This window comes from Gambusia affinis, linkage group LG03 (genome assembly GCF_019740435.1).
Source record: "Gambusia affinis linkage group LG03, SWU_Gaff_1.0, whole genome shotgun sequence".
NCBI classification, from domain to species: domain Eukaryota; kingdom Metazoa; phylum Chordata; class Actinopteri; order Cyprinodontiformes; family Poeciliidae; genus Gambusia; species Gambusia affinis.
In genome coordinates, this window is record NC_057870.1 from 2,586,515 (window position 1) to 2,821,499 (window position 234,985).

Here is a 234,985-nt window from a genome sequence, read left to right on the forward strand (position 1 = left end):
GAACACTGATTTAAGTCTACTATTTTCAATTAAATCCCATGTTTGCATTTGCAGTGTAAGAACATCTGTTTGTATGTTTCTCTGTTGGAGGCGTTTACAGTAGGTCACTTCCTGCTGGAGATTAGCTCACCGAGTTCTTTGTGTTTTTGTTAGAACAGTGACACAGAAATGGAAACACGTTGTCCTTAGATAACAAGATGTGATTTAGAGTGGTTCCTTTATTAAATTCCTGTGAAATTCTTATTTTCCATTTTAATTTTCCTTTATGATGCTGATTCTATATGTGTTTTTTCTTCTCTGTCTTCCTCAGCCCCGTTTTCCCCATCCCCTCCTATTATTCTTATTCTTTTGAGTATTCTTCATTGTCAAGCCGCCAAAGTGGAGAGTGTGATTGCAGAAGGGGGTGCTTCTCGTTTCAGGTAATAAATCACAGGGGCTTTTTTTTCTGTCCAAACAGACAAGTAGCCTATCAGAGTCAAGAACCTGTTTCTAGAGCTTTAGCGTCTTTTCTTTACATTGATTTTCAATCTGAGCGTTGTCTACCAATCGCCTGAGAGCAGCTCTTCGAGGTGACTGGACTTCTTTCTTTCCTGGGAAACTGTCTGGCTCATTCCTTCTGGACAATCCCAAATAATTTGAAGTTTGAAGTGTGTTGACGAATGTGGGCCCTGGGGAGTTTGTATTTTTAATTTTTTTTTCATTTTGCGTCATTCATCACATGTGGCCAGTGAATCTCTCAGCAAACGCTGGCTGACGTCAAGAACGGCTTGCTGAAAGCAGCAACTTTTTACTTCTGTTTTCAAAGTGGACAGATGTTTTAGATGCGTAAAACAATCACTGCTAAACAAAGTGATTCCTGCCTGTCAGTTTCTTTTACATTTACTATACAATGGTGGAATTTATAATTGATATTGATATTTTACTTTCATGGACTTGGACATTTTTTAAAACAATTTTTTAAAACAAAAAAAATAATGCTGCCAGTTCTCCTGGTGCTTCACTCGCATTTTCCAAATCGTCGTACCAGAAGGTTTTCAGAGGAGTATTTTGTTGCTGAGTCTAACCCTCTGCATCATTTAAACATAACCAGGCACTCAACTAAAAGGCTGACTTTTAATTTACACGTGTTATATCTGTTATTTGTTTAAACATAGCGTACCTCAAAATATCACAAAAGTACTTCATAACACAGTTTGATTCATTCTGTTGGTTTGAAATGTTTAATAGCAAACAGTTTGAAATCATTAAAATGGGCTTTTTACAAGGAGAAACTCACATCTCAGATGTGAATAATCCAGTTATTACTTGTCATTTGTTTAACTTTGAATTGAACACAATGTTTATTTTTATTTTATTTTGTTTATTTTTTATTTTTTACTTTTGAGGTATTTGTAAGAATGTTATTTTGAATGGGAGTTGTATGGTGCATACAGTGACATCACAAAATGTGTCCCAGAGGATGTCTTGGAGGATGAACAGTGAGCGTATCCATGGCGACGTGTACTGGAATACCAGAGGAAGAAAGTATCAGAAGCGGTTATTAATGGAAGATAGAGAGAACTACTTGGTGTTATCTACGAAACACAACCAGCAGAAATGTGTCTGTGGGTTAAGCAAAGGAAAACACATGCTAATACCAGCAGGGTAAGAATGCTCTTTTTATTTAACTTTTGGCAAAAAAAAAAAAAACAGCAAAACAACCTTCCAACTCATTGCTGTAAGTCACAAATTGACAGGCATCCAGTGTGCCAAAAACAATAATTTACTGTGTAATTCCTGTAAAAACAAGTTACAGGAGTTACTGTGAAACAATATTTTGTAAATCTATGTGTGTGGATTAGAATATGAAACCAATATATAAACCAACTCAGTAAGACCTCATGTGAGCAGGCAGGAACATGGAGTTGTTTTTGGAAGTCTTATGCTTTCATGGCAGCCAGAATATCTTTGTTCATGGGTTTTGGAAATATGATATATGTGCACTAATGTTGCACCGGGCACTTGAACATTAAATAACACGTATACAAATGTGTTGTTAAATGCTTTGGGAGAATGGTTCTCCACAAATATTTCACAGAGATTGTTATTATTTTCATATTAAGGTTGACTGAACAACCCAAGTCAAGACCAGGACATACTGCAGCTGGGAATCACCCGAAAGATTAAGTCAGGGATGCCTGCAACATTTGGCTAAAATGAGGCCTTACAAAAGACCCAAAGAAGAGAACCCTTGATGTCTATAACTATAAAACGGCGAATTCCGCCTCTGCCCCACAAACATGAATAATTGGATCGGAATAAATGTCCACTGTGTGAAATGAGAGAGTAGTTCATTTTCTTTATAATAAACGGTATTTTTAGAAGCTAATTAGTGTGAATCTGCAGGAACTGGCAAATGTGTCTTCAGTAAGAACAGTTGGAGTGTCTTTGCTCTGTTTATGGGGATGTTCTTACCAAGCGCATATGTTTTATACATTCCAACCAGGCAGATTTTTTTTTACATACTCCGGGAACATCAAAGCCCTCAGAAACAGGAAGTTCTGGTGTAATTTTCTACTCTGGGTGAAACTCATTTTTAATCGAGACTCTTTTCAATGGAGCGCGGCTTTCAACGTGGGCGAAAAGTGCAGATAAATGGAGGTTGTGCCAGGCAGTCGGGACTTGGTCCGCGAATAGGAACACACAAGACATGGAGGAGGAGAACAGCTGCCGGTGTGACTACGAGGGAGGAGCGGAGGCAGAGGCAGAGTCATGCCTTCTGTGCCAGAAGAGCCGACACATTCAGCTCCATAGGGAAAGGCACCGACGACGGATGGCCCAGTTTGTGGCAGCGGCGCTCCTTCTGCTGCTTTGCGGAATTCTGGCGGTATTCCTTACGCTCAGACTAGAGAGGCCGTGCGACTGTGCTACTGACAGTCAGGTAATTGTTCATATTTAATCTATTCTCAGCCGCTGTTGTGTACCGCGTTTGAAAGTATTATTGTTCAAGAAGCTGCTGACAGTGGAGCAGGGTGCAAACTTGAGTTTTTCCAAAGTGCGCAACTGGTGAACAAGCTCTGCCAGCAGGGAGGTCAGGGTGTGCCCTCGTGCAGAATGAATATGGTTTATATATGTATTAAATTAGTTAATATAGGCCGCTTTTTGCCAGCTCCACTCTGACAGAGGAACTTCACCTAGCACAAACTTTCTCTACATGCACGTGCTGGTTGTAGATGTGGGTTGTTATGACTTTGCAACAACATGCGCGCGTGGAGTGCGCCTCACGGAGCCGTGTTAGCCGAGAGAAAAGGCAATTCAGCCCACAGTAAAAGTACCGAGTTTCCTCACTCTCTCCTCATTGTCGGTCTCTATGGCGTATGTTTAATCTTTTTTTTTTCGTCTTTGTTGTTATCCTTGTAGTAGATCTTACAGCATGCCTCACACTGAGATGGTGCCACATTTATTTGGTTTATGGATTTTGTGGCTTGGGCAGCTCTGTTGATAACGTGCCCATTAAGAATCCTCTCTGCCAATGCCTGACAGCATTTGGTGAAGGCAGTGTGATGATGTGGTGTGTGGTGGGGGTTGGGGGGGGCGGGGGTAGTATGTGCCTTTCTGGATAAACAAGGTTTGCCATCATTTGAAACAATCTCAGTGCAGATGTGGAGATGTGATCCTGTAACCTGCAATAACATAAAAGAGCAGAGACCAAGTTGGTCAACATACGAGTTTCTGGGGTGACCAAACAAAACTACATTTGCTTATTTATTACTAATCCTGATTGAGGAATAAGATGGCATCCCTCAGTACCATGTGACCAAGCTGATGATCAGCAGGATGACAGGTGCTGGACTGCTGCAGTTACTGTACGCTTTTCTGACATTCTGCTGAGTTTCCTGTTTGCTAAGTGAATAAATTCAGTAAGCCAACATGTGTTGTATCTTTAAACTTCAATCATCCAATCATATAAATGTTTCCCAGTCATGAGCATAATATGTTGTTTAACATTGGTAGAGTGGGTTTGACAAGCTGTTCACACAACCAACAAACCCTTTAAACATGGCACCATTTAAAGGTAGACTGATATAACATGTTGTTTTTGGGACATAAATTCTCATTCAAGCGGTAGACCGTTACGCCCCAATCAGGCTTTAACTGGCCTTTGCTGATTTCTGGTTTTCTTTGAGGTCTGACCTGTTAGTCTGGATTTTAACCAAACCCTGTTTTCTCTCCAAGCACTACAAAGCAAACAGATTCAGATTTGTGTAAACGTTATTTTATTTTACCACTTAACGTAAGAAACTTTGGCTCCAAAACAAGGAGTCTGGTTCTACTACAACTTGCTTGATTTTTTTTCTTCTATTTTTGGTGAATCCAACAGAAAGTTTCATGTTTACTTATGTATCCCCTTTAAGGCATACATAATCTATTGGCTAATTCCTGAGCAAAAATAAAAAATAGAGCAGATTAGACATAAAGTTAGACAAGCAAGGCCTAAATATTTTTGGACATGTGCAAAGCAGGGATTGTGAAAATATTAGACAAAAGTTTATGTTTTATGTTTATGAAACTGTCAGTGGATTAGAAATAGAGGGAAACCACTGAAAAGGTTCATGGAAGACAGTGCAGGTGGATCTGCTTTGTTAAAATAATTCCATGCTGCTAAAAACATGATGGAATTCTGTAAAAAGTCCAGGAAAACTAGACTCCATTCTTGTTCCATTTTTGTAACACATTAAAAGCAGGCAGGCTTCTATAGGAGCCAAGTATTCCACCCAGAGTTTTCTTATTCAAACCATATTCGCCTGGTATAAGGTGCTGGGTTGAAATAATAAAGGTTTAGACTTATTGGTCATTCGGCTGCAGGGCACAACTTCAACAACATTCACGTAAGCTATTTTTAGTTCAGACCCTGCATGTTTTACAAGTCAAACTGCAGCTGTACTTTAGCATCATAAGCTAGCTGCAGTGTGATTGGTCAGGTTTTAAATAGAACCGCCTGTTTCACAACCACAGGATCCTTTTAGCGCCAATTTAGAAATCAATTCTTTTTTCCTGTTTTAACAAAGTCTGTGTTTGTTTTTTTTCTTGCAGACCAAGTCTGAGTCTGACAGCCAGTCATCAGGTAAATGTGTTGCTTGGCGAGAGGTTGATGCTGAAGTCGTTTTTTGTTTTACACATCATTTGTTAAAGGTGAAATATTTTGTATCTTTGTCTTAGGTGTTGCTGAAAAGCTGCAACAACCTCAAAGTGCACAGAGGCTTCCGAGCGCCATGTTGACAGGTAATGATGTTCTACAGGCTTATACGTGAGGGAAGGAGGACTTTTCTGGGTTTCCGTTTGTAAGGAGGCCTGGCGTCCCTGACACTGACTCTTCAGCTTTTCTCTTATTTATTGGCCTCTCCCCACTTCACTGTGCCTGATAAGGATCTATTCTAGTATTAATAATAAAGTGTCTTAACACAACCCAGCCCAGACATGATTGTCTTACAGAATAACACTGAAATATTGAGGTAATGTATTCTGGAGCTTATCTAGGTCATGTCGTGCCTACTGACATACACACATATGTGTTTAGGAAATGTCTCCAGAAATTAACTTCTTATTTTTGGGAAAGTCCCATTCGACCATTTATAAAGCATGTAGGTTGCAGCTGGGCCACGTTCCTCCCACCCTAGGAATCTGCTAAGTTAGTTTATTTTCAGCCAGATACTACACAGTCAACACTTAAAACTATCCCTCCATGTTTCACTCTCTTCCAGTGATATGGAACAAAAGAATAAGACAGTAAGATAATAAAGGCATGAAATTATGAGTTTAATTACATATTCTAGTAAAAGTTTCAGAGGCCCATACCCCCCTCGTCTCAGCTACTTTAAGGGTTCGATATGCTGAAGTGAGTGGATCTTTATCAGTGTTAGCACAGCACCACTGAGTGTTTATCTCCCTATAAGCTTAACACTCAGACAAGCTACTGTCAGATCATCCGATGGTAGCCAGTCAGAACCCCTCCTCCTGGTTCTGATTGGTCGTTTTTGCATTTCTTCAGACAGTAATAGTAGCTTATGGAGTAGGTAGAGGACATCTATCTTTTCATAGATTATCTGTCTCATGCTATACTGTCATGGCATGGCGACAGTTTAAACAAATATGTAAAAAACATATACTTTACTGCAGCTTTAAGAAAACAGCAGTGGTGCCTGCCTATTTTTTCTGATACCATGACAGCCATTGAGCTGGATGACCACACTAGATATGCTTCAGCATCATGTACATAAAACCAGTAGTGTAATGGAAGTATAACTAGTAGAAACCAGATAATATTGAGTTTGATCTTATTGAACCTTTTGCTCTTGGTTGCCAATGGAGTCCTGTTCTTTCCTTTGACTCTTCCTAAATTTTGCATGAAATATTAGATGTTTTACAGCAAGAAGAAAGATCTCCAATCCTAACTTGTGTTTCTGTCTGCACTTTCAGCTCCATATGGTAACAACACGAATGGAAGATATCTTCTTTGGCAACACACATTAGGGGAGGCGCACATTGATGGAGGTTTCAGTTACTCCAACGGGAGTCTGACGGTGCCCAGAAAGGGCCTCTACAGAGTCTTCCTGCAGGCCCTCTATGATGTTGAGAGCAGTGACTGTGGTGGTTCAACTTTCCTGGTGCTCTCTAGCTGGTTGTATGTCTTCAGACAAGGTGATGGAAAGGACCGACCGCTCCTGACAGCAGTGGATACAGTGGCTTGCAAGCACACTGTAAAAAAATCTCTCTTCACATCTGGCATATTTAAGCTGGATATTAATGACAAATTACATGTAACGTCTTCTCATCCAAACCTTATGCGTAAAAATGATTTCCAGTCATTCTTTGGCGCTCAGCTCGTGTTCGATGATTGGTCAGTTAGTGGCTCCTGAGTCCAACGATGCAGTTGCTTCAATAAAGGTTGAACGCACCAGTGCAGGTTTATACTTTAACTAGTCCACCTCTGTAGCGCCGAGTAGAACCTTCTCAGCAGCAGGTTAGCTTCCTTTCGACATTTTCTTTTCACTAACAGCTGCCACAACACTGATGCAATTAAACTACACTAATCAGTAACAATTTATTTGAAGTGTGCATAACACTGACATGACACTGTCTCAAACACAACACGACACCTGTTATGGAGTCTTTATGACTGCTGTCATGAAGTGTCAGTTGGTAAATAATTGTACTAAAAATAGAATGTAAAATCCATTAAAAGTGTCATTATTTACCAAACGACACTTCGTGACCATAACCATTCATGTTCGTAACTGGTGTTACGAATAAAGCGTTACCCACTAATCTAATATGTCAACTTTACAGCGCATTCCATTCTGTGTTAAATCTCCTACTATATTTTATATTTTACATTTATTATATCACATATTATGCTGGGATAAAATATTTTTCTGTTTCTAGAAAGCTTTTAATTTATTCTAATTTAACATAAAGGGACATGTATTATTGGGCTTGCATCAGGCTGGGAGTTATTTTATTTTGTTTTTTTTGTTATTGTTTACTATAAGTCTGGAGTCTTGAAGTGACTCACTGGCCACTTGTCATGAAGCAAGTAGCCAAGGGGGATTTGTTTTTGCCTTGTACACGTGGTGAATGTCTCATTAAGCATTCATTTTTATGACATGATTTATGACAAGCATGACTTTGTTTATTTTTAGTAGCAAATGTGTACAAATAAATTAATTGCATAAATCTGATCTTTGCCATTGCCAGTTTTCTTACTATTGTTATTTATTTTAAAATGCAGCCCTGTGTTGGAGACAGTAATTTGACCAGGTCACATTCTATAGCTGCTACTGAAATGTGCAAGGTCAGGCAGTCTTTTAGAGCCAGCATAAAAGCTGTATAACACTTCATTTAGATGAAAAGACAGAAGATTTGAAGAGCCGGAGCTACATGTGAAACAGTTTTGTCTGCTGAAGCCACTTCTTTGATATTAGAAGTTGCTAAAGACCAGCAACAAACAGGGAGAACTTTGCTGGATGGAGAATGAAGACAGAAAGTTGTTCCACTAAAATCACAGTTTCTGCAGAGTAGCTCCATGCAAGGTTGACTGGATTTAACTCATCCGGGCTTCACAATTGAACAAAACACACATAAGGAATACTAAGCACAAAAATTAGATTGTCAAGCACAAAATGTCCCACTTCCACTGATCTCTGTCCTTAATCTACCAAAATATATTAGCACTCTTTAAGGTCCTGCTGTGTCAGCATGGTTTGTCTAACTGATGATGGGGGAAAAAAATGTAAACACATCTGATGGGTTCTGTGGAATGCTTTAGCCAGCGCTGTGTGAGCTGCCTGTTTGGACCTAAGGGCAGGTCCAAATTAGAAACCTGTTAAAATATTTATTTTGGCTTTTCACTTTGTTGTTGTTTTTTTTTTCTATTAAAGGTGCTGCTTGATAATGTGCTGAAATGATTGTTTGAATCACGGCTTCCAAGCTGCATTTCTGTATTCTTCAGCTAATTCTGTGATTTAACTCTTAAAATGCCATTGCTGTCTGTGAACTCTACAGTTGGGAGTGTGTATAGTGATGGTCAGGGGTTCTGCAATAAAGATGAATTCTAAAAATAACACACACACATCTGGTGCAACATGGCATCATTTCTCAGTTTGCCAGTTGAGGACCCAATGATCCCCCAAGGAAGCGTGTTGTTCTCAGGAAGAGAGCGTCAGTCTGGACGAAGGCAGCCACAAACTCAAAGGTCATGTGTAATTACAATAAACAGGAGCAACTGGTCTGGTTTACCAACGACAAAGAGTGCAGGAACCTCCAGCTGTCTTCATAAAGCTACATCAAGGCAGAATTTTTTAATAGAGGCTATAAAAAGTATTCACCCCCTTGGATGTTTTATTGCTTTTACAACTCAATCATGGTCAGTAAAATTATCCTTTTGAAAAACAAAAATACAACAGGACTTAAATATCAAAACGGAAACAGTTTTTTTTTCCAGAAATAATGACAAATAAAAATATGTAACATCAAATAAGTGATTGCATAAATATTCACCCCCTTTAAAATGGTCCAGCCAGGTGGTGCTAGTAGTGGAGATCATTTCAGTATAGTGAGTGTCTCCAGTGATTGTAGTACAAAGACAGCTGGTTCTGGTTCTGGTTCTGGAAGGTCCATTCACTGGTTCATCAGTATCCAGGCTAAGGTTATTGAATAAAAGTCAGTGGATGGACAGAAACATCCCCTGGAGTTCATTTCAATGAATCAAGACATGGAAGGAATCTGGTCAATGTGTAAACCTGCCTACATCAGGCTGTCCTCACAACCTGAGACCGTCAACAAGGAGACTGGAGAGAGGACACCATGTCACCATGACAATGCTGAAGAAGCTGCTCGCTTCAGCAGCTGATATGAAGAGACTCTGGATAACAGCTGTTGCCTGGGTTCTCCTCCAAAAATCACATAGATGTTGTGTTTTGTCAAACTGTTAAACATCATCAATCATTGCAGCAATATTTACAATAAAGATGCAAGTGTGACCTCAAACAACTTTTAATAGCAATACATACCAATATCAGATTACAGTTCAAACTATACTAAATGACTGTAAAGTTGTACTCAAAGGAGACTGAAATCAGAAGCACAGCAGAACCTCCAATTCCCTGCTGCTGGTCTCAAAGTTCTGTTCTAAAAGCTCTCACAACCTTCATCATCACAACCATTACTGTCAAGCATATCACCATCCTCTTCAGTAGCTGCAGCAATAACAGCAGATGGACACTGTAAAATATGCACATGTCAGAGGTCACCCACCGCTGAAAAGATACAATTCTGCAGGATGCAAGTGCATCGTCCTTTATACTTCATAAATATTCTGAGACACTCCCAGGTCTACCAGTATGGCAGATGTAGCTCAGAAGATTTTGCAGAAACACTAGTACTGTAATATTTTATTTCAGATTTTAAACTTTCATCATTCTCTTGACTATTTATGTGAAGATGTTTGTAAAGAGCTTCGGCTGTCTTGTTGTTAATGCCAATGTAAATCAGTAAAGGAAGTGGAAAAACGTTCTCTGCTCGGATGAGACCAAACGCTGCACATCACCAAAAACCCGTAAACATCCCCACTGTGAAGCATGGTGGTGGCAGGATCATGCTGCTTGGCAGCAGGTCTTGGAAGACGTGGTGAACCCTGAAACATGACACCGTGTCAGTCTCTGACGGCGAAGCCAGAACCTGCTTCTGTATTTCCTGTGGCGTTTCTCAGTTTCACATAGATGACAGCCTCCAGGGAAATAATGGCATTTTATGTTGGCACACTTCCTGTTCATTTACCAGAAACTAATAAATCACTTCATCCAATCAAAACATGCTCTTGTCATTGTTTTTGTCATCTTCTGCTCCACTTTTCTTGGCTACACACCGATTTCTGTTTGTTCAAAGAGTTGGGGATTTCCACACCTGTGTGTTTGATCTTTGCTGCAGTCAAAATGTACTTTATCCTCTTTAATATTTTTTCAACCGTCCATCCATTGTCTTACATGCTAATCCCCGGTGGGGTCGTGAGGGGTGCTGGTGCCTATCTCCAGAGGTCAACGGGCGAACGGCAGGGTCACCCTGACCAGTCTGCCACTCTATCACAGTAAAATATTTTTGTTTAAAGTTAATATTTCTGATTTTTGTCAAGCTTGAAATTTTGCCGCTCGCTAAACACATCTCAATGTTTGATAAAACTGAGAAAACCCAAACAGCTCTTTTCATGTTTTATTTATCTAGATTCAATCGATCCAAAAACCATCTCCATGGCAACACTGCAAAACTGCAGTTGACCAAAAGACATAACTCACATTTCTCGCAAAAGAAAACAACAAGAGAAAAAAACAACTTTCCACTTTGTGGACAGCACACGTCCACTCACAGCACAGCCTGGGGTCACTTCGCTGCTTCAGGACCTAAATGGCTTGCTGTAGTTTTATGCAGACCAATACACACCTGTGAGTGATTAAGAAAGGAACAAAATGGAGGTTTTAGAGAGGCTTAGTCAAAGTCTGGGCTTTGATCTGATTGAGATGCTCTGGCTGGGTCTTAAAGCGTCCGTAGGAATTTGTAAAGAATAGAAGAACACCATTCCTTTAGTCTTTACAAATTCCACTGTGATGTAGAAGACTCATTAGCAGTTCTGTTACTCTGAAGAGAACTGAACCTTTGGAGCCACTGACTTACCTAGTGTCTGTCTGTCTGTCTGTCTGTCCCTCTCTCTCTCTCTCTTTCTGTTTTTCTTTTTCTATTCTTTTAGATCCACCAAAGTCTCTAATCTAAATAGACTCTTCCTACTTGCACATTCTTCTGAACTGGGTCAGTTCAGAAGAATCTTTGCATATCCTGATTGTGAGCCTCCTCCTGTTACAGCTTATTTAAACATTGTGCAGCAGTGCACAGTTTTCCTGTAAGTGACTTGAAGGAGTTTTTAATACAAACTGGGCATTTGTAACAATGAAACCATAATGACAGGGTTTTTTAGTGGTGTGAGTTTTCAGTCTCCCATGGACAACAGCGAGTCAAACTGGATAGATTTCAAACACAGATTTTGAGTTCAGTCCCTATTTAAGAAAACCCCTGGCATTATGCAACACTTTCAGGAAACTTGATTTCTGCATTCTTGCATAAACTCTGTCAAATCATGCAGGGACAGGCCTGCATGTTCTATTCAGAGCAAAACCTGTGCATGAAGGAAGACCTTTAAAGCTTTTTTTAAAAAAATAAATAAATAAAATCAAACATTAGTACATGCAGACTTGTACATGCAGACTGCACAGCTTCATCTTCTTCTCCATGATAAGCTCGGTTCAGTCAGGAACACGCTCCTGGTGCTGTCAGGATTTTGAAACACTGATGCTTCTGTCAGCTCAGAGATCGTCCATAAGCTCTGATGTAAGACATCCTGTGCATTAATACACGCTAGAACCAAAAATTTTGACTTGTCTACTTGCAAATGAATTTGGACTAGAAAATCAATGCAAGGAAAAAAAAAAAAAAAAAAAAGTCAGATCCACAAAACTGCTTAGCCAGAAGTTGGGACAATGGTTAGTAGTTCCACAGCAAATGTGATGACATCATCGCCAAGAAAATGTCCTAGCCAAGAGAGTAAAATGAACAGATTGAAAAATATAACCCAAAAAAGCACATAAGAATATCTGCACAGCCCCAGAGAATACATGTGACGTTTTTGCACTCCTAAATACTCAAAGTACAGAGAAAATGTATTTAAAGGCAAAAAATGGATTTGTCATAAAATCCAAGAGTTAAAAGTTAGATTCTTTCTGGTAGAACATTTAATGATTTTGCAAACAGAAGTGGATTCCCATAATGTCAGGCATTATGTGACTAAGTATCACCATAACAAGCCCTTTTAATATAATATGATGCTACTTTCCACAATGAAAACCTGTGTTGACCAGTAAACCCATTAGACAAAGCCTAGAAGGAGTAAAATAAAGTCTTTTAAGAAACAAACTCCCATCTAAACTCTTGGATGTTTTCCACTGATTGACATTGATGATATTTTTAACATTTATAAATGTTGTAAATGTTATAAATGTCTTGTATTTGATATTAAGTGAATACACAGATCCCTGTTATTATCACTATGTCTGACATGTTCTTTAAGAATCCAGTTTCCAACTCCCCTTCTCAACATCCCACCTCGATGACTATTTCCTGTTTTTCAACATACTTAGATAGTCTGATGCAAAGAGAGAGGTGTGATTGTGTTTCAGTCGGTAAGTAGAGGAAATGTTTGCACCACATATGAAAATAATCCAGGAGCGATCAGCTGCAGTCATATCCGTCAGGTTCTCATTAAATGTTTCTTGCTGATAATCCAGGATGTGAGGACGGGGCCCACGCGGATGCCGTAAAACCGCAGACAGCCAACCCTTCCTTTGTGCATTGCAGAATGCTGAAATTCTTTAATGCACGCAGTTATCTGTAAACTGTCGACCCACATACCGTAAACTGAACAAGATAACAGCTTGTCTTTAACATACTTAGATAAACCTACACCATCATTTTCTCCTTGGCTCTGCTGCAGGATGCCATGCACACAGGCTGTCAGTTACAACCTCCCGCTCCTCCGCTGACTATATTTATTTGTCCTGGTTTTAATCCTCAGGCATATTATAAACATTAAAAATCAATCAATCAATCAATCAATCAAATTTTATTCGTATAGCACATTTCAGCAGCAAGGCATTTCAAAGTGCTTTACATCAAATCAATCACAGAAACACAATGTAACATAGAATCAACTATCACAACACAACGTTAAGTCAAGTTCCATCAAAAAAATTGGAATTGATTACATTTCAAATACAATCCTAAACAGGTGGCTTTTTAGTCGAGATTTAAAGGAAGTCGGTGATTCAGCTGTTTTACAGTTTTCTGGAAGTTTGTTTCAATTCTGTTCTGAGAAATGCAGCAAAGCGACCAAGAAAAAAAACTGTAATGGAAACGTGAAAAACAATTCTGGTCCGGCAGGAGAACTACTGGCTGTGAGGCAGAAACCCCCCAACAAGTCCATCTCTGCATGAGTCTAAAGTTGACTAATCAAAATCTAAACTGAAATCCAGTTAAGATGCTGTGGCACAGCAGGAAGTAGGTTGCTTATCAGGGGTAACGTACTGTGCTCTTAAAAATAAGCATGATTAAGTTCTGAATTACAACTTTGCAGTTTCCTGTTTATATTATGGCGGAGCCGCCTTTCTGCAGGAATGTGATACAAAGATAAACTTGATTAACTGAACTTGACTGATACATGCAACAAGCAATAACTGGATGAGAAACGTTTTCCATCATCATATGAAAATGACAGACCTGAAGAGTGAAACTGACTGAAGAGATGCAGAGCAGTTTCCAGGGCAACAGGTCGGCTGTGGTTTGTCTTTACAACACAGAAATCCTCACACAAGAAACCGGCAATAACACACACACACAATGAAAAATACTAATATGAAATGTGAGTGAGAACTGAATATCGACAGATATGAAAGCACATGAACAAATCACTACGCAGGAAACAGCATTTTGCAAAAGGATACAGAGGCAAAGACTTATCTGTTAATATTTTTGCTTTTTTTCCCCACGTGACTACAGGGTTTCCCATAAGTCATGAAGAGAGAGGATAAGGAACCATAAAAAAATAAACAGCAGAGTGTGGAGGCGGGGGGGAGAGCGCAACCATTCCAAATATTCAGAAATCATTTTTTGCTGACATCAGAATGCAGTTTGGAATGTAACCAGGAAGATGTGGTCACTTTGTGCAGAGAGCTGAAAGAGGATAATTAATGCTAATGTTTCGATGTATAGATAGATAGATAGATAGATAGATAGATAGATAGATAGATAGATAGATAGATAGATAGATAGATAGATAGATAGATAGATAGATAGATAGATAGATAGATAGATAGATAGATAGATAGATAGATAGATAGATAGATAGATGGTGTAGGGGTAGAGCACAACAAACCTTAGTCTTTGACGTCAGAGGTTTGATTCCCAGCATTATGACTTTAGCTGCACGTCTTCATCCTTCTTCATCACCCACTTCCCCATTATGAAGTAAAGGAATAAAGGCTGCCTGAGTCAACAAACCCTTTAAAAAAAAGAAAAAAAGATGCTCTATTAGTTTACTTCTTTATTTGAAGTCAAGACTGACTTAAATTTGTCAAGTTAAGCCAATTTAATAAATTCAGTTGGATAAACTGCTATTTTTTTTCCCCAGTGAGTTGCACATTTGGAAAAGGGGAGTTTATATCTCTCAATATGACTAAGAGTAGAGACATCCTAATGAGCAAAACTCTGACTTTCCCGGTAGTAATTAGTGGTTGGGGCAGTGAGTGGTCACCAGTACGGAGTTCTGGTAAAATCTGCTCACTGTTGAAGGTTTGCTCCGGATGGTGGGTGAAGTTTATAGTCAAGATGTGCATATCATCATCTGTAGGTGATAGTTTCATTTGTGTTTCCAGCTTTGATCATCCCCTTAGTACTTATTGATATTTGGTGTTATATTTGGTCCATCCTTTATTGTCTGTCGGCTTCATTACCGCTTAGATTTATTATTTAGTAGTATCTGCTCTTGTAGATTTCATGTTTAGTTTGTTTTCTCGACGTTATTTTTTCTTGTAGGTCTTCTCTTAGTTCTAGCTATTTCTTTTCCCGTCGTGGCGTCTGCCCCCTTGTGTTAGGATCCGTCAGTCTCCTTCCAGCTGTTTCTCATTTTCTTCAAACTCGTCTCGCCCACACTGCTGTTCTCTGTCTCTTAACTGCAAGTATTTTCTTGTAATTGTCTGTTAATTCCTCATTCCTGTCAGCACGTTGGACCGTTTCCCAGAAAAATAAAAGACTGAATGCAGACTTCAAATAAAAGAAATCATATTTCATTAAACAACTTGGTTATGGTATGCAATATGCACACAGGTTATTTCATAGTTTTTAGTTTTTTGGGATTTTTTTTTTATTTCTGCCACTGACCCACTTGTTTGCTTCTCAGTTTAACTCTTGACTGGTTGTCTATCCACAGTCTATCATGACCTCCACAGCTGTGCGACCCAGCAAGAGAAGCGGTTACACACCGTGGACGGATGAATGAAGAGGCAGGTGCATAAAAACTCTTCAGATGAATTAAAAAGGCATCAGCTAGACAGTAACTGTGTGGGTGGCTGGGGTTTCAGTCCTGTCTATACACCTCCACAGATGAAAGTTTAGCAGGAAATGTCAAACTCTGAAACGAGCGGTATGCTTCCAAGGAGTGATGTAATCAAAGAATTCAAAGTATGTCTTTAGACTGACATGCTTAATCAAACAGCTGTCAGCCAACATCAGCAAATATTTCATTTGCAGAACATGAATCTCATAATTTCTTTAGTTTTAAAAATTAGGCTCAGTTTGACAGTGGTTTTTCATATTGACAATACAGCTCAATGCCCAAGGTGCAAACATAGATAGATAGACATGTGGGCAAAATTAATTTCTCCTTTGCCAAATCATTTTCATTGCTTATTTGCATGTGCTGTCAATGGGGAGCATGAATAGCTGTGTGCTGGGAATAGAGCAAAACAATGTTGTGACAAACAACTTAGGAATAAAACAGAAGAAAAAACTAAAGAATAACATAAGCTAACCAGAGCTGCCTAGCACTATTAGCAAAGGAAGAGAAAGGACAAGGTCCTGGGGTCCTCAGAAGTTCTGATGCCCCCCAATAATGTATATTATATCAGGTCATTATCAGGAGAACTTGACTGCGTACTGAGGAGCCGATTCAGTCATTTGACTGAGGTGTGTTGAACCATGGGCACAGCTAAAAGCTGCAGGGCACCGGCCCTCAAGGCCTGGATTTGAGATCTCTGACCTGGATGATCAAGAGTTCTTGAAAGTCAGAGACTGGCCACCATGCAGAATGTTCCAGAAGACATTTACTGGAACAACATAGGGTTATCAAATCCCCAGATGATGATGCCTGTATTTCAGCTGAGTACAAACATCTTTTACAGAAAGTGGTGATGAAGCGTATCAGCTCTGCTGCAAGAAGAATGGTGGTGAGGTCAGAAGTGTGCATAACAACTGGCAGAAGGTTTAGCTGCAGTGACTCGTTTGTTTTCATAAAGTAATTATATTAATAAGGCTTAAGAGTAGACAGTAATGCTTATAACCGATATCTGATTATATTTACACTAGACAACAACCCTGAGTCATGATTTCCTCATTAGTTTTCTCATTGGTTTCCTGGTGCCTCTGAGTCGCAGGAGTCAAACCACCGTCCCAAACTGGAAATACTACCAGTTGGGTCTTGGGTTTCAGTGACCTGAATGTTCCTGGGAAGCTCCCTGGAAAGGGATACAGCTGCTCTCTGTTACACCCACTCAGTATCTGCTGCCTGCCTACAACAAGGCAGGTGGGAAAACTCTGCGTGTTTGTTGAGGTTTTTCAGGTTATTCAGGTCTGGCGCCGCTCTCTCAACTTTTTTTTCTTTTTTTTCTTGGCTCTAGTGTCCCTTATTTGAAAGTAGGTTGACAGGAAAGGGGGAGGAAGACATGCGGACAGGTCTGGGAATCAAACCTGTGACGGCCGCGTCAAAGACTCAGGGCCCCCAAACATGGGTCGCGCTATCCCCTACGCCACCACAGCACGCCCCAGCGTTCTTGACTTTTAGGACAGCAATGAATTCCTTTCGTAGAATCCTTTTCAAGTGCCGTCACTCTCGCAGAGCTGTTTGAGTGACATTTTACGAGTGCAACAGGAACGACATGAGCACAGAGAGTATCTGCAGGATTTTTGGACGACTGGATTCAGTTCTGTCAAGTACCCTCTGATGCACAATAAAAAACCTGGTGGATGCTATATTATTATTATTATTATTATTGTTATTATTATTATAGTAATTATCATTTGTACAATCAGTCATAATCCTATTGGACCTGAACATTTTCCTCCACGCTTTCTGTGTCTCCAATATGACACTTCTTACTTCCCATTTTCCAGTGATTGTCTTTGGGTTCCTGGGTCTTCATGTTCTCTGTGGCCTTCAGACAATTAGCTGGACTCAAAGTCAGATTCAGTTGCACGTAGTTACCAAAATAATACTGCAGCTGGACTGACATATTATTGGCTGACGTCCGAAAATATCAGTTTTTTTATTTTGGAGTTTTAGAGATGATCTGTCAGAAATAGACTCGGTGAATTTGGAACGTTGTTTATTGGCCACTGGAGTACACAGAAAAATGACCGGAAAACTATGTGACTACGAATACATGGTAAACCTACATAAAAAATCCTAATTATGAAATACTGTATGTGTTTATTGGGATTGTATGTTGCTACACACAATCCCAATAAAATTCAATGAAGGCTGTGGTTGTAACATGACAAATTGAGAGTTTCAATCAGCATTGTTGTCTTTACAAACCACTGCACACGACTCATTGTCAGCAATACCAGCAGAAACAATACACAGACATTTCAGAGTTATTCAGATCAAACGAAAGAAAATATTCTAAATACTTTGAGTATTTTTTTCCCATTTATGATTATTAACTGCAGGTTTGAGGGCTGAATCATGCTGCATGGAATATTTACTGTTTACAGGAAAAACCCGAATACCTCTCACTCCAGCATGCATGAACTACAGACCTTTTAGCCATCTGAACTGACATCTAGAAGTAGATAATCATCTCAGACAAGATCTCATCTTGTCTGAGATGCACTACTATTATCTCACCACCAAAGGGAAACCAAACTGGTGTAGCATTATGAATTACTAAACTAGTGCGACATACTGCCCGAACCTACAGGAACCGAGTTAAACTCTGCTGCAGGGGCGCAACTGCATACTTTTTGAGGTGTATGCGAACATGTCATCGGGGCCCCAGCCCCCAGGTTTAATATGTCCATACAGCTCTCCCTTATTCATGCATTTATAAAATACAGTAATGAAATTAAAACCATCATGGTATTTAGGTTTTTGTTGCCTCCCAAATGTTATTATTCCTTCCTGATGTGTGAATAAATTGCAGCCTAGAAAGCAATTAAAAAGAATGAAACAAAAAATAGGCCAATATTTTATCATTTAATATATAAGCTCACCGCGGCTGCGTATGTCCGTTTCTAAGCAACTTTGACAACAGTCAGTTCGTGGCGGTTTGGGGTTGGGGGTGTGGGGGGGACACCGTAATATTTGCTGTGTTTTGTTTTGGTCATTATTGTTGAGATCTGTGTGACAGGTGTGTCTATCAGACATCTTCCTCAGTCACGTTAAGATTTCTGTAGTTTGAACTTGAGCTTCAGCAGAAAACCCAGTAATGAACCTGAAGCTGACAGTGACGTCTAAGGAAGCTGTTGCAAGCAGGACGGGATCCAACAAATCTGACCTTGTGGCCTCTTTGCTAAGTTCCTTCTGTGTATTTGGCTGCTTTAGAAGAAAAAAAAAAATAAATTGTGTCACAAGGTCACTCGCATTAACTTGTAATTGTAACAATCCTCATTATTCCTAGAAAAGCTCAAGCCACGAGTTCACACTCTGCTCTTCCTGTTTCTCATGAACTTTTATGATTTTCTTCTTGGCTCACAGTTCTTTGGCATCTGTTCAAATCATTTTATTCTGACTGTGCTGCACAGAGGTTTCACTTTGACTTGTGAACAGAACACAAAGAAAAGCATTCGGTCTTTAAACGGGTTCATGGAGGAGTCGGGTCCAGGTGCTCGTTACCACTGTTGAAGCACATTAGAACCACAAGCCACAGCAAGAGAACTGAAACTGGAGTAAAACAGAAGCTCATCTGGTTGACCTTCGGCCTTGATCTAATAACTTTAAGAGAAGTATAAGTCAAGTAGAGGTAATAAATTGCAACAACAAACTAATCTAATGTCTGGGAGCTGATCTCAGACAAGTAGAAAGCAAAGATTGGGAGGGACTTTGAAGCCATGAAGCAATATTTTCTGCGTCATTAACTTTAAGGGCCACATTAATGTTCAACTAAGGTCTCCACTATGTAATCTAAGAGTAACATTGTATATAAACAGGTATATATAAATGAGTCTGGAATGCCAACAGGCAAAAAGAACCATTAAGCTCATCTGCTTCCAGTGCCAAACATACATCATAATGTATGACAGACATTCATGATGTTAAGTCATGACATCATGAACGTCTGTCTGGATTTAACAGAAACACTTTCAGCTCAATTTCAGTTTAGTAGGAATGATTGAAATTAAACTTGGGATGTGTCACATGTCTGGAATCCATCCCAAAGTTAATGAATATTTTTTGCCGGACATATCCAAAACATACAGAAAGTTGCTAAGGAGTGGCAAGTGGAGTCCCGGAAGGGAGGTCAACTTGGGAACAGGTATTTTATCAACAGAATGCTGTTAGTGTTGTCAAGTATGACTAATTCAAGAAACAATTAAAAAGCAGTCTTATTCATAGTAGTGTGAGTGTGATAATTCTCTCTAAGTCCCTTGGGGTCATAATTGTGCTCAAAATCACCTTTGGAGTGACCTTATGCAAGAAACAAAGATGTAAACCTGAACTTCCTGAATTCATGTTTCACATTTAAAGGTTTCATCCAAGAGTTGCTAGTTCTGCCTAATGCCCCCATCAATGGAGTTTGTCTGGGTTGCATTGTGGGTTTCTGTGATGGCAACAGGTCATGTCTGATGACAGCATGGTGTTACATCAGAACCTTCGCAGTATGTTCCCCTCTATAGCACAAGTTTCCCATTTCAGGCCGTTGATGATTCAGTCATGTAAAAACAATGCAACCCCCTCTAGTTATCAGTGCTGCTGATGCTGTTTAATTAGCTTTATTCCAGTTTGACCTTTCTACCAAATCTTCAGTTCTAACTCTTACTTGAACCCTTTAATGGTTGCTGTGTAGCCACATGCTGAGAGGCTGCACATCCAGTATCTGGCTGTTGACAGCTCTGATTATTGCCAGGGTTTTTCAGACATTTTTCCAAGTGCAGTTCACAGCCTCTGTTGCTGGTTTCTTTCCAGAACAATGACTCAGATTCTCAACAGAGGTCTGCTCAAACTCCCAGCTGTGTCCATGTTTCAACCAGTCTCGCCTTTATTCAATGCAAAGCTGAACATTTTGGAGACAGTTCAATTCACTTTGTAATGCACCAGCACCACTGGCAGTAGAGTAGCACCATGGTGCTACCACCACCAAGGTTGAGTTTTGATTGATTTAAAGAGCCAAAGCTTAACTTCACCAAACACTCTTCTTGTACATAAACTAGCTCAAGCTTTTCCTTGGTTATTCATGGGGACATGGATAACCACTGTGGATTATCCATGTGGACCAACTGAGCCTCAGATGGTTCCTGGGTTGCATCGTTTGAGTCAGGTGGATTAGACTTGGGAATCTGAGCAGCACACTCAAAACCCAAAAGCACATCTGAATTGGGAATCACAAGGTGTTTCCCAATTCCCATCATGGATTTGGGAAGCACCCAATTCCACTTATGTTTGAGGACGGGTGACCGAAACCTCAAACATGACTGGAATGTTGTGGACTATAATTTAAAAGGGCTACACACGAAGGAAACAACCCAATATGAATTTACTACAATTTCTTATATGTAGGTTAGTCAATTATCCAGAGAATCAAGACAGAAGTTTGTTGATGTCTACAAGTGCAGAGACAGATTTAGTGAATATATTTCACTGATAATGTAAATGCAAAGAACAAAAAAAGGAGACAATTTCAAATAAATTATGCATTTTATTAAATTAGTTTTGCTCATTCAGATAGTAAGAGGCAAATCAACTCAAACAAAATAAAGGTACATCAGTAGCACATTTATTAAAAAGCAAAAACAAGTGAGGCTCGAAGGACAAGGCGGTTACATTCCTCTGTCTCGACGTCTGCAGTGAAGACGGCCTGCCGCTTATTTCTCTAAAACTCATAACACCGTCTATTAGGAGGTAAGAAAGGTTCATGCATACGCAGACTGGACGTGAGGTTTGGTGCAAAGAAGTTTAAATCTCACATTGTTTATTCACTCGCACACACTTCCAGCAGGACAGGCGACTACAGCAGTTTGCAGCACATGCAGCACTAAGACTGAGGACACTTTAAGGTTCGAGTCAAAACAGGCCAGAAGGTGTTCAAAGAAAACACTAAAAGGACAAACCACCTGAAGAAGCACTGGTACGATGAAGGGAAGGGGCACTTGCATGCTGGCTGTGGCTTGAATGTGACAAACATGCAAAAAAAAAACAACATTCTGTGAGCAGCTGCAGTCTGTTATTTGCTGAACAGGGATGCAGACTGTTCCTCCGACGGGAATCTGTAGTGTGATGGAACGGTAAGAAGCAAGCGGTATTTGCTAAGACTTTCATCTTTATCAGCAGTTAAGGCAAATCTTCCTCTCAACAGTCAGGAGTGGAAAAGAACCCATGAGGACCATTGTCTGGCCTTTTCCACTGCATATTAATGCTTCAGTGGAAGGTTTGAGTTTGTTATGGATGAAAAAAATATAATTAAAAAGTAAACAATGTCTTTGTTTTAGTTTTCTGGAAAAGGTAAAATCAGACACGCTGCTCCTGTAAAGTAATCCATGGTAGTTTAGGAAATCTAGACGTCAACCAGGGGTGATTTATTCACACCTGGGATTCACTGCGTTTACTGTGAACCTGAATGAACCGACATGAAACTGCAGGCCTGATGTCCAGGACTGTTTCGTGTAAAGATGGACGGTTTTAGATGAAACCTACTAATGCAGAACAAACACATTAGAAAAAGCAGAAATATGCAGTGGGGTGAACAAGTGTTTGCCCCCTCCCTGATTTCCAAGTCTTCTGTTTCTCACACTTCAGTTTTTCAAAACGTCAGACCAATTTAAATATCCAAGACAACACAAGTAAACACAAAATGCAGTTTTGAAACAAAAATGTTTACTATAATGTGAAATAAAAAAATAAAAAAAATCAAACCCGGCATGGCCCTGTGGGAAAAAGCGATTACGCCCTAAACCTAATAACTCATTGGGATAACTTGGTCAGTTTATTTTTCTACTGACATCCAGAGGAGAACTTTCAAGGAAACATGCATCAGTGCATTTTAGGTGCAGTCATGTTGGTTGTACTGTTTAATTGTTACTGTTTTACAACGCAGCGGCTCCACAGGTTCAATGGTTCACCGCGGTCATTCAGCTTGAATCTAAAGCACTGCCAGACTGCAGCTGTGACGTTGAGCGGTGAGGCGACGGTCACTTGCCCTTATCCAGCCGAGCGAACGCCGTAATTTATTCATGTCAAATTTCTAGCTCATACACGCAGACGTGCACACACAGCCGAGCAAGGCCACAGAGAAAAATTGAAAATTGCTAAACTTTTTTTTAGCTGTTTTTGCTATTGTGTCCCGTATATTGGGTTCAGCCCAAAAGGAAGAAAGCGGACGCTTTTACCTCCCTGTGTGTTAAGCTGCTACCAAGGAAACGAGAGAAGAGTAACAAAGCACCGGAGTGAAGACTTTAGTCATCTAGTGTCTTTGGTAGAAAGAGTCAGAGACAGGATGAAAAGAAACAAGTGATTATTATAGCCCTCATTTTAATATGGAGCTCATTTTAATTTATTGTGCAATTAATTGATTTGTTTATTGCCACAGGCCTACCTGTAATAATAAGCATCCTATTTAAAAATTGCATTTTGTGTTTACATATGTTACCTGCAAAAAAAGAGGGGAAGACACTTTTTCACATCACTCTATATTTTTAGGAGGCTTTTCCCAGATCGTGGGAAGGTCTGTAAAAACATGAAGAAACACCCGGAAAAACAAATAAGTTAGCATCAGAAATCCTCTGATTAAACATCTGACATGCACTTCAATAAATAGAAGAATATCAATGACAACATTGTTATGACATCACCAAAACTGGTCTAGGAGGAATGTGACTGATCCCAGCCAGGGAGTTTCCTCCTCTTACTGTAACAGTGTCACCATGTTCAGACCTTCTGTTATTATTCTGAGGAGTGTGTGCAGCGGATTGCAGTGGAGTGTTTACTGAAGCTTACTCGCTAGTGCAAGTGTGTCTTCCTTTGAAGTGAAAGCTTCAGTTGTGCCCGTTCACACTCATGCACATGCATGAACTCTAACTCAGAAGCTCCAGGTATGTGACAGGCACTTTTCCTTTCTGATTTCCTTTCTCTCCAATCAGCCAGTCAGAGTCCATTCCTGGCACTGTGTAAACTGTAATCAGCTGAAACACAGAACACAGGGAGCATTTTAGGACAGGCATACAGAGGGGGCAGCTAAGTGCCCAGATGGATGAGGGCCTCAGCTGCCAATCAACCGAAGGTAGAGCAGATGAGAAGCAGCTGAAGTTTCACAGTAGGGTGATAAAACAACTTCTTGTCTCTGATTAAATAAAAAGGACAGACATTTTCACACTTTGTTTTCATTCCATTTCATTGACCCTCTCTGACCTGTGCAGAAGTATGACAACAATGAACTCTTCCCAATTAAATTCCTCAACAACGTGTTTGCAGGACATGCTGCGGCACATTCTGTATCGGTCACTGATGGTGAAGCACGCAGTGAGGAATGCAGCCCTTTGGATTGGTGGCTTAGTTCACATTAAACGACATGGGACAACTGTGGACCACGGTTAATTAATAGATTTATTGGCCTACCTGGCACTGTAAAGCAAGCCCAGATCATCATGTTCTAGAGCTGCTGATATGTTTTATCTGATCCCACTCCCCAATGGTTTCTTATGGTTTTTTGAATACCTACTGCACTACCTTTAATTTCTCATTTTGGTTGTTGTATTTGGCCTCATGGGAATCCGCATGCTTCCACTGCCGTTAATCGTGCTGCTGGTACACAGGAATTTCCCCACTGATCAACAATAAAGGGATATTTCTATTCTATTCTCCTCTCTAAAGCGTTGCTATGAAAGCCGTTTCTGTGCTCAGCCAACGCTGCTGCTGGAGCCAGTCCTCAACTGGTTCTGTAGAAGAACCAGTTTGCTCTAAATGTCTCATCCAGGTAATGTTTGATCCTCTTGTGTGACAGCTTAACTGCACAACTCCAACGACAAAAACAGACAACAATCAAGTCACAAAACCTGGAGACCATGACTAATTGTGGGAAAGTCCAACAGGAGCGTTCATGTTCATTAATATTATTTTCAGACTGCATCTGGTGGTGCTCAGACCACAATCAGTCATGGTCTCCAGGTTTTTATTCTGGATCATGAGTTTTTTTTTACATGTTTTGATAGTTGCCTGGTTTTTAGGGGCTCTCCACGAACACATGTCCTTAATTTTGTGAATTTGGTTCCAGATCAGACTCAGTAGATCCTAGGCTTACTCAGAACATTGTAATGCTCTATTGTTGTTGTTGTGTCTTTACTCCAACATAGTATATTTAAATAAAGATTCAACTTGGTGGTAAGAAAAACGAACGTTACTTTGTTTATTCTTATCTCCTAGGTTACACATCAAAGCACTGGCGGATAACCTATAGGTAACTCTGTAGCTAGGGTGTAGTTCCGCTGAAGTAAATAGATCCACTATATATACTACACTCCTCCCCTTTTAGATTAATGCTACATAACTAAAGTAACATATAACATTGCCAATGCATTAAACACAATTTGTTATCCAGGTGACAAATATTGGAACTTATTATTATTATTATTATTATAGTCCATAAGTCAATCTTTTCGGGGGTGTCCTGAGTCTTTCAGGGTAACGCCTGGGAACCTGTGGGGTGCCCTCGGTAGGGGGCACTTCCTCTGCAACTGTGGGTGTCACTGTACTGGGTTCAGAGTTGGTTTCAGGATCAGGTGGACATGCTGGTTGCTCCGGTGTCTTTGGTTGAGCATTCAACAGTTGATCCACATGACGTCTCCAGGTATGCTCTCCTGTGTCCACCTCATACATGAGAGGGCCGCTCCTAGTGATTATCTTTCCAGGCGTCCACTTTTCCCCTCGGTAGTCACGTGCCAGGACCTGCTGTCCCACATTGAAGCTCCTTGGCGGTTCATTAGAAAAGCTGTTGAACCGCTTGTTCTACACTTCTCTCCTCAGGTTTGGCTTTAGAAGGTCAATGCGAGATCTGAGCGGTCTGTTCATTAACAGCATAGCAGGTGTCTGATTAGTTGTTGCATGGACAGAATTGCGGTACACCAGGAGGAAATTGTCAATTTTGTGTTGAAGAGAGATGTCTTCTTTTGTCATTGCTTTTATGGACTTTTTGAATGTTTGTATGAACCGTTCTGCTAACCCGTTTGTTGCTGGATGGTGAGGTGCTGACTTGAAATGCTTGATGCCATTCTTTTTCATGAAGTCTTGGAATTCTTCAGAAGTATACTGTGGGCCATTGTCGCTCACAATTTGTTCAGGTAGGCCATTCCTGGCGAAGATGGTTCTCAGAACAGAGATAGTCTTTTCTGATGTTGTTGACTTCATTGGGACTACACCCCATACTAGACTAAGAGCCTCCCTGTCTATTTGTGCATAATTGCGTTCGGCACTTGACAGGGACCTTGAAGCAAATGCAATTGGGCGTCCATTATCCATCATGTGCGACAGGACTGCGCCAATGCCGTATGGGGACGCGTCACATGCTAGACGGATAGGTCTGGATGGGTCATAGTGGGTCAGTAGCTCGTCAGATGTTATTAGTCTTTTTGTTTCTGTGAATGCCTTTTCACATTTTTCTGACCAACGCCATTCCACTCCTGCCTGTAGCAGCGCATTTAGTGGATACAGCACTGAGGCAAGGTTTGGTAGAAACTTGTGGTAATAGTTGACGAGACCCAGGTATGATCTGAGTTGTGACATATTTTCAGGTTTAGGTGCTTTCAGCACTGCCTCAATTTTCTCTTGTGACTTGTGCAAGCTGTGCTTGTCAATGACATGTCCGCAGTATGAGATTTCACTTTTGAAAAACTCACATTTCTCTCTCTTTGCCCGTAGGCCATACTCATTCAGCCTGGTGAGTACTTTGCTCAGGTTTTGGAAGTGATCATCATCATCTTTTCCTGTTATGATAATATCATCCAGGTAGCATTGTGTTCCAGGTATATCCTGGAGCACCTGATCCATGGCTCTTTGACAGACGGCTGGGGCTGAAGCAACACCAAACACAAGGCGATTGTATTGGTAAAGTCCCTTATGAGTGTTGATGGTTAGAAACTTTTTGTTTGACTCCTCCACTTCCATCTGGAGATAGGCCTGTGACAAGTCTATCTTTGAAAACTTCTCCCCACCAGCCAATGATGAGAAGATGTCCTCTATTCGGGGAAGAGGGCACTGTACTGTGCGCAACACCGGGTTGATGCTCACTTTGAAGTCTCCACATATACGCACTTCACTTTTTCCTTTCTTCATCACAGTCACTCCAGTCAACTTTTGAGAGAATGCCAGATGCCTCCAAGCTTTGCAGTTCAGCGTCTATCTTGGGACGTAGGGCATATGGCACCGGGCGCCCCTTGTGGAATCTTGGGTTGGCATCTTTGTCAAGTTCAATTTTTGCTTTTATGTGTTTTAGTTTGCCAATGCCTTTCTCGAACACGTGTGCATTAGCCTCCAATAACTGTGGCAATCTCTGCTCAGGCCTACGAGTGGCGTTCTTGAGGCCTGTTGAGATATTCAGGGCTTTTATTGCATGCCAGTCAAGCTGAATTCTTCTCAGCCATTCACGCCCTAATAGCGCTGGGCCTGTGGTTTTCAGGACATAGAGCTCTAGCTTGTGTGTTTGGTCACCATAGACCACATCCACTTTAAGTTTCCCTTTTGGTGACACTTTTTCACCTGTGTAGGTTTTTAACATCACTGATGTCTTTTTCAGTGGTAAGTGGGAGAACAGCCTGTCATAATCGGTTTCGGATATCACTGACAAAGCTGAACCTGTGTCCAGTTCCATCTTTAGTTTCACACCGGACACTGTAGTCGTGACCCATATTATTTTTCTGTCTTCCTCTGTTATGCTATGCAACTCTAAGCATGACAGGTCATCATCCTCACTGCTATTTGTGTTGTCAGAATGTTCTGTAACTTTGTGCATTTCATTTGCTTTGGCCTTTGATTTAGGTTTGAAACTTTTGTTCTTTCCAGATTTTTCTTTTTGGGTATTTGCTTGGTCTGATTTGCATGCTCTTTCTATGTGGCCTTGTTTGTGGCATTTCCTACATGTCTTTTCTTTGAACCAGCAGTCGTTTGCTTTGTGTGAGGATTTACCACACCTGTAGCATTTTTGCTTTTTTCCATCCAAAGACATTTGATGCACTTCGTTTTCTAAGCTTTTCTTCTGTAGCTCTGATGCACCCTTAGTTGCTGTTTCCATTGAGATAGCTAGTTCGAGTGCTTTCTTCAAATCTAGCTCTTTTTCGGACAGTAGCCTTTTTTGTGTGCTCGTACAGTGCATGCCACATACCGACCGATCTCTTAAGGCATCGTCAAGTCCCGTTTTAAAGTCACAATGTTGCGAGAGTTTGCGCAGTTCGGCCATGTACTCAGATATGCTTTCATCTTTCGTTTGATTCCTCTTATGAAATTTGAATCTTTCCGCTATTACTAGTGGTGTGGGATTCAAGTGCTTCTGCAATGTATCAACAATGTCTTTATATGACTTGCTCGACGGTTTAGCAGGGCTCAGGAGATTACAGAGTAGACTGTAAGTTTTAGCTCCCATTAGACTGAGGAGGACAGAACTTTTTTTTTTTTCCTCGATATCATTAGCGTAGCAGTACAACTCTACTCGCTCTATGTATGATTCCCAGTCTTCACTTGAACTATCAAACTCCTCTACTTTTCCAACGTGAGCCATTTCCGTTTATCCTTTCACTGTGTGCTATGCACCGTTACTCACAGATCCTTTGCTAGGTTTCCTTTCGTCTCCTGCTTTATTTCGTCCTTTTTTTTCCTTACCTTCGGTTTACATTTTTCATTTCGTGCGGTTGTTTAGGGTCCAGATTACTCGTCGCCAATTTGTTGTGTCTTTACTCCAACATAGTATATTTAAATAAAGATTCAACTTGGTGGTAAGGAAAACGAACGTTACTTTGTTTATTCTTATCTCCTAGGTTACACATCAAAGCACTGGCGGATAACTTCTTGGTAACTCTGTAGCTAGGGAGTAGTTCCGCTGAAGTAAATAGATCCACTTTATATACTACAGTTGTGTCACATTTGTTTTCTCCAGGTCTAATCAAGAGTTTGAGTCTCTTTCGCTTCCTTTTAGTGTTTCAGTGTAATTCCTTCGTCCCAAATCTCCCAACTGTCAAATACCAAAGAAAGTATACCAATCTGCTATCAGCTGTGAAAGTGGACTATTGTTCTTCAATCTAAACAAAGTGGTTTTCATAGCGCTGTTTAACTAAAGCTTCCATATGTGTTCATAAATGATTATAGAAACTACACAAACTGAGGCCAAAAGAAAAAATGACAAACGTAAAATCCATCCCTGGCACATACAGATCAAGGATATGAAACAGATCTGGTTTGATTTGTTGATGTGTCTGATCAAAAATTACCTTAATGAGAGACTGGCTGCAATAGAATAGAACACAATAGAATAGAAGTGTATTAGTAGGAGGCTATAGTATTAGTTGATAAACTACTCCACCCAAGGTGTTAAGAAGCCATTTCCATAAACGTCAAGCAAGGAAAAAATATGATTTGTGTTCCCAGTTACAATGTTTCAGATCAAGCATATTTTGTCATCAAAGGTAACCTGACTAAAATCCAAACCATGTTCTCCTTTTATTAACTATGAGGCTCAGTATAAATAAAAGTGACTTGCTACTTGACAGCAATAACTAGCAATGAGTTCAATTGTTGTGGAGAATTTCCTTTGCAGATTTGCTTTTAACTCAGCTAAACTGAAGGGTTTAGGAGAATCAACCACAGCATCTCAGATTATGGCTACGCTGCTTTAAAATCTTCATTTAGTCTGAGGCAGTCAGAGGTAGACTTGTTGTTGGGCTTTAGATGACTGTGCTGCTGCTAAACAGCAAAGGTTTGCTTCAGATTGAGGTTCTGAACTGATAGCTGGACATTCTTTGATGCCCTTTGCTTAAATGAATGATGAGTCTGTATGCCTCTTAATCTGAAGCTGTATTAAAATGCTATACATTTCAAAGAAATGCAGAAATCTTGCAGTAATTCTACTCCATGGTTCTATCTTTTTCATACCGAGCTGCTTTGAAAACAACAGTTCTAACTATAATATACCTTTCCATCAAAAGTTAGCAGTAATCTCTGACCTTTGAGATTACATAGATAAATAAAATCTATTTATCTATGTTGTTATTATTAAAGATCATTTGCAGCAGGTTGAGGAGAAATCCTCACCTCATCAGCCAGGAGGGAGAGCTCACTCGAATCAGCAGCATCATAGTCATACAGAACTTTGGCCTTGCGGGTTCCTGTAGCTGGTGCCTGGACCTCTTCGATCTTCAGCGTCTCCGTCTCCACTGGGCTCTCTGTGCCTTCTGATGCGCCGGCTGCAGCAGCCACGGAGTGAGTGGAGTTCAGTGCGAAAGCATTGGGAAGCCTGAAGAACAGGAGGCACACGATGGTCAAACATGAAGTACGGTACGCATGGACCTCAAATACCAAAAACCAAACCAATCATAGAGAGCTCAACACACACAGCTGTGAAAGTATGCATCGTAGAAACCATGTACTGCTGAGAGCAATACTTGCATACTTTATGGATACGCAGACACGCATCCCTAATCAATACATCGGAATTCATCAAAAGTACCTTTTGAAAATAATCTTTCAGAATGGATTAAACATTATTTTCATTAAGCTCAAATTTCTATTACAAAAAATATTTTTAATGATTCATATTCTAAACCTGTATGTCATATTTTCATTAGAAAAGCTATTGTAATAGTTAAATTGATCATCAATAATATTCTAATTTATTGAATGTGTCTGTCCTGCTGGTGTTTGGGAGCAGCTTTACACCGTGTTCCAAATTATTATGCAGGTGATATTTTCTCAGATTTTCTTAAATGCAAATGATGGTCAGTAGAATTTTCAAGTCATGAACTATTACAGTATAAATCAGATTTTACTGAACAAAGCTCCCCATGAGAACAGTATTTGTTTCAAAAATAAAAAACTCTAAATGCACTGTTCCAAATTATTAAGCACAGCAGATTTTCTAAACATTTTATGGATTATAAAAAACTGCAAACAGTCATTCTTTAACTGTGCAGCATAAGTGGTCACAGGTACTAAAATCAAAAGCTAATGCAATCACAAACATCTTAACAGACTGAGTTACATGTTAACATAGAACCTTCTTTGATATCACAGCACAATTCTTGATCCATTGAACTTGTGAGTTTCTGGAAAGTTTCTGCAGGATGTCAGAATATCTTCCCAGAGCTGCTGGTTTGATATGAACTGCATTCCAACTTCAGATCTTCTGCTTGAGGAAACTCCAAAGCTTCTCAATAGGGTAGAGGTCAGAGGAGGATGGCGACCACACCATGGGTTTCTCCCCTTTTATGCCGATAGCAGCCAATGACTCAGAGGTATTCCTTGCAGTATGAGATGGTGGATTGTCATGCATGAAGATAATTTTGCTACTGAAGGTTCAGCTCTTCTTTTTGAACCATGAAAGAAAGTGAGCAGTCAGAAAGTCCATATACTTTGTGTGTCCATCTGAACCATCCAGAGTTGCACAGCAGTCATCAGTGAACAAGTCTGTTTGAAAATTAATCTTCATGTCCGGCTAGATCCACTGCCACCATTTCTGCTTGTGAGCTCTGGTTAGGGGCCCAATAGTAGGTTGATGCACCACAAGCCTCTTGAGGATCCTCCACCTTGAGGTTCCAGAGGCTCCAGCAGCTTCAAATAACTGTTTGCTGCTTTATAAGAGCATTTTAACAGCTGCTCTCTTAATCCGATGAATTTGTCTAACAGAAACCTTCCTCATTATGCCTTTATCTGTACAAACCCATCTTTGTTCTGAATCAGCCATAAATCTCTTCACAGTACAATAACGCTTCAGTTTTTGTTAAATATCTAATGTTTTCATATCTTGTCATACGGCACTACACACTATCTGAGGATTTTTGTCAACAGAGAGATCCTTTCTCTTTCCCATATTGCTTTAAACCTGTGGCCTGCTTAACAATGTGGAACATCCTTTGGAAGTAGATTTCCTTTAATTGAGCTCACCAGACAAACTAATTAACCAGCTCTCTGAAATTAATTATAGTGATTCAAAGAGCCCTGACACACAATACCATCTATAAATTTAATAGCACAACAAAAAATTTGATCTTTATGAGACTTAAATCCAATTTGCATAATAATTTGGAACACGATGTAAAGATTAGATTTACATCTACGGTGTTCCACAGGGAGCAGTGCTTGGATTAGGATGCTTCACTTAAGGTAGGTATGAATAGAGTTGCCATATTGATACTGATGGTGCTCAGCTACATTTACTGTTGAAGACTGATGCACCCAATGAGTTAATTAGATTACTAGCATGAATTAAAGACATCACTGCCAGGATGACTACGGTAATATCTTTGGTCCAGAGTCTGGTACTAATGTGACTATTTTAACCCGTTAAATATAGATTCCACATTTGGTGATGACAATGACACTTAAAAAAAATATTTTGACATTTCTTCATATGGATGTGACCCTGATTTAGATCAATCAGATGAGCTGAGAAAAAAAAAACTGGCTGCAGTGGATGCAGGAGACAGCAAAACAGACAAGGATTCCCAAAGGGACTAACACAAGGCAACAACTGGTCCAATACGTCTTGGGAGCAGATACATTGCAGTAGAATCAGGTAAAGACCTTTCTGCATCTTTTTAAAAAGAGAAAAATAAATAAATAAGGGTGATACTCACACATCCTCATCAGAACTGAAAGCACAAAACAGTAGAAATTATTTGTCATAATTGGGTAAAGAAAAAGGAACTAAAGCCAACATCCTTATCAGCAGTCTCACAAAAGATGTACCCAAGAATAGTTTTATGCTGATACTGATGGAAAAGAAATTAATCACTAACTAAATGAAACTATTTTCAAGAACATAAAACAAAGAATTACATGCTGCAAAATCAAACTAAGGTAGAAAGACTCAGTTAAACAGTTAAGAGATGGACGACATATCAAGACAACTACAACTGATGTAATGTAGTTGCAAATGACTGCTGTGATGCAATATTTAGTAGGCTACTGTTTTTAAAGTGTGAGGAATTCATCCTGTTGTTCATGCCAATAACACTTCTATGGAAGCCTCTGGATGAACACTCAGTTAAAGGGCCAAAATATTTAAAAAGTTTTAGTAGATGAGTTTTGAAAGAATCTCAACTTAAAAATGACGTTTTTTCAAATCCGCAGTTATTCTGCACAACACTGTCCTGTAGCACAGAATGACTTGATCCATAGCTTTACAACCGACTTGAAAATGTTCAGTAAACCAGAATTACAATCTAACTTTATGACAACAGTCACTACTGAACCAAAGTGCTTTCTATTAGTGCATATATTAGTGCAGTTCCAGAAAAATAGACTAGAATAAAAAGAGATAAAAAACAATCAAAATCTGTAAAAATATTAGAAGTGTCACAGTGCCACTATGTGTTAAAAGCAATTTTAGCTTAGCTTTGACATAAAAAATAGATCACTGATGGTCTGCAAATCAAAAGGTAATAAATTCCTCAGCTTTGGACCAGCTGCATTAATTAATGATCACTCTGCTGTTTGAACTTTGACCTAGGTACTTCCAGAAGATGTTGATTAGCAGGCCAAAAAGATACAACTAGGTAACGTGCTTGTTGAAGTCACTTAAATAAGACGGTGCACTGTCACAAACAGCTTGAAAAACAACAATTAAAAGTTTATAGCAAACTCCAGAAATGCACTGGGAGTCAGTGTAGAGAGTCAAGGACAGGAATGATGTGATTGGGTCTCTAAGTGCTGGTCAACAGGAGAGCAGCAGCACTCCGGACCAATTGGAGCCGATTGAAGGAACCCTGGTTTATGAAGTGCATTATAATAAATGATACAGGAACTAATGAAGGCAAGTTTTGCAGAAAAACCTCAAAATGCTCAAAAACAGCAGGAGCTGCAGAGACCGTTGCATTGCTGCTATTGTTTCTCCTGTTTGAATCAGTGCTGTCTTTTGACCTTTTAAGGATTGTAGTTCCTTGTTGCAACAATAATGTGGTTTATTAAGCACATATTTTATTTGTTGGTTATAGTGTTGCATGGAGCAATGATAAACCAAACAGCTAGAAACATGAACAAGATCAAGCAGGATGCAAAGACTGAGAGCAGTAAAATTAAAACCGATGAGTCCATTTCTGTACGGCTGAGCAGCACCGGATTCCTGCAGCATGATGGAGCTGCTGCACAGGACGCCGTGTTAAATGATCCCCGTCATGAAATTCATGGCCAAAATTTCCACAAATACACAATCCGACACACCCTCTTCCAGCATCTTCAGTTAATATAACCTGGAGTCATAAAACATATCGAAGCTGATTACGTTAGCATTTAATCTCTAACATTCTAAACTATGTGCCTTTTAGCTTGGGTACAAAGTTCACAAGCTTATTGCAGTTAAACTCTTTGGTCACATGACGGGGAACAGCTGTGATTTGGGATCAGCTCTTCCATCGTCTCTCACCTTCCCAGCTCTTTCTGCAGCTCCAGCATATGAACATGACCCTGCTTATAGTAAGCGGCCTGGGCCTCCACAAACTCATGCAGACAGCGAAGGTGGTTCACCTGTCAAGACAACCGTACAACAGTTACTCCCATTTTATTTAAACCATGACTATTCTGCTCATATTAACACTGAACTATGAGCAGAATAGATTTCAGGCATTAAAAGCATGGCAATTAATTAGATGCAGTATTAGTGGGCTTCCCTTGTTAGTCTATGGAAAAAACACCAGCAGTGAAATACACCACCTGGCCAAGAAAAAGCTGAATTAAATTAAGCACATAGATACCAGCCTCATATTCAGCTCTGGCTCCAGAGGAGTTTAGGCAAAGGGGGTGAGGGGGGAATGTATTTTGGGGGAGCAGAGTAAACAACCTTTTACTTTAATATAAATACCTTTATGAAACCTTTCAATAAAATCCCCATGTTCATTCATACATAATAAACATGGTTTCTTTTATATTAAATGAACCATGTGACATGCATAAAATGTTGACATGTATAAAATATTGCTCACATTTGTGTCAACATTAGCTCTTATGTTGCAAATGTTACATTTTTTTCAATCTCTGAAGACTATTTCATTAACTGCAAAGTCAATCTACTCAAGTAAGAGCGGAAATAAATTAGACTGATCCCAAAACCAGTTCATGCCGCCAGTCCTGCTCCTATAACATAATTAGTGCATGAGTGATTATTTTTAACTCCGGTATTAGGCTACAAATTATTAGTGTTAGCTTTTTAAGTTATTAAAGCCCAGCTGATGCAATGAGGAGCTTCTGGTTTCTTAAACCACCATGTGGAAAGATGAATCCTGTGGTTGACAAGATGTTAGTCTGTTTGAGAAGGGTTACATCACTGACATCAAGCAGAGCAAACGTCTAAGGAGATGCAGAAACGTCCAAAATTGGACCAAGAGCTGTCCGACGTATTTTTAGAAACTGGGAGAAAAACAAGAGGGGCACTATCATCTTCGAGCAAGAAGTCTGGTCAGAAAAGTACTCCAGAATAAGCTTGATTAGTGAGAAAAACAGCAGTAGAACTCAGAGCATTTAGACATGCAAAATGCACACTGTAAACTCAACAGGTCTTCAATAAATTAGGAAAGCAGCAAACCCCTTCAACCTAAATGTTTTTCTATAATGAATGAAACGGAATCAGTAGGGTGTGTGTGGGACCAGTAAACTGGTGGCTGACCTACATGGGTACTACTGATGCCTTCCAAAAGCAGCCGCGTAACTTCTGCCTGCCGATCGAACTCCGTCTGAGCCAGCCTGAGATCTTGTTCAGCCTGAAACATCAAAGCAGATCAGCTCATTTGTTAGACAAATCTAATATGTCGAAACCAAGTCGAAACTCTGATGCTCCATATTCACACCTGTTAGAACTGCTCTAAAAACAAAAAGCTTGTTTAGCTTGGTATGTTTAAAAAAAACAAACAAAAAAAACAAAAAAGCGGAACGAAACTGTATATAACGACCAAACAGATGTACTTACTTTTTCCACTTCCTCAGTCCAGAGCTGATTGACCAATACGCCGAGTCAAAAAAAAAAAAAAAGAAAAACAAGTTTCAGCAAGACAATCCAGCTTCTGTCCCATTCCCATAATTCATTTTCCCTTTGGGATCAATAAAGTATTTCGAATTCAGGAAGGTAGAATGTTTCAAAAGCAATAAAATGACATTGTTGGGTCATAGATGTCTACATCAAAGGCTGTGTTGTATCAACTATAAATGAGATACTGCATTCAGTGCAGTGGATTAAAGAAGGTTTTTCAGCACAATGCTGATTTTTTGAATTAGCACTTTGTCATATTTGTCCACGTTACCTACGAGGGCAGCTGTAGCTTCAGAGCACCTTCCAGTTTGTTAAAGTTCTAGGCAACAAGGAAAATGAAAGCAGCACTTGAAAGTTTGCCGCAGTCAGGTCAACACTGCTGAGGATTAAGGATTTGTTTCCAAGTCAGCTTCTCCAGGAGTATGTATGGACAAAACACTGCTGCTCATTCCCACAATGTACAATACCAGTACCCACACAAACTGAGCCCATCTGTCATCTTCATCACAAGCTGGTGACTGTCAAAACAAGTCAAAGCAGTCTGCGCTACACAATCACCAGCTTTAAGCCTGCGTTTTGACCACGAGCCAGAAGGAAATAACTGATGTGCTTGTTGAGACCTGGGATTAACATCAGATCTGATCCTATCTGAACAGATCTAGCTACTGGTGGGAATGCACTCTAAAACCTTCTGAGGACAGTTTTCTTCCACCTTTAGGATGCAATCCGTCCGCTGAAGAACAACGTGCTGACTTGTTGTGACTCCTCTTAGATTAAGGCGATATTAGTTGGAGGTCTTACAGTTCAAAAGAAAGCAAAAATAGCCTTACAAACACTCAGTTACTGCTGTTGGCTGATTTAGAAACTGCCAGCATTTTCGGATGTCAATTGGGAAAAGGTTTCATGTTTAGATGGCAGCTTGAGTCAGTTGTACCTGACATGCGAAGCCATTGGATGGCACTGTAATTTTAGGAGGTTATTGAACACGCTTTTCACCCTTAGTATCTATATAATTGTAAATAGTAACGCGTCTCTCATAAACAAAGTGCTCATATATTCCTCATCAACAATTGTGTTAAATGGAGCAGGTTAAGTAGCACAACTGTAAAGGTGTAAAAGACAAATATATAAAAATCAGAGCATTTTTAGCACCAAAATACAAACATCAAATAGGCTTTTGAGGACGGACTCAAAAAGGCCAGAGGGAGGATACTGAATTATTCAAAATATTTATTTGAAATCACAACCCACTCAATGGTTGCAACACCATCAGGCATCCGTGATGATGACAACCATTTTTATTGGACTGTGATATGAGCAATGCTGCTTTAATATAGAGGGTGGTAACAATGTTTCCGAGCATGGTACTTCTTGTGAACATAAACACAGGCATCAGATTAGAGTTTATACTGACAGGATTACTGTGGATACTGTGATTAACTGGGATGCTGTATATTTTCTCTTAATGTTATGACAACTTTCTAAATGTCAGCATGCTAGAGAATATTACACTGCCATGCAGAGTGAACTAATTTCTGTGTATGGACACACCCCTTTCTCAATGCTGAAGCCATGCTTCACATCCCATTTACAACAGACATAATATAATATAAAGTCAAGGAACAGAAAGAAAATATGAGGTGTTTTTAGAAATCTGGGAGACGTAAGCAGTGGCTTCTCCTATATCCAGCATAGATTTGTCATTGTAGTATGTGGCATTCAAACTTCACCAAATTGGTGAGGAGGAAGTGTTTTCTTACCGCAGAGGCACTGGCAGAAAGCACATAGTTGCGAGGTCTGGTCTCCTGAAAATCTGGGGCCACCTACACAAATCAGAATGATTATTTCATCATTTGTACTGCTGAGTATTCAATCTGCACATCGCCTTGCAAAGGTATTGATGTTACAACAACAAACTATGCTATAGTGTATTGCTGTTTTATGTGAGAAACACACAAAGCAATGCCTGATTGTGAAACAGAAGGAAACCACTGCAGGATTGTAAATGTATTTTAAAGTGTCAGTCAAGCATAAGTAATCAGAAGCACCTTTGACTTAGTGTGTCTGTTTTAACTTACACATGTTCAGTTGTCCTGATGGAAGGTGAACCTCCACCACGTTATTCAGTGTCTTAAATCCTCTACAGGCTTTTTCCCCCAGTTCTGCCCTTTATTTTTCATTTTTCTGCAAACTCTGACCAGACTCCCGGTACATACTGAAACAAAGATGTGCATGCACCAACATGTTCTACTGTAGTGTGTTCAGTTTTGGTCTAATCTAACCAACCTAATTCTTCCAGATGTGTGCGAGTTGACCTCTACATGATTTGAGGTGAAATATAAATTAGGATGCTTGATGGTTTGCTTTCAACAAGGACTTCCTTCTTCGTATTCATCCATAAAGGCCAGACTTGTGGGGTCCAGAGCAGATGGTTGCCCTGACAGCAGGTTTTCCCACCTACACTCTGTATTTCTGCAGTTCCTCTAAAGTTGCCATGGGCGTCTTGGTTGCTTCTCTGACTAGTGCTGTCAGTAAAGGTGGATGGCCATGTCTTGATAGTTTTTGCAGGTGATCCAACCTCTCTCCATGATCACATGATGAATGGAACAGAGCTCAGGGAAAGATCCCTGCTTGAAACATGTCCACAGCTTCCTCCCGCAACTGTGTGCTGTGTTTTTTGGTCATCATGATGCTGAGTGTTCTCCAATGTTCTGTAACAATCTGTTAAGGCCAGAAATGGAACAGCTGCATGCATACTACGATTAATGCTGTTTTCACACATAAAAACACGGGTGGACTATGCTTGATTGGGGACCAAAATTGCAACAAGTGCTACAGTTTCAGATGTTCAGTTTGCTTTCACTCTGCACTGTGTCAAACCAACCAAACCCTTTGAGCAACCTCTTCACCACCTCACCAACAACCACTGAACGACGCAACATGAAAACTTCCTTCTTCACAAAATGCAAATAAAAATTGAGTGGCATCAGATTTTAGCCGTTGGATTTCTCTTGGGCAAAAGACTACAAGCCATTTCTCCGGTAGACTCGTCCATTTGTTTTGGTTGCATTTACCCAAAATGCCGCACGCTATGGTCCGCTTCGTGCTTTTGGATCGTTCTCCGGTCCACTTGGTGTTCACATATGCATTTGAACCATGCTAGAGTTCACTTCAACCAAACTGAGACTGAGGTTTGTAGGACGACCAGAGTTAGCTTTTTTTGGTCTGCATCAGAGTAGAATTACGCATTCAAAAAAGAAAACCAAGTATGATTTTCCATCCACATTACAATTCTGCCTCTACAGTGTGTTGTTCACTCACATAAAAACCTTACAAGAGCCATTGGAGTTTGTAGTTGTTGCATGACTGAATGTGAAAAAGTTCAGCGTAAAGACTTTTGCAATTTAATGCATATAGAAACCATCTTTAAAGACAAGATTTAGGTTTACATTTCCTCTGAAGGTGCATATAAAAAGTCCTGGAATGCAGGCCTAATTTAAAGTGACATCAGCTCACAGGAATTATACAGACTAACTGTAAGGGACAGAGGGGAATTTACAACAGCCAGCATACTTTCATATGAGGTGTGTCTGACATTATAAAAGAAAGGTGCAGAGAGGTGATGCAATCACTGTATACAAACAACAGCTGCCACATTACTGAAACCAGTGAGACAGTCTCTCACTGACTTTACTACTCCAGTCTGAAGCTGCAGGCTGTGCTTTATCATGCACATGCAAGCATGCCACCCAAATAATGGTTTCATCATCACATAAAAAAAACATATTTCTTCAAATAAAGAAACGAATAAAAAAAAACATAACAATTATGAATTACAAAAATAAATTAATTCAAAACAAAAAAAGGGAAGATTGGCTGTAATTCTGGCCAAGATATAAACAATCAGTAAGCGGACGGCTGGTCAGCCGATTTATTTTGTACAAGTCCAGGATAAGGTTGAGTTATAAATAACTTCCTGACACATAAAGAAGCATGGGAACAGAAGCGGTGATGATGCAGGGACAAAGTCACCGTTTCCTGTTTTAAGCTCACTTTCCAGAAAAGTCGTGACATCTGTTTTTTGCTATCCTTACGATCCTTCATTTCATCTCTTGCCAGCGTTGTTCTTCCACTCAATTCAAAACATGGAGAATGTGCAGCTGCTTCATTCAGATCGAAAGGCACTTTGTTAGAGCCAAGAAAAACATCCATCCAACATCCATCAACACAAAACAACAAATAACTGACACTTTTGTACTCCCTGCTCAGACTTTGTGGAAGAAAATTTTAGATGTGCTTTTTAAAAATGGGAAGTTATTTGATAATCTACCTCCTGTGGTTATTCTGTAAAACATCAACAAAAAAGGTTTTTAAAATAAGCGTGTTTATGTGCTTAGCTATCATATCTGTAATATTCTCACATCAAATAAAAACAGCAGAAGGAAAACAAAGAGCAATGATTCTATATTTTCTACAAGACTTGTCCTGCATTTCTACCTTGTGATCTAGTTAAGACTTCAGGCATCTGCTCTGGTGAGAACTGATGTTGGGAAGTCCAATTGTCTTTCTACTAAAAGTCTGGAAAGAAAAAAAGGTTTATATGGCCCTACCGCCATCTAGTGACAGAACCTGTTTTATGACTAAATAAGAGTTTTCACAGTGAGAACTTTTTTTTTTAAGTAAAATGCATTTGAACAGAATCTAAAGTAGGACTGTTTAATTATGGAAAAAAATTATAATCATGATCATTACAAAAGTTTTTTTGCATTTTATATGCAGGTGCACATTGTTTGAATAGTTCATTAATTTGAAGATTTAATTTGAAATCTCCAAGCTCCTGCCATTTTGCTACCAATTTACCTCAATAACGTGCACCGTCAGAAAGGTTTCACTCAGAGGGGCACCAAAGCAATGCCTTAGATGTCACTAAATCCTCATCTAAAAAGGAATTGAAATAAACAAAGATGACAGCAAACAAAAGAAGGCACACAGGTAAAAGCAAATAAAGAATAAGCATGATTCATCCAAACATCGTCAGTCATTAAGACTCTAATGACGTAGAGTCAATAGAGACAACAAAAGAGTTAGCTTGAGGTTGTGGATATTTTTTCAGTCCACTGCCTTGACTTTTTAAATTTTTTATTTTTTTTTGTCTTTTCGGAAATAGAAGTAGCACTGCACATCGAAGCTAGTAAGACTGAGAAAATAGCTCAAGGTGTGCACCATATAAAGCAGTTTTTAATACTTACTGCACCCTCGCACTGCAAAGATGGTCGATATGAAGACAGTTAGTAATGGTTGAAACCAACACACGCTTTTATTAGAATGATTAAAGGGAAAGCCGAGGGGGCGTGGCAGTGAGTCGGGGCTTACCCCTGCCTTGGCCTCGGCCGCCTTGGCCTTCTTTACACGTGCTTTACAGGCGTCCAGGTCCAGGCGAAGGTTCTCCAGAAGGCGGCGCTCTCTCTGTACAAACACATCACAAAGGGACTAATCACCCAGTGACGCAGCAAGACAACACCCGTTCAAATTTCTTTCGTTTTTGCTTTTTTTTTTGTCACACTTTAATATTTCAAAACACTAAAAAAAAAATACAAAATGTGTTTTATTAAATGATGATTTCATTTATTAAGGGAAAGCTACAGAACTGTTTTAATTAGGTCACCTGAAAGGTTTAAACATCCTGTTTAAAGCAATTTCACAGCAATTTATTGCTGTGAAATTACAAAGTACAATTACAAAATAAACTTGCCAGCTCCTTAAAATCTTACATTTAAATGATAAACAATTTAAAATATTTTAGTTTATGTATGGAGAAACCATTAAATCAAATTTAGCAGCATTGATATGTTCAATAAATACCTGTTACATTTATGTATCTGTAGTCTGTGTTAAAATATTAGCATTTATGGGCCCCCTGAAGCTCTGGGGGGCCTTCTGTAGCTGCTGACTCAATTTGGATTAAACAGAAGTGCAAATAATTTATATTCATTTTAATTGTATGTTTTGATTTGTTGTTTTAAAGGCTAATAGTAGATTTAAACAGCATTTCACTGGCGACGTTTTCCCTTAACATATAATTACCTAGTAATATTTTTGCATTTCCTGTCTACTTAACATCTTTTTTTTTCTCTGAAGAGTTTTTGCAGCGCTAGAAGCTTGTATTTTTGCCACAGTAGACCGAGAGGAAGGAGGGCGAGGAGAGGGGGGGGAAAGACATGCAGCAAGTGTCGTCGGGGCCAGGTGTCGAACCCGCGACGTCTGCGTCGAGGACCAAGGCCTCCAAACGTGGGGCGTGCTAACCCCCTGCGCCACCACAGCACGCCCCTACTTAACATCTTTTAATACAAAAGCAGGGTGTACCACCGGTGGACCGGCAAGTTTTCTGGGGGAAACCATGCAATTGCATGAGGGAGTAATAACTCTGTCCTCACTGGAAAGTATAAAGTGTTTTTTCTGAAGTGCTGTATTAGTTTTATATCAGAGATAATGGGACACACACTTCCTAAAGTCCTATACTAGTTGACTCTTTTTTTTCTCATGGTAAATTCATTGTTTATTTTTCCTCTAATGAACCTGTTATTAAAGTGGGTATCGAAATGTACAATTTTGAAATCATCCAAAAACTTAAGCCAAGTGATGAACCTCAGTGACCACCAGGATGTTCCACACTCACTGAGATGGTTCTCCAGTCTCCTTCCAGGAAGTTCCTGAGTGGATTGAGAAAACTGATGGCTGAGGTCTGAATGAACTCTCTCTCTGCTGCTCCCAGTCTCCTCTCACAGTCCCCAACTTTCAGCAAAGTGCTCCCTGCAACAAGACCAAAGAAATGTCACAAATCAGTTGATTCAGTGCTACTGCATTTATTGAATTTACAAAGCAATAAATTCCTCATTTATTGCTTTGTATTTTTTTCTGGTTTACGCTGCATCACTAGAGAAGCATAACATGCCCAATGCGCAGATGGGGAAAGTCTGGTAAGTTGTCTGTCTAGGAAAAGAAAATTTAGGAGACAGATGTGAGCTGAATCACTTAGGAATAAAATCTGTTTCTAAGGTCCAGCTTTTCCCAACAGGTGTTTGTATTTCTGTTGGCTGCATCATTTCATGTCGGTGCAGTTTGCGGTTCACGGATTTGAGATATGGAGCAATTTTTCAACCGCAGAAAAGACAGAACGTAAGTGAGAAAAATCAGAAAGAATCAGAGACTTCTCTGAGAGTTTAAATTATTAATATGTATTATTGTGTGCCAAACCCATCTTGAATATTAATATTTATGTTAAATGTTACGTTACATTAAATTCACCCCTGAGCCAGGGTGAATCCAGGAAGTTTTTAAAGAGGCCAGTGATGATATTGGGGTGTTACATCAAAATAATGTTTAAAGTACAGAGTAAAATATCTGCATGATCAACACAATCCCCTCAAATAGATACAAATTTGAGTAAATTATCCAACATGTTTCAAAAATGTCCTGCATGAGACACTTCCACATCTGGCAGTTAATCAGCCAAAGCTCAAAAGTTTTCTGTATGCCTGTGAATGAGTTTTTACAACATTTTAACAAGCTAAGTCTCAACATTGTGCTGTTCTTACTGACACACATGAAAGAGTTGAACAGAGTACAAACCAAACCCAAAGACAGTTGTAAAAACTAAACACCATTAGGAGTCCCACAGAACAAAAACATTTCAGAAATGTGGTACAAAGCTAGTCTTGGAATTTCTGCGTACCTCTTTATGGTGATTAATTAATCTGGCTCTTACTGATGAACTGGTTCGCCACTCCTGGACTAGTGTATTCCTTTGAAGATGTTAAATGTAGGAATGGAGTTGCTCCAGTAGGTGTCACCATTGTGCAAAAGATTATATATTTAAAACAACAAAAACAACAATGGCAGCACAACATGACAGAACTCTAATCCTGCAGCAGATCCATAATGACCCTGAAAGAGCCATTAACTAGAAACGGACATATTTTAGAAGATAGGGCAAGTGAAGGCCAAAAGTCATCATCAGAAATGCACTGAGGCTTTTACTGGCCAATATCGATGTTCCTTTTTTCCCTTTATTGGATTTTACTGAGCTCTTAAAGCCTAAACAATGTGCTGTTTGCTAAAAATCCAAAGACTAATATAAAGTTAAATCTATCTTCTTTTTTTAGTTTTCATTAATTAATGAAAGAAAAATCCTTTTTTAGAATTCTTATTCCCTTGACCTCCTCTTCCCCTTTGACTTAGACTGCCATTGGTAAATTTTAATCAGTGGTTAATTAGTATGTGCATCACAATAACCCACATTGCAGAAGAAAAAGCTGCCAGTTCATTTCTTCCAATGAGAAACAGCTTATCCTGATGTTGGCTTTAGGTTAGTGTTGTTTATTTGACTAAAGTTTGAAGAAACAAGTAATGTTTGTACTTCAAAGGTTTATTCATTTAACAAATCCTAAAACCACACAAGACCTGGCTCTGATTGGTTGTTTTTGGTTGGGAGCGGTGCATTTCTTCAGAAGCCAACAAGTCGCTCAGAAAGAATGTGTAGGAGATCCATCTTTTCACAGATTGTTGATCCCCTAACATACTGTCATGACATGGTGAATATATTTTAACAAATACATAAACTTTATAGAAGTTACATATTGTAGCTTTGAGCGCAGTAAAGCAGGATATACCAACAACTAAAATCATTATATTGGCATGGTTTCTGGCCTTAAAGACCCTTAAAGACAGTTCATCTCTTCTAATGAACTGTCTTCATTGCTTCAGGGGCCCGTTAAATGATAATATTTTAACACAGACCACAGATACATAAATGTAACATTTATTTATTGAAAAAAATCCTCCACTTTCTGTGTGAAAAGTGGAGGATTTACCCCCACTTTCTAAGAAATTAATAGAACCTAGGAAAACTGTGGCATAAGTCAGAGTTTGAGCTAATCTGAATTTTCAGTACATTTTTTTTAAAGATACTGAGATGCTGAAGTACTAGGGTTGCACAACTCATGCATAAATCAGACTCTCTTATTGAATTTTGGAGCAATAGCTTTCCCTAGTGACAGCTACATGCCTACTGATGCTGCAGCAGAATGCAGAGAGCAGCTAACCTCATTTAAAGCTTTATTGATCCTCACAACTACACAGATGGGAAAAACTATTTACAGCCTGTAGTGGAAAACAGTGCAAGCAACATGTAGAGAGGAAGAACAATCATTGAAAAGGGAGCAGACTAAATGCTTTTATGCTAAAAAAGATCTTAGAGCCAGTTTGAAGCAAGAGCATCAGAAAGCCTCCATCTTCTGTCACTCTGGATAAGTGAAATATTCAATAATGCCAGCAATAATGTTTTGTTAAAATTATATTTTATGTCAATATTAAGTTTCATTGTTTTAAATTTTAATATTTCAACAAAAGAAAAGTTTTCTTCCACAGTACTGTGTGCTGAGAAGCTCCTTTGTTAACAATTTCACTGAAGCGGTGTGAATAAAACTGACATAGCACCTCTCAGAAACATGAAGGTGTCTTCATGAATGTTTATGACTTGCCAGGAAGTGTCATTCAGTAAATATTGACATTTTTAATCCAAAGTTTCAATAGAAATTGCAATAAAAGTGCATTAAAAATGTGTCAACTTTGCATTATTTGGTAAATAATTACAATTTTATAGCAAAGTTGCATTAAAAGTTCATTAAAAGTATCAACTTTGCATTAGAAGTGTGATAATTTACCAAGTGACATCTCATGACAACAGTCAAACATTTCTGAAGTTTCCTTCATGCTAGTCTAATGAAGTGTTACCACACCTATCCGTGGTTTCAACCACCTGCAGGAACATGCTTTTGTCTTCACTCAAGCCACAAAACTACAGCATCAGCCAACAGCTCAGGACTGACAAAGTGTGTGGAGTTTCTTTTAGTGACCTACTCATTTCCTATTCAGTCGGGTGTGTTAAAGCAGGGACACAGCTAAAAGCAACATAACAGACATCTCTGAGGTTCAGAAACCACTGGCAGCATGTTGCAATCTAACCTTCAGACCCTTCAGAGCTAATACACTCACCGTATGGTGTACCAGCCCCAAACTCCTTCGCAGCATCTTCCATATACTGACCCAGCAGCTCTGCGTTGGTAACCCTGGAGGGTGCTTTCATGTCCAGCTTTTCATAGAGAAACTCCTCAATTCTGGCACCTGCAGGGAAAATCCTGAGTTTAATTTATGAAGCAGGCAGGTTATTCTTTACGGTCATTTCTACTCATTACAAACTGAGATCCAAAGACTTCTGGCACAACTTCACCTACTTTCAAGGTGCATGGTGAGGTGAAAACTCCAGCAACACTTTAATCAACTTTATTCTGAAACAAACTTGTTTCTGCATGTGGCACATAATCTGTCAGAGTGGTTTTAGCAGACTATACAAGCAAGAAAGGTTTTGTTTAAAAATTTAAACAAATTTTGAGATAATTTACTATTACTAATTTATTAGTAACTTTGATACGTTTTTTTTTGTTATTCAGTCGGTTAAATTAACAATAAACAAAATACATCAGTGATCACCTGTTCGGTTCCACAAACTGTTCTCTCAGCAGGCAATAAACTAAAATAATCAGATATTGAAAAGGAAACTCCAGTTCTGATTTGTTATCACTGAGTAAGACAGATTGGTACAGAAACATGGAAAATCAAAAATATTGTTGAGATGTGGGTCAAATTTAAAAACCTGAGATTTTTTTTCCCATAATTCCTTCATATGGGAGAGAACATGTGATCACTGATGTATCCAAGATTCTTCAAAAAGTCGTTGCAGATGGTGATGGCTGTGGGCAGGAAGAATCTCCTGTAGGAGTCTGTAGTAAGCAAATTTGAAGAAACCTGGTGCTCAGTCAGCTCTAGCACTGAGATCGGTTTAGTGGAAAAGGTCCCAAGGAAACATTTTGTCTGATTAGCTGTGTGAAACAGCAGCTTTTGTTCTGAGATAACTCTTGATTTTAGTATTCAAGAGTCACTCTGATGTCCCTAATTGTAGAGTGAAAAATCTGTATTTGATCTCAACATCACAAAAATGTGAGCATTTTTGTTCCTGTTGATTACCCCTTTATGCTAATGATGCAAAGCATGAAAGGTTTCCACAGCAGAGCACTACATGGGGATTGGAAGGCAGGATACTCACCAGTGTGATCGACTGTGGCATGAAGAGTCAAAAAAATGACAAGTTAGAGCTCTCTGTCCTTAGATCTCACCCTGTACAGCCTGATCAACATTATTAACTATAGCCAGGAGGGGAAAATAGTAAATTATCTTTCATTTGTAAGTTTGTAATCAATCCGACACCAATATCATGAAAATCTAACATCAAGTGTAAAAATACTGCAAAGCATGAACATTTATTAAATAAAGATCAAGACAAAATAGAAAAATAGTAAGAGAGAACAACAAAGTAAACCTTAGAATACAATGGCATGAAGCGCCACTGTCAGCAGCAGTAACTTTAGGTCGTTATTTTCTGGAGGACTATTGGTTTGTCATGTTGTTGTGGATAAAAGTTGATCCACTATCTTATAAGACATTGTTTGTAGAGGCTTGCAGAATTCTCTTTAATGAACAATTTCACTTCAAGTCATATGTCATGTGACTATAAAACCATATGTTTTTATGGGAAGCAAAATGTTTCATTAACTACAAAAATCCTGAACATTTCACAGTTTTTTTTGTGTTGTTTTTTTTTAGAAACCTTAAAGAATGACCAATATTATAAGTTAACAGAGAAACTTTCTAGGTTCCACTCAGAGCATTTCAGTCAGGTCAGGGGCTGGACTTATCCGGCTCTCATATCCACTCTACTGCAGGTTGCTGTTGTGCTTGGGATCATTGTCCTGTCGCACAATCCAATTTCAGCCCGGATTCAATAGTAAAACAGTTGCTCTTGCATTTAACAGAGTGCTGTTCAGAGGCATTCACTGACAGCTAAATGATGGGAAGCTACTCGGGTTCAGTGGCTGCCAGACAAGTGCACATCATCATTCCTCCACCACCATGCTGGCAAGAACTGTTTTTTGCTGATTCACTGCGTTTGGTTTTTCAACAAACAAGGCATTACACCCAACTTTGGTCTCATGTAGCCTCTCCAAATATGTTATGTTGGTTTGGTTCTTTTCTATGTTCTGTCATCAACTTCAATATTTGGCATGTTTTCCACAAATTGGTTGGGAATGGCCTTATAACTCATCCCAGATTGATGTGCAGCAACAGCTGCTTCATTAAGGTATCTGCTGATGTCCTTTCTTCATTGGCCCTTTCGCTAAGATGAACATATTAGACCACTGAACTGCCAAAACACCTGCCTGATATAGGCAGACATACTTGCTAATTATCAAATAATTAAGAACTACTTTCCGTCTTAAAAACTTTGGCATTTAAGAGGAATACAGCAGTGGTGTACTTTCTTTCCCAGACACAGCTTCCCAATATTTTTGTTACTTTTAGTTTAATAAATTAGTTTAGAATCTGTGGTATGCTTTTGTACATTTGAGGTAATTTTAAACTTAATAAGCTTGAGGTAATTTTAAACTTAATAAGCCCCTGATGATTTTTAATATGGCACAAATCTGAAAAATATAGACACTGACGTCACAAGTCTGTAGCTTAAATTATTTTTACGAACTGACAATAACTTTCAGAAGGAAACCAAGACACTTATTTCTGAGTAACCAAAAAGGCAACAACCCCATGACTGTCACTGTGCCACCCTAATCAACGTAATACTGCAGACATCCCTAGACATTACAGTGGTCCAGTACTACATGAGCTCAGGTAGTACTTCCTTCTGTAATGACACTTTATCACATAGTAATCATACTTGGGTTGGGCTGCAGCAGGTACTCGGTCTGTCTGTAGATCTTCTCTGTCCAGTGTTTGGTGCAGTCAGCGCGGCTCATTAGGTTCTCAAAGTGAGCATCCAACTCTGTCCTTTCCGCCTGTCCCAGCTTCTCCTCAGTATACTGAAACAGCAAACAACCATAAATAAACACCCTGTTACAAGTCAACCAATGTTAACTCCACATGCTAATAAATAACTTAGGCTCAAAGTTTCATTAATAATTTCCATAATAACCTCCCTTACTATCATGGTCTCAACCTGCTTGTGCTCATATTTATCATTTTTACCATACAGTTGTTGCCAAATGAGTAAATGAAAAAGTGAATAAAAGACACTCTTCGTTAATTAGTAATGGTTTGGCTAAAATTACCGACCGTGACTTTTGTATAGCTCTGCTTCGTCGGCCTACAACTGAATATAGCAAAGCTAAAACCTGAATATTGAGAACATGTTCTGCTGGATGTGATAATGAGGTGTGTTTTGAAGATGAACTGCAGATTCACAGCTGGTAGGCAAAGTGGAAGGAAGCGCGAGCCAAGTCGCCGCAGCGTTTAAATACCTGGACGGCTCGCGTGAAAAACAGCCCCGCACCGCTGGCTAACTTCTTAACGTTGAAATCCATGGCGTTAATGGGCGAAGCTGCAAGCTACTGCTTTTGCTTTAGAGGTAGCTTCTTACAGCAGTAGCTACAAAAATATGGCTCTAGCCAAAAAAAATATCACGTGACCGTCTTGCGCGTAGCTTCTCATTACGTCAAAAAGCCATTTTTTACTGTCTGGTTTAAAAAAATGTATAATAAAAATAAAATAATAATTGTGAGTTTGTGGTGATTTTTCTCCTGCACTTGTAGCTGCTATGCACTTCCACCGAAACACACACACAAAAAAAATCCTGAAAACAAGGATTTTCACAAGTTCGTTGTCTTTTTTAATCTACTTCCTTTAGGGGTCGCTATCCAACTCTATACCCATCATCCTTCCCTGTCACATCTCGTATTCATGTCTATGCAAATCCAGCTCCACTACTACATCTATCCATGAAACTTTTCCATGGTTTTCTTCTTCTCTCCTCCCCTCCTGTTACACATTCAACATCCTTTGTCCAATATGTCTTCTATTATTCCTCTCCAGTTTGGTCACTTTTAAGTGAAAATCTTTACATATTTAACAAGAGCTTACCTCGACCTTGCTATGCTCTCGTCAACACAATGTCACCGTGAGCACGATTTATCACTGGAACTCTTGACTGATCTCGACTATGGTCCTCCTTTTCATCTCTAGTTGTCGACCCTGAACTTGAACACCCACACCTCACCAACCTTGCTGTTTTTATGATCTGCAACTCTCCAAAAACTTATCTGTCTGTGAGTGTGAACTGTATGAGTACCACTAACTCATACAGTTAGTGGTACTCATACAGTGTCACAGTTCCTGACTTGCTTGTCACTGGTTGTCAACAAATATACAGTGTGCAGTGTTTCTAACCTGTTGACACTTCCCATTAACACTCCCGTTTGGTTCCTGAATGCAGCACTACGCACAGTGATGACGTAAGAACGCACAGAGTTTATTCCGTTTCGGCAGCGCGTGAGTTTTGTTTCCAGCTTTTTCGTACAGCTAACCATTGTTGAGGTAAGTTAGCAAGTATACTAAATTAAATATCTACCTATGACCAAACATCACCTTCCCCAAGAGTTTAGCCAGAAGGTAAACTCAGGCTGTTGTTACCACATTGTTTCTTAGCTTAGTTAGCTTAACGGGAGTTAGCTTGGGATGAAATATGTTACTAAACTAAACAAGACTGTACTGTTATTCATTTATAGCTGCCACCAAACCAACCAACACGGTAGCGTTATGCAGACCAGGTGGCCATGGCTTGGAAGTCAAGGACCCGCAGTCTGCAGGTATTTGACACGGACCTGAGCGCGGACACGGTGGAGTGGTGTCCGCTGTCCCCCAGCCATGACATCCTGGCATGTGGGACATACCAGCTGCTGAAAGCGGTGAGATGAGATGCGGCTCAACCTGTTAGAGAACGTAGGAATGCATTCCAACACTGACCAGCGCACTTTCAAAGTCCTTTGTTAATCTAAAAACTTTTGCGATATTTTTTCTAGCTTATTATTAATTAGAGTGAAAAATGGAACAAATAACAGTATTGAGAAGAAAATTACAAAGGCATAACAGAACATAATTGTACAAAATGTGACATGCGCCACTATCATCATTAATAAAAAAAATAAGGATTTGGGGAAAAAATAAAAACAAATTAAGAGAAAAATGGACGACTTTGGATCCTAGAAGTATTGGGAAATTTGAGTCCTTAGAGGGTTTTGCCATATTTTTTCACAATGCTTTTTATGTGTTATACCAACCCAAGTTAGTTGGGAGGAAATTGTTACATGGTCTAAAATAATTTCTAGCAAAATATAAACATGAAAAATGAAATGTTCATTTGTACTTGACCTTTTACCCTGATGCTCCGAGATAAAATGTCAGGAGAGCTGCTAAAACAAAAGCCACTGTTTAAAGATGCCATGTAGGAACATGAGGAAGAAGGTGTCCAGGAGACGTGTCGCTATTTCGTGGAAATGGAAAATTGGGTAAATAACTCCACAGCACCCTCAACACAGCATAAGCAGTAATAAAGACATCAGAAGGACCACGAGTCCAAACCTAGCCTGACAGATGACGTGGTGCAACTTTAAACAGCTATGCAAAAAAGAATATGTGCACAAAGTACTGAACTGAATAGTGATGATGCCATGCGGTGTAATTAAACACTCATGTCTGCTGTATGTCATTCATGCTGCAGGAAGGCGGAGAGGACGCCGCGCCCAGCCGGACCGGCCGCCTCTACCTTTTTCAGTTTCGCCGTGAGGGTCCGATGAGCCCTCCGCTCACTGAGCTGCAGCGCCTGGACACAGCAGCCATTTTAGATCTGAAATGGTGAGAAGTCGAGCTTCATTAGCGCGGATGCAGTCGTGATCTTTCTGTTTCCTTTCTGTTCAATGTTTTCCCTCGTGGCCAGGTGCCACATCCCTGTGTCGGACAGGCCGCTGCTGGGAATGGTTGCTGCTACAGGAGAGCTGCACCTCTACACTCTGCTGGATAATCAGGTGAGAACTGCAGCTTCAAAAGAATCCCACTGATGTCTTCGGGTAACAGCAACATTAGATTAAGCCAGGACATGACTGTGCCTCAGTAATGGTCCGGAGTTATCATGTATCCTGTTTCTTATTTTAGAATGTTTTGTTTCCATTAGCATGTGTTTCACAGCTGGTGTTGTGGTGTTTACTCATGAATGTGTGTATCCAGTAGGAAGGTGGGCGCAGTCTGCAGACTATGTGCAGCGTGGAGGTTGGAGCAGAGCGGCTGGCTTTGTCTTTGGACTGGTCCACTGGTAGAATGGACAGGTACTGTAAGCTATGTGGGCTCCTGCTGCTGTTTTTCTTCAGTCAAATTTCCAGTGGTGGATAATTAGAGGCCATTTGAAGCAGACCCTTCTGTTCCCAGCAGCAGTGACATCCGGGTGGCGTGCAGTGATTCTGCGGGCTGCGTCGGTGTCTTCTCCCTGGCTGAAGGAGCTCTGATGGCTCTGTCCCAATGGAAAGCTCATGACTTTGAGGCCTGGATCACAGCCTTCTCTTACTGGAACACACAGCTGCTTTATTCTGGTAACACAACTGCTTCCCATCATTTTATAGTTCCTGCAAATATTGAAGTAATTGATCGGATAGTTTCAGAACATATCTTAAAATAAAAACATTTGGTCTAGGATTTGGCAGGCTTTAAAGGGGAAATATTATGTAAAAACAACTCCTTTGAGCTATTATTTAATGTTCAAAGTAATTCATGTTGATCCATGTAGCTCCTGCTGTTACTGACAGCATCACCAAACACAACCCTTTGTTTACAGAGTTTCTTTGAAAAACATTAACACCTCTTGTAATTTTTCATATCTTGTTATGTGACGACCACAAATTCAGCGGCTTTTATGTGACAAACACAAAGTGACGCTAAGAGCTTGGAAAAGTGTGGCTGTTTTCTTTGTAATCTGAATAGATCAGAAAGCTGCAGTGAGCCTCTGTGTTACATATTACATCTGTATGTAAATGGAGCCTTTTAACACTTGGAATATATTAGTCAAATGTTATTGCAATCCAAAGAGACCTTTACAATTTGAGTGTTTTGCAGACTGATATTGTGATGATATATTTGCATTATATTGAGCAGCCTTACAGTTCATATTGGAACCTTCTTCTCAGGGGGGGACGACTGCAAACTGAAAGGCTGGGATCTCAGAGCTGCTCCTTCAAGCCCGGCTTTCACCAGTAACAGGTAGAGACAGAGATTTGTGTTTGTATCACTGCTGATGTCCTTTCTGCCAAATCTTGCTGATAAATTATGAGCTTTTCTGCTTCAGGCACTCGATGGGTGTGTGCAGTATTCACAGCAGCCCTCATCTGGAGCACATCCTGGCCACAGGCAGGTCAGTATCCTCATCTTTAAAGGAACAGCCTCCTGCTGGGTGTTGTGTTGTATTTGGTTGTCGTGTTATCGTGCTCCTATATTGTCCTTCTGCAGCTATGATGAGCAGGTCTTGCTGTGGGACGGCAGGAACATGCGGCAGCCCCTCGGGCAGAGCGCTGTGGGAGGCGGGGTGTGGAGGCTGAAGTGGCATCCCAGCCATCACTACCTGCTGCTGGCTGCCTGCATGCATAATGACTTCCACATCCTCCACTGCCAGCAGGCCTTAGGTTGGTATGAGCATATTGATGAGGAAAAGCTGCTCCTAATTCTTAATTACTGTTTCTAACTCAGTTTACAGAGGAATGTTCTTTTTCTGACTTCCTAAGCACATAAACACAGCTGCTCACCAATAGTGTTTGATTTATTGATGCACCAGCTTTTAAATAACAAAAGTTAAACAAACTTCAAGAAGCTTCAGTATTCAACTAAAAAAACAAAATTGAAGGAATTTTTTCTTTTTGAGTCTCCAAGCATTTATTTTTGATCTAAGAATTGGCAAAACTGTGTGATTACCAATTCCATTTAAGACCAATAAAATTTAATATGTTGTATCTAATAATATTCCTAAAAGATTTCATATTAGAGCATATCTCTCTAAACGTGTAGGAAGCATCACCTGTCACAGACCAGATCTGTAGCATTCTTGAATGATTATTCCAATGGCAACATTCTAACTAAGACAGCTCTACTTTATTTCAGACTTATCAGATTCACTCCAGGTGTAAATATGAGAACTCAATGCTGAAACTAAATTGGAAGGTTGACGGATTAGTTTTTACTAATTAGTTGTTCACTTGTATTATTCAGTACAACTGCTGATGGTTTGTATCTGTGTGTGTGTTTGCTCAGAGGGCAGCGAAGGAGCCTGTCCCATCGTTGCTTCCTACATCCTCCACAACTCCCTGGCCTATGGAGCCGACTGGTCCAGGCTGTCCCTGGAGGACCCCGCGCCGCACTCCCCTCCTGCCACAGAACCAAAGGAAAGCCTCGCTCAGAGCAGAGGACACTTGCGCATTCAGTACGAGTCTCCAACTGCCAGCTTCGACACGTCCCTGGAGGACGACGCAGGTCGGTACATTCCAGAGGCGAGTGGACCGCCCCCCTGCAGTCCTGCTGAGGCGCCGGACCCCAGCCCGGGTCAGGACGGTCCGTCACTGTCCTGTCTGCTAGCTAGCTGCTCATTCTACGACCACATGCTGCATGTGTGGCGCTGGGACTGGACTCCAGAAACGTCCCGACAGGAGCCCCACCAACAGTGACTGAGCTGCAGCCATGCATCCCATAAACACCCCGAACTGAGCAGAAGATGCAACGAGCATGTAAACCACTCTCCTACAAAACACGAGGTTCACTTAGCAGAAACGTCTATTTTGATTATGACACTGTTTTTATAATAAACACCTCCCATGTCTGTGGTGAACATGTCTGCAGCAGTGAGACAGCCTTACGGCAGAGGGTCTGTGATGCTTGGTGTTTTAGAAACATCTGGTGACCTCTGGCAGAAAACTGACCCAAACCAACACAGAAGTGGTTCATCAGGCGCAAACTTAACCCTCTTCTGTATCTATTGTAGTCACATAATATAAACCAGAAGTCTCCAAACTTTGTCATGTGAGCCAAAATCATGAAGTCCAAAGGACTCGTGGGCCAAGAAAATAATAAAAAATGTATAAAATTTTGGTTTTTTTGCTTAAACTTAATGTGCAAAATGTTAACTAAATAAAGTAGTTGATTTATAACTTGCTTTTTCTTTTTTTTTTTTTTTTTGGAAAGCAATGTTATTCTATGCACAAATAAAACTTAAAAAAGGATTTTGCATATAAGATGCTTGATTAAAAAAATATTGTCAGTCATAAGAACAGGATTTAAGTCACTTTCTTTCAAAATGCTTGCTATATTAATTCAAGTTTAGTGAATTAGATAAAAGCTGATTTTGGTGCTGCAAAGTTGGCTTTTCAGTTAAAGTCTCCTATTGTATTTGGTTCAGTTTAGTATAAAAAAGTAAATAATTTATGTCTACTGCAAGAAGATTGTCGGTAATCATTTCACTCAGATTATGAATAAAAATCTAAATCTCCGACAAACACCTGTGCTGGAGGGCCAACTTTGTATCATTCTTGAATTGCAGCTGAGGGCCACGCTATCAGTAAAAAGGGCCTCTAGTAACCCGCAGGCCACACTTTGTATATCCCTGACCTAAACTGTATAAAGCCTGGTGAATCAGTTTTTCGCCCTTTTTTTTCTAATAAAGGACATAAATGCTAAATGTTGATGGCATGTAGTTTAACAGACTCATTAGAAAATGTTCAGTATTTGAGAGAGGATTTTAGAATTAAACTTGAAAACGTTCTACACTTTCTGGCTTTAAAAGTTGAGTGACAATTCACCAGTGAAAAGCAACTGTTCATTTGATCGCTATTTATTCATGTTGCAGTGAAAACAGCAGCTTTTTAGGTTGGGTACTTTAACTTCTAAAAGATTTTTTTTTTTTATGTAAATGCCAACGCCACATTTACCTTCAGATTTGAATCGCAAAACCCTGACACGTAAATGACATTCTGCTATAAATCACGTGTAGAGCGACTCAAATTTTATTTCCAGATTGAACACTTAAGAAATGACAAGTCTGCAGTCCCCTCTGTGATGATGAACATGAAGTGATGGTATCCCATCCACTTATTAACGCACATAGTTCTTAGGATACAACTTCAACAGCTTCCCTTCCTGTGTGGGTTCAAATCCATATTTCTCCAGCTGACCCTTGTTGAATGTACCCTTGTTAAAGTCTCTGGTGATCTGGGGGGCTACGACCTGTTCGAATAAACTCTGTGCTGTCAGCGGAGGTTCCGTACCGATTGGTGACCGGTACGAGACGTAGGGTTTCAGCTTGAATCCCTCCAGATGAGGAACCACGAACTCAGGAATCATGGCCCGAACCAACAGGAACTTCCTGTTGGGGAGCTTCAGCCCTGCGGGGCGGCAGCAGCGGCCTTTGTTGAGGGTCCTGGGGCCGCGCTTACTGGTGAACTCAGACATCCTGTCCGCACCTCGAACCAGACCCCTCATGAGTGTGGACAGAACCCCCATGGTTGCCGTCGGGTCTTCCTCTTGGAACATGAAGACACATGCAGAGGGCAGCTGTTAGCTTTAGCATTAGCCATTAGCAGCAAAACAACAAAAAGACAGCTACTTTAATGTGTATGAGCTCAGCACGGGTGTAATTAGCTTTGCACTATATGCACTTTTCACTCTGGAAATCCGAAACTGACTCATTTACACTCGCTATTAAACATAAAATTCTTCTCACCTTCAGCGTCCCGCTGAGTGGGAACAAGTGTGTACTACGTCCAAATGAAGTGCTCAGTGATTGGTCAACAATAAAAGCAATACTTCTTGACCAATTAAAAAACAAGATACTGACAGAAGATGTTAGCAATTGGAGGAAACACTGTTAAAACTAGAAATCAGAAGCGTCTCTACTTTCGGAACCGCTATGACTTGTTCTTCAAAATAAATTACTTCATCAAACAGTGTGTGACGAACAGCTACTGAACAAATGGAATTACTGCTCAAATGGGATGTATGTCTAGTCATTGTATTTTATTGCTAACAGATAAATAAATTCACCGTATTTGTCTACAGGAAATGTTGACAAAAACTTCATAATTTCTTGTTTTTCAGCAACAGTTTGCTGAAAAACATAAACTTGCACGAGGAATACTGAATCTGTGTCCTCTGATGTCTGGGTCATGATGTCCTCAAGAGACAACCTGGACAACCTGGATCTATGTGCTATAAACCAAGGAGGAATGAAGGATGTGGGACTCAACAGCTAAACAACAGAAAACAGATGTCATGACAAAAGAGCATTTACAGTATTGAGAAAAACATATCTGAGTGTGTTATTCGAACATATTCTGCAAAACTGACCATTCAGCTGCAATACAAGACCTTTAGAACATGAATGGTGATTGTGAATAAGAATATAGATTTTTATTTGTGAAGCCTTTGAGGGCATCCAATTTCAGGTGCAAGGGTTAGATCTGTCCTTAATGTAGCTTTCCTTTGACCAAATATGGTTTTATTTTGAAATGTTGGCAGGAAGTTGTATACCGTCACAGGGTAGTAGTAAGTTTAAGGTATGTATACAAAAAACATTGCGCCTTAAAGAAGGTACGTATGAAGATTGTTTACGCTGTTTCAGAAAAAAACTTTTTAGTAAATGTAGAAAATTCCTCCAGCATTTTTAAGTGTATTATTTTCAGCGTTTATTTTCTTGTTTCAGTGTTGTGAGTCGACGGCTTGTAATGTAGTAAACACTGCTTTAAAACTGAGAATAAACTCCCAACTTTTAACATTAATCAACAAGTTTTAGAAATGTAGTTTTCCACACTAAACGTGACGTTAACTCGGTGAAACAACCGACGAGCTTCACTTAAACTCTATATCTGACTTTGACAGCCAGCCACATGACTCCGAGCCGCTTGAAATATTAAATCCTGTTGAGAACGAAGCTTCTCTCTTCGTTGCTTCCAGTGTATTTAAAGGTCACTTCTCAATTTGAAGTCGGCCAAAGACACCGAACTTGAGCAGAAACGACTGGCTTTACAGTAAAACATGAGAGGAGAGGAAAAGAAAATAAACAAGTCAAAAACAAACGTAAAAAAAGTTTAATTAATAATGAGCTTTAATCTATTAATCCAAGTGAGCTTTGGAGCCTTTATCCGGACCCTTTAGGGGGGACGTGTTTAACTCCAGGGTCTAGTTCGGAGTGAGCCTGAGAAATGGAGGTGATCTTTAACCCAGATCTCTCCGAGCATTTGCTCTGTGTTGTTCTTTCTCCTGGCGTCCAGGGCAGATCAGCTTACTGGCAAAATGACTTCAGTGAAGCACACAGGGAGAGTATGTTTCTATGTAATCGATTCTCAGATGATAACATGCCTAAGATTTAAATATCATTTTCCACTGAGAGATATTTTTATTGGTCTGTGATCTTTCTTTCTTTTTTTATTTTTTAAATTCCCCAGGCAGGCATGGACAGCCAGGATGAGGAGGAAAGCTGTGTCTACCCGGTACGTAAAATCTCAATGTCAGGATTATTTAGTTTCATATTAGTACCACTCAGCTGCCTCTGGTGGTACCCAAAGAAGATCGTAATATGATAATTAATTATCTGTAATCAATGGAGGATATGGCACACTGCTCAGGGGAGCGAGTAACGACAAGCTTTCTAGAAATGTAGTGGCGACAAAAGTCATAAGTTTTCCAAAAAAATAAATACTCAAGTAAAGTAAAGGTGCTCAAAAATGTACTTAAGTACGGACCTTACTGAAGGTACTCCACTGAATGGAGTTTGTTGGTTTACTAATTGAATTGTAATACTCATTTAGTACTTCCAGACTCAGCCTGTCTCGGGTCCAGTTTGTTTCATCCGCTGGGTTTGCTTCTGTGTTGAATATTTCAGAACCTGGGTCCACTCACCAGTGAGATCCGAGCCAAGATGGAGCAGTTTGTGGAGGAACGGACTGAAGCCAGTTTGGTGAGACCTACAGCACAATATTTTGACAATATGTTTTGCAGCCTTCCTTTTTAAATGAAATATTTCATATTCTGCAGTTTGCAGACCTGTGAATACCCTACAGTATCTGCTGTATGTTTAGCATCTGGTACCAGAGACAGTTCTGGTTTTGGTGAGCTGGCTTGAACTGCTTGAACTTTCTGTCTCTGTTGTGTTTTTCTTCCAGTGGATTTTTGTTCTGGTTGGAGCTGTGATCACTGTCTCTGTTCTGGGAGTTGTTGTGCTGTTTCTCTACAGAAGATACAAAAAATCAAGTTGGTGTCTTTTTTACAAGTTCACATTACAGCTCTACTGCACTGCATGTTAGCTCTTTCACATGGTAAATGGACAGAATTTATGTGTATTAATACTGACCTCCCAAAGCATTCGATACAACAGCCCCATTCTCTCAGTCACTTTCACACACACATTCACACACTGATATCATGATTGCTAGACAACTTACATTGGGGCACATTGAACTTCATGACCCTGTTTGCTGGTCTGACTGAGAGCATGTGGTTGTTTCAGAGGAGCAGGCCGGCGTTCCTCACTACCGCTTCAGAAAGAGGGACAAGGTGATGTTCTACGGCAGGAAGATCATGAGAAAGGTCAGTGCGGTCTAAAACAGGCAAGAAGTCTCCTTGGTTTGATCAGTATGCACTTCCTTCCAGTAAAGTGTGTGAATATTGTGTTTACAGGACTTTGTGTTGTTGCTAAATTTAGTGCACATCAGAGGTTTCACCATCAGTGGTCCAGACTCTTGTGCCTCTCACCTTACATTTCAGACTTCATAGGTTTTTCTCTGGTTACAATTTGACAAACAAGCTGATGTAGCTGAGTGCTGTAGGTGACTCTCAGTTCCTGATAGCAAAGGTCACATCACCCCCACTGTAAGCAGGTGATGCTCAGAAGGTTCAATCCACTGATTGAGATAGGGGTGCACCGATTGCAGCTTCTGGTCAATCCCTTATTACCAATATTTAAGAAGCCTGACCTGCCGATTCAGGTTTCAGCCGATTCCATTTTAAAAAAAATCTGAAATATTGCTAAATGTAGCAAGAGAGTTGTTGAGTTAACAGTGGGGTGACGAGTGCTAACTGTAAATGTACAGACATGACCTGGTCTGTCAGTCAAACCTCTGTCAAAACCAGCACAGAAGAGGACGGACAGTGGCTGATTTTTAAATCTTTGCAAAGGTAGATAAGATCGGTGGAAAAGAACAGCTTCAAATGCCAGCATTGGCTGATCACTGATCTCCCAAAAGTAAGGAAATCGGGACAAAGAATTGGGCATTCTTTCTGCCTTTATTTCTGGCCCAACAGCAGACACTTCATAAAGCACATCTGTCTATCCTGTTACTTCCTGCAGAACATCAGCACCTCCTTTCAGTTTTTCTCTTTTGACCATTGTCCAAATCTCTCCACATCACAGAGTGGACAGATGTTTACAGGTGGCAGCACACAGCCATCAGACTGAGAGCATCATGGCTCTCTCTCAACTGTCCTGAAGCTTATTTATCTTGTCCCACTTTCTCAGCCTGTAGTTCTGCTTTGCACGGTTCCTGTTTTGGTCTGGATGTGAACCTCTGCTTGCCATCTGTAAATCACTGTGTTTTGTTTCTCTGCTTTAGGTTCAGACATTGTCCACAACTCCTGCCAACAATTCAAACTCAGCTTCACGGCAGAGAGTAAGGAAGAGGACCAAAGTCCTGTCCATAGCACGAAAGTGAGAGCTTTTTCTGGTTGATATTTTTATTGATGTGTTTGCATACAGAACAAGGGTGTTTACATATACCACAATGTGGAGCATAAAGATATTGTATACACAATTAACTTCAAGATGCATGTTTGTAGGAACAAAGAGCACATGCTAAACACCTCCAAAAATAGATAATAATAATAATATAAGGAAGTAAATATATGCTAAAATAAATGCAAAAGTAAGTGAAGTAAAAAAACACATAAATAAAAAAAAAACAAAAGGGCGGAGGAATTTACAATAATGCAAAAAGAAAAAAACAAAAACATAAATTGTTGCCATTTAGTGTGTAATTTGTTGAAATTTCACTTAGCTCATTTTCTCCACTTTTAAAATAAAAATGACCTCATTATCCACTTTGGTCTAGGAGATAGAAATGCAACTTTTAGAATAACTTTGCATTAAAAGTGTCATTATTTACCGAATGACACTATGACAACAGTCACAGACATTCATAAAGATTCCTTCATGTTCGTGAAATCAAGTGTTACCAAAAGATAAGCCAAGAAAACAATTGTATCAGAGCATCTCAGTGTTTATTCTGAAGTTCAGGTGGAAGAAAGTTACCTCCAACCATGAACTGACCACAATTTAAACTGATAAGTTTAAGTTGTTGTACAACTTTAATCTCATACATGCCATGCATGAGATTTGATCCAGTGATTCGTTTTCTTGATGTGCTGGTTAGGATTCTGCGCATCCGGAAGGAACCGCCCACCCTGCAGCCCAAAGAGCCCCCTCCCTGCCTGCTCGAAGCTGATCTCACTGAGTTCGATGTGCAGAACTCCCACTTGCCCTCGGAGGTGCTCTACATGCTGAAGAACGTCAGGTTTGTAAAGAACACCAGAGTTTCTTTGTTTTTGGTTTTTTGTCTCTACTTGTACCCAGTAGAGACGCACCAAGCAATCAGCCAGAGATCTGAACTGAACCATTTTCCCTCACTAGGAACATTAGAGTTGATGAATCAATGGGGGTAGTCTTGATATTACTATCTATCAAAGATTCTTCTGCATCCTTTCTTTGGTGGTTTAGTCTTTAAAGTAAAAGGATGAGCAGTAAACCCTGCCTGGGTTCCTTCTTTCTGTGTGCATCTCTGAGCAAATGGTAAACAGCCTTTACTTGTATAGAGCTTTAATAAGTCCAGAAGACTCCAAAGCGCTTCACACTACATTCAGCTATTGATGACAACATGTGAAAACAGCCCAAAAATAAGTGTTATTTTAGCAATACCTTATAGGATGCGAGCTTGTTCTGTAACACACTCCCCAGTGTTACATTGTATTCATTCCACTTTGTTTCCTAATTTTAAGGTTTGCACACATTTGTAACAGAAACACAGCTAATGTCTTTCTCCCTCTCCTAAGTTCATGTCTGCCATTATTAGTAGCTTAGAATGAATCGTTTGATTCTTTGCATTTGGCTAATAGTAAAGGAAGTGTTATATTAAGGTTGAATGTTGTCAGTCATTGTCAGAATGTTGCATTCAGGGTGCTCGGCCACTTTGAGAAGCCTCTCTTCTTGGAACTCTGCCGCCACATGGTGCTGATCCAGCTGCACCAGGGGGAGGGGCTCTTCCGACCTGGTGACATTGATGACAGCATTTATGTTGTTCAAGATGGCCGCCTGGAGCTCTGCATCCATGAGAGTGTAAGACTGAAATTCTCAAAGCTTCACAGAAAATATGGTTATTGGATCATTTGACTTCTGTTTAAACTTCATATGTTTTAGCTGATTTTTTTTTTCCACTACTGCTTTTACTATCTGGAATATTTTGAACAAGTCACATAAATAAGCTGTTTACTTAATAAAGTCAGTTATAAAAAATGTTTGTTTCAAGATGCACTGATCAGACTTTTGTGGTGCAAGTATTTTTTTTTAAAGCCTTGACCTGCTGATACCAATTTTAGACAATTCTCAGTTCACTTTCAAAATAATACAAAATCTCAAAACAATACTCAACATACTTGTTGCTGGATCCTCCTGCTGTAAGTAAAGATATATTTTTCTATATTAGGAGCAGAGATAATGTCACTCCACTATGTAAAGAACAGTTACTGTTTTAAAATCCACAAAATAGTGACAGCGTTAGCATTTTTAGCCTAGCATTAGCCTTTCATACATGTTTATTCTACAGGATGTACATATTTATTTATACTGTAACATTTTTCAAAATTTTCTAGTCCAGGATGTTCCACTACAAAGTCTGACAGGTCAAATACTACTACACAATAAAACATAGCTAACTTTGAGTCTTCCTCCGTCAGTAGTGTCCACATAGAAGAGTGATGTTTTACTGCAAGTCATGGTGCATTCACTAACAAGACAGAAACAACAGATTTTTGAAGTTTCTGTCCAAGCCGGTCACCAGCCAGGGCCGACACACAGCAGAAGATTTATGATGCCAGTTATATGTCACTGGTTTTATTGGGATGTTTCCAGGATTATGTAATGGTTAATGCTGCTGCTGTTCGTAACCAGGGTTATTACTGGCAATTCTGCAAGACCTACGTAGGCTTGTAGAAGTGTTGTACTGCAGAATGTGCCTCAGGAACAAGATGCATCTGTGTAACCAGCTACCAGCGTACAACTTTGAAATATTTGGACTTTGTAATAAAATAATCCAAGTCAGCCAAAGCTTTTTAGTGTCTAGGTTTGGGAAAGTATTTTGGATCAGAAGGAAAGTGCTACAGCATGAGAAGGAGAACATATTGGCATTAGAAATTTTTTTTCATAGCTGATGCAATTATTGGTGAAGCAATCAACTACACAAAACACAAAAGTTAAACATCTGGTTATAGTCTTAGAACCCGTGTCACAGGAATTGATTTTTTTATATGCTTTTTTTATGTATGTCTATATTTAAAAAAAGTCTCAAATTGTTAAATGGAAAATTAGCAAAATGTGCCAAATTATTTCTGATTTATCTATTAATCATCAGATTAATTTATTAAGAGTCATTTGTTGCTGTCCGGCAGTTTGAATGGGTTCACTAAAAATCTGGAATAAATTCCAGATGAATTCGGAGCAGTTCCTGACGCTGTCTGCTACTCTGTTCTCATCCTCATCCAGAGTGTTGTGGGTTTCTTTCTGTCCTTCAGGATGGGACAGACGCGGTTGTGAAGGACGTCCTGCCAGGAGACAGCGTCCACAGTCTGCTCAGTATCCTGGACATCATCACCGTAGGTCTACAGCCTCTTTCTCTTTCACCTACTTTGCTGCTCTTTGTTGTTATTGAACAGTCTCTCATCCAGAGCGCCCCCTTCCTGTCAGCCAGTGCATTCTGTGAATTTCAGGGTTACCCAGCTCCTTATAAAACAGTGTCCGCCAGGGCTGCAGTTCCGTCCACCGTCCTGCGTCTTCCAGCCGTGGCCTTTCAGTCCGTCTTTGAAAAGTACCCAGAGACTTTGGTCCGCGTCATTCAGGTAAACCTCCGCTGCATGTCGATACAGACGCTGTTTTAAAAATATGTTCATACTGCATATCGTTGAGATTCTTTCTCCCTCTAGATTATTATGGTGCGTCTCCAGAGAGTGACCTTTCTTGCCTTACACAATTACCTTGGCCTTACCACTGAGCTTTTCAACCCGGTACTGTAATTGCACCAGAAAACATGAGAAACTTGTTAATTGTTTGAGAATAAATTGAAACACTTTTAAGACTTTTTATTTTTATTTTTTATTTGTGTATTAGGAAAGTCAGGCTATTTCTCTGGTGTCCGTAGCCAATGTTCTGGGTGAGGCTCATCAACACAAAGGGTTTCGTAGGCAGCCATCCCACTCTGAAGACACGGGCTCTGAAAAAGCTGATGCAGGTTGGAAATGAGTCCCGCATCTCCAGGGGTTCTGTGACGTTGCTCTTATCATTTTCATCTGAAGTTTTGTTTTTCTTTCATGACAGAAAGGTTCAGCGGAGGGGACATGGCTGCAGCTAAATACAAGAAATCTCACTCCATGCCGGGCTCAGGTACGCATGTGTAACGTTGTGCTCATGCATAATCACAAACACAGACAATCATGGAAAGAAAAGTTAAGAAAATACATACAGTATCTCAGAAAAGTGAGTATTCCCCTCATATTTCAGTAAATATTGCATTTTTTCATGGAACAGCACTTTGATACAATGTAAAATAGTCAGTGTACAACTTATACATAAGAATGTAAATTTGATTTCTCCGCAAAATAACTTAACTTCACAATTTGGACATTTTCAGATAGGTTGTACTACCTTTTGTTGCCAGCTTAGTTTGTTTTACAGTTTAGTCTATAAAACTGTAAAACAAACAGTTTTACAGATGCACAGCAAATGACACATTTACTTTGCATTACTGTGTCCGATGTTTAGTGTTGTGTTTTGTGCTCTTAGAAAAGTATTCTTACCCCAAAGGCTTTTTCACATTTTGTCATGCTACAGCGACAGAACTCAGGAATAATAAGTTATAGTTAACCAATTAAACAGTAGAAGAAAAAGAATACAAGATTTTTCAATAAAGAATATCTGAAAAAATTTGATGTGCATTTGAATGCGCCCTCATTGTGTCCATGTTTTGTAAAACCAGCTTTTGCTTCGGTTACAGTTGCACGATTTTTATGATGGTTCTGTAGCAGTTTGGCACATTTAGACACTGCACTTTTTTTCTCATTTTTCTTTTCCAGGTCAGACATTTTGGCTGCGGAGTCTTTGTAAAAATACATTTTCCAGTGTTGCTGGAGATTCTTAGTTGGATTTAGGTCTGGACTTTGGCAAGGCCATTTTAGCACACTAAAATCCTTCAGTCTATCTATTCTATTCTATTGTAGCTGTGGCTGTATGTTTACAGTCATTGTCCTGCTGGAAGGTGATCCTCCCCCAGTCCTTAGTCAGTTACAGTTGTCTTTTAATATTGACTTCTGCTTAGCTAATCAGCTGTAGCTAGCTTTCATCTTGGGGGTGATGTGTGACGGTCACTCTTTTGCTACACATTTTCCAATATAGCTTCAGATTTTACAGATTGAAAAAAAAAAAAACAGACATTAAAAAACAATATTTCCATTAAATTTTTAGCAGATTGCTTCTTTAAATTTTTTTTGCTGTGAAAAAACTGTTTCTCCACAGGTCTGTAATAAATTCTCTAACATGTAGCGGGATATAGAGATACTACACTGTAGCTATTCTAACTTGGGTGTGTATGTGTGTGTGTGTGTGTGTGCGTGCGTGTGTGTGTGTGTGCATGCGTGTTTTGCAGTCGATGGCCCTTCAGAGGTTGCCAGAGTGTTTGATCAGACTCAGTCTGCCAAAGAAGAGGCTGTGAACCAAGGCTCTGTTAAGGTCTCTGTTGAACAATTCACTTTGTTTCATTGTTAAAATGAATTAGCTTGAATCAGGATGCTGGGAAGCTGCAGCGTCACTCGTTTGGCTCACACATTCTCAGTCTGAACGGTGATGTCTCCTCAGTCTATTCTGAAGAAGAGTGTGACTGTGCAGCACTCTCCTTCTGCTGTTTATCACTACGGTGAGCCCGGAGGAGGAGCCGTCCAACACAGCAAAGTCAACGTCATCTTCCAGGCTGCTAAGAAGGATCTGCTGAAGGTCATCCAGCTGCAGGTAGCCTTCACAGGAAATCTTTCAGGTTTCTCCCAGTAAGCTGAGGTGGATGTTTTATGGTAGTATGATTATTAATATAGAAATGAATAATATCATCTGCTGGCGTTGCTCAACAGGACCCCAGTCTGTTGGAAGGAAGGGTCACCCTTCGCCAGGTCAAAGCTGGGTGTGAGGTAGCTCACCAAGGAGATCAAGTGAGTCCAACAGAAACATGATATATTTCTACTGTAAGAATGAAATGTCTGTAACTTTTAAAAGGCAAGGCTTATAGACATGCTGAGGGCATCTCCTTCTCTGGAGGGAAAAAAAATCTGTAGCAAAATAGCAGCAAAAAAAAAGCAAATACTCAAATAATCCAATATTTTTGCAGCATAGTTAGAGCTTTAAATCTGTTTTAACACACAAATATACTTTTTGTTAAAGCTTTCTTTTCGAAGTCTGTGAAAACTTTAGCTAGGCCCTTAAAGAGTTTCTATTTTTTGACGTAATCGGTTGTGTTTTAGATTAGACTTTTTGAAAAACAAACAACCTTGGTGATCGTCCTCTTTCAGGATGTGAGCGTGGCGTTCGTCATCTCAGGGCTGCTCCATGTCTACCAGCGTATGATCGACCGTGAGGAAGAGTGTCTGCTCTTCGTCACTCACCCGGGAGAGATGGTGGGTCACCTGGCCGTCCTCACAGGGGAGCCCCTCATCTTCACCGTGCGAGCCCACCGAGACTGCACCTTCCTCTCCGTATCCAAGGCCCACTTCTACGAGTAGGTCCACACTGTCCACAACACCTCCGTCTTCTCATCATGTATAATGTGTGATGATCTCGGTGTGTGTAACGACAGGATAATGCGGGAGGAGCCGAGGGTGGTGCTGAACGTAGCCCACACGGTGGTGAAGAGGATGTCATCGTTTGTCAGGCAGATCGACTTCGCCCTGGACTGGATGGCTGTAGAGGCTGGCCGCGCCGTCTACAGGTATGCTCAACCAGGCAACGCTGTTCATATTGAACAGATGTCCAACTCAGCAATCAGCCCAATTCTCTGCTTTTAGACAAGGAGACAAGTCAGACAGCACCTTCATCGTCCTCAGCGGTCGGTTGCGCTCTGTCATCGCCAAGGATAACGGCAAGAAGGAGCTGGCTGGGGAGTACGGCCGCGGCGACCTGATTGGTGTGGTGAGCTGCCGACGCGTTGGTGTCCACAACCCTGTTAAAACGTTCAAGAGAACAGAAGAACAGCTCAGGTTTCTGCGTCTGACCAGGTGGAGGCCCTGACACACCTGAATCGAGTCACCACGGTCCACGCTGTCAGGGACTCGGAGCTGGCCAAGCTGCCTGAAGGAGCGCTGAACTCCATCAAGAGGAGATATCCTCAGGTGGTCACCAGGCTGATCCACGTGCTGGGACAGAAGATCCTGGGCAACATGCAGCAGGTCAACGGGCCTCTGACCGGTAATCACACGAAGATTGTTTCCAAACCGCCACAGCTGCAGTTCCAACTACAGTTTAGTCAATACTGCAGCCGAGTCAATGAAGTGGTTTAATTGGTTGACTGGTTTCCTCCTTACCTCTCTGGCTGCACTCAGTTTATACAACTCAAGTCCTTTAATTGAACCCCCTCCACTGTCACCTCTCTCCTGAGGCCCTTCCTCTTCATCATTTACATCCTTCCTCTTGGCAATATCTTCTTCAAATTTGATGTTCATTTTCACCGTTGTGCTGATGACACCCAGCTCTACATCACGACTAAATCCTTGTCTCTCTTCTGCCCTCCTCCCTCACTGATTGTATCTGTCAAACTAAAAACTTTCTTCAACTAAACCACAGCAAGTCTGAGGTTCTCCTCATTGGTGCCAAATCCAACCTATCCATTCTCTTCTTACTTTTGATTCCAGTGTCTCACCCTCCCCCCAGGTTAAGTCTTTGTTGATGTTTTTTTTAATGATAAATTTTTCTGTAGACACCAACGAACCAGTTAAAGGCATTCTTCCTGTTTGTTCTTTTGACTTGAGCTCAAAGTAACAAACCCAGATCAACTGTTATCACGTTTTAATGGATATATTTAAAATATTTTATGCAATCTAAACAAAGCAAAAGAAAACCAGCGAAAACCAGCGCTGGTTGTTCTTTGATCAAAAATCTTTTCCCAACAGAAATGTTTTTTTTGTCCTCCAGGTCGCGGTCTGGGCCTTCAGACGCCCACCAGCAAGTGGGATGCCGGGAATCCAGCCTCTAATCTGTCCACTGTGGCCATCCTGCCCGTGTCGGACGACGTTCCCCTCACCACCTTCACTCTGGAGCTCCAGCATGCTCTCAGCGGCATCGGTACACACACACACACACACACACACACACACACACACACACACGCACACACACACACACACACAGACACGCTGCCTTCTTACTGTTGTCCTCAGAAGCTGCAAGTGTCAGGAAAACTCTTCACATCTTGCCTCATGTTGTCAGAAGGGATGTTTATACAGTGCACAGTGCCACATTTCATCACCTAACATTAACAATATTCAGTGTAATTTATAGAGATTTAATCTGACATAAAGCTACTCATTACTGGAAAAAAATAAAAACCTGAAAAGATTAGGTGTGAAAAATTTATCTTTTTAGCATTTGAAGATTATATAATCTACATGTTCTGCTCTGCTTATGATTTGTGACTGTACGCTGCCCTGTTCTAAATAAAATGCATTTGTTCCAAAAGTTACTGTATGAAGTATAAGTACCGACTACTCAGTACCAGCAAGTACCTATACTGACGTTCTTGTACTGTCTGTAAAAACCTGGTATCATTTTATACAAATGCACGCCATGCATTGTAGACTTTTATTGAAGATTCTGAATCACCTCTCTTATTTTCCTTGTACCATTCAGCTATTCATATTCTATGATGGTGAAATACTTTTGCAAGGCACTGATTCTATAGGTGGAGCTGACATATTTTCTGGGATCACGTGAAGAAGTATGGACGTTATTTGGTTTTATGCAGCTTCAGACTTGTGGTGATGTTACTTAGTGAAATACTGCATCTATGTCGCTGTACGTTCCTGTTCTGACTGTATTATTGGTTCCCACTGTTCTGAGGAAATCTGCAGATAGACCAAACCAGGAAGTAAAGAGACTTTTATTTCAGGAGAGAAACAGCAAGATAGACAGGAAGTTAAACTCTTTGTCAGCACATTAACATTTATTTATTAGTGCCAAGTCATAGTAAAGGATGTTACTATGTAAACAGTTGTTTTTTTTGTTATGGTCATCTACCAGGCCCTACCTTGCTGCTGACTAGCGACATCATCAAACAGAAACTGGGCTCTGCTGCCCTGGACAGGTTAGTCACTGATTATACGAACTCTAAGAAACTTTTCCTTTTTCATTGCATCTTTAGTGTAAGATCTGCAAGCATGGAGTAAAACTTTCTGGTTGATAATCTAAAACTTCCAGCAGATTATTCATTCATTTAATCTGCTGAACTCTTTATTTACAAAGTGTCCATGAGTACCGTCTGTCCAGCTGGCTCGGCCAGCAGGAAGACATCCACCGGATAGTCCTCTACCAGTCCGACTCCGGCCTCACACCCTGGACCCAGCGCTGCATCCGTCAGGCCGACTGCATCATCATTGTGGGGCTGGGGGAGCAGGAGCCCACTGTGGGCGAGGTCAGAGACATCCACCTCCATATATTATATGATCCCAGAGAAGTGAATAACATAATAACAGAGTTACATTCACCATCCAGCACTGGGGCCACACTTAGCACACCTTATGGAAGGAACCAAGTGAGGCCAAGACTGCAGCTCATGTTGAGCTTATTGTTTTCTGCAATCTGTACCCTCAAAGGGTTGTCTAATCAGTTTCAGTCTGTTTTTGTATGTCTGACGTCAGTCATACAAAAACATGGTTGTGTAAGCTGCGGCGTGTGCGTGTCAGCAGATTAAAAAGTAGACTAAAAGAGACAGAGGAAAAGATGGAATCTACAACAGTGTCGTAATGTTTGGTCTCCTTCTGCCTCCTGAAAACCGTCCCTGCTGCAGCTGGAGCGGATGCTGGAGAGCAGCTCAGTGCGAGCCCAGAAGCAGCTGGTGCTGCTGCACAGGGAGGACGGCCCGCCGCCCAGCGGGACCGCCGAGTGGCTCAACATGCGCAGCTGGATCTCCAGACACCACCACCTGTCCTGTCCCCGCAGAGTGTTCTCCAAAAGGAGCTTACCCAAGCTGGTACTGAACCTGAACCTCCATGGGTTATGAGGCAGTACTCACCTGCTGGGACCTTCTGGAGCATTTTCCACATTGAAGCTTGTTTCTGTTTTGCAGAGAGAGCTGTACGAGCGCGTGTTTGAAAAATGTCCAGATCGTCACTCTGACTTCTCCCGCCTGGCCAGGATCCTGACAGGAAACAGCATCGCCTTGGTTCTGGGTGGAGGGGGCGCCAGGTACCCATTCATTCAATATTAGACTTGTTTCCCCTTCTGGATCCTTCCTCCCAGTCCATTTCTAAACTTGAAAACTCCCAGCATAGAAATAGACCTCGCTGCTCAGGAAATTGTGCTTTGGATCAGGGGAGCACTGATGAGCCGATAAACTGCAGGTCAGGCTTCTGAACGATTGGTGATCGACAATCAGCCTTGAAAACTGCAATCGGTGCACCTCTACTTTGGGTCTGACCCAGACAGAACCTTTAGGGTGGAGCTTTAGACATTTAATTTCCTCATCCAGACAGTTATTGCTTGCGTATGTTTGTATGGATCACATTAAAAGGACTGTTTGTTTTGTGTTTAACCTGTTTTTTCCCTGCACTGCTCTGGCTTGTCCTGGAGCTCTGACAAGGTAGGACTTATTTTCTACTCAGTGACACCTGAGAAAGCAGCACACACACACACACACACACACACACACACACACACACACACACGTAGAAATAATGGTGAGCTTGATCCATGATGTCCATGTGAGGCTCTGTGTTTCTCCCCACAATACTATTTACATTCGAGCGAGGTCTTCACATACTTTTATCTTTGTTTTGTTTATTTTGTGTGCATGTTAGCTTATTGTCTGAGGATAAACGCGGTTCAGTTTCATCGTTTACGTTTCAACAATAAAATATTAAAATCATGAAAAGACATAGGGTTTGAAACTTCTTGGCGTAAATAACTGAATGTAGTCAGATTTCAGTGTGTTTAGGTGAGTTTTGACGCTCTGTAGTTTGATATTGTCCACAGAAAAACGTTTTGTGCGCACGAGGACCAGGACCTGCAGCTGCACTGTTGTTAGTAAGAAACAGGATCAGTTGTTGATGTAGTTTCTAAGATGTTTGTCCCATGATTAGTCTGAGGTGATAACAGAAGTGTTTCTCTTGAATAAATGATATGAGACTGGTGGTTGCTTGTATCCATAGCGATTGCATGGCTGTGCTTTCAGAGGCTGCTCTCAGATCGGCGTGCTGCGTGCGCTGATCGAAGCCGGGATCCCCGTGGACGTGGTGGGCGGCACCTCCATCGGCTCCTTCATGGGAGCGCTGTACGCCGAGGAAAAGAGCAGCAGTCGGATGAGGGTCCGGGCTCGGGAGTGGGCTATGGTGTGTTCACTTACTCCACTTTCATTTCACATTTCTGATACCTTCTCATAATCTTCATCAAAACTTAGCAACTCTTTGATTTTTTGAGTGTTTTTAGCAAAAGATTCACACCTTGGAAAGCCTTGATCCTCATTATGGCACCATTCTCCTCACTTCTTGTCCCTCGTTGCGGTTTTGTTCAGGGAATGACGTCGTACTTTAAGAAGATCTTGGACCTGACCTACCCCGTGACCTCCATGTTTTCTGGAGCCTCCTTTAACTACAGCGTTAGCTCCATCTTCAAGGACAAACAGATTGAGGTACCGTAGGTTTTGAGCACCAGCCTCCCCCAACAGCAGTGGCAGGACAGTAAAGCTGTGGAGCAGAGCTTACCCCCAAACTGTCTGCAGTTTTATTCACACCTTTTGAACTTTTCCTATTGTTTTGTCACAATCACAGAGATTTTATTTTCAGAAGTGAAATTGAGAAACGTAACATAGGAGTTTTTGTTACAGTTTTATTAGTTGCACAATTTTGGGAGCTAAATATAAAAGTGTATAGTCAATTTAAAGGTTCCTTAGGGGTTAATTCACTACGAAAGTTTTAGGGACAGTTGAGAAACTCAAATACTCATTTCCTATTTCCCCTCGATGATCAGCGTTTTCTCTTGTGCTGCTCCTTTGTGTTTTTGTCACCCCTCCACCTCCAGGACCTGTGGTTGCCATACTTCACCATAACAACAGATATCACTGCTTCCTCCATGAGGGTTCACACTGATGGTGGGTGAAACGGGAATCACTTCTCCTACAGCTCCTTTAAATATAGTAAACCACTTGTGTTTTCTTTTGCAGTAAGATCTTGATGAAATGACTTTTTGTCCCCCTGCTGGTTGATTTTTAAAGAGCAGCATTGAGTTGAAGGAGCTAACGCTAATGCTAATCTTTAGGTGAAACTTCCAGGAGGCAGAAAAAAGAAACGACATGCCTTGAAAATAAAAACAGAATCATCACAGATATATTAAACATTTTTTGCTTAACAAGTGAACATCCTCCATTCATGTTTTTTCATATTTTAGTCCCAGAGACATGTTATCAGTGTTTTATCCTTTTTCCCTTTACACTCGTCTCCTCCTCTGCGCAGGTTCACTGTGGCGTTACGTCAGAGCCAGCATGTCGCTGTCTGGTTATCTGCCACCTCTCTGTGATCCCAAAGATGGACACTTACTCATGGATGGAGGGTACATCAACAACCTCCCTGGTGAGAATCAAGCAGCTCCAACTGGATCTTAATAAGACTTTTAAAGTCAAGCAGCGTTAAAGTGTTAGCTGTATGGAATCGGTAGGGACAGTTTTTGTTGGTAAACATGTACAGCGCATTGCAAAAATCTGGATGTGATGCAGCAGCTGAAATGAAATGAGTGCACAGAAGAGAAATGGAAGAAAACTGATTCATGTTACTAAAAGGATTTTATATTCAAATAGTGTTATGTTTTCATTTGGCTGGACTTTTGCTGCAACCACAGCTCCCCTCTGATTTGACCTTCATCAGTCTCAATAGCTGAGCTGAGAGTCCAGGTCCTTAAACAGTGTAGAACAACAGGCTGGTTCTGACCAGGATAGAGAACAACTGACCAATGGGTCTGTGTGGGATACAAGCCCTGGTGGGTAGAAACGTTTTACTGATTACATGCTGGAGCGGAGTTCTTCTATCGACGTGCTTCTGTCTGAGATTTTCGATGAGGGCCGATATGATCCAATGTCCGTGTTTTGGTTGATATCGGTCTATTGGATCTGGACACCTGTAATTTTGAATTTATAATGGAAAGTGACACTGGGGAGCAGGTGCTGAGGGAATCCTTCTCTCCTCCATCAGCTGACGTGGCTCGCTCCATGGGTGCCAAGGTCGTCATCGCCATTGATGTTGGAAGCCGGAACGAAACCAATCTGACCAACTATGGCGACAGCCTGAGCGGCTGGTGGTTGCTGTGGAAACGATTGAACCCTCTGGCTGAAAAGGTCAAGGTACTGCTGCCGTGTCAGACCCGCCGCGGTTGGTAACCCCCCCCTAGAGACCACACTCTGGTTTGACCCGCCTCTTCCCTCCAGGTTCTGAACATGGCCGAGATCCAAACACGCCTGGCGTACGTCTGCTGCGTGAGGCAGCTGGAGGTGGTCAAAAACAGCGACTACTGCGAATACATCCGGCCGCCCATCGATCGATACGGAACGCTGGATTTTGGCAAATTTGATGAAATCGCTGTGAGCTTTTCGTCGTCTTCCTGGTTTTTGTTGGATTTTCTTTTGAAATGTGAAAAGTGTGTGAAGCTGGAAGGGCCGTCGCTTTGGTCTTGAGTTCAGGAGGTGGGGTACCAGCACGGAAAGACTCTGTTTGACGTGTGGCACCGCAGCGGAGTGGTGGACAGCATGCTGCGGGACAGACACCAGGAGGAGTTCCATAAAACCAAGGCTGGACAAGTGAGTGACAGCCAATCACAGCTGGAGATTAGGATGCATGCATTTCTGTTATAGAAAATCAAATATTTCCACAGTGAAAAATGGCTGTTTTGTGTCTGGAACAGTATAATACATTTTATTAGAAGTTTTATCATGTAATGAACAACAATTAAATGTAAAAAAAAATCAGTGAAATGTTAATTAGAGGTAAACATCTTGTTGATGCTGACAGCAGCTGTATCTGACTCAAACACAATACTTGTTCTACTTTCTTCATAGCCTGATTGTAGAATTATCTTTACAATAAAATATTAAAGGAGTGCAGTGATTTCTGAACAGCATCCCAAAGTTACACAAAGTTCCCCGAAAACCTGCTGGTCCAGAGCAGATTCTATTTCTAAATGCTGAACTCTTCTAGGTGGTCACATGTCCGAACGCCTCCTTCACCGACCTGGCAGAGATCGTGTCCAGAATTGAGCCAGTGAAGAACGCTCTGATAGACGGTCAGTCGGCTGTGGGACTTAGAAAACCATCACAGAATGAAACAAACATTGAAACCTAAACTTCTGTCTCCTTAAAGGCTTCTTATTTTTAGTGTTTGGTTATGATGTCTCTGTCAGAAGCTGAGAAGGAATCATGATCACACTGTTTCCTGCTTCATGTGCTTTCAGAAGAACCATCCGATGAGTACCAGACCGACTACGACGAGGAGGCAGTGGAAAGCGCTCTGTCGGACTTTGAGGCCTTCACTCCGGGCAGCGAACACACCGAGGGAGAGGAGACGGCTGAGACTGTGAGCATTAAAGCCTCCTGTGTTTATGTGTTAATGTCGTATTCATTTTTTGGTTAGTTTAATCTTTGTCTGTAAAACTTTTCCCCATAAGCCATGTTAGGGCCAGGATAAGACTTTTTTTATTATTTTTATTACCAGAATTAAGTCTTAATATTTGGAGGATGAAATAGTAATATGAGAAGTCCGACATGAAAAATGATTTAAAAATAATCAGAGGAATGTTGAGCATTTTGTGAAGTTATGCTTTAGTATCAGTTTTATAAATACGGAGCTAATCCTGTAACTCTGATGAGTATGTCACGTTCAACAGATTCTAGACATGCAGCCCAACTGGGTGGAAACACACCCAATCTGGCAACGCTGATTAAAAAATTTCTAATAATATTGAATCTATGTTCCAGTAACATCATAACTTTGTTCTCATAATATTCAAACTATTCTTGTAATTAAAAAAAACTATATTAAGTCTGGCTGCACTACTCCGTCATAGTTGACCATGTGAGCAGCTGCAGATTTCGGTCAAACAAGCAGGTTCTTGTTTCTTGGACAGCGCCCCCTGCAGTTCACAGCGAGAACATCCCTACCTTTACCTGAGGCTGACAGCTGAGGTTACATGGTTAGAAGTCAAATGGTCGTTTCCATCTGGACAGGATAATCAGGCCAACCTACAAGAAGAATGGTTCAAATAAATAAAAAAAATTAGCAGAATATTTATGTAAATAAAACTGCATTTAAAGATTTCTTCAGCAATGTGAGTAATACCTGATAATAAACATGTTGTTGTTTTAACAGGATGAAGAAGTTCCCGTCCAAGTCAGACACCGGCTCCAGAATGCTCACCTTTGACCTCCTGGGAACCACAGGAAACCCATTTCAGAGCGGGGAGGAGTCAGCTGGTCTCCTCCTGGTGGACCTGAGCAGGACCGGCTCGCTTCCACTGGGAAGTAGAGGAGAGGTTGTTGGTTTGATCCCGAACTCCTCTGTGTGTGTGCTGGACCTCATGCTGACCCTGGTGTGATGACCAGTGTGTGACTGTAGAGAGAATCGGGCTGCGGTCATCAGCTACACTATATCATAGCACTGTGAAGATCACATGAAGTATTGTGTCCAACAGAAATCAATTTTAAACACGTCAATAATTCATGTAACTGTATCATAGTCTGTTTAATGTTTCAGTGATGCAATGAAAAATCCAGCCGCTATTCTGCATTTAACCTTTGACCTGTTGGAGATGAAGTGACATCATCCATACTGACTGCTGTCTGCTGCAGCTACCATTCAAACTATTCATAATTCAATTTCACACAACTTCTACTTAAGATTATCAGCTTCATTTATATTCTGATGCTTATTCTGTGGAAAAACTGTTAACATGAGTCAGAATTCTTCAAACGTCACGCAGACTTGTACAGAAGAAATACTAAATATCTTTAAAAGCTGCAATATGTAACTTTTATTTTAAAAAATAGATGTTTTTTACATATTTGCTAATGTTGTCTCGGCGTTGTCTCTCAGTATGAAATGATACAGATAATCTTTGAAAAGATGGATGTCCTCCAATTCTTCTCTAAACTTCTAGTCTGAAGGAATGCAACGTTCTGACCAAAAACAACCAATCAGAGCCAGGGGGAGGGGCTTAGCGTTGTCAATCAACCTTTTGTACTTTGCTTAGTGTGCTAATGGCAGAGAAACACTTTACCGTTACAGCTTACCCTGTGTATGAGCACCAAATAGAGAGTGATTGGCAGCGCTAAGATCCGCCTCCTGGCTCTGATTGGCTATTTCTAGTTATCACTGGGGGAAGATGGAAAAGCTCGACCTTTTCACAGATTATCTGTCTCATATCATACTGTCATTAGATGGCGACAGTTTCGACAAATATGTAAATAAATATTTTTTTATAAAAGTTATAAACTGCAGCTTTAAGTACAAGTCCTGGCCTCTTCTGTTTCCACATTTTGTTTTGTTGAACATGAAACTTTAACAATTTTCTGTCTGGACTTAATGCAATAGAGCAATGCAAAATGTTAAAAGTGATTAAAACCCCTTAACTGTCATCCCCAGAACAGTTAGATGTCAGTCGGTGGGTCCATGAGGACACCACTGTCCTCATGACAGCCAAGAGTTTTAAACTGTGATGTGGAAGTGAAGCATCGTTTGGGTCTGTCTCCTAAAAGCCAAAGGAAACTAGTGGTTGTAAAGTGGAGATCCTTTATTGAAAACTGCATATTGTTTACAGTTTGGTTTACATAACCGCCCTTTATTTAGACACCACTGGGAATAGCTGGGTCTCACGGCAACAGATTGTTTCTCACAAAGTTACTCTTGTGAAGTTTGAACTTTATTTTAAACAGTTTGAGGAGCTTCTTCCTTTTTCAGGTTGGGGAACTTGTCAAAAGCTTTCTCATATTTACTAAATCAGCCCCACTAAAGGTTTTGTAGAATCTCAACTTTGTCACTGATGAGCTGTTGTATCAAAAGCAGACATGTGACCTGTGTTCTGATCGGTTTGGCTGCATTCAGCTCATTGAACCTAAATGAACTGCAGCTCAGTGGCAGCTTAACCTCCGCAGCCTAAACGTTTCCTGGTTTTATTAATGTCAGTAGTGTTATATTAAAGTTGCCTTACAGATTATTAAGTTGACGAAAGGTTTTGTATTTTAGTTTGTGCTGCAGCTCTGCTCACATAGTGTCTCTGTAACACGCTGCCAGATTGTCGTGACAGTGAGTCTTATTTGAGCTTCGTTTTCCTGTCAAACACAGCAGCTCTATAAGGCAGCCATTTTGTTTCCTGCTGACCGGGGTTTGACCCAAAGCCAGGCGTTCCGACTGGAAAACAAAACTGAATGTTGGAGCTCGGAAAATACTTGATGCCACTGTTGCCTGTTCTGTGTTTGATGCTATAAAATGTTAACTTTAACACTTGTAAAAACTCAACTTATATCTGTTGTGATTCCTTTGTAAGTGACCTCCTAACATATGATGATGTAGATATAAATAGTGATATGTGATGCGTATTATGACAACTGAAGTGAAACCGTTGCCTTATGTGAAATTAAACAATGATAACTGTAAGGAAGTTTTGGTTGGATGATAGTTTTTATTTCTATCTTAACTGTGAAGACTCAACGACCTGATTGCTCTGAAGAACAGAAATGAGCTCAGTGAGTGTCTAGAAGGATAAAAACCTTCTGTAGAGGAACTGATGAGATCTAAGGACTGTTGTTACAGGAACAAAAAGAGGACACAACAGATCTGCTGGTCATGCTCTTGCATTTACTGACAAAGATGTTTCAATTTTTTCTTGTGTTGCAGCAACAAAATCCCTCACTGGAAACCTTAGAAAAAAGCCTTTCATTGGATTTAATTTTATTTAGCGGAAAAGAAATCTTCTTTTAATTTTTTTTTTTTTATATCAAACTCTTGTGAGGCAAAATGATTAGCCTGAACTGAGCTGAAGTAATCAAAGACTTCCTGTTTCCTGTTGGGTTGATCTGAGTGAGGAAGTCCTATTTGTTGCACTGGCCACTAGGTGGGACGACAACCCATATGTCCTTTTGCAACACACAGTGGACACAATAGTCGAGAAGAAAAAATTGCAGTAAAGAGTGACCTCTTGATGTCGTCAAGTCTCCATGACAACCACTTTCAAACCAGATGCATGGTGCGAGAAGCCAGGAAAAGATTTATCTGTCCTGCCATCACAAACATAAACACATGTGTGATGCTGTCCGCCTGTTTTGCTCTTCCAAAGGCCCTGGGAACCTTCAGACGCCATGGTAACATGACCGCAATGACACCGCATGAAAAACTGAAAATGGCTCCTCAGTGGATATTTCAACAGCTTGATGATGTATAAATATTCCCAAATAAACATAAAAATGGGCGACCATGCACAATCCAACCAACTCCCATCCTAAACCTGAGGCGACGAGACCAATGCATGGACTAGGCCACTCTCTCTGAATCCTCCATCCTGCTGATATGAAGACAACGTTCTATTGGCAAGTGTGACATTTGCAAACTATTAACAGCATAGGGTACCAACAGTTCTGTTATTTATTCCCCACAAAGTTCCTAAATTAAAGGTTGGATTTCTCACAAGTTTTCATAATGACATTTAGTGAATTTATTTTGAGGCCTGGTGAATATTTTTAGAAGGGCTTCCAGTAAATGTGGCCGACTCTGTTGCGTCATCGGACCCGCCTCACTGTTTCAAAGTGGTTCTGAAGGAGCAGACTGTTACCTTTAAAGGAAGATTCTGCTGTTTCCTTACTCAACAGGTCAGGTCTGCTTTGCAGAGTTCATGTTTTCTTCCACACACTTGCTGTTTCCTCTCTTTTCCTCTGTATGAGCTGTGAACTTGTCTCTTTTTTTTACCCTTTTTTAAAAAAGTTTATCAGTCGGTGAGTCTCTGCAGCTCCTCGAGTTACCATGGACCTTTGTCCATGTGATTCAGTCTGGTCTTGAGTTGAAATTAGAACAGTCTAAAATCAAAGTTTTGTACATGCAGTTTGTTTTAATAAAGTGACTCAAACAGTGACTAGTTGAAGCTCTAGTGCATGCTGATTTGTGCATAGAAACAGGGCTATATTTGCTCGATGTAGCATTCTAAAAGAAGGACATTATTTCCTGTATGCAAATGACCGCAGCATGAGATCGGTGAAAACCCGCCAACCCTACTCTGCCCAGCGACAGGACCTGGTCTGCTGCAGACGGACCTGGTCTGCTGCAGACGGACCTGGTCTGCTGCAGACGGACCTGGTCTGCTGCAGACGGACCTGGTCTGCTGCAGACGGACCTGGTCTGCTGCAGACGGACCTGGTCTGCTGCAGACGGACCTGGTCTGCTGCAGACGGACCTGGTCTGCTGCAGACGGACCTGGTCTGCTGCAGACGGACCTGGTCTGCTGCAGACGGACAGACCAAGCAGCTGATTTCAGCCAGGTCCCCTCCGGTCTCTCCTGTCCTGGCTGTGTGATGTGATCATTTAAGAAAGAAAACTTGATGATGCATAATATTATGACTTCTAACTTTAAAGTGTTTTGGTTCCCCTAAATCATGCCTCACACTTAAAATCATAGCTTCCACTGCACTGGGGGAGGAGTGTGTTTGTGTGTTATCTGACACCAAGATGCTAGCAGAAGCTAACAAGCCGTGAGGTGGTTCCTCTTTGTCCAGTTCATCCTGCTGAGCGACAACAGAACACAGTTTTCACCACAACTGGTCAGGAAAAACATTCAGTAAAATACAATGTGCTGTGCGTTCTGAAATCAGTTGTTCAGAGCAATGGGAGCTTCAGTAGCTCATCTGTCAAATGTGCTAAATTTGGGATTACTAAAGGGAACACCCCCTCTAACAAAACCCAACCCATCTACATATCCTCCTGGCCCCCTGGCCCCAACGACCCTATTCTAGAGACCTGTTCCTCAACCCTGGCTGCTTGCAGCATACGTTGAGAAATTAGAGGTAAAACCGAATTTAAGCCCAAAGCAAAGAAAATGTTCAAGTATGTTTCATTTAAATAACCTGAAATATAATTACAAACGACACATGGGCCCTAACACCCCTAGATCCACCTCTGCACATGAGTTCAAGTCACAGTTTCTCCATTCAGTCTTTTCTAGTTTGGAATCATTTTAGGAGATCATTGTACATTTAGGCAACAGGAATTTTTGGATTTGGTTTGATCCGATTGTTATTTTGATGATTATCACACATGTTTGGGACTCCATGAGGGTGGTTCCTGACCCAATCTGACCCAATCTGACCCAATCTGCCACGGTATCTCCCGGATTAGCAGCAGCTGGGTGACACAGCTCAGGGAGTGGTTTGGGTTGCAGCTCTGGACCACGCCTCATTCTGCTCACGCTCCACCAGCTGGGCTACACTTCAGTGCTCCACACGGCAGAATGACCTGATGGCAACTTTCTCCAGTGAAAGGTTCTTTATTCTGTTCAGTTAATAGGATGCAGGAGTGGAGAAGCTGCATCTCCTTCCAGATAATAGAATGGAATTCATCAGGTGTTTGTTCTTTAGTGTTATGGACAGTAAAAGTACTTTGAAAGCTGATTCTCACACTTTAATCCTGAAGGTGTGTGTGTGTGTGTGTGTGTGTGTGAAGGTTCAAGCTTGTGGTTCCACCTTCACTTCTTCCAGTCTTCTCGTTGTGTTCTCTGCATTGACAAGAATTTAAATATTGTAAATTCATCTCTGTACCAGCTTTGTCTTTGTTTTTTTCTTCTCTTTTGATTTGTGCATGGAAAAGATACAAATGACCAAAAGCAAATTATAATTTTTTTATTATTATTATTTTATTCAAACATTTATTAGGATGCTGAGTCTGGGCTGTATTTATGTTCTATAAATATGGATAATTATTTCTATTATTTCGGCCACCCCTCCATGTGGTCACAGCTGTCAGCTTTCTCTTCTATCATGTCAACACACTTTTACTAATAGTGGAGTCTCTGTGAAGTGGTCTGTAAGACTTTCTGGTAAATATGACCTCAGACTTCCCCTATTCTTTCATTCTCTAGAAAACTGAAAGCAGAAATATTAGAACAAAGAAGCACGTTTTTTTTCCACAGAGTTATTGATCCACAGCGAAACAAATTCGTCACTCGACTGCTACATATGCTAAAATATGAGTCAAGAACTAGAAGAAGATTTTTCTTTTTGCCTTAAAAGTTATTTGAATTGTCCCAAAGAAATCAAACTGGAAAGCTTCAGATCTTGACATAACTTCATCACTACTTGTTTTCTCAAAATGTGTGCCTTGTCAGAAATCTATATTTGAATATTTTAGAGGAAAGCAGAGACCACCAGCGGCAGAGCTTAGAGATGAAGACAGACCTATTCAGACATGGTGGTTGTCTGTCTTAAGTCCAGATACAGAACTCTTTATACTTTTAGACATTATGGCATTATTGTTAGAGCTGTTCTATGTGACCAGACACATCTGCAGTAATAGTCGTACACTGTGACGAAACTGGAAAAGAAACATTAGTCTTTGTCGGGTCCATTTTAAATCCCTGTCAGATGAGCAGGACCCAAGTGACGCAGCTCACATCAGCAGTCAGGTTAGGGAGGATGTGTGACCCATCCACCCATTACAGAAAAAAACTACAGGCAATGAAGAAGAAATTAACCTGGGCCAACAAATGAAAATCATGAAACTTTAACCAGCATGGAGACGGAGGTGTGATACTGCGGGATGATTCCTGTTTCCAACATTTAACACTCTTATTCTCTAAAATGTTGGATCTTGGGTCTCCATTGTTTTCCTTCTGGTTTAGTTGTACTGATGTAGAGTGATGGCTTGGTGAGTGCAGCTCACCATCAGCAGCTTGACCACCATATTCAGTAATAACTCACTCTGTGATTCCTCAGAACATGATGGGGTGTTGACCAGAACAAGGAGTCTAAACACGACCTGCAGCACTTCCTGTATAGACAGTTTAAAACCTCCAATCAGCCCTTAAATCCACATGCAGCTTCTGTGTGACACATTTCTAGATGACTAATTCTAGTTGAAAACCCCCTGACTTCAAGAACATGTGGACCAATGATGAGTAACTGCTCATCTGACCCCGAGTCAGTTTGTGACTCAGTAACATGGTTTCCTCTGGCTTACAGTTTAATTACAGCTACTCTGCATGAATGCATTAACAAGATCAATAAATTTATTATTATTATTATTATTATTATTATTATTATTATTATTATTATTATTATTATTATTATTATTATTATTATTATTATTATTATTATTATTATTATTTTATTTATTTTTTTTATGCTGCTCTGAACTTCTTGGTTTGGAACTTTACTCTCAGCGTTTTGACTGCAGTCAGGGTTTTTCGGTCCTGATCTTACTGGAAGGTGATTCTCCAGAATAATTCCTTTTTTTCTGGTCAGGTGAAGCTCTGCCCACAGAGTCAGGCTTTTTGTTTATCTGGCGAAGAGGTTAAGCTCCGCCCCCTGGGTAAGCTCTTCTGTCCTGGACTTAGCTCCATCCATCTTCCCATGAACTTAGCTTCAACGCCCCAAGCCTTAACATCACATATTGTGGCTCAAACTGTGGTAAACTGGATAGCTTATATTTCTCCATAGAGGTCAGACTCAAGGTCAGTAGGTTCTCCCACCTGAGCTGTGGATCTCTGAAACTCCCCCAGTGTTACCCAAGACTTGCTGGTAGATTTACACTTCCCATTTTGGAAGGACGGATGAACGGATGTTGAAAGGTTTTAGATCCTAACCTGCCCTAATGTTGTTCTCATCATCCTTCCGCTTTACAGTTAGTCACCTGCTGCTTTTTATTAGTCTGTCACACTCAGTCCTGACTAAGTACATTCATGCTTGGGGCAAGATGCAACACATGTCAAGGCCTGAGGGGTGTGAATACTTTTTCTTCAAGATGTGCTCATCAGATGAGGTCAAAGTCTAAATATATAAAAACAGACCGGCGCCCTTTGCTGGGTGGTTTTTCCATGTAGCAGAAAGAGGAAGTGAGACGGGCCGCTGAAAGCCCCGTGAGCCGCTCAGCTCAGTCCTTCCTCAGCACAATGAAAAGGGGAAGTGTTCGCAGCAGCACAGTTCACTTAACTTCAGCCTGAAAACAAACGGAGCCCAACGGATCCAAATTCTACAGGTAGGGCTTCTGCGTTTCCTTCAGCTTGTTTATGGTCGTTTTGAAGATTCCTGACCAAAGTCAAGATTTACTGTTGATCGTTTTGTCTTTATATAGGAACATGTAAGATAGAAATTATAAGGAACGTGTGAACCAGTGTTTCCCAACCCTGGTCTGTAAGACACACTGTCCTACATGTTTTATTGGTTTCCCTGCTTTAATGTGTCTGATTCAACTGATTGCAGGTCAGCAAACATCTGTTAATCAGTCATCAATTGAAATCAGCTGGACTGAAGCAAGGAAATCCCTAAAACATGCAGCACAGTGAGGCTTGAGGACCAGGTCGGGAAACACTGGTGTAAACAATAATGAAAATGTGAAAATGTGAAAAAGACAAGTTAAAGAGAGATGTAAAAGATGGTAATGGAAATTCTTTAGGTTCAAATGTCAAAAAACAGTTATGATTTAAAAGAAAATAGGTTTAACAATACCTCTGACTTTGTCAGCTCACTAGAGATTAGATAGATTTTACTCTGAAGATCAGTGTTTAGAACTTTTTGAGTTTTGGAGAGGCATTTTGTTTTAAAATCTTATTTATTCCCACAAAGTTAAAAACACACAAAACTCTTTTGGGTCGATGGAGTTTGGGCAGAAGCTGATGAAGCTGTTCCTGTAAACGGAGGAAGAACACAGGAAGTGAGATGCGTCATTCTCGCCTCCCTGCTGTTTGGCACAAAAAGAACAGAATGCGTCAGAAATGAGAGAGAAAAGAATAAATAATTGATGAGATCAGATTAACTCTGGACTTTTCTTTCTACATCAGGAGGATATGTTCATAGGCGCGCGCATGTGTGTGTGTGTGTGTGTGCGTGTGTGTGTGTGTGTGTGTGTGTGGGCGCGTGCTAATGTGTGTGTTTCCTGTTTCAGGTTCCATTAGCAGAGTGTCACCATGGCTCAAGGCTGCCTCAAGTGTTTAAAGTACACCATGTGTGTCGCCAACTTCCTCTGTTTTGTACGTATGTCTCAATCACATCGGTCCGTCTGGATCATGTTGTCAAGCTGATCTCATGTTCTCATCTCAGCAAACAATCAAGTTTGAATGTTTTGATTTGAAATGTTGAAATGTTTCTGACATTCAGAAACATTTCAATCACAGAGGCTCTAATAAGCAGCATTTTATTCTTAGAAACATGGTCAGCTGTATATTGTGATAATCTGTGTGTGTGTGTGTGTGTGTGTGTGTGTGCGTGTGTGTGTGTGTTCTCCCTGCTGTTAGGTGTGTGGAGTGGCGGTTCTGAGCTTCGGTGTGTACCTGATGGTGAATTTTAACTTCGCTGGTCTCACCCCGTCTCTGGCCAGCCTCAACATTCCCAGCATGCTGCTGATCAGCGGCATCATCATCACCTGTGTGTCCTTCTTGGGGTTCCTGGGGGCTCTGAAGGAGAACCGTTGCCTCCTCATGACGGTAACACACACACACTCAGTGTGTCTTTTTATCAGCACAAGGACGTTCACTGACTTCCAGTCATTTTTTATTCACTTCTGTAGCCTAACCCTTACCTTTACCCTAAATCTAATCATAACCCAAAAACAGCACTTCCTCTTATGAGGTCCGGGTTTTGGGTTCCAGTAGGAGACGTCGGTCCTCACGACGTTGTATTTGTTGGAGAAATGGACCTTATGATGTATCAAAAACAAGACCACTCACTCACACACACACACACACACACTTAAATGGCAGCAGTTAAAGGAATATTTCAGACTTTTGTAATTTACAATACAAAAAATAAACATACAAAAATTAGCTATGAGAAAAAGAAAAAAGTATTAATGACTAATAATAAAACAAATACATCACATTACAGTTCTTAAATGACAGTCCTCACTGTCATTTAAGAACTGTTCAGAGTGTGAAACAACAAATGTGGCTGTATGATACCAGAACAACCATCATAACTAGAAACCTAGAAATAGAATGATTCCCTCTTTCTAGAAGAATGTGAGCAGATGTCAAATATTTTAAATCAGTCGACATGAGAAAAAAAACCTCTAGATGAATTTAAACAAACATGTCTGAATCCACAGAACTGGGTCCCATAGTTCCTATTCTACTTTCCTTCCAGAGTCTTTATCTGGTGAAATGTCTGCTCTAGTTTTTATTACAGTAAATGCAGGGAAACGGAGAGGAGAGCATGAAGCCAGGGGAGAAGCCTGGTTCCTGGAAGAAGTTCCTGCAGTCAGCACATGTGGTTCAAACAAAGATCTGTTGAAGAAACCATTCGCGCAGAGCCGCTGATTTACATAGAACGGTGTGGTTAATCAGTCAGCAGGCGGAGCTGGTCCAAAACACGAGTCTTCTGGAGTGAAGCAGAGCGTGACCATTTGAAGGCCGAGCACTCCAACTGACCGCAGGGTTCACATTTTCTCATGACAGGATCACAACTTCACTGCATTTTATTGGGATTTTAGGAGGCAGACAAACACAAAGTGGTGTATCATTATGAAGGAAAATGATACATATTATTTAAGTCAGTATACAAATAAACAGAGATGAGGAGAGTATCAAAAAAAAACACAAGAGCAGCATTACTTCAGTATCTGTAAAACAGAAAAAGTCTCTGTCAAAGAAATGACTCAGGCCTCCAGGTTAGACCTCTGGAGGTTAGAGGTCAAACCTCTTAGAGGTCTGGGGTCTAACCTCTAAGACTCCGGATGTTAAAGACCAGAATGAAAAAAATTCTAATAAATATTACAACTGCAAAATAACAAAATCTGGTAAAAGAGAGATTTTTCATAATCAGTTTCTCTCAATAAAAAACCTATGAAACTTTAACAAAAACTGCAGGTGTGTGTCTGGTGAACCTCAAGTTAAAACAAGCTTGTTCTGCATTCAGCCAGGATCCAGACATTTTACTCAAATATCAGTAACAATACCTCATAATAAAATTACTCAGGTAAAAGTCAAAAAGTACACTGTAGTAAAAATTCTCCTCAAAGTATTTTTTTCCCCAAAAAAAGTTATTCAAGTAAAAGTAACTATAGTAACATGGTTCCACGGATCTTCTGCTTCCGGAAGAGTAGAAAGAAAAACTACTCTTCCGGAGTTGTAACAAAGTGATGTAACTGATGTAAATACAGGGGAATCCTGTGCAGATCTACCTGTTTCTGGGACTGGACCGTCATTCTGGCCCCACTCTGACCAGCCGACTAATATTTATCAAAGTGAAGATGGTTAAAAGAATGCAGATAAAATACTGACCTTCCCATTACATACTGAAAATTCAAAGTTTTATGCAGATAAAATATTCAACCAAAACTTACTTTAAAAATGTGGATGACCTCTGTAAGATGTTTCTGTCTAATTTAAACGCTTGCCACCTCTTCACACCTCACAGATGTTTAGACTTATTTCTAAATAAAACACCTCTTCAATTGTTTTCAGTTGTTTTTCCATCGGAAAACCTGAAGACACGGGCAGCACTGACCACTAGATGCCAGGCTAGCTTCTACTGAAGCTCTTGTTATATCTGAGATGAGAGTTTAGCTTAAGCCTGGACCAGCTAATCCTAGTCTATGTGAAAGTAGATCTGTAATATTTTACTCTGGTCTGTGTTCAGTAAACGTTCAAAGTTTTGCGGCTTCACAATGCTAAGTGTCGTTGGTGTTATTTCACACAGTTCCTGTTGTGTGCGGTAATGCAGAATGTCTTTGCTTTCAGGACTCCAGGTCGTGTTGCTCTGACATTGTTCAACTTTGAAGTGAGTAAAAGTGCAATGATTTGTGTTGACAGTTTTTCCTGGTGATCTTCATTCTGATGCTGGTGGAGCTCACGGCGGCATGCCTGATGCTCATTTATGAGGCCGAGGTGGGTCTCCAGCATCACACACACACACGCCTTATTCCTGAGCAGATCACACTGAAGACTAAATGCGTCTCTAACATCTCCGTTTAGATTGGCGAAATAGTGACAAGGGATCTCAACAAAGGTTTGGAAAGCGCAAGAAATAATGCAACTAAAATGAGCGACTGGGATATTGTTCAGAACACGGTGAGTGGAACCAGGATTCTGCAGAGATTCGGATGTTTGCCAAGATTCTGTTTTAATTTTCTCTGCCTTTCTAAAACAGTTTAAGTGCTGCGGAGTCTATAATGTCAGTGACTGGGGAAATAACATCCCCGGGTCCTGCTGCATGAAAGCACAATGTTCCTCAAGAGATAATGCATCTAAAACTGACCAGGAGTACAAAGAGGTAGAGGAGCTAACACACGTCACCTTTTAGGCCTGTATTATTGAAATGATTAATAATCTATTCTTGAAATAATATGTTGGTTGACTCACTGTTTTCAGGGCTGTTTGAAAAAGCTGAAAGAATGGTTTGAAGACAACTTCCTAACTACTGGGATCGCAGTCATTGTTCTGTGCATCATTGAGGTAGGATGAACATGCAGCTTTATACCGGAGTGACAGTGAGACGGCTCTCTTTAGCTGTGCTGAACCTGATAGATGATATCAATGTTTGTAGCATTTAGCAGTAAGAACAAAAAGGGTCACAAACTTCAGTTTTCTATGTAATTCCAAAGATTGTTGGCAGCAAACTGGTAGCCATGAAACCCTGACAGCTACATTATTCCATACTGTAATCACTATTATTACATCAATTATGGTAGATATTTTATTGGAGCTCAGTTGACTGAATATCAGAACAACTGTATTGCATATTCCATGTGGATATGCTATTATTTACAGTCTAGGAGCTTTGGATTATATCCTGACACAAAACTTTAAAAATAAATCCTACTTTTCAGACTCAACTTCCGACAGTTCCTTGATCCTTTGTTTTTAGACAATGAGATAGACAACGTCCGTGTTTAAATACCAATTGAGATATTCCTCCAAACTTGTGTTTTTCCATAACTGGAAAACATTCAAATCCAGTTCCACACTTTTCCCATTTGAAATAGGAAGTCCATATGGATAAAAATGCTGAAATCAGTGTGAAAAGTATCAAGCGTGTCAGAGACGGAGAGATGTGCCTGGGTTGGTTGAACTCTGCTGGTGTTTGACTCAACTCTGAAACCTGGCACTATAAAAGAGATCTGTTAATGCTTGAATAACAGGCCAAAAAATATATATATTAGAAAACATATGCATATATGTTGGGTTCATTTCCTCTTTTTGATTAACTGGTTTTTCATGTTATATGAACATGCATGTACTTAAATAAAGAAGATTAAAAACAGTTTAAACGTAGTCAGTTTTGCTTAAAGCCTGATCTGATCTGGGTTCTCTCCTACACAGAACCAGTGTGCTCTGGTTGCGATCCTGTGGCTCCTCAGCCTGGACCTCCTTAGTTTGGATTATTGATTATTTATTTTCCGTTCATCAGTGGAACTCACTGTGTCTGCCTCTGCAGGTTCTGGGAATGTGCTTCGCCATGACGCTCTTCTGCCACATCAGCAGGTCTGGACTGGGATACAAGTTATAAACACCCTGTGGCCTGACATCGTTGTACAGTTATAAGTCCTCCTTAAGTCTTGAATAAAATTTTATTTTCTTGGACATTATAAAAAAAAAAAAAAGAAGCTTCATTGTATAGATTTTATTATTCACTTCACATGTCGTCACCTCAGGTCAGATTGTGAAGTGAGCACTGCTGTATTTTACTTGTTGCAGTTTTTTTTCCTGGATGTCTTTATGTTAAACAGTTTCTGATGCAGTTATTTGTCTCTTATAATCAGCCAATAAAGTTTGGTTCACTCAGAGCTGACACTCATTTCAGCAGCCGTCTGCTTGTTGTCACGTGACTTCCTGTCTGCGATCTGTGGCGGAGGCTTCAAAACCCGAACTTCCTCTCCTGGCCATTTTCAGCCAGCTAGAAACAAACTGCAGGAGCAGGAATGAAAAGCACATCAACCAGAGCAAAGTAGCACAGATAAATTTATTTCTCTCCAGAATAAATCCTGCCTCAATAGTTTAAGACAAAAGAAAAACTAGAAAAAAATACTAGAATTTCATTTATATTTTAAAGTTGTTTTTGTTCTGTTTCAAACCATCAGACCAAAAAAAAAAAAAAAATACAATTTCTGCGATTTAAAAAAAATGTAACTGTACACAGCAGAATACACCGTTTATTGCAAACTGAAAACACCTGACGCCGCAGAAACAACAGTATTGCAATTCACCTAGAAGATATGAAAAGACAAAATAAAGAAACTACTGATACAGCTCTCTCTTCCTTTAACTCTATGAAACTAACAGCTGTGTAAAGTTTGGTCCACCCCACCCAGTGAGTCTCCACATGCAGCACAGTGTCTCAGACGAGGCGCGGGACCCTGCAGATCCACTGGAACAGGGCCGTCGCGGTTACTTCCTGCTTCAGATAAATAAGACGAGCGGCAGCGGCTTGAGCGAGACGCCGCCATATTGCAACACTGAGCCAGAATTATTGCAAGCAAAAAACATAAGTGAGACTCTATGAGTAGAGAAGGACCTGTGCCACAGAACAGTTTGTCTCTAAAATGGAGTCACATAAAAAAAAAAAAAAAAAAAAAAAAAAACATACTGTTTTAACAGGAAGTTACAGAGCAGCTCGTTTCATTCAGCAGCCTCGCGCCGGTCCGACGTTCAAGTTCTACTCAAACATCCCTGATCAGGATCAAGTTTCCACACACCACATAAATTACTTGTACAGTTTTGTAGCGTTGCTACCAGCAACTGTTCTGTAGTGAAGCTCCTATGAGCTAAATGTTGCTAACTAGTTTGAGTTCATGAGAAGCATTGTGGCGGAGGAGCAGACGGTACCGTGTTAGCCGGGAGGCTAGCCGTGGTCACAGACCAGATCGTCCACAGGACACGAACACGAACACACACACCCGCACACACACCCACACCCACAGGCAGCATGTTTCTCTCCAATTACAAAAATATGTTCCTGAAGCCTCTAATTTTTTTTTAAATTTTATCTAGTTTAGGTATTTTTTTTCCGTTTTTTCATAGATTCATTTATTTGTGTATTGAATGTCTTTTGATGTGCTATTTGCTTTGTACATTCTTGCTCAATAAAGATTAAAAAATAATGAGGAGAAAGAGGCTCTGGCCTAGTCAGGGGGAAGCATCCAGAGTTGGGGGACCCAGCCCCATCAGAATATGGAGGATCAAATGCTGGTTGTTCGTTCAACTGGACCCCAGGAGACATGTTACCATCAGAAAGCGGTGAGCTGTGGAACATCGGGCTGATGGGAGTCATTTCTAATCAGCTGTGAAGCTCAGAGTGACGGAAACTGGGCAGGAAGAAAAATGATCTGGGGGGAAGAGAATTGAGGCGACACTAGGCCATACCGCTTCCTTCACAGGCCTACAGACTCCTGAGCTTCCAGCACAGGTCAAAGGTCAGGGCTGAGAGCTCAGTGAAAACCAGGTCCACCACTGCAGCAGGCTGTAGTTTACTGTGTGATCCAGCAGATGGCGCACACTGACCTGCTGCTGCCTGGCAGATCAACTGAAGCAGAATTGAATTCATCAGCAGCATCATGGATCACGGTGCAGATCAAACCCCAAGGCACCGAGCTGTAGTCAGCAGTTAGAGAGGTGTGTGCTGAGGCAGCAGGAAGAGGAGCAGCGAGGCGATGGCAGAGCAGCTACTGACTGAACCTGAACGCACCCTGATGATGATGCAGTCAGCACCCTGCTGGCTGCCTGTGCCAACGACAGGCTGCAGCAGGCAACAACTATGGCTTATGTTTGGTTCTGGCATCAGTGGACAGAAATATTAACCGAGGATTCAATTTTCTTAACCATTAAGGTTTCCGATCCAAAACCGAAACAATTACACAGATCTCATCAGCTGCTCTGATTTAGTCCAACGTTCTGAGCCCCGGTGATCCGTCAGGGTCAACAGAGCGGCCCAAACAGTCTGAGAAGACCAACATGTCGCCTGGATATTGAGGAAAGACAGCGTTATTACTCATAGAGGTTCCAAACCTTTCACCCCAAGTTTAGGAAACACCAAGGAGCCGCCTGAGTTCAGAGTGAAACCTCACTGTGACCCTGTGGGAGAGCTTGGCTGCGTCCGTCAACAGAAGGTGCAGGAAGCTCACACAACCCAAACGAACAAGCACAACAACCGTCTCTTCACTCCTCCAGCTTTCACCCAGCCAGCTACCAGAGAGAAGTCAGGTTTGAGCAGACCTCCTGTGCCTCAGCATGCAGCGGTCTGACCACGGCTTCACTCCCAGTCAGAACCTGACCACGCATCTCAAGCTCATGGGGATTGCTATTTAAAAACCTGATCTGGAGTGGTTCAGGACTTCCAGTTTGTCCTTCACCAGTAGGGTGGGAAGAGGCTGCTGGGGCCCAATTGGCTAAGCCCTGGTCAGTAAGCTGCTGACCTCTGCAGGACACTGTCCTACAAACCTGGAGGTCAGCTCCAGGTCACCTGAACCTCCTCAGTGCTTCCTCCTCCGCCCTGAGACTGGCTGGTTTGGTGATTGTGTTCAAATATTGATCTAAACAGTACATACAGAAGGTTCCTATTAAGACTGCATTTGTCATCCTCTAAGAAAAGAGTTCCTGCTTTCACCCCTCAGACCTCCAACCCCCCACTGAGATGGGTGGTTGGTCATAAAGTGAGGAAGTGTCAGAACATCAGCAGCTCTGTGTTGTTAACCTGACTTCTAGATTCCTCTGGTCTGACTAACAGGGAAACGAGAAGCAGCATCCCTGCATCAGAAGCCCCTCCCTCTGCGTTGCAGGCAGTGTGTCTCTGGGTTATCCTATTCTTTAGCATCAGGTCTTTGTGTGGTATGGTAAGGTTCACCATCACACTAAGCAGAGTGTTGTGGTAGCTTGTAGAGTTTGGTACTGAGCTGTGTGGCTCCAGGGTTGTGCGGGGTGCCGGGTGGGGGTGGGGTGGGTGTGTTCTGTCTTTAGAGCCAGCTGTGTCCCCTCAGGCACAGGAACGCTGTTGGTCTCAGCCAGGGCCGCAGGAGGCCTAGAGGGGCATCAGCCTGGTGGTGTGGAACAGGAGTGGGTTCAGGTCCTCGGCCTGGACGGCCCGGTGAAGCGATGGCTCCGAGCGACTTCGCTCGATTTTTGGCATCAGTTCCTGCACCTGCTCAATGGCTACCAGGATCTGGAGGGACACAACCACACGTAGAGAAACGGTTCAGTGACGCTAAGGAAACAGATTTTCTACAGACTCTGGTCCTCAGTGGGTCCGGAGTCTCTCTGGACCTGGACTGTTCGTGTGTTGAAATGAGCCAGAGCATCAGCAGGTTTCACCAACTCCAATCTAAGACTTTTTCAAACTTTTTCTCATCTTTCTCAGTTGTATTTCCCTCCACAGTAACATGCTTGTTGAAATAAAATTCTTCCCCAGGCCAGCAGCTTTGTGTTTCTCATACCAAATATGGCAGCAGCCTCAAATCCATAGTGCTAAGTTTTTGTTTTTTTACACAGAATGCATGTAGCATCATATGAGCTTGAAACAGAAGTGAGCCAGTGGTGAAAACTAACGTTGTTCAGTCAACTGCAGATAGATGCAAAAAGCTAGCTAGTTAGCTAGCAAGTCTACACCATGCATTATAATTTAGTGATAAATTAATTTCTAATTATTCTTCAATCACAACAAAGATAGAAAAAGATTCAGCCAAGACGCTTTAAGTGCTGTAAGTTTGTGGAGAGTCTAGGAGGTCTATCCCTTATGTCCTTTAAATAATAATCACTCTGTAATATTTTCATTAGATACACTGAAATGATCAAATTGAAGAATTTGTGGGATGATATGCTGGTACTCATTTTAGCAGCAAGCGTCCATCTGTCTGACCCACCTGTGGAAAAAGGGGCCTCTCCTCCCGTTTGAACTTCAGGCAGTCGATGATGAGCCTCCTCATGGACTTGGGTGAGGTGCTGCACAGTTTACCAAGGTCTGGAGACAAGTAACCACGCCCCACCATGAACAGTATCTGAAGCACAAGGAAAGGAAAAAACAACATACATTAGCCTGTGCCACATGTGCTGAAAGACTGAACAAGAGGCTGCAGAGTTTGAGGTTCATTGTGTCATATTGAAGAGCAGCAGAGGACTGACCTGAACTAGTGTGACTGGGAAGATAATGAAATGCTGTGTAAGCAACAATTAGACTCTTAGAATAGAAAACATAACTAAACACATCTTGTAGGAACTCAGATCATGTACTTTTCATCAATGATCTAATTATATATGCATATTTTGCCACTATGGTTTCTCAATTCTTGATTTGTTTCTGTAGAAGCAGACTTTGAGGGTGTAATCCTGTATTCTCTCCATCCTTCTTGTACCGTACTCTATTACATTTGAGTAAAACCCACAGCAGTTTCTAAAAAACTTTTATGAATATCAAGTAGGGCATCATAGCAAAGATGTAATGCTCCTCTTGTGAAAGGAAATCTCTTTCACAAGAGCCTGACACTCAGACAACAATTCTGAGCACCACTTTGCTTTAAAAATAATTAAAGCAAATTAATATAATTTGTTACTTTAAGATTATATTGCTCACTCCTCCAATATATTCCAAGTATTAGAATTAAGCTTTAAAAGTGTTTTTAGCAGTTGATTACTCTGGTGTGGCTTTGTGAGCAGTGAGGGCAAAAAGCACCTGCATCTGACCTCTGCTGTGTTATTTAGCATTGTTCTCATCAAGCAAAGGAGCAGAAAACCACTGATGGACTCAACTAATCAGAACATTAGGCTGACCTGATCTGTGAGGTGTTGAGTTAGGCACACTGCCCAGAATCCTTCATGTTTTAAATAATTCCTGGTTCAAAACACCCGGGTCAAATCACGACTTATGAACAGAACTCTGCAGAACCAGGGCTAGCTAGAACATGCAGGACACCGGCAGCTGGAGAGCTCTGGGTGAGTGAAGTGTCGGCACCAAACCTGGTCTCTGTTGTTGATATTGGAGTAAGGAAGAGTTCCTGACATCAGCTCGAACAGCACCACTCCATAACCATACACGTCAGACTGGAAGGTGTACGGGTTGCTGTCCTGCATCCGGATCACCTCGGGAGCCTGGAGAGCAGCGGGGGAAAACGCAGCAGCAACACGTTAGCATCAGAGTTAGCAGCTGCCACCTAAAGAGAGCAGAATCCCTTTGTTTGTAATGCTGCGGCCATCTTGGGGATCCAGCAGAGGATCAGTGCTTTGCTGTTCTGCCTGCGCTGGCGGTAACATCAGCGTAGATGTGGATGTAAATCTGCAGTGCCATTTAAGCTGCTTTATATTCTGTTAATAACTGGTTGTCATGGTGAAGCACCAGTACTTTGAAGTGAAACAGATGTTTTTCTAATTAGTGATGCACTAACTATCACCACTAATACCAGTTACGGTGAGATGACTAAACAGGAACATGCTTATGAAGAGCTTACCATCCAGAGGATGGAGCCGCTGGGCTGCTCTACTTGCTGGGAGCCACTCCATCGATACTTCACCGTGGCCAAGCCAAAGTCACCGATCTTTACGGTCCAGCCCTCGTGGAGGAAAATATCTGGCAGCAGAGTTGAGAAACGGTCCAGTAGACACGTGGTGCAGAGGATCTTTGTATCACATACCACAAAAACCAGGCAGATATTTAAAGTAGTAGAAGGGTTGGGGGAGGGTCACAGGGGAAACTAACCACCAACGGAAAGTTTGTTGAAGCTCAAAACGTCAAATGTCAAATTAGTCAGCACCTAACAAGAATGAAGAAAATTTTCTCTTCAGTTCCACATATTAGTTTAATGTCAAATGAAATATGTGGAGGTCAAATGAACAAAGTATGGTTGAACAATGACTATTCTTTTTTTTTAATCATTTACAAACAAATGATTTTAATCCTGTTTGAACCTTTAGAAGTTGCTGAACTCTGAGCTAAACTGAGAAACACAAACATGCATTTAGTAAAGAGTAGCACTGACAAAGCAAGGATACTGTTTGATTTCAGGTCTCGATGAATGATGTTCTTTGCATGAAGGTAACTATGGAAGAGACGAAGAGCAGAATGAAATAAAATCCACAAATCTTCACAACGATTCACTCCACTGACCGGAGTCATTTCATGGAAATTCAACTTTCTGTTTCCTAGTTGCTCTTTATCTGTTCAAAAAGCTGTATAATAAGTTCAATTGTTTTATTAAACTTAACAATTTAATGTCAAAATAAAGCTGAACATCTGTTGAGAAAGACACACTGGATGCCTCTCCTAGTCAGTCTTCCCCCGGTTAAAACGCGCTAGTGGAAAGTCATCTGAATGTCTTACTCCATGCCCTGCGCTGTCTGTCTGGCCACATCAATGCGACGCATTGTGTCAAACTTGGTTTCTGTGACGTGCAGATGGCGGTAAAGACTGCTGCCCTCACACCACTGGGTGATGATGGCAAAGTTGGGCTTAGTCATGAAGCCCATGAAGAGCAGGATGTTGACGTGGCGGGTTTTCCTGCAAAGCAAAAATAGTAAGCGTGTTAGAAACTACTCCATCTCATCCGCTGGATGTCAGTGGATCCTTAATAGTTAGTTCATACTGAGGACATCAGAGTCAGATCTACCACGTCACCAAAGACCATTCTAATAGTAGCAGGGCTGGGTGGTACGGCTTTCATTTCTCTCATACCTGATTCTATTTTAATAAAAAATGTTGTCATTTTCATTGCATAAAATTTTCTTACAAATGACAAAAATATTTCCAAAAATGACTTCTATTTTAAATGTCCTTTGTGTGAGTTTGAATATTAGGGCCATATGAGAACATTTGTTTCATTATGAGAAAAGTATCAACTTTGCATTATTCGGTAAATAATGACACTTTAAATGCAAAATTCCATTAAAAGTTGCATTTAATGTCCATTAAAAGTGTTAACTATGCATTAAGGATGTCACTTCATGACAACAGTAGCAAACATTCATAAAGCGTCCTTCATGTTCATGACAGGTGTTATGTCATATTTAGAATAGTGTCATCCCTTCAAATAAAGACTTACCAAAAAAAATCCAGATTTTAAAAAATGAAATCTTCAAAAACATGATTAAGGGAATTTTTCGCCTTCCCCCAAACTGGCTGAAAGTTTGGGGGTAGGCGAAATCAACAGGATGTATTAGTAGTACTGAATGTTGAGTATGAACCACATGGCTGCTCACCTTAAGACCTGCATTTCATTTTTGAATGCCTGCAGCTGCTCAGGCGTTGGCTCTTTAACCTTTAGGATCTTGATGGCCACGTCTCCGTGCCACTTGCCCTTGAAGACCGTCCCAAAGGAACCCGTGCCTATTCTCTTCTGCAGGGTGACTTCTCGATAGGGGACCTCCCAGTAGTAACTAGAGTCTCTGTAGCCTCCGCGGTGCTGAAGCAACACAAAGCGGCCCTTTACTCTCTACTTTCCCCCCATCAGAAGACAACCACGGACCAGGCTGGAGGCAACATACCACTTTCTTCTTGTCGTCCGATGAGGAGGATTTGCGTTCCTTGTGCTCTAAGGGGGACTTCTGCAGCCTCCGTCCAGGGGAGCCCAGAGAGGAGGGTGGGCTGGTGGGGGGTTTGGGCGAGGGCTCTGGGCCTGCGGGGACACATAACACCAATAAGGAAGAGACGAACCCAGATTAAAAATGAAACCAGAGCAGATGTTTTGGGGAGACTTACCTATCGTGTTGTATTTCAGTGTTTCCTAAAAACATTGGATAAAGGAACATTAAATGTTGGTCAGTTCAGGATACACATTGTTTTAATGTACAGCAGGACCGTCCAAACAAAGCTAACCTCTATGATGACAACATTAGTAATGTCCACTGTGCTGACCATGTGGACGTTGGGGGTGGAGGTGGAGCGATGTCGCTGTAGAGACTGGCCGTCTCCACCTGTTGTTGGAAAGTTAAAGGTCGGGGACAGGAGGCCTGATCTGGAACCATTCCGGAAAACACCAAGTTTTTGTGTTAGCGTCAGTTTGACACATCAGAAGCTTTTGATTTCATTCCATATGGTTTGGTCCCGAGCTTACCCAGCAGGCTCTGGGGTTAAGGCGAGGTTGCTCTGAGATGGCGAATTCTCAGGCAACAATATCTGAGGATAATCTGTGCAGGAATTGCTGTCACACCTGCACGAAACAATCAGAGAACAAAAACACGATTTGCAACAAGTTTGTGCCCATAGACTGGTCAACAGCAACAGATAATTAGTAATAATTGTATATGCGTAGTCAGACAGCTGAGGTAAGAAAGAAAAGTGCAGTCAAAAGTTTAAAAAAAGACCCCTCAAACTTCAACAGGAAAAATGTAAATATCTGGTCAATTTTAACTTTAGACAAGTTTGAAGACCTGATGATGACTTACCGTTTGCTCACTGTATCCATGTCGACACACACAGTGGGGACTTTGCTGCTGCAGTGCTGGTGAAACTTGTAGCCACATGTCTGACATCTGAAGCCATTAAAAAGAAACTTGTGGCAAAAATCACAGTAAGCCAGTTTGAAAAAAGTTTTTCGTACCTGTGAAAACAAACACATCCAAGATATTCACTTCTGAAAGAACAGCAGAAAGAGGAAATGCTGCGATTCTGACCAGCTACGTACAAAGTTATGCATGGTAAGAGGAATGTCATCCAGGACTTCGACTAGCAGCTCCTCTCCGACCAGAGGGGTGATGTCTGTGTCCCAGTCCGTCAGTCTCTTACGGCTATGAACAGGAACAGAAATATGTTGAACAGCAGTTTTGACAAAAAAAAAAACCCTATAAATATAGGGGACGGTTGGGGCATCCTGCTGTATTATAATTCAGCATAACTGTGAAATTTCCACCATCTGTTTGTGGTCCTTGGCAGCGGCTTTGCGTTTCTCACACTACATATGGATCTCTACAGCCTTAATCCAAACTTCAGTTTTTTATGTACAGAATGCAGATAGTCTTATATAGGTTGGCAGTGGTGAAAACGAACATCGTACAGCAATGAAGATGTTTGCGCATGATTCAAACTTTTGCCTGACAGAAAGGTCAAGAGAAAAAAAAAAAAACTACATTCAAGAACATGAGATTAAATAACCCTGTCACGACAAAATGTAAGACCTGTGATTAATCTATTTAGGCAAACTTACATTTTGTTTTATAACTCTAAGGCATTTTAAGGATGCGCAGGCAGCCAGATAAATGGGTGCATAACAAAACTGTGCAGGACCTGACAACATTCATCCACTGCTATCATTTCAATCAGATGTGCTGAAGCAGAGGTGGATCTAAAATATGCAGGAGTGTTCGAACACCGTTTTCACCCAATCTGGACAAGACTGTAGTGTGAACTGTGGACATGTGTTGCCAAGAGCCAAACATAGGAGAGGGATGCATCTGCTAGCTGATCATTGTCCAGGTTGGTGGCTTGCCTACATCAACCTGGCACCGACTGGTTTCTCTGTTGACTCTTCAAACTCTTGTCCTTGAATCAGTTGCGGTGCAAGTTTGAATCGTTCAGCTGTTAGTTTGAGGAATCAGTTCATGATCTAATCAGGGGAATTTAGTGTTTGAGTCGACGGAGAAAGATGTGGATCCTCTGTGTCTTTCACTGGAAAGACTGAAGCTGGGCAGCTTTCACTGCCTTAGACTGATTCAGCAGAAGTGCAGCAACAATCTTTAGTTAATGTAAAGATTGTAACATGTAAAATGTTCTCCACAAGTTCAGAATACAACTGCAAACCTAATGCAAAGATTACTTTAGACTGTTGTTGGTTTACAAATCTGTAAGTTACTGCTGCGTTTTAAAGACTTGTGCAACCGTTTAACTTCACATTGATCTGGTGCTGTGTTTGGTAAGCTAAGGGCAAATGGACTTCAACCTGTTACCTGAATGACAGAAAACTATTTAAATAAACCCTTTTTCTGAAAACAGTGGATGTGTTAAAATTGTCACCATCTCGTGACAGTATAAGATAAAACAGATAATCTGTGAAACAAACTAGCCTCCTCTGTCTCCTCCCTGTGGTCCTACTGCCATCTGCTGAACTACAGAAACACTCAGACTGGAGGGGAGAGGGGGGGTTTATTAGCGCTGTCAATCAACCTCATGGACTTGATGCTAAGTGTGCTAATGGTACAAGAACAATAGTTAGAATGGCTAACTATAGTCATAGGATTCATGGCAAGCTCCAGTGCGGGGAACTAGCTGTAGCGCAGCAGAGAGCAAGGGGGGAGTGTGTGTAGCGCGTACATGAGAATGATTGACAGTGCTAAGGTCCATCTCATGGCTCTGATAGGTTGGTGTGTTTCTGTAGGTGGCTGTAGGTCCACTGGGAGAAGGCAGAAGAGCTTGGTTTTTCGCAGATAATCTGTCAGATTTTATACTGACGACATATTTTAAAAAAATATGTAAAAAGAAACAAAAAAAACATATTGTTTATAAAAGCTACATAGAGCAGCGTTAAGAATAAAAAAGCTTGCATATATTTTAAATATTTTTCCTACATGTAAATAATGATTTAGGGTGATGAGTGGATGTAGCTGGGACAAGATTAGCTGTGGTTTTCTGTGGAGACAGTGAGGAATGCAGTGTAATGTTTGTCACTGATGTCGGAGGAAGAACATCTTACCCTTCTAGCAGGCGAAACACAGCACAGCAGTCTTGGCTCAGGCCTCTCACTTTGAGCGCTTTATTAAGACTCTCGTACACGGTTTGTCCTTGCCGGACGTTCACCTGCCAACAGAAATCCTCAGGTCAACAGCAGAAGCTTAAATTGACATTCAGTCGATAGGCAACTTGACTCAAACTGGAAAGCACCACTATGATCACTGAGTTAGCGTTAGCTGCTGCTGTTGTTGAGAGTGAAGCTCCAAGCTGGAGCTTCAGTGTGCAGATTCTTTATAAAGCCAAAACAATACCACATTCCTGCTCTGACCACAACAAAGCTCTTATAGATGACAGCGTAGGATGTCAGACAGCCACAAGCTCCATTTCCATGGCAACATTACCACACAAGATGTTTTCCAACTATGTGTGCATTTCTAAATGATGCACCAGGGAGTTTGTGCATGGATGTTTATTTTGTACAGACAGCAAAGGTGATAAAAATTAAACTGAACCAACATCTAATCACAAGGAGGATTAAACTTTCACACTTGAACTGACATTGAGTTATCTAAAAATAGCCAATATTTTTGCATCTCATCCAGGCAAACTTTACAAATAGATCAACTTTTTACTTCAAGTTGATCTCAGTTTTAGGATGGAGTTTTATAATATGACCAGATATTTCTGATGAGGTTTGATCTTGAGGACCTTCCTGACAACATGTCCAGATAGGGGTTTGCATTTATTGCATCATTTATCATGCTAAATTTTTTATAATATTTTGATTTATTGTTCTCTCAATATATTACAGTTAATGATGTTTAAAACTCTGAAAAATGTTTATATTGTCAGAACTCTTTTTACTATTTTTCCCCACTCTTTTTTTCTTAAAGGTGTATCAAATATCAGTGAGTTTTAAAATATTATTAAATGAAGTAACTGTGCGACATTTAGTGATACAAGTCAAATGTTTTCATGTCACTGATTTTCTAAAGGACAGTATTATAATAGAAATGTCTTTCAAGAGCAGTATTTGTGCTTGTAGGGCTCTGATTGCCGAATCATAGAGCCACACAGTTAACTAAAAAAGTCATTAATAGTTTCTCTCATCACTTTTATTGAGTTATGACAATAGTAACACAATAAATATGTAGCTATTTTGTGTTATGACAATAGTAACACAAAATAGTGTAAGGTAATAAAACCTTAAAGTCTGCCCTTAGTCCAGTCTCTCCTAAAGGGAAGCAACCCGCAGACGGATTGCATCAGGATGCCATTTTGTTGGTACAACACAGGATTCATGGGGGGGGATCACCTGTTCTTCTTTAGGCAAAGGTCTTCCCATGCATCCAAAAGAACCAGGAAGACGATTGATCTGATAAAAAATAATCTTAGCGCAGCCTCATGTTGCCTGTTCATGCATGATTTGCAAATTTCTAGTCTTACCTTGATGATTGTTTTAGACAGTAGGAGTTTCGTTGCTGTGATCCTGGCCTTACATCTAACTTGCACTTTCTGCTGCACAAACTCTCCACTCAATGCAACACAGTGAAAATAGAGCTTTGGTATAAACGTAAAGCTAATAAAGTTCTCTACACAATAAGCAATAAAACAACCACTGTTGTCCCAAACAACCGGGCACCACTCGTAAAGCCTTTGGCCGTGACGGCAGAGGTGGGCTTGAAGTTAGTGTCTTGTTGCATGACAAAGATCCAGAAAATAAACACCAGTCCCAGGACGTACTGTGAACTAGGGGTTGAACGACTACATATTTTTTAAGGTCGACTACATCATGATAATAGTCGAGTCGATGTCGACTAGTCGCGGTGACGTCATAGTGACGTAAGCGCAAAAACCCTTCACAACTACTTGGAGGCTTTATTAGCTATTTTCACGGCAAATATTGACACCCCCCTCCATACGCCCCCCCGAAACTCACACACACACACACACACACACACACACACACACACACTCCCCTTCTCCTGCTTTTACTAAGTCTATTATGGAGAATTAAAAGAGCAATAAATAGATCATTCTTCGTGAGCAGCGGGGAAAAGTTTGTTGCGCAAAGTCGGGTCTGACTTTTTTTTTCTAAACACCGGCTGATGCTGATGATCTCTGGATAGTTACTATAGGAGTCAAATTATCACACTGACTACATGGTGCTTTTGGAACATCACAAGCCAAACTTGTTATGAACGGATCCCGTTTGGTTACAGCTGAATTCAACGAAACCACCTGCTTCTCCTCCGCCCGATGCGCGGCAGGAAGCTCTGCTGACTCAGCAGATTGAACGATTTAAGATATTTTCTAGTCAACGTCAACATGATAAAAGTCGAGTCGATGTCGAGTTGTCTAGTCGTTGTGATGTCATAGCAACGCAAGACGCAAAGCTTTGGAGTAACGTACAGGCTTTATTACCCGTTTTCACGGAAAAATACGGCATTTACACAGAACAGCAACAAGTGAAACAACAAAACATCGGGATAGTTTATGATAAATAATAAGTTGCTGGGAAACCAACATTCAAAAGGAAACGCACATCTTTTAGATGGCATTACCACAGATCTTTATTTAATCAGCAACATAACATCATAATGTATTAGTTAGCTCGTCAGCCGGCTAAGTGACATCCTTAGCGGGAAGGGGGCGAGTTTTAGACGGCTCGTGTTTTGTAGTCGACTGCAGCTGCAACTCCATCTCCTTTTAAAAACACTGTAAAACCACAAATATGCATCCATCTACATATCATTTAAACTAATGTATTAACTTATTTTTCTTGTGTCTTGTGACGTATACTGTGCTGTCAGATCAGCACAGGCTGTCACCACCGGCAATCACATGACTGCGACTAGTCGACATGAAATGTAAAAACTCGCGAGACGTCCTAGAGTCGACTAGTCGACTAATTGGTTCAACCCCTACTGTGAACCTGTTAGCTCTATTCTGAAGCCCACATGAGAAGCTAATAACTCGTTTCTACTTTCAACGTAATGTTATCACTGACAACAATCCAGAAAATCAGGAAGAACAAGCATAAAACATTCAGAGTCGTCTCTGTCCAACTGCTTCCAGAAACCAAGATGACTTCCATCTGCAGATCAAAAACAACAACACGGCCTGTTTGTAGGAAGATTTGTGTTTGAGTCTGGACTCAGGGATTCAAACAGGTAACAGAGAGGTTAAAGTAGGAAGGTTAGTTACTGTGAGTTTTAGTGCTGGGTGCTCTACCAGAATTGTCATTACTTTTCACTTTAAGAAATCTCGTCATAATCAGGGGAAATGAAGTTCACTCTTCTTGTCACAGAAGTTCCTGTTTCTTAGGAGAGTTTCTTTATTTAAAGGCTGCGTAGATCTTAGATGCAAAGCATATTTTGTAAAGAATCCAGACTGTTTTTAAAGGACCCATACATACAGTTAACTGGGTCTGGCACCGATTAACTGGTACCATCTCAGCACCAACTAGGAGCAGGGACAGATGAAAGAATCACTGTCATCAGGAGCAGGAGGAGAGTTCCTGGAGACCAGGAAAATAAGAGCACCCTGTTCAATACACCAGTCCATTTTCATGTTGATCTGACAGACATAAGACAGAAAAAAACCATTCAAAATTACTGAATGGGGTAACTTTAGTTACACCCCCAATAGGCTCAACATCGTTTGTTCATTTATTATGCACCAGTAACTGTGATAGCAAAGACATGCAATGAGAACATAGTATGAGGTCAGGTATCTTTATCCATCAGAACTCCTTTACCAGTCTACCAGTTGCCTGTCTACCAGTCTACCCACTAGCAACTTCAGCAAACAAAGTGACAAGTCAAAAAAATCATATTTATTTTAATTGTATTTCTTTTATGTTTGACTTTTCTAAGACTTTACAGTTGGTATTTAGGTTAATAAAGATTTTCAAGAATATATAAAGTAGCAAGTCGTATTTTAAAATTTCTTGTCAACTTTTTTAACCCAAACATGGTGGGTTGAGAGAGAGAGAAAGAGAAAGAGAGAATACTTCTAAAACAGCAAAGAAATTCAACATGGTCCTTTATGACTTCTCTTTCTGTTAGCTGATTGGCCCAGTAGAAAATTTACTAGAGGAATCCAAGTAAAGGGGAAAAAGCTCAGACTTCTGGAGTTGCACAGGAAGGCAATGGCAAGGCTAAGATATTAATAATGGCAGTAGTATCTCTGAACCAACACACAGCATGTTGTCTGAAATGACTGCAGCCAGCTTGTCAGCAATCAGAATCATACAAGCAGTTTTAATGAGCTTTGTGACATTTGAAGTTCAGAGCGCTTTATACCTGGATAAAGCTTTACAGTGTAGGCTTGCTTTATTGGCACAATAAATGGAGGCCTGGACCATCGTTTTATTACTCTGGCTGGTCTATAGAGAGTAATCAGAGATGGTAGCTCCATAGTTTCAATCAGCATTTTAAAGTTGTCGAGTATCAATGACGTACAGGGCTGAAAGCTCAAACCTGGCTGTACAGCACAGATTAGATAATCAGATTAGATATAATACAGTGGGTTTCCCCCACTGTATTATAAGCCCGGCGGGCTGCCAGGCTTTATTTATTGTCCCCTGCCAGACTGAGCATTACTTGTTGCTTTTTTATGCACCAGTAACTCTGGACTGCATTTGTTTCCGCAGTTCACTGGTGGACTGCAGTTGTTCCAGAAAGATCAGTTTATAGTTGATGTATAGCACAGGACATGTAGCCAGAGGTGCATCAATCAAACTGTTGGTGCCTCTGCATGTTGAACGCCCGGCTGTATCTCTGAAGTTTACCTTGGTACTGATCACGCACGTTGCCTCTCACTCAAAAGGAACGATTTGGAATATCTTCAAGCAAAGCAGATTCACCTGAATTGGCATTTATATTAACTCCTTGTGAGGACCCATTAGGTTTAAAAACCAGTGCTTGCTCTGATTGTGCAAACTCAATATGAACAGCATTTGTGCAGACTTTTAGAATTATGAACAAAAGTAATGTGTGCATGTAAATCAAATTTAACACATTGTCATTCTCAATAAATAAATGTTAAAATTCTAGATTTACAATCTATGTTGAAATGTACTTTGAAACTTTTATAGGGCCCCTGACGGTCTGGGGGCCCTTAAGCAGCTGGTTGGTTCACTTATGCTTTATGTCGCCTCTAAATCTGACCGACATTACATGGTGTTTGCTGATCCACTGACTGATTACTTAATACGCATATATTAGAAGTTCAGAAAAATTACATAATTTATTTTAATTATACTTTTTTGTCTGTCATGTTTAAGTGTTGTCAACAATGTGCTCCAGTAACATAAATACCCAGTAATATTTTGACATTTACTGTCAACATTTTAACACAATAACACAGCGGCCCCCTGGTGGTCGGCCCTGGAGCTACTACTGCCTGGCTTGGTCAGTTTTCTAGGGGAAACCCTGAGATGTGTATTAGATTTAGGACCACATATCCAAGTGACCAGATGAAAAAATCTGATCTGTGTTGTTCAGGAAAAGTTCAAAAAGAGGTTGCATAAGGGCAAAAAACAGTGATTTGGCTCACTTCAGGCTTCAGTGTGAATGTAGCCAAAGAGCATAGAGCTGGACTTCATAGACCACCTCACAATTTCTCTGCTTTAGAAGATGGTCAGTATTTTGTAATCCCTCACACTCTAGCATGGTCATTTTAAGCTGATATTTTGAATGTTTGCAGGGATACTGAGGAAAAGATGTGATGTGTGAGGTCGAAGTGTCTGGACTGTGACTCCTTCACAGAAACTCAGAATAAAACGGAGAATCACACTGGTGCTAAGAGGAAAAGAGTGAAGTTCACTCTCTGGTAGTGGAACAAGGTCTGGCTTTTATGAGCTACTGAACCACCATGATGAACAAACCTAGAGACAACACTGAATCCTACTATAAAAACAGCTAATGCAAATTTAAAATGTAATGAAAAGTTTCTGTTTGAACATTCCCTGATGACATAAGGTTTCACACAATAGCTGACAAACAAACTTTGAATCATTAAGTTGTTTAGTGGTGCACTGATTGCAGTTTTCTGGCCGATCCTTGAAGGCTTTAAAAAGCCTGATCTGCTGAATCAAATTTTGGCCAATACTGATTTTTTTTGTGTGAAATATTGCTAAATATAGCAAGAAAGTTGCTGAGTTGGCAACAGTGAGGTGGCTTTTGTGAACATTCAGACATGTTCACAGTCCATCCTGGTGGGCCGGTCTGTCAGTCACAGCTTTCTCACAGCAAAGCAGAAGAGGACAGTGGCTGATGTTTATATCTTTGCTGAGATAGACCAGATCAGTGGAAAAGATCAGCTTCACATGTAAACATCGGCCAATCACTGATATCCCAAAATTAAGGAAATTGGGGCCGATTTATTGGTGCGCTCCTAGCTGTAATCCCACCTCTGGAGGCTAAAATAGAAAACAATATGTTGCTAACTGGCTAACTTAAAGATGGATGGAGAAAACAAGGATAACGGGTACTAATGAGACCATATAGATGCTGTCAGGACACTGAAACTAAAGGAAGAAAAGAATAAACTGCTATCTGCATGCAAGAGAAATGGAGGACAGCTCCAGGCACCATCTGTGGTATCTGACACCAGCTGCCCACTAGCTTACTCACTGTAACGTTGTGAAAGATGTCAACTTCTGTGTGACTAATTACACTTTCAACAAACACATCATTTGTTCCACAGAAATGTGACTGGCAGCAGCCACCCCAACACCATTCAGCATATTTTTACTCCTCATTTACTAAATAAAGCTAGCACAAAAAAAAAAAAAAAAAAAAAAACTTGAATAATGCATTGATTTGAATAAAGTAGATTCAAGTCAGAGCAGAGCCAGTCAACTCACCACCGTCCTCTGCTTGTTGGGGAGGTAGACTCGGATGGTGCCGCCACCACGGGGTACATCCTCCGGGCTGGTCTCCCCCGACGACGAGTAAGAGGAGGTGGAGGACATGGTGAGAAGCAGGAGGAGCGGGGGCGGGGACGGGGGGACACACAACTGAGGATGCTGCAACCTTAAGAGAGCCGCATGCACAGGGGACTGTGGGCAAGGCTGTTACTTTGGACCTGCAACACACACACACACACACCCACACCCACACACACACACACTTCAGTTTAGATGCAACTGAGAACATTAGTATTATATTTTAGCTTCACAAAAATGTAAAACCCAAAGTTTAGCATAATGTAGCTGCTTTAAATTCCCTGCTGCTGCTGAAATTAATTAAAATTAATTAAAAAAAACATACCCAGCAGGTCATTACAAGCAGAATGTTTATTTTGATATTTAATCTTAAATCTTGATTATCAGGAATATTCTGGAATATTCAGGAGACCTGAGCTGGTTAAAAGGCTGCAGTGAGCTGCTGGAGAGAACCAGGGTTTCTGCATAATTCTCTCCATTAGACTGAAGACATTTTAACAATGTAAGGTAGTCAACTTAATTAATTTAATTAATTCTAGTGTTATCTTAGTTGACATGTTAATCCTGTGTTATTTCAAATGTATCTTAATTAGTCAAGGCTGTGCGGAAATACATCATCACCGTATGCTGTTCACATTAATGTTTTTAAAAATTTTAATCACAGATTAACTATGGATAATATAAATATTTTCAATTGATTGACCACCCTATCTCAGATAAACCTACAATGCACTGATTTCTGTTAGATTATTAAAAAAATAAAGAAATTAATCAAATGCATTTTTAAAAAGTTATTGGATTGTACTGGCAAAAACAATGGGTGCAAAATGTTAGACAATAACCAAATATTTAAGAACATCTAATGCAAAATTAGGAACGATTTTACAGCATAAAATTGAGATGAAATGCAAAGGCTGTGTTTTAAACAGCAATGTAGTTTTCTTTCAGCCAGCTGACCAGTAGTAAACAGCAACAGGTGGGGAAGGGACAGGGCTGCTTCACACTCTCTGATATGGTTTCATTGAATTGTAAAAGGAGTGGGTTTTCAAACAGAAACCTGGTGGTGATAACCATCTAACTTCAACATAGGTAATAAAATAGAACTGGGAAAAAACACACATCCAAACATTATGTAACAAATTCAAAAAGAAACATATATATGCCTGTATGTCAGGAAATGTGTACCATTTAGTACAGTGCACGATCAACACATGGCCAGTAGCTGTCAGAGATACACCAGCACAAGCCTTGTTTTGGTAACACAGCATGGATGGAGATTATTTCATTAAACAATATTTCCAGTTGTTCCATCTGAGCTACAGCTCTACACAAAAATATCTGTCATGAAAGGCCTGATGAAAAGAAGAGAAATGCACAGAAATGTCCCATTTTTTTATTTTACCATTGAGCATTTCCAAGGAGTAAAATATCAGAACAGTGAGTAGCTACAACTTCTACTTGATACAGTTCTTGGTAGTATTCAGTGAAGAGTCATGCAGACCAAGAGTCATAACCAACACATCTGATGTTTCATGAGTAAATCTATGCACCCTTATACTATTCTGAAGCCTGATAAATTTTAATTAAGATCCACAAGATGTTGTTTCTCAACATGTAGTTCTCAGTCGTTATGAAAAGAAATTAATCACACCTGATAGTAGCAACAATCATCAGCATGTAAATGAGCCCTCTGTAATTTTAGCAGGACATCTAAAGGGCATTAAAAACAAAATTGATTATTATTATTATGAAATCCGCTGCCAACCAGAATCAGCTAATTTTACACTTGACCAAGGGAGCAGAGAAGCTAAAACTGTATGTCAGAGCCAGCAGGTCACCCTGGAAGCAACACTGTCTGGTGATGAAGTTGTTATGGTGGGAAGACATGTTGAGCATCACTGAGGTGTTTCAAAAGGCAGTGAGGAAATACAACCAATGAAAGAAGCTCTGTTCTCCATGAAACCCCGACAGCTGATCATCAGAGGGAACGTTTACTAACTCTGCTGGTCACAGTTTGTGACGGATTTGCCTCTCGTCGCTTTTTAGGGTTAAACAATTCTGAATATATTGTCATGACAACATCTGTGCACAAATAATATCTCAAAGGACTGATTGCAATGCAATATTATTGGATGATATAAAGGTGTCATATTAAGCCTACTGGATGGAGTAAATGTCCACAAGTGACATAGATGCTAAGGATCTAGGAGAGAGGTAGAAGACCAGATGAGACAAACTGTATCATCTGATTGCGCAGATGATTCAGAGCAATCAGAACCAGAACCAACCGTCTCAGAGACAGATTTTACCCTACAGCAATAACAAAACTAAATGCAATCAAAAACAACCATTGATCATCATGAATGATGTGTGTGAGAATGTGGCTATTCTTATTTCTTAGTTTTTTATCAGTTATTTGTTATGTATTTCTTATATTGTGTGTAAACTGAGAGACAGTTGTTTTTAAGCATATGCACTGACTGATGGCACTTTTTAAATTTCGTTGTTCTTGTGACAATGACAATAAAAAATTATCTATCTATCTAGTAATAATATCACAATTGTGAGATTTTCTTAAACTGTACAGTTCTGCACTTTCTCATCTGCACAATATATTGAATGGTCAGTACAATCATGCAATATCTCAAAAGAAAAATTGAATGGAATAAATAATGGCATATAGCATTTGATGTTTGATGGATTCAGACCCTGTGTAACAACATCATATTTACCCATCTGGGTGGCTCTTTAAAGCCCACACTGGATGAAATGTTAACACTAGCTAGAAACTGTAATTGTGGAAAAAGCCTCACCGTTATCATCAACAGTCCTGAAAACACATATTCTATTCTAATTTAAGCATTCAGAACAGAACAGTAAATCTGATAAGTTTTCTGTCGTAGTTTAAGTTGGCCACAGTGCATATAAATTCTGAAGTGATGCTGTGGGAAAAAAAAAGAGATATTGTTGTACTTGTTTTATCCCGGTGTGCAAAATTTCTTTTTAAGAAACAAACATTTATGAGCTCCATCTGGTAAAGGAGACTTCCAGGATTTTTTTAAATCTGCATAAATGAATCTATCCTTTAATCTGGAGGAGTTTTCTAGATTTGTTGAGTAATCATTTTCCTTTATTATAAACATATGCCATACAAACAGCCTAAGTCTATTTATCCTTAAAGCAAAAGAATATTTGTTAGCACTAAAAAGAAAACTGTATCGGCAGATTATAACATAAATCTATGATTATATCACAATAAGCATTGTACTCTTCCTATCATGTATTGCTTTATATTTGATGTCTTCTTTAGTACATTTTGATTTTTACTTTTTAACTTTTGATATTTTCATGTCCTATATGAAGCCTTACATATCCACATCAGAAATACATCATTGCCATACCCTGTTCACATATTTTGCAATTATACTTAGAACATTTCCGTGAATATTTTGAACTCCGTGTGCTGCATCTACAGGTCTGCTCTTGACTGACAAGCACGATTAACCCCCTGAGGGATTATTACTGACTATTATTATTCTACAGCATCTCCACCTACATCTCCCCATCTGTAAGTAGGGAAAATAATAGCAGTTTATCATCAGTAATAAAAACCCTGTAAGCTAAACAAACCTGGCCAAGCGGAACAATTTGCATTACAATGACAATTTGTCTCCCGAGAGCTCATGTTCAACAGGAGCTTTAACATTTTCACTCATTTGCATCACGCCGGTTCTTAGATAGCAACTTGTGAGAGTCGTAACCAGTCTCGGCTTTTAAGATACATTTGTTTTCAGACTTTGAACTGTGTCTAAGTAGAAAACACCGGTGTCAACGACAGCTTAGATATGCGTGACAAGAGAACATGAGTACAGCTGAGAGTTGGACTAACTCCCAGAAGCTCACCTAAACAACACGGGAGGGAATCCTCTGGAAATCCCCCAGACTGAGCCTTAAAATCACTGTTTAAAAGCAACTCTAGTTGTGAAAAGATGCTAATGCTAGCTGACGTTAGCATGGAATCCTCCTGCTATGCAGCTCTGACATTTCCAGTTTAGGGACTAGGGAGGCCATGTTTCTCTCGGGGGCGTCAGTCAGCCTAGTCTAGCTAACAATCCAATAACTTTTAAAGTGGTTTTATAGTAAAGAGGGAAAACGTTAATGTACCAGTAGGTTTGCGAAACAAAGTTATAGGACTGGCCGACTCCTCCAAGTTCGAGCAACAAGCTAACAAGCTAAATGCTATGCTGAGTGAGATTATCCTCTCCCTCAGTGACTAGCTCACTTTGATGCTAGTTCTAGTCAGCTAATGTTAGCCAACCTGTGGGGGGTTTACCACGGCGTCAGTCTGCTACTCACTTCTGCTCTGCTCTCCTCCTAACTACCACTTTACTAACATTCGACCTTAAAACAACACAGAATAGCTGCCGGGACATAACCCCGACTGTAACACCGAAACCGCTTCACTCCGCGGTGTTTCCAAACAATTAGCGTAGAAAAGTTCAACTCTTACCTGTAGCAGCCATCTTGAATGCTCTCAATCTGAAGTCGAATCTGTCAAGAAGTTCGGGGAAAGCGGAAAAACCACAATAATGCTCCGTCCCCATTGGCTGGCTCATTTGGTCGCGTTTTTTCATTGGACAAACGCAGGCTTGGCATGTGGTAGGTGGGTGCTGTCAGTGGATTACTGACACTACTCATTTTAGAGCACAAGATATCAAGGTAGGCATACGCCATTACACTTTAACAATAATAAAAAGATTCAATAATTACGAATAATAATTACGTTAAAATAAACGTAGTTATTTTCCCATCACAGGTAAAATAAAACAAGATGACACAAATTATACATATTTTATTTAGAAAAATAATAAATGCAAAGTAAAACCAACACAGGGGTTTTACTTTGCGGGATGCCTGACAGAAATGCTTAATTTAACGGAGCACTCAATACATATGACAAAAATCTATAACTGATGATGATGAGGTCTTTATTCATATTAGATTGCTCTATCAAAGCATGAATCATAATATTCTAAACCCCAAAATGGAACTGAAGATCTGTGAAGATCTGTGAAGATAGTGCAGCTGGTTTATTCATTCATGTCTCTGGTCTCACTGCAGGCTGAGGAACTTCCTTTTCTTAGCCGTGTGTGTGTAGGGGTGATGACGCCACTCCACCTCTGCTGTGCCCTCATTCTCCAGGGTACCTAACTTGATCATGTACACTAAAAAGATAAAGAGATTAACTTGTAACAATAATGCTTCTACAGGTTGGGAGCAATTAAAGTTTGTGAAATTGAGCTTTGATTTCTTAAATATATACCGTAGTTTAATCGTTTGTCATTCATTAATGGTTTAATGAGGGGGGAATTACTTTTTCATCTACAATCAGGTTGTTTTTATCATCTAATGCAGGGGTCTCAAACTCCAGTCCTCGAGGGCCGCAGTCCTGCAACTTTTAGATGTGCCTCTGCTGCACCACACCTGAATAGAATAATTAAGGCTCTGGAGAACTGGTCTACACAAGGTGGAGGTAATTAAGCCATTTCATTCCAGTGTTTTGTACCTGTGGCACATCTAAAAACTGCAGGACTGAGGCCCTTGAGGACTGGAGTTTGAGACCCCTGATCTAATGAATAAAACAATAATTCCAATTAATGTTTTATTGCTTAATCCATGTATTTAAGTTAATTTTTATCCAACATTAACATTAGTTTGATGATTTGAAACATTCAAATGTGAAAAAAAGCCAGAACAGAAGAAAGCCATAAGTAGGAAATACGTTCTCACCGTACTGTATCCTACCCTCGTAAGAAAAAAATAATGAGCTTTTTTAGAATTTCCTTCCAGTGATTTACATTTTGGATTTTTCCATTATTTCTGGTCTGGATGTTCAAATATTTCATTAAAGACAATAACAGTCCAATTAATGCTAAAGTTCTGGTAACACAAAAACAATCTGGTAAATATTAGGGATGTTCTGCCCAAATAAGTGGCCATTGTCAACATTAGCTTCTAAAACCCAGATAAACCCAAAGGAACAGGGAGCTGACAAAACCTTTCACATCCCCTTTAACCATTTCAGCTTTTCATCACTTTACAATCACAGTCTTCAATGTATTTCCTTGGGATTTTATGTAATAGGCCAACCCAATAGGGAATATTTGTGAGGAAAATGATTCATGAAAATCTGAAAAGTGTGGCTTGTGTTTTTATTTCAGCTTCCTTGTTCAGTACTTTGCAGGTTCTCCTTTTGCTTTGGGAAAGAGTTTAGTTTTTGAGAGCATCTGAACACATCAGTTTTCAAACTCTGCCACAGTTTGTTCATTTGAATTAGGCCTGTGTTTTGAGTAGGTCATTCTAACTCATGTATACGCTTTGATCTAAACGAGGGGTGTCCAAACATTTTGTCACCATGACATGCTGAGGAGGCACTTACTAGAACTAAAGGTCATCATTTGTTTTAAATACAAAAACAAGTAGGGAGAATGAAAATAACTGGAGGAAATCAAAAGAAATAAGTAGTGATTATAAGGTTACAGCTCAGTGTGGTACAAGCATGGAGAGAGGAGAGCATAATAATTCAATGTGAAAAATATTGAGAAAAATTAAAACAAGAAGACATTAAGAATGGATAACTTAATATTTAAACATGGCAAGAAAAAGCATTTATTCAATTTCAAAAGGAAATGGGGTTATATGTCAGAAGTAAGTTTCAAAGAACACTGATGTATCTGCTAACAACCAGCTTACTGGTACAGTTTGCCGTTTCAACACCAGACTCAGCCATCAATACTTACATTTCATTTCAAACCTGGGTCCTACTTCTGTCAGCTCTACATTCTTGTGGTCGGTTTTCTTATAGGTGTGATGCCTGAAAGAAAAAAAAAAGAAGTGATTTGTCTATTTATTTATTTGCTTTATTTTACTTTCCATAATGTTTTTCCATGGCACTGACCTGAAAGAGATAAAGTCCTCCTGGTTGGCGAACGTGATGACACGCCTGCTGTCGTCTTTGGGGACTGGGAACAGATACTTCAAGATATTCGACACCTGCGCAAGAACAATCAATTAGTTTTATGCACAAACCAGAGATGTAAGACAATATCCCCAGAGTCTGAGCGGCACACGCTCGGCGCTCACCCTTTTGCCGAGGCGTGAGGTGAAGTTGTGAAAAATGAGGTGGGGGTAGGCCTCAGACATGGTGCCAATGTTGGGAACATCGTGCCTCATCACCACATTGTAGAGCGTGAAATAAGCTGTGGGTCCAAACGGTAGGTGGCAAATGACCAGGCCATCTGTAACCATACAGGAACATCCAGCAGAAAAATCAGACGTCAGTTATATAACTCAAGTCTCCCTAATAGATGCAGACAGATGATGTTAAACAAGAAATATTGTGTATTACAGCAACCTGAAAATAGTTAATTTGCTAAACACTTAAACACAGTGTGGGTCGGCCGTCAGGCGCTCTGGGATGTTCCCCGGTGGCCCGACCCGCTCAGGACAGCTGAGTTAAGGTCACTCTTAACAATTCCTGCAGGCCACTGCAGTAGTTTCTACCTGGATGAAACTCCCACAGACTACAGTTTCAATGTGGAAAAGACAGATCCATCCTGGACCCGTCCTTTCATGATCCGAGGCCGTCAGTCACAGCAGTGAAGACACACATCAGGTTGCGAACAGGTGTTATGCCAAGAAGAGTATTGCCGTGGAAACGTTTATCGCTCAAAACAACCACATATTAATAAGAAGAGATTAAATGTGACCCACAGGGCAGCTTTACAATATATGTAATTTTAACTTATTTTTAGTCCATGAAAGCCCTGAAAAGTTTTGATGTTTTCTGGCAAATTGACTCAAAACAGGACAGTTTTGAGACCTTTTATCTAGACACGTTTTAGTCACATACCTAAAGCTCTGTTGTTACAGTCCGATTTTCTCTACCAACATTATTTTAGCATTGCATAACATCCAATCGGTTAAACGCTGGTCAGGATGCAAATGGGATACAGAGTATATTTACATGTTGACGGTAAAGTACACAACTTGGTTATCTCTAGGTCTCTATAATAAGTATATCAATTAATATAAGGATAGGATTCAGAATTTCACTAGATTTTTTCATTGTCCATCATTTTGACTGATGGCGTCAAAAATATCCTGTCATTTTATACATTAAAATAAAATGTGCCGTTGTATTAATGACATTTATTTTCATTTCATTTGTTTTAATTAATATTCAAAAAGCTGAACAGAGAATCCACGGCGTGTCATCACACATCAAGCAGATGAATAAATGTTTTTTTTTCTACACAGTGACAAAAACCACTGGCTATGGCCCAGTAACCATGTATGAAATGACTGCACTGAATATGAACTCTGGTCTTACCAGCAAATTTCAGGGGTTGTGTTAACAGGATGCTTCCCATCATTGACCGTTTTTTGTTTTCTTTTAAAACGGTGACAGAAAAATTTATTGTCATAAATCATAAAGACTTTATTCATAAAACAAATCCCAAAGGTATGACTACTTTCATAGTCCCTATAAAAGTACACAATCATTAGTTCCAGGTTCACCTGGTTAAAACAACAGGAAGCAGCTAGAAACAAAGGCTAATGTCAGCCTGCCTACCTGGCTGTCCTCTGGTTTCATGTACAATGACCAGGTCTGATACGTTGTTGGCTTTACAGGCTCGTACCAGCGCCGCCACCTCATGGTTTCCTCTGTTCATCCTCTGGGCTCCAGGAAACATCAGCTTTACCTCCTGCAGACAACATGGAGGCATGTTACTCACTGATCTCTGCAACATTTCACACTTTACAGAAAGCTACAACGGCAGTGAGGTCAGTCAGTCTTCTGTCGGTATCTGTCCTGTCAAACCTCCCAATATTCAACTGGAAATGTTCAGTTTGAAAGTAGCAAGTATTTCCATGCATCTGCTAGGAAATTAAAATGTCCTGAAAAAGTATTTAAACATTTTCACCTTTCACTTTTTGCCAAATTACAAACACATTTGTGATAAACAAATTCAATTCAGTTTGTTAGTGCTAATTCACAACAAACGTCGTTTCGAGGCTCTTAATCATTTCACTCCAATCACACGCATTCCACACATTCTGATCCAAGGTCAGTGGTTCTCAAAGATTTTCTGGGCCCCCATATGAATAAATAAAATCCCCCACCGAAAAGGAAAAATATCAACGGGGCACATACATCATTCAACCAGACACAAACCTATACACAACAGTTCACAAATCATATATGTCCATAAATCCACCTTTGACATCCCTCTATAAATAACATGCAATAAACTAACCAATTAATTGAATAATACCTTAATAAATAAAGGGCAAGTCTGCTTAGAGATATGTCATAATCCATTTTGATTATGGTTTTGGTTGTGTGTAGTTTTTATCACCTTTTTATTTCTTATGGTTTGGTTGTCGTGTTTTATTTTGGATATTGAAAATATAGTCCAGTTTCAGTTTTCAGTGTTTTAAAACAAATTAAAGTTCATTAGTTTATGAGAGGGTGAACTTGCATTATTATGTAATTATCACTGTATTACCTGAAAATGGTCTCAAGACAACAATATAGTCATTTATCACAAAAACACTCTAGTACAGTGATTAATCACAAGTACTGAATATGCTTGACTTTGTAATCTTAAAATGTAAAAATGGACCTTTTCAAAAAATGTTTAAGGATATGTCTCAATCCAAACATTTCAGTTTTCATATTCAGGAAGGTTTAAATTAAGTCATTTTGCTTAAGCACAATTTAGAAATGTTAACTACAAACTGGTTGTGCTTCAGAGTCCGGATCATTCGTCATTCGCTCATACTACCTTGGTTTTATCCAAACGTCTGTCGCTGTTTTTTTTTTTAATCTTCAACAATTCTTTTAGCACTAAGAATTTATTTGGCCAGGATGCGGACTTAACTAAAGTGTGGATCAAGGGCGCAAAGAGGGAAGGACTGAAGATCAGTCCATGGCCTAGAACACAGGTGGGCACTCCAGGTCTCGAGGGCCGGTGTCCTGCAACTCTTACATGTATCTCTACTTCAACACACCTGAGTCAAATAATGAGGTAATTAGCAGAACTCTGGAGAACCTGACTGCACATGGGAGATGATTCAGCTGTTGGATTCATGTGTGTTGGACCAGGGAGACAGCTAGGAGTTGCAGGACACCGGCCCTCCAGGACCAGGAGTGCCCACCCCTGCCCTACAATCAGGACACACTACGCACTCCAACTCTTCAGCGGGAGCGCACATTTGAAGGACACAAGGCTGGAGGTAATATACTGGGACCGGGCCTAAGTAAGGTCAAAATAGGTAATGTGATTAATCTGCATTATGTACCGTATTTTCCACACTATAAGGCGCACCTAAAAACCTTCAATTTTCTCTAAAGCCGACAGTGCGCCTTATAATCCGGTGCGCCTTATATATGGACCAATATTGAGCCACAACAGGTCTCGCAACTACGGTAAGCAGCCCCCAACTTCATTTTACCCCGTAGAAGAAGAAGAACTCCAGCTGCTAGATATTGGTGTCACAGGACATTCAAAGCTAGACTGCGAACTGCCTGGGAACAGTGGATGACAGAAGGCGAACACACGTTCACCAAGATGGGGAGACAGCGCCGGACGACATACGCCACTATCTGCCAGTGGATCGTAAATGCCTGGGCTGATATGTCATTCTCAACTGTGGTCCAAGCTTTCAGGAAGGCAGGAATTGTCACTGAACTGATAGACAACAGCAGGGACACTGACTCCATTAATGACGACTTTGACGAGACGGAGCCGGCATGTTGGATGCTGTATTCGCCCAACTGTTTAATTCGGACACTGAAGAAGAATAATTCGAGGGATTCATGGATGAGGAATAAATTAATAAAGTGAGCTTTACATGTTTATTTTGTGTGTTTACAGCTGAACAAGGTTGGTCATATTATGAATATGGACATTAACGTTTGAACAACGTTGAGTTATTGATATATTGTTATTGTTCTGCACTATTTAGAGTGCTACTGTATTGTGATTGCACTAACGTTTGAATTACCCTAACGGTATCAGACTGTTTATTTACGTGTTTATTGAATCGATGAAAAGTTCCCCTCCACTATGTGATATAAATGTTGCACTACATGTTACCAGGTCACTGACTTTACCTCGGGGAAAATAATAAAACAGCTGTTTATTCATTTTGGGAGTGAACGGTTGTCAGAACGCTGGTTTATAATCTATTAATAAAGTTCGACTGACCCATCTGACTGTTTTGGTGACATTCCCTTTAGCGCAGCTCCATTTAATGGATGCATAACGTAACCCCAGCCTCTACTGCAGCGTCTATTCTATGCGCCTTATAGTGTGGAAAATACGGTAATATTTATGTGTTAAACTTTTTAGATTAATCGTATGCGTTAATGCTGACTATAAATCAACTACAAATGCCAGAGCACAAGGCTTTCACCTCAGCACTGCATGATGGGAATCAGCATGCAGAGCTGCCTGCGGGGAGAGGCAGACAGTAATGATCTCAGTTTGTTTTACATGTGCTCTACATCATCTCATCTGAAACCAGGTTCCACATCAGCACCTTGGCAAACATTTTGAGTCTGGAGCTCGGGTCTCTGGACGTGGTCACCATCAGTTTGGGGTCCTCCACTCCGGCCCATTTATACTCGTCGTCCATGTGAGAGCTGACGCCTGAACGCAAAACAGCAGATGGTTACAGGAGCTGAGAGGGACACGTGGAGGAACACAGCTAACAGCCAGCTTGCCTTCTGCCCCTTCGTCATCGTACTCCACCAGCTTTTGCAGCCCCAGGGCTTCTCTGCGGACGTCGGGCGGAAGGGGAGAGTTTTCTGTGGTCAAGAACAAATACCTGTGTTACAGGGAGATTTGTGGTTGGACAGCTCCTAGTGCTAACCACTCATGCAAAATGCATGAGGAAAAAGGTGATCTGTGTTGTCATGCTGTCTTACTGTCGAGTGCGTCCTTCAGCTTCAGTTTCTTCTCCTCTATCGTTCGCAGCCGGTCCTCCTGGGCCTTTCTGTACAGGTACTCCCGCCTCAGCCTCACCTCTCGACGGAGCTGCCTCACCGCCACACAGCAGAAAAACACAGAAAAGCAGACAAAGCTTCTCAGACTCAAAGCACACGCTCCTACTAAGTACAGGGTTTTCACATTTTTCCCACAGTAAAATTCAAACACTTTCAAGGTTAGTTTTCACATTTTTCCAGCACCACACTTTAGAGATAAAAACAGTACAAATGAACTAAAAGAACATTACTATTAGTTTCACATTTTTCCAGCACCACACTTTAGAGATAAAAACAGTACAAATGAACTAAAAGAACATTACTATCCATCCACCCATCCAATTTCTGTTCACCCTTGTCCCTTAGTGGGGTCAGGAGGGTTGCTGGTGTCTATCTCTAGCTACGTTCCGGGCGAAAGGCGGGTTCACCCTGAACAGGTCGCAAGTCTGTCGCAGGGCACCAAGGACACACTCACACCTACGGAGAATTTAGAGAGACCAATTAACCTGATAGTCATGTTTTTGGACTGTGGGAGGAAGCCGGAGAACCAGGAGAGAACCCACCATGCACAGGGAGAACATGCAAACTCCATGCAGAAAGACCCCGGGCTGGGAATCGAACCCAGGACCTTCTTGCTGCAAGGCAACAGCTCTACCAACTGCGCCACTGTGCAGCCCTTTCCAGAACATTACTATATTATATTATGTATTAATGTCTTTAATGTCTTGTAAAAATATTCCACATTCTACAGCAGGGGCAAAGTAAACTAAAATATAATAAATTTTATGTTTTGAAATGTCTATTACATACACTGTATACAACTGACCGGTCTGAGAACAAAACACAAATTTAAGAAAAAATACCCCAATTTAATAACTTTGTTTAATGCATAAAATATAACTCAACCTTGAAATGATTTCAATCACACAGACCAATAAGTCATTAAGCCACTAGGAACAATCAATATTTATTATAGTGAAACAAATCATGTTAAGGTAAAAATATCTAAAAATTTTCTCACTAAGTTTTCTGGCATTTAGCAAATAGAAATATTTTTTATCATTTTAACTGACCATAAACAAGAAAGGTCTGTTGTGACAGATGAATTCAGCATTCATAACGTAATAAAGTGAGGAAATACAAATTAAATTTTTTTCTTGTGATGTGAATAATACATTAATCAACCATACTGCACAGGTACCCTGAACATCAGCCAACTAAACCCATTTTCATTATTTACACTCTGTGTATTTTACTGTTAAAGCACAGCCTGGGACAGAAAAGCGGCATTAGACTGGACCTTGAGGACAGAGAAGGAAGTGGTGGGTCAGCTGAGGAGACACTGTTCAGTGTTCTGCTTCAAAGCAGATCTACCAGTTTGCGAGGGGAGAAACAGCAACACGGAAAAAGAGATAGAGGCTGTGGTGAAAAGAGCAAGAACCAAAGAAAGCAGAAGACATTCGGAATGGTGAGAACAGATCATAGAACATGAGGTTATAGAACCTCATCATAGAACGCAGGAAAAGTCAGAAACAGATTCAGGATGAAACAAGCAGTACTCCTGCTCAGTTCCTCTCCTGTTTTAACCTAAACTTTATAATTCCACAGGCCGTACGAACAGTTTAAACGTTGAGCTCCAGCCCCTTTAAACCTCTGGTAGTGTTTACGGAGAGCTGTATCCTCCTTCTGGCTCCTTATCCTGCCTTCAGCTTTAAACACCAGGGAGGTTACAGACTTAACCATGTCAAAGCGGCCGCCATTATCAGCTCAACCTGCGGCACTTCCCTAATAAAAACCAATGTTGTTTTTAACTCACCATGATGCCGACTGCTAGCTTCCAGGCTACACAAGCTCACGTGGGGGAAGGAAAAGCGCCCAAACAACAACTTCCGTCATTCGCTGAAGAAACAGCCAATGAGAACCATCTGTACTGACTTTGGCTAGCTTTTCAAAATAAGAGTCTGAAAGGGATATCCACAGGTATACTGTAGAGCCGCTGCTGTCCTTTTCGCAAACATCATATCTGCTTAATTAATTTTCTAGTACGGGGATCTGTAACCTGTAGTTCTGGGGTCACATGTATCTACTTCGGATCTTCAGAATGGCTCTATTAAATAAAAACTGTTTAAAAATAATAAAGAACTTGTTTTTAGGACAAATTTAATATAAAGATTACTTTTAGATAACAAGATATCACAAAGAAAACACACACACACACATATATATATTTTTTATTTTTATTTTTATTTTTTATTTTTTTTTCAGGTTTTGTAGTTTTACACACATTTCATTTAGCTGACCCAGGGCCAAAAATGGCTCTTTGGTTTGAAAAGGCCTTTGCCTTAGAAAGACGTTTTGTATTCATTGTCCGTTCGCTGTAATACAATGTGGGGTTTAGAATCCATCCATCCATCCATCCATCCATCCATCCATCCATTTTCTGTTCACCCTTGTCCCTAATGGGGTCGGGAGGGTTGCTGGTGCCTCTCCAGCTATGTTCCGGGCGAGAGGCGGGGTTCACTCTGGACAGGTCGCCAGTCCGTCGCAGGGCAACACAGAGACATACAGGACAAACAACCATTCACACACACACTCACTCACACCTAGGGAGAATTTAGAGAAACCAATTAACCTGACAGTCATGTTTTTGGACTGTGGGAGGAAGCCGGAGAACCCGGAGAGAACCCACGCATGGGAGAACATGGGAGAACAGGGTGAACATGCAAACTCCATGCAGAAAGATCCTGGGCCGGGAATCGAACCCAGTACCTTCTTGCTGCAAGGCAACAGCTCTACCATCTGCTCCACTGTGCAGCCCGGGTTTAGAATCCAGTAAAAAAACAAACAAAAAAAAACTTCTATTAAGAGGATAATTACAGTTGGATGATCCTAATCTAACATATTTCACAGCACCCCAATCCAAATTGGATCTGAACTAAAATCTAGTTTGGGACTAATACAATGTTTTAAGAAATATGTATGTAATTAAAGTCAACCAATTAATATAGAATTGTAGATTCATTTATCTTAAGAATTCAAGAAAAATCTCAACAGCATACAGAAGTAAACTGATATGCAAAAGCTTAACAAACTACATGAAGCAAAACGGTTTGTTAAGATGAACAACGAGAAGAAGGAAGACACAACAACAGACAGTGTGTACAAAGAGAGAACAGGATTTATAAACGGGTGAGTTGACCCGGAACCTCAGTGGGCCAGTTCTGACACCAGAATAAGAATCACAACAAACAAAAGAAAAGAAAAGAAAAGAAAAGCCCAAAGAAAATGAGGACATCTCATTAAAAAAATTGTGCAAAAAGAAAAAAGCTTTTAAAAAAAGGACCAAATACAAAATCTACTGAGACTTTAAGCTGAGTTTCAGTAATCACGCAATCACCATCTAAAGATAGGAACCGCTGTGTGGTTAGACATTTCCTGAAGCTTTTGAGCCTCCTCTTCCTGTAAACATTGCCTTTTTGTTTTATTCGATGTAAGAGCAGCTTTGCTTGATGTTTGGAACATGCAGTCTTTAATCCTGATATTCCTTTTGGCAATAGGTAAGTCTCCAAAAAGAAGTGATGCTGATTTAAATTTCAATCTGATGAATTGCAGAGCTTCTTGCGTCTTTGCTGTGCTACGTTTCTGACTGAAACAGCTTGAAGAGTGTATAAAACTTCTTCATGCAGAGCATTTATAGAAATCATTTTGTTGTCCAGACCACTTTCTTCACTTTTAGGTAAATTAAAGTTTAGTTTAGTGAATTCTAAAGCTTTTTACCGCATGGTCAAGTTGTTTTAGTTTGGTATATTTCCAAATGTTCATGCAGGTGGGAGTGAAGCAGTGTTCTGGCAGAGTCTCACATGTCCCTATGAAGCCCAGCAGCAGAATCTGCTGCGGGTCTGGTGCCGGCAGACCTCTGCAGAGTGCTGCACGGGCCTCGCCTTCAGCAACAGCTCCCAGTTGGCTGATGGAGGCAAGCTGAGGGTGACCCAGGACCTGCACTCCTTCACCGTGGAGGTGCTGGAACCAAACCCCACAGGGGGGGTTTACTGGTGCGGCCTACTGAGCAGAGACGACACCATCATCAAGCTGGCTGAAGGATATTTTCATAGCAGTAAGTAAAATCAGCGGCTTGACAGCCAATGAAAGCCCGGCTATGATTGTTGCGTCTGTTTTAACTGCTGTGGGTGACGATCTGGTGAAAGATGGCTTCCAGTTAGTTCACGGGAATGATAATTTTTTAAGGGCCCGCTAACTTGGGATGAACCAATCCATTTTTTCCACTTCTGGTAGCGATACAGATATCGGAGGTTTAGTATTTGCCAATACTGAGCCGATACAGAAAAACAGCTGAAAAGACTTTAGGGTTTACAGATTTGTTTGGTAACTCTGCATCTCACTGAAACACACATACAGCTTCAGAAGGTTGATAAAACATGTAAAAACAACTGTAATCTGTTCAGTCGCTGCAGTACAACAGTAGATGTAAAATAAATGATGATGAAACTGATGAAAACAGTAGGCAGACAACCTTGGTCATACATGGATAAATAAGCTGCAACAAACCTTCTGTCAAATAGTTCAGAAAGTGCAATTAGGATTTGACACATGATCTCACACAAAGCATATTGGACTATTCTATGCTGCTCTTTTAGACCAGTCTGACTGAAACAGCTTGAAGAGTGTATAAAACGTCTTCAAGCGGTTCTGCCCTTATGGATCAGTCACATATAGTTCCACCAGCTGCTTGCTAATTACTGCTGGCTAGTCTGAAGGAGCTAAGTGGGGGAGTGCTGCTCTGTGAGGCGGAAGCTCTGAAACTTGGAAAGTGAGCAGGAACTGTACTTTGAAGGCAGAGTTAGGTCCACCCAGCCATTTTGTACAACTGAACGGTTGCCATGGAGATTAAAGTATTTCTTAAATAAACATGAAAGTACCAAGACACCAACATAAAGTGACGATAGGACATTTATACTCACTTTTCTTTTATTGAAGATGCATAAAGTCGATGAACTGTCCAGTGAGAGCGGTGTTACTGTAGACATGATCACTGTAAGCTGATCTCCATTAATTTGCCTTCCCTGCAGCCTCAGCTGCTTTCATCTGGAGTTTTGCTCGCTGGATGCTGCTGCCTCTGCTGCCCGTAGTGATCATATGTACTCATGTCTGCACAGCAAGTAAGCTGTTCCTGTTTGTATTCTTTTATTTTACAGACAATGTGGTTCACTCAGGGATGGAAATTAACTGGTTACATTCACCTGCGTACAATTTGTCTGTACTTTGTGCTTTTAAAAGTTGTTTACGGTTCTTATACTTTTACTTGAGTTTATTTTGAATAAACTATTTTACTCAGTTACATTTAAAATAATTTCTGCTAACGAATAAAATAATAATAATTAAAACAACAGAAAAAAAACAGCATTTATTGTTGTGCTGGGTTAATAATCATGTTCCATGTTGCATCATTTGGAAGACAAAGGAGCTGGAAAAACTAATTTGAACGTAGTTCAAGTTCTTCTGAGAAACAAAAATCCCCACTGTGCTTAAAGGACCAGTTTATAAGTATTAAAAATACACCAGATTTTTCTTACAATGTCAACTTAGTTTGGTTTATGTTCAATACTATAACCACATAAACATTCTGAATAATATTTTAACAACTGATGTAACTTGTATCAGTTATATCTGGTGCTTGTGATTCTAATCTGTATTGGTGACCAGGCGCTTAGTTTGGAGTCAGTTATTTAAAAGTATTAGACAGGAAGAGTGGACATATTGGACAGTGATGAAGGTCAGAAATGCCAGGTGGCCAGGCTGACAGAAGATACCAGATATTTAGATATGTATATAAAATCACACAGAACTCTCAAATATTCATGATGTGATAAGCTGTCACGTCAAATTTTTATTTAACCTCTATTTTACCAGGATAAAAAAGTCATTAAGATTAAAAATCTCTTTTTCAAGGGAGTCCTGGCCAAGACCCAGCAATAAATACAACACAAAGAAATACAGTTAGAAGAAATTGCCACGCTATAAAAAGCAGCGACCTGTCACAGAATCAACCTCTAAAACTTTTAGTTTAAATTTAAGAGCACTAAATGAGACGTGTTGCATTTTTATTTATGAAGGTGCTTCTTTAATTAAACAGCTTGAAACCTGTTTCCTTTCTCCTGCCTGTAAAAAAGCTACCTTTACTTAAAAGTATAATTTTAATGATGTACTTTTTATTTTGGAGTAACATTTTACACTGGTAACTTTAAATTTGATCAGACTTTTACTTGAATATGTTATTTTTGTACTCTTTCCCGCTCTGGTTTCACAGCAGCCAGACGTTCATACAATCAGAAGCTTACTGTCAGCTGTTATTAAAAACCATCATCAGGATTATGGACTTTAAAATACTGGAGTTATCTGAGGTTTTATTTGTAAACTTTTTTTTCTTTTCCTTCTTTGGTTTGTCCAAGTATTCACTAGAGGATTCCAGTTAATGTCATTTGTATGCAATTTGCTTTATAATGAATTAAATGAATTTGATCAAATAAAGTTATTTCTCTTCACAGTGAAAGCAAACCAGTGCTGTAAGGTAAGCGACTGCTTGTTTCTTACTTAACATTCAAAGCTCTTCCTAGAGTCCTAAAATCTTGAACTGGTTTTAGTTTTCCCTTTTCCTTCCTCAGAAGCAGGATGAGCCATTTGATGACGTAGCGGCGGGCGGAGCGCTCACTGACCCGCTCTATGAGAGTCTAGATCCTCAGAATCAGAGGAATTCATCAGGGATTTAACGCCATCACTTTTCTACCACCACCACAAAAGAAATAAAGAATAATCCACAACTTCTTTCTTTTTTTATGAAGAAATAAGTTTGCATTTATTGGACAAACCAAACATAGGCAAACTCACATAGTGTAAAGATGGAACATGTCATGGAGTGAAAAATAAATGAAGAATTTCATCCCAAAACGTTTTGAATAAACAGCCTCCTGAAACCAGCTTTTCTAAAGTGCATATCATTCTGAGGAATGTTATTACTTTAGTAAACAGAACATAAAAAAAGTCTCTGGATTTCAGCAGGACTGTTTCCACAAGAGTGAAAATGATTTTGGAATGAAGCTCCTAACATATATTTATATATCTATATATTTACTTTATACAATCTTTTCTTGCTGTACATTTAAGTCTCATGCTTTGCTTGAAACTTTTATCAGCATTTATCCTCAAACAAGAGATGAAAAAAAAAAGCACACAGTATTCAGGATAATGCTGCATAGTGTCACCTTTGGAATAAAACAGATTTTTTTGTAAACCAGCAAATTGGAACCGTTCTGTGTGTGTGTGTGTGTGTGAGAGAGAGAGAGAGAGAGAGATAAAGAGCTGATATCCATCATATGTAAAAAAACATCAGTTCTGGATGCAGGATGTTTTCTCAGTCTGTTAGAAGCAGGTGAGCTGAAACTTTCAGACAGAATGACACCATGTGGGAACTAAAGCAGCTCTGGTTTCTCTCCTTAAAGCTGCAGTACATAACTTCCAGTAGGACTATGTTTTTTTTATTTTTTATATATGCATTTGTTAAAACTGTCGCCGTCCTGTGACAGTTTTTGAGATAATCTGTAAGGGATGGATCTCATCCACCTCCTCTCTAAGCCACTGCTGCCGTCTGAAGAAATGCACCACTCCTGACCTAAAACAACCAATTGGAGCCAGGAGGAGGGGCTAGGCGCTGTCAATCAACTCACTGTTAAATGTGCTAATGGTGGAGAAAGAGCTCACGGTAACAGGAAAACTGTTTATCTGCCATCATCGGTGGCTATGCTAACTAGCCTGAGCATTCACAACAGGATATACTATACAGCACAGAGTGATTGAGAGCGCTAAGACCCTCCTCCCGGCTCTGATTGTTTTTTTTGGTTAGCGCAAAAAGACAACAGAGATCCATCTTTTCGCAGATTGTCTAATACTGTCTATACTGTCACTACATTGTGACAGTTTCAACAAATTTGTATGTAACTTTTTCTAAAAGTTACATACTGCAGCTTTAAAAAGCAGTTGAAGTAAACAGCTGACTGTGTTACAGGTGAAAGGTCATAGAAGTAGACAAGCTGTGAGCCATACAGAGAGCATGATGGGTCTGACTGGACAGTCTGGACACACAAAGCACACCAGGAGAAACCCACACATTTTTGCATCAAAAACAATAAATAAAGGACACAACAGAACAACAACAGAAACCCAGATGTGGTACAATAACAGAGTAATATTCATATCATCCTTCTACAACCAGAGACAACAAATGTAAAGATTCGCCCTGATCTGACGACAGGCTTCCAGGATGCAGGACATCCTGGGACATTTAAAGCAGATTGAGCTACATGGTTTACAGTAAGAACACTTGATGGGGACGGCTGCTCGTCTTTCCCTCAGCGGTGACCCTGCTTAAGGCAAACGCAGAGAACAGCAGAGGAATAAAACAGACATGGAACCTCATCCTGGATTTGGACTCAACTCAATATCAAGGGGCTTTTATCTTCACTTAATAGCAGATTATTTTTCTGACCATGATAGTGAGATTAGTAGGGGTGAACTGATTGCAGTATACTGGACAATTACTAGTCTTTAAAAAGCCTCACCTGCCGATTCCGATGTAGGCTGATATCAAATTTTTTTTTCACTGAAATGTTTGCAAAACGTAGTAAGAAAATCATTCAGTTGGTAACAGTAGGACCACCATTAACTGAATGTGCAGACTTGACCTGGTGGGCGGCGCTATCAAACCTCACCCAAAGAACAGAAGAGGACAATGGCTGACTTGGTTTTGAGGTCAGATCAGTGGAAAAGATCAGCTTCACAAGTAAGCATCAACCGATCACTGATCTCCCAAAATGAAGGAAATCGGGACCAATTCCTCGGTGTTCCCTCAGTGACTAGTTTACAGCTCTTAGTCTTCTGGTGTGTGGAAGGTTAGTTAATTATCATGACCACAATCAGCACAAAACTAAAGCCTACAGATAACTGATGTGGCTTCATTTATGAAATTTAAACAAAAAGATCTGATAAATTTCTGCAAAGCATTAGCAATGATGATAGAACAGCTTAGTAGAGACAAAGACAATAAAGTGTAAAAATCTCCCCAGCAAAGATAATCACCAAAGTTTAATCTGATATTTCCCACCAAAACAAACTAAGTCGGAAGAAAAAAAGAAAAGGACAGGATGGAGTCTTTAAGGAGTCAGTCATCACTTTGAGCATGCTCACTAGCACTACATCAGCCGCACAAACATTCAGAAGAAATCATGATCCTATTTACAGCAGCTCATTGGGAGTGCATCACGGAGTATCAAAGCAAAGAAAAGCTCGAATCAAAGAAGTACAAAGAGCTCGCCTGTCTTCATACCAGTGATAGTAAGATTCATTACAGTACACATGACTCCTCCTGGGGCTTCTTATTGGTTGGAGTGGAAATGAGAGCTGGGAGTCAGAATCCCAGGTTTCCAGATTCTGCTGTGGTTGGTGGGTTTCAGTGGAGGGTATGGCTTGTAACGCTGTTTTATGCATACACAAGGTAACCTTTTAGTTTTGATTCTTGTTTTTTTTAATAACAGACCAAAGTCCTTGCTGTTCTCCTGGGATTCAAACAAACAGCAGCTTTTATAGCTCTTCATAATCCCCATCGTCTCTTTTGACGGAGCCGGTGCCTCCACCCAGAAAGTCCTCCAACTCGTCCACCTCTGTTTTCTTTGAGCGAGATTTCTTCTTCTTTTTCTCCTTGTCATCTACCGGTGCCACTTCGTCTTTTTCCTTTTTCTTGTGTTTGTGTTTCTTCTTGCTCTTCTCCTCCTCCTGTATACAAGGCATGACATTTACAAAAAAAATTTAAAAAGTCTAACAATATAAAGATGACAACTCTTTCTAATCCTCATCCCAACCAACATTCAAAAGCTGGCAGCTTCAGAAACTAGCTTCAGCAACTAGCTTCAGCCGTCTCGATTTATAAATATTGATCAGCATCATCAGCATGATGTTGGATACTAAAAACAGAACATTACAACTTATGTTGAAAAATGTGGGGGACACATCATGATTATGTAAAATATGATCTCTTTCCTCATCTAAAAAGTAGGCAGATTCTCTGACCTTTCTTCCTATATTTTCTCGTTAAATTTTTTAAGATTTGTTTTCTGGGTTTGGATGCTGTGTAACTGTTATGTAACCATAGCAGTGTGGACTTCATTTTATAACAGGGAGCATCTTAATGGCTTCTGAAAAGCTCAGATTATTCCTGAACTACAGCCCTGTGACATTGGCAGATGTGTAGAAAGGGAGGCGGAGGAAGGTGGAACCGCCTTCTCTATGGATGGTAACGGGAAACCTGAGCTCTGTCGACCAGCCAAAGCAAGCAGCACACTGAGGATTACCTTGCTGGATTCCTCTGATAACATCAACATATTTCAGCCTGTTTTATTATGTCAAAAACAGCAGAAGACACAGGTAGAAACTTGAGAAATTAACTATATTACACAGAGCTGGAGCATCCTCCTCCATATGACAGAAACCTGTCGTCATCAGATCTGTTGTGTTACAGCCCGCAGCATCAACACTGAAGTATTTTTCAATGAATTAAATTTAATTGAAACAAAGTCTGTCTGGATGGGTTGGTGTGAAACCTGGGGGAAATATTTGCTGCTTATTGTGATTCCATACCTCCACCAGAGCAACAATGATTTTAGTCACAATATTGACAGCCACTAGTGTTGACAACCAAAAGAGCAGCTAAATGTGTGAGGATGAACTCAGAAATACATCAGATAATCTATACTCTATGATAACACCAGTACCTCCTTGCTTTTCTTCTTCTTTTTCTTCTTTTCTTTGGACTGCTTGCTTTCTTTTTCTAGAAGAGGACAACACACACATCAGAAGAGGTTATTGGATGATAGATGAAGCACATCTGAGGTCAAAAACATGTTTTATAAAAAATGCTTCTGATACAAACATTTCAGTCCAGGTACTAAATGCATCACCAGAGTTATTTGGAGCGACTGCCTGAAACACCTACACTGCTCATCTAGCACTTCCTGTCGCTGACGCTCCGTCAACATGGTGGTGAACAGATCTGTGAGAATCACTGGTTTCTATAACAACCAGTTCTGATCTGTTCCCATGTACTTGTTTTGTTAATGTATTTGCATTAATATTCCATTTGGATAAAATCAGTTGAAAATGTTCTCAAAATGAAAATATTATTGTTTATCACAATAATGTTTGAAACTTTATCATCCCTGCAAAACTGCTCTAATCATACGGTTCATAAAAAGTTGTGTGTTGTTTGAACGTATTGAATCCGTAACTCTTCTGTAAAATCACCAACTACAATTTCCCCCAAATGCTGCATACATAACCACTCCAAGTAGGCGGGGCTTGTTGCCTGAATAAGGCGGAATCGTCTCCCCTATTGGCTGACAGATGATGAGTGCTAGTCCCCTGGCTGCAGTATGAATGCATCTCATTTAACTGTCGTCATCCATCACTGCCATGATTTCTAGTTATTTTTTGCATGAACAAACTCATTCATGTGCTCTCCTTATGCATTGCTATGGGCAGGCCCCAACTATGGAACAAAGATCAGTGAAATGACAGGGAAACAAACTGCACAGCTGTGTCCTGACTTGCCTTCCTGGTCCTCACTGCTGTCCTTTGCTGCTCGAGGTTCTTCTTGGATCCCCAGGCCAAACAGGTCAGCATCATCCTTGGGTTTGAAGGAAATCACAGTGGGCTTCAGCGGAACTAGAACCTTGGATAACTGCGTGTCCTCGTCAGAGAGGTCGGACAGAAGCTCATCTCTGACCGGAAAGGTGTCCTGTGCAAAATCAAAACAGTCAAACAACTAATGTTACAGGGAAATTCAAATTCAATTCAGTTTTTAGGGGGTTTCAAGCATTATTAATAGGAATGTATAGGTATTATAAATCAAAAAATATTAATAGTTTTTCTACCTCTCAAGAAATAAATTGAATTTCCATAACAGAATGACACTTAAATCAAAAGTACAATTTATTGCAGATAAATATTTCTTGCCGCTATGCTGAAAATGTTTTTTTTTAATATATATATTTTCACACAAATATAGACATCTCAGAAGAAAATGAATTACTTTTTTAATTTTAAGAATAGAAGCTAAAATTGTAATTCCATGGTGGGTATTTCTCAAGAGTAAGTTTTCTTCATGTAAAATTTGTGGCTCTAAGCAAGTTTCATAGCTGAACTGAGGGCTGCAGACCCTTGGTTTAGACGACTTAAACTGTTTTTTTTTATATTCGCTTCTGATAACCTTTGTGATTTTCGGGGTGTCTGATGCTTCCGACTCAAAGTCCGGGTCATCCATGACAAAAGAGAGCATCTGCTGGGCCACGGGAGCCTCGGGGTCTGTATCAGAGTCCTCTGCTCTGGGTGTGCTTCCCTTTTTCCGGGCCTGCTGTCGAGCTGGGGGCTCCGCTGCTGGAGTAAGGGTCAGGGAGATTGGTGCTGTGGTCTGGACTTTGAGCTCAGGAACATGAGAAGTCACCTTTGGTTTTGTGAGCTGAATAACTGGCCTGAAAGAAAAATACAAGCGGGTGAGTGAGTTTAAATGAAAACTTAAACGCTTAACTATATTTACTTCTCATCTGTTCTGAGCTGGTTAACGTCCTAGTCATATCTGTATGACTGTTTGGTGATAATTACTTCTGCAGAAGTGATTATTATCACCATTATCACCTGCGTTATCAGGAACCGTCAATGTTACAAGCAGTGAAGAAGTCGTTGCCAAAAGATGTAGAGATCCTGTCATGTGCTTCCAAATCAACTCTTAAAGCTGCAGTATGCAACACTGATGAAAAAAAAAATTCACTAGATGATCTGATATCTTGCAGCCAGCACAGGCTGTGATTAAAGTTAATTAATGTTAATAGTTAGCATGACCACTGATGATGGTACATCAATGTTCATCCTGCAACAGTAATCTGTTTCTTGACCAGGAGGACATTTAACAGGAGAAACATGAGGTTGACTGACAGCCCCCTCCTTCTGGCTCTGATTGATTGTTCTTGATCAACCAATCAATAGTAGTTCAGAGAGGAGGTGGAGGAGATGCACCTTTTTGCAGATCATCTGTCACAACCAGAGGTGCAAATGTAATTTTTTTTTACTGGCCACTCAAATGTTTCAGTGTTTTTCTTTTTTGTGTGTAACATGTTCCTTGATAACAAACCCCTCTGCAACAGTGCAAGTGTTGCAGTTCCCATCTTGAAATGAAAGTAGATGTCCAAGAAACTGCTAGAGATGTCTTTTCAGTGTTTACGGAATATAATGTTTATACAAAACCATAATTATTCCCATAATAAGACCATATATCCATGTTAAATAAAGAGCTCTTTAACAAAGTAGCAGCTTAAAAATAAGTCTTGTAATCATTTCTTGTGCTGAACATTTCTACATTCTGGTTACAACTCAACCAGATATTATTCAGTGACGATCTGTCTCTAGTCATTATTAAATGATATTAATTATTGTTATCTGTGTTGGAATTGGTCTAGGTCTGTTAATAAAGACTTATGTATTTCAATAAATTGTGTGGTTGAATTCTAGTTTCTGCTGAGTTACTGAAAACCAACTTACGCTTTCAGATCAAGTTCACTGTCCCAGTCCTGGTCCTGTGTGACTGTGGGGGCCCCCTGCTCAGCCTCCTCCTCATCGCTGGTCAGAGAGATGTCCTTACTGTGGGGCCGGGTCTTCACCTGGGGGAGGCTGGGCTCGCTGTCGTCAGGATCCAGCTCATCCTGGTAGCCGGAGACCATCGGGTTTCCTCGGTTTTCTCCATCACTGTGTTACAACAGGACAAACCTTCTTCACATTATGTTCAAGAAGTGAGCGCGATGATTTCACTCAACGCCACGATTAAAAGCTGTAACCCAAACAAACAGTCATTATGGGGACGGAGCAGAGATGTTGATCCAGACAAGAGTTTGTTTATCATATGAACGTTAGAGAGAAGCTATAGTGTTAAAAGATCTCACTGAAATGTGATGGTTTGTTCTTTGCTTTAACATACGGCCTAAAAGACTTTGGTAAATCAAAACTGATAGTAATAAGGTAAGTGAGTTAAGTAGGAGCCACCGAGGAGCTTTTTAACCACCTCGGCAACCTCGTCCCAGAGTCCCCAGGCTCAGCTTTCTCAATGGAAGGCATGTTGGTGGGATTGAGGAGGTCTTCCAAGTACTGTGCCCATCGGCCCAACACATCTCGAGTCAAAGTCAGCAGCACACCATCCCCACTATAAAAAGTGTCGGTGCTGTACTACTTCCTCTTCTGAGACGCCAGATGGTGGACTAGAATCAACTCTAAGCTGTATGGAAGTCTTTCTCCATGGCCTCTCCAAACTCCTCCCACGCCCAAATTTTTGCCTCAGCAACCACCCAAACTACATACTGCTATTACAGCCGGTTCCCATCAGCTGCTTCCAGAGACCCACAGGCCAAAAAGGCCCAATAGGACTCCTCCTTCAGCCTGACAGCATCCCTCACCAAAGGTGTCCACCAAAGGGTTCGAGGGTTGCCATCACGAAAGGCACCGACAACCTTGTGGCCACAGCCCCGATAGGCCGCCTCAACAATGGAGGCACGGAACATGGTCCACTCAGACTCGATGTCCCCCACCTCCCCAGAAACGTGTTCAAAGTTCTGCTGGTTCTGGTCAGTGGACAGCTCCTCACCTCTCTTCACAGGGTGCGGCTGCAGATCCGACGAAATAACGACAAAGTTGATCACTGAACTGCTGCCTAGGGTGTCCTGGTGCCAATTGCACACATGAACACTCTTATACCTGAACATGGTGTTCTTTATGGACAGTCCATCATGAGTACTGAAGTCCAACAATGGAACACAACTCGAGTTCAGTTCGTTCCTCCCAACCACACCCCTCCAGGTCTCAATGTCATTGCCCATGTGAGCATTGACGTCCCCCAGCAGAACAAGGGAAACAAGAACTCCAGGAAGGGTGGGTAATCGCAAATGCTGTTCAGCCCATAAGGATAAACAGTCAGAACCTGTCCCCCCACACAAAGGCGGAGGGAGGCTACCCTCTCGTTCACAGGAGTAAAACCCATGTACAGGCACTGAGATGGGGGCAACAAGTATTCCCACTTCTGCCCGGCGCCTCTCATCATGGGCAACTCCAGAGTGGAAGTATTTCAACGAGAGTGGTTCCAGAACCAGAGCCATGTGTTGAGGCAAGACTGACTATTTCTAGCCGGAACCTCTCAGCCTCACACACTAGCTCTGGCTCCTTCCCCACCAGAGAGGTGACATTCCACGTCCCAAGAGCCAGCTTCTGTAACCGAGGATAGGACAGCCAGGCCCCCCTTCCTCACGCACCACTTATCACACACTGCACCCGACCCCTTTGGTCCCTCCCATAGTGGTGAACCCATTGGAAGGGGGACCCATGTTTCCTCTTCGGGCTCCCTGGGTAAAAGCCCGGCCACCAGGCGCTCGCCAACATGACCCACCTCCAGGTCTGGATCCAGAGTGGGGCCCCGGTGACTCGCGTCCGGGCAAGGGAACATTAAGTCCATTGTCATAACTCATCATAAAGAGTCTTCAGGCTGCGCTTAGTGTGTTTCCTCACTGAGGATCTGTCTGCCGTGGGTGACCCTACCAGGGGCATAAAGCCCCAGATCACTGGGATCACTGGGACACTCAAACCCCTCCACCACGATAAGGTGGCAGCTCAAGGAGAGGGCTGCCACCTTTTCATAATAAAATGACAAATCTGTCAAGGTTGTTTCCTCTAAACCAGTTTTTGTAGCTAGCGCTAACTTTGTGTCATCACCGTCCAAGTTGTAGCTGCTGACCAAAGACACTTTACTGTTGGACTACAGGAAGGAACCGCTCACACCAGGAGCTAGGGGCGGGCTCATGGAGAGCAGCAGCCAATCAAAACATTATCAGAACCTTGTTTAAAACAACAGTGCCATAAATGAATAAATGCCATTTACCTGGTTTTACCAGCATGAGCAGATAGCATTATGGATTTTAATAAAAGTAAAGATAATCTCAAAGCACTTAACCAACTAAATGAGTGGTTTACAGTATAGACTGTATGCCCTTCAAAGATCACAGGCCATGCATGACATTTAAGTAAATTCTAGACTATAAGCCGCTACTTTGGAGTTCATTAGGTAAATGTTTTTTTGTTTTTTAGAAAAGGGAATTTTCTTTTGTATAAGTTTGTGTGAGGCACTAATGTTTAGTCCAAGACAACCGAGGTAAACTGATTTAAAGCCAGCGAGCTTCTCACCTGTCGCTGTCCACAGCTGCAGCTGGGGCGGGTTGGGGAACCTTGCTCTTAGATGGGACGCCGTCTTCAAGGAAACTCTTGTCCAACCTTTCATCTGGCACAAAATCATCCACACTCTGCACCTTAGCGGGACACACGGGGGCAGGAGGTTCTTCTGAGGAAGACATTTGGACAATCAAGAACATTAGCTGCACTCCAGTTTGTCCCAGTGTTCAAAAGTTCCCATCACAATGTTTCCTCATCTAGAACAAAGCCTCAACAAAGCTGCAAAAAAAAAAAACAAAAAAAAAAAAATCACATGACATTCCAACTTCAGTAAGGCCTTTGATTCTTAGGAATGCTCTGCATTTTCTAACTGCCAAGTCTGAAATCTCATGACTAATTACTAGGGTTCTTTCATTTATGGCTAAATCCACTCAGATTAGGATTGTAAAATATTTAAAAATAATAATAAAGTCTTGTCCTGTTTGTGTTTTCAGTATCTTGAGAAATATGCACCAGCTCTCTTTTGGCGAGCTGGTTGAGTTTTTAAATAAGCACCAAGTACTGATAGATAGGATAGCAAACACCGTTACCGTGTGGTTTTAAGTAGATGCGTTTGTCGGTTTTCTTTTTTTTTTTCTTTTGTTTTTTATACTTTTTTCATCTCATAGTATGAACTCAGGTATTTTGTCAGGTACTTTTCATCTCTTAAGGTTTAAGTTAATGCAAGCAGGGAGACAGTTTGCCATGGAGTCTTGCTTGAGACTTTACAGAAATAAGGTAGGTTTCTATAGAGATATGTTGTCAAATAAAATCTAATCTGACATTTATATTATGTTTTAGGGTAATTAGGTTCTAAAAGTGACACACAATCTCTTTAGGAAACATGTAGGTTGTGAATCTAAAACTGAAAGAACAAAAAAAACACAAACATATGTGGTGCCTTGCAAAATTATTCAGATCACTTAAACTTTCACAAATGTTGACATATTTGAATGTATTAGACCAAAACAATGAAGTGGACAACAGCAGAGAGCCACAACCGCAGAGATCTGCTGGTCAGGTGAAAGATGATGAGAGATTATGAGGAAGAAGAAAGAACCGTAGAAATCCAAGAAAAGTTTTGTTTGCATCCAGGCAGGTAGAGAATACAGAAATAATCTGTTAGAATATATGTTAGGATATGAACACGTGATTAAGGTATGATAAACTGAGACCGAACAAATAAAAAAAAAAAAAAACAAACAAAACACATTTATTTAAAAAATCTGATTCAAAATAGATCATCATATTAGGTCAGGTCTTGTCATGACATATCTGAAAAGAAATATATTTCATATTCTCAATGAGCAGTGATGTGAATATTCGGTTCTTCCATAACTATGAGTCTGACGTGACATTTTTAAACATAATGTAAACAATATCCAGTAATAAAATGAATACTCCTTCTATGTCCCTTTATCTCATCAGAGATGCTCCTCTCCTTTACTACGACAAACATCTCATTTGAATGTAAAATATTACATTTCAAACGTAACTTAATATGCAGGTAGATCTCAGTAAATTAGAAAAACTTCAGAATTTTCTGTCACTCATGTCAGAACTAGATAGAAACGGACGAGCAAGAGAGATTGTCATAGCCTTTCCTTTAGCACTTCCTGTTAGATAAGCTGGAAATCAAATTAAAAATAAGGTTTCATGTACATTTGATAAAGATGCCCATTAATCTGTAATCCTGATATGACTGCTGGATGGTAATTCACTCTTGAAGTAGAATATTCTTTGCTGTGCATGCTTATGTTTGATTAATTCTGCTTATTCTTATTTTTAATCAGTACAGAGTGAAAATATATATTATTTTGATTAATAAATGTGTACTTTAATTCAGTTTGTAGATCAATGTGATTTTTCTCCGTCTGTGGAAAATGTATTTTAATTTCACTGAAACAGATTCGATTCATGGGTGTATAATAATTGATTATTCAACAGGAAAGGAAAATAAATGTGTTAATGGTGAACTGCATGAGACTGATGATTATTATTATTATTAAGGATGTACAATGTTAGAAACACTTAGGATTAGAATATCAATCTGTTTTTTTCTTCCTCAGTTGCGCCTCCATCACTCTGACCTTCAGCATGTTGGCCAATGTTATTGTGTCTGATCTGAACATCTGCTGTCCTGAGACTGTCTGGCTAGCTACAAATGACAGTTATGACTGGGCTTATCTAGTTAGAAACATATATTTTCAGAGGTTCTGAGCTTTTGTTCCATTTTCCTATAACACTAAAAGATTGAGTTGTTTTTGCCTTTGTTATGGAATCGTCTGTGAACCCTGAGCTCTTGTGGAATTAAACCGTGCATAAATATAAGTAGGAGGGTTTTCTTGTCAGGCCTGACATTTACACAGAAATGTGAATGTGGGGTTAAAATAAATAAATATCTGAGAATATTTTATTTAAGCATTAATAAAATCCAATGTAAATAAGAATTTTTTTCTAGGTATTACAGTTAAAAGATGCAGTTAATCAGCGCTGCACACACAGCTGGTCACCTCACCTCCTCGTCACCATCATGGTGCAGCTCCAGGCCTAGCAGACCTAGAGCTGCATGTCAGTGGCAAGCTATGTGTGCAACTCACAAAATGTATGCTAAAATACTAGAAGCATTGTACCGAGTAGTAGTTTCTATAAGGAGCTCAGCAGATGAGCAGTTCCATCAGAGTTTTGCAAATTGCTGCTGCTGCTAGTCTGAAGGAGCTGAATGGTGGAGATACGGGGCAGGGCTGCTGTAACCATTTTAGGTAGCAGGCCGATGAACATGAATAAACAAGAACCAACTTTCTGTTCATTACTAGTAGTTGTACAAGGTGGAACAGCCAGTCTCGTCAGTTTGAATTTGTCCATGTGAAGTTTAAGGAGGGCCAATCCAGGAATGATCCACTGCTATAGTGAGGAGTGGCTGAATAGAGCATTAATGCTGAATAAGCAGACCTGGGTAACTTTGCTCACCTGGTGCAGCAGCAGAGGCCTCAGCAGCAGGAGATGAACCAAACCAGCGGGAGATGAAACCGCGTTTCTGGGGGCCTGAGACCCCAGGCGCAGCTGATGATTGCTGGTGTTCAGGTGACTGGAGTGGAAGTTTGGCCTCAGCCATGGGGGAGGTCACCCCACTAGCCACTGCTGTGGGGGGTGCAGGGGAAGACGCAGATACAGATGGAGACTGAGGAAGCATCTGGGAGGGTAGCGGAGGCTGTGGAGTGCTGGGGCTGGAGCTGCCAGTGGAAGCACCGCTGGGGGGCACGATGGGGGACTGGGAGCCAGAGGAGGGGCTCTGACCATTGGCTGGACCAGGGGAGGCATAGCCTTTACTGCGAGACTCCAAGTTCTCCAAGAAGCTGGAAAGTTGAGGGGCAGATATTATAAGATTATTTTCTTCTTTCTGCTACCTTTCATTTCATTTTTAAATTATTTTTTTTTCTTTGTATTGAATTTTTTTCTTTGTATTGAATGAAATGAATAAAGATTTAATAAAAAAATAATAAAAAAGTTCATACAAAAAATGTATGAGAAAAAAAAAAGAAGAAGAGTTGTCAAGACAACTTTTGTATGCATTGTCTGACATTACAAAAAAAATAGAAAAAATTTAAGCTTTCTCTTTTTTGCTTCCCAAACAGACAAAAGAAAAATAATTTTCACTATGCATGATCCATCACAAAGACCTGCATGCATCTAGACAACACTTAAACATCAGCATCAAATGTTCCACGTGGAACAACAGCTGTGATGTTATAAACCAGACCAACATTCAGAGTGTCAGGACCACACCTCTGCTCTACGTTTCTCCCTAACCCTCAGAGCAGAAACAGCTCCCCCTAGTGGCTTTCCTGTGCAATGCACAATCAAAAGGGAAAGAAACCGCTGTACATTTCATAGTTCTGGTCTTCAGTCTCCTGCTGGACAGTAAGCTCCTCCAAGGTGGCGTCCATGTCCAGCTGGTTGGTCTCCAGTTGTCTCAGGAGGGTCTCTCTCTGCACACAAACACATTTATTTAAATGTGAATGATCAACACAGCTATAGGTCACATCTTATTGATTGAATCCTTCTAAAATGAACTAATCCAACTATTGCTGGGAAAATGCTAAAAGCTAACCTGCAGCTGTAGGAAGGGGATATTGAAAAACCTGTGCAGATACTTCAAGCCAAAACCATTCTTCATAGAAGACTCAGCATAGTGGATGTAGGATGATCCCATTGGTCTGTAAAAAACATGAGTTATTTATCCAGTAGATCTTAGAGTTCATTCAAACTGTTATTGTGTCATCTGTGTGCTGCAGAAATATGCCAGCAGGGATTCTGGGCTAAATCTCTGAGACCCTGGATTGCTTTTCGGAATGAGATAACCGGCTGCAGGCCATGCCCCCACCCAACTCAACATTTACACTTGCACATGAAAAAAAGCTTCTAACTGATGTGCAATTGTACAATCGTACAACTTTGGAAAGCAGAAGCGGAGGCTCCTGAACAACCAACAAGAATGCAGAAAGTCATTTCTGGACAGTATGTCAATAACAAAAAACACTTATCTTTTCCAGCAGCCATTGTACAGCGCAAACAGCAGCAAAAACAACTGATCAAACGTGCTGGACCTTCTAGGTTGCTAGAAGCTGTGCTTGGATGGGGTTGTTAGGTAACACTGTAGTGCTAGCCGATTGTGACTTATCAATTGGAAGGTTTATAAAATGGCTCATTTTCCAAACCCCAAAAAATATTAAGCTATTTCCAAAAAAAAGGTTTGCCGATTTGAGAAGCAGCTGAGACCCAAATGGAAGTATAAAAACATGCAAAATGTGAGTTTTGCTTTATAGTGTAGTCTCCTTTAAAGCAATCAATCAAGCTACTGAGGTTCTCCAGGTCTCAAAACATTACCTGTTTAGTCCTGCAATAAAGTCTCTTATATCATCAGGGAGAATGACGCGATGTTCCCCCATGTCCCTGTGGTTTCCCAGGACACACACCGGCACATGGGTGGGTACTTTAGGCAGTTCTCTCAGGATGTAGTTGAAAGTCCTGAAATTTACAGAATCACAGAATAACATTATTTAGCAGGTGAGAGCAAGAAAACAACAAACCCTGAGTAACACTAAGCTTGGGACTGAAGGCCAATATGTCAGATTGACTTTATTTAGTTTGGACCAGATACATCAACTTGACATATGCACCTTTGTGCTTTATTGTTTCCTGAAGTTTTATCATTTAATTAAATAACTCAATTATTTTTACTAAATTTGTATGTTAAGTTCTTAAGGAAACTTGTGAGGTATTGAAAACATATTTTGACTAATCAGCAATGGAAACCAAAGTAAGCAGCAGTAAGAGAAAACCTGAAAATATGACTTTGCTTTTTCTTTGACACAGTATGGATAATATTCTGATGACTATTAGAGTTTAAGTAATACACTATGTGAATAGCTTCCTCTTTATTTTAACAAGTTTCTAGCCATTCTGGACTGTTCAGGAAATAAAGTAAACTGAAACCTTTTATGTCAATATGTTAATTGAGCTCAAATAAATGGTGACAGGGTGATGGACATTCTAAGCATTATTGATAAGAACTGTGAGAATAATACAACTGACTAATCACTGGGTCCTCTTATTTTAGCTAAAAATCTAAAATATTCAGATCGATTAAACTTGACCTAGAGAATTTTGCCCTGAAAAGAGACATAAAAACTTTATTCCATAAATGTTTTTGACATAGGAACCATTTTAGAATTAGTCAAATGCAAATTCTGTAATATATAGATTACTCAAGCTTGGATGCACCACTCCTGACCAAAAACAACTAAAAAGAGCCAGGAGGAGGGCCTTAGTGCTGTCTATCATGGACTTGCTGCTCAATGTGTTAATGGCAGAGAAACAACTTGGCGTTACAAGAAACTGTTTATCCACCGCCATCGGTGGCCATGCTGCTGACCTGAGAATTAAAAAAAATTTTTTAAAGGTTTTATTGGCTTTAGTGGCCTTTATTAAATAGTTAATTGACAGGAAAGTGGGTAATGAGAGAAGGGGGAAGACATGCAGCAAAGGTCGCCAGGCCGGGAATCGAACCTGCGTCGGCCGCGTCGAGGACTAAGGCCTCCTTATGTGGGTTGTGCTTAACCCCTGCGCCACCACAGCACATCCTGACCTGAGCATTTATGACGGGCTGTGCTAGCTGCAGTATAGCAGAGGAGAGGGCATAAGCAGCACTACACAGATGGTACGACCTGCCTCCCGGTTCTGATTGGTTGTTTACGGTTAGCACTGAAAGAAGGCAGTGCTAACCGGAGTCAGATTTTTTTCACAGATTATCTTGCTCATACCGAGCTGTCACAACATGATGACAGTTTCAGCAAATATGTAAATTTGTTATCAAAGTTATGTACTGCAGATTTAATACTTCAGAACTTCACGATTCAAATACAATAGAAGATTTTCTGTTCCTGCAGATAGTCACACGAAAGAGTTCTCTGACTATGGTGACTCACCACTGCTTTGTTATGTCAAACATCATGATGACACCATTGCAGTTCTTGTACACATCCAGGAACTCTGCATCCAGGGCCACCTCATCTGACTGCAACACAAACATTTAGAACAATTTAACAATCACACATCCTGGTAGTGAGCCTGACCACATGACAGCCGTGTGATAATCACCTCTTGTGGCTCATTCTCCAGTTTCAAGTTGTCTCCGCGCCGTTTGCCTTTTCCTGAAAGAACAAAGACACAAGTTAAGACAATAAGAGAGGGAAGTCAACATAAGGCTTTAAAGTCTTCTGCCGTCTGTTAGTTTGCAACTGTTTCATCATGACTAAAGCAAGCACAGCAATTCATCCACTTTTCTCTGTGAAAAGCTCCCTGCTCACACTAGCCTTAGCATCAAGCCAGGGCTCACACACAGCAGATGTTCAGCCTCTAAATGGCAGAAGAAAAACAAATAAACACAGCAATCCTGGGCACAGCAAAAACTCTACAGACTTTCAGATTAAAGTGGGAGGAGCCAGGGCACACCCAAAGCATACATGGGTTTCTATGCATTACAGTCACGCTCACCTCCACCTTCAGGAAGAGGGTATTTTTGGCCTGAGATGAGTGCAAGAGAGGTGTAAGAAAGACAACATCAAGACTGAGGACAGAAACGAACCAGAACACTGAGCACGATTCAATAAAACATCAACATCTCATAGCTGAGTTCCCTCAGTTAAAATGCCTCTGAGCTGATGTCAACACTTACCTTTGTCCACCACGTCCCACACCTCCACCTTCACTATGTCATCAGTGGCTGAGCACAAAACAAAGATTGACTCATGAGTATTGATTTAAGTAACAAAGGAAGGGATTACAGAAACATGGGGTTTATTTCACTTTAATATGAATTAACTATACTGGAGCAGGAAAATGTCCAATACATACACATACAGACCAACAGCCTCTAGGGAATACACAGACTGCTGTTCAGTTAGTGATGCTAACCATGCTAAGTGCTAAAATAAAAGGCACAAGACTGCTTAAAATGTGATATGTCGTATTTAGTGTTTTTAATTAGTGTATGCCTAACTAAATTAGGCATACACCTGAGTTAGTTGTTCCACCTGAGTTAGTGACTAGGGTTAAGTCATTGCCACTGATCCTAATATAAATAATTCAAGTAGAAAACAATGATTTAGCTGCTGCCGCTAATAAGAGCTCTGAAGGAATGGACAGGTCACAGCTCTTCAAATTCTATTCAACAGTACTTTATTGATCCAAAACGGAAATTAAATGTGTATGTGTAAATCATTTAACCAAAGAGTTCTTGTAGATGCTGGTGCCTGTGGGTAGGAAAAACCACCTGTAGCAGACTGTATAACAACAAATTTGAACAAGCCTCTGACTGAAGACACTGTTTTTTTTTCTATGACAATCTTATGAAAAGGATGGTCAGTGTTGTCCATACATTTATACTAAATGTCCATACTTTTATACTAAAAACTCAGAGAAACAAGCACTACTCACAAAAAGTTAGGGGTGAACTCCAGGATGAACCTAAAAATTCCAGGTTCTCTAAACCTTTAGTGCATATCAGCTGTTCAAAAGCTTCAGTACTTTTTGCACAACTTGCTGTTCTCTAATGAGGAGCTTAATGACAGAGTCCACAACAGGTGTTTGATCCATGAAATGACCAATACAATCCCTGGTTCAGTCAGAACTGGTATGTATAGAGCTCTCTTCATCCTGCTGTTCATGTTGTGACATTGGCTGCCCTACAACAAGAGGGAAGCCAAGCCTCTGCAGACAATAAGTCGACTTGTAAAGAACAGGAGATGTCGTCGTCAAGATGGAACTGACGCTCAACGTCACATGGCATGTTACAGAGACCCTGACAAGTTTTGTTATGGTGTGACCACCAGCAGCTATATTCCCATTTACCATATATTTGCACAAATTGGAATTACAAAATTTACTTTAAAAAACCCCTCACATTTAAAAAAGAAAAATTGTGCAAGGATGAAGTGGTTTTTTGACCGTATCAAAATGATCTGATTTCGCGAAACACTTATTTTGCATAACAAGAAAAATGGAACTGCCTGTTTTTTAATGACTTATCCTATGAACAAACTTATTCACATGGGATTTTAATTGGGTTATTTAGTTAATGAAAACTCCGCAATTGCAAAATTGTGTTTTGTTTTTTTTATAGCAAAAAAAATCCAACAAAATTTAGCAAGCATTTGCAATGGAAACGCTGCTGCTGCTGGTTTTTGTTTTAACACATCGAGATGAGGAGATCACTGCTGCTTCTACTGAAATGACCTACTTTCATCATGCTATATCGTCATAGTGTGAACTTTTTCTAAATTTCATCTGAAAGCCAAACAACCCAAACTTGTTATGAGTAGTGTCCCGTGTTTCTGTGAAGGATCTCTACCTGAAACAATAAGCGGTGGAGAGGGGAAATCTATCCTGGGTAAGGAAGAAACTAACACTCTCTAAATGGTTGTTAGCTCAGATGACCTGTTGACATGTTTTACCTTGATATGGAGCCACTGGAATAAAGCACCAGGCACAAACAGCAGATGTCAAACATTCATCCCAACAGGAAGGTAACAAAGGCAGCATTCTGAAAATAAAATCGATCTACGATAGTCAGAGGAGATGTGACTTACTTTTGTAATTCCAGTGAATACTTGTGACCTGGATCTCCTGAGTGGGAATGTATTCCTCCACAAACTTCTTCCCCTGCAGTCGGTGCCATAAAGTACTCTTTCCAGTATTTCTGTCTCCTCGGATGACTATTTTCACTTAAGTGAGGAAAAAAAACAAAAAAAACATCACGGTAGTTGTAGCACCATCTTTGGCAAAGATGGAAACTTTGCTCACATATTTGACACATTCGTCTTACTGTTATATTGGACCCCTTTGGCGAAGCGCCGTTGCAAACTTTGGTTCATGGACTGCAGTCCTGCTGGAATGGTTTTCTCCCGGAGCTGCCCCGGCTCAGAACCCACCAGCTTCTTCAAAGCTGAAAACATTTTTGAGGTCTCAGGCGTAGAGGGGAGTAAAAACACTGAGATGCCACTTAATGAGATTCCTTTTGTAAGAACAGAAGGAGCAGCTTAGAACCGTGTCCTTATAGCTGAGAAGTTAGGGCTCCATGTTTAGAAAGAGGTCAAACAAATTATTATGGATCAAGTTTGACTTCTGTTAAATCTGACTGGATGTTCCTTCTTGGTCATCAGTGGTGGGGATCAAGAACATCATCATCTGTGATTGAAAAAAAACAACAACAACAAAAAAAATTGTTGGTAATCACTGGTTATCACTTAAAGACAAATCAAACCTTATTTGGCTATCAGAGGTCTTTTCAGAGTTTTTGATCTTTCAGGAACTGATAAGTTGCTTAGATCTACAGATTACTGCAGTGCTTTAGAAAAATAAAGATCTAGGCATGAAAGTTTCTCTATTGTACATCAGGCCAAAATAAAAGGCTCAAATATATAGGCACACTTGTATGTCTATATCTGAATGGACATTTGACCACCGGTTCTTTCAGAAATGTCAGGAGTAAGTTAAATGGTGTAGGATTCAGGACTCGACCCTTTGGGTTTCTCCTGAACATCCCAAATGATTTCCATTCATCCAAAATGAATAGTTTTAATCTTTGTCACTGTGGTAAGACATCAAAATCACTTCATATACAGCTGTTTGAACTGGTAATCAGGCATTGTTCAGAAATGACTCAAAAATACTGTTCCAGCTGATGTAAAACTATAATTTTCATTGTCAAACGATGAATAGATTCCAGGGCAATTGGGCAACCCAAGGAGAGTTGTCAAACAAATCTCTTTGTTTCCCAAGAGAAACCACAAGCTGTGGCCAATCATGATCACAAAGAAGTTAACAGACGTTGGCCTTCTCAAGTTTATGAAATTCTAGCACTTCAGTACCACTTATTAAACGTTTTAGGTGAATACGTGAATATACTTCAGCCTGTATGTCAAATTTTGACCCTACATGGATAAGAAAAAATTCACAGTAAAATCAAAATGGGACCCCAATTTCTATTTTTAAAATTCCTAGGAGATGCATAATATATAATTATTTCACCTGCAACTCAAGTAAAAAAAATAATCATGGGGCTTAAACAAAATATGCATTCTAAGGTTTAATGTATTTTTCCATTTTGGCTTAATTTTCATTTACCAATAAAAGTATTGGTAAAGAATGCGTGGCTTTGAATATTGGAGGTTAGATTTAAATCATCTGAGAGGCAAGGGAAGAAATTCATTCATACATCAAATGAATGTTCATGTGTGAGACCTGCACCTGTATGGAATAGTAATCATCTCTACAGTATCAGTGTTCGTAATTATACAATCACGATGGGCTGCCTGTATGCAATACTTTATAGCTTCAGTTGTTCTGTACTCAAATTCTGCATCCAAATATTTGCCCAGATGTATGGACTACTTTTGTTATCCTCGATCCACACACCTGAAATAAATTTAGTGACCAAGATGCTAAAGCAACTTACTATTAATGGGGATGTTCCACAATATAAAAAAACAATACTTTCATTCATTTCCTTGAATCGTGCAACCTTAAGATATACTTTCTTTTCAACTGCACATCCTACCTATTACCAGAGGAAATCACGATGAAAAACATTTTCCGTGTCAGTGGTCAGGAGGATAAAGCTTAAATGCCTGTATGTGTAGCTGCAACGTCACAAAAATTACATCGTGGCCTTTCGTTCATTCATCAAGATTATTTGCATTAATCTTTTTTTGCGTCAAAACATTTTAGAACATCAACCAAAGCAAATAAACCTCCCATAAATCGATATATATTTTTGCTGTATTTTAGCCAGAAGCCAGTGCCCTACTTCTGTCACACAAAGGAGAACACATGAGAGGCTCAACCGGGTAAGATGATGAGGTCAGCTGACCCTCTTCACAGCGGTTCCAGTGACAGTGTACTAGTAGGTGGCTCATTAACCTAAATATTACAATTTAAGACACATTAAGCTTACATTTGTGATTCTTTGTTTATCTCTATTTTATATGGGTAATTGAGAGGACACAATGTCCAGAAAACATCCTATCTCGATCATAACAAGTAATCAAATTAGTACAGTATTCACGTCAATTAATTTTAAAGAGACACCAACTCAATTTTAACCTGCGCTGAATGTTATGATATTAACATACTTCCTCGCCATTATCCACTTTTTCTATTTTCATCGTCGTTCAGTTAGCATTAGCTGTCTATTCACTTCGCTCCGTTAAGTTAGTACTCTACTAATTATACATTTTATAAAACCCAAATATGTATACTACGTACATTACTGGCCTCAAAAAGAGATGAGACAGCCAAGGTTACTACCTGCTGTTACCCTAGATAAAGGAGGTAACGTTATCCCCCAGCTCAGTTTTAGCTAGCTCTTCCAGCCCCTGTATTATTAGCCTGGCGTTTCTAGCTCGCGGCTCCATAACAGCACACAGCAGCTGCTCTCAGTTCCGCTGCGTCGCCATTAATACTCACTGCTTTGTAATGAGAAGGGGGACCTGCATCTTTTTCTCAAAACATCTGTCAGACATCCATCCTGACACAGTGAAAGCAGCCACATTCCTTCGCAAAGACAGCGGGCACGCAGAGCTGGCATCAAGCGTACCGCAAAACTCTGCAATGTCCGATAGGACCTTCAAAATAAAAGCAGGCATTTAAGTTTTTACGGAGATTTTAAGTTTACACATTATAGCAGGTTTTTGTGGAAAATAATGGCGTTGCTTTCAAAACATTAGGCACCACTTAAGTTTATAAGAATACAATATTATAATGAATTGTTTCATTTAACTCAGTGATTTAATTGATGTACTGCAATTATTTTTTGTTTTATTTACAATTTAGCTCACTGGTACAATTTTAATCCTAAAGCTAAATTAACCTGTCTTTGTCTAAACTTCTTCTGAGTCATTACTACGGAAGAGGATTAGGGCCACCGAAAAAATAAAATAAAATTCTGAGTTTAAAGTCAGAATTCTGACTTTTTAACTTTAATTTCAGAATTCTGACTTTAATCTCAGAATTCTTTTTTTTCTTTTTCCGGTGGCCCTAATCCTCTTCCGTACATTACGGATAAAACAAGGGGGAGAATCTTCTGTAATGGTCTGTTTTACACTAAATCTGAAGAAACCTCTGACTGAAGACAGTCTGGGTCTGTCCTTTTGTGTAGATCACTATTGTGTCTCCAGTCCACTGTGTTTTCCAGGTGAATACAGAAATACTAACACTCCTTCAGCACATTTGCTTAAATTTGATAAGAGATGTTTGTCAAACTCTAGTCCTGGAGGCACTGGAGTTTGCCCTGCAACTTTTAGATGTGCCTCTGCTGAACCACACCTGAATAGAATAATTAGGTCATTAAGGCTTTGGAGAATTTACCTACACAAGAAGAGTTAATGAAGCCATTTCATTCCAGTATTTTGTACCTGTGGCACATCTAAAAACTGCAGGACAGCGGCCCTTGAGGACTGGACTTTGACACCCTGGTCTAAATGGAGGTTACAGGGGTAAGCTTTGGGAGGTTTTGGTGAGAAATTAGGCTTTGGGTACATTACCATATTCCCCTTGTTAGTTTTGCTTGCAACAAAAATGAAAAGCAGCTATGAATAGTTAAAATAGAAAAAAATATTTAGGGTTTTCATGGGTTGAAGTTTCACTGATGGCTCTAAAACATCAGTATCACAGCACAGCCTGTGATACTGATCACGGGCTCAGTGATCAGTTAATGTTATTAAAGCATTAAAACAATGTTAGAATAAGTTCAAATGTATGGCTATGAAAATACATCTGTTCTAAGACTGAAGGGAGAATAAAAAGCAGAGTTACAATAAAGCTCTAGCTGAAAAGTTGTCATTGAAAACATTTTTCAACAAGAACACTATGAAACAGAAACCTCACAGAACAAGGTAAACTTAAATAAAGCTTAGATCTTCTGCCTGAAGTCCAAGAAATGCAAAAATAAACTCAAAGTTCAAAATGAGCTTCTGGTGTGTTTAGCTCGAATAGGGAGAGCAGACATTTTCAAGGGGGGTTAAAGAAAGTGGACATTTTTTATTATTTTGGCTGATGAGACTATGAAAATTTATACTTTAAAATTGTCTTTGTTTTTTTAAAAGAGACAGTGATATAAAAATAATTTGTAAGTGTTTTTTGTGGCTATTTTGTTGACTTAATTTTCATATGAGGGTATATAGAGTCTCGGCAAAAAATGCCTAGACGTCTTGCTGCTGAAATTTGCATTGAAGTTGTCATAGTTTCAACAGTTGTACTAATCCTAAATGGAATAGTAACGAAAATGAATAAGCTGCGTGAAAAAATAGGGAAACCTTTTCTGTTTCCAGGGAATTTTTGAAGGACAACAGGTGCCTCCAATTAAACTGACATGATTAGCTGATGATTATCAATATGACCACCTCAAAGTTTGCTGGTGTGGAGCATATGAGTATGCTAAAGATGAAAGACATCACCAGTGACCACAGATCATCAACGTTTTACTCTTGCATTATATGATCATTTCCAAACTACTTGATGGCCATCATTTTCAGGGAAAGAAATTTTCACAGAAGGAAAACATTTCAGACTGTAGCTAACCTCATGAGTGACTGTCCTCTGAGGGTCAGTCCATGGCCAAACCTTGCATTTCACAGGGAAATGAACAAAACAATAAAACAAGATCTACAAACTGACTCTACTGGCCCGAACAGTGTGGTGTGGTGGAGATGGATCTAAATTCAGTCTAACAACAAGGATGGTAATTTGTCAAATGAACTTATAAAACTAAGGAAAAGGCACAAGATCAATGACAGACAATCTTATGAGAACAAAATATCAAGGTAATGGTAAACAGGTCAAGTGCAGAGTTACAAGTAATCTGATATGTTTAGTAACACGCAGTGGGTGATGGAGGAGGAAGAGGATTCAGACACAAAATAAGCACAAAACAAAAAGAATTTGAAAAAGAATAAGTTTCAACCACAAATACAGTGTCCTTGACCAAAAGGGAATCAACAGGAATGTATTTATGCAGGGCACCAAATTTGGTTTAAATAAAGAAACATCATGTCAGCACAAACACCATGCTGGAAGCATAATGATTTCAGCTTTTTCTACAGCTATAGAGGATCTTCAAGTCATAGGCAACATCAAAACATTCTAAAGACAAATATTTGACAGCTGAAACTTGGACAAAATCTGTCATCCATGGGACAAACATCCCAACACTGCCGTAAATCCACAACAGAATAGTTTAAAAAGAAGATTGGAGCAATTACAATGGCCAAGTCAAAGTCTGGACCATAAGCTGATAGAAATGTGTCAGCAGGATCTTAAAGGAACTATCCAACATGAATGTTTGCAAACTTAATTGTATAAGATAGAAAAGCTATGGAACATCATTAGAGCAGAAGGTGGTTCCACAAGCTTCTGAAGGGGTGTACTAGTGTTTCATACATGGATGTTGCATTTTGGATTCATTCCTGTTTATTAAAGAACGAAAATCTAGAGTATGTTATGTTTTTGTACAGGTTAGATGATCTGAATAACAAATAGATAATTTTCATTATGACCTGATACATTGGAAACAAGTTATGTTTCACACAGTCTCGAACAGGTCACTCCAACAGGCCCTTACTTTGAAGACTCAGAACTGACACTGCTTCCGAGATGATCACCTCTCCTCAGGTCCAATCCATTGAGCCCAGTCCACTCCACCGCAGCGTGCTTCCTGATGCTCCGGCTCTCTCGGGCTTGCATCCTCAGCTGTCACTGCCATCTCACTCAAACGCCTGCTCCGTGCACGTGAGCGGCAGACGTCGTTATGGGCTCGTAAACATAAGCAGGTATACACGTTTTAATAAATTTGCCAAAAAGCAATGAGTCACTGCTGGCGGTTATTTCGAAAACTACACCAGTCGGTGTTTGTTGTCTTGAACACACCCCGCTGAGCCCCCCGATATTGTTCAAGGGGAATAATGGCTGCACAAGAGCCGTCTCCACCATCTTCCCTGGAAGGCAACAAGCCCGGCTTCCCAAAGAAAATTCTGGCCAACAACCTGGAGGACAAGCATCTGTGCAACTCGTGTCAGAAAATCCTGCGGAGGCCCCTGCAGGCCCAGTGCGGCCACCGCTTCTGTTCGTTCTGTTTCAACAAGCTGGTGAGGTGAGTGGTGAGTGTGGGGGCTGCTAGTGGAGGGAGCTAGCTGGAGTATGTGGAGCACCACCGCCAGACTCCATTCACATAATTCACGTTTTAACTCTACTCCACCGGTTATCACGGGAAGCGCTTTATGGGATTAAAATTGAATAACGTCAAGGGAATTAGAGGGGGGGATATGTCGTACGGCTAATTCACAAACACTGTCTGAGCCAAGAGAAAATCTCGACCTGAGTGATGAGCTGGTTGTGTGTTTTCATTGATGAGGCTGGTTTGGAAGTGGAAAAGGTGAAAAGTTTGGCCCGACGTGAAGGAAATAAAATCACTATCAAATCGCTTTGCACGCCGAATATACCAGAAGGTTCGACTCTTTTATTCCATTAATTATACCCCACCAAAGCTTTAAATATAACTACAATGTTTAAAATTTGGCATTTTTGGAATGGAGTTTGGACTGTCTATTTAAATTTGGAATAACGTATTTATTCTAACCAGAAGTAACATATATTGCTTCCATTTTTATCTTGAAAAGAAATCGACAGTAGGACTTCAGATGATACAGTTATATGTTCGTTATTGAATACAATAAATTAAAAATAATCCCATATTGGTTTTCTTTTTGGAGTGACTGTGCGCTGAGGAGAATGAGATCACCGGGTTTCTAGTCTGAAAGTGCGCATGTGTAGGATGGAATGGCACTTTTCCCTTTTCTTTGCTGTCCTTTAGTGGCAAAAAGGAAAAAATGTCAACAAATCATTATCAGAGTGTGTGATTAAATATAGTTGAGATGCTGTCACAGCTTTGTAATAACAACTATCAGAGTATAAAAAAATACAAGAGTTCTCATTTGAGTTCTCCCGTAGGTCAAAAAAACGGAAACATACCTAATTCTGGGTCAATGTCAGTCGGTGTATAATAAACTCACTACTGAAGTACTTTCTAATCGACGTATCTAATAAGATTTCTTGACAAGAGGTGAGTTGCTAAAGATATTACATTTAAACAGTGTTACTGGCTGTATGACAAAAACATTTACGTGCAGAATCAAAAGAAGTCTGCACCTTGTAAAAAGAACTGCAGAGCGATGGCAAAATGTAAAGTTTAAAATGTTTTGATAATTATGATCCAAAGTTACAGGAAAACCTATCACACTTACTTTACAGGTCTGCCGATATATCACATAAAATTCTAAAACACAAATTTGTGTCTGTAACCTGAAAGCATTAGTGATGGGTCTGTAAAGGTGTGTAACTAATTATTTTTAACCACATTTTAATTGAAAACTATACAAAGTAAGCAAGATTTTCAATAATAAAAAATACTTTTGCTGCTAAATTATTGAATAAATAGATATATGAGTTTATCAACAGCTGAACCCCCAGTGGGCCAAGAGAAGCAGCTTTGTCATCCATCACTGCTGCTTGCGGATGCTGCTTTACATGTGTACCAGAAAGGCGCAAATGCAAAGGTTCCTGTCAGAAACATTGTATATGAAAAAAAAGTTAATCTTTTCATTCAAATTTTAACAAGTTGATATAAATGAAATTAATTCTTCAAAAGTCCTGGCCCTCCATCTAAAAAGGTTTCAGGTATGAATGCTACTGCATGTCAAAGTACAACAACTTCATATTATTATTTATTTCTCATATTTTTTGGTAATTCTCCTGTGGAAATAATGTGATGTATTGACAGATTGTTAAAAGCAGATGAAACAGTAGTAATGTGTGTTTATCTATTTTCCCTCTCCTAGTTCTGGACCACAGAAATGCAGTGCATGCATCAAGGAGGAGTTGTTTGAGGAGCCCACCTCCATTCTCAAGCCTGGCGGTGTAAGCACATTGTACCTTCCTTTTGTTTACTGTAATGTTTCAGATATTTGGTCCTTACCTGAGATTATCACCACAGCAGGTCAACTTTAGGCTCAGTTTAAGTTTTAGTATCACAAAGCTCAGCTTTTATGCAGGTCTGTCACTATGGTTACATTGACTAAGTTTGCCAGGGAATCCCATTGGTTAACTTTTATTTACAAGGGATTACCTAGACCCCTGCTGGCCTATATTTGTACTGCAGTCACCCTGAGAAATGTTGAGTGTTATACTTCTCATTCACATGATTTGCGGCTTCCTTCTCCTCGGACTCAATTGGGTAATAAGGCTTTCGTTCACTCTGCTCTCTCTTCTTGGAACTTGCTACAAGAAATGTTGAGATTTACTGAATTCATCTTGTTTAGTTCTTTTAGATCCAAACTAAACGTTCTTTAGCACAATTCAAAAACAGGTAGCTGTTTTTTTTCCTTTTCTATTTATATCTTGTCATTTTCTTTTAACTGTATAATTTTTCTATATTGTATTTGTTGCTGCCTCTTGGCCAGGACTCTGTTAAAAAAGAGGTTTTTAATCTCCAAGGGTATTTATTCTGATTAAATAAAAGTGAAATAAAATAAAGGATCAGTAGTAAGGTTGAACTAGTGTTGAACTTTTTCCATATTTACTTGATGGGAGGCAGAATATATGTGGATGTAAAACCCTAAAATAAAAACAACCCTGAGAGTCAACAGAGTAACATATCAGTGTTTTCTGGGTTTCCGATCCAGTGCTGCTCGGCTTGGATCCAGTTCTACAAAACCTTTTGATTACTCTGTAATTGTTGCCACAATTAAAAAAAAACAAAAAAACGGAAGCTGCAACTCTGGTTCTGTTGTCTATCTTTATATGTGGTGAAGAAATTAGAGCCAGGGGAGAAAAGTGAGCTCCCAGTGTTGTGTCCATCGGTAAACCGATGCAGAGAGTTTGTAACTCTACACAGCGATAACAGCTGTTTTCTCCTGTCCAGGCGTTCCCAGACAACGCAGCTCGGAGAGAGGTGGAGGCCTTGGCAGCAGTTTGTCCTAATGAAGGATGCACATGGACTGGAACCGTCAGAGAGTTTGAGGTAAATTCCAGCGCATCATTTCCCTCTGGGGCCAATCACATCCTTCATCTCTTATTGAGGATTCTGACAGATTAGTCCTTCCAAAAAGAAATAGATCTATTTGATCATCAATTCATTTCATCAGACCCAGCTCATAAATAATATGCTTATGTTTATAAATACAAGGAATTTAGATAATTCAATGTAAAGCAGCAGTTTACCAGAGGCTTTGCATTGACATGCACCAATCAGTCATAAAGAGGTCAACAAAGGCTTTTGATCTGATCTGATTGGTGGTCAACTATAAAAAAAAATCTAATCATTTTATTTCTTGTTTGTTAAACGCAACAAAGCTAAAAATCTCCTGCCATTTTGGATCCATGAGCGCATCAAAGGAATGAACTGTGATGCATTTTGAAGGAAATAAAGAAGTGGTAAGAAAACTGCTGCCTTTGGGCCCCTGCAGGCCAGCCATGAGGGCAACTGTGACTTCATGATCATCATGTGTCCGTCGTGCAAAGAGCTGATGAGGGCCAATGAACAGGAGCGCCACAACGAGCGAGAGTGTCCAGAGAGGACACTGAACTGCAAATACTGCAAAGAGCCGTTCCTCTTAAAGAACATCAAGGTGAGGATTAAAAACAACTAAACACTCTCCATGATGTGCTGCTTGTGTGTAGCTGTGCTAGGAGTTACCAAATACGGTCATCCTCAGAAACACTGGGCTGCCAGGAAGCTGAAACCATTTCATTGAACATATTCATGGTTTGGATTCATGAATAATGAATACCATGATTAGTCATGGTTTTGAAGAATCATGGATATGCCATAATTATGGTGCTATCATATTGGTCATATCATCGTATGAGTATGTGACAGATCATATTGTAAAATGATCTATCACAGATAAATCATAGACAATAATCATTTGTCGTAGTTCATTTTACACTTAGTTTGTCCATTTATTCCATTGAAACTCCATTCAATCAGGAGAAAATGGTAGTGATGCAAAGTGTGTTTCTTACAGTTGTTAATGTTGCACACACTAATAATGGAGTAAAGATATTATCGTTATGTTTTGTGCAGCTTTAAAAATATTTAACTTTTTTCTTTTGGCTCCATATAAAATTTGAATGAGCAATGCTTTTTATCTGCCGTTGTTCTGAAAGACTCGCTAAGGGCAAATAAGTAAAACTTGAATTTTGAATGTGACATTTTAAAAGGAAATACTAATTTTGTCGAATTACAGTTTTGTGCGTCTTCCTGACAGCAGATGTTGTGAACTGATGTGTGTTGTCGTTTTAGGCTCATGATGAAATCTGCCCAAAGTACCCAATGATCTGTGAAGGCTGTGCAAAGAAAAAGATCCCTCGTGAGAAGGTATCCTGGCCGTTTCCACTCTCCTCCATTCTTCAGTTTGATGAACCTCTCTCTGCTCTGAGCTTGGGATCAAACTCTCTGACATTCTTTACGCCATTGGCTTCTTTCATTTTTGTTTTGTTTTGCAGTATGTGGACCATATTAAGTTCTGCAGTAAATTTAAAACACCATGCAGATTTCATGTTGTTGGCTGCGATACGTCTGTAAGTAGATACTTTTGTCACAAATTGCTATATGTGCATGACTGCCTACGGTGATAACTATTCCATCATTAATAACTTGGCAAAATGAAATGTATCATACTTCAGACATATTCAAACATAAAGCCCACGTAAACATCCTTAAGCTAAAAATGTAGCATTTTTGACTATTTCAGTAAGTTTGCCAAGTTATTGGAAAACATTTCTTGGAGAAGATGTTGATCCTGGAGGATAAAAAGGGACAAAATCAAGAAAAATAAACTCATCCTTAAGATATTAATTAAATGTACCATGATGTAAACAAATGTTTACATAGATGTTGACAAAATATCATTAAGTCATTAAAATGCAAACTTATAATAGCCGATGCCATTAATGAATTAAATGTGTATTTAATTAAGTTATGGTTCCTGATCCTGCAGTGTCATCATGAAATAGTTTTCTGTTAAACTTGCCTATCACATTCAAGGGCGTATTAAAGGTGTTCAATGTAGTGTAAAATTAGGTGGAATTGCCCTTTAGCCATTTCTTGAATCAGAAGCTGCAAACAAAAGCTAACTTATGCTTCATGGCATAACGATATGCCTGTAGCCCCAGCCCTCGACGTTGATACGCTGGTGACACAGAATTATTTCATCATAACCCTGTAGGAACAGGAGACGTGAAATACCTGATAAGCTAGTGTAAGTTTGGATTTTAACAATTTAATGACATGTTTGTTAAATTGATTGCCATATAAATGATTATTGTAATGATTGAATGATGCATTTATTAATGTTGTCCCTTTTAGTCTTCTGTAGTTGCTACATGTCTGCTAAATCTTTCATTGTTGTCCTTAAATCTGCTCTTTAAGCAATGTGACAATGAAGCAGCAGTTTTTTTGACATAGGCAAGATGGCTCACTGCCCAGGGTGGCATTTCCATAAGGGGCATCAAGAGTAACCAAAAACAAAGAATAGAAAGCTGTTTTATTTAGATTCCGGGACTTTTCCTCAGATATTCATGAAAGACTGACCACTGATCACATGATCACCGTTTCACAGCAACGAGGAGGATTACATGTGTTTAGCTTTATCTGGCATGAATCAGCAGGAGTAAAATAAACAGTAGGGGTCTAAAACTTTTTCTGTCTTGCAAATATTTTATTTATGGTGAAACTCACAAATTTTTTATTTATTATTTGATGTAATAATATTTTTGAACTGGTTTACCTTGTCAAACCCATCCTTTTATTTAGAATGTTAGAGAAAACTGGACGGATCAGATTACTAATCACACCAACTACCTGTTGGGTTAAGAAGCTCTTCAGCCAACAGTATGTGGTGTCATAGTCACTGTTTTAACTTGATATTGATCACAAATCAATGATCAATAGTGTTTTGGTTTCATTCCACTCAGTGATCATGATGAATCAAAGGCATTTTCTGTCTTTGGTTGAAGCCATTGCTGAATGCTGCTGCATGAACTCCCCAGCATGATGCTTCCACCACCATTCTTTATACTAATGTGGGACTAAATTTATTTATAACAAGCTGCTGTGTGCTGTCCACCCAGTCATGTGGTTTAAATCACCATTTTAGCTAAGGACAACTTAGAGTTTTTGCAAGAACTTCAAACATTTTTTTCAGTGTAATAATCAAAGATGCCATAAAATAAGTTATTATGAATTAAAATGAAAAAAACTTTGATTCTGAAGCTTATCAGGTAACATCTTAGACTATTGACTGAATCAGATCATGAGTCATTTGGGAAAAACCTCATGGATGTGTGGCTTCCTAGCTAATTGTTACAGCTGTTGTTTTTTCCTTTCTTCTGTAACTGTTGATAATTATGATGACTCACCAACCCTCTGCTCCCCCACCACCACTCTGAATGATCTCTGACATTCTGAAACTCCGACTAATCAGTTAGTCTGACCAAAAGTCTTTTTCTATTAAAACTCATAAGTGATCTCTCCTGGAATCTTACTTTAACATTAGCTCATTGTCTTTTGGTTGGAACCCAGACTATAAAGCCTGCCTGATCTAAGATCCACGCATTATGTGTCACTAGTGAGTTTTTATTCAGCTTGATGAATGTTCTACAAAACAGTTGTGACTGTGAAGTGTCTAAGAGAACTATTAAACTTTTTAAAGTTTAGGTAAAATCTACTTTTTTGAGTAATAATATTAAAATGTTATGCCTTCATCAAACAACATACCTAGAGCTCCTCCTCAGAGCTGCAGTTTCCAAGCTTCCTCTTCACAGAGCAGCCCTCCCCTCCCCTGTCCACCACTCAGCTCCTTCAGACTAGCCACCAGCTGTTAGCAAACACCTGGTGGAACTGAGCATCTGCTAAACTCATTATAGGAGCTACGTCTCAGAGCAGCTCTGGTAAAAATGTTGTTAAAGGGTTAATAGGGGAGCCATGTTGTGATGACTTTCTGACAGCGAAGTTTCAGAAACAGCAGGAGTTGCTTAAAGAGACAGAGACTCAATTTCAAAGTGTTAAATTATGAAGTCATTTTTCTTTCAAGTCTTATTTGATATAAATTGCATTTTTTAACAACTGAATTAACATAGTTCCTTGATTGTGCTATATACCTGGAAAACCCAAAGTACTACCTCTTTAATTCATTGTGTATTTCATTATGAACCGGCTCTGCCACATAATCTTCCTGTCTTCTTTTCTTGTTTATGCAAATCTTTAAAGAGACAAACGGTTTATTTTCTTAATTTTACAGTTTCTATTTTTGTTTCCAAGGTGGAGAAGGAGAAGATCCACGACCACGAGCGGCAGTGTTCGTACGAGCACCTCAACCTGCTGCTGCATTTCATCATGGGCATCAAGGTGAGTCTGGAGAGCCTCCAACCGCAGACCTTAGAGGTGGCCAGCCAGAAGCTCCAGGTGCTGCACCAGTCCCTCAGAGAGCTGGAGCTGAAGATGAGCCAGCTGGGTGGGGGCGGCCCCGCTCCCGTGCAGGGTGCATGCGCTCTCACCCTGGCCACGTCCTTCACCCCGCTGCCCAGCGCCATGGGTGCCGCCCTGGAGCTGCAGCTCCAGAGCGAGAAGACCAAGGTGGCCGAGCTGAGCCGGCGCTGCCAGGAGCTGGAGCTGAAAGTGAACACGTTTGAAAACATCGTCTGCGTCCTGAACCGGGAGATGGAGCGTTCCTGCACCACCATGGAAGCCTACAACCGCCAGCACAGACTGGACCAGGACAAGATTGAGATTCTCAGCAACAAGGTATGAATGAGCCCCGGATGCCTCTTTACATACCCAGTAACACCACATCGTAGCCCAAAACACCATAACATACTTAGTAACACCACATCATACCCTGTCAGTTTAGGTTCCTGGTCATGTCTTGGTATGGAGTTGCACCATACTCTTTCCATTTTCAAATGATGGATTGAAATATCTTTCAAGAACCTGACCCTGCTTTAAGTTTCTCCACAGATCCCTCCCTCACCGGCCTGCTGTGTTCCTGGGATTTAGCGGATTGAAAGTATCCTGCTAAAATGGTCTTATTCCTCTGGTGCTTTGGTGCAGGTCCGTCAGCTAGAAAGGACGGTCAGCCTGAGGGATCTGTCCATCGTGGAGATGGAGGGGAAGATGAGGGAGATGTCTGCAGCCACCTACGATGGCGTCTTTATCTGGAAGATCTCTGATTTCACCAAGAAGAGGCAGGATGCCGTGGCTGGCCGCGCTCCTGCTATGTTCTCTCCCGGTCAGCATTCCATCCGGAGATGCTCTCACCAAGCGCTTCTGGCCTGGAATAACCAAGATCTTCACACTCACTCAGTTGTTTGATCTTGTCTTCCAGCGTTTTATACGAGTAAATACGGCTACAAGATGTGCTTACGAATCTACCTGAATGGTGACGGGACGGGCCGTGGCACACACCTGTCTCTGTTCTTTGTGGTGATGAGAGGACACAGTGACGCACTCCTTAAGTGGCCTTTCAATCAGAAGGTAGGAGTCTTTTTTCTTTTTTTAAATCAGTTTAAACATCATGTTGCTATTTTTGAACAGAATCCAAATGGATTCAAACCAGCTGTAGGACTCTCCATCTAGACTGGAACCAGGCTGCCTGGACAGGCCAAAATGATTTGCTTGATCTTTGGGTCCAGGCTTTTGTGGCATGTTTAATAAGCCTATAATACATCCAGCACAGAGAACACCACATCAGAGTGCGCGATATAAAGCTGTATTAATCTACTTATTATAGTCTAAATGGAGGAGTAAGCAGCTTTCCCTGTTGAGGAACAAAAGAAAGTAAGGTGCAAAGCAGAAGCTCATCAGACTGTAACAACCACAGCACACAGTAAACGCTCCTATCAATCACACATCCTACATGATTTGCACTTTTCTCATCCTCTGGTTATAACAAATAAAATTCAGTTTTCATTGTGCTGCTGTATTTTCTAAGGTTACCAGGACAATATGGCAGCAAGATGCATGTTTGCTAAGTTGCATCTGAATGAGCGACATTGTTCTGGAACAGTGTGCTTTGACGAAGTAAGGCAGAAGTAGATGTATTGGGCCATGGTGGAAGGCGCCATCAATTTAGAAACAGAACCAGGACAAACACGTCTCACCAAGTGTTAAGCACCATATTGGAGGGCTGTAGACTTCAGCTTGTTTGCAACCACAGGTAGAACATGAGTCTTTTGTGCACTAAAGTGTTTTACGGCCATGAGTTCAGGCAGAAGCTGAGACAGATTATCTGGTTGTAACAAACTGTCACAACATGGTGAAAGTTTCAACAGATATGTAAAAAGGTTACATACCACAGCTTTAGAGGAAGATCTACAAGCTGTTAATTCTTGAGGTGTATTTAATTTTTCATTCAGATCATTTTTATTTTGCCTTCTCTTTAAATAAACGACTGAGAAGTTTACTGTGGGCTCTTGTTCTCCTGAGGTTACTTCAAAGACCAGATAAGTTTCCTATTATGCCCTGAAATTGAGAGAGGGCTGTTTCCTGAGGGTTTTACCCTGAAATTCTGATTTGGTCTAGGTGTTAAAGAACAGATCCCAGAAAACTGAAACCTGCAACAGAAATGCACCTTTAGTGGGATTTGCATTATTAACGTTAGTTCAGTCTGATCTATATAGAAGAATAGTGTTGTGTAGTCCAAATCTCTGCTGCACTAATCTCCAATACCGGCCTGCAAGCAGTGAAGCATAAGCCGGCTCAGCTCCAGGTTTGCTGTTGAAGCTGCTGTTGGGTAATACTTGTACCATCTGTGTAGGTTACCCTCATGCTGCTTGACCAGAACAACAGGGAGCACATAATCGATGCCTTCCGGCCCGACATCTCATCTTCGTCCTTCCAGAGGCCCGTCAGTGACATGAACATCGCCAGTGGCTGCCCGCTCTTCTGTCCTCTGTCCAAGCTGGACTCCAAAAACTCCTACATTCGTGATGACACCATCTTCATAAAGGCCATCGTCGACCTCACTGGGCTCTAGAGAAATCGTAAGAGCAGAAATCCCAACTTTGCCTTTTGTTGCGACTAACCTGTTCATCAACCAGCCTTTGTATTAGCAGTAACCGGCACTTCTCTCGGGGGGTGTTGTGTCGTTTGGTTTTGGAATTAGTTGTTGTTGACAATATGCAAAATATAATTTTTTCCTTTGTTGGCTATTCAAGTCCTTCAGTCTCTGTTTTACCAATCAGAAGGAGTTTTTATGCATCGAAGTTGTGACTATTCACCAAAGTGACTGCAGAACTTTAAACAGCGTTTTTACTAACCAAGGCATTCCAACAACTGTGTAGTGTACTGTGTGAAACAAGCCGACTCTGCCCGCCTCATTAATCCCTCATGAACATGTTGAAGCTCCTGGTGCTTCAGAAGGGGTTCTCACCTTCAAGGTTTAAAGGAAGCTTTCCTGTAGGCACTAGTTAACGCTCTTGTTATTACTAATTATAACCCAAAAAATGGGAATTTACTAACCGCTAAGATAACTAACAAACACGCAAGTCCCTGAAAATATTCAGCTTCTTTAATGACACTCATTAAGTCTTCTGTGATCGTTCCACTGATTTCCAACAAGATTGTGTTTCTGGTTCCACAAGTTTCCTTCCATCTTAACTAGCTGGTTTAGGATTAATTAAAGGGTTTAATAAAGAAAATAACCACATGTGAGTCAAGCTGAAAAGAAAGTGGTCTGAGTTAATTAAAAATAAGAAAATGTGAGTTAATAAAACCAAAACCTATCTAGATATTTGTTTTATCCCAGATGCTGATCCGAGTGGTTTTAGAACAGGTGTTCCTGGATTCAGATTTTCAGATCCTGTTTGTAATCATTGCCTTGTTTGCAAACTCAGTAGCTTTAAGGAGGAGAAAATGAACTACTTGTCAACTATATTATGTGGTCTAAGTTGGTTTGATGATCATGAAGCAGTTACAGTAACAGGCCGCTGCAGTCCCAGCATTAATAAGCTGCCTGGTTAATGAAAGCCAACATAATGTTCTGGTAACACGTGAGCTAAAACACTTGTAGTTTCATATGCGTTTATAGTTACTGTATGTCGGAGTCCACAAATACACATTTCTCCTGCTGGTCTTGTTCTCTGTTTTGATGTGACTTATTGATAGTTTGGCATTCAACATATTTCAAAAGTTATGCTCATGAAATCAGCGCTTTGCTTTGAAGGTGGTGTAATCTAATAAATTTTCAGACTTAATTAAGTAACACGTTTAACACAGGTGTGCAACCTATGCGCAGGGAAAAATAGGCCAAGCTTTTAAAACAATTGGCTGCAGAAAAGCAACCAAAGACATTTAAACACCAAACGAAGCACCCAGATGGTCCATTCTGGACAGATTGTTTGAACGAAAAGGAGATCAGAGCTTCTACATCTGAAAGGAGAAATGGAAAACTGAAAAAGTTTATGCTAAAACTAAAACTTCTAAAATACCTGCCCAGGTCTGATTATTATCCGACCTTTGAGTTAACGGCACCAAAAAAAACAATCTTCAATCCAATCGAAATAAACTCTGTTGCATTTATGATATGGCTGGATTGGAGGTACAAGCCATGATGTTATTCAGACAATATTTCCATATTTTAACACCAGTTACCGATGCTTAACAGCATTTTAAACGAGTTTCAAACATTTCCTCTAAATTCATATTTATCGAGTGGCAGTTTGAGCGACATGTTGCAGGCAGTTGCCGGCGGAAACGCTGAGTGAAGATCAGAGGATGGCTCCCAGACATGCCAGACGAAAAGAATTGAACTTGATGGAGTCTGGTTAGTGTCATATTTTGGGTTCGCATTGTGGAAAAAAAATGAGCATCACCTGCCACGTTGATCACCCAGACGCCACATAACGGTTCTGGTTGTTCAGTGAAATCCATCTGATTCGGTCAGTTCCTTCTGAGGGCTTCTCTTGGTGCCAGCGTTGGATGCACCAATACACCATAAAGTGGTTTTATTACCTTAATTCCACCTGTAGAATTGTTTTTTTGCATTATAAATGATGCACTATGTATTTAAACATTGCTGATGATTGACAATACAGAGAGGCAGATTATAAAGTCTACAGTCAAAGCGTTAGATCAGACCACTATTGGCTGTTGCGCTCACTGTTGTGTACTATCTAACATTAGTGATGTCATCATTCTTATTTTATATTTCTCTCATAAGCTTTGCTCACGGTGTTGTCAGAATTTCTCACATACTGTTGCATAACAGCGATTGGTCCGTGTCCGGCTCTGCTGTTCTTTAGGAGTCATTTGTTGAACGTCTCTTGAATCCCATCAGATCTGTCTGCAGTACTTCTGCTGCTCAAATTCCTCCCTATGTGTCTTTCCAGTTCCTTTCCTCTGAAAGAAATTCTATGGTGTGAAGTATGAATCAAGCCTTCGTTATTATTTTGTTGCCTTTGGTTACACTGAATAAAGGTGGATAGAGAGTTATGGACTGCTGATGGTCTGTAACTATTCTTTCCTTAAAAAAAGTCGTTGAAGACATTGACAACATGTACAAGATTAAAACTTTCTCTAAAATACAAAAGGAAGATACAAAGCATAGCAAAAATAACCAGAAAGATGACTTCAGAGATGCAGTACAAATGGAGACTGCAGGCTGAAATGGATTGATGTTATTGAGTTCTGGTATTATTTGAATGTTCCAACACAGTTCGCATGAAAACATTAATATTTTCATGGGATTTTTGTTGAGTTGAAACTAGGGGTGCACCGATGACAGTTTTCCAGCAGATTACTAATCTTCAAAAAGCTTGACCTGCCCATTCCAATATTGGCTGAAATGCTTTGTGTTTGTAATGTTGCTAAATTTAGCAAGAAAGTCACTGAGTTGGTAACAGTGGGGTGAATATAGTTATCTACAAATGTGCAAACATGACCAGTCTATCACTCAAACATGGCTCACAGCAGAGCTGAAGAGGACAGTGGTTGATTTTTAAGACCTTTGCTGATAAGATAAGATCGGCTTCACATGTAACCATCAACAGATCACCATTCTCCCCAAGTGAAGGAAATTGGCACAGATAAATCAGTGCACCCCTAACTGAAACACTTGTTTCCAATCTCTACAAATATATTTTTCTTGATAAGGCTAACAGGGCGTACAGTGAGGTCAAAGTGTGTGTCACCTTACTACATGTCTTCTGGTGTTGATTTCTTTTATTTTTGTTACACTTGCATGTTTCAGAGTGTCTCAGATGGAGATAAACCAAGTAAATACATACAAGCAGTTTTCCAGAAAATAATCAACCCCCAGAGCTAGAACCACCATGGGTTTGACTCAACTGAAAATGAGTGTTTTGCAAACCTCCAGAGGATCTTTGGTTAAATATTTTCATATTATTATTTATTTATTTATTTTTTAGCAAAGTTGAACTTTCTTGTGGGCTTTGGGTTATTTTTCTGCTGCATAACCCATGTGTGCTTGAGCTTAAGGTCATGACCCTAACCTTGGCCCTAACCTTATAGCAGCAGGAAGCAGCCCCAGGCATCACACTGCCACCACCATGTATGATCTCAACATCCACAGGATGTTCTCCTAGAAGTCCTTTTGGTCAGAATTTTTTTTAATTATTATTATTTTTCTTTTGTGAGAAGAGTCTTTGTCCCTGAAATTCCTTAGATCAGGGCTTGGTGTGTTTTGTTGTTTTTTTAGGTGCTTTGTCCAGTTTTATGTTGTCAGATGAGTTTTATGTCATTTTCTGTTTTTGTTATTGTATTCTTAAAGTGAGTCAGTCTTGGCTGAGGCTAGGGCAACCAAGATAACCAAGCATTGTGGTTAATCACTGTTGATTCATAATTAACAATGGGGCTGAAGAAGCTTTTACATAAAGCGATCAGTTTGCTCTGGATTGTTTTTTCTGGAAAAAAAAAAAATCAATTTTGGAAAGCTGCATTTTGTAGATTATCAGGTTATCATTACCCGGTATTAACATTTGCAAGACATATCTGAAACATTTAAGAGGAACAAAAACCAGAAGAAAAATGCAGTTTTACGCAGCACTGTAGGAATGGAAAAAGAAATCAGATTATCTTCCTTATCATCGACTCTTCTCCACCTTTTAAGCGACCTACTTTCCTAGAAAAAGAAGTGCCTGTATTTATGTTATGTAATCTTGAATATTTTAAAATGTGCTGTCCTGTATGATTAAGCATAACAGTATATTATGAACATTGCGTTTTAGAACATCTTATCCTTCAAAATTTTATTGCTTTTATGTTGTTGTTTTTTTTTTTTAAATTTACAACATGTTCTAAAATCTCTTGTGACCTTGAATGTTTTTTTTGCGTCCGGATAGTAGTGAATGTTCAGAGTGAGGCTGGTGAACCAGCATGCTTTTAAACCTCGACACACACTGATCCATCTCTGTGCATGAGAGGCTTCAGTCGGACATGATGCAGAACGTTGGTCACTGGTTCACATCGTTGGCCAGGTTCTTATGTCCTTTTTATGATTTCACTATTGTATATGATACAAAGTAAGAAGGAACCTTGAGGGGCAGTCGGAGAAGTAAATATATCTAAATAATGTATAGATAGTATTTATTGATTAGAACATTTTCTGTTGAGGTCGTTTTGAAAGCGTGTTGTAGTTCATCCGGCTCATTCTTGCCAGGCTGCGTCTCTGTTCTGACCTCAGCTTGTTGCATTCTGTTCTTTCCTGAAACACATTTCCGTTTCTCTTCTCGTGAGTGTTTTTGCACGTGTAGTGATCTCCGTTTTGCACGTTCCAGCAGCCTCAAAATGAAGCCCCTTTTCTTCCTGCCTATACAGTGTGTTCTGGTTGTAGCACTAGCAGATGCTCGGCCGGCGTGAGCCTGGACTTCTGGTTCGTTTACAACTAAAGGGCTTCGCATTTCATCGGCATCCACCTGATGTCACACGCAGGCTTTCATCCGCTCAGAGGCAGAACCGTTCAGCGGTTGCGTCTGAGCCAGCTGATGTTTCCGTCGGCCAGCGACGCTGACATGTAGGAAGTGCCACACTGCCTCACTGTTCTGCAACAGAATAAACAATGTTTTGATAAATACTGCTTCAGAAACTGAAACTAGTCACTTTTTGCTTTCCCTCCACCTCTGTTCCTGTGGATCTGGGTTATTCCTCTAAAGGCCTTGCTGAGATTAGGATGAAGAGCCTTCATCTGTAGCGGTGACATCAGTCGTACTCGTTCTTTCTGCTGCATTCTGTGGATAGGAAGTCATGTGTTAGTAAACTCTTTGTACAGAGGAAATTTTGTTCCATATTTGTATTTTGATTTAATAAAGATTTTAAAATGCCCTCCATGCAAAGACTCTGTTCTAATGTCCTGATGTTTAGACCCAGTAGCTCTTCGACCTCTGACTCCAGCAGAATTATGAATCTCCTCTAAACTCTTGAATGGGTTTTGTTTTTGTTGCAGTTATCCCTGTTGCTGGTTCACATTTTTCCTCTCACTATCATGGATCCAGCCCTCTGAACTACCAGCTTCCTCACTATTGACCTTTTGTCTTCCTCCTGATCATGTAGACCATAAAAAACTGTATTTTCTCACTATACTTTAATTTTCCTCCAGCAGTAAATATCCCAAAGTGCACTGGAGCTTTTAACCACATGAGGGCGCTCTGTGTTTCCTTACTAATCACCATCATGCTGAGCACAACACATGACCCAATCAGTGGAAGACATGTATGACCTCATATGAATAAATAAATACAAATAATAACAGAGCATCTGTGAGGGTTTTCAGAAACATTCTGAAGCTTAACAGGTATTAAAGTTATTTCTATTTTCTTCCCATCCAATCCAACAGTGAGAGAAAATATAACATTTGCTGCTTTTAATAACAAGGTTACAACCAGATTTGGTTTTGTACTTTGATTGTTTAGTTGAGTTTTGCTTTCTATATTTCTTAGTTCCTCTTCTTTTATTTAGATCAGCTGTGCTTTGGTTTTACTTCAGTTCACTGCTTTCTTAGTTGCTTTAGTTTCATCATTTTTCTGTGTTATTTCATTCGCTACGTTAGTCCTGTTCCTGTTCCTGTTCTTTAGTTACTGCTTCCTCTGTGATTCTAGTTTATTTCCTGTGTCTATTAATCTTTAGTGTTAGATTTATTTTCTCGTCCTCTCTCTCACACCCCCATTAGTCTGGTTCTTTTGTCTCATTGTGTTTTCCAGTTTGTGTTCCTTGGATTATATTTTGCTTTGGATCCTGGCTTTCTGTGAAATTTCTGTAAGTTGTTGTTCATCATATTTTCATTATGAACTCTATTTCTCTGCCGTTCTGCTTTTGGATCCTCAACCAACCACCACCAACCATGGCAGGTTTCTGCTTTGCCTTTTATTTTGCTGGATATGAAACAAAGCATATGAAATGTGACAAATGTAAAAAAGATCAGACATCTTTACACTAGATTGTGCAACCAAAAAAGGGGGTCAATAATAAAAAAAAATAAATAAGAATTTGAGATGATGAATGGCTGAGACACTTTATGGTTGCAGCTTTCATTCTTTTCCTATAATATGCATCATGTAAGAGTCAGGGCTTTTGGAGTTCAAGTTGGTGCCTGTAAAACAAATGACAATAATGTGAAACAGCCGCCCAGTTGTCAGTGATGCTTCTATTTCGTTATTCAGAAAAGAAATGAGCACCATTAATTGTTCCGTAACACAATTTTTATTAATTTAGCACAAAAGGGAAACATTAAATTGCAAAACATTGCATAGATTTTATTATCTTTACTGAATTAGTAAATCAATAGTCAGTAAAAAATACTATTTCATTCAGCCTGTTAAAATTCTGACGAATGAACTGCTGAAAATCTTGTAGTAGTTTTAAAAACGTTTTTTGTTTTTAGAAATGGGATTTGTAACTGATTAAAGACCATCATAAAGATGACAGTCAAATTATGATCCAGAGGGCTTTTCTTCATTGATTCTCCAGGCAGTTTGAGGTCTAATATCAGCGGCTGTACTTCACGCAGTCCCAAATATGTCAACCTTCCAGCAGCGGTTCTTAGTAATTTTCCTGAAAATATTAATGTGTAACATTGTCTGCTGAACATCTGGTAAAGAACTCAGAGCGTCCCACTGACAGACTCCTAAAGAAACTCTGTTCAATCCATCTCGCCTAACAGATAGCTGACCGAGCAGCCAGCATTCAGGAAATGATGCGTGACGAGCATTGAAAAAAAAGGCGAGTTCATCCTGTGGTTCAAGAAAACATCAGATTTATTCTGACTCCGAGGGTTAAAGTGCGGATGCAGCCTAAGCTGGTAAGATTCAGTTCAGGTTCATGTTTCCACTCAGGCAAAAATCAGCCAAACGTATCAGGAATAAAATCACTCACTTTCTGATTGTTTTACTGCAGCTGGATTTTCATATTTTAATATTTTTATAATATTGTCAGAACAACCGCTCAGATTGGTTCAGGCTGACAGTAGGTCAGAGCATCAGTTTCTGTTGGGAAATATAAAAAAATAGCAAAATAAAGTAGTTGACGGAATAAAAATTTTCAGAAAACAAAAAAACAGCAAAAAAAATTTTAATTACCCCTAACACAATTATTTATGATGGCGTATTAGGGCTAATGTAGATAGAAAAAAAGGAGTAGTAAATTTTGGCCGAATATTAATCTCGGAAATCTTCTAGAAAAACTTGGAAGTTCAAAAGGTGAACATTTTGGAGATCTGATATTTTCTGAGTTTTCAACAGCCAAAAATATGTTATTTTTGAAACGAAAAAAATAGATACCTCACATCAGCAAATAGTGTTGTTTGTGACTGACTGTCTACATTAAAGAACTACATTATAGATAAACAGAACCATATCCTTTGTAGCACTGACACCATCACGCTGTGATAAATTTCTGTTTATTCAGAGGTACTGCTTAAATCAACACTTTTTATATTTAAAAAAAATATTTTTGAATTTGTCAAAGCCACGTTTGGGGGGCCCTTGCTTCTATCGGCCTGCCTTAGGGTAGCTCTGGCTACAACATAGTAGCTCACTACAGTCAGTGTGTGAATGACTGAGTGTAGTGTGAAGTACTTTGGAGTCCTCTAAACTAGATGAAGCTCTCTGCAAGTACAGACCATTGACCGCTGGTTTCCATCCCTAATCCAGAGACATTCATGGTCTCTCTATGCTTCAACATTGTGAACTAATATAGGAGAAGACATACTGTCATATTAACAAAAGAGGATCATAGAAAATATTAAATTTTGTTGGAAAAACATTCATTTCGTAACCTTAAATTCTACCCCACTGATTTAAAGGTTTTTTGAAAACATCCTTATCAGGCGTGGTAATAAAAATGGCAGACACAGCAACAGTAATCACCCTGTGCGTGCGATCCGGATCTTAATAATGTCATTGCACTCAGTGAGCTGAGCAGGGGCTTTTGGTCTCTTATGAGGATTAACAACGAGGGATTTCCTGGAGAGAATTTCCCAAAGTCATTCTAGGACACGCTTCAGTGTAAATCCTCATCTTAGTCCAAACGCTTGCTTTCAATAGTGTCACTGGTAATGTATTACTCAAGGACAAAAAATCCTTAAAAGTAGATCATGTGGAGAATGAGCAGGGAAATAATAACCTGCAGTGGAGGTGGAACCATGAAGGCGGTTTCAGTCATGAGGGACGTTCTTGAAAAAGCAGCTTCTGTAACGCTTTGGTCATGAAACAAGATTCTTCACTGTAGCTAATTATTGCAAGTGTTGTTATGCAATAATAAATCTCACCTACTGTAATGGGACACAGTTAGAGGTTTTGATATGGGAGTTATGGCCTTCTGCCCAGGGCTGCATGCCACAAGTGGGCAGCCCAAGGCAACATCTAAAATAAAAACAATCTAAAAAATGACTCATTATCATTTTAGTCATGGGACTTGCACCCCTCCAGGAGGTTTTTATCACAGTCACACACATAATGACATGTTATATTAACTTGTGCTAAACTGAAGAGCTGTCTCTGTGCTTTTAAATATTTATACTGATCAGACCTCAACATTGAGCAAAAAATAAAAAAAATCTGAGCATTTTTATGAATCTGTGTCATTGTTATACCTCCTCAGATTGAATTGAAGAGCACCACATATAGACCGCTCAAACTTGGACTTGGACCACATAGACTTGACAGAGTTCACTTGTGAAACCTACAGTTTTCACAACATGGGACTATTGTTGAAATGTATCAAAGTGTCTCCTTATACGAGTCTCTGGATAAAATCAAACCTGGTTAAGCTTCATTTGAGAAGTATATTTGGTTGTCCAACAGCAACAGGAGCCTGACTCCCAGGTGAGAAGGTAGAATCACCAGTTTCAGCAAGTTTGAAAGAACAAGCAGATCTTCATGCTGAACTTCCTGTTTGAATGCATCTGGAAACACACGCGGCTTCAGGAACCCAGATAAAACGTTTACAGTGCTCCTGCAGAACACCTGAGCATCCAGGTTTCTGGAAACAGGAAACAACCTTAACATCCATTTCTGACTGATGCAGCTGTTTCTGGCCGACTGCTTATGAAGAACAGCAGAGGGCAATCTCGCCTCACTTTTCACCAGCCACAGGAGGCGAGATGCTGATCATTTACCTTCCTCTTGAATTTTAAAGTTTTGACATGAACCGATCACTCTGCAGTCTTACTGTATATATGTGGATGGGTGAAGCTAGAGCATTATGCATTGTATCTTCCAACACCATGGGAATGGAGGGCAGAAATGTAACAATGCAATATTAATATACGAAAGACAATAACATTCCCAAAGCGAGTTAAGTTTGCGAGTTAAGCAAAAACTGACACCTTGGAGTCACAAGGTTTCATAACAACATTGTTTTTCATTGCTGTGTGAAGAAACTCTGTCCTCAGGATGCCAGAAGAAAAACAAATATTGTCAAATTGGTGACAGGAGAGAATGATTAATGTTGTCCCATCCATTCTTCTCATGCTCCACCTCCCTGACATGGTCTCAGCATCTGGTCACCACATCACTAGAAGCTGATGTGGTGACAACAGATTCATGCTACTGTAAGAAGTGTTGTTTCCTGTCACAGACACACAAAGTGCTCTTCTCTAGCTGATATGTAAACAGCAGGTGGCCTGAGGATTCTCTTTGCTTTGTACATTTGCTCTCCAGGGTCGTATAGACTCCATCATTTCAATGTTCAAAATGACAACCACCTCAAAGAGTCACATTCAACAGAGAAGATTACTACTTATGTCATCCGTTTTCCACACTATAACATTTTGATCATGTTTCCAAGGCGTTTTGGTCATAGGTCACCTACAATAATAAATAATGATTTATTAAATACATTAGCACAAATTGCTAATGTCACAGTAGTGACCCGACTGCAACCAAGACTGCTAACCAAGAAAACCCCAATCTAGCTTCTCAGAAAGATTTGGTGTTATTGGTCTGATGAATTAATTTTGTTAACTGACTTTTACCGGATTCCTTGATGAAACTCAACTCCTCAAACCAGTTTTTGGTAGAGGTGTAGAGATGAAAACAAATCAGAAAATGAAAGACCAGTTTGTGAAAAAAAAAAAAAATTCTGTTATCAGCCAAATTATTGAGAAGTGATATCAAAAGAGAGTGAAAAAGAACTGAGTGAGCCTCATATTTCAATAAATACTAGGATGAAGATATGTTCAGCAGGGGGAAGATTTTTCTTTTTGAACAAAAGTATCTTTTTGTTAAAGTCTGAACTGAGTTGCATTCACTGACACCAGCTTTTTTCTTGGCAGCGATGTAGTTAATCATTTGGTTCTTGTGTTTGTCTTTGGTCAGCCCAGGCTATGTAGTTTTCAATGCGGTCACTATAAGATCTGTGGAGGCACTTAGCCATCGAGTTAAAAGAACAGTAGCTAATTTGTCATGTTCATAAATCACTTACCAACACTTACATGGTCATCACGGGACGGAAAACTTCCCCAGTCGGGGGTAAGAGAGTGGGGTTGGGTGGGTTTTGGCTCGGGGGACCGGAGTTCCCACAAAACCCAGAGGGGGCCCTTTCATGTGGTGCTTTAACAGTGGCCACATTCTGCTAGTGTGAGCTCACTTCCATACCTCATCTCGTGGTTCTGCTTTCCCTTGCTGATGTGGTGAAAATACACATTCTCCTAAGGGTTGTTATTAGGCCTTGGAAACACACACATTGAAACAAAGGTGCTCAGTGGGCGAGCAGTGGGAGTGGAACAAACTCCTGAGGATGGGAGGCCAGATTCCCTCCACACCTTGAACATATGCCAAACTAAACCGTCTGTTCACTGCACCATGGCAACAGCATCATCAGCAGTACCCAAAAATGGTCTTCGGTTCTTTTATGAATGAGTTTTTCCGTGAACACTAAAGAAGCAGGCAATCGTTATAACAATGTTTAAGCCTTTAAATATAATACAGTTGTGTTCAAGTAGCTTCACACGCCATGATGCTGAATGACTAAGAGCACAGTCAGATCTTCCCCTGAGTTTGGCTGCGGGCTTTCCTGTGGAACAGGACCAGTCTGTTGCTACCAGAACTTCCCAGGTTGGGCCACCCAGACTACAAACACAGCCTACTTCAGATGAAGCCTCATATGTCAAATGCCACATCTTTAGATGGTCTCATGCTGACTTTGCCTGAGATAATCATAAGATGTGGTTGAGCATTTTACCAGACATTTGAGAATTTAACCAAGGTTCTGTTGGGGTTTAGAGACGGGGGCGAAGATCAACAGGAGAAGGTTTAGAAAAGAACGACTTTGGTCAAATTTTCTAAGAAGTCACGGGAGGTAAAGTTGTTTGTTGTTCCGCCTGATAATTGGAAACTTTGCAAAACAGGATTTGGAAAAGTTAGGTTTTAGAACTGACGTTTGGGCGAACATGGACATTGCCCTGCTGGCTCTTGGGAATCAGAATGATGAAGCAGCTGTCTGAGAACAGCAAGAAGAGGCAATCTGTCATTTATAACAAGGAAGGTTCTCCAGAGTATTTCTGCTGACCGCCTGGGACTTCCAGTTTGGAGAAAAGTAAGAACAGAGGTGAAATAATACATCTATGTGTGGCATTTTAACAACAGTGTCTAACAAAAGTTTAACAAGAACATGTGTTTGGAGTTATTACCATTAATTATTTTCTATATGTAAAGCAGTTTTATGTTTTTAGTGTAACACGTCAGCAAATCCACATTTAGATAATGCAGGTGTGGCCAGATCCCCCACCTCACACTGACTAACCTGCATATGTGAAACATTTAGATACACAAATCTGCTTTCTATATAAAAATGTATATTTTAGATATTTGTAGCTGAGTGAAAAGTTGTTCATATAATGAAAACATAACACATCAGTCTCCAATGTAAGTTTGTACACAAGTCTCATAAACAAAGAGAATCTATGGTAGATAACATAATCGAATTACTAAACTAAAAGTGAACTTTTCTTGTTCTCTTTTCTGGTTGTTCATGTAAAAATGGCAAATATGATAAATATATATATAAAAATCACTCCTTTAGTTGGAGATTCCTCTCTTCATCATATTTATGCCTTTTGCCACAGATTCTTAATAAGAATAAATAACAATAATAAAAATAATTTACAAAATTGATAGTCTACGGTTATCAAAAATACCATACTCAGATTAAAATAAATCAGTGATTAGCTGTAACAACACACTGTTTGAGAGACATTTATGTCAGATGTGCAAACGATCCAGTAAACATACTGTGGGCTGTTTAGTTTTTAGAAATGTAAACAACGTAATTGTCACACAGACGTTACCATGTTGTTTATGTTGCAATGCATCCTGGGTATTCTAGACAATGGCGCTTGAAGGCTTCACAAATCTGTGCCTGCTTAGAAGTTGTAGGTATTTCTCACCAAAAAAATGAAAAGTTCATTAGTTGCAATGTTATGATGTTTCAACCTACTAATAAAATGGCATTTAAAGGTTATATTCTATTGTACCCATAAACGCTCATCTTACAATACTTGCATTCAGATTCTAACATGGAACAATGAACCTTACTGTATATTTTTCAAACCTAAATTGGCTCAGTTTCATAAACCTTGGCATTGCTTGATCCCCCACCAGCTTCATTTAACCACAGTGGAACATCTCTACTGATGCTAGCTGAACTCACTGGAAAAATCAAGTTAAGCTCCCTGAAAAAAATAATAAAATAAAATAAATGGCGTCATTCAAAGATAATTAGACACATGTGTAGACCAGTGATTTGTGTATGATGGTGAGACTGCATATCTAGAATGGGCCAAGAGGCCATCGGTTGTAGCCCATTCTACAGCTACCAGCTTGGTTTCTGAGTGATCAACTGCTGCTATTTTTGTCATCGACTGGAATTACTTCAGCAAGAAATATTCAAATGACTGCATATTTCTGTTTTTCTTCCATAGTTATCACATTACAGTGTGCATAGACTTCGAAGGTGAATTCTGAGCTTTTTAATTTTATTATGCCACTGTTTAGCTGATAAGTGTTAGCAGAGCAAACCGACATCTTCTCTTCAAAACGTATTTAGGCATGGCAAGTTAAGGAGAACGTACGGCATTTTGATGATTTTATTTTTGTGGTTGTTATTCTTTCATTTGTAAATGAAATGTGAATGTTGGGAAATGTGACAGAACGTGAGTTTCTGCAGCTGCAGGGAAACACATTGATCTCCAGAAAGCATCAATCCAACTCTACAGTTGGATTTCTGTTTAGAACCACTGGAGAAGACTCACAATGCTCCTGGTCTAATTATCTTCTAGCTCAGAACTGGGAGCCATAGCAGTTCATACCAAACATTAAAAAAGCTTGACATAATAAAACAAGTCAAAGAAACTGTAAAAAGCTGCAATAAAAATCCCTGAGATTTATCTTTTAAATCTTTGCTGTTCCAGCTCATTAAAACTGCCGTAGCTTCTCCCCTTTAGCTGCTGAAATATGAACTCTGCTTCTGATAATTAACATGTTTACTGTGAACATCAGGATGAGCTCATTGTACGCACTCAGCATGCATTAGACCATTAACTTTACTATTATTACTAAATGTGAAAATGAAAGGAAAAAGATACATTCCAATTTACCTCATATGCTGGATTCACAGTTTTACACATAATTGCATTTGGAAAAACCTCTGCTTTGGAATTAGATGACTCTTTGAAAGTAGAAGTGTAGGTAGATGGATAAATGGACCCTGAGAAGGACTGGTGCTGTGTGGCAGGGTCCCATTAAGTACTGGAGACAGACACCAGCCCCTGTGACCCTGCAAGAATTAAGGGGGTAGAGAAAATGGATCAGTGCTTGCTTTGAAGAATGTTAAAGGTTTTGTCATGTTTTTGCATTTTTGTATGATTAACTCCAAGATAAGAATCAACTCTCAGGTTTCTTTCAATAAAGCAGCTCTTCCAGTCCCCCAGGACAAAAAATGTGCAGGAATCTAGTCGTGGTGTTTTCTAAAGTGTGCTTTACAAGACATACACACACGCACAAACGCATTCTTCTTATAAAAAATGATTAGCCATGCAAAACACACCTCCAGAAACATGGATTCTGTCAGTCCAAGTACACACTGTCTGTTGGTGAAGAACTGACCCGCAAACAGTAAAACAAGCAAAAAAGAAGCTTTGAATATGCAACACAATCTCACAACAAAGAGCTGCTGTTAAAAGCAGTAACAGAACTGAAGCTAGTTGGGTTATAGCTAGTGCTGTCAGTCGATTAAAAAATGTAATCGGATTAATCTCACTCTGGCTCTGTGATTAATCACGATTAATCACTATGCCTAACTTTCTCTGCTTGAATTAGAAGCATGCATGCTGTTGTGGTTCTTACAGGAATGGCGCCCTGGAAAAGCCCCTCCTCCTGCCTCCTGCTAACTGCTCTGCCATGACAAGCTAGTTGCTAACAATGGAGGGAAATGCATATTTCAGGAACAGAGGACTCTGGTTTGACCCAGAATGTACCAACATAAGCAACTCTGCATGACTTCTCTGGGGAGATGAAGGAAATTGCCGTTTCTTTGGGTTCTTCACAAGAGACTCATCCCCACATCATGAGCAAAACGTTTAAATGGATGCAACCATAAAATGTTAATGGAGTGGAGTGGTGTACATTAACTCAGAACAGTTAGAATGCAGTAGTCATATTAAAGGGTGGATGTTTTGAAGGCCCTGATGTATATTCTGTTCAGACTGTTGCTGTTCTGACAGTGACATTCTCACAAAGCCTCTATTCTTCACCGGGTCCGGATCGCTGTGCAGCCGGCTTCCGAGAAGCTTCGGCCTGTCTGTCTCTTCATGGTCTGGCTTTACACAAGGCTCTGTTTTCATTGCTGGAAGCCATACCCTCCGAAGCGCTGGGGCCCCTCATCAGGACTCTGTTTTACTTGTCAGCAGCTACTGTTTTCTTTTGAGGCCTCGCGCTCTCACTGATGGATCTGCAGTAGCAGACGGGTTGGGGTTCTCCCTCTCAGAGGCGTTTCAGGGAACTCTCCATCTCCCTATAAAAAACCCCTGACATTATGGAAGCAAATATCCCGGCATGGTTCTCATTAGCACATCTTCCACTGAACCTTCAGTTTACGAGCTTGGCTTAGCTCTGACTGGACTGCTTCACAGATGTGGCTGTTTTGTGACATGAACTCGGGGAATATGCAGACTATAAATCAAGTTCAGTGGCTTAAGTCGTCTAATTTGGAAGTGACCCTCCATCTGTGGGCCCCCAGTGGATTCTATTGAGGGGGTAATTTGCTGCAGATGTGTGGAACCTATCGGAACAATTAAGATATGTGTTTTTAACCCTCTGATGTGTGACTGACTGACTATATAGTCTTCAGTGATTGGGTCTTTTTTGACCTGGGTTACAATCAATGTTTTTTTTTGCTATTTTTGTCATTTTAATTCAAAATAATGTTTTGTTTAATACTTTCTACTGTGTTTTATTTCACACAAGAGTTATTTCATGTTTGAAATGTTTTCATTTTTCACTTTTTTTAATGTTTTTAGAGCAATTTATAGAACATTTTTAAAACAAAATGACAACAATAGCAATGATGAAATGTCAATAATGGACAATGTCAACATCCATTATGTTTGTGGGCATGGAAGAGGGGTCCGAAAGAGCACGTTTCTTGAAACTAGCTAGATAATCAATACAGAAATTGCTGTCTGTATTCTATTATGCTATGTGTATCATGCATGTGAGTGTATGTATGTGTGTGCATTTATTTATCCATCCATCCATCCATCTTCTATCTGAGGTCAGGTCGTGGGGTAGAAGGAAGACCCAGACTTCCCTCTCTCCAGCCACTTGTTCCAGCTCCTCCAGGGGAATCCCAAGGCGTTCCCAGGCCAGCTGAGGAACATAGTCCGGCCAGCGTTTTCCTGGGTCTTCCCCTGGGACTCTTCCCAGTGGGACATGCCCAGAACACTCCTCTCTGGTGAGGTGACTTAGCTAACTTCAATGAAGGCTAATATGTTGATTTGTAACAATAACACTATCACTGTACTCATGTTTGACACACACACGCACACCCACATGCACATTTCTGAGGTAAAAATAAAGATAATAATTTTATGTAAAAGTTCTTGCTGTGTAGAATATTATTATTCAGGTGTGACTTAGGACTCAGTGTGAATGATTCCAAAAAAATGTTTTCCTGACAGTCACATTTGGTAAGAAACAAAGATTCTCATTAAATTCCATCGGAAATGAATGAGGGTCATTTTTACCCTCTTATGGAAGAATGGGGTAGTAATATAAAACATGCTATTTCTTAAAATGTATAAAAGGTAAATTAAAAACTTGAATTGTGTGATATCAGTAACATATTTTTTGGGGAACACCTGGAATATGAAGTGATGAAGGCTTTTCATTACAATTAAAAAGACGGTCTCAAAGGATCAAAAAGGATCCACTTACGCATCAGAGGGTTAATGAAACACACTGCAAAAACACAAAATATCACCCAGTATTTTTGGTCCATTCAGTATAAGTAGTGTGACTTTTCCAACCTGTTTCCTTTGAAATGCCATCAGTACTTAATGAACTTTTACCTCTCAACGCTGCAGGTGTGGCTTTAAACATGTATATGTTTTTCTGTTTATCGGATGATGGAGCGGGTTGGTGTATTTCAGCCCCTCCTCTCAGCCTTTGATGGTTCATGTTCAAAGAGTGGTGCACTACGAGCATCTGGATCTTCCTTATGGTTTACACAGCACAGCTATGTGGCAGATTGGTAATAACAGTTATTATTTGGTGTAACTGCAGCTAGGAAGCTGGATCCTCACCTGGAAACAGGGCATCCGACAGAAAACAGAAGATAGGGAGGACTCTACACACAGAGTTTTTTTGACATTACATATCCTTCAACTGGACCACATTTCAATCATGCATTTGAGTTAAATATTACTGTAGTTCCTACCTTCGCATGATTCCACAAACCATCAACTCCCACCCAGCTTTAAGGCAGATGAATTTAGAGATATGTAGGGGAAACCAAATACCAGTTCTATATTGAGGGAGCAGAAATTGTTGTTTACATTTCACCTCAGTTACCAGATAAACCAGGGCAAAGTTGGTTGAGATTTATTTCAGTTACTAAAACATAATTGACACTGACCCCAACTTGATTTCTGGAGTTGGGCCCTGTGAACGGCAGTCATTCCAGAGAATCCCTGGAGGACGTTCACGTTCAAAAGCACCGAGCTAATAATGTTGGTTTATATTCAGTAAATGAAAATATCTGATCCAGCGAGGCTCATTGGATCATCTTCACCTCCTTCAGGAGCTATTAATCCCATCTGAAGAAATGCTACCAAACACAACTGATCAAAGCCTAGAGAAGGGGCTTAGCACTGTCAGTCAAACTTGCGCTGCTAAATGGAGAAGCAACTCACAGTTACAGGAAAACCGTTTACGTGCCATCATCAGCGTTCATGCTAACTAGCCTGAGCATTCAAAACTGGCTCTGCTGACTGGGAGAAGCTGTACTGTAGCAGAGAGACATGAAGAGATGGAGGGAGGTGAAAGAGATTCATGGGCATCACCAACTGCGCTAAGACCCTCCTCCTGCCTCTGATTGGTTATTTCTAGTTAGCACTGGGAGTAGACAGAGGAGCTTGATGTTTTCACAGATAATCTGTCTCACACTACACTGTAACTACGTGGTGACAGCTTCAACAAATATGTAAAAATATTTTTCTTATAACTGTTACAGACTGCAGCTTTAAGGCCACATTTCTATATCAACAACATTCCTTTATTGGTCTGACATGTAATCTTATTTTGATTTTTCATGCTCTGCTTACATTGCATTTTCTGCATCACGTCAAATTCCTTGCATTTGAAAATACTTGGCCAATACATTTAAATCTGATTATGATTAATATGATTAATATAAACAGGTCTGTCTTTTAAATAAGCTCTTGGATCTCAATGGGACAACTTATATAAATGCAAGTTAAATGAAAAAAAAAAAAAAATCAACATGATTAGCAAAAATAAAGACTGAAAACATCTGTTAAACTATTTTTGATCTTGGGTCCAAATCCGCACTTTTCCCATGTTGAAGTAAAGCTAGGTGCTAGCTAGCTAGGAAGTAAAACTCATTAAGTAAAGCTCATTACCTGATTTTTGACTCTGGTTAAGAAGAATAATTTGAAGGATTTCTACCAGTGGTGTTCAGTTTGGAGTCAGTGTCCTGTTTGCTTCGGATATCCTTGATTCTGCAAACTACTCAGCTTAGAAGACACAGCGGACTCACTGGAAACACTGCTGACTCAGGTGGTTCAGTTCACTGACTTCACTCACGATTATTGTGAGAATTAACAGAGACAATAAAGAGAACGAGTCATCAGCATCAGAAGAAAGACAATAATGGTGTTTGTTCTTCAGGTGACTCAAGTGAACTGGATCACTTTAGTGAATGACTCAGATTCACCACCAGACTCCCAGAAGCTCAGACTCCCTCCTTTCTGGCTGGAATAAACATGGCTGACAATCGTGCAGCTCACTGCTGGAAGTTTAAAGGTCCTGTATTTCATGATCTGTCTGTTGAAGAGCCTTTATCAGCCACTAAAAGCTGAAAAAGCATGTCAGAATCCGCCATCAAACAGTTCAAGGAAACCATATTAATCTGGTTTCCTCAGGCAGGTTTCCTCAAATGGCTGTCAAAAACAGTGTTTTTTTCCCCATAGTAAAATACAGTTTTACTGGGTTACTCAGTAACTCAGGTTAAGAGAATAAATCATTTTAGTATGATGTAATTGTTTGAAATACATACATATATATATATATATATAATAATTATTATTATTATTTAGCTTAGCACATCTTGGATCAAGTCACAGCGATAAACTGTTCAAGGAGAGGTTCGCACCTCAGTGGGGAGGCAGGAGCAGGTTGGCATAACTGAGTCATCGGACTCCCCCGAGGTTTTCTTGTGAAATGTGTGTGAGGGAAAATAACTGAAGATTTTCCATTTTCAAACTCCTGCTGCTGAGACGTAAATGAGCATCAAGCAACTCGGGCCTCAGATCTTCTTCTTGACTTTACTCCTTTTGTTTCAGATGATCTGCAGTCTGGACTTTGACATATTGTTTTTTAGCACTGAGAGATCATAATGTCATTTGATTATACGTGTAATGTCACTCATATATTTCAAATACTGTAGAAAAAAAAAAACCTTTCATTTCAAATTTTGTAGAAAATGATTGTAATTTATGACAGATTACAGGACTATTACTGTGTCTATTATGGAAAGGTCAAGTTATAACAACAGCTGTGCAATATCCCAAACCACTAAATTTCATCTGCAGACACAGGTTATATTTCTCCTTGGTGAATAATTTATAGGTTTAGTAAAGTAATAGGAAACCAGCAGTCATGACAGTCATGCTGCTGATTCTGTGTAGTTAATTGAAAAGGGCATATTTAAAACAACAGTGTTACTCAGTGAGCTCATTTATTGTCTAAACTAACAGCTGGCCCTTAGCTCTGGAAGAAGACATTAAATGTGGTTATCATTAAGTCCTTTGAAAATCATTTCAGATGGCATTCTGAAGAACAACCTATTTTGAGCAAAATGTTGATTGGACAGGTGAAAACATAAAAAGAAGTGCAGAAAACAATAGATTGCTCATCCAAAGTGATCTAAATGTTTCCAAATTGAAACCAAAACCAGGAAGATGGAAAAGGAAACTTACAAAGAAAACTGCTTTGAATGACTGGGAGAGTAACTGATACGCTAAAGATGCTCAGATTCAGGCGATAAACAAAGGTTGATTAAAGGTTGAGAGATGATTAAAACAAGCTATCAAAAAAAAACAACAAATGAAATGGGAAAAAAGTGAACTACTTTTAAAAATGTTTCTAATTTCATCCGCAAGTTCATCAGCCTTCTACCTTTTATATTCTTACTCTATTTCAAGCTGACATCACTGTTTCGCTTCAGAATGACCCCCATGAACTCCTGTTCTCCTGCCTCCTCTGGCAGGCGCCGCCGTGAGCAGTGGGTCTGGGGAGACGATCGCACGCGGTGAACGCAAGCACACGCAGACTGGTTCTGATCTGCGTTACAGTCCTCCTCAGGTATGATGAGTTCCCATTGCGTCAGGGGCCCCTGGGGCGCCGTGTTCATCCACTCTCTGTGAGCTGAAATGAGTCAGGGTTTCCATGCTTCCACTTTTTGGCCTCAAAAAACTGCTGTAAATATCTCTGTTGACAATTAATAAAATATGAAATGTATCTTCAATAATTTAACTGTTCATTTCTAAGCATTTCAACAGAGCTCTTGTCAGACTCAGCTAAGTTAATGTATGGCAATTATACTGATAAACATCTCCTGTTGGCTGAGCTAATTCGGTCTGATTGCGTTCTTCAGCCATCTGTAGGTTTAGCCAGGCCTGAGCCTAAGCCGAGACTTTCCAGTGATTTATGCTATCAAATTAAACATGTCAGGCAATGGAACGACTTTCAGAGTCTCTGGACTAAATACTGATGGATTCATTAGACGTCCACCTGTTTTCATCTGTTTAATTGCCACCATTAATCAAAACTGAATCCCGCTGCTCCGCCGAGAGGAAGCAGAAGTCAATGTATGTCCCTCACAACCTCTACAGCCTCTTTTTACACCTGAGGTAACAGCCGCCCGTCCTGGCTCGCCCACAAGGAATGGGGCTTGAGTTGCTGCTCTAATTGTTCCCTCTGGACTCAGCTGAAGTTGTTAATGAACAGATAAATGTCCAAACCTGGCTGTGGAGAGTAAAGCCAGGTGTTTTCCTATTGCCTCAGAGGTCAAGCCCAGCGAGTGGCGAGACATGGAGGAGAGCGCAGAGAACGGGCGAGTGGTGCTGGACGTCGTCCCTGCAGTGCAAACCAATCCTTCTGTGGTTCCGTCTCACCCGGCCTGCCACCGAGTTTTAGAGCTGCGCTGTAAAAGGCGGATACGTTTACAGCTGGCTGCTTGTGAATGGATTTTCTTTCAAGTCTGCAGGGAATATCTTGAAAAGTAATAATGATGCGGCACGCTGGAAACGTTACAGCAGTGTAGTCATAGCACCACTTCAGTCAGAGGAGATCAAGCTCCAGCATCACTGTTATGACAGCCAGTACAACCAACCAACACAAACCTACAAGCTTACATCCACTTGACAGCAGGAAATCTACACATGACTGTCTACTGAAAGTGACTGGCTGGGCAAAGAGAGCATTGACCAAAGAAGCAGACCAGAGGCAAAGAGGATCTATTGAGGAGCTGCAGAGGTCTACGGCTCAGGTGAGGCCAAAGTTTGAAATTGTTGAATGAATTTCAGAAGCCGACAGCAACTTGTTTCCCAGTGGTTTTCTCAAGATAACAAGTTAACGTCCCGATGGTTTGTTTGAAAGTACGAGTTTCTCGCTAAACTTTCGTTAAACCTTCTCAAGATTAACTCGCTATTTTGAGAAAACCATTAAGAAAAGGTATATGTGGAAAATGGGAAATTAACTCATTATCTCAAGAAAACAGTTATTGATACTTCATGATCACGACAGAAATATCTTAGTTTAAATATCTTGGTTTCCATAATAAGAGACCTTACTCGTGGCAAAAAAACAAAAACAAAAAAAAATCTGGCATTTTGTTGCATAGTGTGTGACGTTGAGCAGCACAGCAGGGACAACACAGCACACAAAAAATTATTTCACTCACTAACAGTCAGAAGTCAAATGGAATATCTTACAAAATCTCTTGAGACCAAACGTGAGATCAGAGTAAACAAACATAGCCGACTGGGAAGAAGCGATGGAGACAGTTGGAGGTGGAGGCCTCAACAATCAGCTGGATCTGTGACTACCTCACTAACAGACCACAGCTTGTTAGACTGAAGGACTGTGTGTCTACCCAGGTGGTCAACAACACTCCTGTACTCTCACCATTCCTTTTCACTCTGGACACTTCAGACTTTCAGCAAAAGTGCGACTCTTGCATCTCCAGAAATACTCAGATGATTCTGCAGTTGTGTGTTTTATAATGCCGGCCATGACTGGAGGATTTATAACAAAGCAGCTGACTCACTTCACTCACTCTGCATAAATAGAAAACATCTTTTATTCCAGGTCCTTTGTGTTTCCAATCAGCTGGGCGGTGATGTCAGAGGGTTGAGGGAAACCCTGAGTCTAGCTCATCCAATGCAAGTGGAACAAAGGGCCGCACTGGGGGCTGGGGGAACAGGGATGTGGTCGGGTGGGGGTGGTGGAAACCCAGCTGTCTGCCTCACAGCACCACCATTGTCTTCCTGTCACTGTACCTAGGCATGGTCACAACTCACACAGCATTAACAGGATTACTCAGCTCAGGCAGCCCCCGAATTTCCGGCCATAAACTCAAAATCCTCATGAATGATTAAAAGAAAACAAAACAAAAAAAAACTGTCAAGAAGGAAACCCAATCCACACAAAATTTCATCTGTCATTTTGGCTTTTATTTCCACATATTTTGTCCCCATATTCTTAGCTTTGTGTGACTTTAAAATTCCAGTTTGACATTTACTATAGTCAGTGTCAATGCCAATGTATTTAGATAGCACATAAAACAACAGATATTGATGACAGTGCTGTACGATTCAGTGAAATAGAACAAGACAACACGAATAAGAACAACGAAAATATACATAAGTAGGGTTAAAACGGAAAACAAATATACTGCATAACTGTCATAATAAAAGACACTAAAACGCAGTTTGAATCTAGCGGCAAAGAATGAATCTAAAGCAACGATTTAAAGGTTTTGACAGTCTCAGTGGTCCGTACATGAGACGATAAACCATTCCAAAGTTTAGGAGATCAAACTGCAAAAGACCAACCACCTCTGAACTTTAACCTGGATCCCAGAACATCTGAGAGGAACTGGTTGGTTGACCAAAGTGCTCTTACTGGAGTGTGGATGTTAAGAAGATCATGGAGACTTGATGGGGCCAATCCTTTTAAACATTTGAAAAAATAAGCAATAAAATCTTAAAATTAATCCAACAACAGGAAGCAGAACAGAACCAGAGATCTGTGTTCTTGATCTTTACTACTTGTGAAAAGACGAGCTGTCGCATTTCGGATGGTTTGTGCTAATAGCTCGTATCACATTTTCAAGGTCTTTCATTATCTTTCGTCATGGACTGCAGAAAAGTGAAGCAGAGCTATCGACTTTAGAAATGAATTCCACTCCAGCTCTCTTTCCAGGCCTCTGGTTGTAGTCCAGGTCTAGAGGGAGACGGTTAACTGGAGTAGGACCACAGATCTGGTCCAGTTCTCATGGCTGCCGCCTGGCCAAAAGACTCCAGCTCCTCCTGACACACATTCTGCTCTCTGAGTGCGTCTGGGCTGCAGAGGAAGCACAAGTGTGGGACAGCTGTCAGGGGAACCACCTCTGTTACATAAGGCCCGCTCCGGCACAGTGACAGTGGGATGGTTGTAAATGCACACGGAACAGACTTTACAAGGTTTGCACTCGCAGGGATAAGACTGACATTCTGCACAACACACATGGCCAATTACTAGACTTTACACTGCTTAATGTTGAGGCAGGTCTTGATCAGTTTGAAAAAAATTATTTAAATCCCACTTCATCCCAGTGCAAAAACATTTGATATTTGATCAAAAAACATTGTTTTTTTTTTTTGCTTAATTGGCATATCCATTAAGCAATTTTTTATGTTCGAAAATTCAATTTGCTCAATTTTGTGGTTAAACTTCTGATGTCAAAGTATTTCAGCTAATTAACTCAAAATACCTGCAGAGGTTTCCTGAGCCTCTCACTACGTAGTCCTGGGAAAACTGCTGACTGGGCAGATGTCTGCCTCTGTGCTAATGAACCTGGCTGCCCACAGAGTGCTGTGTCCAAGCATGTTCAGGGAAAGTCAAGTGGAAGGAAAATAGTGTGGTAGGAAAAGGGGCACTGGACACAGGGGTAACTGCAGCCTTGGTAGGATTGTCAAGCAAACTCCACTCAAGAATTCGGGGGACGGCGGCTGTAACACTACCCATCATCCACCACAGCAGACAGACTCATGGTGCGTCAAAGCAGTGAGCCCAGGAAACATGATCCAAGATACATTATTATTAACACAAAGAAAAAGGTGCAATAAAGCAAGGACAATAATAAATTCAGCCCATTTCTTGGGAACATTTCAAAGATTCAGACCTAACTAATTCATATTATTTCTTTATAGCAGGACTGCGTGGCTCTTTTTGTTTAACATTAGATCAGTTCATCCAGAGTCTGCAGTGGTCTGAGTCAGTTTTCCTGGGAGTTGTGCAGAGGGAATCCCGGTCTGCTGTGAGCACAGTCTGATGGTGAATCTGCTATAATCTGACCCTTCTTATTGTAAGTCACGGACCCGTGGCTAATGGGATTCCTGCTATCAGAGGATTATGATGATCTAGCTCCCTTTGTACACCAGCACTGCCATTTTACATGCACTTTTTATCAATTTGACACACACACTTTGTCAGTGGCGCTTGATGGTGTTATCCCTGAAGCAACCCTGAGAAAGCTGAACCCCAGAATGAGAAGCCTTAACGTGATTAATGTAGAAAAAGGGGGAAGGCGTCCGAAATGTCCGGGTTGTTCTTCTCCTTGAAGACAGTCTCATCACGGGGAATATTACTTTCTGGGATGCTCCAGAGGACTGCCGTCCATTCCACTTCCCCAGAGATGACAGGAGGATTAGTCCAAATGTCCAGGGGTGTGAGAGGCGGGAGCTCGCCTCCAGTCTGGACTATTTATTGCTGCGCTACTCATTCAGGGTCATCACCAACACAAGAAAAATGAGACCTTAAGGATCAACACCTCGCTGACAGTGTTTCTGTTTGTTGACTGAATCAGTAAATTACAGATTAGAGGGAAGGAATACAGCAAACTGAAACGTTGTATTTCACTGAAAAAGATGAATAGTTATAGTTAGAAATCAGTCAAGGTTTTGCTAAGACTCAATTAGACTAGATCTAGTGAATGTTTGGGTGCATAGTGAATTACAATGCTGACTATAATCCACTAAAGTAAGTGGTTTAAACATACATTCTTTCATTTAGTTATAAAAAACTCATGATTAAAATAAGTTGAGGGCCCATTTATGTGAAAATCAACTTTTTAATATGAAATGCATTAAACAGTGAGAGTGAAAAAGCGGCACATTGTCATGATTGACTTGATTGACAGCACTAAGACCCGCCTCCTAGCTCTGATTGGGTGTTTCTAGTTAGCACTGGGAGAAGCAAGAGGACCTGGATTTTTTCACTGATTATTTGTCTCCTATCATACCGGTTTTAAAAAATACGTACAACAAACATTTTTTTTTTTTTTTTTAGAACAATTGCATGCTGCAACTTTAAGTAAGGAGAACTAATTAGTTTTTACAGTGAAGGGTAAGATATTTGTGTCCATAGGGGTTCCTGTCCTCAGAAGCCACTCAGGCTCAGTGTCCTTTGACTGGAAGAAGGTCATGGAGCCTGAACTGACCCGTCTCTCATGCTGCCGCCACCAAGCAGAGGGTGTCGGTCGCTCTCCTCCCCGTCTCTCCCCGGGCGTCCTCTGGAAGGGGATGAATGCAGCCATGAGAGCATTTATAGAGACGGGAGGCACAGCTGCATGCTGGGAAGCTCAATGAGAAGTAGGTCATTACCCATGGCAAGTTTAAGGGATGATTAGAAGGAAAAGCCGGAAAGTGGGGCGGGTCCCTGTTTTTCCAAGAACCCCCCTCCCCCTTCAGAAAGCTGCTCCTCCTGAGTGTTCCCCTGATCGCCTGTGCGTAGTCATAATTTGCACTCAGCTGCCTTACAAACCAAAGTGCAGAGAAAATAACAAAGTGCTTGAGCTTCTAAAAGTTTGCTCTCCTCACGGATGTTGCCATAGGAACAGGGTTCTTTTCATAGTCATTCCAGGAAGCTGAATGTGTCCACTTCCTGCGCTGACAGAGCAAGAGGAAAGCATCAAGCATCTCACAGCTCAGTCCCCGCAGTTTGATGACAACCTGCAGTTTTCTCCACCAGGCAGACATGCGAATGCGTTCACCACATGGCTTACCGCGCCGTGCATTGCTTCATTCGCCTTTTTTTCTTGACTCTAGGTTTAAGTCAGACAGATGTGAACACACAAACGGCTTCCTTCCTGTCCTCCATCCTGTTTGGTCATCATAGCTGTGGCCCTCTCGCTGACCTTGTGCTTGATAGGTTTTCCATGGAACGCTCATAAAGAATTTTGCTACTGAAAGCAGATTTTGCAGGTATCGAGTGACAGCAAGCTGATATTTTTCTAACCTGTTCAAAATAGATTTAAATATGTTTTTTTGGCATACGTGAGATTCAAAGGCGTGTGTCACGTTTCGGATAAAGTCAACAACTGTGAACACACAAGAAGGAGTTTTGCTGTTAGGAGGAAATGAACATGTCCTCCTGGGTTTCTGTGGAAGAATCTGGGACTGCAGAGCATGACAAGGAAAGGAATGTGTTGTTTTATGGGTGAAATGAAATCCTGCAGGTAACAATGTGGGCACGGAGACGAGCTGAGTGGCTTCTGGATGGTTGAGTTTATCAAAGTCTTTGTGGCAGTAGAGGCAGTGAGCAAATTTCCAAAAAACATTAAGAGCTCAGAATTAATAGTATTTATACTGATTCGGCATATCAAGTTTTCATAATTTCAACTGTGTATCAAACAACAAGGTTTATAAATTTGTGTAATTTCTGTGGCAAATTCCTTTTTTGCTTCAAACTTGTAATTTCATTTTATTTATTTATTTTTTTTAGCAAACATGGTTTCTTAGTATTTTAAAGTTTAAAATCAAAGCATGTGCTTTTAATTGCATGTTTCCTGAAGAGGCTTCCCCCCCACAGTTTTCCTGCTTCTGTCTGGCCACACTTCACTACAATGACAAAGGAAAGACTGAACCTTTTCCTTGGTGGTAGCAAGAGAAGACTCTCAAGGGAACACAAGGCATACTAATTGGAAACTTTGCCTTGTATACGTTACAAAAAAATCCTCCTTCACAGATGCAGGACGAGTCGATAATCGGTTTATGCTAATCCATGCCTTCACCAGTGTATCAGAATGCTAAATGAAAGCTTAACTGAATGACAAAGATTTAAAATTCACAAATATGAAGGATTAGGCAACTTTCAAGAATCAGACATTATTCATTCTGGGATAAGTGGATCATCTTTGCACATGAAGAACTTTAAAACCAGTAAGGAAAACTCAAAGGTGTGTAAGACAAATTTGCATGCAGTCCTGCAACGAAAAGCAAAGAAACCGTGAGACCGGACAAACAAAGTAATGCTCTCTCAAATGATCTGAAACACTGAGATAAACAGCATCTTCAAGAGACATCTCCAGTATGTTGACATCAGTCAGACCTCTCTCCCAAGGGATATTTAATGTCTCCATATGTGCCTCTAATGCAGCTTTGCAGAACAGGTGGTCTGTGTTTATAACCCACCACAGAACAACCTACCGCACAAAAAACTAACCATGCAGCTCTGACATCAGTTTTTCTTCAATTTTTGCCTCCGCTATTCTGTTGGAAAGTAATCGTCTATATATTATTACACCGGTAAACTAATGTTTGATATGTGCCAAAAGCAGAGCAGTTGGCTTTGTGATTTAATATTGTGTACAAAGGACACATTTCTCCATCCGGTATCTTAGGAATATATTTCAAATCAAAGTGATTTTCATTTTGAGATACTTTATAGGTTAACTGGGAAATAGGAAAATGACACCTGCCTAAAACAAGACCAGAATATGTTTATACCCAAAGGTTTTTTTTTTTTACCCAGAAAAAGAAAATATAGAAAGGAAGATGAGAAAAGAGGAGAGAATGGATGATACAGAATGGTCTGCTTCTACTCCTGCAGAAAGAGAGAAAATAACACCAACTGAGAAACCACAACAGTATAAGAATGTGATACTTAAAAACAATGTTGCTGTCGCTGAAAAGCCCACAGTACTAATTAATACAAGATGTATTTAGTGGCCTCAGGTAGATTGTATCTGTAAACACCTGAATCCAGGCATGGATGTAGATCTTAACTTTGAGATCTCCAAAATGTTTCCAAACTTTCCAAATTCATCCCATTCCACTACAAACAGGCGGAACGCTCCGAAGGTTAAAAGTGTGCAGCTTTGCTTGATCCCCATTCAGGCTTCCTGTTATCTGCTGAAGGTCGTTTTCAGTCTAAATAACTGAACTGACATTTTTACCTGGTAAGTGGAGGAAGCATCTTGCTTTTGTTAGTCTATTCATGATAAAACCATCTCACCGACGGAATGATTCATCAATCAGTTCATTATTGTGTTAACTACTGGAAAGTTTACCTCCAGTTCTGAACTGTTCTTTTGCTGTTCGCTCATAAAGTCTCTGCCCGGCTTCCTTTCTCTCTGGCTTTAATTAGCCTCCTGGTGTCCAGACAGAGAGCTCTGTGTGGTAACACGAGGATGACGGCTTCCCCAGGGCCTCACTGCTCCTTCCCAAGGCTTTCCGCTCTGGTTTGATGGGTGAAGTCTTCTTTTGGAGCTCTCCGGATACAGCAACTGGGAAAACCATCCGACAAAGAAGCAGACAGTGGAGGGCAGGGAAAAACTGACATCAGTGGGGTGGAGAATCTGACGGCTCCTCTGGTAAGGCTCATCAAATGTGGTGCAATTAGCCGAAGCAGAATGAAAATGAAATGACCAATCTGAGTTGGGAATAAGCCAATTCTCACCACTAAAACTCTTCATTCTTAAAAAACCAAGAAAAAAAAGAGAAAAAAGATCTTGAATGCGCCCTGATGTCAAACATTGTTTACATGACGGTGGGGCAAATCCCTCAACTCTTCTTTTCTTTAACTAACCAGTAATATTATTGCAAGGCAGGAGACTATGGCAAATTAGAATGGAAAAATGATAGAATATTAAATTATATTTGGGTTTATTTTTTTCCCATATCTCCAGAATAATTCAAGTTTCCAAGAGAGGCTTTCCAGAAGACTGTTGAAAGTCTGTCAGTGTGTCCAGGACGTTTTCCCTTCCGTCATTCCATCTTTTCTCTGCACAAGCTGGACTAATTTACTATGATGTCTTTGTATAAATTATTTGGGCAGATGTCAACATCTGGTGTAAATTAAATTGAATTGAATTGAAGTTTGCGGCCTGTCCAGGGTGACCCTTCCTCTCGCCTGAAACGTCTCACTGGAGATGGGCACCAGCATCCCCTCCTGACCCCACTAGGGACAAGGGTGTACAGAAAATAGATGGATGGATGGATGGATGAATTGAAGTTCAACTACTGAGATGTGTCCAATACTTACACTTTCAGCTCAACTGATTTTAATTGCTGAACTACAGTCATCTGAATCATGCGTGTTAAAGCAGGGAAACGTCTACAACCTGCAGGTTGGTGTGTCTTTAGGACCGGGGTTGGATAACGGTCCGTTTCCAGGAACTGATCTGGAAACATGAGCTGCTCTCAGCGGCGGGATGCGTCCGCTGCATGCGGCTCAAACTGTGTAGTCATCAAACATGCATCGCTTCGCCAAGCATCAGAGGTGAAACATTACTTCACTCTGAGCTCCAGCTTCCAAATTCAAACGGTAGAAGGGGAGGAAGTTGTCCTTCATCTAAACATTTCACACACTGATGTATTTTCTAACAGTCTCAGTGGCTCAGGCTTTTGTTTGGTTGTTGTTTTAGTTTAAGGGCTTTTACAGCCCATTTTTTTGATAGTTTAAGAGATGGGAGTCAAACCAACAACTCTGTGCATCTACTTCAAAAGCTGCACCACGCAGCAGCCATTAAAAAAAAAGACTTTAAAAAAACTAAATTCCACAAAAATGAAGTTTATGAGGACCTTCTACTACAGTTGTGTTCTCTAAATTAAAACATGAGGTTCATCTATCAGATTAAAAAGAAACATTTTGAAAAGAACAACACTTAGGCAGGTATTAAACACACATTTCATTAAACCCACATTTGTTTAATGTCACGTTTCCATCAGCTGTAAGAAGAAAAATCATCATAATTAACTGAATAAAGCCTCAACAACATCAGGCTGTGTGGAATTAATCTATATGGTGTTTTTCAATTGGGCTCCTGAAATAAATGACCTTTTCAATAACATTGTAATGTTTTGAATATGACTGCGTCTGTAACACTGTAACAGCTGTAACTGTCTTTCACATGAAAAGAAATGAGACCTGTCTGATGTTCACTCCATGATTCTGCTCCATCCTTGGAGCTTTTACTTTTACCCTCAGCTCCTCGTTCCTGCTGCCATTTCCAGACGCCCGCTCTGCTTATCAACAGATCCTTTCAACCGTCAGATCTCCGTTCCTAAATGTGCCTGCCAGCTGTTTAGCTTGACAACAAAATCAAATGTTTGTTGAAGGGAGCTAGTCTTTACTCTTCCAAAGCTCCTTCGAGTTGCGCTTTGATGTCGAGAAACCGGCCCTCGAGGGAGCGACGCTAAAGATAAGGAAGTCATGTGTCCCACTGACCTAAATCTGGAAAATAGAAACAGAACTGAATTAAAAAGGTCTAGCATGCTATATTTAGTGTATTTTCAGTTACATTTACTATGTTAATTGACCAGTCTCTACATCACTAATACATCAGAACACAGTTTTTTTTTTTCTGAGTTTAATACTGTATGCTACATTGCCTTAATATCTTCTATAAATGCTATAAATTGTTGATAAATTGTTTGGTGAAGTGACTTAAAAGCAGCATGGTTCAAAGTGTGGTAAATGCAATATTAATCATAATCATAAATCCTTCCATGGCTGAGCACAAGCACAGTGTTCTGCAATTACTGACAATGATTGGCAGGAGGGATTATATTTAAAGTATAGGTGTAGAGACTGAAAATTAGCACAGTTCTCTGTCATTCAGGATCGCCGAGCATTAGTCATATTTAATGGGACAGACTGTGAGCAGCTATTAATCTTCCAAGGACGTGAGGTGTGTGAGGTGTGTGTGCAGCCTGACAGGTGTGGATATAGGCTAAAAAGCGGAGCTTATGTTTCGTCATATAGGAGAGAGAAAATGAGACGTTATTGATCTTGGAAAGAAAAAAGAAGACAATTCGGGCAACTATGACAGATTCTGCAAAAACAAAGCCTTTTGTTACGTGAATCAGTTTTGCCCTTATCAGTTTCACACTTACAAAGAGCAACAAAGACGCTAATATATGTGAATGGATTTGAGATTTCAACAGTCAGCAAAGCCCGCTGTGAGGCGTCAGAGGAGAGTACAAAAAAAACGCCAATAATTCTCATTTCATTTATTTGAGTATTTTCAATCAACCAGTCCCACTGGCTCCAGATCAAAATGTTTGACCAGAACTACTCATTCATTTTAATGAGTTTATGAAATAAACCCCTCCAAGCATCTGCCACCGCTCTCTTTTTGTCCTCACATGTTGTGTTCATAGCTCATCTTTCTCTTCTATGAACCTTCAACACATCTGGAAAGAAAAACAGAGTTAAAAAAAAAGTTCCTTTTGTTTCGCAAAGTACATATTCAAACCTCATCGAAGTCCAATGCATTCTAGTCTGACCATTGCCTTCAAACGCAGTCCTTATCGATTCACATCTTCCTTCTGTGCTCTGTCCAGTATTTCTCCCATTGAATTTAATTTCTGCATCTTTACGTTGTGGAGTCAATGCTTCTCTTATCATCTGTGTTGTGCTCATTCGGTTTCCACCAGCGAACTGAACTTCCTTCAGACGTTACTCTGTTCATTTTTGTGTCTTTTGGAGTTTCTGTCCTTCCAAGCGGTTCTCCTCTGGCATGCGGTGATGCACATCAGCAGTATTCATGCAGACATGCTGCCATCGGCCACAGTCTTCAATCTACTACAACCTGGACTTTTTAAAACTTATTTTAAGAGCTGCTTGTGAAGGTTCTTTGAAGTTTTATACATGAGCAACAGCTGTTCTCCCACTTGGCAACCAACTGTGTGGCATCAACACACACAACCCATTAGGGATTTAATGTGTGGCTAAATACGAGTGAAAACACATCAAAGGTGTTGTATGTAATCAGTGCTTGTTTACGGATGTTGAAGAAGTGCAATGTAATTTTCTTTTTTTTTTTTAAGTGAACTCTGGTTATGGGCAATGCGTTAAATGGGTTAAAAGCAAACACTGTTTCTTTTAGTAATCTAAATTGATGCTCATTTTGTAATTGTGAGTAAACAAATTATTACAAATATGCAGAGAGAATAACTGAAGCTGTTGAAACTATCAGCGGAGAAAAAACACTTACTGCTGATACACTTTTCATTTCATAACTTAATTTAATTTAATTTCGACAGATTTACTTCTAAAGATTATGGACAATTTGTGGCATGCAAACACAAAATATGTTTAATTTTTTAGATCTGTCAATAAACCAATCATAGACTTCCGACTTTGAAAACCAGCACCTGGAGTCCACCGGTTCCAAATGTTCATAAAATATGATTATTGATATTGGACTATTTATAAATGAGTCACAGACCAAATGTTTATTTATTCTAACAGGAGATTTACCATCCACAGTGAGGTCACTTTTACTTTGCCATGGACTAAATACTGACCGCTTCAAGCTTCACTGAACCTACAGTTTCCCACTTGAACAAGTCAAATGTCTTTTGGGAAAAACTGTCTTGAGGTCAAACTGAACTGAACAGCGAACAGATCCACCTGCTGCTGAACTGTTTGGAGGAGTCGTGGTGAAACTTTCAAACCGACTTCCAACTGTCAAGCTTGGTAGCATCATGATGCTCTGCTAAAAAAAAAGAAAAGAAGAATACCTTCAGTTTTTTCAATTGCATGTCAAATAAGTAGACACAGGAAAGGCAAAAAAAAAATATTCATACTTCTATCACAAAGTAATTTTGGATTTTATCAGCATGTTTCTTCATACTCAATATAATATTAACGTCTGGAGTGACTGAGCTGGAGTCTTATAGATAATCTAAAAATGAGCTCCGCCCACTATCCATGGCAAGGAGGCATGGATGGACAGATTGATGGACGAATGAATGGACGGTAGGACGGATGGATGAACGGATGGATGGACAGATGGATTGAATAGATGGATGGATGGACAGATGAATGGGGCTATTTTGATTTCTTCCATAAGACTGATATTGTGCTGAACTAAGCCAAACTTTCTTCCTGTTCACTCATCATGTTTTTCCTGCTGGCGTTACAAACATGGACGTATCATCACACACAGCCTGATAATACACGTAACTTCATATTTCTGAACTTATGCCCGACTTGAAAAATGAGCCATGAAATGAGTCATGAGTCATGATCCACAGTGAAACTGAATCCGGCCTGCCTGTCCTCTCTGATATCTCCCACAGAAATATTCGGTTACCCTTTTTCATCTTGAAGTTGTAACCCAAATATTTGTTTGGTGCCAAGCAGCAGGAGTCATCCATGTAGTGAAGTAAAGAGCTGTAAGGTATATCACATATGTACTTAGTATGACAGGAGGACCTGAACACCACCTGTTCTACTGCTGAACAGCCTTGATATGGAGAGTCATTCAAAACGTGGTTTGAACTTTATTCAGATGATGGGAAGCAGATTTTTATTGTTTTTAATCTGATTTTAAACTTGTCTGGTAGGAGTTTTTTTTCTCTTTATATTTTAACATTATCTGCCAACCTAATAAAATACAATCCCTCCCAGCTCCCTGGTCCAATTCCTTGGTTCAGTTCATTGGTTCAGCTCTCTGTTCAGTTCATTGGTTCAATGTCTTCAAGAAATCTGCAAAATGCACCCAAGGCTGCCCTGCAAAAACTTTTAGGCAATGCCAAAACTTCCAATAAAAATAATAAATCAAATAAAATCCTTTATTATAAAATCTCCTTTCCTGAAAGACATTCAGTGCTCAGCGAGGCATGTGGACTGTGACACCGTATCATATGCAACATGGCAGTTTATTTTCCAATTTGTCCCCTGCTATGGATTTACAGTGCATGTGTATGATGTGAAATTTGACCTTGCCTGAAAGGTGAAGAACAGCGCAGGTGTGGTGTGTGATGGATGGGCTCCCGTTTCCAGAACGCCTACAGATTAGCGGGGCTTTTACTCAGCCACATCTCTGCTGGGATGAATGAGGCAATTTGATCATTTGTCACATCAAAGAGGGAAAAACCCCGAGAGGAACTGCAGAGCACGAGCCGCAGCACAGCACTGCAAACATGATGAGTGGAAAGATTGTGCATTCTTACAATAGTTTTCAGTTTTTTCCTTGTTTTTTAACTACAATTGTGCGACATCAAACTAGTTTTAATATCACATCAAAATAACCTTAGCAAACTTTTATGCTTTTAATGGTTATTCAAGGAAATAGAATATAACACTGACATGACACTGAAACACAACATTACTCCTCTTATGTACATGAAGGAGTTTTTATGAGTGTTTCTGACTGTCGTCATGGAGTGTTATTTGGTAAATAATGACACTTTTAGTGCAAAGTTGTACTAAAGCGTGCATTAAAAGTCCATTAAAAGGGTAATTATTTCCAAAACGACACATCATGACGACAGTCATCACCATAACCAGACTTCTTCATGTTCATGACAGGTGTTACGTTATGTTTATGACAGTATTATGTCAGTCTAATGCACACTAATTCAAATGAAGTGTTACAATTTGTGGTTGTAGCTTGACAAAAAAATCTAAAAGGTTTATGTAGTACAAATACTTTAGCAGAATAGAATATTTGATTTCATTTCACATCACATCAAGATTATGAATCTCCTCAAACGGTCAGTTACGGCCGAATGTATTGATAACACTACCTATTAGTGAACTTCAAATATTAAAAGCTTTCTCTGCATTTGATGAGTACCTTTAAAAATGTAAGCATGTTTTTTATATCAGGGTAATTTGGGACAACACAAAGAAAAACTGACTTGATTAAACTGATAAAATAATGTTTAAGTTCACGTCTGTTGTGTTGAAGTTCTGTTTCTACAGAAATAGTTATAGCTGGCCCAAACAACTGGAAAAGGAAGAATAATGTAGGAAATATATATTTTTAGATGTTCTATACACTTTGGTTTTTATTACTTTATTTTTTTTTGAGCTCCTTTCTAGACTTAATTTATGCCAGGAGATGAACTTAATGACTCTCATTTCTTCCATGGATGACTTGGAGCTGCAGTAGAAGTCTTTGGCTGCCAGGCATGCAGATGTAATCACAGAGGAGTAAGAACATGTCGCTCCTCAGCAGCACTCAGGACATCTGTCATTCAGATGAGGATGAATGTAGGTCACTGTTCCTCGTGCCTTTGCCGAGTGGCATCTGATTAAAACATTTTAAGAACTCGGCTCACCCGTCACTGCCAAGTTACACAACATTTGACTTTTTTCACGCTCATAAGGACTTCGTAAATCTGAGTCCACTGTCAGAGAAATCCCCTGCCCCACGGCCGCTAATCTCCCTCTTCAAACAGCCGAGATTGGACAAACGCGCTGTCAGTCATATGGAGTGTTGATCCAGACCCACCATGAAACATCCCCAAACAGATGGCCAGTCAGCGCTACACGTGTGCACCCCCCACCCTTCCTGAGTAAAACACTGTAAGCTCCTTAGAATTTTATTCCATGCTTACCACTAATTTAGGGTTGTTTTTTTTTTTTTTATCAAAGCAATCACAGACTTACTTTTGCGTAACTGACAAAACCTTTGCTGTTAACTTTTTTTAATCACAACTTTTTGAATGTTATCCTAAATTCCTTTTACATAATGGGGGGACACAACACATAAAAGATGTGCGAAAATGTCCTAATGAGTCCACAAATCCGTAGCAGTGCTTAAGACAATAGCATGCCAGGGGGCTGAGGGATGTGTGTGTTTTGGGGCAGGGTGGCGACCCCCCGATACCCAGGGCCCAGCAGGCAGCGGAGGAGGAGGCTGAGCCAGAACCAGAGCAGGTGTCTCTGCTGACATCTGCTTCACTTCATGGGGAAAACACAAGCACCCTGCAGCTCCAGCACCAACAGCACCGCTCAAGTGCTCCGGCGACGCACCAAGGTAGACCTTTATCACTTTGTTCCTCCGGATTTAGGACCTCACTGACTCCTCCCGGTTTCAGGTGTTAGCATCACTCTTTTGTGGCATCTTCATTTTCATCCTCTGTCATCATCTGTCATCTCCGGTTTCCTGCGGTGCTGCTGTACGAGCCTTCCTTTTATCGCAAATTCTTGCTTTTGACTCCTTTCTGTCTCTTTAATGGTTTTGTGTAGCAGCTTAGTCTATGGAGGGAAAATAGGTTGTATTCATCACAGAGTATTAGGAGGATTTGACCCAGATCGCTTACACACATTAAAGAAAGAAACGGTTCCATATGCGGTCTCATGCAGTATTGATGCTGTCGTGTTTACTCATCAACCCACTTTCCTCCTGAATCTAATCAAGCTGACACACTGGCCCCACGAGGTTCCTAATTTAGACGTGTTATTGATTTAAGTATTAATTCCACTAAAATGAATGTGTTTTCAATAACTCTGCAACAGGAACAGAAGTTTCTGCAGACTGCCTTTAGTCCTCTTTGAGCGGTAGATGCTTTCTTTCTGTCTTCTTGCTTGTCCTCCCGTCTAACAAGTGGACAATAGAACGCCGGACCTTCTGCCTGCAGTAGTATTGGCTATTGATCTGTCAGTGCTTTTCTTAAACAGCAGATCATGAAAAGACAACCGATGATGGAACGTTTGGAGGAAGAAGATCTCCTTGGGGAGATTTATGCTAAACAAAAGCCGGTGGGGTCTGACAGGAGTGCTTGATCAAAATTCTAAGCATGCTCCGGAGCGATGGAGAATCCCTCTCCATATGTGTCCTGTAAATAAAAGGAGACACACCTCTGTAATCTGACCTGCAGCACGTTTCATCTCTGCCACCTCAAATACATTTAAAGATCCGGGCTGTTTTAATGAGTCTGGATGGAAACTGTATTGATTGGGACCAGTTTGTGTTAATCTTTCTCCCAGTGGTTTGCTTTTCTGCCCTGGTTTTCATGATTGGATTCGGCTCACGACTCTCGGCTTGTCTGTCCAAGGAAGGGCAGTTGCTTATCTCCCAGCATCCAATAAGCAATAAATAAATAAATAAATAAATAAATTGTCAATAGGTGTAATTGATTCTGAGTTATGGACAGATTTATGTATTGAGTTCTGCAAGATGGAGAGTAGATCAGCAGGGTGTTCTCAGAGGGAACCAGGAGTGACTGGCATGGGTCTGATGGAAGCTGTGGTTTGTTTTCACAGCTTCTCTGATTCCCTGAAGGGAAACTATTAAAGTGAGATACATCTCTTCACCCTTGAGACAGGCGCGTCTCAAGCCTTTCTAGGGCCCTGAGCAGATTTTCATTTACCAACATGTCAACACCAGATGCTTTATCATTCCTAAGTTGTGTGTAACAGAGACCATTCAGATGTCTGGGGTCATTGCAGATAATGGGGCCTTTTCAAGACATGCAGGCAAGAAGAACATAAGATGTGAAGCTCCAAGGCACTGAAGTAAGGAGCTGCTGTTGTACTGTGGGCTGCAGGATGAATGTTTGCTGTGGCGTCAAAATTATCATCACTCCAGCCATACAATTAGTCTTCAACTTCCTCATTAGAACAGATTTGTTTCACTTCTTATTGGCCAGATTTCTTGTAATATCTTTCTTTTATTTCACTCTGTAGTTTCTGATCAGTGTGTTGGAGAATAAAACTCTTGACACAAGCCTTCCTCTACTGTACCTTGTCCAACTCATCTCCAAAACTAAAACTAAATTCCAGCGCAGTGCTACATTGTGTTTTAAGAAAAATACTTCAGGTTTTTTAAGCTCAACTCCTTTTGAGAACATAAATCCCATTTTCCTTCCATCTTTTTCCCCCCAGCTGCTCCTAATCCTTTCCAGGGTTTGTGTGTTGGTGGGGATCCTGGTCAAGTGGGAGGTGGAGCACACCCTGAAGTAGCTGCCAGTCCATCATAGCCATGTGTGCATACACTCTCAGTCAGTTTACATTCGCCAATTAAACTAAACGTTTTTAGGCTGTGGGAGGAAACTGAAGCACCTGACGCCCCCCATACACTGGAAAAACATACAGTCACTCAGAGAGGGCCCAGTAGATGTGATATGGGAGGATTTGTTCTCGAAGGAAATGTTTCCAGTTACTCAATACACAGAGTCAGCTTGAACAAGCCGGTCTTTGTGACTGCAGGGATCCGAAGTAATCCAGGGTGGGCTCTGTAGCTCATCTGTTTCCATGTCGTCTTTCTGCGATGCTTTTATCTGATGGTTCAAATCCACAGTAAGTTTATGAACTCGTTTAGTTCCCGCTCATTCTGGAACAGTTCTCCTCATAAAAAGCTTTGAAGAAAACAGCACAAAAGACATATTCATTTTCCTTTAAACTTTTTCACATTTTGTCACTTTACACCCAGAAAATACGACATGATTTTATGTGACACAAAGGAGTGCATGATGGTGAAGTCAGTGGGAAAGGAAACAAGGTAGACCAATTTAGTATCAAAAGTGCCTCCATTACTCTGACACCCAAAGTAAAAGTGATAAGTAAAATCGAGTTGAATCAGTTGTGAACTGAATAGAAACGTAATTAATGGAATTTGGTTGTTCTTTAGATCCGGGGGTGATTTACTTCAGTAGGGACAGAAAGAATCTTATTACAGGACAATCCTGGATGAAGATCTGGTGGATCCCAGAAAAGACTGAGGTCTGAGATGGAAGTTCACCTTCCATCTGATCAACAACCCCAAACACCCAGCTAGATCTAAAATGGAACAGATTAGATCACAGCATATTCTTGTGATAGCGTGGTCTAGTCAAAGTTCTGTCCTAAATCCTACTGATAACTCTGAGTTACAAAGAAAATTTGTTGCACGTTGTGAATTAGGACCATTTCACACCACTGAATCCAAAAAGAACATCAATTTTTCTCAATCAGGTCAGGTTTTGATTCTAATTATTTGATTTAGAGAAATCTGAACTACTGACTAAATTGATTATATTTTTATGACATCATCAACTCATTTCCATTAATGTTTTTCATTTTAGGAGAAAAAAAGGTTTTCTAACAGAGTGTATTAATTGGTTAAGTTCAGAAAGTTGACCTGATCCGGCACATCAAAATGACCCTAAGACAGTTGAGAGACCCAAGACAATTTTTTGGTTGTTGACCAGTGTAATCTGTGTCAGGATTCAAAAGCTGATGCTCACAGGCTTCATCTAGCGGGACTTAAGTTATTTCACCAAATGTCAGTTTGGAGCTTGTTCTATCACCTTTTACCACATGAATCCAGGCAAACCTTTCAGATTTATATTGGCATATTTTATATTCAACTTCACAATTGTTCACCATTTTGTGTTGGTCTACAACAGGGGAGTCAAGCTCCAGTCTTCAAAGGCCACTGTCCTGCAACTTTTAGATGTGCCTCTGCTGCACCACACCTGAATAGAATAATTAGGTCATTAGCAAGGCTCTGGAGAACTGATCTACACAAGGAGGAGGTGATTAAGTCATTTCATTCCAGATTTTGTACCTGTGGCACATCTAAAAACTGCAGGACTGCGGCCCTTGAGGACTGGAGTTTGACACCTGGGCTCTACAATCTAAAATCATAATGAAAAAGATTAAAGTTTCTGGTTGTAAAGTGAGAAATTGTGAAACAGTTCAATGGGAGGACAAATTATTTTTCCTTAAAAAAAAAAAAAAAGATACTGGGGTCCCTCCTGCCCAGAGTCACTGCTGATCTGGCATCAGCCTGTCTGGGAACAGGATTATAGCTGACTGTGGAGGTGAGGAAGATCCTCAGGCACCGACTGAGCTGCACATGCAAACAAGCGCATTATGAACAACTCATTTAGTTAATATAGCTGAACACATGTCCTCCCTCTATCGATCTGCCTGTTTAATCTTCACAATACTGAATGAAAATATGATCCCATGAGCATATGAAACATTCAGAGTTATTTAGAAACCAAACAGGGATGATTTATTCATGCTCCTAAACCAGCTGTGTGAAGCTTTTATCCTTGGTTTTCTATCATATTTGAGCTATTTATGCTGGTGGTTCCATGTGGAGCTAATGCATGTTGGACCGGCTTCAAGTCATTATCATTTTGCTGTGACAGAAAGTACAGATTAGCATTTAACCTGCTTATCTGGAATGCAGATAAGATAACTAAGATCTGGCGTAATTAGATTGGATACCAGACCTGTATTCTCCTTATCCCATTCAAGACGGGATTTCACAGTCTTTGTTAATTGAGTTTCCACAGCGAAACGCAGCACATCTTTAAAGCTTGTTGGTAGCTAATTAACTACAAAAAAAAAAAAAAAAATCAATAAACTGCAGAGAAGCTGTGCGTGTGTAAACATTATTTAGTGTTAGCTTTATTGTATTGATTTCGATGCAGCTACATTGAATTTCCAGAAATGGTTCTTGAATTTGTATGTGAACATTTTTTGGCATAAAACCTGAACCTGAATCTACACAGCCAGCATGAAAAAGACTAGTAATTCAGACTCACTCAGTTCAGTTTCCTCTCCATGGTCTGTTGATGCGGTTGGCGTCCTGGCAGACGATTCCGTAGCATCCGCTGTAGAACAGCCTGAATCAGAAATAGTTGGATATCAGATTGCTCAACATCCCCATCACTAAGGCTGTTAGTTATATAGTAATTGATTATTATTTGTAAATGTATGTAATTACAGGCACACTTGTGTTTTTGTGTGTGCTCCGCTGGCCAAGCGATGACATTCCATTGCCAATTTCTCTTACGTGTCTTTGTGCTCCAGCAGTAAAATAAGTCTAAATCTCAGATATTTGTATTAGGGAAAAACAAAAAAAGAATGTAGTTGTACTTTAAAAGTGTTTTGAAGACAGCCTCCCCACGCTGTGCTCAGCCGTCCAGAACTCCATGATTTAACCAAAACCCGCTGCCATGGTGACAAGAAGCAGAGGAGCAGTTCATCTTAAGATCCAGACGCCAGAGTTCGCGACACCAAGCAGGGGTTCGGCTGCTAGCGTGGAACAGTCAGCAGTCGTATATGGATTAAACAGAAACATTCCACAGTCACTAAATGTTCTCCGGACTTCAAAGCACAGGAACATGAAAAAAGCTGCACTCAGAAGCAAAAGTAAGTTGGGGAAATATAATAAAAGTGTGCGTTTAGAATAAATCCCCCTGGTGATTATGGTGAGAACAGAGACATTGCGTCGTCATGTCCTCTGCTGTGGTATGACGGGCCACAGCTGTGGCAGTTGGCCCGTCAGGCCTGAGCAAGCAGAGACCTGGCTGCCCTCTGGAGGGCCTGGACAGGCAGGACATGGACAGGTCTGCTCTGGTTAGACACTCCATGTTCAGATAAAGTATCAGGATGATATACAGGAGAGGCAAGATGTTTGAACGCAGGATGTCACTGAAACAGTGAACCTGAAGTGAAACCTTCAACCTGGCAGCACAGTTACCTTGCACTGTGTTACTGGGGTAACACTAATGGATGGTAGTCTAATCATATGTCTTTAGAGATGAACAAAAATCTACGGCTGACCATTATTAATTTGATCGACCCTGACCAAAATAAACAAAACTTAGAGCTAGAACTTTAATATGTTTATTCAGATTAATTAATTACACCCATTTTAAGGTAATAATAGTTTTTAATTGCTCTCACACAGTGTGACGTCGCCTCTGTCCGAAATAGACCTTCAAGCATTTCTAGAATTTGTTTGTTTATATGACTGTGTGTAATGTCAAATAGATCTGAATCAAATCTAAAGATCTAAAACAGCATCACATTTCTAAAAGCAGATGGTCTATATCAGGAGAGGGTGGTCAGTCTGAACTCTGACCCCTGGAGAATCAGTTACCCCACTTTCTAATCTGTCAATGTTAAAGCACTGACATGCTGTTCAGACCCACATGGTGAAGTGTTGACCTCTTGGCACGGTCCCTGAATCACGCTCATTTCTCTGCTCTGGCACATCAGGGTGCGTGCGTATGAACAATTGCTTTATTTTAGGTCATTGCAAAAGAACAAACTACACAGCAAAGGTTCAAGTCAAATCGTTCTCCCAATCTCTGAGCAGATTTAAACGAGGGGAGAGATGAAGGGAGGAGGTAAATGAGGGGTGAAGCACTGCCAGCAGCTGGATAGAAACCTGCATGCAGCACATCCATGAATACATATACATCCTTCTTCAAGAGAAGCGATCGATTTTCCTTTTGAGTGTGTCTGGAGTTTAACATGCATGATGAGCTGTTGGTGGATTTCAAGCAGTGAGCTGAGATCCACACTCCTCATTCAGGATTATCTGTCTCTAAAGACAACAGCAAGAACAAATGACACAAACAGCGCAGGCAGAGGAATGCTTCATTTCACTACTGAATCCCCCCGACGTCGCCTTGTCCTGCTGGCATTCCAAATTCTGGGAGGAAGTTGTGATGAAAGGTCACAAGACAAGATAATCAGCTCAGGTAGTTGATACAACATATAACCAAACAGACTGAAGGTAAAGAATAACTTTCATTGTAATTACATAAATTCAGAATTGCAAAGGTGTTAAATCATTGTTTTTCAGTTAGTTTGTACTAATCTGATTCCAAACATTGGCTTGGCTTTCCTTTTAAGCCACTTTGCAGTAGCCTCTGTCATCATGTTTTGCACTGTCCCATTTTTATATGCACAGCCAGCAAAATTATACTTTATGCCACACAGATTATTTTATTGATCTGACTAATGGGTTTTACACTCTAAGCATCTTACAATGAAGTTCAGAGTGAGAGAGAGAGTTCTATAGCACTCTCTCTCTAGGTTGTAGGTCTCATATTACCTACTCTTATACACGCAGACAGATGAAACACTGCTGATTACATCTGACATGGTTTAAAGCTAAGTGCTAAGTTTATGAAGCTGGAAAACAATTTTCTTGGATGAGTTTTGTCCACGTTTATCTCGACCTGCACTGAAATGTTACGAGCGTACGAGATACGCAGACTGGTGGAGATACTCAGAAAGGATGTCAAACCTCTCACTGCGGAGCAGAAGACGACAGAGACTGATTTTTGAACCTTTGCTGACGCAAATAAGATCAGGGGACAAGCTGGGCTTCACATGGAAATATCGACCAATCACAATTAAGGAAATCGGCGCCCAGAAATCAACTGGCTGATAAATGTGTCCTATATTATACATGCATAGGCTATAATGTAAACAGCCGTATCAGAGATGCAATCATTAGACGATTACAATGATCTAATCGTCACACTGTTGATTCCAGCAATCCACATTGTTAGTAGAAATAAAGGGCCCCAAAACCAAATTTTGCTTAGGACCCCATGGAGGCTTGAGCTGGCCCTGATAAAAATAATACTGAAGAAATTGAAATCTGTCAGTTATTGTTTCACACTTTGACTTAAGTTTTCAACCACTGGCTCACCAAGATCCAGCCAGGTTTTTAAAAATTAGGCTTTTAAAAGCACAAATGTTTCACATCAGGTCGTTCCTGCAGTTCAGACTCCTGCCAGAGATTGTGGCACTTGTGCTCCGGGAAATGAGACTTTTTACTGGTGAAGCTCAGATGGGCAGTGGTTGAAAGAGAATGAAACTGACTGACTGCAAGATATTCCTTACATTTGTTGCTGCAACCATTCTGAAAGTTTAATGGCTCTGCAGGTCCTCGGCTTTTAGGATGGAGTCTCTCTTTTTCTAACCCCAAGCCTCGGTGTGTAAGATGACCGCTGATGTTTTAGCATCTATACTCAAGAGGGACCATGCTGCAGACAGTTCAGCACCTTTTGTCACCGCGGTGATCTGCCACTGTCTCAGTGTTCAAGCGCAGCATGAGGCTTTTTGATGGCTGCACTAACAATCACTGATGACAAATGGTTTGGCTTTCAGCTTGTGATTTTAGAGGAGATGGACAGAGATGATCCTGAGGAACATTTCTGTGCACCAAGCCTCAGCTGGGCAGCAGAATGCTAGAGTACTAAATTAATGGCTGTAAAATGGTGAAAGATTTACAGGAGATTTGCTGTAGCAAGTCAACTGCTGGAGAAAAACATAGAAGTTAAATGTGACTCAATTTTTCCTTCAGAATTTTCCTCATTCTGTTATGCTGAGATTCAACAATATTTATATATAATGTCTCATAGATTTTGCTGTATATTGACCACCTCAATTTATGTAGTAGATGTTCCTACTGCACATGCATAATGTACATCCTGTTGCACCACATCCCAAAGATGCTGTATAGGACGGAGATCTGGTGACTGTGGAGCCACTGCAGTCCAACAAAGTCATTGTTGTGTTTAAGAAATCATCTTGCTGTTTGACCAGCTGCTTTATCCTGCTGGACACAGCCTTTCAAAGCTCCATTGTGGTTGTAAAGGGAAGTATTCGAGGTATAACAATGCTCAGTCTGTGCTAATGGCTGACAAGAAAATACCAAGACCTTTACACTGCAAGGTTGAGCTGTTGATGGTGAACAGGATAATTAATAAATTATTCCTGCTGAACAGGATAAAGGACGATTTTAAACTTTCAGCAGGACTTTTTTTATATGATCCACAGTTTTATATTAAAACCATCCACATCATACCTTGACATAAATGACAAATATCATCCCAAACACGGTTGCTCTCTCATAAAGAGAGACATTGTTCTTTAAGGAGTGCCTTGATCTTGTCAGGACCTTGAACTTTCTCTATCTCGTCTGCATCGACTGCAAAAAAGGTCATTTTTAGATTGGCTAAGTAGGGAACCTCAACCCAGCTTATCTTTGCAGCTGCATGTACTCAGAGACACAGTGTCTATAAAAACTATTCATCCCCATGTTGTTTGATTGCTTTTACAAACCAGTCGTGATCAACAAAATGTGTCTTTTTAGATTGAAAATATAAATAAAAATGTCAATGTGAAGAGTGGTTTCTACAAAATATTGAAAAGGAAATACAAATATGTAACATAAAATAAGTAACTGCATAAATATAGTCAGCATTCACTAAGGTCACCTCTGGTTGTGAAAGTGGACCGGTCTCAGTCGGGCTCATCTGGACGCTGCAGTTTCCTCACAATCCTCTTGCTGTAATGTTCCAGCTCTGTCAGGGTGGTGGGAATCAGCTGTGAACAGGTCAGGACTTTAACTGGGCCATTCCAGAAACTCCACCTTGTTGTCTTCAGACCATCTCTGTTTATCTTTGTTCATTAGACCAAATAACTTTTTTCCTCTTGACCATGGAGTGTCTCTGATGTCTTTTGGTTAACTAGTCCAGCCTTCATCTGAGTTTTTTCAACAGTTTTTCACATTTCCTCTCTCCCATAAAGTTCTGACTGGTGAAGAACCAACAGCTGTTATCCAGAGTCTCTTCATATCAGCTGCTAAAGCGAGCAGCTTCTTCAGCATTGTCATGGTGACATGGTGTCCTCTCTCCAGTCTCCTTGTTGACGGTCTCAGGTTGTGAGGACAGCCTGATGTAGGCAGGTTTACACATGGACCAGATTCCTTCCATGTCTTGATTCATTGAAATGAACTCCAGGGGATGTTTCTGTCCATCCACTGACTTTTATTCAATAACCTTAGTCAATCACTCACTTGATGTTACATATTTTTATTCGTCATTAATTTGTAAAATAAGTTTTTACTTTGACTTTGAAGACATTTCAGCAAATTGATCATCTATCAGGATCATGTTTTGTTGATCATGACAGATTCGTAAAAGGAATAAAAAACGGAAAACATGGAAGGGGGTGAATACTTTTGACAGGCGTATCTGCTTTGTGACTTAATGGCACAAATGGAAATAAATAGCTAACAGTGGTGGATGTGGTTCTGAGGGTCTTTGGCTCTGTTTTCCCCTTCTAGACCCTAAAAGAAAGAAAAACATCCTCTCCTCTACTTTGTTGCCGCTGGCCTAAAACAAACAGGCATAGTAGTTTCCTAATGCATCCATAACACTTAACAAGCTCTTCAAGAAGGAGAAGCTATCCTCAAAACGAGTTGTGTGACATGTAACGACTGTCGAATCAATGCAGGCACTCTTGCTCACCAATGGCTTGGCCCTGGAAGCTGGCCGAACCCCCATAACCCCGCCGCCCCCCGACTCTCCCGACTGCCAGCCCTCTGGTTCCCTTGGTCTGAGATCAAGACCTACTGAGGGGCAGGCTTCAGCTTGCTACAGTCAAGTGCTGCTGGCAACCATTTAATAGCCACAAAATAGGAAAATAGGAGAATAAAAAAGGCACCTTGCACCACATTTGTCTCAGGCTCCCGTTTCCATGGGCACAGGCTCTCTGGAGAGGCTGGTGTCACATCGTAGCAGGTAACCACAGCGCAACCTCCTCTGAGCTTAATTACAGCTTTGTAGGAATTGTATTTCACCCGTCACCTGCAAACTTTACAACTTTAATACGGGTGTGATGTGTGATTTCTCTGTTTCGCTGCTCACTCCATTAAAGAAAGCGGATTCTGTTCAAGACCTCTATTTTTATACCCCTTCCTCCCCACTTTCTCAGAAATTGCAGCTCCATGCCACTAGACTATCTGCCAGCAGAGCAACGCCCCTCTCCCCTCTCCCCCAACACCCCACCCTCCACCCCACACACCCCCCGCCAAGTCTTTTTCATTCAAACAGAACAAACATGGTCATTATTCAGGCTGCCATCTCTCTAGAAAAGATCTTTTAACACTCGTCCAGGCCGCTGGGCTAAATATGGCCCATTAAATATGTTTGCTGTTCATATCTGAGGGTATATCTTTTCAACAGAACCCATTTAGGGCATTGCTTTCCTTTTGCAAATCAAAAGCACATGCCAGACGGCATGCCAGAAGATAACACTGTGAGCTTAAACTCCAGCAGTGCGGGATCTTGGAAATTTGTTGATTTACTTGACAGCCATGAGCCTGAGCAAAACCCCAAATGCTGTTGTGAAGTGCTGCACTTTGCCACCGACGCCCACCAACCAGCAGTTTAACACAGTTAAACACTCTCACAGTCTATGCATCCGGCATAAATGCACTTAAATACGCTCTTGAATAAAATCCTAATTGACTGTGTTCACTTTGATGTGAACACAGTTTGCCACCAACCAGTTTATTGGGTGTTGAAGAGTACGTGATCGCAAACTGATCTTTGCCTGGCCATGTCTGCTTCGAGTCCGTATTGAGTCTGCGTTGAGAATGGGAGGACCTCCGTGGTATGAAGCACACCGGAGTATGTCGGGACATGTAGACAGTAAATTTCTTAACTTTAACTTTATGTCAAGAATTATGGGACTGAAAAGATCAAGTGTTAGACCTAGAAAATTTTATTAATCAAGTGCACAGTCCACATAAACTAACAGCATCAGTATTTTGCAGCCTGCAACCCAATAACCATGGGAGACCATAGTGAAAGAGGATCTAAAGGGACAAAAACTCCTCACATGGAATATATTCTTTTGGGAGTTGCAAAGGAGATCCTAACATGGAGCTTAAGAGGGTGGAGAAATATCTTAATCTTTGATTAAAAAAGAGAAGCCTACTGATGGTGTCTGACATTACAACAAAGACAATAGTTTTGTTCACAAAGCCTTTCTGACAAAGACCTTCTTCTAGGAGAATAATGGGAGGGAATAAAAGGAAGGAGTTATGCAAAATCAACTTAGTTGAGCAATGTACCATGTTAAAATCTTGTCATAAAAAACATACCTGGAGTGTTTGTGCGTCTTTCATGCGTGTTTGAGAAATTCCTGAATCTCCCGTGGCAACCATTCTGGGGTGCCTAAACTCTTGATCTCCCAAAGCTCCACCTATTTACACAAAGATCCTCCTTAGAGCTTCAATCTTCGGTTGAGCTTCTACCCTACAGACCACCACTCCCTTACACTTACCCCACTTAGCTCCTTCAGACTAGCCAGCAGTAATTAGCAAACACCTGGTGGAACTGCACATCAGCTGAGCTCATCATACAAATGACTTCTGAGTGCAATGTTCATAAGAACGGCTGCAAATGGACAAACACCTTTGTGATGACTTCCTGAAGACACAGTGTCGGCAAGAGCAGGAGCTTCTTAAAGAGACAGAGGCATATTTCAAAACATCAAATCTCTTTTGAGTTATGTTTGGTACTTAAAGCATTTTTGATTGATTGAACGAATATAAGATCTTTTTGACTTTTTAAGGCATTTTGTCTTTTTGAGATTTTAATCTGTTTACCTCTAGTAGCTCACTGTTGTCCTTCTCCCATCCTGCCTGGTTAATGTGTAGCTGTCTCCAGTGATGCTGCTCTTCAACAGCAAAGGTCAAGCAGGATTCTTCTTTGTTCTGTGGTCGAAAGCTCTTATATTCTGGTTAGCTGCATTAATAAGGTCATAATGCTGAAGCGATACTTTCCACCGGTGTGTCATCGATGGTGTAAGAAAATTAAGACCAGCAGACACTGGATTCAGACATGCTTTCAGAGTCTGTAAATTGAAAACTATAAACCAAGTGATCCAAACTTTGCTGTCTGTTGTGCAGCTGCACGGATCTTCTCAGAAAGTCCTAAATCTGCTCTTATGTGTTCTGATGTCATCAAATGGCCCAACTGAGGTTTTCTGTTGGTTTCCAAGTGCAATCTCAGGAGAATCAAGAGCAATCCAACTTTTCTGTCTTTGAGGTCATGTGAGGTAATAAATACACAATACAGTATATCTCTCTATGATTGCAGTCTTGCATCATAACCTTTTTCCAGTTGTAGTTTACAGCACCTGTCAGACAGAAACCTTTTCAGCTCATCCAGCTTGATCTTCTTTCTACATCCATAAACTGTCACTGAATAAAAGTGTTGATTCTAGCAAGAAAATACAAAACTATTACATGAGGATGGCAAAGAAATGTAGCACATTAGTTTTAAAACTCTCATATTACTAAAATTAATAACATTTTAAAATATATTAGAGCAAGTTTCAGAAATATTCACCAGCAGAACAGTTTTTAAAGGGGCCTGGTTATGTGTAATCAAAATCTTTGCCTTGATTCTTTCATGCATGTTTGAAAGAATTATATTTCACCTGTCATAGACTCATACCAGTCTACAAGTATTAGCTTTAATCTCCATGGCAACCATTCAGCTGTGTGGACCTTTGAGGTGCAGCTCCTCTTCTGTGGTTTCCAAACTCCATAGCTGCCTCTTTAACAGAGCTGCCCTCCCCCTCGACTCACCCACTCAGCACCTTCAGACTAGCTAGCAGCAATTAGCAAACAACTGGTGGAACTGCATATTATACCAGCTACTCCTCTGAGCAACTCTGGTAAAATTGTTGTTAAAGGGTTGGTAGAGGAGCCATGATGTGATGACTTCCTGAAGGCAGAGTTTCAGAAGGAGTAGGAGTTTTAAAAGACACAACGGCCCAATTTCATGGAGTTAAATCACAAAGTCATATTTGATATAAGCAGGATTTTTATTACAATTGAAGTTACTTGATTGTGCTATAAAATGATTCTATATGCCTGGTAAACACTTAATTCTGCCCCTTAAACACACTTTTGCTTCATAGATTTTCTTTCTCTTTTTTTTGCAGACATGCTGCAAATTGCGGGCGTATAAATTTAATTTCCTTTCCCCTCCAGTGGTCATAATGTACCAGTGATGTAGTGTTTCTACAAGTTTTGCCATTCCCTCTAATTACAGGACAGCAGAAGCTCATGAAACCAAAGAGAAAAGTACCCAAATCTGTGTTCCAACGCTCCCCACACTTCTCACTGAGGTAAACGACAGAATGAGTCGATCTGAGGACAGATGAGACATTCAAGCTTTGAGGCTAGGGTTGGATAAACCAGTGTTGCGATTATCTGACACAGGACACTGAGGATATTCCCAGGTCATCCATCTGGGTTTGGCTTGACAAGTCATCAAAGAGAATTGGTCCCCTGAAAAAGGCTATTTAGTTTAGTTGGTGAGGATGCCGTCAATCAACCTACGGCTCAATGCTCCCAGCAGTTTGCCTGGATTTATAAGAGCTGCACACACACACTGTTTGAGACCTACGTACTCCAGCAGGACAGGGAAGCCTTATAGATTGTTGCTAAATGTAATCGTGAACTTTAAAAAGAAAAATCATCAGATTATGCTGACAATTGAGTAATATTGGTTTATTTGGCGTTGTGAAAAGGCTCATTGTTTGGATGTAAAGACATTTGACCAAAAGGATGTAAGAGGCTGTACAACATAGTGAAAGACAGAAGCTCAGGTTGTCTTAAGGTGCTTTTCCACTGGCAAGTTGGGCTCTAACTGGTTAATGTACTGTTTGGTTGAGCTTTTCCATTATATGCTCTGTTCCTCACTATTGTGAACGGGACGTGAGCACGCAGCTTATTTTCCTTGAATTTTTTATTTACTTTCCCTTTAATAAGAAATTAAATTGCAATCACATGTAAATAAGCTTGTTCATGCGATAAGTCATTAGAGATCAAGGGCAGCGATGGATGTGAACAGTGACATGAGATATATTTATATTTCAGTCACAGCGCTAGCTCTCATCATCTGTCAGCCAATGAGAGGAGACCACGGCGTCTTATTCAGATGTTAGAGCCGTCGTCTCCGCCTCTTTGGGAGTGGCTACGTATGCAGCGTTTTGGGGAAAGTGGCGCTTTTCATCTTATAGTTTCAGTGAGATTAGGTCAGATGTTTTAAGTAACAATAAGACAAAAAGTGTCTTACGTCTGACATACTCTGATGTCAGACATAAGACAGCAGTTATTAAACTATTTAAGTCGTCATTTGAGTTCCAAGTGTTTTCTCTTCATCCTGAAGCCACTGGTGATGCTGCTGCTGTTTCTGTTCACTGTGCTTTTCTTCCTAAGGGATTTCCAGGTCACATGGGACCAGAGTTGTGTAATTCCCAAATGCAACTAATCATCAAGTGTGTTCCTTAAATCTGGCAGCTTTGAAATGTAATGCTGTAACAACAAAAATCTCAAAATCCTCTTCAAAAAAAAAAAAAAAAGCCATGGATGGTGGAGCATTAACTGGATTCACCATCTGTTCCGTCATGTGTCCACCCGACTACCGTGCTGCTTGTGATTTTGACCGTGACCTACGAGTCTTCCTGTCACTCCATTTTTTCCCTCTGCCTTACTTTGACATAAAAGACTCCAAACACCGTGAGACCACAGAGGCAACCGGGTTCGTCACTCACACAGAAAAAAAAGGAAAAAAACCTTCCTGTTGTGGAATATTATTTTAAGCTCCACAACTCCTTGAAAAGTTTTCGTCTTCTACACCGTGGAATGTTTTCCATAGATTTTAAACAGAGGAACTCTGGTTGAATGTCTCAGGTCGGCCTCCGCCTCATTTTCATGTCATTTAGATTCATCCATCCATGCTGTATCCCCACAGCATGATGCTGCCACCACAATGTTTTACCTTTTTTTGTGTTTGGAGTAATGTGCCACACATTGAGGTTTTAATTTTGGTCTGAAAATTAGATCAAAACTACAGTAATGTACAAGTCACTTTTCAGGAGCTAACTTTATAGGAGCTTATTTCAAGTCAATAATGCTTTGATATTGATGAAAAGAACTTCTTCCATTGAATGAATGAATGAATATACTTTATTAATCTTGACTTTATTGATCTTCACTTATAACATGGAGAAAATGTTCTGGGTGAAATAATCTGCCAGTGGAGCTAGATTGTTTTTTTTTAATTATTAACAATAAAGTTATTTATTATTACATTAAAATAAGTTCATATATCTTGCTGAAAAGTTATTTGTTAGTTAGTTTTGTCCTATCTTAAGATATTTGCATTAGAAACTAGACCAAAAATACTTGGTAAGACTTTGTGTTTTTGCAGAGTACATGGTTTGTTGCGAGCTGCAAACATGAGTGCTTCCAGCGTTCGATGGTTTTCTGGTTGCCACCATTCCAGAAAGGGCAGATTTGTAAAGTGCACAACCAAGATGTTGATCAGTTTTGCCTCCTGAGAAGTTGATCTCTGCAGCTCCCCCACAGCTACCAGTCCTGATAGCCAGCTGTATCTCAGCAGGTGTTTGGCTTAAAAGGCTTCATATCAGAAATTTAAAAGCTTTTAATTCGGTCATTTCGGGACACTGGTTTGGAAAATGAATGTGGACAAACACTGTGCGGCTTGGAATGAGCTGAAGTTGAGGGAAGAGTTGTGTTTTGCCTCTGAGGGAGTCTTCACTGCAGTTTGCTTATCTTAATCCTTTTAACTGCTCTTGTTGGCTCCTGGGATCATGCTGCAACGCTCCGAAGGCCATCGAAAACTCTGTTTATAAAAGTAAACTCCTGAATATATATATTTTGGAGTCTGCTCATGCCCGCCGGTGGTAGAGCTCATCGAGTTCAGCTGCACCGCTGTGGTTGTGCAGCTCTGTCCACAGCCTCAGCGCCAGCAGCGGTCTGAGCAGCAGCACAAACTTTGGTACAGTCATGTTTTTGTTTACTTCTTATTCCCAAAGTGCTTCACAGACAGCAGAAAGGCATGAACAAGCAGAAACAGGAGTCAGTTTGGGCTCACAGGCGCCTTCTGTACAGAGCACTTTATCAGTTTAGAGAGTGAGAGTACAGCAAGTGGTAAAAACTGTGGTGGGAGGGGAGGAGGTCATTCTGGTACATCTGGAGTTGGACTTGAACTCAAAACAAATATGAACATCGGTGAAAGTGGAGATTAGCCACGGGTTGCTTCAGAATTTTACATTCATCCCAGTGTTCCTCATAAATCCTTCACAGCAGAGCTGTAGCAGATCTGCTCTGTCCTCAGTGGCCCTGTCAAAGCCCAGGCTGATACTTGTTTCCCTGCTGTAGCTGTCTGTCCAGAACGCTCCAGCGGGACAAAATCTGCTCCTATTGCCTGGCAGAGGTTCCTCATCTGGTTCAACATTACTGCAGAGCTGCTGTCATGAAGTCTATCTTACGGCCTCCATACAGTTGAACATACTGGTGCTGCAGTGTTGAAATCTCAGATGGAACACCAGGAACACCAGCTATGAATATTTGTTTGAAGTTCAGCAGAAAGGATTCCCGCTGCGGCTGAGCTGACATCTGCCTCCTGTGATCAGTGAATGAGTGGCAGGTTACTTTACAGACTCAACTGTACACTTCAGCATACAGCACACTGACAAACAGGCTTCCTTTTACATTTCTTTTTTTTTTTACTTGTTAAATAATTCAGAGCATGAAAGAAATCTTTAAGTCAGACAATGATGAACTGAGTGAAAACAGAATGCTGTTTTCTAATTTATTATTATTATTATTATTTTTATCTCACAGTGGGATGTTAGTTAAACAAATTGGGAACTTTAGGAAACTAATTGCCCCTAAACCTATTGTGGCAACAATGACTGTTAACACAATCAAGTAACTATGTTACCTTCAGTTTCAAATAAACCAGTCTGCACTGACTGGTGAGGCTGATTAATAAAGGTACTGGCAGTCTGGACAGGGTGTACCTGCCTCCAATACAATGGCTGCTGATAAACAATTTTCACTCTCTGCATAGAGTTTGCATGTTCTACCTACACATGGATCTGTTTTCCTAACATGCATGTAACATGCATGTGAGGTTGACTGCAGAGTTTATGTTTCTCTGAAGTGGAAGTGTGTGCAGGACGGAAGGCGGTTCTACGTGGTTCTCATTTTGTCCTTCCTTGTAAGACACATAGATTAAAATGTCAACTAATGTCCCTTCAGGACTTACAACGGCTCGGCTGCAGTCCACATTCATTTCTAAAATGTTCTTTTTCTGTTTGATTTTTTTTTTTTTTTTTTTTGCCTTGATCAATTATTAGAATGGCTCCAGTTGATCCATGTGAGCAAGAGCTGGATGCTGAAGAGCCATGCTTCCTCTGGTGCTCTTTGTGGCAATTACCCAGCAGGCACCAGCTCTCACACTGAAGCTGCCTGTGTAATTACTGCCTGCTGGCACTGAAGGTCTCAGCAGACCTGACTAGTGTAAGTAACGTATGGATGTCATAGGCGTGAACACACACACAACTTCAGATTTTTGCCCATATTTATCATACCACTTTTTATTGATTTTGATTCATTTTAGCAACTGCATGCATGCCTAATCCAGACATTTTCCATAATCCTAACTGCTAGAATAATTAGTGTTAAAGACACATTCCAGGCAGAATCAAACCAGAAATAGATACTCACAAATGTTTGAGTATCTCTTTAGGTGTCTGATGACTTACACTTTAACTCATGGTACTTCTCCTTGATCAGGTAAAAGTTCTTAAAACAAAATAAATGATCTTGCTTATAAATAACTGTCTATGCCCTTTGCACAGATATAAGGTGGATGTTCTGCAGCCCTGCAGAAACATATAGAAACACTGGCTCCACACCTCAACTCACAAACAGGAAATCAACTTATGAACTTAGTTTTCCTAAATACTATAAATGCTGTAATATGTAAGTTTCACTCCAATCATCAATGTATCATGTTGTTCTGAAACCCGACTATTTCTGGAAGTATAAGGTCAAAGGCGCATAATGTAATGAACCCCAAGAATATAATGATAAACCAAAAATAATGTAATCAGTGAATACAAAGTGATTCTTAATAGAATGACTAAAATGAGTAAATGAATGTCCGAGTAGAAATGTATAAAAGTTGAATATAAGAAAAGGTAATAACTCAATGAGTTAATATGTAATGATACAATGATGATAACTAATATTTTTCCAACAATAACCATTACTAGTCCTCACCCTAACCCTTAAACACAACCTAATTCATACCTTACCTCTAAAACCAACCCAAACCTAAATAATGGGGTCCTCTGTATTCTGACCGGCCTAAGGGCCACTGGTCTTAAGAAGCTCAGTAAATATGCCAGAAATGGTTCTTGGAGGAAAAGTTAAACAAGTACACACACACACACACACACACACACACACACACATGGCTGAGGTATCTGTAGAACCAAAGACAAACATGCACAAAACCCATGAAGCTGCAAAATTCTAAATATAAAAAGCCAAATGTAGCGAAAGCTGATAGTGTTCAGACAGCAGCTGGAGTACAGCTATTACACATGTTAAACATGCACATGGAAGCCATTACGTTTCCCTGCTCATGTTCTAAAGAGAGCAGCTCAGCAGCGTGTGCACAACGGGAAGCAGTGAAACCTTCGGCTTACTCCGTGTTCCTGGCAGACTGGGTCCATGTTGCTTCAGGCTGATGTGCTGCTGGCATACCGATGTGGAGTAAACGATGCAGGTCAGGGAAGGATGAGCAGGAAGAGGAAGATGACAACTTTACACAGAATGGATTCAAGAGCACAAACACGCCGCCGGACAGTACCAGGTACAATAAAACAGTTTCAAAATGAAGGGAAACTAAAATGTATTTGGATTCTTGTTTCTACCCTATGCACTAATAAAGTATCAGACTGAGATAGCGTTGATAAAACTGTACCCTATAAATGCTTCTATTTGGGTTCTTCAGCTGAAAGTATATTGACTACAACAGCTGATGTATTGGTATTGTGGCAACTTATTAGATGCACCTGCTCAATTACTTGTTAATACAAACTGTGAATCAATTTCAATGGGTAAATCAGCACCAATGGGAATATAGATGCACTAACTGACATGACATCTGAGGATCAGAATAGCCTGAAGTGATTTGAACGCTGCATGGTTGCCGGGGCAGATGGTTTTGTCGGGAACTGCTGATATGGTTGGATCTTCACACACAGACAATGATTCAAAAGAGAACCAAGTATCCAGGCGGCTCTGCTGATGAAAATGCCTTGTTCATGTTGGAGGTTAGAGAAAGAGCAGACTGGTTTAGGCAACAGCTGCTTAAACCAAGGTTTGCAGAATGCCATCAATGAACACACACAATATCAAACCTCAGAACAGATGGGCTGCAGCAGCATGGAGTCACACCAGTGGTCACTAATGTCAGCTGACAACAGGAAACCTGAGCTGCAATGCACAAAGGCTCAACAATACTGGACAATGAGATTGGAAAAACACTGCCTGGTACGACGAGTCTCGATTCCAGCTGCAAAATTCAGACTGGAGTCAGAATAAAAACATGCTGCCTCGCATCGGTCAATGGTTCAGGCTGTTGCTGCTGGTATGAAGGAGACAATAGCTGCCCTTCCACTGACTGTAGAATGAAAATAAATTTGATTAATGGAAACATGGCGATTTCGAAACAGCTGAGTGTATTTCATAAAACTGCAATGGAAACAATTTTTTTGCATCACACGAGTCATGACTGGCAGAAAAAATGAAGAAGGCAACAGGAAGTGAGGATGAAGGAGCAGCATGATTTTTAATGACTTACTGCGTGAACAAACTTATTTGTGTGTGATCTTAATTGTGTTTCGTATTTCATGGCAACACTGCAATTGGAACATTGGATTTTTTTTAGCATTAGGAAACACAACTAGTTTCTTGTCAAACTTTGGGCCCTTACTACGAACTCAGCATTGTTTAGACACTTCAGCTTCCTGTGCAGTCGCTCACCATGTCCTTCCCCTGATTAACACTCTCTCTCCTGGTTCTGATGGCTGCTTCTAGCAGGTTAGTGCACAATGTCGCCATGTCCAATTTAGTTTGTTTCTTGGACATGATGAGGACTATGTAGTACTATGTAGTACTCTTCCATAGTAACCAGATCAAAAGGAATATGCAGCTGAGTAGATTCTCTTAAAAATGTACAAAAAGTGCATTCACTTTTACTCTCTTAACATGACCTGCTGTAAGGCAAGGCCTCAAAATGCTAACGTCATCGTGAGCTCATAGGTTTTTGCTTTCTGCCGAGCCAAAAACACACACTTTCCTCTGGAACCAGTGTGTTTTTGCTCTTTCTTCCATCTCTTCTTTCTGCCCATGTGGACTATTGAGGTTAACTTTGACTTTGGCATCACTTGGATTGCTTTTGAAAAAAATGTGTTTCCCAAAAATAAATTAAACGGCAGCACAGTGACATTTCCATTTTCCCTTTATCTCCCTGACATTTTTGGCTTGACCTTTCTGAGTATTTTTGTCCACATATACGCTATTATCCCCTTTCTGCTTTGTTTTAAATACACAGGACCTGACTTTGACATTATCGTGGATAAATCCATTTACAGTCAGGCGGCTCCTACACATGCCTATAGGGGTCCCTATATGAAGCAGTGAAACTATAACTTGGTGGACTGCGCTGACATAAAGTTCATGTTTTTTGTAGCTGTCTTTTCATACCCTGTATGGATTATTAATGTGCTTCAAGTCGATGGCTCTACATATTTTATTCTTTTTTTTTTTGTTTTGACTTTTTGAAGAACTTGACGAGCTGAGTTACCCTTGCTGTAACTCGTACTGCTTTCATGACGAGATGTGTAATAGTCTTAAAGCTCAAGGCAGAACCCCAAACTTTACATGTGAAGATATGCATGAATATTATGTATTTCTACATTTTCTCAAAGTTTTGCACTTCAGTAGAACATCTCGCTCGCTTGGCTCATAGTTTCACCCAGAGGACGAGACTCATCACTCTGCAATCCAAGGAAATCATGTTTTGATGCATTATCTAATTGCATATTCTGCTTTTAGCGAGGGAAGATGTTTTGCTACTGTTAACCACTCGGATTTCTGTGTGTAAACCTTATCAAAAGGCACTGAGAGTTCAAGGAAACAACTAAAGAATCTGAAGTTACTTTAAAAACTCAATGGTTGGGATCGGAAGAGTGTTGAAAGGATATCAGGATGATGAGTCAAACAGCTGCCTTAGGAAACAAACAGCCTGAATCTCATCATGTCTCTAAAGGAATCTCTCTTCTTGAAAACGCATGAGCATGTTGACAAGACCGAATCTTCAGCTGAACGTGTCTACTAAGATATGAAGAGGCAGAAATGCAAATCATTTGTTTATAGCTTTTAGACGTCCAGAAGGTTTGAATGTGTTTGACTGTCATGAGTGCCACGGCTGTGAGCTGTTTATCTGTTTTGTTTGTCTGAATGAAGAACAGCTACTTCTAACACAATGTAGAACAAACAGGAAACACACAAACATTTTGTATAAAAATGTCTTAGAACTTTTCTTTGTCTGTCAGTTCTCATTGTAAATATTTTACAAAAACTCCTCAAAATAAAACTTTGCACCAATCTGATGGTTGAGTAGATTAAAAACAACAAATACCTTAAATTGTAATAACTCATATGTCTATTTATTCAATAATTTAGCAGCAAAGGTTTTTTTTATATCAATATATGGATTTCAAATAAAATGAGATTAATTGTGATTAATTAAATTGTCAATTAAGTTGACAATTTTCTCTTTTAAATCAAATCCCACCTCCAGTTTTAAATCCTGAAAACGTGACATTTTAGTTGGAGGTTTCAATTCTGAGATATCAAGCTGGTATCTCTGTTATCACTGTCTGTATGTTTAAACTCAAAAATAATAAATAGATTAAATATAGTGGAACAAAATATAGCTTAGTACCTAAGACAAAGAATCTGAGTTTAACACTTCAGCTTCTTTATTAAAAAAATGACATATCTACATATTTTTCTTTTGGTAGACCAAATTACAGATGCATGTGATTTTGAACCATATCCATCTGTCTTGTTCCATCAATATTTCACTTTCACTCAAAGTCACATAAACATATAATCTTTAATACACATTTGCAACGCTCCTTGAGTGAGCACAGCAAGGCTCCAGATAGATTCTCTCTTTGTTTGAAGCGGCTGGCAGGTTGTGAGAATAAATAGAGCAGGCTCTACATCTCATGAGATGCCGTGAGCCCCGCCGAGTCTCTGAAGCTAGTTTATCATTAATAAACACTTAGCACTTCCCCATTTCCCCTCTGTACCTAAAGCTGTGCTTCTGTTCATCATTGATGAATCATTAACTGCAATTCCTTTCTTGGCAAGCATGAGGAAGAAAAGACAATACGTGATTACAGGGTCCTGCACTTTTAAATGCACTAATGTACTTAATGCACTTAATGAAAAGTTACATTTGTTATCTGAAACAGGTATCTCTAAATGGAACTCAGAAATGATTTTCATTCTGCGTTAGAAACCAAACTAACAGGGAAGTGTGTATGAGCCTGCACCCACACCGACTCGACCCGGAACAAAGATCAGGTTTTTCTAAGACAACGTGGGGAAACACCAACGTGAACGCTGCTGAAATGCAAAACAGAAGGAGCTTTAGACTGAACTTGTTTTTGTCAGCAGGAAACATTTTCAGCTGACCTATAAATCAGATTTGATCTTTGTGCGATCTCATCTGATTGGCTGAGAGCCTGCTTTGCTGCACAGGCTGGTTGTTCTTCAGAGCGACGCTGTGAAAACATCATCCTGTCTTCACAGCATCATTCAGTGGTTCAAATGAGTAACTTCCTGATTTTTGTGGGCTGAACTAGTTAATTGATTAAATTAAGAACCACATGTAATTCTGAAATGTCCTCACAACACGTGGCACAGTTGTGGCTGTAGTGTAGAGATGTGAAGTTGTCTACGATTCTTGTTTTAATATAAGTAACATTCACTATCAACTCACTAAATTGCCGTCATAAGTAATTATTTTTAGGCTACTTGATGAAGGAACAACAATGTATAAATAAGGCAGCACCCTTGCCTCCCTCCCTCTCTATGCATGCCTCATGAATATTGTGCTGTGGTGGCACAGTGGTTGAGGCATCAAGAGCTAAGGCGTGGCCTTCGCAGGTTCGAATCCCGGCCTAGTGACCTTTGCCATGTCTTCCTTCTCATTACCTAATTTCCTGTCTAAGCGCTTTCAAATAAAGGCCACTGGAGCCAAACAAGCTTCCATAAAAAAGTCTGGGTCCATGTGTCCATTCAGGACACATTTAAAAACCAGATATGATGCATTCAGAGCAGGACTCTTGAAATCTGATCACTCTATGCTGATTTTAATCTGAACAGAACCTGAGTAACAGGTGTTTTATAACACAACAGCATTATAACTTGTTATAAAGTGGATGCTGAAGCTTCAGTAAAAATATCTGCTGAAACAGAATTTGGATGAATGACTCAAGGTTATTAAAAGTATTATATAAAATTGACTTTACTGAGCTTGAAATCATGTTATTTTCTCATCAAAAACGTACATGGAGTGTTGCTTTGATTTAATTCTGTAATACATTTTTTAAAAATTACTTATCATTCTCTTAAGTCATATATATATATATATATATATATATATATATATATATATATATATATATATATATATATATATATATATATATATATATATATGTATATAATTTTTTAACAACTGAATGGAACAGTTACTTGGTTGTGCAATAAAATGATTCTATGTGGCTAGGAAACACAGAATACTTCCCCTTTAAAATTACACTTCAGATTGCCGCAAAGCTGCAGAAACATTTTCAATACAAACAAAAAATAAATTAGCCCATGGGTGAGACGTAACATTTTGCTTCTGGGTTGACTGTGGCTCAGTTGGCAGAGTGGACCCTTCCTGCCTCACGCCCATGTCTCTGTAGTCAAAGCATGCATAGAGACAGTTGTTCATTTCTGTTTCAGGAATAAATAATAAAAACATGCAGGATACAGAAAAGACCTGTCACAGTTTGCTTAAAGTTGCCACTTCATGCAGTTCATTGTCCAGCTGACCTCCTGCTCAGTGTTGACCTGCATGCCTTCACCTCTCACCTCTCCCCGTCACAGCTGCTGCGCTGCTGCACAGCCGTGATGGACGGCTGTGTCCTCCTTAGATACAGGCCTGCTTCTTGCTCTGCAGGTTTTAATCTAGACAGTGCTGCCTGGCGGCTTTCACAAAAGTTCTTTCTTCTCACTAGCTGTGTTTCATTACAAACGTGTTCAAAACTTTGGGAATATTCCGCTAAGGTTGAAAAAAAGCACAATTTCCAAAATCCAGTGTTTTCATTGAATAAAAAAAATTGCACGTGAGCAAGTCTGTTCATGAGACAAGTCATTAAAAAGCAAGTTGTGCCATCATTCTCCAACTGCTTCCTGTCATATTCTTCTTCTTGGTTTCTGCCAGTGGTAACATCCAGTTGGCGGTCATGTGACCTCTAGCGTTTTTTGGAAACTGGTATGTTTCAATTGTGGAATGTTGGGCAATTAGAGAATGGAAACAGAGTTACTATTTGACAAAAACCTTGAGTGGAATTGTATTGTTGTGAAATGGAGACACCAGAAAAGCTAAGTAAAAGATGGAGGTTGAGTATTATAGTAGAAACCTTCCTCCAGCACTGCTGGTGTGTAACAGCAGTGCATGTATGCTGTATACTTAACATCCCAACTCCTCAGTTTCCATTAGGAAAGCACTTTAACATGTTTCTAGGAGCACAGGCCACATTAAAATGCATTGCCTGCTGTTTCTGTCAAAGATATCCTTGTGGAGCTTAAATGCATTTGCAAAACCCAACATTTTAATACCTTCACTGCCACAGCAGATGAAGATTTCGTTGATGGCAGTGAAATTGTGACATGACTGAAACAAGAGCCACGTTTCATTCTTATTCAGGGACCACCAGCAGCCTATCAGAGATCACACCCGAGGCGGGCATCAATCATGGGGAGCCTGGGCCGCTTTTTCTTCTGTTCAAGCGCTGCTACAGCCAAGAAGAAAAGCCTTGACAAGGATCCATTATTCAGCAGCTCATCTCCTGTCAATTCACACGTCACCTGTCAGCTCTTCAGGAGGCTATCTACCCAGAGGTCACAGTTGGTCATCAGTCACATCGCTGACATTAGAAATCAATTGGCTCTGGGCTCTGTCTTCATGTTTTACACCGCGCCATTAGATGGTGATTATGTGATAATGAGAATTGGTGCATTCATGTCATCTTAGAATATTTCAGCATTTATGTCAAATGTCTTTTTAATGGAAAAAAAAAAAAACAGGAGTCAGAGGTATGTAGCTGATTGCAACTTCACTTCTTTCATGTTGCTTTACTAGATGACTAAAAGTCATGTTATGGTCAATGAAACTAATCATTTAGAGCAGTGTTACTCTAACCGTGGTCCCCAGACTATTGATTGTTTGCTGGATCCCCTGTAAACATCAAATAAATGGCTATTTACTGTGATGTGACCTCAACGTGTGAAATATTGGAGAATATTTTCCACTTTCTCAGGGTGAGTTGCAGAACTTTTGTTTTTACTTTACATGACATGACACCGGCACACAGATGGAGGTCTGCCCAGCGTTTGGCTGAACTGCTGCAGCTGTGCTGAATTCTATAATAAATTGACGAGGAGGTGACCACCGCTGCGCCCCAGGCTGACTAACTGCATATGTACAACCCATAATAAAATAGTTACTTAAATCGTGCTAAAAGAAAACAAAGTTTAGAATCCGCATTTTTAGAATGTGTAAACAACTCAAATTGCCCCCAAAAACACTTCATGGGATTGGCTGGGCCAGTCATATACAAACATCAGAAGATGATAATAAGTACGCTAAGAGACTATTATTTAACTTTCATATTGCATATTAAGTATATTAAGGTAGTTTCACTGCAGAAGAATTTCAAGTTAAAAGAAAGACAACAATAAGGGCACCAAGAAACTAATCTTTTCACTTCTGGTTATATTATGATGCGGTCTTATTGCAGAAGCAATTTCAAGTTAAGTGTTCAGGAGTATTAAATGGCTTAATCAGGGGTGCTCAAGTCCAGTCCTGGAGAGCTACTATCCTGCAACTTTTGGAAGCATCCTTACTCCAACAGACCCGGATCAGCTCTAAACAGGCCTGGTAACGAGCCACTCATCTGATTCAGGTGTGTTGGAGCAGGGATGCATCAGAAAGTTGCAGGATGGTGGCTCTCGAGGACAGGAGTTGAGTGGTTCTCCACCTGAAGAACTTAGAGAAACACTGATTCAGAGCAACCTGAACACTCCGGTCCATATGAAAACTTTACACGTCTCGGTAGAAATGGAAAGTTTTTGTGCGTATGATGAATTATTTGAAACTTTTTCTTTAATCCTTATGCTGCTCTTACTCTTCACCTGTTAATCATGTCTCATTCAACCCACCTATGTCCTGCCTTCTTATCTCCCTGCCTTCAGCTGCACTCTCTACCACTGAAGGACCCCTAAGTCTCTACTCCCCAGTCATTAGATGTCTTTGTGAGAGCAGCATTCCAACATTCCTTTTTTGCCCTCGTTCGCCTGCCAGTGCCTGATCTTGTTTCTGGACTACTCAGTGCACCTGAGTATAAGCTGCACCCACTAACTTTCAAAAAGAAAAAACCCCCAAAACATTTAGACCACACTTATCTATAAGCCATAGGTGTCCATGTTTTGTGGTTTGTATTTTGAGTGTTTTCTTTGAGTGTTTTAAAAACAATGTTTTATAAATATTGGACTCATTTCTCCTTTTATTGCGCAAAATTATAGATTTTTTTTTTTCTCTCCATAAATAAAACGGTGAAGCTGCCTCACAAACACGCTGTTAAACAGTTAAATCTCATTGAAACATTTGTCAGCAAGAGTAGAATGGAAGCAAATGTCACTTCATCTTCTCCTCTGGACATCACAAGCTGCGTTTCCTTTTATTTGAAAATAAATTTCCTGAATGAAAACAGCAATAAAAAACACAACTCATGTTTTTGATTAAAACATGTGCTAGGATCTGGTGCGGTTTTTTGACCATATTGAAATTGGTGCATTTCACAAAAATGCAATGGAAACACTTTGGTTTTGTATCACGAGTCACATAATCAACAATCGGACTTTACTACTGGTGGAAATGACAAAGAAAATGACTTGAAGTGGTTGGAGGATGATGGCGACTCACCGCATGAAAAACCATGTTCACGTGTGATTTTGAATTGTTTCTTCACTAACAGAAGTACCACAATTTCAAAAATTATTTAAAAAATTTTCATTAGTGGTATATCGACAAAGTTTTGCACACACTTGTAATGGAAACACAAGTACAGACACAGGACCTGAGCCTGGTCTCTGGCAGGAGGAGAGTTCACTTCAAACAGGCAGCATCTGTTTTCCTTTTGTTATTCTGTGTAATTTGTAACAAACAGGATATGCATGCATGCCTTTATGTGTGTGACCGTGTCTTATGGTGCGCATTGGGCCATGTATGGGTCAGATGCGCTGTCTTTCTGCGCCATCACTTTCAGCCTATTTGTGTGGTCATTGACTGACCACACAAATAGGCTGTTCTTGTTCTTGCAATAAACTGCATTTTGTGAGTTTGTATACCCCAGTTAACGATTATTTGATTACCACTTTATTTGACATCAGACAGCACATCAGACAACTATGTGTTGTCTGATTTCTCACATGCATTGCACACATGTGGCCTGTATTTGTGTGGATCAGGTGCATAGTGTTCATTAATTAAACATCCAGACCCAGAGGGAAAAAAGTCAATTTAGAAAACTGGCTGATGTCTTGAGATGATGTTTCAGTATTTCTAGATATGAACTATGTGATGCTGGGAGAGTTTTGGTGTGTCCAGCTGCACATTGTCCAACAAAACCAAACTGCAAACCAAACAGAAGATAACTTCCTGTCATCCGTCTGTTGATCATGTGACCCGTGTGATGCGCAAACATGTTTCCGTTGCAGTTTTGAAAAAAATACATTCATTCTGAAGTATCAATCTAGTTCAAAATCTTTTTCTCAAAAAAGTGTTTGTTTTTTTTTCAAAATTGGAGTTTCCATTTACCTTTTTTTTTTTTCTTCTCACAATTCCAATTTGTTTTATGGCTAACGGAAACGCAGATGCTGACGGCAGGATGTTCTCAGGCTTGTATCTCCTCCCTTTTTCCTCCAAATATAATGACTGCACTTCAAATTTAGTTCCATCAGCTCTCAGCATGTCTCTCTAAAAATCAAAGCTTTTGTAAAATCTGGCTTTTTATGTACCTTTTCCTCTCTGAGTGGCCTTTCAGCCCAGTTTGATACAAAACGTGTTTCATTATTGACTGTGACACTCTTATCATTATAGCTCGTATCGTCACAGTGTTTTTATTATAAATCTGTACTGGAAATTACACTACACACATTGAAATCTGTCATAGCAGACAGATTTATGCACCTCTACTCGTTTTGGCTGTGTCTGCAGACAGACTGCTTATAAAGGTATTGGTCTCAGCAAAGCGAGCTGTTTGTGTCTGCAGGATTGAGAACGCTCAGAAAGGCCAGAGAGACAAGGAGCAGCAGAGAAGGAAAATCACAAGGGAGTTAAAGGAAATGACATGGGAAGGGTTCTGAGTGTGCCTGCACAGGGGAAGCAAGGTGCAGACAAAGAAATATAGTTTTACCAAAATAAATAAATAAATAATAAGTGCAGCAGCACAAAAGGTGAGCAGAAGGTTGGTGTTCGAATGGCTTTTGTGATAAGTTGACATTTAGAAAAATCTCTGCTCCATCATTTCTTTGAGGAAAAGGTCTTATCTGGATCCTGAGGGGGCAACGAGGTATTGTTGCAGCGTAAGATTTAAAATTGTGAGATAAAATGGGGTGATATATAAGTTTGATCATTTCTAATGTCTAAAAAAAAAATGCAGCCTCTCAGAGAACGAGCTTATTGGTTGAATGAACTATGGACGGTTATTTCTTTGAATCAGTCATAAATGTATGTAGATTATCATGACGGTCAGTTGCAAGAGGACGTTGTGAGGCCAACTTCAACGAGAGACTTCTCTGATCTGGGTTAAACGTTGATGCGGAGAAACACAAAATAGATTGTTGCTCCTTTTCTACAACCAGCCCCGCCCCCCCCAAGCTCCCCTCTGCTTGTGGACAGTATGAGTCCTCTTGTAGTCATGTAGTGACCAAGCATGTGTAGTGTGAGAAGTAGGCTCTCAGCTGTTCATCCTGCGGTAGGCATCTCTCCTCCCATTCCGGTCTTAGGTGAACCTCAATACTTCCCCAGACCTCCCTTCCCTTTTGGCTGCCATTACCCAAACTAAGCTCATTTGTCCCCCCCAATAGACCCATGATCTGCCCTTTGTTCAGGGCCCAACCTCCCATTCACTTCCCCCCAGGAGAGCAGACAAAGGCAGAAAAGACACAGGCCTGAACCCTTTTGCCCAGACAGTCTTTGGTAAAGCGACCATAAAGAGATCCGGGACCTGAATGGATGGATAGGGAGCTTTCTTGCTTTGACTATAGCCTCTGTCTGTGAAGATGTCCGTCTCCGTCTACACCAGCGCTGGAGGAAGCGGAGTACATGTGGAAGCACTTAAATAAAGACAACACAGTGAAAACAACATCATCTAAACTGGACAGTGTATGGTGAAAACAATCCCCTGGCCCTTTTGTCAGTTCAATGCTTTAGAAACTGTGACACAACTTATTAATTAGGGTTTTGTAATAAGTTAAAGGGGCTGTATTGTGTAAAATTGACATTGCTGAGCTTTACATCTTGTTAATACTTTATCAAAACTGTACCTGTGGAGTGTTACCATGATTCTTTCCTGCAAGTTTGAGAAATTCTTGAATCTCCTGTGGCAACCATTCATGGGTGCAAAACACCTCGGTGCCTTCGAGACGCTTAGGTATGGCGAGAGGTTGAAGGAGACCAGATGGAGGTTGGTTGCCAGTCTCATTGCAGACACAGATGGGTCAGGCGAGGATGTGTTCTTTAACGTCTTTACTAAAAACTTGCTCGAGGTGGAGATATTCAGAGATTGGGAGGTTCTAGGTCTTCTGGAATGGCAGGGAATGGTCTAGGAGGAATGGCAGACTGTAGACATGCAGAGACAGTGAGTGGACCAGGATTCAACATGAGAATTGGACCAATCAAGTGGAAACTGAGACAAGTACCAATAAAGGACACAACAAACCGCCCTCCTAATATTAATAAATGAATAGGAAAAGGTGCTTAATAGGAGATTTTTTTATTTTTATTTTTTACAGAATTTGATGAAATTCTGTCAATTCAGATGGAGCTAAAACTATGGGACCCCAGGAGTTCTGGAAAGAACATATTTACAGACAAAGGTGTTTGTATCTTACATGCGAAAAGTATAGTTTACTTGTACTATTTGAATTACTGCTCTGTGAATGTGCTGTTCTTGCAATAAACTGCATTTTGCGAGTTTGTATACCCAGGTTAACGATTAATTGATTACCACTTTAGTTGACAACTATTTCAATAATAGATTCATCGTGATTAATCCAATAAATTGTTTTAGTAATACTCTGAAATTTACACATCCCTAATTTATCTGCCATCTTTTCTTATTTCAAATTGTTGAGTTGTGAAATAAGAAATGGTGCTATGAAGGTGCAGATATGTTTATTTTGCCAGACTGATTTTAGTAATAACATTAATAACGACAGGCCAAATGTCAACTCTAAGCAGGTTCTTTTTTTCATTGCAGGATTTGCCAAGAAGAGTTCTAACAGCATCCAGGAGTGATTTTTGGTAGAATGCTGCAGCTTCAACTCTCTGTAATGTTTTGGAATCTGAATCCAATCATGTTTAAACCGTAATCCATATTACCACAGCTCAGACTTTAAAGGCTTGTAGAAAACTAGTCTGAACTCTTCAACATGTTAATCTACAAAGCAACACAGTCTGACATATACAGTAGTTGTGTATCTGACTCCACCTGTGTGATGTCGAATATGAAACGGGGGGGTTCAGCTAAAAGGCAACGGGTGGGAGTTGCCATACTGTGCTATAGGGACTCTGCTGCAGGGCTTAAATTAGACGAGATTTGAAGCAAGTCTTCAGAGATGTGAGCTTTGAGAAGTTTAAAAATATCATTGGGATAGGAAGATGCTGTCCCTGAGTAGAACGTGAGGTGTGAAAGATTATGAAAGGTTTCAAATCAGTGAAATCCACTGCATTAAGCAGAAGAACCTTTCATAACAGTGGGGAGCTGATATCATCCTTCTCACTGTGGGAGAACTGAAAAAGGGCTCTTTTCATTTTGACTGCAATTTTTTTTTATATACCCAGGCAGAAATATACATAATAATGACTTAATCAAACAAGTCAAGAAGGAGTGAATGTTTCAAATCAATGACTTGATGCAATCTGATGGGTTTTCATAGACAGAAACTTTTTAAACTACTTTGAATAACTGAGATTACTGTAATGTTTGATAACTCTGGTCATTTGGAATGGACGTATGACTGGACTGTAGGAATTCTTTGTAAAGAGCCTTGAGACCACACTTGACGCTATAGAAATAAACTGAATTGAAACACATAATCTGGGAAAAGAGTGAATTACCCCCAGTGCTCCCATTAGCATCTACAGAAATACACCACTATCAGTCAGAAACAACACACCAGAGCCAGGAGGAGGGGCTTTGTGCTGTCAATCAAGCTCTAGTACACATTGCTTAATGTGCTAATGCGGAGAAACAACTTACTGTTTATCCACCATCGTCAGTGGCCATGCTGACCAGCTTTAGGATTCATGGCAAGATCAGCTGGGATGAACCGACTGTAGAGTAGCAGAGAGAAAAGGGGAGGGAGGGAGCAGGGTGTACACTAGGATGATTGACAGCACTAAGACTCCCCCTGCTGGCTCTGATTGGGTGTTTCTGACCAAGCTGTGTATTTTGGCAGTTCTATATTTTTTCACAGATTGTCTGTCTCATACTACACTGTCACAACATAGTGGCAGATTTAACAAATATCTAAAAAAACATATTTTTCTGATAACTTACATAGTGCAGTCTTCACAACACTGATAAAAATGTATCCTAAGGACACTTAAAAGTCTTTCCTACTCTTAATCTGCTTAGGTGTTAGGAGAAACAACACAGAAGGGGATCATTTGAAGACAGTAGGTTTTTTAATCCATAAATGTCTGCAAACATTTTGTCTTAACCAAGACTTCAGCAGTGTAACAAGAACTGTTTTCTACCGGAAGCTTTATGCTTAAAAACAAAACATGCTGTCTTTAGAAGCCAAGGTTCTGATCGTTTAACAGACCTGCTTCTGGAGGGTGAAGAGCAGGAGCATTAAAAGAGACAGACACCCCATTTTTAATCAGGAAGTAAAATATTTTTTAGGTCATGTTTGATCTATGCAGCTTTTTTCTAACAACTGAAGGTGACAGTTGTTAGAGGTTGACAGTGCTGAAAAATGGCACAATGTGCCTAGAAAACACATAATACTACACTTTAAGAAAAACAGTCTTTCCATATGACTTGTCCAAATGACATACTATGATGTTTATTCAGGTGATATTTCTCAGTAGCTGCAGTAGACCACACACAGGCACAGCCACTCAGCCTAACTGAACAAATGGGTTGTAAATGTTGCAAACATTGTGTCAGGGGTCTGTATCTGTGCTGTGGTTCATGACCTCTGACCCGATACCTACTCATCACCTTCCATTGTACAGCTACAGTTGGCGTTGTGTTTCCTCTGCACATGACAACTGCTTCACTTCAAGCTAGCGCTGCACATTCAGCACATTTACAAGAATGTCTCTGCTCCACGATGACAGAGTGTAACAGACCTTTATCAAATGCAGACTGTCTTATGGCCTACATGTTATGTGACACGCGCTCCTCGATTATTTATTTTTTATGCAATTATTTATATTTCGCCGGTTCTTGTATTAAATGATCCGTTTCACCCCGCTGAGCAGACATCCTTCTATAAGCAAACGGAGGTTTCACAGAACACTGAGCCATTTCCTCCTGACTTCCTGAGAATTTAATAAAGAGGCATCAAATGAAACAAAGCGATGTTAATCAGCTCCAAGCGACTTCTGGTCACCATGAGCAGCATGGTTAGCAGCAGCAGAGTTTGGAAAGTGGAACTGGCAGCTTGGCTGTTCCTGTCCAGTTTCACACAGTGTGGAGGTGAAAGACCTTCCACTGTGACGCGACCCCTGACCTTACCTACGGCTGACATGAGGAGATAATAACGACGCATAAACCTGCCGGGACACCCAGCTGAGCCCGGGTTGCTGGACTCATCTTTCATTTCCTCTGCCCCCTGCATCCCACTGCATCCCACTAACCAAATGTTCTGATCCTAATCCTGCGGTTTTCAGAGTAAACCAATACTTTTTGTTCTTTCTAGGTGATAAAAAAAAAGATAATGACTATTTCATATTTGAAGGGAATAGAAAAATATCTCCATTTTGCTCCATTTTGATTATAATTCTACAGTAAATCCCCCCCCCCAAAAAACAACAACAATCCATTCTCATCATCATGTTGTCAACACAGCAGCTCTGTAGACGCTCTGCTTCTCTCACAGCAGCTCACCTGAAAAATAATGCAGTCAGAGCAGTGAGCTGCTACACGAAGCTAAAACAGCCACAACATAACTAGTGCATGGAGAAGAGCAATTAGTGTCCCTCTTTATTTATTTAAAAGAAACTGAAATTTGGAGCAATTTATCCCATGAGGCAGACCCAGGAAAACCCAAAGGTTGATGATAAACTGATGGAAGCCAAACCAGAGTGGTGCCTGCAGAGCTGATGAGCTCTATAACAGCACTTGCATGGTGCAGGCCAATTCTTTGATGCTTGAGATGGAGATTCGGCAACACTTTATTTGACAGGGTGTGCATAAGACTGACATGACACTGTCATAAACATCAACATAACACCTGTCATGAACATGAAGGAGTCTTTATGAATGTCTATGACTGTTGTCTTAAAGTGTTGTTCTGTAAATAATGGCACTTTTAATGCAAAGTTGCTATAAACGTTGCAATAGCATTCCATTAAAATTCCATTAAAAGTGTATTATTTTGTAAATAATGACAGTTTAATGCAAAGTTGGCACTTTTAATGGACTATCAATGCAACCTGCAGAGCAACTTTGCATTAAAAGTGTCATTATTTACCGAATGACACTTCATGACAACAGTCATAGACATTCATAAAGACTCCATGTTCATAGCAGGAGTCATGTTGTGTTTATGACAGTATCATGTCAGTCTTCTGCACACCCTGTCAAATAAAGTGTTTCTGGATTTTAAAAGTCAGTAGAGTTCCCATGTTGGTACAGCAAAGTATTGAACATACTTTCAATGTACCATTTAAGCAGTTGTTACCTGCTTAGTCATTAGCATCTTACCGACAGAATAAACAATGTAAAGGAACTAGATAATGTCAAAAAATATAAGAATGGTATTAAGTATCAATTGTCTTTTGTATTGATTTTGAATTTGAAACGTTGGCATGGTGGTGACGCGTTTGTTTTTAATGATTTTACAGATGCACATAGGCAATGACTCAGCAATCCATGAATTCATTGAGTGTTGTTCTGCTTCTAATGTGCACGGATTATTACATATAAATACTCTAAATGGATGAATAATTTCATCCATATATATAATCCAGATATTGGCATTAACAACATAATTTGACTTGTTGGTTTCGGTTGGATTAACTGGGAAAGTGGAAACGGTGACATGACAGTTTCATCTGGGAACAAACTCCTGCTCCCATCGGTGATAATTATGGTAGGAAGGAATCCTGAAGCGATTCTGCATGTCTGCTGGTCTGCTGTAGACATGAAGTGAAGGAAAAGTGAAGAAAAATGAGGCAGTTTTGGTGCAGAATGATAATTTTCTTCACCTCCTAATTAAAGAGCTTATTAATTCAGTCAAGAGTTTGTTATTTCCTCTGTGCTGGTTTTCCGCCACTCATCAAGCCAGATTACACCCGGCTAATTGCTGAATTTCCCTCTGAATTACTCTAACATAAATTATAGTACTGTACACATTAAAGTGGCCACACTGGGTTCTTCTTTCCAGTTGAGACATTTGCTGCCACAAATATATATATATATATATATATATATATATATATATATATATATATATATATATATATATATATATATATATATATATATATATATATGGTATTTTATCCAGACTGCTGCAGGAGAACGCAGTTTGAATCTGGTCTTGGGTCATTTTATGAAGGTAAAGGCTTTTATACCCATTTAATATTTTCACATTTTGTTTCATTACTGCATTGGGATAGTATGTGATATACTAACAGAGTACAGCATACCTCCAATCTGGAATAAAAAAGGATCAATGGCTCTTTTTTTTTTTCTTTACAAATATAAATCTTAAAAGTGCAACATATAGTTTTATTCAGTCTCCTATGCTCTGACACCCCTTACCAAATTCCAGTTCAGCCTTCAGACATGACCGAATGAGCATTATTCTGAGAATCAGACAAGAGGTTCATGGTCACTCAGGAGAAGCTGCAGAGATCTACAGCTCAGGTGGAACAATCTGTTGAGAGGACAACTGGAGGTTTGCTCTGAGTTGATTGGAAGATGAATGGATCTAAATAAACGACTGAGGTAAACAGGTATGTGACTTTTATGTGAATGGATTAGAAGGATAGCACATAAACAAATCAGTTTCTAAATATGGTCATTTTATAACACGCTTTCCTGTCACATCTCTGTAAAATAGAAACTCACTTCCACTTATAGAGGATGGAGGTCTGCTGTCTGAAAGCTTTATGCATGACTGCCAACTGGACACAGAAATTAGTCATTTTCCTAGTTCTTTTTTCCTTTTTTGTATATATATTTTTGCATGAAAAGATTTCTAAAATTTTTTCTAAAAATAAGAGGATGAAGGAGATACTTACACTTTCACCACATTTCTACTCAGATTTGCTCTGAATAGTCTCATGAATGATGTGGGATGTTTTCCAAGTTTTGATGGTTCTGGGTTAAGCCCAAAAAAACCTACTTTGACATTCTGTCGTATGTTAGTGCAAAATTATTAGTTACAGTGAAACATTAAAGTCACGTTGCTCGAAAAAACTTTAGCAAACATAAAGCCGGACACTTGAGGTGTGCAGGAATCAAAGAAGTGGAATAGACTTAACAAAATGTTGCAGTTTGTTTAACCTGTTGTGGCCAGATGTTTCTGCCTGATGGCTGCTGCTTCTTGGACTCCCTTACTCTCATCTTATCACCAACATCACACTCCTGATCACAATTTTACTGTCTCCTTATTAAATTACATGATGCAGACGCTTCAGTGGCTCAGGGAGAAGAAGGCAGTTTAAGTCTCTGGCCGAGTGACCCTCTCTGAGGACCTAACCCACCGTCCCACCTCGCTGCTGCATAATGGATGAAGGACAGGCATTGGTAGGGAGGAGTGGAAGCAGGCCCTTATTACCTTGTGATTCATTTTTAATGAGGTAAACAGGTCTTTCCAGGCCACCAGAAACACACACCCACGACGGATGGTGTGTCTTCCCCGTCGCCTACCTCAGTGCTGCCCATTTTGACATCCACCATGGCTGCAGGGCCTGCATAGCATAATTAGGCCTCACTGTCATTGACAGAACATGTCTCACTTCCCACTGAGTCCTCTTCTGTTCTTCAAGTCAGATGGCACCAATTATACAGTGGAAAGAAGACCTTATTAGAAGTGCTCCAGGCAGCCTTTGCCTTACTTTTCCTTTTAGGTTGAACTTCCCAGAGGTGAGGTGCACAC

At 40.3% G+C, this 234,985-nt stretch overlaps 11 protein-coding genes across 28 annotated transcripts; 6 read left to right on the forward strand and 5 right to left on the reverse strand.

The window, feature by feature from the left end:
• The first annotated feature begins 2,474 nt into the window (after nucleotides 1-2,474).
• On the forward strand, nucleotides 2,475-7,718 carry LOC122827733 (tumor necrosis factor ligand superfamily member 15-like). Its single transcript, XM_044110654.1, has 4 exons — nucleotides 2,475-2,920; nucleotides 5,074-5,104; nucleotides 5,200-5,262; nucleotides 6,457-7,718. Exons 1-4 carry the CDS (start codon nucleotides 2,690-2,692, stop codon nucleotides 6,894-6,896), a joined length of 765 nt encoding a protein of 254 aa, XP_043966589.1. The 5' UTR covers nucleotides 2,475-2,689; the 3' UTR covers nucleotides 6,897-7,718.
• A 13,522-nt stretch (nucleotides 7,719-21,240) lies between these two features.
• On the reverse strand, nucleotides 21,241-50,023 carry sh3glb2a (SH3-domain GRB2-like endophilin B2a). Of its 9 annotated transcripts, none has more exons than XM_044110665.1 (14): nucleotides 49,815-50,023; nucleotides 48,616-48,757; nucleotides 46,930-46,941; nucleotides 45,822-45,950; nucleotides 42,445-42,578; nucleotides 41,142-41,234; nucleotides 41,018-41,029; nucleotides 37,529-37,591; nucleotides 35,709-35,732; nucleotides 35,413-35,502; nucleotides 34,173-34,273; nucleotides 32,386-32,400; nucleotides 29,846-30,047; nucleotides 21,241-23,739 (listed from the first exon to the last, which is right to left on the reverse strand). In XM_044110665.1, the coding sequence occupies exons 2-14, from the start codon at nucleotides 48,692-48,694 to the stop codon at nucleotides 23,632-23,634; spliced, it is 1,062 nt and encodes a 353-aa protein (XP_043966600.1). In that variant the 5' UTR covers nucleotides 48,695-48,757; nucleotides 49,815-50,023; the 3' UTR covers nucleotides 21,241-23,631. The 9 variants fall into 9 exon arrangements, with proteins under 9 accessions (XP_043966600.1, XP_043966592.1, XP_043966594.1 ...); XM_044110657.1 differs by lacking the exon at nucleotides 49,815-50,023 and adding an exon at nucleotides 49,196-49,434; XM_044110659.1 differs by lacking the exons at nucleotides 41,018-41,029; nucleotides 49,815-50,023 and adding an exon at nucleotides 49,196-49,426.
• Nucleotides 50,024-50,155: 132 nt separating this feature from the next.
• Nucleotides 50,156-54,907, forward strand: dph7 (diphthamide biosynthesis 7). Of its 2 annotated transcripts, none has more exons than XM_044110655.1 (10): nucleotides 50,156-50,267; nucleotides 50,459-50,638; nucleotides 51,451-51,584; nucleotides 51,667-51,754; nucleotides 51,957-52,051; nucleotides 52,155-52,312; nucleotides 52,904-52,976; nucleotides 53,062-53,127; nucleotides 53,223-53,395; nucleotides 54,018-54,907. In XM_044110655.1, exons 2-10 carry the CDS (start codon nucleotides 50,507-50,509, stop codon nucleotides 54,425-54,427), a joined length of 1,329 nt encoding a protein of 442 aa, XP_043966590.1. In that variant the 5' UTR covers nucleotides 50,156-50,267; nucleotides 50,459-50,506; the 3' UTR covers nucleotides 54,428-54,907. The 2 variants fall into 2 exon arrangements, with proteins under 2 accessions (XP_043966590.1, XP_043966591.1); XM_044110656.1 differs by having other exon boundaries at nucleotides 50,211-50,342.
• Nucleotides 54,908-55,736: 829 nt separating this feature from the next.
• On the reverse strand, nucleotides 55,737-56,634 carry mrpl41 (mitochondrial ribosomal protein L41). Its single transcript, XM_044110667.1, has 2 exons — nucleotides 56,476-56,634; nucleotides 55,737-56,275 (listed from the first exon to the last, which is right to left on the reverse strand). The coding sequence occupies exon 2, from the start codon at nucleotides 56,253-56,255 to the stop codon at nucleotides 55,848-55,850; it is 408 nt and encodes a 135-aa protein (XP_043966602.1). The 5' UTR covers nucleotides 56,256-56,275; nucleotides 56,476-56,634; the 3' UTR covers nucleotides 55,737-55,847.
• A 644-nt stretch (nucleotides 56,635-57,278) lies between these two features.
• Nucleotides 57,279-77,946, forward strand: pnpla7b (patatin-like phospholipase domain containing 7b). Of its 2 annotated transcripts, none has more exons than XM_044110669.1 (35): nucleotides 57,279-57,307; nucleotides 58,196-58,240; nucleotides 58,633-58,707; nucleotides 58,913-59,000; nucleotides 59,257-59,336; nucleotides 60,359-60,453; nucleotides 61,175-61,315; nucleotides 61,974-62,133; nucleotides 63,585-63,665; nucleotides 63,780-63,908; nucleotides 63,993-64,073; nucleotides 64,177-64,297; nucleotides 64,384-64,449; nucleotides 65,708-65,790; nucleotides 65,917-66,066; nucleotides 66,183-66,260; nucleotides 66,618-66,823; nucleotides 66,902-67,033; nucleotides 67,110-67,233; nucleotides 67,320-67,509; nucleotides 68,233-68,382; nucleotides 69,337-69,400; nucleotides 69,559-69,727; nucleotides 70,103-70,285; nucleotides 70,382-70,500; nucleotides 71,486-71,642; nucleotides 71,825-71,941; nucleotides 72,331-72,400; nucleotides 72,762-72,878; nucleotides 73,494-73,642; nucleotides 73,727-73,879; nucleotides 73,979-74,095; nucleotides 74,493-74,577; nucleotides 74,746-74,867; nucleotides 75,660-77,946. In XM_044110669.1, the coding sequence occupies exons 2-35, from the start codon at nucleotides 58,202-58,204 to the stop codon at nucleotides 75,711-75,713; spliced, it is 3,945 nt and encodes a 1,314-aa protein (XP_043966604.1). In that variant the 5' UTR covers nucleotides 57,279-57,307; nucleotides 58,196-58,201; the 3' UTR covers nucleotides 75,714-77,946. The 2 variants fall into 2 exon arrangements, with proteins under 2 accessions (XP_043966604.1, XP_043966603.1); XM_044110668.1 differs by having other exon boundaries at nucleotides 57,303-57,341.
• Nucleotides 77,947-83,223: 5,277 nt separating this feature from the next.
• Nucleotides 83,224-89,259, forward strand: LOC122827740 (leukocyte surface antigen CD53-like). The gene is made up of 8 exons (XM_044110672.1): nucleotides 83,224-83,519; nucleotides 84,426-84,510; nucleotides 84,775-84,963; nucleotides 87,289-87,363; nucleotides 87,451-87,546; nucleotides 87,626-87,748; nucleotides 87,847-87,930; nucleotides 88,913-89,259. The coding sequence occupies exons 2-8, from the start codon at nucleotides 84,448-84,450 to the stop codon at nucleotides 88,982-88,984; spliced, it is 702 nt and encodes a 233-aa protein (XP_043966607.1). The 5' UTR covers nucleotides 83,224-83,519; nucleotides 84,426-84,447; the 3' UTR covers nucleotides 88,985-89,259.
• Nucleotides 89,260-89,609: 350 nt separating this feature from the next.
• araf (A-Raf proto-oncogene, serine/threonine kinase) lies at nucleotides 89,610-111,615 on the reverse strand. Its single transcript, XM_044110671.1, has 16 exons — nucleotides 111,517-111,615; nucleotides 106,926-107,146; nucleotides 100,074-100,177; nucleotides 98,073-98,175; nucleotides 97,834-97,988; nucleotides 97,503-97,598; nucleotides 97,265-97,403; nucleotides 97,148-97,172; nucleotides 96,934-97,064; nucleotides 96,649-96,851; nucleotides 95,774-95,950; nucleotides 95,446-95,492; nucleotides 94,905-95,023; nucleotides 94,417-94,548; nucleotides 93,327-93,461; nucleotides 89,610-92,629 (listed from the first exon to the last, which is right to left on the reverse strand). Exons 2-16 carry the CDS (start codon nucleotides 107,031-107,033, stop codon nucleotides 92,489-92,491), a joined length of 1,815 nt encoding a protein of 604 aa, XP_043966606.1. The 5' UTR covers nucleotides 107,034-107,146; nucleotides 111,517-111,615; the 3' UTR covers nucleotides 89,610-92,488.
• A 228-nt stretch (nucleotides 111,616-111,843) lies between these two features.
• imp4 (IMP U3 small nucleolar ribonucleoprotein 4) lies at nucleotides 111,844-120,988 on the reverse strand. The gene is made up of 9 exons (XM_044110683.1): nucleotides 120,878-120,988; nucleotides 119,005-119,113; nucleotides 118,801-118,884; nucleotides 118,617-118,726; nucleotides 115,642-115,774; nucleotides 114,150-114,304; nucleotides 113,965-114,059; nucleotides 113,807-113,880; nucleotides 111,844-112,231 (listed from the first exon to the last, which is right to left on the reverse strand). The coding sequence occupies exons 1-9, from the start codon at nucleotides 120,878-120,880 to the stop codon at nucleotides 112,119-112,121; spliced, it is 876 nt and encodes a 291-aa protein (XP_043966618.1). The 5' UTR covers nucleotides 120,881-120,988; the 3' UTR covers nucleotides 111,844-112,118.
• A 1,173-nt stretch (nucleotides 120,989-122,161) lies between these two features.
• On the forward strand, nucleotides 122,162-127,076 carry si:ch211-102c2.4 (uncharacterized protein LOC568178 homolog). The gene is made up of 5 exons (XM_044110685.1): nucleotides 122,162-122,618; nucleotides 122,888-123,175; nucleotides 124,149-124,238; nucleotides 125,625-125,647; nucleotides 125,742-127,076. Exons 1-5 carry the CDS (start codon nucleotides 122,582-122,584, stop codon nucleotides 125,844-125,846), a joined length of 543 nt encoding a protein of 180 aa, XP_043966620.1. The 5' UTR covers nucleotides 122,162-122,581; the 3' UTR covers nucleotides 125,847-127,076.
• rabl6b (RAB, member RAS oncogene family-like 6b) lies at nucleotides 125,906-148,257 on the reverse strand. Of its 4 annotated transcripts, none has more exons than XM_044110676.1 (17): nucleotides 148,097-148,257; nucleotides 147,445-147,602; nucleotides 144,803-145,164; nucleotides 144,567-144,701; nucleotides 142,655-142,702; nucleotides 142,078-142,130; nucleotides 141,906-141,994; nucleotides 140,305-140,445; nucleotides 139,529-139,634; nucleotides 139,303-139,406; nucleotides 138,388-138,773; nucleotides 135,394-135,547; nucleotides 132,715-132,918; nucleotides 131,390-131,651; nucleotides 130,732-130,918; nucleotides 129,897-129,952; nucleotides 125,906-128,901 (listed from the first exon to the last, which is right to left on the reverse strand). In XM_044110676.1, exons 3-17 carry the CDS (start codon nucleotides 144,930-144,932, stop codon nucleotides 128,710-128,712), a joined length of 2,247 nt encoding a protein of 748 aa, XP_043966611.1. In that variant the 5' UTR covers nucleotides 144,933-145,164; nucleotides 147,445-147,602; nucleotides 148,097-148,257; the 3' UTR covers nucleotides 125,906-128,709. The 4 variants fall into 4 exon arrangements, with proteins under 4 accessions (XP_043966611.1, XP_043966608.1, XP_043966610.1 ...); XM_044110673.1 differs by lacking the exon at nucleotides 148,097-148,257 and adding an exon at nucleotides 142,474-142,503; XM_044110675.1 differs by lacking the exons at nucleotides 147,445-147,602; nucleotides 148,097-148,257 and adding exons at nucleotides 142,474-142,503; nucleotides 147,244-147,261.
• LOC122827742 (TNF receptor-associated factor 2-like) lies at nucleotides 146,829-177,555 on the forward strand. Of its 5 annotated transcripts, none has more exons than XM_044110682.1 (13): nucleotides 148,384-148,472; nucleotides 150,565-150,803; nucleotides 150,929-151,123; nucleotides 152,868-152,946; nucleotides 153,950-154,048; nucleotides 154,494-154,655; nucleotides 155,333-155,407; nucleotides 155,536-155,610; nucleotides 158,351-158,833; nucleotides 159,140-159,317; nucleotides 159,414-159,562; nucleotides 160,845-161,070; nucleotides 177,313-177,555. In XM_044110682.1, exons 2-12 carry the CDS (start codon nucleotides 150,628-150,630, stop codon nucleotides 161,061-161,063), a joined length of 1,890 nt encoding a protein of 629 aa, XP_043966617.1. In that variant the 5' UTR covers nucleotides 148,384-148,472; nucleotides 150,565-150,627; the 3' UTR covers nucleotides 161,064-161,070; nucleotides 177,313-177,555. The 5 variants fall into 5 exon arrangements, with proteins under 5 accessions (XP_043966614.1, XP_043966617.1, XP_043966616.1 ...); XM_044110681.1 differs by lacking the exon at nucleotides 177,313-177,555 and adding an exon at nucleotides 168,201-168,297; XM_044110680.1 differs by lacking the exon at nucleotides 177,313-177,555 and adding an exon at nucleotides 165,863-166,360.
• The last annotated feature ends 57,430 nt before the right edge of the window (nucleotides 177,556-234,985 follow it).

Bases quoted from the DNA above. Each gene is read 5' to 3' on its own strand.
- LOC122827733 (XM_044110654.1), top strand. From the start codon at position 2,690: ATGGAGGAGGAGAACAGCTGCCGGTGTGACTACGAGGGAGGAGCGGAG. The intron at 2,921-5,073 runs GTAATTGTTCAT...TTTTTCTTGCAG, and splicing joins ACTGTGCTACTGACAGTCAG to ACCAAGTCTGAGTCTGACAG. The intron at 5,263-6,456 runs GTAATGATGTTC...CTGCACTTTCAG, and splicing joins TCCGAGCGCCATGTTGACAG to CTCCATATGGTAACAACACG.
- sh3glb2a (XM_044110657.1), bottom strand. From the start codon at position 49,258: ATGGATTTCAACGTTAAGAAGTTAGCCAGCGGTGCGGGGCTGTTTTTC. The intron at 42,579-45,821 runs GTGAGTGTATTA...GTCTTGTTGCAG, and splicing joins TGGGGCTGGTACACCATACG to GGAGCACTTTGCTGAAAGTT. The intron at 41,235-42,444 runs GTGAGTGTGGAA...GTGTTTGTACAG, and splicing joins GAGACTGGAGAACCATCTCA to AGAGAGCGCCGCCTTCTGGA.
- dph7 (XM_044110655.1), top strand. From the start codon at position 50,507: ATGGCTTGGAAGTCAAGGACCCGCAGTCTGCAGGTATTTGACACGGAC. The intron at 52,977-53,061 runs GTAGAGACAGAG...TTTCTGCTTCAG, and splicing joins CCGGCTTTCACCAGTAACAG to GCACTCGATGGGTGTGTGCA. The intron at 53,128-53,222 runs GTCAGTATCCTC...GTCCTTCTGCAG, and splicing joins CACATCCTGGCCACAGGCAG to CTATGATGAGCAGGTCTTGC.
- mrpl41 (XM_044110667.1), bottom strand. From the start codon at position 56,255: ATGGGGGTTCTGTCCACACTCATGAGGGGTCTGGTTCGAGGTGCGGAC.
- pnpla7b (XM_044110669.1), top strand. From the start codon at position 58,202: ATGGACAGCCAGGATGAGGAGGAAAGCTGTGTCTACCCG. The intron at 60,454-61,174 runs GTGAGAGCTTTT...TGTGCTGGTTAG, and splicing joins GTCCTGTCCATAGCACGAAA to GATTCTGCGCATCCGGAAGG. The intron at 70,286-70,381 runs GTACTGAACCTG...TCTGTTTTGCAG, and splicing joins AAAGGAGCTTACCCAAGCTG to AGAGAGCTGTACGAGCGCGT.
- LOC122827740 (XM_044110672.1), top strand. From the start codon at position 84,448: ATGGCTCAAGGCTGCCTCAAGTGTTTAAAGTACACCATGTGTGTCGCC. The intron at 87,364-87,450 runs GTGGGTCTCCAG...ATCTCCGTTTAG, and splicing joins TGCTCATTTATGAGGCCGAG to ATTGGCGAAATAGTGACAAG. The intron at 87,547-87,625 runs GTGAGTGGAACC...TTTCTAAAACAG, and splicing joins GGGATATTGTTCAGAACACG to TTTAAGTGCTGCGGAGTCTA.
- araf (XM_044110671.1), bottom strand. From the start codon at position 107,033: ATGTCCTCCACCTCCTCTTACTCGTCGTCGGGGGAGACCAGCCCGGAG. The intron at 97,599-97,833 runs GTAAGTCATCAT...TGTTTCGTGCAG, and splicing joins ATGGATACAGTGAGCAAACG to GTGTGACAGCAATTCCTGCA. The intron at 93,462-94,416 runs GTTTGGTGCCGA...CTTGTGCTTCAG, and splicing joins ATATCAACAACAGAGACCAG to ATACTGTTCATGGTGGGGCG.
- imp4 (XM_044110683.1), bottom strand. The intron at 118,885-119,004 runs GTAAGACAGCAT...TCTTGACCACAG, and splicing joins GCTGAAGGACGCACTCGACA to AAAACTCTCCCCTTCCGCCC. The intron at 118,727-118,800 runs GCAAGCTGGCTG...TTTTGCGTTCAG, and splicing joins CGATGACGAAGGGGCAGAAG to GCGTCAGCTCTCACATGGAC.
- si:ch211-102c2.4 (XM_044110685.1), top strand. From the start codon at position 122,582: ATGCAGTCTTTAATCCTGATATTCCTTTTGGCAATAG. The intron at 123,176-124,148 runs GTAAGTAAAATC...CCTTCCCTGCAG, and splicing joins TGAAGGATATTTTCATAGCA to CCTCAGCTGCTTTCATCTGG. The intron at 125,648-125,741 runs GTAAGCGACTGC...TTCCTTCCTCAG, and splicing joins AAGCAAACCAGTGCTGTAAG to AAGCAGGATGAGCCATTTGA.
- rabl6b (XM_044110673.1), bottom strand. From the start codon at position 144,932: ATGTTTTCAGCTTTGAAGAAGCTGGTGGGTTCTGAGCCGGGGCAGCTC. The intron at 139,635-140,304 runs GTAATGTTTTGA...TGTTTTTTACAG, and splicing joins TTTATTGCAGGACTAAACAG to ACCAATGGGATCATCCTACA. The intron at 138,774-139,302 runs GTACAGCGGTTT...TCAACTTTCCAG, and splicing joins GAAGACCAGAACTATGAAAT to CTTCTTGGAGAACTTGGAGT.
- LOC122827742 (XM_044110679.1), top strand. From the start codon at position 150,628: ATGATCACCTCTCCTCAGGTCCAATCCATTGAGCCCAGTCCACTCCAC. The intron at 150,804-150,928 runs GTATACACGTTT...ATATTGTTCAAG, and splicing joins GGGCTCGTAAACATAAGCAG to GGGAATAATGGCTGCACAAG. The intron at 155,611-158,350 runs GTAAGTAGATAC...TTTGTTTCCAAG, and splicing joins TTGTTGGCTGCGATACGTCT to GTGGAGAAGGAGAAGATCCA.